Source organism: Astatotilapia calliptera, chromosome 8 (assembly GCF_900246225.1).
Source record: "Astatotilapia calliptera chromosome 8, fAstCal1.2, whole genome shotgun sequence".
In the NCBI taxonomy this organism is placed as follows: Eukaryota; Metazoa; Chordata; class Actinopteri; order Cichliformes; family Cichlidae; genus Astatotilapia; species Astatotilapia calliptera.
This window is the reverse complement of record NC_039309.1, coordinates 7272419-7491111: the sequence shown is the minus strand read 5'-3', so window position 1 is coordinate 7491111 and position 218693 is coordinate 7272419. Positions and strand designations below refer to the sequence as shown.

The following is a 218693-nucleotide window of genomic DNA, read 5'->3' as shown; positions in this document are numbered from 1 at the left end:
CCATATTTTTAACCTCTTCTCTGTGAGTTATGAGCTGGAATTTAAATAATCTATCATTTAGATACCTGGAGAAGACTGTGCTTTGTTCTCATTTAATATCCCAATTCTTTCACATCAGCACAGAAGAAAAGGTGCCTGCTGATTGTAAGAGGCCTCGCGTTGCCACACATTGTCTCATTTCCTTAGTAGAGAACATTCCTGCCATTACTGAATTGATATGAAACATGCAGAAATAAGTGCACATAAGTTACCCATTCCTCCATCTTTTTACTCGCAAGCATTCGCAGATGTTTTAAAGCCCTCCGTTTTATTTTCAAACAGGTCGTGCTGGGCCAAGGTTTGTCTCGCTGTAAAACTGTTAACGCTGCACTTTTACTGTACTGGCACAGGGCAGCAAGGCAGCACCGAACATCCCCAAAGCTTTGTGATGAGTTTGGGGAAACGGAGAGTTCGGCTTGTAGAGAATGAGAGATAAAGACACAAAGTCACGACTTGACCACATATCTCAGCTTCCTTATGCACTGCTCCCCCCCCTCCCTTGCTCACACCTTTCTACTTTCTGTCATTTACTCAGCATAGGAACTTAACAGGAACTCTTGACAGCACTTCATAGTCGCTGAGGTAGAAAGTTGATTCATGTGTTTAACACAACACAATCGTTTGTAAGAAGTATATTTTTACAATTACGTTTCAAGTATAAATCACGCAGTCCTTAGGATGTCAGTTCTGTTATTGTATCAGGGTGGGTGGAGCCTATTCTAGCTGTCACTGTGTGGGAGAAAGATGCAAATTCTTCTTTTCCTTCAGTTTTGAGTCAGAGCTATATGAATTTCAAAGGAAATGCTATAAATATTTAAAAAATACTGCTATTCCCCAGTTATTTTTTGGCCCAGAAAAAAAGGAGTGATTCTCACACGTGTACTAATTTTAAATCAATAATAGAGAGTCATAAAAATAGAAAAGAAAAAGATAAATAAACAAAAAATGTGTGAATGTGGCTGCACTTTACAGCAAAGTTTTATTCTTTCTTGCCACTAACAATTTATCCCTCCCTCCAGTGAGTCATGAGAGTCCTCTTCTTCTTTATCTGTTGAATGTTTGCTTCATTTGCCCGCTCAGCCCTGCCTTGTTTGAGGGGATTTGAGGGGTGAGATTGCTAATCCCAACTTTGAACATGAATCAGCATCCAGGGGGAAGGCCTCCTGGATTCTCAGCCTCTTTCTTATGATAATGGTCCAATCAGTATGGCCAGAATGATGAAAATGCCAGCCAGCTTATCTCAGTGGGACAGCTTGGCGGAGGTAACGGAGGCCTGTCAGAAAAACAACAAGAACCTGTTTTGAAATAAGGGGGCCTGAGCTCTTATTTCAGCTAGCTGGTTATAGAGACAGCTTTGTGCACGTGCACACATATAGGTTGAGGTAGACTGCATGCAAAGCCTGCTTCGGTCTGATGGCAAAGCGTTTTCATTACCATGAATGCACATTAGGGAAACAAGTGCAAATTCTGTGTGTTTTATGCCAGGCTCACATTTCTGAAATTGTGAACTTCTGACCGTCACCTCTTCCTGTGCTGATCTGTTCTTGAGTCTGATTTCATGATAGGAGTGAACTTTGTGCATGTTTGTCACCAGCCGTGCCAGTCTCACGGGAATGACAACAGGTGCCTTTGGACATCGTCAGCTAGCAGCGCGAGGGTTTATTCATATTGTGGATATGTTCGTCTATGGGAGGTATTACGGTATTTGGCATGGGTGAAATGTGTTAACTACCAGTAAGGTGGAAGGTCTTGCCAGCTGGTGGGGAGTAGAAGATGGGACTCGATGGGAATTGGCTATGTGTCCCTCCCTGTACATGAGAGCTTGAGTTACAGTGAAGGCATTATGCCAGATTATGGGGCTAAGCAGGGGGCACTGTCTGTCTCTCTGCCGGTACTTGGACTGGACTCGGGCTGGACTGGACACACAGCTGTTCCTGTTCCCTCTGCACTAGACACTTGGGCGTCCAGTAAAACTGCAGGCGGGGGTGGCTGTGTGTTTTTTTTTTGTTAATATTTGTTACATTGGACTGCCTGTTCCTGTTTAGGTCGCCCATTTGCTCATGTGCAATTATGAAAAAGGCCCCCTCGTCACCCACTTTTCTACTGTGTGATGAGGGATAGCCTTCTGTGATGTGGTGACTGGAGCTGGTAACAAAGTCTCCCCAGGGCTGTAGCTCTGTAATGAGAGGCTATTATCACTCTAGAATATACTGCACAGGAGATAAGAGAAGCCCTGCCTGCAGCAGCGTTCACTGCTGCTAACCAGGAATAGCCACATGATGCTTGTATCTCCAAATTAAATTCTCATTTGCTTCCTTCTCTCTCACTACCCATTACCTCAAATGTTCCTGGCCAGGCTTTACTTCTCTCTTTTTCCTGTTTGTCTTTATTGCTGTAAAGCATTTTTGCCCAAACAGCTCTTTCTCTCTCTCTAATGCCTCAGGAATGGTGGGGTCCAGGTGGGATTGTGCTTGTCACTGGTGGCAGTGGGAGAGGATAACAAGGATAACAAGCAGAGTGGCACAGTGATTATGAGCCCATCTTCCTGAAATAAAGTTCGCTCCATCAGAGGATAGGAATGGCATGCGCAGTGTGCCAGCGGAGCTCCGAGCCATGAGCTCATTTTGTGTGCGACTGTGGAGCAGAGATGGACACAGTATCCTAAGAAGTGGTGCGTGTGTTGTGTTTGTGACCTTGGGGCCTGCTTGAGTTACATTATGTGTGAAATTTCACTGTGACATCATGTACATAATCATTAGCACAAGGTTGTAATTGAATACAGATATGACATTGTTGTGAAAACTAGCAGTACACTCTAGTTTTATGGACACATACCTATAATAAACCCAAATTGATATCCAAAAGCAGTAAAAGTCTGGTCTGAAAAGTAAACGGAACAAACTTTAAAAGTATTTTCTCTGAATTGTTTTCAAAAAATTCATATCCCTCTTTATTTATAGGCACCAAGAGCAGGAGAATTGCTTCTGTTGACCTGCTGGACAGTATTTGCATATGAGGATATCCCCACTACCAACCGACAGCAGCAATAGTTTTTATTTTATTCAATAAAAAAACCTTAGTAAGTGGATACGCAGGAGGGGAACTCTTTGCACAAGTGCAATGAGCTCAAGTCCTTCATATTCTGTGTGCTTATCAGCTCTGCGCACAAAGCCGGGCCTCAACACTCTGAACTGAAGCGAGGACCCGTGCGGTTATAGAGAAATGAGCAAAAGAAGCAGGAGGAAATGCAGATACACATGCATGCATGCTGTAAATAATACACGCGCATTCTGACAATGGGCTGGATTCACAGTTGGTTAGCCACTTAAATACCAAAGTTAAGTTTCTGGGGAAAGTTACTTGAATTCAGATTTACACTGTGCAGGTGCTTAACTCAGGCTGGCACATTTGGATTATTTAAATTAGCTGCCTGTCCACATCTGTGAGGCTGCCAGGGTTTTTCTGAACTAAGCTTTCCTCTTTCCCATCCTTCTAGTTTATCCCTTGTTAAATAAGCTTGTGTGGATGGATTCGAATGAATTACAAATAAAGACCAAAAGCAAGCTGTATGGTAGTGAAATTAAATGAGTTACAGCAAGAATAAATATAAGCAATAGAATAATGTGAAAACGGAAGCAAGATATGTAATAAAAGTCTGAGTTTTAATGATAAAGGAGTTAAATATGAATACAGTAACAAGACGAAAGAAGACTTGCATTCACATCTCTGCACAATGAGAAATAGCAGATTATGATGAGATGTCTATATGAATATAGCGCAACACGAAAGAATATGACTCCAGTACATTTTACTACATTGTGGTTAGCATCTGGTTAATGAATCCTGGTTCACTGGGTTCATATTGGTGATTCATTGTGTTGGCCCTCATCTGTGCCAAACCTGTAAAAAAATAAAATGCTGTCTCACAGCTTCCTGATTAGACTTTATATAACTTAATATCGGTGGCTGACACATCATAAGAGCTGCCTTAGCGAAGCAGAAAACGCAGGTGCCCCTCTGGCAAGACATACGCCCACACACACATTATGTGTGTGTAATACTGAGAGAGAAGTCCCAAATGGTAATCTGTCACACTCTGCCATGCCCGTCTATATTCAACTAAATGTTGATCAGTGTTCGTCGTGTCAGCTGAGCACATAGATGCTGTGAACATAGATATTCATGCACGCACACACGCACTACTGGTTGTACAGTTACAGTTTGGCCAAAAGTCACTTAAAGCACCCGTCGTCACTTTCATAGCATTTGCGGCCACCTACCACACACGCTGCTGTTGACAAGTTACTGAGACCAAATGGCCCAGCACGACCAGTGCGACCACTGCTTGTCATTTAAAGCACTGACCCCACATTCAGCTGGAGACACCTGGAGGTCTCCCCTCACCAAACCAGAAGAAGACCTGAGACTTTCAGCTTTGTCCAAATTCCAACCAAAATATACAAAAGTAACATTGTGTTTGTCACTGTTTTAGCAATACAGGAGCTCATCAATCATCGATTAGCTCGCATTTTTATTTGTCATGTCAAACAAACATTTGAATTTGCTCTGTTGCACTTCCAAGCTTCCCTTTCTTCCGCCCCTATTAAGAGTCAATTCTCCATGGTGCCACCCTGTTTTGCCACGCTACAGATTGCGCAGTTTGAAGGAAAAGAAAACACTGTGGCTCAGAGCGCCGCAAACAGGTGTAAAAACAAGCAAATGGCAAGGAGGTGGGACAAAAAAACAAAACAAAAATAAAGCTGGCAAGGAGGAAAGGAGGACCAAAGAAAGAGGAAGAGGTAAGGTATGCTATGCTCCAGTTAGGCTGTAGAGTTTTAGTCCGTGGCTCCTACATGTGGCAGAGGCCCCATTAATCATTACTGTTCACTGACAGGACCTCTGCAACTCGCACACACAAGCATGAGCACTCACACGCCCATGCCTCCGCCCCTGCTGACACACGCACACACGGGAATATGCCCTAATTTTACTAAAACATGCCCAATGATCATCTCCACCCACGCGCACATTCATCTCATCAAACTGTCAAGTCATCCGTCTTATACAAAACTCTATCAATCCATCTCTCCATATTTCTACTCCGATAATTGCTGACAACCACTCGTGATTCATCAAATTGGCTTTTTTTCCCCCACTTTGAGAGCTTTTTCAAAAGTACACATTGTCAACATCACACCAAAGAAAATACACTGAGGGTGAAATGCTATATAAACAGTAAGAAATATGCCGGATTACTCAGAACGCACTGTCACAGACCACTGTAACTCATGACGGCTTAAAATAAATCTGACTATAAACCTGAATGCCCTGCAAGAGACTCCTTTAATGGACAAAAGCCTGTTTTATTAGCAATACGTCACACTTTACTCTGACCTGAGCTGTGTCAGGTTTTTTAAAACAGATTTTTTTTTTTAGTTCCATATCGCTTATGAAAGAAAAATCTTTATAAATGAATAACTTGTCAGGTTTGTCGGTGAATCCACAAATTTTAATTAAAGACACACAATATTACAGTTTATATTGCAAGTAATAGTTTTATCCTCAAGTCTTATGTTTCTTTTTCTAAATATTTCCCACTTATGAATAAAATAAAATAACTATAAAATCAAATCAAATATAGAGCTACTTTTTCAAACTGCAATATAACCCCAAGCTATTCATTTTGCCAAAGTGCAATTACTGAAGTCACCACTAGGGGCTATCTACTCCACAGGTTTCCTCTCGTGAAAACAGAAACTCCCCACTCCTTCAGTCAGTACACAGTTCTCATGACAAAAGATTAGACACTGAACACATCGCAGACTGTGTATTAAACCAGCAGTATGCATTAATGGAACAATCAAAGTTTCTGACTCAATGAAAGAATGAAATTTGACAATCATTTTGAAATCTAAGCAAAGCCAACGCATTGATTTTAAATGAATCCATCATGTGCATTTCATCTGCTTTGTATTTCTGCAATCCTTTCACGAGACAAGTCCAACTCTGCAAAAAGTCAAATATGATCAGAACAATTAAGATTAACAAGCTGTGCACACTTTAAGTAGAAGTGCTGAAACATTCACACGGTGTTTGCTGTGGAGATGTGTCACAATTGTAGCAGTGAATGTAAATAATCAAGTTTCGGATGCATGTGAAACAGGTGTGACATATGAAAAACAGAACGTGTATAGCTTTGTTGGTCACAATGTCAGCAAGGAGTGCTGCGTGAATGCATAATAGACTTCAAAGATAACTGCCACTGGCCTGAAAACGGGGAGATAGGAGAGAAAGCCACATAGAAATAATAAAATCAAATAGATCAAAGCGGCGAGTGTAAGCACTTATTGGCAAAAGAAAGGTAGGACAAAAGAGGCGTCACAGAAAGTGCATTAGTGCGTCTGGATACTAAAATAAACACACTTAAGATGAGTGTTTCTTTTGGTTTTTTCTTTGGCAGGATGATGTCAGAGAGGAGGGAAAGCCAGGGCGATGATCATGGCCATTTTTGAAGAACAGAGACATAAAGAGGCAGAGTAATGTTCCTCTGTTTCCACCTTGCTGTGGCAGAAATTAGAGGTAAGGATTAAAAGAAATAACTGGTTCCTGATTCCTACTGTCATCTGCCCCTTCAAAGAGGTCTCAGTGAGAGGAGAAGTAAGCGCTGGGGGGGAGAGGAACTAGAAAATGCCTTGAAGGGATGTCAGTGCTAATTGTTTCCTACTTAGCCAAATCAAATAAGTTACATCTTTGTGGGTTGTTAGATATGAAAGGAACCTGATTAAAGCCTCTTAAGAGCCCGTAGGGGTCACTGGATGCCAGACTACATTTTTTTTTTAACTTTAAGAATTACCAGATGTTTTAATGGCAAATCCCTCTTTGCCTGGCGCTGAAAAGAAATACAGGTATTAATTGATAAATTATAAAAACTTATTAAAACATGAATTTTAGCAGTCAAACATGATGCATGTTTCAGTAATAACTTTATTTTGGTTAGGTTTGTATCAAATGAAAATCCCAAGAGATGATATCAGCAGCATGCATACTACAAGTATGATAGGGTGAAAAATATCAGTTGTGACATGATTATTAATGCAAAGTGTTATCAGGGACTAAAATAGCACTGGCTTTGACTCTGTTTTTATAAATATGATTATTACTGTGACAACAGACGGAGGAAAAAAAAAAAGCAGTGCTTAAAAGCGATCTCTCTTTTTGCCAGTGTTATTACATGTGCAAAAGTCACCATCAAACTGGATTAGGGGAATAGGATTGCGATGCTCGCCTTTGATCTGCCAGATTACAGTAAATCTTCCACGGCACAGAATGAAAAGTCAGCGAGAGAGAGTGAAAAAGAGATGGGAGGGGGAGGAGGGGATTCTGCAGGGGCCCCGATATCCATCCCGTCTCTCGGCTAAGCCGAATTCTTCTTCCTTTGCCTCGTGCTTCCAGGAGATTTGGTGTGGCTGTGATGTCTGAGTCCAAGGAGACACAATCAGGACAGTTGCTAATATGGCAGCCGAGGAGAAAAAAAAAGAAGAAGGGAAGAAAGAAAGTGACAAAGACACTTTTGAATAATGACATCTCTGTTTTTTCAACCTCTATTTTAGATCCATGCAGCCAAACATGCACATGAAGACAGATCACATGCTTCTATGAGCTGATAGCTCGTACTAAAGCAGTCAGCAAAATGACACACTGGCACCACTCCTCCTAAACTCTTTAATCTATGATGTGCTCATTTGATGTAGGGTGGGTGCAACCATTTGCAGTGCTAGCTAACAAATCTAATATATTAGATCCCCAGACTACGTCAGAGCGCAGTTAGATTAGAGCTGCTGTCTGTTTATCTGTGCGGATGAACAAAGCTTGATAATAGCTCTGCTAATTAACTCCAGACTACATAGAAGGAGTTGAGAGCTGTTTCCTGGCTAATCACAAAACAAATATACCCGTTCTCTACAGCATCATCGCCACCTCTATCCTGCTCTTCTCCTCGCCCTGCCATCTAGACAGCATGTTTACTTAGTCAGGATGGTATCTTTTACCAAAGGAGGACGAGACCTTTAGCTCGATCGGCTAATATCTGCTCATCTGTTGAAAACCCCAAGATTCTTCAACAATTGTGGTAATAAATCTCTCTCCGGGGCCAGCTGGGAATCAATCTGAAAGTGTGCAAGTAAGAAGACAGGAAGACAGATAGTGAGAGTGAGGAGGTGAGCATAGAAGAGGAGAATTAGGAAGTTCTAAAGGCGTGAATGACAAAACATTTTATTTTTTATGTTTTTATTGGCAAACAAAGTAAGGACAACCTGGAGACTCTGTTAGTAACTCCTAAATCCTGTGATTGCCAGGCTCCCCTTATTACACATGAGTCAGATGGTCCAATTACAAGCTGCTGAAATTCTGGCGTCACTCTGTTCTCTGAGTAACTACAAAGTACTGGATCACTATCAATGATATTTTGAACATTAGTCATCAAGTCCGGGGAAGTCAGAATGACTGCAGTGTCCATCTTAATAAAAACAGATGCTTTCCCACATCCTTCTGTTAAATTTCCCTCCTTCTTTTACAGCTTTTTATTTAATTTCATTTTAATTTCATTTTGTTTTTGCAACTATCATCTTTATACTTCTTTCCACTTTTTACATGTTGACGTTTCTTCCCCTTTCCCTCTGTTCCTTGTGAGAGTGTGTGCCCAGTGCTCAGGCTCTGGGGTAAATAGCTGGAAAACATTCAGACATTAATCAGACTGTCGCCAGACAGAGCTGACATCACAGGCCTAGCAGGATAAACACCCGCATGCATGGACACAACCGTGTAAACATATAGGACACATACAGACACGGGTAATTTTTTTTTCCTTTCAAGTACAGCCCGACCTTTTTTCTTAGTTTGATAAACAGTCTGGAGTGGGACACTAATTGGCGCACACACTGTACCAGGCAAGTACACAGAGGTGTACACATATACACGTTAGCTAGGATGAATTCACTGCTTGGAGGGGGATAGTAAACAGAGGTGAGCCCATGCTTATGACCTAACAGAGTTTCTAAAAGGAAAACATGAAGCTGGCTGGTTTTGGGATTTATTGCAAATTTGGGCATTTTTGGTTTTACGGATCACTATGTTTTTTCAGTCACCAACTGTAACATTTTGCGGCATCATACTCTAACCTTCCACTTTTTTAGTCACAATGAGGTGGCAGGTCAACTCCAGAGTATATGGTGGACCATAGGCAGCACCTCTCCAAGAGACACATCGTCAGTTGACAAAGTGAAGCATGTGGATTTTAAGAAGCGTGTACAAATAACATCTTCTTCTATATTAATAATTTTTACAGTGACAGTGCAATTTTGTTCTATTGTCTTTATCCAAAGTTTAAATGAGCCCAACGGTTGTGTTAAGACAAACAGGCTTTAATGATTTTTATTTTATCTTTTATGATCGCTGTCTAACTGATCCAGGCAACTTAAAGCTACAGAAAACACCTGAAACTGAAAATGTTTACCCTTCAGCTAATGCCAGCTTAACAATTAACCAGGTAATATATAATGTCTTTATTTAATTTAACAGTAATTTAAGAGTAAAGTACCTATGTTTCTTGAAAAATTGCACTGATCATTGATCTTTGGATGTTGGCTGCCTCTTTTTCCTTGCTCTGTCAAGATAAAGCTGCTTCAGCAGTGTTGAGCTACAGACTTTGGGGAGGTCAATCCATGAGTGACAGTGTGTTTATACATGTATCCAGGTATACTATTACTGTAATGTGTTTTGATCATGTTGAAAAATGAAGTCGCCAATCAGACACTTTCCAGAACTGCTGACTGAAAGCAGCCCCAAACCATGACAGAGCTTCCACCGTGTTTTACTTGACCACTTCTGTACGCAGACAACTATTTGAATTTGGATTCATGACTCCATAAGTTCAGTGTCATCAGCCTTTCTTTCTCTTTCTTAAGAAGGACTTCTTGGCAGCTGCTTTTGCATTGAGACCATTTCTCATGAGGCTTTAGCAAACAGTAGACGACTCATTTGAAGGGCCAGATGCATCTGTCAGCTAGATGTCCATCCCCATTTCTTGAGAAAATGACTGCCAGACACTGTTCACCTGCTGCAGATATATTTTAAACTGCCACTGCTTCTATTATTGTCCACTTCTCCAGTTTCCTATTTTTTTAAGGAAAAGATGGACACCATGCTGTGATATGTCAAGTTTTTGACTAATAGCTTTTTGAGAGTCACGGTGTTTGTGCAAAAATACAGTTTCCTGCCTGCCAAACTGTGTTATCATTATGCATCTTATGCTACAAGCTGCAAGTGACAAAGTGCCTAAAGATAACATTCACCAAGTTTAAATAGTAAGTGCCTGAAAATCGTCAGGTACAAGAAATGGACTGAAAATGAATAAAAGTGTCCAATGTCCAAAGAAAAACTTTAAAAGACCGCTTAAAAAACTTACAAGAAAATCTGGCCTTTTTGAAGCGAAATATAAAGAAATAAGAGGTGGCCCAAGACTTTTGCACATTGTTTTATAAATCATGTATTAGATTCCTATGGGAGTGCCTGATGATCTGCTCTGCAGTCCATTGGTGACTCTAGTTAAATTTTGTATAACTCAAAAGTTATTGTTTTTACACAAACATTAAAAAAAATCGCTTGGCTAAACTTTTACCACCAGTCTCTACATCTTAATCATTCAAAGATCAAAACGTGTTGGCAACCAACAGGTAAAAATACGTTTTTATTTAAAAATTACTGCATGACATCCAAATTTGGATCTCTCTAAATTCTCTAGAATAAACACACATCTGTGACTGAAAGGGAGACCAAAACAGAGATACCCAGACACACAGATGTTATAACAGAGGGTGTCAGACGGTTGATTTTTGTTAAAGGCAGCACTGAACAAAGAAGATTTCGTTGAACCCCCTCCTCCCCGACACATACGTCGAGCTTGGGGATTATTACATATCAGTTATAGAACGGAAGATTGAGGGAGCAGACATGCACCTCGCCTCGCACCTCCCAATCCCCAGCGGATGCAAGATGAGGGGTCCCGCTCTGGAGACAAGGAGCGCTACAGAGCTACAAAGGTTTTGCTATATCCACCCCCCCAGTTCTTTATACACCTATCCAGGCACAAAAACACACAAATACCCCAAGTAAGAACACCAGAATCTAGTATAGCAAACATGAGCTAGTATAAATGCAAAAAAGGTAAAATTCCAGGTAGAGGTAATTCTCTTATTTGTTGGCAATCTGCATAAAATATATAGTTCAGGGTTTAGACATTCAGGTCTGAGAATGTGTAGCTTTGTGTGTGAGAGAACGTGACTGAGGGTGCCGTGTAATGTCTTAAAAGCAGCCTTAAGAAACTGACATAGAGTTAAATATATGCATACTGTAGTGTGTATCATACAGAGGCATGCTAAATGAAGATGACGTGTAGACATTTGTAATTCTCCAGCAGTGTGCCAAACTAAGGAGCGGAAACCACAAAAGCCCTTTCAGTGAGGTGATACACATTTTAGAGTATAATTGCTGAGATACCCGGTACACGGTCCCTAGCTGTAGCTCTCATTCTCAGTGTGTGTTTTCAGATCTGCAATCATTTACTTAGCAGAACAGACATGTCAATTACATGGGAAATACCTTCGGTATGAGAGTACTATCACGTAGTGGATTTGTGGGAATCAAACGTTTTTATTCAATTTGGGTCAATTTTCACCTATTTAAAAAGTAAAATTGCTGTCGTTTCATTTGCTAACTTGTATCCAAATGCTCTACTGAATAGACATTGTACATTACAGTTTATGTTGATATAGGAAATGTATAGAGTTATAGAACTGAAGCATTTTAAATTTTAAAAATAAAACAATCTGGAGTCAAAACTCTAAAAATGTCAGACTTGGTTGATTTGGTTTCATTGTGTGGTAACCGTGTGTGCATTTTGATAACAGCAGTCCTGAGAGGATTTATTTTGTCAGATTACTTCACCTAAGAAAAAAAGAAATCTAAAGACAAACTATACAAGCCAACGGTTGGACGCTGATCTCAATATTACTCCTTTGAATTTTGTGGAACAATAAAAGCTTTCACTGTTCTTCCACAAAAGTAGTGACACAGTGAAAGATGCAGAAAAAATATAAAACAGAAATTTGGCAAATTCTCGTTCGGATTATTTCGTATTAAACTGTGATATTTTTACTTGCCATATTATCAAAGTTGAAGGCACATGGAGTATGCATTTCAACAAATATGTTTTCTGTTGACACTGTTTTGGTTTCTCATCAATATTTGTCAATTCTGTTTGACTTCATTACAACTAGCAATCCCTATAATTTCAACCATACCTGTCAATAAAATATATTCATTACAGCACCTTCGATAAGTGCACGAATTATACAGTTTCAAGGAGAACATGATGAAGTGGTTGCTTGTTCTCTGGGAGTGAGTGATAAAATAGGACATAGATATATTGTGTTGGCAGCCTTTGGGTTTGGGGTTTTAATCCAATGCAGGCGGAACAGCCAGGTCCTCATAAGGGTTCTTTTCATGGAACTGGGAGGCCTAGTGCTTTTCGGGGCCTGGGGTGCAGGGACAAGCCACCCATCCCCCCCTCCCCTTCCTCCTTATACCCCCATCCAGACCCTAGTCATCCTCCTTCCACCCCTTTGTGGGGCTTTTCCACTTTGATTTCATGTTTGCCCATCTCATGGATCTGAGAAGGGGCGAGGAGAGGCATTCCACAAAAGACCCCATGAGACGCTGCCCCCTCCACTTCCTGCACACTCGCTGCACATATACATAATAACCAACATACTCAAACACGCAGTGTCTTATCTATATACGTATAGATAAATATGTGAATGAGCATGCATCACCAGAAATTCATTCGCTTTGCTTTCCACTTCCATCCAATGAGAGAAAAGTTTGTGCCAACTTACTACAAAAGGAGACTTCATTTGGCTTTGTTTTTAGTTTAAATGGTGCTTTGAATGATTGCACTCACGTGCAACTTACTGCTGCACATCTTCAAAAAAAAAAAATATGAAGAACCCTATAACCTCAAACCCGTCACAACTCCCTGGGAGATAATGAACCCAACAGACTACCAAACCATGCAGGGGTCCCCCCAGCTGTTTCTCTCCCTAGCAGACTGCGAACTAGTCCCTGACTGGAGGTCTCAGGGTGTTCCCCTGGGGAGCCCCAGAGTTCTGGGTGTTAGTGTTGCCACTGGGGTTTTATAGACTCCCTACTGAGAGCATCTCCTCAGAACTGACAATGGCAGGCATTTATCCCCAGGGTGACCGTGCTGACCCCCTAAACTCACTCCCCTAAATCCGCTGGCCATGGACTGGCGGCTCCTTTCAGGGAGGCTTTCACAAGGTCGAACAAAGCATCCTGGCCTATAAGCAAGCCTCCTCAGTAATGCATCACTTGCAAACATTGAGTTTAAATACTTGCCTGGAAATAGGTAAGCATGTGTCCTGACATAAATGCAGTAAAACTACCAATCAAGAGATTTAATGATATTTATTAAGTGCCATCGTTGTTACAGAAGTGATGATATAATGACTCTCTAAAATGAGAAAACCTGAGTGGAACAGTCAGCTGTGAGCTACAGTGAATTTGCAAAGACAACAAAAACACCTGCAGTCAATAGAAAACTGCACCGACACATGTGCACAAGGGAATAAATCTCTCAAAGACGGAATAAAAACATTTTCTATTTTCAGCCTCTGCTGCCTTTTCTCATCCTCTCTGCTCTTTTAATTCCTTCACCTTGTTCTCTCCTTTCAAACACATTCCCTCTTTTCAGCCTCACTTCCTTTCCCAGTTTGTATTGTTGTGGTTGTTTCTTCCCCTCATTCCTCCTCTCTCTTTCACTCAGCACTTTTAATTCCACCCCCTATTTTCTCCTATAGAGGTGCCATTTCAATTGGGGGATGTGTTTGTGTGTGTGTTTGTGTGTACGAAATCGTGTGTGTCGGAGTCTGCATTTGTGAAAGCGTCTGTGCGAGATGAGGGAGGGGCCAGAAAGAAAGAGGTTAATATATGTGTGTGTGCATATGCAAGAAACAGAGTGAGCGAGACTAAGATGTTTTTTTGCATGCGTGCCTCAGAGTGTATGTCAGCGCATGCACGCCTTTGTGCATGTGATGGAGATGCAGTAAAGAGGTTTAACCCTCTATTTTAGTTTATGCGCGTATCCTTTTGGGGACCCCTGCCTCAAGGAAGAAGCTTCCTTTTATTCTCTCTTTTTTTTCGCATTCCAATACATCCTATAGACCCTGTTAAATGTGAACAAAATAGGTTGAGTGCTCGACGTGAGTGATAGACGTCTCTGTTATTCAGCTTTTGCATTTGTTACTAAACGCTCCTAATGACTGACATGTTTCAGCTTTCAAAAAGAGAAGCAAATCCATTAGAGAAAAGAACATATAGAGGAAAAAATCTAACGAATTTGATAATGTCGGCAATATTATAAAAGAAAAGACGTCAAGATACCATTCCACATAACTTGATATAGTTTCATTGTGGAGTGTTTTAAATTTCAGAAACCTGATTTCCATTGCTACAAAAAAACAAAAGCCTAGTATTAATAAAAATCAGCAATTGTTAGAATAAAATACCCCGGGGCAGCTTATGTGATTCAAAGCTGTGCGAAAGACAGAACTAAGCAGCTCTCGGATCAGCTATGTGATTTCACACACACACACCAGGTGTATTTCAGTGGTTAGTCATAGATTTGACCTTTAACCTTTAGCATTAGTGCACTGTGACAAGCTAAAAGGAATTTCATTGCAATAAAAAGTTGCACAACAAGGGACATTTGGCTTTTATACTAAAGTAACAGGGAGTAGAGATCAGATCTGGTTTGTTTCAAAAGAGAGAGTCTTCCATTTTTTTCCCACTACTGGTTTCAGAAAGGTTGTTGAGACATAATATGCGGTTAGGTCAGACAAACCACAGTACATGCTACTCTAAACAACACACCACCAGGAAAACTAGCTTCCATATTACACATGACAGTAGGCACATGAGTGGTTGTAAGCAGAAGAATATGGCCCCAAAATGCAGATTTTTGACTGTGGGATGAATAAATTTTACATCCTTGGCAATTTTTTTTGTATTATAATGGCATCAAGATCTATTGCTACTTTGAAATTAGCCATAAACAAACAATGCATATGAAAAATATAGTCTTTATTGACAAAAGCCCTTTCAGGTGTGCAACTGCCCAGATCTAAGCTCTAGGAGTGTCCTGTTTATTGTCCATATGCACTGCTGTGGTTCTGTGCTCTAACCTGACCTGCAATAATGGATACACAAGGGGTCAGCTGTGCATGGAGTGTAGAATATGTGGAGCAGGTTGTTGAGTGAAGTCTCATTGGGTGCTGTAGGACAGAAGGTCTGTGGAGAGTCAAAGGGTTAAATTGGAACAGGTTGGCAAAAAGTGCACACATGCATGTGCCACAGTTGGTACTGAATTGCAGGAGCACAAAGTCAAAAGTGTCGGTCAATACTGACTAAGCATGTGTGGCTGGGTATTACCGCATGGCAAAAGGTCAGGGTTAAAAAGACTTGGCGGTTTAAACCCTGTGAAATCAAAAGTTTGCCTTTAAGGTTTAATCCAGGTTTCCTGCACATGCAAGCATGTGTCTCATATGGCCACAGAGGGTATAGCACGTGTACTATTCCATCAACCCATTTCAAGCATGCCTGTATTTGTGTGGGGAAGTTGAAGAATTTTAATGTTTGAGAAAAAAAGAGGAACCTGGTGGGTAGAGGGAATAGTTCAGCAAATGCACCACAAGGACATGCTGAGCATACAACAAAATGAATTATTTTCATCATTTAAATCAGTAGTGACAGTCGTTTTTTCCCCTCTATGGTCCAAACACGCGTTGATGCAGCAGGCCTCACACAATGGCCCGTGCTGCAGCACATATATCATCAAGTACCTGTTAACAGTGGCCTGGAATCTCACAGAGCTCCTGAGTGGAATTTTTGCATTTACAGTAATTTTCCACATTTCTCTCAACTGCACCACATGTTTCTAACAGAATCCCCAAGATGCTCAAGGTATTCTTATAAAACCATCCACCCTTCATGCCATTGACATTTCACACTAACCAGAAACACAGAGGGTTGGCTCAAATGAGTTCTGAGCCAGTGCCTTTCTGTGCAAAGCTTTCAGTCTTGAGATGTGAGCCAACTTTTGAAAGAACATGTGGGAATGGGTGGAGGATCGTTTGTTTCTATTTCAGTGTCAATCTTCTTAATCTCATGTAAGAACAGAGTCTTCCACCTCTGACTTTTGTGTTTGAAAATGCACAATAATGAGGACCAGTTTCACAAGTGCCAATAAAATGATTATGAAGCTAACTGGACTCTAAAATCTTATCTCATAACATTGTTGATTCTTTAGAGCCTCAAATGGCCACAACAAATCATTTGCAAGCTATAGGCCAAAGCTATTTATTCTAATTAATCCTGTAAAGTATCAGGCTTGACACAGTTGAGATTTATACACAGATTCTGTAGAAGATTCCCATTAGTATGCCTAGCGAGTGTAGTGTTGCAGAGACCTGTCAATGCATGGTTGATGTTAACTAAAGTAAAACAAAGCACCGGTGTGAAAACTTATATTCTGTGTCCAGCGTTTTTGAGCTAATTTTTCAGGCTTTTTCTTGGAGACCATGCTTGATAAGATAGCTGCATATTGGTGATTTGTTTGCATCCTAAAGGGTTCACATCCAGATTAAACAGAGGAACATATATTATCCTGATCTGTTTGTTCATTTAGAGACTTTATTAAAACACATTATTTCAGTGCCTCATCCTGCTTTTGGTGTTGATTTGGTATTCCAGCAAATGTGCAGGCAATCAGATGACTGGAACAACGGCACAAGTTCTAAAACGTTTAGATATCACCCAACCAAACTGAACAACAGTAAATCAGTTTTCCCATCGTGCACTCCCATTTTAACCAAAGGACATCTCTTAGTGAGGTTTCTAACCATTAGATCAGTTTTCTCATTGTTACTGTTAGCAGGGCTCATCCTGGGCCCAGTAGGCCTCAGGGCAATAATCTGGAAGAAACCCTGGCATGCATGAATCACTGACAGCTGTCATTTAATAGCCACTGATTTTGGTTATTTTGTGTGGAAATATTGCAAAAACACAATGCATGACTGATGCATGACACTCCTCTATCCTTGAAGTTGGATGGATGGGAATGTAAGTAAACTTCACTCTTGTCCCCTTGTGAATTCACATTTTCCCTGTGGCAATGGCACCCATGCGCATGCACACAGAATTAGACAGTCACTCTCTCTCTCTCTCTCTCACACACACACACACACACCATGAAGGTTAGGGACTTTTTTTAGACATACTAATAACAGACTAACACTCTACACTCTGATCTTCAAAGCAGCTGAAGAGCAGAAGAGAATGCGGCCACTGAAAAGCCCACTGAGGGAGATTTTGGCACATTCGAACTCACTTAGCCTGTAAATGAACACTTTAATATTAACAATTCACAGTAAAGCTGCATGCAGTGTTAGGCTACAGCCAAATGACTTTGGCAAACATGAAGTCTGAGTGAGGGGAGTGAATTTACAAGCAAAGAACGCAATAAATAAAAACAGCTTTTACTGTGTCTTTTTAAAAGCTCATAAAAAAGAAGTTTCCTTTCCTAATTTTGAAGTGTGAACTTAATAGATTTACAGCTTTTGAAACCGTACTGGATGCTTTATTGCTTATCTTAAAGTGGTTTGCAGACTAATTTTCAAAAACGTGGATCTGAAAACAAATTTCAAACAGTGGAGTGAGTGTTTCATGGTTTACTGTTGCTGCCAAGCAGAAAAATTGCAATCCTTTCAGAAACTACTCTGTAGCATTCCTGGATGTTAACAAAACTTCATTGCCAGTTTATTCAGCTATGGGGAATGGTAGTACTCATTTAGCCTGAACCGAGCTCCAGATTGTTTACAACTGACATTATAAAGCTGTCTTCAATGTCAGTCTCACATTTCATATGCCATAGCAGATGATATAAATGCAACTGGAGCATCCCAAGTATTTTGGCAAGGCTGTATTTCCTTCAGGAAACAATGTCCGAACAAGCCCAGCTGCCACTCATGTGCCTGGGGTTTCCAGCGGGCCTGAAGGGGCAAAATCACTCAGAATACAAGAGCTTGATATGGGAGGATATACAGGAAATTATATAACATCATCAAATCTTTGACATTGTTCTAGATAAGTGCTTTAGACAGAAACAAAAATATATGACAGACTTGAAATGGTAAGACTTGAAAGACGGAAGGTCACAGAAGCAATGCCTAAAACTTCTGGATGGTGACTGAATCCATGCAAGTTGATCTATATGGATCAGTTCTCTCAGATACAAAATCATTATTATAAAATGTGTGCTTGTCACTTACCATGGTGGAGGTTATTCTTGCAGGATGAGCTGTTGGGTTTTTGGTTATGACACCCAACTCCACTGGCTTCCCATCCACTCCAGATATATATTTCAGGTTCTTGGTTCTCACTTAAAGTTCTCTGAATGGTCGAGCATCAGCATGCATCAAATAACTTTTGTTCTGTATGTCCCTAGCAGGTCCCGAAGGTCCTGTGACCAAGGCCTGTTGGCTGTGCACTGTACATCGCTGAAAACTAAAGGTGACAGAGCCTTCTCAACAGTAGCACCAGAACTCTGGAACTCTCTCCCCTTTAGTTTGAGGTCTGCAGACTCTGTTGAGCCGAATACTTACCTTTTTACAATTGCTTTCAATGAACTATTTTAATGTGCTGATGTGAAATGATATTTTTTGACTTATTTTGTTCAGCACAGTTTTACTTACATCCATAATGTAAGTAAAAGTGCTTTGAAATTTGTAATCTACAAGAAATCCATCATCTCATGTCTCAGTTACGCAGGCCTATAGACTCATCAGTGACCCTTTGACAACCGCCGGTTGCTAGAGAAAAATGTGTATTCCCTGACTGGATGGTTGAGTAGTTACTGGTGCTGACATTAGGTTAAAGTGTCGCACAAGTTTGCAAAGTTGGCATGAAAAATATAAATTTGTTTGCAAACACTTGCTAACTGCCGCCAAGACAGTGGAACTATAAAAAGTGTGATACACTTTCCCCTATGAAGTCAAAGTTATACTTTTGAAATGTGTTGGCTGCAGAAATAAGACATCTTTTATACTGAAGGTGAACCCATTTCACCCGATGACAGTCAGCAACCACTCACCAACCAGTCAGGGAGTACAGCAACCTGTGGAAACCCGCCTGTGAGACTGAAGCTTTAATTGGCTGTCATATTGCTTAATAGTAGTGGTGCAATGGATTGCGGTTGATCCGTAATCCAAACCGATCCCACTCCACGGTTCGGGACGCATGTGATCCGAAGATTCGAAAAAGAAGGAAAAAAAGTATGTGTATGGTGCGCAATGTCAGTCTGTCAAGCGATAGTTATGGCCAGCGCTGGCGGTCCAAGTGGAGGAACAGAGAAGTTTGCTGCATTTAAGCAGCCCTTTGCTGCCCAATCCAACCGGGCTAAAGCTATTACAAAAGCTACTGGGGTGTTTAGGGGGGAAGCCGTATTCCCTTGTGCAAAACAAGGGGTTTAAACTATGATGAAGGTGCTTGAGCCACGCTATGATATCCCTTTGCGCGTCCACTTCAGTGACAAGAATGTACCCAGGCATGTATGAGCAGGAAAAGTTTAAAGTTATGGCTGAACTGTCCCTGGCATCTTCTGAAAGCTACGTGACCGTGACCGCTCATTATATCACAGCGGAGTGGTAGATACAAAGCCCTGTACTGCCCTATATTGCACCTTAATTTGTTTTTATATAATTACGTGGAATGGGTCTTGAGTTGAATGTTTTAAGAGGCAAAAAATACCTAAATAAGTTCACAAGTAAATGTTAAAATTTTGTCTTTTTTTCTTCTTTTGCTGATCTGAAAATTGATCCGATCCGTGACTTAAAGCCGTGATCTGATCTGAACCGTGAGATTTTTGATCCGTTGCACCATTACTTAATAGCCACTGCTTGGACAAAAAAGTTGCTGATGAGAGCACACACACGTGGGCACAAAGGCATTAGGTTGCCATTAAGTAAAGTAATGAGTCGTGCAGTTCTGGCAAATGCCTTTAAATCTGGATCAGGGTGAGTGTCCACTGCAGCTTCAGTCATGTCTGTTCCTGAATACCTCACTGCATCAACACTAAAATAAAAAAATAAATAAAAATCACAAACACAGCCTGTTTCCCAGAGGCAAAACAACCCATGCATTAACCACGGCTTAATTTCCCCTGCAACATTTATCGAGGAAACATGTGGGCCTAACAGAGATCTAGTTCGTTGATTACAGATTATTTCAGCGAACAACATCCTTCGATTCCAAGAGAAAGAATCTGTGAGTCATAAAAGGTGATAAAAGGCAAACAATAACAACCGGTGCCTGAAAACACAAACAATACATGGGAAGCTCTTTGTTCCCTGCAGGTTCCCTGTGCTAATGCAATAAAGTGCTCATTCGAGGCGAGCCATTTTGGAATCCTAACAGATTGGGATGTCAATAATGACTTTCAGCTTAATTTTGAGGCAGATCAAGTGAAACTGCTGAATCTGATTTCTGGGTGAGAATTTGATAGGAGGGCTAGCTGGGAGCATAAAACCACACTGGGTTTTAACCGCAGGCAGCTTTCAAGGAGCAAAACAGCAGAAGACACACAGCCTCAAAAGAAATCCTTGAGTACCAGCATCAATTACCACTATTAATGCACACATTACCCAGGCCCTCATTCTTTTTCTATGTGTGCTTCCTTGCACTCATACTAGTCGGGTGCACCCCAGGCTACACAGGAGAGTGTGTGTGTGTCTGTGCATGTGTGAGGAGAGAGAATATGCGTTTACTCCTGTATACTCGTGCCCATTTGTGTGTGTGTGTTGCTGGGTAATATATCATCTCAGCCTGAATAGACCCCCAAGCCAGAAGTTAATGAAGTGAAATGAGACTTATTAGCCAAAAACCTTTAAAGTCACTGACAGGCAACGTGGAGACATAAAGACAGCCTGAAATTATTAATGACAGTTGAAACATAGGTGCGTGAAGGGACTGAGAACAGAGGGGTAGCCCACAAAATTTGCATTCTGTTGAAGGAAAAACAGATTAAAAAAATTAAGAAACCCAAACTTGAATGTGTCATTCCCTTAAAATTTTGCTCTCTTGCCAGGAAAAATATAAAAGTTCCAACATTTAATAATGCTCGTGAGTGTACCTCCATGATTTTAAAGCAAAGATTTACACTTGACCCTTATATGCTCTGCAGTGGATTCACAGAGCAGTTGAAACCATGTGATCCACAGGGTGCACAGTTCTCAATGGCTTTATTTTTTAGGTGAATGCGCGGCCTGGACAAGCCAAGTCAGGTAATGATCAGTCTAATTGGACAGGAATGACTACCTATCAGGCTGATTGCTGCCACTACTCATCATGCAATAGCAGCTCAGCAGGGGACCAGCTCTGTCTGACATGCAGCACATGACTACAGCTGTTGAAGGGGCGGCAGCGCCTGCTGCCAGGGGCTGTTCTGAGGTCAGCCAGCGAACAGTGGTGCATTTCTCATCACTGTCAGAGATTTGGAAACGGTCCTCACACTTTGGGCGAGGAAGCCCCTTGACCAAGAAACCAATGTGCCAGACTTGTGACAGTCTGTCGATCAAAATGACTGGAGAGATGTTTGTGTAATTTATGTTCTCTTGTTAGAGACTTTGAAGGCTCACATGTAGCACAAGTGTTTCTGCTGTTGCCCCACTCGCTGAAGGCTAACAACAGATAGCAACAGATGTAGTTAAATTAAAAGATTGGGTTTCGCCTCCACTTCTCCACATATGCCACGATAGATCCAGTTCTTCAAAGATGCTTTGAAGCCTGATACATGTAGATGCCTTTGAAAGATCACAAAAAAGCAAAAGTGGTCACATTGGATCGTGATAACCCAACACTGTTTGTTGCTCCCTCTTTAGTTGTGACCTTGGGTTGACCCCACTGGTGTTTACTTAAGAAGCCATGAAGACTGAGTCACTTGTTTTGCTGAAGGCCAAAGACCTGAAGACCCAAAAGTACCTGGCAGCACCATATGCTAGTTAGCGTATGTTAACACTGTTGGTCGTGGTTTGCTTCATGAAGTCATGAATTGCTCAAATGGAAATTAAACTTGACAGCATCGTACTTCTGATCAGAGGGGACACTGACGTAATGACCCATTCTAAACAAAGACAACTGTGTCAGAGAATTACAAAGTTTGGATTAGCTATGAGCTGCATCAGTTACGGTTAGCCTTTAAGAGAACAACATTCAGTTTAGCAATTAAGAGGTAGGATGGCCTTGATTTGGATTTGCTGGATGTAGCATTTTTCTCGCCCTTTCACTTTATATAAATCAGAAAACATGTTTAGTAATTGAATAAAGACTTTATGGCCTGTTATTTCTATTAAATGCAGGGAATGCATTAAAGATTGTGTGCAATATTTCCCTGCTCCATCTCTTCACATCTGCAGCTCTCTCAGACAGTAAAACCTACATTTTTGCACACAGCCTATTACAATAAATGATTCAGCTGCACTCACAACTAACTTCCTTAGATGCAAAATTTTGACTGAGATCTGACCTAGATTCAGGTCAGTCCTTCATTCTCCATTTCCCTCTCAAAATCTTCAGGAAGTAGAAGGGGCGATGTAAGCTAGGTGAAATGCAGTGTTTGTCGACTCACAAAACTACACGAGGCGAAGTGAAGAGTTGCCAGGAGGTAAGAATTGTATGATCAGAGCTGAATGGGAATATATGGATGGTGTGGTTCATCTGCTGGTCAGACTTAGCCCACAGTCATAAAAGCTTCTCTTTGATCATCTCACATTGTGGACTTAACTCTAAATCAGAGCTCTGGGACGCTTTGCCAGTGGTTAAAAACATCCAAATAGTTATTTTCTGTGTTCAGTTCCAGCTGTACTTTGTACTTGGGTATTATTCGACCTACTAGCATGCTGGAAGACTTTTGGTGTGATTTATCTTTATACAATTTGCAGTTATATCACAACATCAGAGCAGTTAGAAGGAAGAAACAATTAAGTGGTGTTGCTGATACCTATCCTTTAATCAGCAAGCCACCTATCTAAATTTCATTGAAGCTTTGTTGGTTTTTGCTACTCGGTTATAAACTGACAGTAACGACTAATCTTAAAACTTTAAAAGTTATGCTGAATCGACTTGGACAACTTTTTAATGCTACAAAGCAAACATGACAGTCTCTGCTATCTTCAGCCTGCAAGGTCAGCAGTGCTGCTTCCAAACAGAAGATGGTTTCACACAATCACACCTTCCTCTAATGCTTGCCACTGCAAACTGTCTTACACTTATCAGAGAAGGCAGAAAGCAACAGAAGAAAGGACCTTTTAATGTCCGGTTGCGGGTCCATTTTTATGACTGTGTCGTCTCCGTCTCTCAGGCTTACTGCTGTCTACAGAGCAAATAGTGTGGTTGTCTGGATTTGGGTGGCAAAGGATTTGCTGTGGATGTGTGTGCTTGCTGGAAATGCGTGATAACTCATATAATTAAGGTTAATTCCAGTGCACTGGTTAATTAACAAGAGAAGGAACAGATTACTTTACTGATGCTGAAACAATCAATGGACAACGCAATCGAAAGTAAATTAATCAACAATGTTTTAGTAACACTTAACTCATTAAAGTCATTTATAAAGCAAATAGTGCATGCTCAAAGCTCTTTGGATCCAGCTTTAAAAAATATAATGAATATAATGAAATGACTCTATTAGTTGTTGAAAAACAAATGAGCACGCTGGAAAAAAAACCCACACATTTAGGTTATTGAGCTGATTCATCAAAACAAGAGATTTTTTTTTTTTACTTTTAAAGCCTAACAAAACTGTGACTGTGGTGATGTTCTTGAGTTTTCAAGGGCAGGATTAGAAAGTAAAAACAAAAACAGTTAAATGTCAAAATGCCCTTGCAGACATGGGACGAATGAATAGTGGAGTCTGTTTCGGTCAGTGCATGCTTATGGGAGCATAGAAAAGGAAAAATGGTTGGTAGTCTGAAGACCTCTGGGACCAGGGACGCTGGAGATAAGCCACCTAGTATCAGCACCCGTAAGTCTGTCTGAGCGTCTTCATGTCAAACCACTAGGGTCCCCTGTACTGATAACCCCTAACAGGAAAAGAGCCTTTTATGTTGCCTGACTGAGCCTTTTACTATACCACACACACTCACACACACAGAGGGAGAGAGACAGACACACACACGCACGTGTTCATGCCATTTTATCCAAGAATAGAGGAAATTCACACCATGAATTCAATCACCACTGATTACTATTCCTAGAAGACACACAGGCTGACTGGATGAATTTGTAAAGAAAAAGAGCATACAAATAGGCAAGAGTATCTCAGTGGTGTGAAACAGCAGCTTTGAGGGATTGTGGCCCTGAGGCTGCAGGTCAAAGTTCTCCTGAGGTCAGCTGCAGCAAAATTGACTAGCGACAGAGAAAGGGAGGGAGAGCAGGAATCAGGGGCGATTGAGAATGATCGAGAGAGACAGGGAGACAAGCTCCAGAGCCACTGATACAGCTCCCAGGTCTCTTTGATCTATTACAGCGAGCTTCCTGAAGTAAACACAGGCTAATTGTCTGGGTCAGGTTGAGATGCTTATCTGCCTTTGCGTGTCTGTTACCTGCAGTGATCCGATACGTTTCTTCAGCAATCCAGAAGAGGCCAAGATTGTCAGACCAAATCAGATTCCTGGTGGTACTAATGGAAACACCCAACATTTCACTGCTTCAATCCACCATTCACCATTAAATGCATCAGCAAGTCTAGGCCAGCTTTGACCCTACACGTATCCATCGACCTTTTAATCCATCAAGCGTGCCTCAGAATTAATACAAAACTGATAAAGAACAAGTTAGAGAGGCTTTTAAAGCTCTTTGTAAGTCTGCCAGTAACTTATCTTTTAATTGTCTGGTTACTTTGTTTATTAAAGTGTGCTTTGTTCCTGAAGTTTTAATTTCACTTTAGAATCAAGCTTTTCTTCCACTGTGCTAGTACTTCTGCTTTTCAGGGCTATCCAATTTTGTTTAAACGTGTTTTATATGTATGTCCTATCCATCAGTGGGATGGTGCATCTTGGTCCACATGAGGTCTTTTGCCAATAGTGAACAGAGAAGAAAAGGGCCACGAAAATGAAGACAGATAGAAAATTAAGGCAGAAAGAGGAAGGCATGCATTTTCAGAGCTTTGAAGTTGACCTTTTGGTAGACAGGCAGTGGAGACAGGAAGCTAGGGATGACAATATCCTCCTTTTGAACTTCCTAGTATAAATATTGGTGGTGATGTTCTAATGTTGCTTTCCTTGTGATCCCATTCTAATACAGACCTTTCAGAAAGCCCTTTATGTGGATTCTGCTTCCTTTCTCTGCACCCTGAACCCACAGTTCAGACAACAGGGGTCTCAAGGGGGAAATAGCTCATCCAGTGATGACGCTACTCATTGCAAGCCTGATTGGGTTTAGTGATGCCTGGGGGGCCTATGGGCAGATAGTAAAGATATATAAATACACCATGGTTACTGAGGCTACTGGAGACACACATCAATGAACTGATGTTGGAAGGTCTGTTTTCATGCAGATGGATATAAGAATTTAGGGGAAGATTTTTTTTTCTTAAACAGTGTCTGAGATGTTTTCCTCGTCACTATATAATGCTTTTGTAAACCTATAGCATCTACCTTACCTGCTTCCATACACTCCATTCAATTCTGAATGAGGCAAAGGCAACAGCCCTGCACTGGGGGTGGGGTATGGGCAATAAAGAGCAATGGAAAAATCCAATGCAATTTAGGCAGACAAATTTATGTTTTGATGTGATGTGTCTAAATCTGATTGATCTAAAATCCAATTGCACAGCCTTTATAAAAGCTTCTTTTATATAGATCTTTTTTTAAAAGAATCACTCATGAAATCCTATTTACAACATCGCCATATTCCCAGCAGCCTATAGCAGAGCCAGTAAAAATACGTTAATAGTATTTTGTCTTTAAAATTGCTCTGTAGCTGCCACCCTGAAAGGAAGAAATCTGTTTTATGCAAAGATCACAAAGTGCAACAAAAACACGTTGGTGGTCTGTTTGCAGATACACGTGTTTGTGTGTAAGAAGTGGTTTCATTTAAAAGCAATGCTTTGTATGCATGTATGTGAAACAGAGATACAGCCACCGCTGCTGGGCCGGTCTTCTATCTGGTAGCTGCATCACTCCACCTCAGGCGCAGGGCTCCACTCTGTCACTCAGGGTGACACATGGAGAAGCAGCCCCTTGCCCGTGGCGTACAGAAGGGATCGCCGTCCTGTCAATGTCTGTCACTCTGGCTTTGTCCCCTGTCATACCCTGACGCTGGCAGGTTAAGAAAAAGGGGGGGGGCCATCAGGGGACAGTGATAGATTGACAGGTGACAGGTGAAGCCAGGGCTACAGAGATCCAGACACTCATACATAACCCAGTGTGGTTCAATATGTTTGACTATGTGCTCGCATATACAACACAGCTGGAGCCAGCTTAATATACAAGGTAGAAACACACAAGTGGCATCAATGGCATTATTCCTAGCATCCTCCTCTGTCACACCGGAGCTCCTCTTTCATCTGTGAATCCTCTCTAAGGTCTTGCTCTTTTTCTTCCTGCCTGACACCTTCATCTTCAACTTCTTTTGTTCAGTATATTCACTATCCCGCCACTGCACATATCCACTCCATCCCAAACTTCCCTCTCTGACTTTGTCTCCATATACAATTTATATACACAGTTAAAGAAAACAAAAAACAGCATGCAGGCATATCTTTTTTTGATCAAGTGTACCCAGCTGGGCTTCACATGTACCAACTGTAGTGATGCTGCCGATAGATCTAAGCAAGAACTGAAAGTGTGTGTATAGAGGGGTGTAGGCTTGGGATTATGTTACATTTTTCATGCAAGAAAAGGCAAACACTCCAAGACAGAAAGATTTTTTTTTTTTTGCCTTTTTGCTGGCAGAATTACAGATGGATGTCTCTATTCTAAAATCAGTTTTATGAGACAAGTAATGTTGTTAAATAATTGCTGAGAAAATACACGGAGACATCAAATCATCTGAGTGCAACCGAATTGCAGCCAACATATGTGAACGTCCTAATATGGGACTGAATTTACAGCTCTCCTTGTTGCTCAATGGTCTTTTAACGGCCATTATGGCTGCAGCCTTTGCTCCCAAACCGAACATTAGTCCGTCACTGCAGCTCGAGTCTAAAGCTGATGCCAGAGGTTGCACCCAAATCATTGTATGTGACCTGAATCTCCCATTCCATTACCCAACACTCCCTGTGGAGACAGTAGAGGTCCCTCAACAACTGAACTCCGACCCCAGCCCTATCAACAGGAAGAGGATTTATAGGCACCCACACAGGCATTTGAACTGTCTCACCTTGTGTCTCATAGACGACATAGAGTCATGATGATGCCATAGTTTTGAGGTTTTTCTCTGAAATGTGATCTAATTCTTCATATCTGCAGTATTTCAAGAGGCAGTATTAGTCAGGGGGATGTTTGAAAAGCTCTCTTTCGTTTAAACATTTTAACCATCACCTCTCCCCCTCATGCGATCGATCGATCGATCGATCGATAGATCGATAGATCGATAGATAGATTTATTTTACACATAACATAACAGACAACTTGGAAAATAACCCATTTTTGATTGCGGTCCCCACCGGTCCGTGAGTCGCTTGGTACAACGAGAGTTCAGGCTTGGGTGAAATTCATGGTTTTCAGGGTTTTTATTGTTAACTTGGTTTCCCTGGGTCTTTTCCCGTGTTGTAGTTGTGTGTCTTATTTTGAAAAAAATATTTACGCATAGCGACCAGAGCATTAAGGGGCAGAGAGGAGGACGTTACTCTCAATGTTGTTTGTGCATTTCAGGAGGACGCGGCTAATAAAGCTACACAATTACCCAGTGAATTCATGTTTATTGTTATTATTATATTTACAAAATACCACAGTTTTTGTCTCGGTCGAATCATTTTATTTTGTTGTATTTACCCGCGACACCTTAAAGGCCGCTCCGTGAAAACATTGACATTAAACCGGTCCGTGGCGCAAAAAAGGTTGGGGACAGCTGTCTTAGGACACTTTAGGTATTCCGTGTTATTATTGTTATATATTTTCCAAAAGTGACTGCCTACAACCATGTGTAAAATACAGCGTAGGTTCTGTCATGATACGGAGCTAGATTTCAATCAGGAGTGTTGGGGATCTTGTCCAAATTGGTGAAAATGCAATACCTGAATGGCAACGGTTTCATTTTTTCAGCGTGACAATGATCCCAAACATACTGAGAATGCAGTAGAACCATACCTGGATAGAAAAAACAGCATGCAACACATGTTGTCATGAAACAATGGGATTGTCATGTATGTCAAAACTGACATGTAATAAGTAAAAACTCTAACCCGAGTAAGAGTACTTGGACTATGTAGTGTACGCAGTGGAAGTGTACCAAAGAAAGAAACAGGACTAAGAGAGAGTGAAAGAGAAGCAGACAGTGGTTCACGCAGTAGGATAATGAGGTCAGTTAGTGCACTATTCCTCTTCATTTGTCAAAGCAACATTGTGTATGCATCGCTGTATTTAACTGGTGTTCTGACAATGCAGACTCAAACCTCCAGTCTCTTGCTCTAATACAACCATCACTTTTTCAAACATACTTTCTAAACAACAACTCAACTTAGTGTATTTGCCAGAATTATCGTCAGCCCTGTAAGTGTCAAGAAATACTCCCATGTTTTGTGTATTTATATTATGGGGTAGATTTGATTAACAGAAACAAATCCAAGACTCGAGGAGGAGAGCCCACAGATGTCTCAAGGAGCGGTGGCTCAGCCAGACTGACAGGATGAATACCTCTGCTGATCCACAGTTTGGGATTCTTTGGACCCACGCTCATACTGTGACACAAATATCTGGCAGGCAATAATATTCCTAAAAATTGGTGTAGGAAAAGAGGAATGGAAAACTAGATTGCAAAAGTAACTGACACAAGCACATTTAGACAGCTAGAGATATACTTCCAACATATTTATGCACAATCACACATTATGTGAGTTTTTAATAAGTAAAAAAGGAATGAGTACGTACGTTTTTAGTACTGTAGCTGGTATGAGGAAACAAGAAAAACATTAAAGAAGAGAGAGACGAGGAAATACATGTACATTTTTACCGTTCACAGAGTCCTGGGAAGCCTGTGAGACATGGAGAGATTGGTGGGGATATGTGAGGAGCAGCACTTGAAAGCCCATCCAGGAGTTTAAGATGTTCAGAGGGAGTTACTGGTCATCTGCTCTCTCTCCCCCCTTCCCTCCTCTGCTTTCCTGAGTCTTTTCAAGCTCTGGGCCCACAGACCCTTTCTTCTTTTCTCATCCCTTAGAGAGTCCTGACATGGATGACAGGTACAAGAGAAAAGAAAGACTGTAGATGTGTAAATAGAGGAAATGGAAGGTAGTGGATGAAGTGAGGGACTCCAGACAATGGAGGGAATGAAAGAAAGTAAGAGAGAAGGTGAGAAGTGAATGTAAAACAGGATATACTGTATAATCCTTTAATATTATTTGGCTGACTTTCTGCCTTAAAGTTTAGTTCAAAGAACAGTCTCAGAGAAACTTGGTGCCGTGATAAAAAAAAAGAAAAAATCCAAAAGACATAAAAACAAATATGGTTGCCATGAAGGCATGAGTAGGCAGGTCAAGTTCATTTCACACTTAAATTATCTTTGGACCTAACTGTGTGATCATAAGCATAATGTGGAAATTAGAATGTTTTCCCCAAATGGCTAAAAGCATAGATCTATCCTGGTTTATCTCAATAATTCAAGCTGCTGGTGGTGTTGTAATGTGTGGGGATATTTTCCTGGAACTCTCTGGGCTCCTCAGTACCATTTCAGAATCATCTAAAAGCCACAGCCTCACTGAGCTCTGCTGCTGACCAAGTCCTTCCCTTTACGACCACAGTGTACCCATCTTGTCGTGGTTGCTTCCAGCAGGGTAACACGCCATGTCACAAAACTCAAATTAAACTGGTTTCCTGAAAATCAACTCACTATGTTGAAATGACGACTGCAGCCACCAAATCATAGTCAAATAGAATACCTTTGGGAAGTGGTGGAATAAGAGATTTACGTTATGGATGTTCAATTTGCAGCAACTGCATGATGCTATCCTGTAAATATAGACCACATTTCTGAATATTTCCAGCACCTTAATGAACCAATACCACAAAGATTAAGAAAGATTTGAATGCAAAAGGGACTCCAACCTGGTACTAGGAAGCAAAGCAGCAAACCGATACTTAAGTAAAATAAACTAAAACTGAATATCAAACCGCCCAACCCAAAATAAGATAAGATAAGATAGAACTTTATTAATCCCTCAGGTGGGTTCCTCTGGGAAATTCGACTTCCAAAAAAAAGCACAGCAACGACCGAAGTTACAGTTACAGAATTGTTATATATATATATATATATATATATATATATATATATATATATATATATATATATATATATATATATATATATATATATATATATATATATACATACATACATACATACATACATACATACACACACACACACACACACACACACACACATATATAAATACAGAGACAAATATAAATAAAATATACAAAGGGGATAAATAGAATAAATAGGAATAAAAAATAAAAATACAAGTGAATTGCACATTTCAAGTATTGAGTCTATTGCACTGTTGACTATTTACAAAAAGTATTGCACAAGGTATTGTACAGTGAGGTGAAGAGGCACTACAGCTTAGTTGTTCCCCCCTCCTTTGTCCTCCTGTTTCCTGTTTCCCCTCCCTCTCCCCTCCAGAGAGGAGTTAAACAGTTTGATGGCGTGTGGGACAAAGGAGTTTTTAAGTCTGTTAGTTCTTGTCTTGGGGAGAAGCAACCTGTCACTGAACAGACTCTTCTGATTGTTAATGGCCGTGTGCAGAGGATGCCCAGCATTGTTCATTGAAATTCAAATGAACCCTAACAAGATGTTTACTGATGTAATTCTTGGAAGATACGATTAAAGAGATTATGAAATGCATTGTTCAATGTAAAATATGACTCCATATGTATTAGGCAGAGTGAAATGCAGGTTAAAAGTATCTATTTTCATTCTTTTATCCTTAGACATCCTCTTATAACCCTATTCAAATTTACTGGCTTCTCTGAAAAGGGTTTATCTCAAAACGTGATGTCATATTTATCCCCACCAACCACAGTCGCAGTAACAATGAAGTACAGGTGTATACTGCAAGGGGAGCCACATGAGTGCTGTTTTAAGTTTGTAGGGATGAGTTATTGTTCCCATTTTTTAGCTGTATAACAATGATTTGCATGACAGGCCCGTCGGTCGATGAGGTCACTGGAAAAGGGTTTAAAGCAAGGGTGCTTATGGTTAAAGATAATAAATACTGCTCTGACAAGATGAGTAGAAATGGCAGATGGTAAGAGGTATTTTTTTTCCCTTCTCAATGCCATGTGTGTCTATCATATTCTCATTCTTTGAAAGGATTATTGTAGAAAGTAAAGCGGTCCAACTCTGACTCAGAGAAGAAAAAAGGATTTTAAAAAGTTCAGCTCTTTTTCTCACTGGGCTCTTTCATAACCATTAACTGTGTGATGACACCAGCGGATATTCAGATTGATTTACCATCGTCTGGGGATCACTTGGCCTGCACAGAAGTCACCCATACCAAAGATTCATTTGGGTCTTTAATGAAAAGCTTCCTGCCCCAATGTTTCTTCAAACCCAAATCCACCTATTTCATACTTTACTTTGATTGCTATAATGGCCTTATTTATGAGGTCACCAGTGAAACGTGTATCTCACTTGTAGTTCTTAAGCTGCAGAGTGGGGAGGAAATTAATCTAAAAATCTCCAGATACAACCCTCATTTTTCAAAAAATGTTGTGGTACCTGAAAAAAAATCAATGCACGGGTTAAAGGAAATTCTTAACTTTGAGATTAAGAGCAATCTCTCTGGAAAGTGTTGGCAAAAACCCAATGTAATATAACAGAATAACAAATTCAACAGATTGCAAACAAGAAAGTAAATTAAAACTACAAAGTTAGACCACTTATACTATCGGGACTCTGTAGTTAGCAATTACTGTCACATAATGCCTTTACCAACCCTGACAGCTTCACCCTGTGGAGTTACCTGTGAGGTAACATCAAAGAAGTCATCAACGGTGACCTTGACCAGGCCTGGAGAGGAGGCATCAGAGCCAATGAAGTGCTGTGTGTTTTAAGTAAGTCCACAACACTGCCCTGATTAACGTGTCACAGGAAGACGGGGGGCCTCTATAATCAGCCTGTACAGATGAATGGACCACCAAAGTCTGCACTTTCCTACTGCTGAGGGTATGAGGGGTAGCCAGAGTCTGAGTCCAAGAAACAGGTCATTTAGCTGTCCTTGCCAAATGGATGTGGACATGATGTGACAGTGAAGCATGAGGTTATGGTTTCTAATCACAGCTAGAGAGGAAGGTGATGGGCACGGACTGAGTGGATGAGAGTGAATGGAGAGTAGGGGTCATTTTAGCAGAAATCACTGGGTCCCCTGGTTTGTTTCACCTTTGACTCAGGGGGAATATTGACCAGAATTTCCCAGTGGTGATTCATTTCCTATAACCAACCAAAAACATTTTACTCTAAAATTACCTTCTGTATACAAAACATATGCCTGTAGCTATGGAGATAGCCATGGGTTTCGAGGGAGGAGGCCTTGGAGGATGATCATTAGCTATCAGGGCAAGTGCTATGAAGAGTGAGGCAGATATTTAACACAAAGTATAAAGATGATAAATGCAATTGAAATCTCTACGGAATGGGTAAGACAGACAGGTTAATACTTGCCCCAATAACGGAGAATGGCCTTGAGGTGCAATTTAATGGAGCACAATACAGCATGAATGGGAAAAAAAATAAATCATATATATGATCTATATCATATATATGTTCTGCATGGATGGATGGATGGATTTATTCGTCTGTATCAAATAAATATATATATATATATATATATATATATATATATATATATATATATATATATATATATATATGCACACACACACACACACATATATACATATATCTTTCCTTTGTTCTTTGTAGTATACAGTACTTTTCCAGTGTAAATTTTAACACATACAATTGACACATACAATTTCAAGCACTGTGTTCATGAAACTACCTGGTTAACTGATGTTATTGCCTGTCTGTTTGCATAACTGTTGTAGTACACTTTTGTATGTGTCACCTCTACACCATGATTTAAATATGGCAATATCAGAGAACAAAGTATATGAAGTGATGATTCAGTAGATGCTCTGCTTTTCTCAGGACTGAAATGGCTCTGGATCATTTTTGATTCTACATGCTTTGAGGTTTTCTTTTCCTAACTTCATATAATTTTGTGGTCTAACATCACACCAAGAAATGTAATTTGATATGTTCTCTCTCCTTTTTTTTTGTTTTTATATGATTAAATATCACATTTACGTCCATGTTTGTCCTAGAATTTCCAAATATCATAATTTTAGTTTTGCATAAATTCACTGATAATTTGTTTTTATTAAACCATCTTTTTTTAGTCAGTTCTTGAGATAACCTCCAAAAACATCTGTAAAATGTCTTCATGGCAAAGACTATTTTGATCATCTGCATAGAAAACCGCAACACTACATGTGTCATTTATGTAAAAGATTAAAGGCGTTTTGGACCCAATACTGACCCCTGTGGGACACCATGAGCAATGTTCAAACTTTTTGATCGATATCCCATCTTCATAAATTGCTGCCTGCCGTTTAAATAATGTATCACCCAGTCTAATGATCTACACACCAACCAGTGCAAAAAATTTAAACCTATAAACTGAAAAATGACACACACCAGTGTGTTCAACTGTGTCAAGGGTACCTTTGAAAGATTTCCAGATTTCTTGGTGTTTCACAGCATTGCTGCCAAAGAACACCTTGTGCTCATCTTTGAAAACCTACAGTATTTGATACCCTTGGATAAACAGGGTGGTTTTATAACTAGCCTTTTAACATCACACATTAAACCATCAAGTTGCTCAACTGAAGAACTTTGTCCTATCAGTTGAAAAAAAAGAGAGACTTGCTCATGAAAACTTAACTTCGACATAGAGTCTTTTTTGAAACATTTATTCAGTTGTTACATTCTTGAGTTGATGAACATCAATTTAATCTCCATGTGGGGCCAAACTCCAAATAATGAGTTATCCATTAATGAGGTTTCCATTCCAGCTACATTCAGGACCAGATATTCTCAAGGCCATGCACTGGGACTCTGGGTGAGGAATGGCTGCCTGGTCAAGCCCTCAGAATTACAATAAAGAGCCAAATTAATCCCCTCACCATCATTCTAGACGTGCATTATCCTCCACTGTCATAAACTTGGCTGTGGACAAGATTTGCAGCTGCCTTCAGCTTTCTCTCTCCCATGGCTTTCTTTCCTAATTGTGTGCATTGCCAAGACCTTGACCAGAGCTTTTCTCATTTGAAGAATCTGAGATCTTCAGATTGATTGCCAACGAAGGCTAGTAATAACACAAACTCTTCATTCTTGGTTTACGGAAGGAAGACAAAACTATACTCCTGATGGCAGATTTGCAGGAAAGCCAAAGTAATTAGGTGATTTTCCACTGAATTAAGATCTTTGTTGTGGAGCAAATGTTGAACTAAAGTTAAGCAACCTGGGATTAACATAGAATCTACTGTTATTAGACTGCCAAATTTATACAGAATAATTTCTTTTCCAGAGATAGTCACAAAGACTCTTTCACACTGTTCAATCTTACAAACAGAAATTAAATCTAAACAAGAATTCGCACAAAGGGCTCTTAACATTATACTCTTATGCCAAACAATATGGCGTCATTTGAACAGAATACAGTAGATACTTTGTCTCCGAGTGATTTTGTGTTTGTTGTTTTAATGTTTTATTCACTGCTGCTGCTACCACAGCACATAGATCATATAATGTAAAAGTCCTGCTTTGCAACAATTTAGTTAGTGGGAAGCAGCAGCGGATGTGAGCCAAGGTTATAAACCGGAGGACATCATCCCTTCTGATAAAGCTCTGCTGTTGCGTGTCCTTGGCCAAGTCCTGCTCCACCATCAAGGCTATAACTGAGTACAATGACCTAGGTTAACATCGTCATGGTTGAAACACTGCACCAAAAGAATAGAGAGACTAAGAAAAGCAATCAAAGAAAAAGCTTACAAAGTTTTTTTTTTCCAGAAAGACAGTACTGTTTTGCAACGAGTCATTAAACAGAAAGACAGCAGACACAGCTATTGCTTTGGAAAAGATTTTATTTCCGCCTTTTTATTCTGAACGGTTCAATGAAATTTCATGTTGATTCAGAAATAATGAAAAGCGGGTGAGAGCTAGAACTGTAGAGAGAGGACAAGGAGATTGGCTTCTCGAGTGGCAGGTGATTTAAGTCTGAAGCTCACCACTCATCTTTTCACTATAATGTTGATGGGATTTATTTATAACTATAATCAGTTATACTTCATAATTACTATGATGGCAGTGAATTTAATTTCAGAACATTTGGATTTGATGATTGATTACAGCAGGGAGAAGTCTGTAATGGATTACACTGAAGAGACATCTTTTCAACCAAAACACTCCTGGACGACTCGAGCTCAGGTGTTACAAGACAGGAGCCAAAACAAAACAGACAGACCTTTTTTTAACAATGAGACAACAGCACGCTCTCAATGCCTGATTTGGTGCCATTAAGTAATGTTTCCCAGCAAAGAAGAAAAAAACTTCCCCTAAGGCAGAGCATTCTGCTGCAATTTGGCTGATTAGATGATCTAAGCTGGTATTTATGGGGGGATTTTGTTTGAACTGTTGGCTTCTATACATAAGGATGGTGGGGAAAGGAGAAAAGCGGGCAGGGGAAAGGCACAGACATCTGCAAAGAAAGCGCATAAGTGAAGAGGAATAAATTAAAAGATGGGGTAGCAACCATTATCCATTATCAGACATGAAGAGAGGGAGAACGAGGAAGGGGAAACAGCTGAAGAGAGCAAATGTAAAGGAAATAAGTGTCCAAATGGAAGAAGAATGAAGGTGGAGTAGGTAGAAGAGCACAGACTTCATTACAAGTCATGACAACTGCAGCTCCTGTTACGGTTTTACCATGTGTCTGATTGCATGTTTATACAGAGAGACTACACCCCCATCCGCATCACTCCCGTCTTCTCCAAATCTGTGTACCTTTCACTGTTTTCATACTTTGTATTCCTTGTGTCCCTCACTGACCCTGCTTTAGCTTCTTCCTTATGCCTTTTCTCCTCCATCTCACCTCAGTTCCTGAACTTTTTGACTTTTAAAATGCTATTCTGTTATAGTAGGACAGAATCCAGGATATCGATATGACGTTACGATTCATTTGCAATCCGACATCTTTGCTTTTTCCAGCTCTGCTTTCCTGTGGATAGAACATATTTCCATACCTCCCGCTCTGTGAGACCACTAGCTCTGGTGGTCTCATCAGTGTGTGTCAACTCTGCACAACCACCTCCCTGCCTGGACCAGTCCAAGTAAAACCGCAGCCTTTTTATCACAGACCCATACTGTGCTTTGCACCCCTAGTACCTCTAGACAACATTTTGTTTCCACCTTCACAGCAGCAGAGACCTTGCATAAAACAGCACGCTGTTAAAATGCTAGACACTGGATAAAAACACGCTTCTAATATTGCCCCCGCTAGCCATTTATGATGTATAAATAAGCTGCAAAACACCATTAATTAAACATGGAGTTTACAGCAGCAGCTCAGTTCTGCTGCAGGGTAATAGTTTAAGGGAAGGAGGCTGTTAAAACAGAGCCACCAACAGAGAAGACCCAAGACACAAAGGGGGCCCACACAGGCTGCGAGTTGTCTCCATGTCTGCCCCAAGGACAGCGAATCCCATCGCTAAGCAGGATTGTTTACATGCATTCCAGAATGGGATGCATCTATTTCACTGCTGGGGCAACTAGTGGGAATGAGCAAGTAAAATTCATTTTCTACTCCTTGCTACCTTACTACATCCCACAGGCTGTGATATAATTCTCAGAATTCTTTATTTAATGTTTGGCAATACAGTTCATTTTATTTCATAAAAAATGTGACAAACACAGGTACAGTTACTAGGGCTTTTCACACATACACTGCAGTTTTGAACCTTTCTAGACACCTGTGTACACCATTGCAATTTCTCTTGTATAAAGTCTTTGTCATTTTTGAATGAAATTTAATTCATAGCTAACAATCACCCTGTGCCCTGCTTTTTCTCCTCACCTGCCACCCTTGCATATACCATATGATAGTTCTCGTGGTGAGAATGTGAGAATATTCCAGAGTTCATGCGTAAAAACATCTTAGGACAGCACACAGGAGAGCTAAGCAAAATTCAGAATGACAGACTGGATTAGTATGCGTAATGTAATTACTGTATTTGGATTTGTAATCACTTACATTTTTCCATCTACCAATACCACCCTTCTCTCTCCTCCTTTCTCACACACACCAACTATTGAAAAAAACAAAACCAAAACATCTGCACTGCGACTCATCTGGTTTGCAGGTTTGTCAGATTGTTGAGGGACATAACACTTATCTCTACTCCACATCTAAAGCTTGGTTAGCGGTGAGTCCCTGTTCATGTCCAAAATAGCTTCCAACAGGGCCGAGCTTAGAAGAGAAAGGATACCAGCCTGGCCACAACTAATCATCATGTGATGAATCATTTGAGTCGAAGCCCTTAGCTGTGGCTAAAGGATCACAGATTGCAGCTGTCATCTCTTAAGGATGCAGCATCTTCTTGATTTATATGTATTCTGAGTAAAGACTTTGCTCTTTGATCTGCTGTGCCATGTTTCCAAATGCATATGTGGACAGAAGTAAAGAAAATAATGCAGTTTATCAGATAAATGCAATACTGTGCAAAACTGGACAGGTTATTTCTTTAAGTAGCCTTCATGAAAAGTTCTCCAAGCTTCACGAAGGAAATTCAAAGATCCTGTTTGGATGCATTTTGTTCTCGTCTCTGTCAACATGTTCCCACACTGCTTCAATAATACTGAGGTCTGAGCTCTGGAGAGGCCAGTTCATGGCTGATATTGTTCCATTGTGTGTTTTTGTGTCCAGGTATGTTTTTGCTGCATTGGCAGCGTGTTTGGGTTCATTGTCCTGCTGAAAAATGATGCTGTTGCGAAACAGATGCTTTCCAGATGACACTGCATGTTGGATTAAAATCTGATTTACATTATTGCCTTCATAATTCCATCAATTTTAACAAGATTCACAATGCCAACGGCTGAAATGCTGCTTCAAACCATGACAGAGACGAGAACACATTTTACAAAACTTTTAAATGTCTTTTTTTATGCGTGAAGGATTCACAGCTCAATGTGAAGTGGCACAGCAAACAAACAAAAACATTTTTGGCTAGGTACAAACCTTGGGCTGAAAATGAGTGGAAACAGCAGAAAAATCTGAAAACCTTCAGAAAGCCTGGACAGCTATTGCTCATGACCACTTGAAAATGTGAAGACAATCTGGCTCCTTGGAAGCAAAATATAAGGATTTCTACTGTACTGTGATTGAAAAAAAACAAGTTACATTTGTCTTTTTCTTCTTTTTTTCTTCTTACACATCTGACCGTCATCAGGCAGTTTGGTACAATATGTCCTTTCATACCAACTAAAATGATGTTTGATTTCCAAAACACTACAAATTCACATTGTCGTTGCATAAATAGTTGTGGTGTGATTAAAAAAATGAGTTTAAAATACATTCTTTCTACAACACTCACATTTCTTGAAGTTCTTTCATAAAATAAATTTCTCCCATTAGGTGCTATGTTCACCAGGAAAGTACAGGTTTAAACTCTGTCAATGTCATTTGCAATGCACTTTTCTCTGTTAATGATTTAGGGACACCGTGATACATGCACACCTAACCATTAATTCATAAATGAGGTAATGTGGCATGACAAGGTAAATAGCTACTCAACACATGCTTACGCAAAACCTCTGTCTTAAGAAGCTCTGGCTACGAACCAGCCTTTGCTGCCGTACCTTTAGTCCGTACCAGTTGCAAGATGGTAGCATTGACGGAACTGAATTCTACGAACCACTAAGTGGTAAGGTGATGCTGTGCCGCTAGCTGAAATGGAAACTGTGTGCAGGGTAAACATTTACACAGGCTTGATGAAACTTCTAGCATCCGGCACACTGCCTGAGCAATATATTCCAATCACATGCTCCACGCCTGCATGCTCCCACATGCTGTGTGCTGACACCCACTTTGGCTCAGTGTACCCCATTTATTTAACTGCAAATGGAGCAAAACCGTTCAATTGTAGCTTTGGCCATACTTTGGATGTGACAGGCCCCACAGTAAAACAAAATCTAGACTGTTCATTGCCTGAAGAGAAAAATGAACTAAGATAGAGCCGAAGCAATGGAAGAATCCAAACTTTAAATGCATGCTCATGTGCATGCACGATGAAGGCTAAAACTGTCATAATTGTTTAATTGCATGGGGAGTGAAGCTCAGAGGGATCTGGCAACCACAGACAGGTGTGTATAGGCGTGTGGCAGATTGACAAAAACAGACTTTGCAGAAACTTGTGAGCCATATTTATCACCCTTAGGCTTTTTGAAAGATTAATTATAAAGATAAGCTTCTTACAATCCAGATCATATTTGTCAGTTTATGTTAGTTGTTGGTTTGCTCTTCCCACTGATGAGAGGAGTCGAACAATGAAAACAAAACCAAATGAGAATTCAATCTTTTTCACTCTTTCCCAACGGGTTTTAAAGACAAAAAAAAAAAAAGATCTAAATTAAAAAGAGTTATTTTCCATCTGTAGCTTGGTGTCTTGAAAATGAGAAAAAGAAACAGTGCAGAGGTTGTGCCTTATTTGATTATTTTCAACATGCAGTGTCTGCTGTATCCTTTATGTGGATTCCCATCATCATTTTCTGACCTCTGAAATACAGAGACCAAACCACATTAGTAGATTTAATTAGGGACGCAGAAAGTTGGACAGCCACCTCACATCTTTCCTCCCTGAAGTAAGACAGCAAAACACATAATCATTGTTTTAAAAAAGCAATAAAGTCTCTGCCATCAAATTGAATATTAAAGAGGACAGACTAGACTGCTAGTTCTTCCCAAGAAGCAGAAAGTCTTACAGAACCTTGCACCAGCCAAAGCCCCTTTTACTTTCACTTTTTTTGGTAAATTCACAATGACAATCTTATTAGAATGGGTGGTATAACATTCTTGTATCACTTTCAACACAGCATGGAAAGTCTGAACTGAAAGCATTCAAATGAACTGACTAGCGCACACAAGTTTGCAACCTCCTCCCACCAAAGGAACGACCAAGAAAAAAGTCCATGCATCAATGAACTCCAAAAGACCTGCACAGGCTCTCTTTAACGAAGAAGAGGATATGTGGATCCTGTACCAGAGGGTATATGAGGACATGATTTGCAACGAGCCAAACAGACATCCACATGGCAATGTGGAAGTGGAAACAGTAGGCCTAGAACAATGTCTTCTCAAGTCTTGAGTCTCTTTTCACTCCATTTCTGCTAATGCATTCCCTCTTTTAGCCTCCGTGAGTATTTACCTGTAAGCAAACAAAGCCTGATCACATATGATTGGTCAACAAAGGTCTGACTACAGTGGGCTATAAATGGAAATCCAAAAGCTTCCAATATGAATACTTTGTTCATATTTTATGGACTATTTATAAAGACTGGCACAGCATAAAGTCCAGTTCACTCATGAGCAACTGTCACTGTTGTGGGTATGTGTGAATAAAGCCATAAATAACATTACAAAAATGGGATAATTTCCTTAGGAATTAATAAAGTATTCTGATTCTGAAACTTCTGTTGTAATAAATAAAACTACAACTGATATCTGTGAAATAGCTACAAGTCTCCAGTGGATTCAAAAAGTAAATTTATGAGAGACGGGCTCCAGCAGCTTACTGGAGCGGACATTAAATCAGAGAGTATCTTGATACTCGTATTGGCTGCTGTTGAAAATATACTGCAATTCAATGCAAAAAGCATGAGAAATGTCTTTGTTCTGCACAATGAGCTCTTTACTCACTATCTGACGACCAAGCACTGGACCAAGCTTTTATTGGCAGGCAAGACACTGAAGAGCATGCAAATTGAGGCACACTGAAAAAGGAAGTCTGGGAGAGCTAATCTGTCATAGAGCTACAGCACACTGAACAGTATAGCAGTATATTATGAGGAACAGATTGCATTGGTGTTCTATTAGAGCCATGATTGTAACCATAACTGTCATGCAAAGCTTGAGTAGATGAGAGTATCAGAGGAAATGAGATAAGTGGATTTGTGCTGGAGCAAGCACACGTGTGCATGTTTGGTTATATGCATGGGTGTGCATGAGTCATGTGTTTATACATCCCTCACTTTTGTGAGTTTGAACACAAATACCTGGATAAATGTTAACATTCTAATTAATGAATAGTAAGTATATTTAAGAAGTCGCTGTTAAGTGAGTACATTAACTTTCCAGATTTTTCAACAGGACTATCAGTATGTGTTTGCCACCAGGTTGAAAGCTCAGGAACTCCTCAATGAGTCTTAGTGGATCGGGCAGATTTATAGCACAGGTCCATGATGGAGGTGCTTTGCTATAACCGTGTTAAACCTGGGTAGCAAGAGAAAAAGAGGGGGTTGGGCGCAATCTGATACAGGGCTTCCTCTAATCAGCCAGAGGCTTCACACTACCTCAGGCAAACAGGATGTATAAAGTCCTAAAAATCACTCTATATACAATTGGAAAAAGAAGAGGGAAAAGGTTAGAGACAGAGAAAAAGCGAAAGAGAGGGAGCACAAGAGGGTGATGGAGAGAGTGTGGAGAGAGGTGGTGGGGGGTGGTTAGACAGCCAGCGGCATCTAAATAAACACAAACCAGATGCAGAATATGTACAACATGTGTGTGAACAAGGCACTGGAGTGTGTAGATAGGTGCTTTTAGTAAAATGTTTAACTGCTGTGTGTGTGTGTGTGTGTGTGTTTATGAAGCCCAAGTTTGCTTTTTTTTTTTTTTCACTGGGTTGAGTTGCTTTTTGAGCTAAGGTTAGAACTGGGTTAAGGCTAATGTTAGGTAGGGCTGCTCAATTAATCAAATTTTAATCTCGATTACGATCTGGGCTTTCAACGATCATTAAAAATGACTGAGCCGATTATTAGCCCCTCCCTCGTGCTTTACTCTCGCGCCGCTCCGTGTGGCAAATCGAGCGCACCTCTCTGCATTTCGAACACGTGTCACAACAATTAAGAGCAGCGGTCCCCAACCTTTTTTGCGCCACGGACCGGTTTATGCCCGACAATATTTTCATGGACCGGCCTTTAAGGTGTCGCGGATAAATACAACAAAATAAAATTAGTACAGGTAACGAAAAAAAGAAAATTTATGCATAACACACGTGAAAAGATAACAAAATAACGCTGAAAACCGATAAAAACCCTGAAAACTATACATTTCACACCTGAGCCTCAACTCTCGCGGCCCGGTACCAAACGACTCACGGACCGGTACCGGTCCGAGGCCCGGTGGTTGGGGACCGCTGATTAACTCATTCACTGCCAGGGTTTTTGAGCATTTTTACTCATTTTTGAAGAGCCACAGAAAACTGTGTGTTATGATCATATAAACGCTGAACCTACCAAAATGAAGAACAGACTCTCTTCTTCCATCCAAAAAAAAAAGCTTGTTTCTACCATTTTCCATTCTTTAGTAATCAGCTGTAGAAGAGAGGTGGGTTCCACCAAAAATGCCTGTTTTGACCACAAAAAGGGAGAAAACGAGCTTTTTGTGAAAAATACATTTCAAGCAGTCTGATGTTCACTGACAAGCTGCCCGAGGTTGTATTCTAGCCCCTCCCATTGAAAAACGTAATTGACGTCTATAGACGTCAATGGCAGTGAATGAGTTAAGAGGACCCGAGGGAAGCTCGGAAAGCTAAGCAGAAGTTATTTGGAGAGGAAAGTGACTGCTGTTGGTTGAAAAGATTGGTAAAAAAAAAACTTCAGTGGTGTGGAAACATTATGGGTTCGTAGAGCTGGGCGATATATCGAGTTTTTAAAAAATATCGATATATTTTTATACGAGATATAAGATCTGACAATATCCTTTATATCGATATAGTCTATGTTACGTTATAATTATACTTGTGGAGCCGCAAGTTTGCCTCTCTTTCGTCCACTTTCGTCTTTACGTTACTCGGCCTCGCCTCTCCTTCACTGAACACAACTCCCCCTCCTCCCCCATTGCTTCACCTGCAGGAAGCAACAAGATGGACACGGCAAATCTCCTTTAATGAGTTACTGCGCATACCGTGCATGGGGCTGGACGGTGTCAATGTGTTAGCTAGCTAACCACGCTAACGAGCTAACCACGCTAACGCCATGCAGCCCAGAGGTGCGGCACGGACTAAAATCCTTTCATTTTCTCAAAAGTTGACAGCGCGCCTTATGTATGAATTCTGGTTGTGCTTGATGGCCGCGAACCGATTTTATGTGGAACACAGCGGTCAGCAATCTGTCAAAAAATGTTTTAGTACGACTTTGGTAAGCTACGGAGCTGCACCGCTTGATGGATTGTCGGAGCATTACGGCTGAGCCTCGCGGAGTTATACGTACTGTGCTTCAACGTAATATTACCCTACTGTGTATAAGGACCATAAATGGCACCTGTTAAGAGACGTGGTTGCGAAGTGGATTTCAAACTCCAGGCTGTCAGTCACGCAGTACAAGTTGGGAACAGAGCAGCTGTGAAATCTGTCTTTGTTATTGTGCTCAGCGTCTTTTAGTTTACATTTTGACTGCACAATTGTGAGCTTTTTGTTATGCACAAAAACAACATTGTTTTCTTTTATTTATGGAGCATTATTATTTAATAAATGCTCATAATTTATTTTTGAGTAAATTTTATGTACATCTGCTCTATGTTAATAAAAGTGCCTGTGTGACATCTGGGACACAGCTTTGACTAAGAACTCTCTTTTTGTTCTTACTTTATGGCTTTAAAAAAATATATCGAGATATATATCTTATATCGCCATCCAGCTAAAAAATATCGAGATATGAATTTTGGGTCATATCGCCCAGCCCTATGAGTTCGCGGAGTCAGTCGTGGATCAAGTAGACATAGTGTGTAAACTTTGCTACAGTGACGTAGCTGCACCACAGAGCAACACTGCAAAGTTCACTAAACATAGATGTTTACATTTTTCATTTATTTTTTATATTGCAAACATTTGCTCTGTTATCAGTATTTGCACACCATTTTATATTATTTTTTGACAATCTTTAAAGTCATTATTCAATACATTGTTATTGTTAAATAAATATCGTCAAATAATCGAGATCTCAATTTCAGTGAAAATAATTGTGATTATCATTTTTGCCATAATCGAGCAGCCCTAATGTTAGGGTAATATTTGTGGCATGCAACTATGATGGTTAGGTGGTTGGCGAGTGCATAATCTTATGGCACTGCTCAAAAATACAGAACTACAAGTGTGTGCTTAACAAGCATGAAAGAAAGCTGAAGGAGTAAATTAACAGGAGTATATTAAATGCTTTTCCACAGGTTGCCTTCCATTACCCTCCATGACTGTTTACCTATAATCAAGCAAAACCTGCTAATATATGATTAGTCAACAAAGGTCTGAATACAGTGGACTACAAATACATATAAATACTATAAATACAATCACTATATTGAATTGAAAGGTGCGATCCTTGGTCAAAGCGAGATGTCAATGCCAGTTGCACGTTCTTCCTCAGGTACTGATGTGCTGTGCCCTTTTTTCCCTTTTAGTATCTGTGTGCTAAACTGGTTTCTTCAGTGTGTAAGGATTTAGAAATAAATGTGTGATCAGTGACTCATAAATAACAATATCACAAAGTGCAACAGCTAGGTCAAATGTTGAAATTGTGATTTCTGGTTAAGTGTAACAATAAATTATGGATGGATGATCGGAAAGTAACAGTAACTCAAAAAAACACTAATTGCAACTAACATATGCGGAAGAGCATCTCACAACTTGAAGGAGATGGGGCACGGCAGCAGAAGACCACACTGGGTGCCACTCCTATCACTTAGAACAGAAAACTGAGGATAGATTTTGCATGGCTCCTGAAAATTCAGTCATAGATTGTAAAAAAGTTGCCTGGTTTGATGAATGACAGTCAGATGATAGTTTATGTAAATAGCAGGAACCGTCCTCCCTATTTATGATGCTGAAATAATGGGTTGGTGGATCTTGGCATGCATGTGGGCCCTTAGTACCAACTGAGCATCATTTAAGTGCCACAGTCCACCTGAATATTGTTGCTTTATGACCCCATTGTGTTTACATCTTTTGATGGCTGCTTCCACCAGGATAACACACCATGTCACAAAGCTCACATTATCTCAAACTAGTTTCTTGAACATAACAATGAGTTCACTGTACTCAAATAGTGTCAAGGTCACCCGATCTGTAGCTTAAGGAAACAGATTTTTTCTTTAAATCCAGATACTTAAACAGTTTAATAGTGAGAGTTAAGAAAATAACATTAACTTATTAACATTTTGGGCTCTAGCAGGGAGGACCAGTCAGCTTATTTTAATGTAAAAGCCTCATCCTGCCTTCCCTTTGATGTGTGACTTTAAGAAACTCTGCTTAGAGGTCTAATGCAGGAATAGAGACAATCAAAGAAATGTCTATAACGTCAGTCCTTGTTGTGGTTCTTGAAGCTGAACCAGAGACGATCTAAGGCCGGGTGAGAGACGGATGATGTCACTTTTTTTTCCTCCTTGGTTTTTCTGTTTTTCATTTTCTCAGATACAACTACTGGTGAATCTTCTGTTCTTGTTCTAATTGATTTAAGTGGAACATTTGATTTAGTAGACGATATAATTTTGATTGGGAGACTGCAGCACTGGGTTGGTGGATCTGCTGTGACTTAAGTTAGACCTGACCAATGTGGCAAAAATATTTTTTCTAAATTGTGGAGTTCACCAAGGTCTATGCTAGGACCTATCCCTTTTTTTCATTATATACACTTTATTTTATGCAGGGGGAAAGCATTTCAATCTATTCCTATACCAGTGAAACAAATCTCACAGTACAAGTCTTTGATTCAATAAACCTTATAAACTGGCTAACTAATATTAAAAAATGGATGTGTGTAATTAAATAAATAGCTGGGGTGTAGAGGTGGACTGTTCTCTGTGTCTCTCCCATCTGCATGGGTTCTCTCCGGGTTCTCCGTCTTCCTCCTATAGTCCAAATAAATGTAGACGAAGGTTTGGTCAACTGGTGATTCAAAATTAGCCCCAAGTGTGAATGTGAGTCTCTGTGTTAGCCTTACAAAGATTGGGGATGTGTCCAGGCTTACCCCGCCTCTTGCCTTATGACACCTAGTATAGGTTCCAGCCCAATCATGACCCTAAACTGGATAAGTGGAATAAAATAGATGGAAAGCAATTACTGATGTCACTGTGAAAGTAATAACTGCTGAGGAGTTAAGGACAAATCTCCTGATGAGTGCTGCAACAATTACAGAGTCACAGCACTATGAGCAGAGGGTGTGGTGTGTGTGTTTTGTGGCACATGTGTTCAACCAACCAATAAGCCAAGCAACATGCTGGCCCCACCCTTTACCCCTCCTAAGAGGCCCATGGTAATGGCCCTCAAAAGTGTTTGAAATAGTTGGAAGGATGACACAAAGCAACATGAAATAAACTGGCTTTGAGGAGAGACAGAGAGCAGAGAGCAATTTGTTTTCCCTTCTGTGAATTACAGGCCGGAGCCAGCCACTGTCTCTAAATGGGAACCAGCTCGGTTCTGCCCAGACACCACTATTTGGGCATAGTAAGTGTTCTGAGTAGAGAAAAACACCATCCAAAACCCCACGTCTCCTTTGGGCTATGAAGCCTGACTGAAAATTCTTGGGTGTTCCTTTTAAAACAATCTTTGAAAAAGGCTTACATAAGTGTACAGTGGAAATATCTAATATGGTGTCAGACCTCTTTGGCATCTGCTTTGTTTTATCAGTATCGTGTTTGCATAATGAGCCACGTGTAATCCCGGGGTACTTTTGCTCTGTCAGGCCAAAAGAGGCAGAGAGATACTTTTTTCCTGGCCATTTCTCTTTAGCATAAAAGTCTGTAAATTAATTATTATTGTCTCTCCATTAATTCACATGAATAATAATGATCTTCTCAGATGGGAGAAGAACATTCCAGTGTGGTAAATAAACTTAAGGACTTAGACGTAGATTTAGAACTATCCAGTTAAATCCTTTCATTAGCTGAGCCTTCTTTCTCAAGATATTTTTAATGCACTGAGTCGCACGGAAAGCCACGTGAGTATGAAGAAGTGCACATTTGTGAGATTTCACCATTAGTGTAATGACTGCTGCACAATTTCAGCGTTCAGCGAGTCCACTCATTCAAATAATCCAATAAAAAACTTAAAGCAATTGTTTCCACTTAGGGTCAAATTCTGCTGTTGAAATCATACAAAAGTTCCTATCAGAGAACTTGATGATGTTAGGAACTTAAAAAAACATTTTCCTTGAGCAAAGCTGGTCATGGATTCGAATTAGGCATTGGCAGGTAGCTAAGGGGATGTGCACAGAAAAAATATAACCATTTTTAGAAGGGGAAGTAGGGGTAGCTAGAACAAAAAAAAAACACTAAATTGAATGTTTAATCAGCAGAAAGAAGCTAAAAGTGTGTCTAAAAATATAAAATATTAATACCATACCAAAAGTGCTAATCTGCAAGCATTTTAATTGCCAAGCAGCCCGTTTTGTGGCAAAATAAAGAATAGAGCAATGTAATCAATCTATATAGTCCCTCATCCTGCTGACGGACTCCACCTCCACAGTCTCGGACTGCAGCTGGCAACAATAGCTCTACTTCTGTTCTGTAGCTTCAGTGAGCCTGGCATAACAGCACGTGGCCTCCTGCTCACAGGAGATCTCCAGAGCAGAACTAGGACTAAGGTCGCCAGCTGCAGTATAAGACAGCAGACTGGATTCCATCCAGCAACGGACGAGAGAATCAATGGGGAGGCAGCTAAATTATATCAACACAACAGTGACTGGTCAGCCTGAAAAGAGGACATGAGAAGGGCAAGGGCAAACTGGTAAGCAATGACTGAACTTACAAAATAAGAGCTGGGAGAATAAAAGTAAATTGATCCTGAATGCCATCTTAGATATTGGTGTATTATAGGCCTGTAGACTTAACCTCTAATCCTTCCCTGTTCTGAATATAGGCAAAGTAAAAACTCACTTGCATTATGAACTGCATTTTTTTTCAGTTAAATACTCGTCATAACTCCAAACCTGACTATTCAAAACATTTTAAGATCTACGAATAGCAACAACAGCAGTAGCAATGGTTCCTATTATAATAAAATGAACACACAATAAGTGGTAGCTTATCTTATTTGTAGGTTATAAAGATGCATGCCTTGTGAATCACTATATTCAGCATGCTGTTTTCATCTGCATGCAAGTCTAAGGCTACGTCTAATCCGGATAAATTTGAAAACGGTGTTTTCGTCTAAAAACGCTCCACGTCCACATTTTCAATCGTTTCCGAACAATTGTTCATCCACACTGAAATGACTGAAAACGCTAAGACGATTCAACCTGCCTCATTTCTGTCTGCCATTTATTTCCTTTCCGGCTCTTTGAAACGTCATGGCAAAATGTTGAGTTTTTTTAAATGGACTAGAGAATTTGAAGAGAAGCTATCTGGAACATGTACAGACTGATATTAATCTTTAATAGGGCTGTCAAAATTGAGAGCAAACAAAACAATTGCTGTGTAATGCCCTCCGCTATCTTAGTTTAATTGGTCACATGACTGCATCATATGACTAAAATGCCTCATCATTTTAAAAAGTCTCCATTTACACTGCACCGTGAAAATGGCGTTTTCAAATGTATCACTTTGGAGACCGTTTTCAGAAAGCTCCATTATCCTTGACCAAAAACACTGTCTCAGTGTAGATGGAAGGCCAAAACGGAGAGAAAAAGATGCATTTTCAAACGAAAACGTATTACTGTGGATGTGGTCTAAGTTACAATGGGGTTTCGCGGAGTTTTTTCCTCACAGCTAATGCTATTACCGGTAAATTTGAATTCATGCAAGGATGGCAAATGCAAATGGTCTGCATTTTGTCTCTAAGGTTAAAACCTTCATTACATAAAAGAACAATAATTTGGCCTATGACTTTGATATATGTTAGACACTGTTGTGTCATTTCCCACATGCATTACGAAATGTGTTTGCTGTGGCTACTGGGATATGAGTATTAGATGAGTCATCGCCTGGACAGACCCACTGAACTCCAGTTCTGCTGAGTGGGCAAATCGGTCATAGATTCTGCAAACACAAACAAATCATTTAATAAAGCTTGATCAAATGCACGCCAACCAATCATGGGTGCTTTTGTCTAGACCATCATGAGAAAAATGTCCTGTGATTAAAAAGAAAAAAAATATGCACAGTCTTCGGTCACTGATGTCAACAAGCACAAACCACAGCAATAAAATCAAAGATATTAAAACGACTCTCTACATGCTTTTCTTTTAAATGTGCATCTTTTGCTTTTTTCTTGCCAGCGTTTCTACTTTAGGCTGTGCCATACATTATTTCAGCCTGTGACAGCCAGTTGGTTCAGTCTTCTACTCACATCTTGTACCCCTATGGCCACTTAGCTCATCTTGTCCTGTGGAAAAAGATACTTATTCAAATGGATTAATCACCAGAGGGGTCCACTTTGAAGAAGTGCACAGAGACTAAATGAAGAGGGTAGAAAGACGATTGGAGGAAAGTAGATGTGAGGGGAAGAGATGCTATGTCGTAGCCAAGGCAGTGGGGAGGATTTCAATAGCAAGCTCTTGGCACAACTACATGGCTTAAGATTCCTGGCATTGCCTACATGTCTTCAGGGGGCCATCTTTGCGTGCCCAACATGTTAAGGTGGGCCAAGACCCCTCAGAATTCGGTCCATATGCTCCCCCCATTCCCTACCCAACAACATCCTGTGCCTCCGCCAAAGCGCACAATCTGTCCTGATAACCAAGCTACCCCTTCATCTTTGATACTGGCCTCATCTAAAATATGTATGCATCTGTCTGTCCCTACACTATAATAAGTCAGCTGCACTACAAATCACACAGACCCCAAGTGTCTTTCCCTATGCCTTTCTCCACCTATGAAAAATTACAGCAAACATGCCCAGGTGATGGCTATGATGTTAGTAGAGGGATCAACAAAGTCACCTTGTGGTGTTGCATTTTAAAAATCAGATTTACAAAAAATGAAAAATGTCGTCACAGAGCTTTTATAGGACACTACCACATTCTAAACGGTCTTCCCATGCCCTTGCTTTTCAAAAAAGGCGTCAATGTGGGCCAGCTTTGCAACTATCAATCAGTAGGAGCGTGACATCAGAGCCCTTCCCCACCCTTGGCCACTCAGTTCCTTCCCACACCAAAGCCAGGATGAGGCAGACTTTAGCTGCTGTTTTCATGCTGCTTACCAGCTATACTGGACATTCCTGGCTTGGTGATAGGTTAAGTGCAGCTGCAGATGATCCAGTCCACAGCATGCTTCTCATGGCTTTCTATTCAGTCAGAGTGCCCTGCTAATGGTCTGCCACATGTTACCAGGAAGAGCCAGAAACACACTGCGGTGGACACATGGTAGACACACGTCTTTGATAATAATCACTGACAGTCAAATGTGCATTCTCGTTATGTACTGGGCCATTCCAACCAGTCTCTGTTTCATTAAAATGCAAAGAACCAGAGGAAATCTTAAAATTTTAGCATTTATCATTAACAATGACATTTGACAGCCACATACATTCACACATTTTATTTTAAGACACCAAGGTACACAAAAGTAGAAACACAAGGACATAAAAAAATCCTTAAAACATACAAAAGTAATAGGAAATAAATGGCCTTATTGATTGTAATTCAAAGCAATATATAAGAAAACTCCCCACCTAAGAACCTCTGGTGACAAGTTTGTTATTTTCATAATTAAATTCTATTCCACTGCACATTTCAGTGTGCCAAAGTAATATAAAAGCAAAGTATGACAAATATACCTTGTCAAAAACAAGGCTAATACCAGTTCTCTGCTCGTGTCTGCAAACTTGTTTACTCCAACCGAACATAGCAACGAGAGAAATGTTTGTCTTGCTTTGGAGATGATAATAGTGGCCTAACAGACTGCAAGGACAACAAACAGTCAGACAAAAGCAAGTTCAAATGGGCTAATGAGTAACTACAAGTCAAACATTTGTGAAATGCACAGGCCTGGACAGGGCAGTGTGTCATGTTTTTGAGTTTGAATGCAACCACCCGGTCCTTGCTCTTTGCGTGTGCTGTGCCATGTTGACATACTTCCTTGCTTTTACATGCTTTTATTAAGCACTGAGTGGTCATTAATCACAGAAGCGCTGTTAGAAAAGCTTCAAGGAAACAGAGCATGAGGCCAAATGATGGTTTCTAACAAGCAGACACCCAGAAATATTACAAAAGAGGTAGGCCTTGTTAAAGGCACTGCTTATAAACTATCATGTGATCTTCATCCAAGTCATATTGATATGCAGCACAGATTCAATAACTACAGCACAAATGAAAACATTTGTATTTTTCATGTCTTTACTGAACAAAGTAGTACGAATAATCAGTTTCTGTGCAGGCTGTAAAGAGTAATCAAACTCTTGATTGTAATTCATAGATCCTCCTTTACAAGTAAAACCTCCATGAAATGTTTTTCTTTGACTTACTGAGACTTTCCCAATGATAATGTGGATTTTTTATTAATTCGTTAATTTTTAATCTATAAATGTATTAAAATATTGTCATCAATATTGTCACGCCACAACATCTCCAGTGTTTTAAGGTCAGTACTCTAACTTTTCTTTATTAGTGGTATTCTTCCAATAAAGGTCTTCTTACTCAGTGCTTTTCATATAGTGAACAAACAATAAGTAAAGATTTGCGCAACTCGTAGAAATATGTGCAGACGTTTTATCCTTTTTCACCTCTTTTAGAATTGCATTTTGTGCTCATTGTGCTGTGTTTTTAAGAGGAAGTAACATAGAGCGGCAACATCCGATCTTCATCTAAGACGGTAAGTGTGGAACTTCCAGTTGTAGACATTTTGGCTTGTTGTGGATTAATGAAGTACTACTAGGTTATCAGAAGTGCTTTTGCAGGCTACGTGCACTTCTATAATGCTTATTCTAAGGTCATGTGAAAGTTGTAATTTATGATATTTCACGCAGTCTTTCTTGAGAAGATCAGACTTTATCAGTAACCACTTGTGGAAAAGTCCTCACCCATAAGTTCACAGATTTTTTTCCTCCCACTATCTGTTATTATCCAGTGTGTTTGATAACGAAATGAAAAGCTCAACTCTTTTTATGTATTATTAATTTACTCGGATAACTTCTGTCTATCGTTGTGTTTTAAAAGAAGATCAGACCACATTTTATCAGTTTTATTTTAAGTGTTAAACCCCAAGGGTTCACAAAGGTTTTTCTTGCAACTGCATACAGCCAATCATCTGCTGGATTATATCACATAGGCCAAAACAATATGAGTAGTGATGCAGAAAAGAAAAATGGGGAAAATACACGTCAAAGGAAAAATATGAATACTTCTGACACAGATTTAACCAGAATCGCTGAAATGACAGGTTCAGATTTAATTCTCCTTGGGGAAACTATGAAAGGTACCATTCAATGAGATGTAATCAGTCTTGACACAAGCAAGACAAAAATATAGTTTTCCTGGCCAGCCGGAGAAATTGCTAAACTTTTAAATCTTTTTAGGGAAAGAATAGAAAATGAGCTTGTCTGTTTCATTGCCAAAGCAGTCTGAACTCACACTGACGCGACAAACCATTTCAATTTGAGTGTAGACTGATTGTCAGTCAGTATGACATCACCAGTGACCAAACTTCTTATGGGCCAAAAGCGATGAAGGTTGCCTTCTTCCTTTTTGTTTCATAGCAACTAAACTGTTATTCAGTGGAATATTTAATATTGAATTGTCAATTAAACTTTTATTCCCTGCTGCCAGGGAAAACCACAAATCTTGAGTTCTTTCTATTATCCATCTGGCCTAGTTTGTGAGATACATAAAGACTTGTGATATACAGCATCTCTAATCTATCCATTCATCACTCAAGCCATATTTTCTAACAGTCTGCAGTAATATCTTAATATCCACTGATTGGATGACCTCTTTTAAGCAGAGGTGCTACCTTAAGGTCACTACTACTTATATGTGTGTGGGTGTGTGGGTGAGTTGTCTCTCTGAGAGTGTTGCTCTGAAATGAAACATAACTAGTTAGGGATTCCAGAGATAAAAAGTTGGAGATGATCCAAAAAAAAAAATCCCATACTGGTTTCAGGAGTCACACCACATCAATTCAGAGCAAAAGTCTGTTTCAAAGCTGATACCTCACAGCTCATTTACCTCCACACTCATTTATCATTCAAGAAATAGATGACAGTCAGTGAGGCACAGGCACGATACTAACCCACAGATGGACACCCTTTGGCATTGAAGGCATCAAACTATATTCTTTTTCCTAACATTGAATAGCATTCGGCTGTCACCCCTTCATAATTTGACCCTGAACAGTGATACTGAAATATGTGTACACAGTCATGTAAGAAACTGAGCATTTGTGTGGAAAGATTTTCAGTCTGTTAAACCTCTTGAAAATGAAAACACATTCACAACTGTGGAAGGGATATTTTCTAAAAAAGAAACAGAAGTTTGTTCATACTTATTGGCACAGTAGGCCACAGGAAACAGAAACAGAGAAGTTCACATTCCCGTTTGGAATTCACCCCAAAGCCCAAAGCCCATATCCATCCTTTATATTCCCCAGCCATTAAAAATCAGACTGGGAAATAAAATCCAGAAGCAGTTTTTGGGGTGGAATTTGAGAGCAAAGCTGGAAAAAAAAAGTTCAATTTTAATCATTTCTACCCTCCTGTGACAGGAAAATAAAATCTTTATCACATTTTAATAGAATAACACACACATGCACGGTATTGTAGGATGTTGGTTAGGACCTCAGGGAGCTTCTATCACATTTCAACCTGTGCAGAATGACGAGAAAAAAATACAAATCTGTCTACAGTTAGCATATAGAACACTGGTCAAAATGAGTATGTGGCAATGCTCCTCAGACTCTGTACATTTTGGATATCGGATGACGTTTCCAATCAAAAAACAGTAAAAATAAAACGATTTTCCAGAACAAAAGTAAAAAATACGTTCTGCTTTCTGGCACGGTCATGTGTGGCAAATTCGATACTCAAACAGGTTGAAGCAAATCCACGAATTGTCTGCAAATACCATTTTCCTCGGCTAGAACTCATGCCTATATAGCACATTAGTGAAATATCTCCACTGGGATAGATCAAAAGTAATCCATAAACATCATGGCTCATATTAAGTGCAAGGTGCATTAAATTGTCTTTTTTTTACTATGCTTACACACACGCACACACTACAGTTACAGTGTAGTGTGTGCGCGTTGTCTTGTGTCAGTTGGGAGAAAGGGCTCCTTGGACCCTTTGCACGGCCATGACATTTCTTACTCTGAAACTTCAGGCTATATATCACTGGCACAGCTAAAACCTGCACCGTAACTCAAGAGATGGTCCAACTGCATTACATCCTGGCCACCCAGCACAAATACCCCCTTTTACGATGGAAATGGAAGAAAGGAAAAGAATGATCAAACTGCCATTGGGTTTTAGAGCATGCAGCGCCTTTGATACAGGCCAGTCGACTGTAGCACAGACTGAAAGATCCCATTTTGCTCTAAGGAGAAAATAATGCAATCCAGCCACAGAAAGAAGGGAGGGATGGGAGTTTCACATAAGAGTATGGAGATCTGCCACAGTGGAGAGACCCTTCCATGCTTCAGTGTGATGAAGACATGGAGATGTGGCATGGAATCTGGCAAGCGTCAGTGATGACGTGGAGGGGATGTCACGTAATTAATCTCCATTAACTCCTGTTCACCTCTCCTTTGAACTGTCACTTGACTTGAATAGAGCACGTGCGTATGCTGTGAAAGCACCGTGGATCTGTTTATACATATATTCTGTGTGTGTGTGTGTGTGTGTGTGTGTGTGTGTGTGTGTGTGTGTGTGTGTGTGTGTGTGTGTGTGTGTATATGTGTGTGTGTGAGAAAGAGTGTGTAAGTGTAAGTGAGAGATAGTATTTGAATTTAATTACAAGATGAATGCATCTTCCATAGAAGACAGATCCTGTTTGAGATCCTGTTTGAATTTTAAAGGTTATACAAGACCATCAATAAAATATAATTTTGGCTAATATTTGGAAAATAATGCAGTTTAAACAACAACAAAAAAAGCCCCCCACACATTCTCAATGAAAACTGTACATTGTAGCTGGTTACACTAAATTATAACAATCCACTACCTGTAGTCTAGGAAATTTAAGCTCATCCAAGTTTCCTTCATGAGTAAAATGCAAACCTGAAATGCACCCCAATGCTTTTGTTGGACCTGAAGTGAGAGCGAATGATGGTTCCTGTGAACCCTAATGGCTTCCTTTTCCCCCAGGACCCAGTGAACAGGAGCCTAATGATCTCTGAGACCAGATGAGGCACATCAGGCGCAGTCCTCCTCTTTTAGATCACGCAAATGCGCACATCAGCATACACATAAGCAAAACAACCTATTAGATGCATTTGCACATGAGAATACAACAAAAACTGCATTTAAGCATTGAGACAGAGTATTTAGACATAGGTTATAACCTAACCTGTAAAACTCAATTTATACACGACTATCTAACACCCAGTTGTCCTGTAACTTATCTGAAATGATCAGGCATTTTAAGGGTCTAGTGGGTAGTGCCTCATCTCCAGACATCTACTGTCAGACTGCTCATCCACTTTCCTGACTGTCACTCCATTCATCATCCTACTGCACGCAACACAGCTCCGCTTAGCTGCATTCTTCAGTTACAATACAGGTTTCATACTCATCCTCTGATGACTAAGCCAGACATCAGAACAGACAGTAGCTCCTCAGTTGTCTCAAGATTTGAGGAGATAGATACCTTATCCTGTATGCAACTGCCAACCTATACATGTAAAACTATGTGTGATTAGGCATTTATCTATGAAATTAATGCTAGTGTGAACAAGTTTTACCGAATCAACGGCCCTGACCTGTGAATAAACATTTTTGATTGTCTATTATCCTAGCTGACAAAAAAGTATATAAATGACTCAACAGAGAAGTTGGTTAGTTTCGGACCTGAGAAAATCTCACATAACAAATAACACTTTCAAATTCTATACAATTAATGCTATCCAGTCTTTAAGTCTGACGTCATTAGCCGTTTCCGTGTCCAAACTCCGCTTCTGGTCCCAAAGTCAAACAAACACTGTGGCTTAACTGAGAGTTATAAACCGTCTAAATTCTTTCATCTTTCATCTAGATTGATCCGTTTGGCTGCTCTACCAGGTGCTCTACAATTAAGTTTAACATCCAGGTATCCATGACAACAGAATTTATGAAGTTTTACGTAGTTCGAAGTTAGCAGGGAGTTAGCTCGCTAGTTTCCAGCGAACGATGATATAGCATGTTCTGACTGAGGGATTTCTGAAAAAATTAAAATATACAGCTCTACTATCACTTCCAACATAAATGAAAACAGAAAACTAAACAGTGACGTTTGTAGGGTTACTGAAGTTGGACTAGCTGGTGTATAATGATGTGCTACATCGTGGCTAGCTACACAGCTATGGTTAATATAATATAAACACATTAGCACAGTGAAGCTGGAGGATGAACATCAACTTTTTCCACTCAATAAATGTTAACATGAGGGTTCCCGATGGTTAGGGACAAATGAAATCACATGGCAGCATGCTGTAAACGAATCAAGCTTCAGCCAGAAGAACGACTGAGATAATCCATCCACAATACGAGGTTAGGCATTAGTATGAGCTTTAAAATGAATAGCGATAATAAAAAATGAAAGAGGCCGACAGTGATCACAGCCTTTTTTTAGGGGCTTGTTCAGATTAAACAGAACAAGATACAAAGCATTAAAACATGTTAAAATCACAACAGCCTTAATAAACGCAGAATAGCTTGGACCCGGAAGCAGGGTTGGGGCGATCGTGGCTCAAGAGTTGGGAGTTCGCTTTGTAATCGGAAGGTTGCCGGTTCGAGCCCCGGCTTGGACAGTCTCGGTCGTTGTGTCCTTGGGCAAGACACTTCACCCGTTGCCCACTGGTGGTGGTCAGAGGGCTCGGTGGCACCAGTTTCCGGCAGCCTCGCCTCTGTCAGTGCACCCCAGGGCGGCTGTGGCTACAATGTAGCTTGCCATCACCAGTGTGTGAATGGGTGGATGACTGGTTGTGTAAAGCGCTTTGGGGTCTTTAGGGACTAGTAAAGCGCTATACAAATACAGGCCATTTACCATTTTTACCATACATCATCCCTTAACAACTAGATAGATGGATGTCTACTCAACTCTGGAGATGTATTTATTCATATATATATATGTAGAGATGCATTTATTATTTTAACTCAAAGATGGAAGGATGGCTGTTAGTGTAATCTCTTTATCGCATCCTCTGTTGAAAGTTTTTATATTTAACAAATGCATACATAAGTAATTTTTTGTTGTTGTAACACACAACAGTTAAACAGCTGGCATTTGGCAAAGGTCATGCTAGTGCTCAGTCATTCCATCGATCAAAAACATGCATGTCAAATCTGATAGCTAACTGAGCTACAGACATGTTGTCAAGAAATCAGGACAGGAATGATGTAGTTTGGTGGAAGAAGTGCCAGGAAACACATTAACCATGAGATAAAGATGACTATCAGCACTGGTCGTTTAATAGCTGCCACTGATCTGAAAGACACTCAACCCTGGTAGCTATAAAATAGAAAACCTTAGTAGTCAAAACACTTCTTTGGATACATCTCTGTAAAAATATGTCATCTAAAAATTATTGTAAGAGCATTATAATGATAGTGTATGTAAGAAAATCCTTTGATGAAATACCTGCTATGGCTCTTTCTTTTTTCACACAGTAAATGGAGATGGAAAGCTAAATCCCTTACTTGTCATATTTAGGATCCTCACAGATCTGAGAATGTGTTTTTCAGAAGGCGATTTAAAGTTACAGAAGCAAAGAGCCTCCTGCAGACAAACCCAAACAAGAAGATGATTTACAGATACCCCATAGTTACGGTGAAGTTTCACATGTGGGAGAGAATAAAGAGCCTGGAGAGGAGATCGTTTCTCTCAATGCCGCTCCAAAGATTAGAGAAAAAGGACTGGTTTTGAAGCCACATGCATTTAGGCCCAACCTCATCAGAGCAGTCTTCAGAGAAATATCTATGTTGGATCACCAGAAAGCAAACAAGTGTAAGTTCTGACTTCTTTAACGTTGCACCCGTCGTATAATAACTATAACTACAGAAGCACAAGCAGATAAAGACGTCCTCAGCAGGTCACTGTATCCCCTTAAGTATACATTTTACATAGCAACATTTTCTTCCAATTCTTATTTTACCAAAACGAATCATACGTAAGACTTCAATAGTTGGGAGGTGTGTACAGGGAGTTGGGTATGAGATGAAAAACAAGAGCTGAAATGGCTGAGGGGAATCATTACCAGCTTTGACTTTAGAGGGGGGAAAAGGGAAACCCACAAAAGAATTCTGAGGAGTTTGCTAAAGGGGCTTATTTGTAATTAAATAATTTGAAGAATATTTTTTCAAGACCAAAGGAAGCCACCTTTTAGTTCACCCCCCCCATCCCTCACCCTATTCCCTCCTACACTTTTTCCCTTATTGCCACTAATCATAGCTATAATCCCTCAAGTGAAGAGAGGTTTACTTCACTTAGGGAATTGCTAATATCACCATGTGAGAATCTTAAAATCTGAGAATATTTTGGCTTTTAAGGTAGTTCAGCATATCAGCAACAGCATGCGGTTTGTATGTTGTTGGAAGCCTAACCCTATATAAAGATTTTTTTAATGTCACAAAATGTATATCAGTAAATACACCTGCTTCTGTTTATCCGAAGCAAGTCAAATAGAACGAGAGAGATCATACAGTACATACAGTTTATGTAACATTTTCAAATGCAAAGAAATGTCCACTAAGTAAGCGTGCAGTAGGTGTTAACAGTGGAAAGCACTTAGTCTTCATTGTCATACAGGTGCACCAGAGTAATATCTGCTGACATCCCAGTCCAAACAGAGCAACAATAATAGAACAGACTTGCATTTCAAATTGAATACAGACTGCCATTTCAGCTCATCTCATCGGCCACTTTCACTTGAAGTATGGCTCACCTGTTTCACTTTTACTTCCTCCACATGTCTGGTAATTCCCAAGTCCAACTTCCTTTTATCATTACCATTTCTCTTCGCTCCTACTTGTCTGGCATTGGGGAAAATGTATCTGGCTCCAATTCCAAATGTCAGAAAAGTGAATGAATGGTGTATGAAAGTGATGTTAACTCCATGACAACTTCTAATATCATGATTTATTGCAGCTAAACATATGTCTGGGGTACAGTCATGTGCTAGTGCCCTGGCTTTGAGTCTGTGTCAGCTTCATTTACTATATCCATTTCATGATGAAAAAAAGATCTCATACCTTATCAATTGTATTGGTGGGCACATCCACAGAGAAAATGACTTGTCTGAAAGTCTACATTAGACAAAATCCATCAATCACTTGAGGAAAATCCTAAATTATCTGTGGGTTTGGCTGTTCCAAGCTAGTGGAACCCCCAAAATCATAATAGACACATTTAAACTTGCTCTGACAGACAAGGCAGAGCACTGTTCCTTCTTTCTAAGAATTTTCACCATTTTTTTTAAAGAGAAGCCATCCAGAATGCCAAAATGTACCCATTTTGGGTTTGTTATTCTCCCTTTTGTGCCAGGAAAAATAAATGTTAAATAAAGAAGTCACTTTTAATATATATATAGTTCTGGGAACACTGATATTTGGAATATTTGGGGTACTTTTGACCACTGTGGGATTATTAAATGTCAAGAATTCCTCAGTGCAATAGAGCTGTGATCATCCCAGATAGAGTCACAGATTTTGCAGGTATGTAGCTGGCATTCAAATGAAGGGTAAGTATAAAGATGGATATAGCTACAGTTATCCTTTTCAGTTGAGTTGCTACATGACCTCCAGCTTAATGTGACTTTTTAAGTTTGTGTGTTACATAAAATAACTATCCTCCTCTGATAATTCCTCCTGTCTTTTCAACATATGCACTTTCTGACAAGCCTGATCACACAAGCCTTCTTAGTCCCGTTGACCTTCTCTCTTCTAATGTTCATTTAGGTCCTGGAGCAATTGGCTCCTGTTTGGGCTTATCAGGCCGATAAGAACCTCTGCCTCCTTCCAGGAAGCTCTGAAACTCTCAGGGCCTAAGGGCTCTGGAGAGGATAAAGACTGCCTCTCAGGGCTTATCTCCCCTTCACCCAGAGGTACAGAGAAGGAGCCGAGGCTAGCCAGGTGGGCATCCCTGTAAGGCATGTCAGTATTATGGCAACCAGACCACAGCCCTCAGTCTCTATCCTCTAGGCTCCTTGCCTCTTTCCCTTCCATCACTATCTGCACTTGGCAGCTGTGGGTCATCACCAAACATGAAGCGGATATTAGTGATAAGTTAAAGTTGCCTGGCAAGCCATGAATGCTCAACACTTACTCTTTGTCTGTTTTCAGCACTGCTAATAATTAAGCTATTGTTATTATAGTTCATTTGTTTGTTTGTTATTTACTGACAATTTTATTTTAATTTTCTCCATTTCTCCACACAATAAATGTGAATGGAACTTCACTGGTTCCAGCACTGAAAGGGAAAGTGGATGATGACTGAATGGATGGATAGACAAACAAGAACTACAGTTCAAACTTTACAGTCCTCAGTTAGCATGATAAATTACAAAGGTCATAGCAATATTCAGTGGAAAACAAAACAAAACCAAAAAACCCCACTGTATGGCTTATTTGGAATGGTTGCCAGGCGAAAACATCTTGTCTCTGAAAATAATATAGCAGCATGGCTTAGGGTTGTAAAGCTGCTTCTGAACAAACCACAAGATTCTGCAACAGAAGACCAAAGTCTGGCCAGAATACACAGTGCCACGTTTGGTAAAAACCAAACATAGCACATCAGCACAAACACCTCATACCAAATGTCAAGAGCAGTGGTGGAGGGATGATGATTTGGGTTTGATTTGAAACCACGGGACCTGGGCACCTTGCAGTCATTGAGTTGACCACAAACTCCTTTCTATACCAAAGTATTTTAGAGTCAAATATGAGGGTCTTTGTCTGACAGATAAAGCTTGGTGCAAACTGGGTCATGCAACTGGACAATGATCCCAAACACACCTTCAAATATGCAACAGAATGGCTCAAAAGGAAAATAATCAAGTTGTTCCAAAGGTCAAAGTCCAGGCCTTAACATGATTGAATTACTGTGGCATGAACTTAAAAGAGCTGTACATGAACAAATGCTTGCAGACTTCAATGATTTAGAGCAATGTCATTAAGAAGAGCAAGCCAAAATTCCTCCACAATGGTGTGAGAGACTGATAAAACAATTACTTGTTGTGAAGACTTTTTTTTTTTTTTACATGACTGTACATCAAAACAACACCCTATTCAGTCCTTTGAGCAAGTCCAGTTTCTGTTGCACACTACTGTCTTTGCACATTTCCTGGATCCTTGCAAGTGAGTGAAATGGATAATTGCACTTTGACTTGAAACCTGAAAACACACAGCGATGTTTGGCGTAGCAACAACAAAAGGAAAACCAGTGCTCCTCAGAAGTAGATGAAGGTGTAGCAATTTCACTTTGGCTGCAAAGTCAGCAAAGCTCACTTCCAGGTTGAAACGGTCTTACTTTTGCTTTTGGGCTACTTCTCTGTCTTCTTTAATTCTACAGAATTTCTTTCCTGCAAGCTTAGCCCTAATCAGATAATGTGCTGAATATCAGATTTTACTGTATAGTGAATGTTTACACATGAGGTATCACCGATTGGTCCCCTGGAGTGACTATTTATGATTAGGAATGAAAAAGGTTCATTAGTGATCATAACCAATTGTTAGTCTTTAGGGCATGAGATGTTTTTGCACTGTTGTCGACTCAGCAGATCGACAAAGGTAACCATGGGGCGCAAATTCATAAAATATGAAATGTATGTTTTGGGTTTCCTGAATGATACACGAGCTCTCCCTCTCTAAGAAAGTTTTAATATAAAACAGATCCAAGCACATCAGTGAAATAGAGTTTCCAAACTTTGGCAGCAACCGTACTAAAAATTTTTATTCTAATTTTTTTTATTACACTGCAAATGTGCATGCGCTTGTGTGTGCACTGTGTGAAAATACCTGCTTATTGCAAAGCAATAAAGAAAAAAGTCATGACTCAAAAGTGCGTTACAATGAAAATCATCACCGATGTCATTCTAGAAGACAAAGTGTATTAGACATGTGTAAACATTTTTATGCTGCTTTGTTTTGTGCTTTTCTATAATAAATACTAAATTGTTTTGTTAATTACATTACAAATATGACTGATACCTTTAATAATTTCTACTTTTGTCTGATCAAAAGTCCAAAACATAGCAGAGATCAGTGATCAGCTGCAGAAAAACCAAGAAAATAAGCAGATTCTTACATGTAAAAAGAAGAAAGAATCATACTTTTATTGATCCCCGTGGGGAAATTCCTCTCTGCATTTAACCCATTCACTCAGTGAAGCAGTGGGCAGCCATTGGGCGCCCGGAGAGCGGTGTGCAGGGACGGTACCTTGCTCAGGGGTACCTCAGGGTAGCTGTTCAGGGAAATCGAACCCCTGACCTTCCAATCATGGGGCCACCACTCTACCTACTGAGCTATCCCTGGATCGAGTAAATCTAGGTAATATTTGCCAAAACTAAATGTAGTCTAAATAACATTTTCAGGTATTTAACTCATTTATTTTCCATTATGAGAACTAGAAATGATTAGGTTTGTGAATGTCACCCCAACTGGTCACAGTAGATGGCCGTCCCTCCCTGAGCCTGGTTCTGCCAGAGGCTTCTTCCTGTTAAAAGGGACTTTTTCCTTCCCACTGTCGCCAAAGTGGGTGCTCATAGGGGGTCATATGACTGTTGGGTTTTTCTCTGTATGTATTATTGTAGGGTTTACCTTACAATGTAAGGTGCCTTGAGGCGACTGTTGCTGTGATTTGTTGCTGTGTAAATAGAATTGAATTGAATGTTAAAGGATAAATTGAAATTTAAACAGCCTTGTCAAAGTGCTTTACTCTGAAATTAACATTCACCATTATATGCACAAATTCATACTATGCTTTCACTGTAGAGGCCATCAATACCACATGTTAACTATCACACAGACTTATCACCGACACATTTGGGGCACTGAAAGACACTTTAGCTGACTCAAGGGGTTTAGGATCAAAACATCAACCTGCCAATTAGGTGATGACTCAGCCTACCTGTTGGGCCACAGCTGCCTGCTTTTCCACTCTCATCATTTGTTGCATGGTTTTCACATTCTGCAATACCCATTATTTGAAACAGAGCACAAATACGAGGCAAAGAGCTGATCGCGTGCCTCTTGGAAAGTCAGAATATCTTGAAATTGGTATTAATGTGATTATTTAGGGAATATCATTCATGTATTTCTGGATGACATACCCAAAATTAACACCATCTGTCTTCATATGCTCCACGAGGCATATGGGGGACACAAAACCTCACATGCAAGCAGGCAAAAATGACCACTACACAACTCTCTGTGCCCGTGCAGCTGAATACTTGCAATGTGCTACTAAACATAATGTAAAGTCAGGCAGAAAGCAATCCACTGCTGTTTCAACCTGCGTTTACTTTGCTGCCAATCATGTTTTCACTCTGCGGTTTATCGAAACCACATAAACCTGAGAAACAGCTCAGGAGACATAATAGATCATAGTGAAGTGGCCTTCTGGTTTGCATATTTCAAGGTTGGCAATGTGTATCAAACAAACTTTCTGTTCTTACTGTACATACAAGCTATAAATATATATTCAGTTCATTTGGTTTGATTTACTTAGTAACATACATACACGCTTGGAATGACATGTGAGTGCAATAAAAAACATACATTTTCAGTATTTTCATTGTAAAGCTTGAACAACTTAAACTCCCTGCCAAGTTCAAAAGAATTACTTAAGACAGTTATACTTATAAAGGAGTGAGTTTCAAACAAATGAACGTTTTGGCTGTTTTTCCCACCCTATCTCCATACCCATTCAGGCTCTGTTGTTTGTTTACTACAAGTGCTGCCAGGCTCTTTACATGCGTCTAACCAATGACCTTTTTTTTAAAAAAAAAAAAAGACTTATAAACAACTGGAGGTAAAATGACATTTTTATGGTTTGTGTTTTTGTGCTACAACAAAAAAGGAAAAATGAAAAATGAAAAAAGGCAGAAAAGAAAAAAACACTTTTCATTTGCATTCAATGGAATTTTTAGGACAAGCCTGCAGGGTAGCATCAAAGCACAGTAACCAATGAAAAAACAACCACATTATTGTACTGGGACAGAGCTCAAGAGAATGAAATCACTCGGGAATCAACCCCTGCCTTTTCCATCCTTTTAATGCATGTTTTTATTCATCTATCACTTTGGACTTCCCAAAAGAAAGCACAGAAAACATGACGGGTTATCAGAGAGTGTGTTACAAAATATCTGACCTCCTCACATGTGTGAGTCTTTCAGGTTCCACATTGAGGTTACGGTGAAGGTATATCAGAATCATATGAAGGGTGGCGAGAGGGGGTGGTGTTAATGTGAAGGCCGGGCTGCGCACAATGTGACACTTCAGGGATTTTGACTGACAGGTGCAGACAGGAAATGTGGCAACAAGTGGAATGCAGTTACCTCAGCTGCACTGTGGAAGGCGCAGGGGGGAGGAGGCCGAAAACAACCTCAGCTGTGACGAATCTATGTGCGTTTGGAGTTCAAAGGCACCGACTCGTAACGGGTGGGGGCAGTCTGTGTGTGGGTTGTATTTGTGTTTCGGCAGGTGTTCAGAAAAAATGTGGGACTGACAGCGATCTATGAAGGAAATCTCAACACTTTGTGTAGAACTCATTAATGCAGATAAATTAAAACTGAGCTAATCCACCAAGATCAATGCACTATCAAGACCTATTTTCTTCAAAAAAATCCAATCTGGTCTCAACATATATACTCAGCTTTACCCCATTTGCACTACATTTGCAAACGTTAATATACTGTGATGTTTTACTGGGGTTTTTTCCCCACAATGTCTTTCAAACAAGAGGTTATAAATTTAATTAAATTATCAATATCACGTATATCAGCATACGCACCCAATTTCCCCTGATATGATCAAAATAAAAGCACGCCAACTCCCGCCCCCTGATAAATCGCACCGCATAGTTCTCTGACACAGTAGTTAACTGATACGGGGGAAAAAAACATCAAAAAATGCTTGAAAGAAATGAGAATTTGAATTATCTGCTCAGACAGTAAATTTGGATTAGGGTTTTTCCCTTTGTTTTGGTTGGCCCGTGACTTTTGATCCTGTTACAAAACCGCAAATACCACTCCACGTTCCAGCAAGGAGCAAACCATCGATGGGGGGGGGGGGAGCCAAAACCCCCAAAGGAGAGACACCTGAGCAGGGGAGGTGTGTGCCCTGGAGATCTCTCCAGTTCCAGCTAAAACACAGACTGTTTAAGACGGAATAATAAAAATGCCTAACCTTGTTAAGAATAAGGGCAAGCATGCTCGTAACATTCACATATAGAGGCATTGGGGAATTCAGTCATTGGCTTGGTTAAGGTTGAGTTCGCATCACAACGATTGCATTCTCCACATGCAGTGCCTGCAGCTACACTGGATTGCCTTTCGTAAGTCCTCCAAATAATATAGGCTAGACGGTGTGAAATGGCAAGAATGTTCCAATCTGATTTGACATAAGGGGCAGATTGTTTCATTTCAATCGCTCTTTCTTGCCCCTCCCATCTTTCTGTCACACATGCATAAAGATGGACATGGTGCTTGTCCTTTGAGACAGGCAGTAAAAACGGCTGGCAGTTGTTTCATTTTTTTTTCTTTCTTTTTTCTGTCGTTGGTTTGGAGAGTTGTGTGGCATGTAATTGGCAACTCTGGCCTCAGGATCTTTGAGCAGATAATAATTGTCTAAGAGGGATGTCTCAGACCAAATGTGTTAAATTCATTACCTGGGACCATTATTCAATAACTCCACTATTAGGACATCAATTATTCGCAGTAGCGCTGCACTTTTGCCAAGACAAAGATGGGCACCCAGCACATGCAGAGAATCTGTCTTCCATAAGGACCGAAGACAGATTAGGCCATGTGAATATCTAATAAGGTCTGACAGAGTCAAAAGGTTAAAAATGCAGATTTTTTTCCAAGTAAAAGTCACATTTTTACAAAAGTGATGGTGAAATGGCTACAGCTGCACCACATAAGGCTGTTAGAGGAAATCACAAATGAGACCAAACCACAACTTGTCACACCATAACAATCAAATAAACTTAACTACACAAACGGGTAAATGAAGGGTTCCTGGAAAAAGACACAAAAATGCTGAAAACCAGATGAAAAAAGGAATGTGTACCACCGTGAAAAATACAAACGCTTTCTGTGTAGGGAGAGGAAAAAAAACAAGTGTCTTTTTTAAAACAAATTGTATGATGCGTAGACGTTTATTTATCTACAATTAGAAACAGAATATGAAGAAATAAGCGATCTGACATTACAGTATGTCAAAAATGTCTCTGTATTGTGCTGTTGCAATTTCTACTTAAGTTCACATGCTATCCAGCAAAATAGAGTATGTGACTGCAGTGTCCAGTCTGATCTTGATCCAACATAGGAAGATGTTGTAGCTTAGTATTGTGAGTATAGCTGACAATACAGGGTATGATTCTAAACCCTTGTCAATCACAATCTATAAGGCACTAGTTTACAACGACAGATAACTTCAGATGTGTACTTTAAGATTAAAACACACAGAGAGAAGCCCAAGTGTCATAAGATCCTGCATGAGTAATCAGTGGGGAGTAAGTACTCCCGTTTGACAGGAGTAGTCCTCCAGCAGAACCAGTAAGGGAGAGCCACGACTGGAGTGAGACGGAAAAAAAAAATCACGCACAAACTATGCAAGAAAGCTGACAAAGGTTAATGTCATGTGACTTATAAATGCATGGGGAGTGAAAAAAGGGGCGAGGAGGTGAGACAACCTGAGCCTATAGCCACCAGCAAGAGAGGACACTGGGGATGGAGTGGCTGGTTCCAGAAGCAAAATGAGACCAAACGGATGATCATCTCAGATGGTCTCCTAGGACTAGACACGACAGTGAGAAATGCCTCAGACATTTCTATTTCTTTAGCATTTTTGGAGGTTTTTTTGCTCCCAACCAATGAATTGTCTCTGGCAAACACGAATATCCCTGCCACATACACACAGAGTTGGGTGCTGTGATCTCAGTCAGTGGCTGAAAAGCCTCTCCTCTGGTGCCGTCCTCATGCAGGCAGGTTGATTACAATGGGGATGCCAGAAGGAAAAAAGCGGGAGGCGGTCCAATATTTGGACATTTTTTTTCCAACATGTTTGAAAAGCATGTAAGGTGTGAGTCACTGCTTTCCACTTTTTGAAGTGTTGTTGCTGGTTTGCTCCTACTGGTAAGATAATGATGCCTGCCCTTTCTATTTTCAGTGAGAATCAATAACATAGCTGATATGTGCATGACCTCCAAAAATCCTAAACGATACATAATAAAGAGTGACACGTTTAAAGTGTGCAGGACTTTTTGCGGAACGTTTTTTTAACATCAGCAGAAATAAGCACATAATGCATACCAATGATCAAATGTGACAGAGCAAGAGGCAGGCTACAACCTGGACAAGTTGCCGGTCTGTTGCACGGGTAACACAGAGACCGGCAACCACTCACACTCGCATTCACTCTTAGAATGACCACTTAACCTAACTCCACTAACTACATGTCTTTGGACTGTGGAAGGAAGCCGAATATCTGGAAAGAACCCAATTAGATACAGGGAAAACATGTAAATGCCATACGGAAAGGCTCTGGCCAGATGGTGGAGTGGAACCTGGCACCTTCTTGTTGTGAGGTAATGGTGCTAGCCACTGCACCAAATGGGTAGTAGAGAATGAAGACTACACCTTTTCTTTTACAATCTAATTTACCTTTGAGTAGCAAAATTCTTCTTCGTAAGTAAACTAAACTACTTAAAAGTTTAGTATTTAAACTAAACTACACTTTGTTAAGAAAATGTATTAATTAGTAATTCAATGAGTAAAATTAGATCTGTTTTATGTTAATTCAGCAATTTGACAGAAAGCCTAACTTTTATGAGTCACTGCCCATTTGTTTACATCATTCAGTTTACCCACACAGTTAATGCCAAAAAACATGATTGCACAAAGAATCAACCACAGTAGAATCACCTAAAGATGGGTGTAAGAAAATGTAGAATTCTGTTTGAATAACTTCCACATTAACTTAAGTCCTTCTTTAAACAAAAGAAAAGAAATCCCACTAATGTATCTTTCAGAGACCCACAGCCATGTAATGGACATGGACTGTAGCCAGGTGTGTGTTTAAACTAGTTGGCAGTAATAATATAAGCAACCAAATTGAAGCAAAAAGCTGAGCAAAGCCATCCCACTGTCATAGAGCCCCAGTGGACTGCAGGAAAGAAGGCTGAAGGTGGGAGGGGGGCAGATGGTCCCACTGGTGAAGGAGCCACACAATTTCATGGCGTATTTTCTGCAGATGTGTCTGTGGTAACTCATGCGAGGTTGCAGTTTGGCCACTGACAGGGGTGATGGATAGACCCCCGAGTCCCACTGTGACAAACAAAAATACTTTGCTCTTCATGCTCACTACCAGGGTTTAGTAGGGAAATACTTTCTATGAGAACAAAACAAAAAACAGTAAGCCCATCTTTTAATGTTCGGTCATCAAAAAGTGGCAGTAAGTCCAAAATAGTTTTGGGAAGAACGAACTTGAGACTATGAGGATTAAAGAATAAGACAGTGGAATGAAGACCAGCACCATAACAATGCAGGCACAGCTGCCCAGGAAAATGTTTCACTCAGCCTCAGCTGGAGGACTTGTGGACATGCTCAATTGCCTAATGAGTACATTGATCACGTTCTAAAGCAGGCCTAAATTAGATGCAGGCAACTCACTAAATAATCCATAAAGACTGATGTAAAACCGGGAAACTTGGTGGATTTACACAAAAGCCTTTACAAGATGAATTCAGTAATGTTTGTTGTGGGAACACACAAAGTCAAGTAGGTGTATGAAAAGAAAATTCCTGTTCTTTGTTTCCCAATATGAATTTTTATAAAATGCAACTAGCCGTTACTGTTTTAAAAAGATGTCCAAGCTCATCGCCTTTAAAAAAATTAAGTAAAAGAAGCTGTTTACTCTGAATTTACATTACTTTAATTATGTAGTACTTCTAGAAAGTTACGTACTGACTCGTTACACAAACCCTGCTTTAATTAACACTGAAATAGCAACCCTGAAGAGTTAAGTTGCAGTCCATGTGACACGTTGCCAGCCAAGGCACCAGTCACACGGGCCTGGAGACCAGTTGATGACCCCCTGCCAACTAACAGTTGCCAGGGAAAAATGCATATCAACCAGCCATTTGGAAAGTGGTTGCTGAAGGTTGTCACTGGGAGAAACTGGTCACAAGTAAGTTGGTGCTCCCAAAAAAGCTTGTTGTGATTGCTCTTGTCGCTAGGCAGGTTGCTTCAGTCAGCCTGTAGTTTGCGGGGAAGATAAGGGTTTACCTCACCAAACAGTAGCATCATCCATGCAAACTATTCGAGTGGCTATGGCAATCTGAAACACAATTACAAGGTTTTTGGTGCAGCACATTTTTTGTGATGAGTTAAAACTGGTGACAACTAACAACCACCGTGCAACTGGCTGGAGAATACATACTTTTCCCTAGAAACAAGTGGTTACCAGGTGGTCACTAGGCTAGTGCCTATGCCTGTGTGACTGAGGCCTAAACCTTAATTATCCACCAAGCAGATAATAAAAAAAACCCCACAAACACACACAATCGAATAATCAAATTAATCAATAATCGAAGTTAAAACACAACATAGTTGAATGATCACAGCTTATTTTTTACACATTTTTTTTTTATATCCGCTGAGTTTTGTCTGATCCAAAACAACTTAAATATTGTAAATCAAACATTTAAAATATAATTAAAATATGTTTGCAAAAAATAAAGAAATATGAATAAGAAAAGATTCAAAGACTATGGATTGAGTAAAAAATGATGATAATAATAATAATAATAATAATTTAAGTTAGCACATTGTAATTACACTGATAAAGTTGGCTCCACAAGTTTGAAAAACTAATTAGGTAATCAGGAATAAAGGTACAGATGAATGATTTCCTCGTTCACCTGAAAGTACTCTGCAGTTTCCCTTGAATAGAAGGAATTTCCCTTAGGATGAGCCAATAACATGCTTGTGATGCGTGATGGATGTGATTCAACGGCTGATGAAAATGAAGCAGATGTTTTGAAACTGAAACATTCATCTTGTGTCAGGCCTTTACGACATGCCAACTTTCATCCAGTTCACTTGGAAAGACCAAACAAAGAGAACTGTTTTGAAAGGCTGATGAAATTACATCATGTAACATGTGAAGGTAATTGCTCCCCAGAAAAGGGTGAACACACTTTATCAAATCAGACACCAGCCCTGCTAATTTGATTAATGGTCACACTGAGGGTTTTAACAGGTCTGCAGGGAGCTGTTCATGCAATTCATTTTCTGATTAACTTGTGGAAATATATACACAAGGCAATGTGACACAGATTTACATCCCCTTGTATGCAAAATCCAGAACTAAAGTTTAGAAGCACAAATGGCTGTTTTAGATTTTTTTGTTTTGTTTTACATTCACATTGTAAACTCACTTATTTTATCATACTCCTACCAGCTGCATTATCTATGGCACTTCTGTCTAACTTGTATTGCCAGGTGTGGTGCTTTACAGTACCACCTGTAGAAGCCCTCAGAATCCCCTTCATACCAAAAACAATCTCTGGGATTCCCCAGATTCCCATAACTAGCCCTTTTACCGGTGACTATAATTCCCTAGGCAAAAGAGGGGCAATCATCCTACATGGCCTAATGATACCAAACAGAATTAATGGCCATCTTTCTTCTGGGAGCTCAAAATTCTTCTGATTCACATGTGCAGCAGTACACAACTTCACAAATTTAAGCTCAAAAAACTAGGAAAAAGTTTACCACAGGCCTTATGTATTAAAATCGATCTCTCGATTATCTATCTATCTATCTATCTATCTATCTATCTATCTATCTATCTAGAGAGAGAGAGAGAGAGAGAGAGATGGAGACAGATATTTAAAAAAAATATCTCTAAGGATTGCTAAACTTTAAATCAGAAAAAAACACATTTTTAGTTTAACACACATAGCAAACAGTCCGAGGAGACATCTAATAAATGTCAGGCAGATTAAAATTAAAATTAGTTTCTAGAGCCTCGGTTATGTACATCAGCCTGTACCTCTTTTTCATCCAGTACCTGTCTCTCATGACACTCTTCTCCAACTCAGTTACCTGACTAACATTCTCTCTGATTTTGGCTTCCAGTCTTATTGTCCATGGGGAGAGGTTTCCTCTACTTGCATCCTTGATCCAAGTGCTTCTAGGATTACTGTGGCAGTGGGGTATATAAGCTCAGCCACTTCAGTTACACTGGTTCGAGGGATGGTGCAAAGGGCAGTGTTCACATCGATGGGACTCGCTGAGTTGGGGGAGTCGTGCTCTTGGTTGGGTGTCTACCCTGAGTTTGTCCACAATCTTCATCCACTGCACCTGTCACTGCAGGTGGCTGGGTATCATCTAGTTCAGTTCCCCTGCTCTTTTCTAGCAATGTTGGCTCAATATTTCCATCCTGTATCTCTAACTCGGCAGATGTTATTGCACTGAACTAAAAGGTGTTTCTTGGTCAGTGTGGAGACTTCTTGAACAAACTATTTGTTCAGTCAAAACACCCCTCTGTCTTCAGAAGTTTCATTGTAAATACTACTGCTACCACCACCTTATAATTTTGTATATCATAAAGCTGTGATTTTTTTTTAAACAAACTAACAAAATCTGCTCTGAACTTTCCATAACATAGTTTCTCCACATCAATAAGACTGGATAGCCCACAATTAAAGTGACCCATTAAACCCACACCCCTGCTCCAGCAGGGGTCTAATAAGGCCAGCCAGGAGAGCTGAGGTAAGAGTCTTGGGCTGTGGGGGTAAGAAGATGGGTCGAAAGGAGGAGACAGCCAGACAGGAGACAGAGACATGCTGTAATCACCAAGAGAAGGCAATGACGATTGTTTCCTCCATTGAGTCTGAAATGATGCAAGAGAAGGAGGGGGAGGATTAAGATGGGAGAATGACAAAGTTTGCTCATGACTTTGGTTGACAGATAAGAGGAGTGACTCAGTAGAACAAGAAGGAAGGGGAAATGTGCTGAAAAGGAAGACTTACTAATGCTAATCAGTGGTCAAAAGGTTCTGTGCAAGAAAGCCAAACTTCCTCAAAGGTTTATCTCAATGCCAGGATTTAAAGTTCAGGGACTGGGAAGAGCAAAGACTTTGAGGAGTTCATAAAAGGACAGTCTGGGAAGATTAGGTGGATCAAAAAAGTCTGTGTTGCTACCTTACATAACTCTTAAAATGCAAAGTAAGTTTAAATGATACTGAGTTTATGCTTATTTTCTGAAATCAAACTGTTTTCAAAATGTGAAAAAGGAAAACTTCAAAAACAAAGAAAGCATACCCATTTCCACTTATCCAACAGCAGAAGGAATGTGAGAGGATTACTGATACAGATTTAACATTAAAAAGAGCTTGTAGTGTTCCATTTAATTCTGTAGCTGTTGGCTCACAGATTGCACTACATGGCTAAATGTGCGGGGGGCAAAGATTAGCCAGTGTCCCTCTGCTTTTCCATCTGCACCGTGTTACTTCCTACATGTGCTGGCAGGTTGGCATTTGAACCTGTTTACCCTCAGTGAGTTTCGTTATCCATATTCTTTGTTCACATTAAATAATTGAATAATCAAAAGAGGGAGAACACCGATAATTACAGATAACGTGCTCTGGTTATTATTTCAGAAGATGTCTCATTATGTTAATCTTCATTAATATAAAAATGGAATTGTTTATTTGAAACACATTTTGAGCCTCTGGCCATTTTTGATCTGTATACAGGCAAGTATGCTTATTTTAATTTGAGTGTAAATGATCCAAGGATAAAACACCAGTGCAGGTTAAATTTGCAGGTTAAAGTAAAAAAAATATCTAATGATTTGTTAGGAGTCTGTTGCTAGGCAAAAATAAAACAAGTTGAAGTTGCCATTATGTTCTCTGGAGTGAGTAAATAAGTATATTTTGGTCCAGTAAGCCCATAGGTGCTTGCAGGCCTGGCCAGATGGCTGTCCACCTTTCAGTAATCTCAGCTTGTGACAGGAAATACTTGCCTGTAGCCAGGTTGTGATCAGTGTCAGTGCGCAGGCCTAACCAGCTGCTCATCACACAGCTGCCTGTCAGGAAACGCCTGACCAATGAGCTGGATATGTTCTGTTACACCCCACTCTTTTTATTGTTTTGTTTTTTTGGTCAGTTTGGAAGTTTCTCTGTTTTTTCCTTCCTCTTCCCTCTGTTTGTGTCTCATGATTCGCCAACAGGGATCAATGAACTAATGTTGGAAGTTAGAAAAACAAACCTATTAAGTTTAAATAAGGACGCTGGACACTTAAGAAAGCTGCAAAAAAGTAAATTCCTGTTAAATAATGTGTGAGAATGTACATTAAAGCTAGAAAATAGTCTATGATTTGTTACTTATCATTATCAGTAATGGTCATTTTATGTGAGGAACACAAATACTAAAGTGCTGCATTCACACGAAATGATGTAGGCGAGTTTATTTATTTATTTTGCTTTAAAACTAACAATTGTCAAACACCATATATAGCAGCACGGTGGCTCAGTGGTTAGCAGTCCTGCTTTACAGCAGTATACTGTTGGGTTTCAAAGTGGGCTGGGCCATTCTGTGCGGAGGTGTTTTCACTGTGCTTGCACATGTTTTTCCTCTTGGAGTGCCAGTGTCTCCCAGAAAATTTGAACATGTCAGTTTAAAATGTCCTATTTTTAGTTAGAAATAATTTATGCATATTTAATGATTATGTGACTGTTTCATGAGATGTATCAACACAATCAGGGACAGGATTTATTGCAGTATGCTAATCTTGGACAAGTGTATATATGTATGTGTATACTATCATCTGCAATCTTATTAAAGGCGATACTTTCTGCAGTTGCCTCTTGTTTGCTTTTGTTTGATTTGATAAAGGGAATACATGAGAGGCAAAGTGTAAGAACCAGGCCTACTTTAATTAATGAAATTGACTTGCCTCCAGTGAATAATAACATAAAAACAGCTTTATCTAAAAGGAACGGGAAACATGTTAATGGGAAATGCTTTAACTGGCCCTTAAATCAAGAGGATTAGCAGCCATATGCGAGGTTCTCTAATCTCATTTGGAAGGGCCCTAGGCCCACTCTGCTGGTATGCCTTACATTAGCCTCCTCAAATGCTTTCTGCCAACAAAATGACGTACAGGTTTTGGCTTAGCAGATACTCACCGTGCTTCTTTTAGCCTAAATGTCAAAGAAGTTCAAATGAGAAACTCCTTACGCAGACAGAGAGAAAAGAGCTTCCTACTCCATGTTAGGCTTACATCACCTGCCCCCAGTGTCAGACACAACTGAGAGAAGCATTTAAATATTCATAGTATACACATATTAATAGGCAATGTATTTTCTGCTCAAATTAACTGCAACTCATCTTGAAGGGTCCGCTCATGCAGAAGTAACAGCATGCTCTATATAAATATTTCAGCGAGCCTCACTTTCTCTTCAACTTCAAACTTTGCATGGAAATTTACAGAGAAGCCAACAAATTTCACTGACAGGTCTGAATGCAGATGAGGCAATGATGCATCAAAGTAAAGGATGGTATAAGGATACATTTCACACACTCATCAGAACCTTCAAAACAAGGATGGTAATCATTAGTATTTAACTGATGGTGATACTCAAATGTTCTGTGGATACATCTTGCTCATTTTTTGTGTAACATTTAATTCAATTCAATTCAATTTTATTTATATAGCGCCAAATCACAACAACAGTCACCTCAAGGCATGAAGACATCAACCTTGATATGGCTATGGCTACTTTCACAGTGGCAAGCTCATTTTAATGCTAAGCAGGTGATAGGGTGTTTGATAATATTCCTCTTGGATAAATGGTCTTATAGTTAAAAAAATATTACCATGTGCTTAGACTAAAGGGACATAAAGGGAAGTGATTTTCAGCAAAGTTGTTACCATGAAAGTCAATGACAGTAGGTGACTTCAAACAGTGGATGGGTCCTGAGTTAAACTGAAGTGACTGAAGCAACAACTTTGTCACTTCCTGGATGACCATCAGTTAGTAGTTGTTGCTGCTGTTATATACAGTGTTTCACCCTCCACTGAGAGTTTTGAAATCAGCATACCAGGAGGAGGCTGTTCTTGGCAGGTATCATGAGCTCCAACTGCCCGGTCAGCTGATAGCTGGTAAGACAAGCTGGCTAATGAGACCTGAAATCTCTAAAAACACTGGAGCACTTTTGCAAATAGGTTGTATTTTGACACATCAAGACTGTGCCACTACATTCTCAGCTAAAAATTAATGATAAATATTTAAGTCAATAGGTATTTAATTATTTTTTACATTTTAATTAATTATGACACATTCAATTACTTATTTCATGATCTATTTGCTTATTTAATTTTGGCACTTTTGGCCCTCCACATAATACGAAGACCTAAAGAAATGTTACAAAGCAAAGCCAACTTTGTCTCATGCGATCAACCACAGAATTCTTACCTTGGTTTGAGGTCAGTTCAGTCACATTTTCTTCAAACACCTTTCATGTTGGAGTTCTGAGGCTGCACTGAAGAGGTCATAATACTACTTGAGTAAAGCGATCTGACAATTTAGAACAGTCTGCACCGCTAGCCATGACCAGAGTGTACACAGATACACAACATCGAGTGCCATCACCTCACACAGTCAGCCTCCTTGTTATTAGAAGGTCAGAAATGTGAAAGAAATTAGTTTTAACAAATTAATCTTGTGTAAATACCAGCAGAAGCACCTCTTCATCGAGGCTTGTATTCATTCTTAGGTATGGTCGAGTCTACAGCTGGTAACAATTCAACACAATTTAGACACTAATGCCAACTTATAAAGAACTAAACTAATTTTATGCTGAACTCTAAAAAGGTTGAAAGCTGCATTTTTGCATTCTTGCCTAGAAGAAGATAATGTGATGTATTCTAGCAGCTACAAAACCAATTACACTAGTAGCAAGTACATTTAGGAATTTAGCCTGACAGGTGTATGGCTTTCTCATCCAGATGCATTTTACAGCTGTTTGGAGGCTGACTAGTAATTGGAAGCATGCATTATATTCTACTGATGAGAAAAATGCATTAGTAAAATGCAAGGCATCATTAATGCAATCAGCTCAAAGGGAACAAGTTAAGGGTCAGAGTTGAGCTCTTAAAGCTAAATACCAGCACTCTTCCTTTTTCATACGACAATAAGCTCATGAACGGATTTGAAGAAAACTTAAAAGCCACAGAGCAATGAGCTCTTCAGTAAGGAACTGATTAGCATTAAGTTCTGTCTATCAACACTCAAATAAATCTAAATGTATTCCCCCTTGAACATGAACTGCTTACTCTATTAATTCCAAGATGTTAAATGAGGTGGAAAATCAGAACCATGCAAAAGTTTAAAAAAAATATTTGGGGTTTCCTTTCTTTCTTTTCTTACTCATGATAATTTAGCTAAAGGCAGTCAGAAATGACCAGTTAATTCCAACGTCTGCAATGGCAAAGTAATTTGTATATGGAAAATCACAGCGTAGCTAATTCCAATCACCATAAAATAACTTTTTGTGCAACTCTTAGTGATCCATCACACAGCCAGATAGTAATGAGCCACATGAAAGTCGCCTTAACATATAATGACTGATCTGATTTTAGCTGCCGAAAACACTGTAAAGTGACTATGTTTGAAGATGGGCCACATTTTGAGATGGTTTCCTGCTTCTGGCTTCAGATTGCTCTAATAGATGAGATTAGATATTTCACCCCACTGCAATGATGCTTGCAAGGGGGAGATAGCAGAAAAGAACCGGATAAAGCTAAAGCAGAGAAAGCAACTAAAGATGAGCCATGATAAATGCAATGAAAGAAAACTAAAGATAATCCAGAAATTATTCAAATAACACAACGTTGCCATCGTAAGGTCTTTTTAACTCATAGGTTTTGCCATCTTTCCAGCAAGAGAAAGAAATTGTGAAGAAAATAACTTGTTTAAAGACAATGTCATGCAAAGGTCTTGAGCTACACCTCACTTCCTTATATTTTTCAACTAAAATGAGAAATAATTGCAGTGATATACTGAAATCTGCAATTATACACAGCATAAAAGGCAAAAAAGCATGAAGATCACAAAGTGGTGTCACCACCTTTATCCTACATCATTGCTTTAACTCTCTGAGACTCTCCGAGTTCTTTAAGTCGTCGTCAGGAATAGTTCTCCAAGTTCTTTAAGTACATTCCAAAGCCTTTCTTTGGATTCTGGCTGTCTTTGGTTCCATTTTCTGTGTAAATGATTCTACATTGCATCAATCCCGAGGTCCTGGCTCTGGGGAGGCCAATCCATGATTAACAGTATTTGCGTGATTTTCTATCCTGGTATACTTTTACCACAATAGCACTGTGTTTGGAGTCAAGGTATTGTAATGTGGATAGAAAGATTTTTAGCTGAATAGCAGCCCCAAACCATGACAGAGCCTCCACCATATGTTTCCAGATGACTGTAAACACTCCGTGGTATCCTTCACTTCTGACCTCCTTTGTTAAACCATTTAAGGCAAACATTTCAAATTTGGATTTATCACTCCATGAAACCTGTTGTTATTGACTTTCAGTTCAGTTCTTATGCAATATGGCATACCGCAGCCTTTTCTCCCTCTTTCCCTTCCTTAAAAATAGCTTCTTGACAGCTATTCTTCCCTGAGGCAATTTTTGATAAGGCTTTGGTGAACAATAAATGGATCAACTGAAGAGCCAGATGCATCTTGGGTCCTGTGTCAGATCTTTGCCGTATTCTTTTTTTCTATTTCTTAAGGCCAAGATCTGTCAACTTTTCAGCTAACACCTCTTTGGGAATCATCTTGTTGGTGCAATAATACTTTATGCCTCTCAAACTGTGTTATTCTTGGTGGGGGTTTTTTTCAACTAAAGAAATAAGAAAAGAAATCAACCATTTTCACAACATCTTTGAATCTTTAGTAACAAAGTGCCTAAAGCTGCGATTTCAAAATTGGTTCTTTGCAAAGTTATATGTTATGCATAGACACAAAACGTATTCATCCCTTGAGTTAGGTGCCCTATTATGTTTGAATGATTCAAAGGTCAGTCTTGTGTAGTTTAGCAAACAAAAGAAAGGAGAACATTTTCTGACAATGGTCAGGTGCAAGGACTGGACTGAAAATGAGTGAAAAAGCAGCCAAGCCTGTCCAAGCCTAGAATACGTGAGAGATGGCTCAAGATTTTTGCACAGCACTTTCATTCACCTTTACACTGTGATAGTGAATACTCCTTTTTTAGACTTAAGATGTCTTAAAATCTGCTTAACTTGTAACTTACACAAGGCTGAGGAACAAGAACATGAGGAAAAGCATTTAAAAATAAATAAATAAATGTAAAGCATTGTCTGCATGACATACAGAGGATGTTAAAGTTTGACAAAACAGGAAACACTGTTTAAGGAATTCACAGAATACAAAGAGGGTACAGTGAAACACTGGGCCGGGACTTAAATCTCTGAGCCCCAGGGGAGCACGAATCAGGAAGGGGGGTTCATCAGGTGTTTTATCCATTATGAGAGCTGGAAGACTGGAAAGGTGAAACGGCAGGAATTATAGCATGACTTGCAAATCGGTTGGTATTCCCATCAGGAGTGACGGACATAGTGTGGGAGAAAATCCAGTGGGGCTGAGTGGATCTTTTGTGTTCACATGCAATCGCTTAAACATGGAATCCAAATAGAAAGTCCCTGCATTTAAAAATGTTACTTAATGTTTCCTGTTTCCAGTATAATACCAATCATAATATTATGTTACCGACCAAACGAGGGAGTGATAGTATTGTGAAATACTAAGTCAACTGGTTTTTGAACTTTAGAGTATTTTTACTGATTCTGCACAAACCTACATGGCTTGATAGGTGCTAACATTTCATAAACGATTCATCACAGGCAACATTTATTAAGACTACTCTTTATTTCAAATTAAGTGTTTTTAAGTGTTTTTCAAGGAAAAACAGGAAGAAATATTTTGATGATGAGTCATTTCATGATATTCTATCGTGCATTTCTGGGTTTCAATGTTTAATCTCATTCTGTGTAGCTTCTCTAAGACAGGATGTGAAATGATGGTAATTTTATGAACAAAGGGGAAAACAGCCAGTTTATGGTGTTGAAGGTACACTTGGACACTTGTATAGATAAAAAAAAAAAAAAAGAATTCCCACACACATACAACAATGTTTAAAATAAAAATCCTTCATTCATTGAGAAACAAACCATCATGACCAAGATCATCTCCAATACTAAATCTGTTCCCAAAACCCCCCACATCACTGACCACTGTCCATTTTGTTGCATACCAATAAAGAGTAGGTCACTGATGGCCACTGTCCATTCAAGACACTCCGACCCCACCCCACCCCCCATTGGCTCCACTGGCCAGGACAAGGCTGACCACAGCCTATTGTGAACCCATTGTAATGGTCTCCAGAGAGGCATGAGATCTGTGTGGCCAACTCTCAGTGATTGATGCTGGCCTGACCTCAGCAGTGGCCTGTCCAAGATGTTCTGGGGGACAATATCCTCAATTTGTCCCTTTAGCTATCCTTATCTCCCACCACCATAGGCCACAGACTGAATAGTGAACGTTCAATCATCTCCAAGTTTTGGGCTGTATTTTTGCTGTCTTCTTCCTTCTTTCATTTCCATTTTGCCCTTTTTCTTCACGTCCCCTTTCATAGTTGTTTCTCCTGTTTTCTGTTCATCTTCCTTCATCATATTCTTTTCCCTGGGTTTTATAATTCATTCTTCCCTTTCTGCTCTTCTTTTCCTCGTGTTCTTTGATCTATCGTGTTAGGGCTTTTATTTCTTCCTCCTCTCCTTTATCGTTACATCTTTTGCTTTGTGCTTTTTCATCCTCTCCTGCCAACTTCCCTCAATCCCAATCTCTTCCTTTCTTTGCCCTTTCCATTTTTGTCATATTCTGTTATTCATTGTTCGCATTTCTCAATTCTTCTTTTCCTTAACCTTATTTCTTTTGAACTTACTTCTTCTTCCTGTCTTTTTCCTTCTGCTCATTGTCCATGTTGCTTTTCATCACCTTGTATCTTCCATCTTTTTTTCTTGTTCTTTAGCCTCATCTTCTTTTTATTAATCGGACTGCAGTGTTATTTTGCTTTTGTATCACCTTTGTGTCATTATTCCTTTTCCTCCCCTTCTAAATCACATATTCCCACCATCCTTTCACTGTTCTCGTGTTCTTATAAATCCACTTAATATCCATTGTCCTATCAGTTGGAGTGATACATTGCATCCTTTTACCAAAGAGATCTTCTTCCTCCAGGCCTTTTTTTCTTGGTAATATGTAATTTCCTTGTAATTTCTAAGACTCTTAACCTCTACACCCCCCACCTGAGGAAGTCCTTAAGGAGAAGCTTCCATCACCTCCTATCTGCTCTGTCTCCTGTCCTGGAGAGAACTGTCACCACTCTTCCCCTTCAGCCACTAATGCCTTTTTCTCTGCGTGCTTAAAGGGGTGACAACACCTCTCCCAGGTCCTGTCATCGGGGCTACTCTACAGAGTACTTCACGGCTCCTTTCTAACTCCATACATGGCTGCAAAGTGATGGAGAACCCCCCGGGCTGTCAACCAGCTTGTAGTTTACTTCTCCCCCATTTCTCTTTGCATCCTCGTTTTCTCACTCCATCTCTCTCTTGCACCCTGTCATACACTCTAGCACCTTTATCAAGGGACACTTCAAAAAATAAACACGAGCTCTTTCCCTTGCCCTCATCGTGTTTCTCTGCGCGTGAAAGAAAGAACTTACTAAAGCCACTGAGGGTATTCTGGATGGGTTGTGTAAGGGTTTGAGTGGGGGGAAAAGTAAAAACATTCAACAAAAAGATACAGCTCTAATCTTTACACATTGAAGTGAATCAATTTGGGGGGTTTTCTGCAATAAAAAAGCAGCATATATATTCATAAATCTATTTTCAGCCAGTCATTTATTACAATGTATTATTTTTTATCTTTTCTGTTTTGCCTTTGTCCTTTTGTTCTGCTAACAGAAAGGAGTAGAAAGCCTTCATGTTGGGCCTGTTTAACATCAATATCCATCAAAAATCAAGTGGGAGCTCAGGTTTGACATGACAGATTGAACCACTGACACACAAAGCATCGACTGTGTTTCCTCACTTGACCTTCTATTGGACAAAGGTCTGAGCAACGCCACTCAGGCAAGTCTCTATGGGTCACACAAGCCCACTGACATCACAGATCACACATGGCACAGCAAGCTGAGCCCAAATACTTTTATTTTATACATATATTATTTTGTGTTTAGCTTTCCTACAGCTTTTTGGTTGATCATTTCACACATATACACAATATATGTGACAATAACAAGGTAATGTGATTGGATGTGTGCAAGGTGTTTTTTGAAGGGAAGAGAGCAATCTAGTGGATGGTGTTCTCTTTCATCAGCTTCCTTTCTGTGTCTCACATCAGACCTCTGTGGTCAGGGTGTCACCCAGTTTGTCACAAGGGGCAGAAGATAAAGATTTTTTCAGCATGTCCTGCAGCTTGTTGAGCCCCTTCCTTCCTTCTATCTCCCAGCAACTGTCTTGGTTTGTTTATAACCTGGAGTAGGAAGCATTCTTGGCTTCTACCAGTGACCTCATGTCTTTGCTATCCAACGTAATTGATGCACTAAAAACAAGACTTAAAGAATTGTACCTTTTATATAAATATAGAGGAATTATAGCTTTTGAAAAATATTGGTTCAAGACAAAAAAATGACTCAATTTGCTGTTTGGCCAAACCAGTATATGACTCATTCACCCCTCTCATTCTGCACTATAGGTTCTGTCCCCTATGCAAATATAGCTGTATATTGATTAGATATGTATCTTTCAAGCTGTTAGGAGTCCAGGCTGAAGCTTGCCCCTTGAGGCAGGCCCCCATCCCTTAGGTCAGAGATTGAATCTCTGGTATCTGAAGATGCAAATACAAGCGCACACATTCACAAGCCTGTTGATCGTCAAGATACTGCTGATAAGCAAATATACCATGGTCCATATGTTATTTAAACTCATTACTGAGCAAGTGTTGTAGTAATTTTTGACACTCTATAAACTTTTGAGAATTTGATACAGATTCAGACTGTTGCACATCTAAGATGTACATTTGGGGCGTGGTGTTACAGCTTTGAGAGGGAGGCTGGCTCAGTGAACACATGTAGAGAAGTATTAAAAAGCGAGCACATCCTTAAATGAGGCAACCGAGGGGCCTCGACTGCGCTATGGAGATGCAAATGACCCACGAGACAAAGGTACGCTCAATAAAACAAAGTGTAAAATTGAATAAATATGCAAGTGTGTTGCGTGTGAGACAATACACAGGGATGGGCATCATCTGACCTTTCATGCCGAGTCACATGGGAGGAAGCCCTGTGGTCTTTCGACACAACCCCGGCATCTTTAGGGGATTCCTTTGCTGAGTAAAAATAATCAACTCGCCTGCAAATCCTCCGATCTCATATCTACCCACGAAATTATGTCCGGAAGACAACAAAGGGGTAACCGAGTTGGGGAGACGTACAAAGAGGGGCACATGCATCTTCAAGTCCCAACTCAGTGTGACATCCTTTCTAATGATCAGCATGGCAGATGGCACGAGATAGACACATATGTGCCCGTGCGTCTCAGGCTTGTGTCACCCGCTGCACCAGCGCTCTGTCTTGGCTTCCGAAATTATCCACAGGATTACCCCCCATTAAGTCTTTTACTGTCCTATCATATCTTGCAATCTAGCCTAGACTTTAAACGCCTCTAGTGTCATTAAGCCATGAATGACAGCTGGCAAGGCTATGTATCTCGGGGCCTTGGAAATTATAAACCAACTATAGAAAATGGCAGAAATTCAATGCATGAAACCAACTGAAAAAATAATTGTGTTTAATAGATTAATCAGACAATTAATCAACAATTTTGGATAATATACCAATCCATCATTTATCAAGCAACTGGCTGTTTCTGTTAAATGTCATCACAATAGGAATATACTTGTGTTTGGAACTGTTGCCTAGAAGAAATAAGCAACTGGAAGACATCACTTTAGGTTTTGAGTAATTGTAATGAGTTTTTAATACGCTTTAACCTGAAGTAGACATGTTTTGCTTTATGTTGAAATGTAGTAGCTGTAACCAATTAAAAAACCCTTACTTCTTCCTGTGTTTGGCAGATCTCATCTGTCCAGGTCCTCCTTATGTTGTCCTCCCTGTTGATTTATTGGTATGTGCTTAGAGTTGGCTGATAAACAAGTGATCTTACATTTGCCTGAATTCTGCGAACTATATAAACATCAAAATGGATCCATTTAAAGCCAGTGCATGACTATTTAATCTTCAATGACCATTACAATAAGTATGAACTCTTTAAAGAAGAATAACAAAAATGTTTTGGCAGAACAAAAATGGGTTACTTGTACAGCGTTGCACAAAAGGTCTTGAGCCTCCCCTCGTTTCTTTATATTTTTCAAAGAAAATGGGAAATAGGTGAGATGAGTTATTGATATGTGTGCAAACATACATGGAAACATAGCACATAAGGCAAAAGCAAAGTTTAGACATTTCTAATGAGCTCAAAAATAAAAAAATGTTATGATCATCTTTACTCTTTAACACAACATGAACCGTTTTAGGCCAGTTTTCTTGTAAGTTCTTTAAGTAGTCCTAAGGAATAGTTGCCCAGGCTTCTTGAAAGAAGTTCCATGTTTTGTCTTAACGATCCCACTATAATGTTGATTTCTGGACTCTGGAGAAGCCAGTTGACTCACAATGTTCCTTTTACTGTAATGGCAGTCAGTTTGGGATCACTGTCATGCTAATTACCAATCAAATACTTTCAAAATGGTACAGCATCTTTTTTTTTAAACAGTTGACTGCGGACTGTTGTACCTCATGCCCGACCTCCTCCGTACAAACTGCTGACAATTTGGGACCATAAGACCTGTTGTCATTGATTTTCAGTCCAGTTCATGTGTAATTTGGCATGTCTCTGTTTTTTCTCCCCGTTTCACTTCCTTTAGAATGGCTTCTTGGCAGGAACCCTTCTACTGAAACCATCTCTGATGAGGTTTTGTTGAACAGTAGATGGATCAACCTAAAGGCCAGTGAAAATACATCGTTCAGGTCCCGTGTCAGGTTTTTGTGAATTTTCTTTCCGATTTCCAAAGGACACGGCTTTCAGGTACTATTCGTAGGCCTGTCACTTCTCCTTTTGTCTTCCACACATCCAGTTTTCTCTGTTTATTTAAGGACACATTTCTCAGCACACCATACTGAGGTAAGTTTTTGGCTAACAGCTCTCAGGGAATCACTTTGTTGTTGGAAAAATACTCTTTTGTACCACCAAATTTTGTTATCTTTGGTATTTTTCAGAGATTCGACTTAAAGCGAGGAGAACAAATATATGTTTTTGCAAAAGGACAAGTTGTTTGATATGTGCAGACTCATCACTTTTCCATCCCATGAATTAGAGGCTTTCTTATACTTGAACGATTCATGTCATTGTTAAGTGGCTTAACAAAACAACCCAAATTAAAAACATTTCAGTGAAAATTCTCAAGACTACAAGGATACAAGGATTGAAAATAAATTGAACAGAGCCTATGTCCAAAGAAATTTTTTCAAAAACCTACAAAAGCTGCAATAACAGAAAAAAGTATTAATTAATTATAGATTTGAAGAAGGTGAATTTGAACCTAGAGCTGCAAATAAGTATAAAGTATAGAGGTGAACTGTTTGCTTTCTGTGTACTCTAGGTCGCACAAAAGCAGGCAGACAGTAGAAATGGCAAGGGATTGAGTTATTTTATATTTTTATGATGCTGCTTCATTCTTTTTATTTCTTCAAAGTTAAATCCAGTAAAAAAAGAAGGAGTAAGTAAAGGAAGGATTTCATGTCAGGAGTAGATGTAAATGTGGAATGAGTAAAAGGAATGTTTTCAATACAGTGTGTGAGAAAGAATACGTTACAGTATAGGGACAGTGGATACACCAAACGAAGAGCCAGACCCTGCACCTGTCCCTTCTCCGCTGGGGTCCCTCTGCCACCAAGGAAAAGCAGACGGTTCCTATGAAGCATGAGGCTAAAGCCTGCCAAACCCCCGCAAAAATCCCACCCCCCCATCCCACATACACACTCACACTGACTGAGTGGCAGCTCCGTCTGGGTCAACAGTGCACCCCTTGACATTCCAACAGTGAGAGAGATACGGGGGTGTCATCTCACCTGGTTTTGGCTGTGTGGCATAGCGAAGGACAGTAGGGGAGCAGTGCGGCTGTCCACAATATTTGTTTAGCTGTTCCCGGTGTCAGCGATGTCTTCATTTACCCCAATGTTTTGCAAAATGTTTTGCCAGGCCACTGCTAACGCTGGGACACTGAAATATGAAGGATTATTTTTCTTGTCTTTGGCCTAGCATTTCTGAAAACCACAGTTTACCCTAGAAGGACACTCCATCAAAGACGTCCTTGCAATTGTAAAGAAAGCGATACGGAAAATTTAAGAGGATTTTCTGTTTCATGAAGTTTCACAAAATTCAGCCTCATAGTTTTTGGATGATCTTGCTCCCAAAAGGACAAACAAACACCACTGAAAACAATATGTTGTTATTCAGGGATTTATTTTTATACCCATTAACTTGTAAGAATGCAATGTAAAAAGCCCACAATGCTTCTTCCAGATACAAAGAACTTCTTTCCAAAGTGCATACCAAGAAGAAATTATTTAAAACAGTAAAGCTGAAATAGCCACATGATACATGACAGTTTGATGTAATTGAGACATGATTTTCAGGTCACTTACTCCTAGCTTAAAGCACTGTGAGCCATGGTATATACAAGCAAGTAGCATTTCAAAATGACCATGCTGTAATTGTCTGCCTCTGCCAGCCAGTCGAGTTACAGTCTACATTTTAATTCAATTCAGTTTAGTTCAATTTTATTTATACAGCAATGAATCACAACAACAGGCACCTCAAGGCACTTTATATAGTAAGTTAGACCCTATAATAATATGACAGAGAAAACCCCAACAATCATATGAGCCCCTGTGAGCAAGCGCTTTGGCAACAGTGGGACAGAAGAAACCTCCGGCAGAACCAGGCTCAGGGAGTGGCGCAGCTGCTTGTGGTGAGGGGAGGAAAACCTCACAATCTTCCCCTCTGTTCCTAAATTATGGCTGTCAACAATTGTAAGAAAAGTAAAGCAAAACTTTTATCACTTCCTACTTGAATCCTAATCCACATTTGCGTGAACTTTTATCAGAATTAGCAAAAGATGTTTGTGATATGGCCAAATTCTGTTCTCACCATCCTGATGAATTACATTTGTGTCTGTTTATTTTATATTTTATTTCACTTTACCCTTCTTTTTTGATAAGCACCACTACAAAATCTTGTTATACTGTATCAAGCCAGTGTATCATAAGCATAATGCAAGAGACAGGTGCCAACAAATATATATTTCTTTTATCACCATATAAATCTTGCCTATCGCTTCCTTCACATTGGAAAACAGTGAGTATACCTACACAGTAGAATGTTGGTTTAGCTCTATGTTATGTATCGTCATTAAGGCATTCAGTTCTGTCATGGCACTTTCCCAATATTAGCATAAATCACTTGGTTGAGCTAATTTTCATATAATTGATGCTTGTCATGGTATAACACTGATTTTTATTTTTATGACACAGCTTTTGGTATAAGATCTCTCTGCCAGCCCTCTCCCCCCAAATTGTAGGCATGAGCCCTACCAAGTTCCTCATCTTGTCACACTGAGCTTTCACTCTGAAAGCTGAGCAGACACAGAAAGGCACTGACGTGCGAAAGCCCGAGTTTATACCCAACACCATACCCCTAAGTGACCCCCACGAAGGCGCTGTCCAGGTTTAATGCCAACTGACTTTTAATTCGCCTTTGCATGTATTGATCTATTTATTTATTTACTTCCAACTCGTTTCCTCTTCTCGCCTTCTTCCTTCGCTCTCATCTCATCTGCTCCAGGTCCAAGCACCCAGGGATCTCTCTCCCGGTTTAATAATTCATGAATGTTCGGGCTGCTGCCGTAATCCTGACTGACACTAAAAGTCTGTCTAGATTTAGTGTCATGAAAATTTCATCCGCAAATGTACATTCGAGCTCTGTCTTTCGCCTACTTCTCCTCTCTTCCAATGGACCACTCTTGCTTTTACTGTCTCTCTACTGTCTCTCTTTCTGCTGGCAAGTTTGCAAAGCTAGCCTCATTCTCTCACTCACATGCACACTTGTAGGAGCATAAACATATACCGGGATGCACAAAGTGACTGGTAACACACAAACAAAAAAAAAGTCAGCCAGAGAAAGCGCACACACTGACAGGCCACTCTGCTCCATCTTGATGGGGCTATTTACTGCGTTACATCTGGACTCATTTGTTCACCTCGCTAGCAGCTGAGGAGAGGCGTGGGCCCCACGAGTACAAAGTGACTTAGAACCTTGAGTGGATATTTCAGTGTCAACATTCCCAGTGGAAATCAACATCCTAACTGTCGGTGTCATGTTTAAGCCAGTGAGCGACACTGAAACACAATCCTATCATGCCTGACTCATAAATTACCAGCCCTGTCTGTTCACCAGCATACACTGACAAAGCTTGATGTGATACAGGGAATTTTTAATATCACACTCTTGGTTTTAAATACCTTCTATCATAACAAGCTGGGTCCTGCATTGCGTCCCGAAATCATTTATATTTAGCTGTATTCCTTCTCTATCGCTTCAAAAAGGGTCGATTCTGTGTTATTCTCCAAGGCAGCAGGTTAGAGTCACAGTTTCTGTTTATTTTTGGAGGTTTTGAGAAGGCATTTTAGCTTTTACTTTAGTCACGGTAGAAGTGGAGCATAATTTTTGCATGAAATACATCAGAGTTACCATATTAGGATGTTCAGTGGTGTCTTTCAACAAAAAAAATATTGTTTGAGGGATTAAAAGTTAAACTAAGACTAGCACATATACTGAAGGATAATATATTGGTTTGCTGGACACTAGAAAGAATGCAGGTTAAAAGACCTTCACACTGACTTTACTTTTCAACCCTGGAGACTGGCCATTCTTTATACACAATCTATGGCTGACATAAGAACCCAGCAAAATCCTTAAGAACAGGACCAGCGGGGCAACAATCACTCACTCAGGCAGGTTAGAAATAAATCTCATTCCTGGATAGTTAACCTTAAGAAAAACTAAACTGAGCTTCAAAATTATGATCCAAACTGCAAAAACTGCTCACCAACATGAATATTTTTCATCTCAAACTCAACCCAAATGTTGTGTTTCAGTTTATTTATGCAGGTCTATCTACTTGATTTTTAAATTACTATGATAAGATGGAGAGCACATACATAACACAGGCTTGTATGTTGTAATGTTTCACATTTTGCCTTCACCTCAGAATAAGGCATTTAGCCAAAGCCAGATAAATGTATGTATGCATGTATGTATTAGATTACGTTTGACTTATCTGAATTTTCATTCCCTGCACTCCAGCAGCTGAGTAAGTCATCATAACCAAAAGACACAATGACAGTAACGAATGAATAAAAGTAGGCCTCATATTGTATAATACTTCCCCTTAAAATGGAGATGAAATGCTGATTGCTGAAGCTGCAAGTTTTCTGTTTAAATTGTATAAGGAGGTATAATTATAATAAGGCCTTATACAGTTATAGTGCCAGCACAGTCTGGTGGACGTGTCAGCACTAGGAATTATTGAACTGCGATTGTGTGGAGTGGCCTTTGTACTTTAGTGTTGTGCAAACGTCTTGAGCCACACTTTGAAGCATCTACAAAAATAAATGAAAATACAGTATAAAAGGAAAAAGTATTGTTTTTTTGGTCAAATCTAACAAGCTTAAAAGTCAATCATTTGGTTTGACCACCTTTATTCTTGAACTCTTAGGCAAGCTTTCTTGGAATTTCGATAAGTACTTCTTGAAGGACATCCCAAAGCCTCTCCCTTGAAAGTTGTCTGCATTTTGTTGTCTGTAAAGATAAACCCAATAAAGTTGAGGGCTATGCTCTGGGGAGGCCAATCCATGACTGATAAGGGTTCTGTATCAGGTCTTTTCTTAATCACATGACTTTCAGATACTGCCTATCCACAAAAGTTTTTTAGACATGACACTTCTTCCTAATTTTTAAGGACACACTACACATCAGTCTGAGATATGTCAAGTCTGTACAAAAAAAACACTATGTTATGCCACTTGGACTGTGTTACCATTGTCATTTTGTATAGATCCAACTAAAGAAATGGGAACAAATTATATGTTTTTCCCCAACAGACTGCCTGTTTTGTGTAGTCACAACACTGGTTCATCCCTCGAGTTAGGCGCCTTTGTTTGTATGGTTGAATGATTTATAGCTTGGTGTTAAGGGGTTCAAAAAAAAAAAAAAAAAAACATCCGTCAGGTACAATCACTGGACTGAAAATTAGTGAAAAAGCTCAAGAGCGTTTTTTTTTAAATTACAAGAAAGTCTGGCTCTTTGGAAGAAAAATATGAAGATATGACAGGGTGCTCAAGACTTTTACCCAGTATTGCAACATGAGGTGCTGTTAACTGTACGGATAGACTGCCAAAGGATTCTGTGGTCACAGTTTTTTATTAGGCATTTAGACTGATGTTAGAAAGAGATACTTGCTAAGTAGTACTATTTAAGGCAGCCATGCTGTCTAAGTACACTCTAGCAATACATGATGACTAAGCACCCCCCTCTCTTATAATCGCTTCTAGCTCCAAAATAAAGTCATCTTCTGGATTCAGCATGGTGATGGCAAAAATGCTCAAAAACGGAAGTCCACATGACACTGACATTACAGCGGTTCTGTCCATCTTTTCAGGATTTGTGCCAAGGTCACCAGAATTTCCACAGACTACCCACATAGCAGACAGGTCTGGCCCGGTTCTGGTATCAAGCCGGCATTGCTGGCTGACTTCTGGCATGGTAAGTGGTATGTCATTCAGATATGGGCCATGCCTGGCATAGATGGCACTATTTATATGATGGCATGCCACATCTGGCCCAATTGTGGTTTGGTGTATGTGGCCCAGGCTCATAGAAAACAGGTCTTCCCTGGATCGGCATCAAGCTGGCACTTCTGAGTGACTGGTGTCATGGCAGAGTGTATGTCAACCAGATGTGGGCCAGGTCCGGCAATGATGGTGCTATTTATTTTCCTATTTTAGTTAGAAGACCCAAATGCCATGTTGGAATACTATACTGCTATGGTAGCCAATGTTTCAAATGCAGGTTTGACAGGTTTGTGAGTGTACACGTTATCCAAACCAAGTGATGGTTTACTCATGTTTGCCAGCGGGTAGCTGTAGCTCAGGAGGCTATCATGTTCCGGCACATGTTGTTATTACATGGCTTGATTAAGGTACACATTAGGCTGACATCAGGGCCAGCACAGGGCCAGCAGTGTGTCTGCAACTCGCCTTGTGCTGGCCCATGTGTGGGCCACCTCTGGCAAACCAGATCCGGGCCACCAAAGGGCCGATAGTCTTTGCGGTATGCGGGCCATGTGTAAGCCCATTGTGTGGGCCAGATCTGGGCCATACCAATTTTGCTATGTGGGTACTTGTGCCTGAAATGCATCAGTAAGCAAACAAACAAAACTTAGTTTTACGATTAAGTGTTTCACCTAATTACAGTTATATACTAGGGGAATTTTAAATAAAGTCTACAAAATCAAAGAAAATATGTTTAAAGTCACCATGTCTGTCAAACACAATATGAGCAATATTACTTTTCTTTATTGTGCCGGTAGGATTTGGCATGTACCCAGTTCTTGTGGAGCTATACACTCTCCTACACACCCTTCCTCTTTGGCACAGACCAAACCAGGGAAAAGTGTTTGAGAAAAAAAGAAGTCTTCAAGGAGGCAGTGTGTTGAAAAATTCTGTCCATTCCTGGAGGGAGGGAAAATCCTTCACAAAAGTACATAGTCACACACACAGTGCCTCAAACCAGCTATTTGAACGAGAGATGAGATTAAAAAAAACCTCAACACGGTTGTTATAATTTATGACTGAGCTTTTACACTGTTCGCCCGGAGCTATTTTTATATTTCACAGAAGAATCAACTCTTTCCTCTTTTTCCAATGAAAATATACTTGATGGTTTTAGAGTAATCAGCTGATAAGATGCCAGGAGCTTAGCCCCTTGTGGTATCAGTTAATTCTCTCTTTTTACTAAGAAAGAGTTTGAGCCCACGGACGAGTCGATAAACTTTCTGTGCTCATCAACAGCCATTCATCGCCGGTTAAGTGTCAACTATTGCTGCAATATTAATAGCCCTCTTATCAGAGAGACAGGAAGGGCCCTTTAATTGGCTGCCAGTGTAATTTTGCTTCGTAACACTCGCCAGAATGAACAAGAAAAAAAAATAACAGAAGAGCAGAAAAGATGGACAGATAACCCTGCCATGACAGTAATGTTTGTAATTACCACCCACCTCTGCATCAATTGCTTCTATCTTCCTCTCCACCTGATGCCTACCCCCCATCCTCCCCAATCTCACATGCTTCAAGAGGGATAAGTCAACCTGAAGAGTGCAGTAACCAGCGTGGAAAAGCACCACTCACACTAATGGACAGAATATGGTACCAAGGAGGGAAAATGTTCTGAAGAGTCTCTCCTCTAAACCCCATTTCCCATTCCTCCTCTTTTTACTAATGTCCTCACTTTCTTCCAGAGTGATTTTTGCCAACACTCTGGATGAAAAGAAGAAAAAAAAAAAAAGCACAAGGCACCTCTACAGTGTCTTCTCACCACTTACACCCTTGTAAGCCGTATGCACTCTCTAGCAGCTGTAAAATATGCATGGCAACATATATTTGCTCGTTGGTTGGGTTTCCAGGGTTTCTTTGATGCACATTACAATTGCACCATGTGACGCCTATAAAAACATAAAAAGAAAGAGGAAAAAAAACACCCCCACCCTTTATCTACCCTTCACCTTTTTAGCCTTGCTGAAGGACAATTGAATGGAAGGCATTATATCACCAGTCTGACTGTTTGATTTTATTGGCACTTATTAAAAAGCACATGAACTTTAGCAGCGTTGAGGTTAGCATGGTCTCCCTTGTGTCCTTTCCAAGTTTGCTCCCAGACTCTCACTTGTCACTTTCATTTTTATATCATGTATATATAGACTGTGTAATTCCATTTTTTTTTCCTTATTTACATGATTTCTGAGATCTTCAAAAAGCACATTAAAATTTTATCAGGCTACTAAAAATGTGACTAGGACCTCCGCATTTATACCACATGACCTGCATTCCATTGGGAAAAGCTCATGCTTCTTGCTGCTGGTTTCGTAACATCACTTATAACTGTAATGCTGAAGGCATCAAAAAGTAGTGGTGGAAATATGCCAAAGTGTTTTCCAGCAAAGCCATAGAGCAGATTTTTGGGTCTCATTCATGTATTGTTTTTGTTTTTCATTATTAGAATTTGAATGAATTCTCTATTTAAAATACATATTAGAGACGAGATAGGCAAGCAAAGGCCAAACAGGTTGTGAACATACTGATAACATAAATAGCATACAAACTCATCTGTCGCTTTCTTAGATACCCTTTGCTGGTGCCCCTTTTCCTTCAGAAGTGCCTTAATTCTGCAGGGATGTGCAGTGCCAACTGCACATCCCTGACGTGACTCTCTCATTCCACCACATACCAAAGATGCTACGTTGGATTGAGATCTGGTAACTGTGGAGGCCATTTGAGTGCAGATTAATCATTCTCATGTTCAAGAAACCAGTTTAAGATGAGCGTTGTGACTGTCACTGTCATCATAAAGGGATGGCCATGGTCTGCAACAATATTCAGGTTTTTTTAAGGGGTTCAAAGTGTGCCAAAAAAAATATCCCCCACATCAACAGCCAGCCAGAAAGGTTTCTATAAGGCAAATATATCCTGCCGTTTTAAAATTAACAATGCTCCAGATTTGAAATTGGTTGCAGTGGCTAACATTACAAAAATGCTTAAGTTAGCATGTTGTAATTAACATTATACCTCGCAGTAGCCTTACTAGACTACTCAGCAACCATCATAACCATTTTAGTCCTTGCATTTTTCCAACATTTTTCCAGTCTTCTGTAATTTTGCTGCGCTTGTGTGAATTGTAGCCTCAGTTTCCTGTTCTTAGCTGACAGCAGAGGCACCTGGTACGGTCTTCTGCTGCTGTAGCCAACTGCTTCAAGGTGAATTACTGTTACTTTATAAACCTGAAGAGTTTTGGCAATTCTCTCCTGACTTCTGACATCAAAAGGGCATTTCTACCCAGAGAACTGCCACTTACTAGATGTTTTCTTTTTGTCAGACCAAATCCTAGAGATGGATCACCAAAACAGAACAGTGCCACATTCAAAGTGACTTAAATCCCCTCTCTTTCTTATTCTGATGCTCTGTGTGAACGTCAGCACATCATCACACAATAAATGTGTATAACATTGACTTTAATACATTTATTGGCCTGATTCATTGGCTGTTATCATTAAATCCAATAGAAACCAAGAGAATACAAAATACATTTGTAATAAGGTCATTTTTGACCAAAAAAATTATGTGTTAAAGACCTTAAGATGGGGTTTAATATGTTCTATGCTATTCCACATGAAAATTGTCTCAAAAAACTTTTTGAAAAGAGCACAAACTTTTTTTCCTATTTTATAATAAAAAATAAAATAATTTTATTTATTTATTTAAAAAGGTTAAATGCTTCCAGCCTCATTTTTTTTTTTTTAACTTTAGCTAGACAGGAGCTTGCGAACCACGTGTGAAAAAAACGAGGGTAAGAACTCCCCATTTCCTTCTCCTACTAAGTGTTTATGTTTTATGTACAAGTCTTACAAGACATTTATTTCTGCTATGATTTACATAGGAAAGTGTGCCCTTTCACATTTTTCTCATGCAGCATAATTATAAGAATTATACATAAATCAAGTAAACATTATGTTGCAAGAGAAAAATGTGAAAGGAACCACACTCCTGTGTAAATCACAGTATGAGACATAATCTTTGAGACATGCAGTATGTATAAAACATAAACACTGACTGCGAGCTTTGTTTCAGCTTCTTTTCCATATGGAAACTTTCAAAGTTATAAAACTGTAACAAACTTTAACATCACCGCAATAGTTAAATATTAATACAGCAAATGCTAGCAGACATTTCTGACTCTGAATGCAGCGTTACCGCTAACCAGTATCGGTTTCTTTTCTCCTTAAGATGTTACACTTTTGCTGGTTTCCTTTTGCATATCAGCTGTCACACTTACACATGCACAATGACATGATTTGATTCTCTGTGATGAAGATACAATCAAACGCATAATCCTCATTCCGTTTCTGTGTGTATATGCGTCTGCGTGTATGTCTTTGAACAACCATGAAGAACTTATTGCCTAGAGGACAAAAAACTGAAACGTTTGAACATGGGTTCAAAACTGGAGTAGGTAAATTTAGTCTGGCGAACTATCCATGACCCTTGCAGTTTGATCAGAATGGTAACTAATGATATAGGGGGATGAAGAATTGCCTTTTATCTGTGCACTTCACATATAGCCTACAAGTGTCTGCTCAGAAATGCTGCTTGCAGTTTCAATGCAATTATAATGGCAGGAAGAAGCAGTGGAAAGATGGGGGATGGAAAAAAGAAGAAATACAGTCTAGCATGTAATGAAGTGATTGCATGTTTCAAATTACTTGTTGATGTCAAGTAACGTGTATGTGATGGAGCAAAAAATGTATTAGAATTCAGTACCATGGGAAGAATCAGTGGGCACATGTGTGAACAAGGCGCTACACACAGGTACGACTGCTTATGGGTGGGAGACTGCTCAATGACTTGAGCTAATGTGTTCATTTCATTTCCGTGTTCCTGGTGCATTGATGGCATGTAGCCAAAAATTACACCCCGAGTATATGTGTTGTTTGGAGACACAATGACAGGCACACAGACACACACACTCTGGGTCTCTGGCCCCCATTTGTGCGAGATGATGCTCAGTGGGCAATCTCTGCAGACAGATGTCAGCGCCTTATTAAAGAGGATGCCCACCAGCCCCCGGGGCTGAGAGACAGCTATGAATAAATTTATTACACTAATGTAGCGACCCTAAAACTGTAAGTGACGTTCAAACGGTGATGCAGGCAATTGTTGTAATAGCCATTAAGGAAAGGTTGAATATATGCAGGAAAAATTGCTCGTGATACGTCTCCATTCTTCTCTCACTGGGCATCTTACCACACACGCTTGCACTGCGTCTGCTTTGTCCGCACGTCTCCGAAGGAAAACCTCAAATGGGGCCCATTTCCATGCCAGGATTGGGAACGCATGGCGGCAAAGGAGTTTCCACCACCTCCATCACCAGCTAACCACCTCAAACAGCCCCTTCTGCCATGTAGAAATGCTGGGCGGTAGGCTGGGCCACTCATCAGGGCTTGATTAGGGCTGTGAGTGGGCTGTTGGTCATGGACCGGGAGAAGGAAGTGGAAAGCCAATGGCTTCCAGACTAAAGAGTGGTAGCTATTCACTTTGCTTTTGTGGAAGTACCACCATTGAAGTCTGAATGTGACATCACCTAAACAAAGATGAAATGCTCTCCTTGAGGCAGAGGTTGTGGTGATGCCATTGCAGCCACATGTGAAAACGATATTGTGCACACATGCACGTGCCCACACAGCTATGCCCACATTTTTCCTCTGTTCTTTGATGCACACACATACCCAACGTTGCAACTGCAGTCGGCTTTGACAAAGAAGAGAAATATCTTTCATAAGATATAAATCAGCCACGATTTCCACTTCCAAAATCTCCTTTCATATTATTTCCATTTTCTTTGACACTTGACAAACTGAGTAATTCCTGATGACAGAATGATAACCATTAGATATAAGAGCCACTGAAGCTTAAGTGATGTCCTGATCGCTTTCGATTTTCTTTGCTCTAAACACAAACAAATCAACACCACACTTCTGACTTTGTCTCTTCGCCTCCCCACTTTCACAGCATCCTTCTCTCCCATACATTATCATGCTAACAGCTGGGCTAGGACCCCTAGTGATAAACTCTGAGGTATTGCTTCATCTGTCAGCGAATGCTTTAACCATTACAAGGACCCATTTTCCCCCTAATGTTAATAATCATGTATTAGATGGAATGATGATACTCATTCATAGACTTCAGCCAGTCTAGTCTGGCAATGAAAGTTTTTTTTTCCTACTTTTCTCCCTCATCAGATAGAAAATTGAAGCCATCCGTCTGTTGAGATGGAGGCTTCCAGCAGGGACAGACCAATAGTCCCTGATGATAACATGGGTTGCTGGATCCTCCCTCCATGTGCATTATTGATGGCCATCAGTCGGCGTGTGTCTGACCACATTTAAGTGTCTCAGCAGGGGGGTGGTGCAGTAATCAAAATACACATACACACAGCACTGTCTCCTGCTTGATAACACCCTCTCACGTAGTTCATCATGTAGTGTGCACAACGGATTGGAACTGGCACTTGCAAGTGATGTGTTCATGCAAACAAATACACACGAGGGATGCGCTGCACTGGCGTGTACCGTAGACTGGTAAACAGCCTCATTGCTTTGGATGGTAACCTATTTTTCTTTACTTTCTGCATCTTATAATCTCAGCAAATCTCACCAAAAAAGATCATGTGTCCCCGTGAACCATCACTCAATCATATGCTAGAGAATGTGACAAGACTACATAATTAATGCGAGACTTCTTATGGCATTTAATTAGCACGTCCCACTTAAAATGGCTTTTGTTTTAATTAATTAATGTATTTTTCTCATGTAATCCACATCTACCCTGTGGTGTTTTTAATCAGAAGCTCGATGATGCAAAGGGCGAGGTGAAACGCAACAAGCAAAACCATGTGGAGGACATATGTATACCCCCACCCCAGACACGCCAGGCATGTTAAACAGAGGAGCAGCATGACATTAAGCGGGAAAAGAGGCAGGCACAACAATGTCAAGATGTATTAGAGTAGTCTGTTATATCTGCTGTCACTGCATATTACACAAAGCCCAAAGATATTCAATTTGCAATGATCTAAAATAGAAAAGCAGCACTTTGAGAAAATTAAACAGCAAATGTTTCTCTTTTTTGCACAATGGCTGAAAGAATTATCTAAATCTCTGCAGGTCTGTCAATCCTATAATCAAGTAATGCTTTCAACTGAAATCACTCAACAAACTCAACTCTTCTAAAGTCAGTCATTTGTCTTCAATACACTAAATTTTTTATTTCAGTTTAAAATCCACTAGGTAACTAGGGAATAATGTCTACACCCGACTGGTTAGTCTGTGGGTGCTGAAGGTTGCCAGCTGTCTATAGCCAAAGATGCATACAGTGCTGCACCAAAAACCAAACTGCAAATGTTCTTGTCCGATGTCAGCTTTTCTCCCATCCACACTCACCAGCTAATCACAAATTGCAACTGTTTTCTCCAAACATAAAAGTTGCACCCTTTAAAATGGATTGATTTGTATTCCAAGGCGAATGACCTGTTTGTAAAAAACTTCTTCAGGTTTCACCACTGCTCAGTGAGTAGTTGGTGAACTAGAGCTCCTGGCATTCATGTATAAAGTCTGCCAAATTCATAAACATATGTTTAGGATTTACAAGTTGTAAAATGTGTTTTGTTTCATATATTCCTTATTTTTTTCATTTGGGTACCATTTACTCACACACAGGCTACAGACACGAAAGAAAATTCAGATGAAGTGCTTTTGTTTATTTGTTTTTTAGGATCACATTATACAGATACAGAAAGCAGCACCAACTACTGCATAGGCAGCAAGCCTGCATCATGTATAAATCTACAACCTAACATAAAAACAGCATTACTTATGGACTTGAGTGGTATGCTAGAGCTAACATGGGGTAATGGCTATAAAGTGTTTAAAAGGTAACAAAGCAAAAGCAGCTTTCTGCGCTTTGCAGCCGACTCTGAGGAGGAGTCAGAATGGACCGCAAAAGACTGTAAAAAATCAAATACAATCAGAAAATCCAGATGCCATGAAAAAAATAAGAAAAACACTAGCAGTACTGATCGCTGGTACTGAGGCAGCTCTCACAGGTGTATCAGCACCAGTCAAAACATCTGTCTTACATACAGTTGTTTTATTCATTCTCTTTAATCAGTGGAACCCACCTGCCTTCTACTCTGCCTTTACCTTTCCTAATTCAAAAAAAGAGGGGAAAAAAAAAAGAAATAACCCCCCTCTTGGCAATCTTGAGACAGACAGGTGCGTGAGGCAGCTTGCTGCTTTCTGCGTCTGCTGGCAATAGAGATACATCTATAGAGCCAGCAGGGGATTAATGTGACCTGAAGGGTGGGTTTAAACTTGTATAGCATATTGTTCTTTGTTACATGATAGAACAAAGATGAACTTGCATTCATAAATGAGTGCGGTAGAAAACACAAATCCATAATGCTATCCATCCCAATCTCTTACTCTTCAGTCACTGTATTTTGATTACTTTTGCAAAATTCTGCATTTCATTTGTCGTGATTCTAGAGTTTCCAGTGAGTCAATATCCAACTTCACTGTATTGGTTATGAAAAAGAGTATAAGCCAAAGCCAAAAATCTGATTGTGGCTTTAAGGTCAATATAGGTAAAGGATAACTGACTAATATGAGAAAATCGATCCCGAAAAGCATAGGAGCCCAATCCAACCATCTTTTTTTTTTTTTTCTTTTTTTTTTTTTAAACGGTCATTACCTGCATGTAAACTAGCACTGACTTCTGTCCAAGGGCTAATCTCCCTTCATACCTGTGATATACCTCTTGATCCCTCAGTTTCCTCTCACTGTAACATCTCTGGGACTGAGCCTGTTGCAGCATGTCTGACATCTGTCAGACAGAGGAAGCAGTGGACGAGGAGGAGGGGCGCTAGGTGAGGGGAGGAAAGCCTTGATCATCGGCGGCCTCAGATGCAGCACTGTATTTGGCATTTTGCAGACCTTATATCCAATTGAAATCCACTCTCTGTTTTCTGAAAGAGTTAATAAACCATCAGATGTCATTATGAGTAAAATCGAGATTGAAGCTCAGTATCCAGCACAGAAAAGAAAAATTAATAAAATAAATGACTGCAAAATCCCAGTGAAAACTGAGTGAAGTATATTTTTCAGTAGGTCACTTTTGATCTCTACTGCGGTTTTGTAGACTGTGGGGAATTCCACTGAGACAGTGCAGCCTTTTTAGATGTAAGCACACTCTTTTTTATCTTCTTCTCCTGCTTAATTCCACTGACACGTGTGGATGTGTGTCTAAATTTACTGTATGCTATTTCTATTTTTATTGCTCAATGTCACTCATTCTAGTTTCCAACCCAATATAATATTTACTATAAAAAGCTAAATTAATTCAGGCTGTGCAACATCACAGTCAGTTATAACCGTATAGCCAAAACTGGTAAACAGCAGCATGGTAACAATAGAGGAATATATCAGCAATTTAAAATGCAGGATCATTAAAGGTTTTCCACAGTCCGTTAAAACTGGATCCAGGTCTAGTGTTTGTATTAATGGTACAATAGCTTAAAACATTAAAACAACCTGAAATCGTCTTTATTATATGCGGAATAAATAGCAGTCAATAGAGGTTAGCATGCTAACCGGCAAGCCCCCAGCCTACTTTGTACCTCAAATGGGCTAGTCGGCTAGTGTAATGTCCAGTTTATCCTTGGGCCACCATGAAAGAAACTGTATAACGAACAGTAGCTCAAGCTATTGGCAAGAGACCATTGGAAAACAGAATTAGCAGGGCAACTGACTGCCTAAAGACTTAGCCTAGCTTCCCACACCCATGCTTCCCCGCACAACACAAGATGGCGCGGCCACATCCAGACGCCTTCCTGACCGCTCTGCTCTGACTATGTACCTTTTTAGATTTTTTACTCATTTTTTGCCCCCCCCCCCCCCTTTTTGCACAAGTCGAGGAGCGTGTCAGGTTACATTTCACTGTGTGTTATACCTGTATAACTATGCATGTGATGAATAAAGAACCTTGAACAACACTTATCCACTGGCATCAGAAAAGGCAGATGACCAGAAGCCTGGTCTGTGCAGATTGCCAAAATAAGGCCACTTTTTCAGCGTTATTCGGGTTTGTTGGCTTTGGCTTCTGATTTTTACACAAACCTTTAAAAACTCAATTATCCCCACACAGGATGTAAAACAAGGTCTGATACTGAAATACAGCCTCTCAGTGGTTGGCACTGTTAAATTGGCACTATTAAATGTCAAAAAATATGAGGGTGTTACCCAACTCAACTCAAGTTCTGGCTTTGGTCACTGATAAAGGAAACCTGTGGAGACCTGCCACTGGATTCATATTTCTGGAAAGCTAAATATAATTCTACACGTGGACCAGTGTCTCAAGGCGTTAGTTAAGAAAACCCTCCAAATATCCAAATAGTCATACAGGGAGTGCAGAATTATTAGGCAAATGAGTATTTTGTCCACATCATCCTCTTCATGCATGTTGTCTTACTCCAAGCTGTATAGGCTCGAAAGCCTACTACCAATTAAGCATATTAGGTGATGTGCATCTCTGTAATGAGAAGGGGTGTGGTCCAATGACATCAACACCCTATATCAGGTGTGCATAATTATTAGGCAACGCCCTTTCCTTTGGCAAAATGGGTCAAAAGAAGGACTTGACAGGCTCAGAAAAGTCAAAAATAGTGAGATATCTTGCAGAGGGATGCAGCAGTCTCAAAATTGCAAAGCTTCTGAAGCGTGATCATCGAACAATCAAGAGTTTCATTCAAAATAGTCAACAGGGTCGCAAGAAGCGTGTGGAAAAACCAAGGCGCCAAATAACTGCCCATGAACTGAGATAAGTCAAGCGTGCAGCTGCCAAGATGCCACTTGCCACCAGTTTGGCCATATTTCAGAGCTGCAACATCACTGGAGTGCCCAAAAGCACAAGGTGTGCAATACTCAGAGACATGGCCAAGGTAAGAAAGGCTGAAAGATGACCACCACTGAACAAGACACACAAGCTGAAACGTCAAGACTGGGCCAAGAAATATCTCAAGACTGGTTTTTCTAAGGTTTTATGGACTGATGAAATGAGAGTGAGTCTTGATGGGCCAGATGGATGGGCCCGTGGCTGGATTGGTAAAGGGCAGAGAGCTCCAGTCCGACTCAGACGCCAGCAAGGTGGAGGTGGAGTACTGGTTTGGGCTGGTATCATCAAAGATGAGCTTGTGGGGCCTTTTCGGGTCGAGGATGGAGTCAAGCTCAACTCCCAGTCCTACTGCCAGTTTCTGGAAGACACCTTCTTCAAGCAGTGGTACAGGAAGAAGTCTGCATCCTTCAAGAAAAACATGATTTTCATGCAGGACAATGCTCCATCACACGCGTCCAAGTACTCCACAGCGTGGCTGGCAAGAAAGGGTATAAAAGAAGAAAAACTAATGACATGGCCACCTTGTTCACCTGATCTGAACCCCATTGAGAACCTGTGGTCCATCATCAAATGTGAGATTTACAAGGAGGGAAAACAGTACACCTCTCTGAACAGTGTCTGGGAGGCTGTGGTTGCTGCTGCACGCAATGTTGATGGTGAACAGATCAAAACACTGACAGAATCCATGGATGGCAGGCTTTTGAGTGTCCTTGCAAAGAAAGGTGGCTATATTGGTCGCTGATTTGTTTTTGTTTTGTTTTTGAATGTCAGAGATGTATATTTGTGAATGTGGAGATGTTATATTGGTTTCACTGGTGAAAATAAATAATTGAAATGGGTATATATTTGTTTTTTGTTAAGTTGCCTAATAATTATGCACAGTAATAGTCACCTGCACACACAGATATCCCCCTAAAATAGCTGAAACTAAAAACAAACTAAAAACTACTTCCAAAAACATTCAGCTTTGATATTAATGAGTTTTTTGGGTTCATTGAGAACATGGTTGTTGTTCAATAATAAAATTATTCCTCAAAAATACAACTTGCCTAATAATTCTGCACTCCCTGTATCTCAGTAGAGCTAAGTGACAAAAACAGTTTTCTCACAGTAAATAGCTATCTTGGGTGAGTCGAAACCCGAATTAAATATCAGGATGCAGGCCTATGATAAGGTACGGCAAAAGACAATGTCTAAGATCCACCAAGTTTCCATTTCCTTTCTTTTCCAAAGGGCTGCTCCATGCTGCGAGCAAGGCAGACAACTAAATTTTTAATACCCCCCACCCAGCTCCTCTGCCATGTTTCTAGCCATTCTGACAAGGTTGTTTGGATATTGTGCATTTGTTTTGCAGCAGCTTGAAGCTAATATGATCAAACACACCACATAGTAAACTGCTTTGGAGGTATAGTGTCAAGGGACAGGAAGGGTGGGGGGAAGGGGGAGTTGAATCTAGAGGAGGTGATGAATGGGAAGAGTCAACAGGGGTTCGCGTGTCTAGTGCTGCCAGGTGTCTGTTCCCATCCCAAAACCCAAAGCAGCAGCAGCCTGTACCCATAACAGCCCAGGAGGCACCCTCGATGACAATAAGAGATCATCTGCAAACTCAACAATTACCCCCTGTCATTCTGCTGAGCTTCTCCGTTAATTACACAAACCATTTCCTTCAAGATGGCTCGCTTGGCTGCTAGCCCAGAAATCTATCATTCTTGTATCTGCATCAGTCGGATCCATGAACAGGTTAATCAGGTTAGTCGCGAGTTAATACAGGTGGCTTAGATTCAGGGGACAACCTGGGTGTACGCCAAAAATACATGCTCCACTTAAACCTGCCCGACTGGGGCTTTTTCAAAGTATTTTTTTCTGTCACTCACACCACATCCTGTTTGCCTTCCTCTCTAGCATGTCTTTCAGTGCTCCAGCTGAGCAATTACCCAGCTCCAGACTTGTAAATATCAACGATGATTTTCTGATGAGAAGCAAGTCACTACCTGCTTCAGGACAGGGAAATGGGCTTGGTATGAAAACCACATGCTGCTTAGCTTCAATTGCTTACTGATGGCTCTGTTTGTACTCCATCATATGACATGGACTTCTGTTTACTTGATGTGATACGTTTTCCATTGAGGTTGGGTGGCTTAATAGAAGCGCAATGCCAGAAGCATACACCACTCCCACAGTGGTATTAGCTGATATTTATGACTAATAATGTCTGAGTCACATCTTTACCATTGGTTGGACACCATCACGCTGCCATACATTAATGTCAGTTCAGCCACCGCAAATATTTTTTTTTATCTGTGGATGAGTCTTCATATATAACCCAACTAATACAAGGCCTCACTTGTCTTACTGAAAGCCAAGTTTTTATACACTGAAGTAATGCAGAACCGCCCACGATACACATTTTTATATCCGTCTTTATCGTCCCAAGAGGATGTCTGTGACTGACAGGAAAGAGACACTGCTTGCCCACCTTTTTATTTGCCACTACATCACAGCGAGCATTCGGCAGGGATTTCTGCTATGTTCCACTCATTACAGCCCACGTGTTCCTCGGGGGACTGGAAATCATGACGAGGCCCATTTGGTGTGTTCAGCAAATACAAATTGGTATGGGAAGTGTAATTGCATTGAAAAATGTTCTTTTCCATCTGAGGCTGTACCAGTGGAACGAATTCAGACTTAAGATTTACTGTTGCTTTTTGGTAAATTTACTGAAATATTTCCAAGTATTAACGCTCCTATATTTGAATAAGTAGTGTTTTTAATTGTGTTGCAGCAGGGGTCCTTTGTTGCGCTGAGCAACCAAACTGGAACACAACAAATAACAGGATGTGTCAGTCATATATGGAGCATCTATACCCCTGATACCACAAAGAGAAAACAATGATTCACACCTAATTTTAACTTTAAAAATGTAGTGGTAAAATAAAGCTAAATATCTCAGATTTGGCCACAAAGCCGGAGAATCTTTTTTATCAATTTAACTTGCAAAGCCATTTAAATTCCTTGTTTATTTTCTTACATATTTTGGTCAATGCTAAAAGTAACTGGTTTAATTTGTTTTAAACTAAAACAGTATTTTGCAGAGGTATAATCTTCAATTTCATATTACTTGCTAATAACGTCAATTTAAATACGTGCTTACCTATATAAGGTAATTTATAGATGTGTTGTTGGATCAACAACACATCTAAAACCTTCAGGACACCGGCTTTCGAGGCTGGGATTTCCCTACCCCTGCTTTAGGGAAATTTTGTCTTCCATGACTACTACTCACTAGTTCATATTTTTTTTAAGTTTCTAATGGGTTAACTGCAATAAGGCTGACTGTCTGTGACACAGACAGCTATAGTTGGTAGCTATCTAGGCATCACCACATCTGTGCGGATGCACTTTGGAGATTTTTCGTTACGATTGCCTTATAAATAACATGGCTTGCTGTGTGGTTAATTGGAACTGAAAATCCATCCATTAAGTCTGCATTCCAGGCGCTAATTAGCGGGCATCCAAGCTTGCTACTGTTACTGACAATTTACCCTTTTCTTTTCTCTCCAAAAAAGTGATGGTCCAAAAGTCTTAAGATAATGGCCTCACAAACCGCTTGGTGATGGCACAATTTGCTTTGCTTGCACTATATGGTCGGAAAATATAGAGGCTTATACATTGTGAGAATTTTGGAAGACCAAGTAAATTCAGTAACAGTTTGCCACAGATGCCACATTCCTTTCCTCTGGACAGGTATGTAAATACATCACCTCTGATATTGTGAATGAGAGCCCCGTTGATACAAGGAGGTACTTCACAGCCTTGTAAATAAACTGCCCTGGAGGTATATCTCATTATGAGCCGTGAGGAAACACTGCCTGCTTTTACAGGGAGTGAGGGTGTGGGTAGGGAGAAAGGGCATTTCCGATAAGGCAAGCAGACCCACCGCTACCAGCAGCCAAACCTCCCACACAGCTATGGGTCACATGAAACCACACATGCCCCCCACTTCTATAACCACAGCACCACGCTGAGAAGGAAACAGAAAAAGAAAGAATTTGCCAGGATGCCCCACTCCCTGCATCCACCCTACCCCACTTTCCCACCCCTTTCACAGAAAATCATCCTACAACACTGTGTCTCACACCAAATGCAATCAGTGAATTTGATAAGTCCTTATTTCAGTTTTTGTGTGTTTTATAGGAAGAGTAAATAAGAATTAAAAGGCACTAAGAAACAGCCCTTGCCCATGCTGTGCACTGAAATGTAACTAGGATTTTGATGTACTTTGTACTCCTATTAGGCTTAAATTCATATTTAAACATGGGCGATTAAGTAAATAAAATTATAAAGTAATTGATATATGAATACACGGAACAAAAAATACAAAGCAAGCACACAGCAGAGAATGAAGACAGTTATAAGCTCCCTGACAAAACTAGTTTGAATACAGAATCTACTGAAAGCATTAGGGGTATGTACTGTGGTACAGATGTTTTCCTGCCTTCATATCTGATGCGTGAGAGAAAGTTAGTGGTTAAATCTGTAACCTCTGCACGTGCAATAGTGTTTTTGGCCTAGACACCTCACCCCAAGTAGCTCCTGATTGCAGGGCAGCACCTTTTTTTGCACGTGTGTAAATGAGTGAATGAAAAACATTACAGAGAGCTTGGCAGGTTAGAAGGTACAGAACTGTAAAAGTGCAGGTAATTTACCATCTACTTTATCTCTTAATCATAAGGCTTGCCATCACTAAAACACTGGAATATGATATGTATTCCACATAGACAGGCGGACCTTACATTCTATGAAGTATAAGAGCAGCAGCAGTTTTTCTGTATTTTACATTCATAAGTATAATTGTCTGAAGCAAACAAAGTGCTGATAAGAAGTAGAGGACAAGCCCAGAGTTTACAATTAAGCATCTAACACGAATGAAGAATAATAAAGTAATGCCACTGGAGTTTAACACTATTTGTGTTACGTTTAGTTTATATCTACCATGCACGGGACAAGATAAAGTGAGTTTCTCATCAAACGTTTACATTTCGGTAAAATGCCAAAGAGCTGAGTGCAATTGTAGACGTCTATTCTGTTTAGTCTATTTAAAACGACATTGCCGTAAGCTAAAAAGAATCCACAAACAACATCCACGCATTGCATCCATGCGGTAGCGAAACTCGTTCAACTAGAAACATGCATGAATGACCTACCTAAGAGACGTGAAGCATCGGTCTTTGACTTTTCAGCAAATTACGCATTTTTGCATCCTGATCCAAAGCTGCAATATTATGACCGGACAACAGCTACTTCCGGTCCAAAGCCGATCTATATGGAAGCCCAAGAAAGCCAGTAACTAACAAATGCGCTCATTCCTTCCACAAACTCTCCATGAAGCGGCATAATTGAACTGTTAGGGGAATAGCTTGATAATAAAGTCCTGCATTATTAAAAGTGTGTTTCATATACTTTTTAGAAAATGGCCACCTGATGTCTGCTGGCAGTTGTTGTGGGGTACCAAAACTCAAAGTGGCGCCATTAAATTAAAGGGTCAGTTCACAGAAACTGCAAATATGAAATATCTCCTTTCACCACATAAAGTAAAGCTGAACAGATGTGAATATTCTTTTAAAAATCTGGTATGTGTGGTTACTCTAAATATGCACTACAGACTTTATTTTGAAGAATTTGAAGAATATAAAGTAGGAGTCACACCAGGAGGCTTGTCCTCACTACATCTTAAAATGCCTGGATTTATCCCCGCGCAGTTTGTTTAAAATATTCTCAAGAACATCTTACACAAAGAACTGAAGAGCATCTGCAGGTTGTTTACATTGCTGTATAGTAATAGCAGGCAGTGTGTTGTGTTTGCGGCTGTACAGGAAATAACTTCTTATGAATGCCATCACATAGTCAGGCCATTCTAAACAAAGAAACCATTTCATTTATACTCTGTATTTCTATACAAAGAATTGCAGTAATGAATGTAACTTTGAGCATGCCTGTACACCTCCAATTTTTATACATAGAATCAGAATCAGAATCAGAATCAGAATGGGTTTATTGCCAGATGTTGAGGTTTACAACATTAGGAATTTGCTGCGGTGCTTCAGTGCGAACAATAAGAATTAAAGTGCTATGTAGAAAGAAAGATATGTGCATGAGATATACATTAGATATATACATGAGAATAAGAATTAAGAGTGCTACGTAGAAGGATATATACATGAGTGCAGGTGGTGATCAGTGCCAGACATGAAATGATGGCACTGATCATAGAAATGATAGACAGCAATAATTTAATAAAGAGGCTTTAATATATTTTGTGTAATTCATATTCATGTGTTGATCTCTTATAGCTATACCTCATATTCTTGCAGTGCTCTGTTTTCTTATTTTTTTATTCGTTCTAGTTGCACATGGAAACGACATTACAATCCTGTGTAAGTTACATATTACAGAACTGACAACAAAGTTGACTTTGAGTTTTCACAAGTGTAGCTAGCTAAGCCATATACTTAGAACATATCATGACTGGCTGAAGCTGACTCGTGAAAAAGAAACTGTAAAAATAAAGCAGTTAAACTTTAAAAGGACATTTAACCATAAAATCTGTTTTAGTGTACCTACTATGCCTTTTTTGATGCTGTTTTCCTAATTTCTTTTCCACTTTGCTTGTCTTGTCTGACCTCATGCCACTGAAAATACTAAACAAATAACATAGCTTGGTGAATTACTCTATTTAAAACTATATACACAGATAAAACCACTTGATGGAAAAGATGTAGTATGTAATAGAATATGCAGTATTCATGAGAGTACTGTATGCAGATGGTGTAGTCCTCGAATAGAATCAAGGATACAAGTCAAGCACCAGAAGATTTGGTAAAATATATATTTTTTTATTTATTTCTTCATACAAAGAAATATTATGAATGTTCAGTATTTAATCATCTAGAAACATCTGCTCCATGTTGCTCTTGCATTGTGTAAAATTAATTCCTTTGATGTACATACCACAAAATACTGGATTTACATGTCTTTTTCATTTTTGTACATACAGATCTGCTAGACTAAATACATATAATATGTGGATAAGACAAACATTTCTAACATTTTTAGATCTGAAAACAGGCTGAATAAAACTCAACCATAACAGATGCAGCAACATGGGAGTAAACCCATGGGTGCAAGGGTTTTATTTTATTTTTTTCTTGTTTCTTTTTTTTTTTCAGATATCCCCTCAGTAAAAATGAACAGAAGTCAAATGCAGTACTCCCATCAGCTTACAGGAAAATGTCCGACTTTTCTTCAACAACGTGACAGCTTGCTGAAAGAGGTCACCATAAATGCTTTTAATAATCAAACATTGCACTAAGGAGAGAAGAGGCAATGAAGGCTTTCTTCAAACACGTTCTCACTAGGAGTACCATCGCTCAGGCAGAATAAAAGCAAGCCTCAATCACCCCTGCTAGCAACCATTGGTTTGAGGTGAAACCAGGTAGCTGGTTTCAAATGGAAAATAAGAGAAATAGCAGAATAAGTGGTTGCCTGTTTTAACGCAAGCAGGCTAACTGTGTTGGATCCAACAGTTGAAGAGGCACAACATTTTCTTATTTTAATAAGGACAATCAGATTTGACTTTTCACTAAATGGCAGTCTGACTTGAATGAGTTTTCTTGTGTGGATAGGTTGTCTACATTCAGTCTGAGCTCTGCATAAACGCATTAAAACCCTTCTCTGGGCGCTAATAATTAATTTCCATCATGCCTGCATTTTCATAACTGATGCCACACCGAGCATGCATAGCTTAGTATAGCACAGCGTAGCGTAGCATAGCGTGAAAGCAGCCCCGTGCCCTTATGATGGTGCACCATCCGCTGCAAAGACATCACTTCAAAGATGATCACCACACATTTTCTCACTCTTGCATATCAAGAATTCAAGTAGAAAGACAAAAACTAAGAAGCAATGCCGGGGACAAAAGCAGATCGCGACTAAGCCGTGTGAAACATGATATCGACATGAAGTTTTTTTTGGCAACGAGTGTTAAGATTGAAGAGATGAGACTTGAGAAGAGTGAATAAGGCATAAAGTATAACGGCCATGGATGATGGCACATGAGGTTTTCTGATGACACAAGAGGTTAGACACCGAAACCCTGCCTGAGGCAATTCTTGCTGTGCTATGAGTGCTTCACAAAAACCTTTCCTGTTCCTTTGATCTGTTTAGTCTGGGATCTAAGATGGGGCCTGGTGGACTTCTGTTTGAAGAAGTGCCATTTCAGTGAGGCGAAACCTTGCCGTCGTCTCTCTGTCATCTTTTCTATCTTTATGCTCGATTTCAGGCAGATATGCCTCTGCTACCTCACGCAAAGAAGAAGAAAAGAAAATAGGACGCGCTGTCCCTGTGACCCGCTGTGCACCAACTCCTCTTTTCCTCAACAAATCAAATGCCTCTCAAGGAAATTTGATTGAGACTTTGTGTGACCTTTGAACTGAGTAGATAGGGCAAAAGCCTGGCTACCAGCCAACACTACTTCAAATGTGGAGCTAGAGAGCAGAGGCTCGATCGATCTGCCAGTTACCTTTACTTGATTAGCATAACGTTAACATGGGCCCTTATGTGGTCCGGGATAGGATTTAACATTTGATGGATGGGCCATTCATTAGAGCAGGCAGCAGGAGCACTGAGAATGAAAGGGCAGCTGTATACTTTAAGCATGAGTGACACGATGAGTATCAATTAGGTCTATTGATCTACCTGTTATTGAGTGGAATGGGACAAGAGATGTGCTGCTTAGGGTCAATGACAGAGCAGGAAAATTGCACCATGAAAAACCTAGAAGGATGTGAAACACCTTAAAAAAGAATGGCTTTGAGAAAGGGTATGAAGAGGATGAAGGTAAAGTGTGTGATGTAAGTATACATGAAGATTCTCCACTTCTCTGTGAGCACTCTGTACCCGTAATATGGTGCCTCTACACTTTCCGCCCTAGTTTCTGCTTCAATCTTCGCTGATTATCTGCATTATGAAGCACCAGTAAATCCACTGAGTTTACAGGACCACAAGGGAGGAGCATGAGAATTCAAAATAAAAACGAGGAATGTTAAAAACAACACGTGGGTCAGATGTTATGTACAAATATGGTTAGGCAGCTTAGTGAATTAATTGCTTAGAAATAAAAATAAATTATTATAAAATAGATTTTCTGTACATTTTACATATACATAACAATATCTCCACATCTTGCCTTTGAATTACAGAGGAAAAAAGACAACTTCTCAAAAAATTTAAAAAAAAAAAAGTCATTTTCACATCAATCCCAGCCAAAGTTATGTCCTGTCATCTGGTAGAACTTCATGTTGAAGGGCCTGTAGAAGTCTCGTAGTCTCTGCACCACCTCAGGGTCAATGTTTGGATGGGTTCGCCCTTTGGTTTTTCCAAGGCAGTGGGGCTTGCTGCTGCCTTCTGCTTTCTTCAGGCACGGGAATCCCTTGGTCTGGTTGAAATAAAAATGTTTGTCTGTGATGATCCTCTTGAGCCCGAGAAAGTCTTGCACACGGCCCAGCTCTCCAGCTGGGTCGCTGATCAAACGCTCGCCGCTCACAAACAGGATCTGCTCCATGGGGAAGTACTGCAGCCAGTTGTCCAGGTGCTTGGCGTAGATGCCAATCTGGATGGCGCTCCATGACGTGTCAATGAGCCCTGTAGTCCTGTTTTTAAAGGTGAGGCTCTCAAACGAGGGAATGTCAGGCTTCTTAGACAGTGTCTGTGTGTAGTCGGAGATAGCTCTAGTGACAGGATCCCTCACTACGACGATCAGCTTGGTGTTCCGGGACATGGCGGAGATTCGGGCAGGAGCTTCCCTGGTCACAAAGTAGCTGGGAGTTTTCTCCATTGTGATTTGGCCCTCCAGGGTCTTGGGCATCAGCTCCCTGCAGAGAAAAAAGAAAGCAGGCCCAAAAAGAAGGTTAGGAGAAGGGTAAGATGCAGTAAGTTCTTGCATAATGTAATCAAGTTGATGGAGTGTACTGTGCTCTGCAATCAATGACTCACTAAGCCTGTAAAGCCTTATTATAGGGCTTGAAAACCTATTAGTGCAGGCAGCTCTCCAACATCAACAAGCTCACTCACTCATGAGATATCTCACTTCTGAGAAAAAACAGAAAACCTTTATTTACTCCAGAATCAAACAACTAGAGGAATTTCTAAATGTGACCAATCCTCTCGTTAACCATATTAGGTTTTCTAAGCCTTGCACAGACTTGCATGGTTGAGAAGACAAATGCAACACCCAGATCACCTAGAAGGGGCAAGATTTCATTTCATTTCATTGTGAATAATTCTGATGAGCCTTACAGTGTATTTTCTTTCCAAATTAACTCACAGCATGTGCAGATTCCATTATCTGATGTGTCTTCCCTGAGTTGCTTTTCCCCAAACCTCACTGCTGGATATGTTTCAAAGTGGTCACATTTAATCAAAATCTCTTGATATGCCCAATGGAGCAAACAGGCACAAAAAATTTGCCTTGCTGATTCAGGTATAGATGGCCACGGTTCTCTACCACCCTACTGGACCCCCAGTAAATGCAGCACCACAGAAAGATGATGATGTTTGTTTCAGAAAGGTTTTTTTTGACAAGAATGGCTTTGGTTTTGTGCGAAAACTGGCAAATGGGCTTTAAACATATATGTTACATGCAGACATATAATCAAGAGGTACATGGGAACAACTGGTTTTGAAGGAAAAGTGAACGCACTCTGCTCTCTCCGCATCGGATTTCAGAACTAGTGGCCAAACTCAGAGTCTAGATTATGGTGGAGGCGATAAGAGCGGTTTGACTGACATTGGGATGTGGATCGCTTTTCGCTGTTTGGCCCCCAGACCGGGAGAAAAAGTAGCCTGTGTAATGTACGTGAGATCAAATATGTTTCTGTTTTTTGCTGGATGGAAAGGATTCAAAGGACTGTTACACACACACAAAATGGGCTGAAATTCAAGACATAAAACATCCCAACAAAGAATGAAGAAAAAGCAGTTGAAATCATTCAAAGGAAGGGAGAGATAACTGAGGGCATTGATCTATCAGGGAAAACACTCTCACAGATAAGGTTCCTGTTAGGCTGTTGTAGCCTGAAGCTCGCCTTTGTTGTTAAGGCCAGAACACTAATAGCCCATTGTGTAGACAGTACTATGGTAGCAGATCCCATTCAAACACTTTGTAATCCTACACAATATGTTTACAGGTGACAAAGGCTGAAGACATTCGGTACATTTAGATATTTGTAATGCTTGATTCGTTCCCAGACCTCCATCTGCTCCTCAGGAATATACTCTAAAGGCTGGAATCTAGTTCATGTCCATTTAGCTCGTGGTTAATTCATGTAACATCAGCTCTCTGTCGTCAATGCACATATCAGTGCGCACGAGGTTGAAAAGTGGGGAGGGGAAAAAAAATACCCAGGGTAATGTTGGGTAATCACTAAAATGTCTCATGGAAATGTTGTTGGCATTTGTGTAATCTTAATGCAGTGCTTGTGATCTAATTATGATGATATCATCTTGATTACTGACACATCAGTCGAGTGAACGGAGCAAACGAGAGGGAAAAGCGAGCTTATTTCCAAACATTAATAGCCTGTTGAAATCAGAACGTGCACGCCAGCAAGCCATTTCTGGATGTATAAATGCAAACAGCACATGAACACACGCTACGTTTTTGAAAAGCACCTCTTGAATCTCCTCAAGGAGTATAAACCAAACATGCTTGAGTCAAACTGCATGCCATTCTTCATTCTCTCGATGCACAATGGTGATACTGCCTGCAAGCTTTTTGTCATTCCTTGTGCTAACATACAAAAAGAGTTCAGAGCCAAACAGAAGAGGCAAATGGCTCCCGAGCTAATCCGATTTCAACACGACAATGTGGCATGGAGATAGGGAGGAGGCCTGAGTTACAATGTGCATAGTGATAGATTATGCTGATCCAAGCTCAGGGAATCCTAAAAAAAAATCAAGTGTTGGGGGTTGAAGGAGCATAAAACTAGGGGATGGTCAGAAAGTGGCGAGGAAACCCCTAAAAGGCGCCAAATCCACAAGAAGAGGGCCCCCCTAATAAAAAATCTCCACCTCAGACTTTGCCCACTCTCTCTGCCAAAGAAGCCGGAGGGGAAAAGGCAGGAAAGGAGAAAAGAGAGAAAAGGAGGGGAATTTAAGTGGGACAAGTAGCTCTTGGAAAAACAATGCCTATTATGCTCTCTTTTGATTTATGAGGTGCTGCTTTTAAAGATTCCGTCAGCAAACAGGCAATTCTGTGACACCGGGCTCCTCTTTTTTCCTCCTTTTCTTTGAAAGTGAGCCTTTGTCCCTGAGCGGAGGGGTGAGCAGGGCAGTGGTCAGGGCACAGGGGCGGGGATGGGGGCAGGGTAGAGAGGGGGCAGAAAGTGGAGGGTGGGTGCTTACTGGGGCCTGAGTGGAGCACTTCGCCATCCTTCTCAACCTCAAGAGAAGCTGTTTGGAGAGCTCTTAAGTGAAACGTGTGCCAAAATTGCCCTGCAAACATCACCCTGTCCCCTTTAGATAAAAGCAACTCTTGTCTTTTATAGGAAACAATAACACTCCAAATAACTTATTGGACCTCATATAGTATATCACAAAGAATTCTTTGCTTGGTGGCACTTTTGAAATTGTTATATACATATATATACTTGTGTGTGTGTGTGTGTGTGTGTGTGTGTGTGTGTGTGTGTGTGTGTGTGTGTGTGTGTGTGTGTGTGTGTGTGTGTGTGGACATCGTTTTCCATTAAGAATAATTCCAAGTTGACAGGTAAGCTAAAAACAGTGATAAGACAGAAAGCAGAAGCCGCTGTCACATGACAGCATCAAAGAAGGGCCAGCGGAGCGGCCCTTTGGCCTGCGCTTTAAAGAGCCCTCATCCCATCAGAGCTCAGAATGAGGGTTATTTCGATCTGATGTTTCTGCCTCCCTCCTGTCACATTTGATTCAATGATAACGGGCTGCCACTGAGCTGTCTGTTTCACAGCATCCCTGACAAAATGACTGGTTTGCTCAAAGACAAAAGGAAAAAAGCTATTTGGCGTGCGTCTGTCGATTTTATATTTGATACAAAAGGTTTTCAATTATCTCACATGTCTGGATGTTGAAAGCATTTGAATCTCAAATTAGGGTTTGTTTATTTGAATACAGACAAATCGGAGGGCATTCTGTATCGACCATAAAAAGGGAGGGTGTGGCTTTACTCGCGTGGGCATTTAAAGCTAATGCACTCTGATTTCTATGGCTTGAATACCCTGGAGTGAGTATTACCGTCCCATGGGAGGTAACAACACCCACAACAACAGTATACAACAGTATACACTGTACAGTGCTCTAAGCATGTTTATGTACAGGCTCAATTAACCTGTCAGCATACACTAGTGTAAGAAAATCAAACAAATCGGGTACTTCAGAGGAATCAAGCACTTAACTTTGTGCTGAGTTTTCTTTACATTCACTCCGGTCTCTTTTCCAGTGATCTAAGAAGGTTCACTCGACCCTTGGCAATCAGGCCTTGAAGTCCGATAGCAAAGTGACACTTCACGAGTATAAAGCAGGAGAGGGAGGAAATGAGGGAAGAGGTACTGAAAGGCTCCCTTTCTTTTCCAAGGGCCTCCTTCCGAGACCCTCTCATGAACCAATGCGCTAAACGTACAAGCATTTTCAGGAAATACAAAGACACATCTTTATTCCTTACTTGATGATAAGGATCTCGAAAGCCATTTGTTCATTCACAGTCCAAAGTGTTCCTATTTCCATCTTTTCAACCCAGGAGACAACAAGCATTTGAGCCTGATTTGGAAATGCAGGACATTTCATGTGCATCACGAACGCATATGAAAGAATTCATGGATGAGGGTTTTGTTCATAGTAGCCTGCATGCTATGAAACAGCAGTAAGCAACATGTTTACACGACATGCGCACTACAGATGCTACTGAGGGAGGCAAGCATGCACGGCTCTGCTGGTTCACGGAATATTTTCAAAGTAGCATTTAAGTACATACAGAAGCCAGACATTTTGAAATACGCTCCACAGTGCCTGGAGTCTGACATTATATTTACCACAGAGCATGGCTTTGGCTGTAAATTAAAAGAATAAAGAAGATGGTTTATGGCCACTCCAATGCAGAGAGGGAGGAGTGCTCTGAATGGAGTCGCAGAAGCTTCATCTGGTCTCTCTTTCAAGCACTCGAAGAGGAGTCCAGGTGTTAGTATGTGGTCACTTAGAGCTTTTTGACAGCTCATTTCCTGGCTGAGAAGAGCCAGACACCCCTGCTTAAAGATGAGATCTTGCAGGAGTATAGGCTGAAAGGTGTCTGTGTGCATCTTTATCTTACAGTTTGATGGTGATATATCTTTGGGAACCCCAAAAACTATACATTCCTTTGGCCATACTATTGAGTAAGTCTCCATATGTGCATGTACATTTCACACACACCAAAGTCATGCTACAGCCTCAAATTAACAGCCTGGCTTCAGTGCATAATGGTTTCACTGTAAAGAGAAGGTGGCTGAGTGGAAGCCCCTCCAAATCTTCTGTCTGCTAAAGGGATTAATAATGCAGGCTAGCCTAGTATCACACACTCAGACCTTGAGAGCAGGACCCTGCATGGGATGGGGCATATCTTGCAGCTAAAAGGAGGAGTGCTGCTTGAAAGCAAAATTCCTCCTCCGAATTGCTGGGAATGCTGTTGTCAAGAGTGCCTGTCAGTATTAATGGAGTTACTGCAGACCACTTCCCACCCCTATCTCTGTTCCTCTACTAAAAAGCGATTCTGTTTAGAAAGTCCCACCGTCTCACCAACAATAGTACCCATGGTCTTGACTCAAGGTCATACCTAGAACATTTATCACAGCATTTCTGCTAACAAGGTCTTATCAAGAACGGAAGGAAGGACAAAAAGGAAATAGCCAAAGGTTCCACAGCCGGGTCTAAAAGGTCAGGGTGTAATTATTCGCTAGCATTTTAATCTTTCTCAGAGCAGCACAGATTGCAGAGGACAAACTGGTCAGAGCTCTGTGACACTTTGACACAGAAATTCTGGGCTTGAAGTCCTGATTTGGTTGATAAATGTAACTCCTAGGCCCTGAACTCCATCAAGACATTGCGCTATGTCAAAGCAGCCTGGGAATATCCTGACCCTCCAAGTAAACAAAACAGTTAACCCAACCGTCGCAACCCGTCCATCCATCATTTTAAGCTGAAGTCAGGGAGTTGCACTTCACTGATGTGGAGCTTTTTTTTTTCCTCTTCATTTTAGCGCCTCTTACAGAAGGAATGTGTGTGTAAAACAGTGTGTAGGAGTGGGAGCGTGAATGACAGAGACAATGTGAATCGACAAGAGAGGGAAAGACAGAAAGTGGGAAAGAAGGGGAGTCAGGCCTTGCGGTTTGCAGACCATGCACACTCGTTTGGGCTCATACCCAGCCTGGTTTTGGAGGCAACATCAGACACAAGTAAAGCAGAATAAATAAATAGAGAACAAACCACCACATATAATGCCATGGGCTTCATGTTTACCCCCCTCTGTAATGTCCTGAAAATACTTAAGTGAGGTTGAGACATTCTTCTCTGATGCTGTCGTGGTTACCTTATGATGGGTAGCGCTGCAGAGGCGTGACAAGCACAAATTATTCAATTTTAAAACTAACTATAAGTTTTCCTATTCGGAAAATCTGTTTTCAAGTGCATTTGTTGCTATCTGGCACCTTCGGAAAACAACACTGGAATGTGTGGAGCCGCAGAGATTATTCAGGCCTGGAACCACACCGGCCTGTGGCCATAGGCGGCTGCCTAGAATTACTGAGTGTTAATAACCCTGCAGCGAAGCGAGGGAGCCCACCATGTGGCATAAATAAAACAGAGGAGTTGGTGAAAGGCATGGCGGGGAGAAGAAAGTAGCAGTAACTCCTCCCGTTTTGAATGTGCAACTCTTCGCAAGTGCTGTCCTATTTTTCCTCCTTCGGGCTTTTAAAAGCATCGGCCAAGAAGAAAAAAAGTAAAAAGCTTTAATTGGCCAACCTTAAAGAAGTGAAAGATCCCATCATCTAAGCATCACTTAAGACTACATCTCATCACTTTGTTTGACATGTGATACAAGATGATTCACCTGACACCACCACAGCGATCAAGCTACTCGCTGCGTGTGCGTCAGCCATCAGACGGACACGCTGTGAAAGCCTCCACTTTGTGATACTAGCCAAAATTTGTTTAGCACTAGTAATCCTCTTTAATTAATGTGTTTGCTTGGGGTGTTTGCTGAAGGTGTTACCCCGGAGCTAGCCACGCATTCCACCACTCCATCAGTATCAGGGTGCGACTGGATGACAGCTGGGATGAAATAAACCAGTGAACCGTAAAAGAAAAAACAACGGGGCAAACAACAACGGGGAGCTGCAGGTGAAGACTCGGTTTGTGTATAGGAGCAAGTGTTTGCCTACTCTGTGTGTGTCTAAGCATATCTGGGTGTTGATGTGTGGGTGTGCAGTCAGAATCAGCCATTCTGACTGCTTTCCTGACGCTTGACATGCACCAAGAGGCACATGACTCCTTGATCTAGCTACAGCAGAGATGAATAAAAGATGAAACAGACTCAAGAAGAACTTACATGCCACCACCCCCACTCCCTAGGCGCACACTCAGTCACACACAGAGAGACAGAGGGAGCGAGCAAGCTACTTTGCATCCTGTTTGAATTGGCTGTCATCCGTAACTGCCTGCACACCTTTTTGAAGACAGGTGAACTACAAAGTGTGTGTGCAAGAAAGAGGGGATTTCCTGTCTACTGTATGTCACTCACCAAGCCCAAAACCATCTCTGCGTGTGTTTGGGCTCTATCATTTTGCTTCTATTACTCACACTGCAGCTGTTGCTGCAGGTTAATGGTTTACAAATTCCTAAAGACAGCCTGCCTCCCAAGCAAACATATAATTAGCTATACTGAGTAGGGATAGCATGACAATTAACCTACTCCTTTCCGAGATGGAAACAGTGGCAGAAGCAGTTTTTATCCTTTAATCTCTCTCTTTTCCTTGGTCTGAAAGGATAGATTTTTTTATATAAATATACAATAACATCTCCAAGCAATAACTCTGTCTTCAGCTTTATAGAACTAAGTTATGTTTTGCTGCATTGTTTGCTATAAATTCCATTCAGAGGCATTTTTCGCTAAGGAGGTGGGCAAACAGAGCTCTCAGTACACAGAAGAGCAGGGTTTCCATCCAGATTCCAACTGGTGGTTATGTGTTATGCTTTGCTAGGGTTAGAGAAATACCGTGGTTTTAGTAAATAAATATGTTACATGTCAAGTCACCTTCCTGAATTCTGCAAGTGCTTCCAGTGCTGCCAGGGTCTAAAAATAGCAACGCAATTAATAATTTTGCAGTATTTAGGAGGAAAAAAAAGAATGTTGCGATTAAACACATTCGTGATAAGCTCACTTTGATGTATTTCTGGCTTCCAAATGCCAGCGCACATCCATAATTTAACAGACATGCCAAAACACAGAATGCTCTAAATTTTCCGATTTGGAAACTATCTTTAGTCTTATTTCGATGGCACTCTTCACACAAAGATAGAAATCATCAGGCTTTTCATCTTTTTTTCAGCAAATAAAATTTAGTCCACCTTTCATAAATAAACTTCACTAAGATCTTAATATCTGACTTCCTGTTGGGGTGTTTTGGTGTTAAATTAGCACATAACCGCTACAGTAATATTAATATAACTTACAGATAATGGAGGAGTAGTTTTTGCTTCTAAAGTAACTGAGTGCAGTTTTCAGCTTTAGATCAGTTAAACAAGGAAGAGAAAAACTGCACGTGGTGGAAAAATAATTGGCATTGAGTAGAGTTTGGCCAGGTTGTCTTAGAGGTGAGCTGAAGTGTTCTTACAGCTCTTACGAGAGCCCAACAGCACTGGGAGTACATCTAAATGGAGAGAGTGACTAGTGTCGAGCAGCCAAGGTGGAGGGAGACAGCTCGAGGTTTCTAATGAGCTCTGCTCTTTTACTGCCAGGCTAATGGAAACCTCGAGAGACCTTCCTTGCATTCTCTTTCTGTGTGTGTGTGTGTGTGTGTGTGTGTGTGTGTGAGTGAGTGTAAGAGAGAAAGCGTGTCCTCCTTTCTCCCACAGGCAGGCTCGCTCTCCAACACCCTAATGGCTACCTCTGGGACTTAATACCTGGGACAAGTGAAGCTGTAAAGGTCTACCGTCATCAGTTTTTTTCCGTTCCTCCCACTCCTAAATTACTTTTCCTTTCCTTTGGAAAGGACATAAGACTCACCTGATTAACCTACCTTTAGAAGAGTAACAGTAAATAATTAACAAAATGGTATACGGGTGTCTGTCTCCAGCAGCCTCCAGGGGAACCTTTTTAATGTGCCAGAAAGTGTTTATTTAGCAGCAATGACTGACCATTAACTCTGGAGGGAGGATGTCTGGTTCTGTTCTGACATGTAAAACAACATCCAAATTATCACCTCGTTAAAAAGGGTCTAATTCACACGTAACACAGAGGGAGGGTTTGTATACCGCTTTCTCCATCCTAAGCTTCCTTTCTCCTTGCTCCAAGACCACTTCATTTGAATTCTTTGCATTTTATTGTTGGTGGGCTTGAATTACTTTGGCATTATAAACAGAGAGATTTTACATCAATGCCATTCAAGCCTCTTTTTATGATGCCATTGTTTATTTACACTGACACAAGCCAGTGTAATGCCGCCCCGGTGTGTGATTTTGCATAGCACGCTGGCATTGTGTAACCAGAGGAGTTTGACATCTAACAAAGCAGCGCCAGTCCTGACTTACACAGATGTTACTACATGCACTGCAATCCCTAAGTCACTCCAACATAGCCCCCAATCCAACCTTCCTTTTATACAGAACTGCAAAAAAAAAAACAATGCCACAAAATGTGTCTTTTAAAAATGTGTTTGTGTGGGTTTATTTGTGTTTGTTTGAATGACTTTGTCTTCTTATTCTTTGCATCATCCATTTGAGTCAAATGTTGACAGCAACTTCCTGTCAGCCTCCTCTTTTATCCTCTGATTCAGCAGGAGGTTGCTGTCTGTTGCAGCTATATTGTCTTCACTGGTGTGGCTAGTGTTCTCTGCACACCAACAGGAGAAGGATGGGGGATGCAAACCACCACGGCACAGCGCTGCCACTCCCTTCTCCACAGGTCTCCCCTTTCACTATTAACCGGTTGTAATTTGGGGATAAAAGCTGCCTTTTTTCCCTGCTTCTCCACCTCCCCCAAGGTCACTCTGTATTCTTGACCGGGCTACGCCAGCTTAGGCAAAGAGGAGAGGGCTTCCCTCGCCCCTCTACACTGACCAAAGCCTTCTCTGGTAGTGGGTCACGGCTGGTCATCGAGGCCTGCAGTGAGCCCCACCCAGAAATGTAAAAACCAAGTATGACATGTGACACCATTCTTGCACATCAGCAACACAAGTGCGCAGCTGGAAAACTGGAAAAGAAGGAAGAGATTTGAGGATGATGTTTGGGGGAAGAACTGGGAGGCACCGATGAGAAACAGGGTGCCACTGACGAATAATCCACCCATATGGGAACTGAAGGTGGAAGTTTAGCCAACACGGAGGCACAGTTTCAAACTGCTTGTTTTCACGTTGGCCACTGCTATTGAGGATTTGAGCAGAGGATGTGAACCTGCTGTCAGCTGTACGGTTGGCTGGCCGGGCGCTCATTCCCAGAGGAACTGTGGAGTTCCAGGAATCAGGAAACAATCAGAGGGCCAAAGTATCTAATCATGAATCTGGCATTGTCTTTACTGCAGCTCCATCTGAATGAGAGCCACTTAAACTTTCAGTACTTGATTTTTATCAAACACAGTTTAAAAATAATGTTTTTTTTTAAGTCTTCCTGTACATAACTCAGTAGGTTTTCTGCTGTCGTGCGATTGTTTATGAAGCGTTGTAAGATCCCCTGTGGGGCTTGTAGCTTCCAGCAGCTTTCTGTAGCTCTGCAGATGGTCAACACACAGACCCTGTCAGCAAGCAGACGTGGGTCTGACCTCAGTCAAAGGCTCTTAACCCACCTCTACACATTACCTCCAATCAAGCCTGACCAATCAATACTGGCTATCCCAGAGGGGTCAGGCCATGGAGACATTTGTGTATGATGTCTGACAGTTTCAGTCTTCTGTGACATCAACTGAAGATTATTTGTGGTTTCACAGCTGAGCCTATTACAATAACGCTGTATGTATTGAATGAACAACACGTCCACGTACCCACTGACTTTCCTTAAAACATCCCGTGTATGCAAACATTAGCACTCGATGTTTTGTTGGTCAAATGATGCTCTATAGAACCAGGTGGCCCTTTTGGCCATTCAGAGGAAGAAAGGAGGGTGAGGTCAGTGGCAACAGAAAGTGGATGGGTCACCTACATGGAAATAGGAGCTCCCCTGTGGCGAGCAGATAAAGGACGTGCACCCATCCAGAACCGTCTCTGACATGGTCAAGAGATGCAGTCTGACTCCACCTCAAGAACTAGCAGTGGGGGTAGAGATAAATAACGGCTTTCAAACAGTGCAGACTTCCGCAAGCATCCTAAGTCTGATAGAGGAACTTGGTTTCTTTTCATTTTTTTTAAAGGAAGTTCCCCTTTCAACAATGCTCCACTTGTCCTTTTGTGGTGCTGTAAGTAGCTTTTACTGACACTGCTTTTTAAGTCCGTTTACCTCCACGGTGTTTTATCACAGACTCGATACAAAGGTTGACCAGCGAGACATCCTGCTCAGGGAAGGCACCCATTCAGACAGAACAATCTCTACAGAACTGGAATCACCTTTGATTGCAAATCACATGAAGTGTGCGATCCAACTGTTATATTACTTTACTTCGACACACCACTTCTTTAAACTCACAACCAGAAGCAAATCTTTTTAAAAATTCTCATGCGGAGAACAAACAGCTGACAGCCTCTGATAGGTTCTAATTAAAACGAGCTTAGTAATAGCACAAGTTAACACCACAATATGAAAACCTATGACACATACCACTATATAGCCGTAAACTATGTTACTGCACCCTGCCCGACATGTGTACAGCTTCTCGTTTAATGCTAAAGCCACTCCGAGGGAGGAGCGACAGCGTCAACAGTGCCTGGGCCTGACAGTGAGCTAAGACCAGAGCCCGCGACACGACAGCAAAACCACAGCACAGTAATTACATATCAAAGCCCCTTCATAGCAAATACGGCTAAATGGGATATGAAGAGAGCAATATGCACCACAGACTGACAGGGCGGGATGAGGACTGTAGTCAACAAGCGTTAGGAATAAATAAAATACTGCAAGTTGAAGAAAACAAAGTCGGTGTGGAAGGAGAGAGGCCTTCAGCTAATGTGCATGAGTTAAAGCATGTTTCAAGGTGACATACAAGATCATACAAACTGAGGGAAAAAACTGATTTAAGCTATTTGCAGTTTCTTAAAAACTTCAATACAAACTTCTATAAACTCTCAAAAAAGCCAAACCACTCCAACTTTTTATGAGCGTTCCTGTCACTTCTCTCTGATTGTTTTATTCCATCAAGTGAAACACAGTTACAAACGTTTGCTTGCTAATTATCTTTGTTCTACACCAGTCTGTGAAAAATCACACAAAAATGAAAGTGGTTAATTTAAAAAAAGCACTTGCACTGTTTTCCCTGTGCTTATTCTTTGGGAGCTATTAGTTTTTTATTTTATGAATGACCTTACTGCAATTATGCCATTAATGTGTGTGCTATAGAGAAGCATACATGTTTTTAAAATTATTATCAGATAACACCGGTTTCGCTTACACTACTCCAGGGAACAGGTGCAAATAGAAAATAAAGAACCAATGTTCCTCTTCACATTCAGTCACAGTGGCCTGCTTAATTCTGAGTCACTCTTTCTGTGTGTGTGTGCGTGTGTGTTCGTCGGGGCTAGTTCATGCATGACCTCACTGCGAAAATGTGTACCTCCTGATACAAGGACCCCTCGGTCAAAAGCATGAATCATGTGTTTGTCTTTGGCACAACTAAAAACTGTCAAAGAACATCAGAAATCCACAAAAGGACTTGTTATCTCCACCTCCTTTCATTTTGAAACTTCTCTTCCCGCTGCCTGCCCGAGTCTTTTCTGCTCTCTCTATCTCTCTCTGCGGCTGCATTTACTTGGTGGAATTCCAACGCTAAATGCGTGCCCATTGGGGGAGGCGAGGATGGTGCAAGCTAGTTACAATGGTGCATGACAGGGAGATTGTGCAAATCAACAAACAATGAGAGGTACGTTACACAACTCAGACACAAACACACACACATAACTGTCTCCATAAATGACCATGATCTCTGATCACATTCCCACAGAAAATATTTCAATGCCACACAATTTTGCTTCTGTCTGGAAAATGTCAGTATTCCCCTCCCAAATTGCCAAATTGTCTCCAGTATTTTATTCTAATGGGACAGTGAGGGGGATCAGCAATGAATTAAGTATAATTTCCCTTCTCTGTCCATCCTCACCCTCGAAAAAGAAACCCTTTTTTTCACTACAGGGACTGCTTACACCAGCTGTTTCACTGTAATGTTCACTCCTCACTGCAGTTCTTTAACAGAAGTATTTCATAACAGGTTTTGCTGTTACCAATCTGAATGAACTTGAACAAAAAGTTCATGGATTTTTGTTTAACATAAGCGCTGTTTAGATGTGCCTCCAAAGCATAAAACGCCTTTATCACAAAAAATAAAACACATAAAAATAATGTGGAGTGTACACTGCTCCAGTGCTGTCGAATAGCTTGTGTTTCCAATGCAAAATAATCAACAAATAATAAAATTCTATCACAAAACCTTGAGTCCTGATTTCTTTACATGGTTTTGAAAAAGTATTGAATTTCATAGTCTAAAAGCTGACTGTACTTTTTCACATTTCCCCATACAAGAAAAGTTGGGCATGCAGTCGCTGGAAGTCAGTTAAATAACCGCCTTCCCAAACCAGTTAATCTGGCTGCAATAAATCAATGATTCTATCAAAGCGAGCACATGAAAAACAAATCACAAATACGTGATCACAATTTAAAGTGTAAAATCTTTTGATGAACTTTGCTTTTTTTATATTCATACAAAACTTAAACTTAAAAAAATAAATAAATAAAGATGGTAATTAACCACATTGGGTAAATGTTTTTGAAAGCGTGATTATAACGTAAACAATAACATTGTATCTGTAGGTGTCATTTTATCAATTAGTAAATGATAATAAATCAATAAAATCAGTTGACCATTGGTAAATGAACAGCTGGAACTTTACCTGCATTTTAAAAATAGCTTAAAAAAATACCTGAGCACTGATAAAAATAAGATAAGTAAAATATAACTAAAACGAAACAAAATATGTGTAAAACTAGTATTAGAATATATTTTTACGTCTGTCTGTGCTGTGACCTGCCAAGTATGGTCATTAAGCTCAATAGTCCCTCAGCTCCTTATATTAACACTTAAGTGACCAGGATAATCTCAGACTGGACCTCTGAAGATGGTAAATGGCTTTTGTTCTATAAAGAATCCTTTCATTGTCTTTTACATGCCATTTACTTGCATTAAGCCCATTGACATAACAATAGCTGAACCCCTTTCAGAGCAACAAACACTATTAGGTAAAATATTCCACGGGACAAACATGTAATAATATTGAGATTTTTTAATTTTCCAAACCTGATCTAACAAATCAACTGATTTTTTACCTTTTTCTTAACTGGGTCTTAACACAGTGAGGTTGGTCAGATTTTCTTGAATTGCGCTTCAAGACTCTTTTCACAAGGCGTTGTAGCTGAGTAGTCTGAAATTTGTCCGTATTTGCTCACTATAAGCGAAGGAGAAAGGTCGGTCAGGACCTGACTGTAGCCCGTACAAACGTAATAAATGAGAAATAATTTAATTAAAACCTCTCCTTGGTCGTAAAATAACACGACTCAATCAAAGAAACTGAAAAAGTAGGTTTGAATCTGACATACAAGCCTGAGTACGCATCCCCGTGGAGGTGCAATATTGCACTGTGTCCAACAGAGATCACTGCACATCGCAGAAACACGCCAATCTCACCGTAATCTCTATCAGGCTACATAATGCGCTTTCAATTCTTCGATTCTTTCAAAACAAAATTACGCACGCGATGGAAGGGGAAAAAAGCAAGCCATTAACCCTCAAAATTAACAGTTAATTAAAAATGCCTAATCTGTGCTGCCGACATCCAAAAGGACGTAAACATACAGAACAAAGCGGAGGTAACAACCCGTGTGTTTATTTAAAGGTTTAAGTTGTGAAATAAACTCAAAACCTGCTGGATAATTGTTAGAATTTGGTGTGCTTTGGTGGGCTCCAAATGAGTGACATATAAATCAATTTATGAGTAAATAGATTAAGCTGTGTTTAAAAAAGAAAAATGACTTAAATGTTGTTGGATTGAAAAATGAACAAGCTTACAAAAAATTGTGTGCAACCTCTAAATCTGACGCACAAATCTACAGCCTTTCCGACCCTTGTTTGTCTGGCTTACTAAATAAATTCAGCATCGCTGTTCTGCACTGCATTGCAAATTCTTTCGTACAGTTTCTTCCCCCGGAAAAGTGTATTCGCCCTGCATCCAGATAAACAAACGCCCGGTGATTAGTTTTACCTGTACCACTCCAGCCCGTTGTCATAGTTGCGGTCGAAGAAGTGAGGCTCCGCTCCCACGGCTCTGATGTCAGGATGGACCCGGAGAAACTCCAGCAGAGCCCGGGTCCCTCCTTTCTTCACACCGATGATGATCGCCTGCGGCAGCTTCTTGCTCCCGGAGCCGTTGGAGAAGCTGGACATGGCGCTGGGCTCCGGGGCTCTTTGGTGCTCCCCGTGCATCTCGTCCCAGTCTTCGGCTCTGTCAGAGTCCAGCTCGTTATTGAGCAGGTCTCTGGACGCAGCGGTCCTGATGGACGGCTCCTCATAGTCACTCTCTATATCCTCCCAGGGCTGCGGTTTGGCCAGCAGTCTGGACACCAGGTCCGTCCTGCTGCTCTCTGTCCTCTTGCCCACCGCAGAACCAGTCTCCTTGCCCCGGTAACTCTCCACGACCAAACTTGGCATGGTGGAACAGTAGCCCACGCATGAGTACAGCATGTATACCCAGATTAAAAACATGATGCTGAGCAGTATTAGTTTCTTCTTCACGGGGCTGGACCAGAAGGCATACAGGTTGTGGAAAATCAGGCTATATTCCATAAGCCTTTCGGTTGAAAACCATATCCCAGCGGCGCATATTGCCTAACTCACTCCCGGTGGCACCTTTGCAATCCTTGCAAAATTAAGCACATGCTCATGAAAAAATCTAAAAATAAATAAACCCTACAAATAAAACAAACAAATAAACTAGCCTAAATAAAAGCGGATGGATCGGTGCATCCAGGAATGAGAAGGCATGGAGGAAACGATAATCACAAGGGTGCTTAAATTTGGGGAAAGTGTTGAGTTGCGACAGGCGCAGCACAGCCCCGCGTGAGCCTCATCTCAGGTTTGCACGAGCTCCTGGGTGAGCGCGAGACCTTATACAGAGACGCGCGCGAGAATGACGGCGGCAACGGCCAATAGCCGCGAGGGAGATAAATATGCAAGGCTTATGTTGATACAAGCGGGCCAATCAGGTGGGAGCATGGGCGAGTCCGGCCGTGGGATCCTGGGTATGGAAATGAGGCGTGTGTGCGGGACTCTGCTGAGAGTTTGGAAAACTTTCACACCGGGCAAAGAGTTCAATTAGCTGAAGTTTTAAATGTTTCACTCATCGTTCACACAGTTTTTTCCCCCATCTATTTTCAAAATGGTTTTTTTTTCAACTACGAATTCCAAAGCTAATGTTGTCAGAAATATGAAAAAATGGTGGTGAAAAAATGTCTATAGGCTACATAAACAGTGCAAAAATAATCTCAGTTCACAAACCACATAATTTGAATGACACAGACTGTGAGTGAATGCGAAGAAATGAGGAGGGCACAGTGCTGGCGGTTAGAACTGGAAACAGGAAGCGTTACTTCATTATTTAGTTGATATTTTGTACATATTATCAAAAATTTCAATCCTCCCCCCCCCCCCCCCCCCCATAAAGAGCAATAGAACCTATTAACAATGACATACTAAATAATAACAACAACAACAACAACAACAACAACAACAATAATAATAATAATAATAATAATAATAATAATAATAATAATAATAATAATAATAATAATAGTTAGCCTATAACTCCCAGGTATATTTCCTTTGTATTAAACGTGTGTCTTAATTGGATTTTTTTTCGCGCATTACAATAACTTTGCTTGGTTCTCCAACTTAGTTTTGCAGTTTTTTCAGTACTCAGCACGTTAATTAACGATGCAAAGCAGGAAACAATACTTCGATAATCCAACATGAGTGCTCTCCCGGGCTTTGTTATTCTAATATCCTGCTTCTGACAAAAGCTTGAGAAGCAGAAAATCACGATTTTAATCTGCATTTATTAATCTTTTTTTCGTGTGTTTATTTATTTATTTTACTTTTAAAGAAAGTATGCCATGAAGGTGTCTTTATTAATTTATTCTTGAAAAAAAGTATCCCTCGCATTAATGTAGGCAAACTTTTAAAATATAGTTTGTTTGGAGAGGTTTTTTGGTCATAGTTCAGCCATCTTCCAAACCAAGGCATGCTTTTTATTTTATTTATTTATTTTTTATTATGATTTTGTTTTTTTATCTGAGAACTTCCAAAGCTCAGCAAACTCAGAAAATAAAACGCATCGAGTATCGGAAACATGCATTAAATTTTCATTTTAGAGAAAAAGAGAGGAGAACAGGGACACCGAGTGCTTTTCGATTGGAGATGACTCAAAACAGATCGATGATTTAAACCTCGCGGTATTTTAGCCCCTTTTATGAAACAGCCAACCCACTGATAAACTATTGTGGGGTTTTTTTAATGATTTGTGCAGCCTTCTTTTTCATGCGTGTTATTACACACGAACAAGCACGATTCATTTCCCCCCTAAAGTTTTGACTGCAAGAGTCAAAGCCACGTCGCAACAACGGCCTGAATTGTAATAAGAACTGAAGATAATATAATCATCCCGAGCCCGCAACGTGACGCACAAACAGAGCATTTCTAAGAGCAGATCTATTTTTTTAAATATATAAATATGAGTAATTTTCCTGGTGGAAAAAAATATGGCATTGCAGTAAAAGGACCTGTTGCTTGTGTTGATGCTCCACGGCGAGTTTATCGTAGCCTACTGAATATTTTCTCCCCATGGCATCAGAGTCACTTTTTACTCTAATAGCATATTCCTGCGGGGACTTTTTGGATGTAGTTTTACTGCGCTGGATGTATAGTTTCACTCTAAATATTTCTTTAGGATTAATGCAGCTATTTGGATTCTGTTTTGCAACAACCAACCTTTGAAAAGAGGCCAGAGGTCATCCTTCATCCTGAGATTTCTGCGCTTGAAGAGTATGAAGAGTCCTGGAATCCGAGCTGTTGCACAGCGTTTCCCTCCTCCTCTGATCCGAGTCTCAGTCTGGATATGAAAGCTTTCTGCACCGGGCTGGACTGCAGATTGCTGCTCAGGGAGTCTCCCCTGTTTACAGATGCATATTTCGCTCTTCACTTTGTTGACTCTGGCATGAAAGCTCCCACTCGCGCTGAACTGGCAAATCACATGAATGATTTAATGGCTGATATCAGCAATGGGGAAGAAGAGAGACCTCCATGTTTTTATGCATGGAGAGGAGTGAAATAAGGGAGAAGAGTACTCATAAAATATTGTTGACTTATAAAATAATAATAGACACAGCCTGTTTGAAGTTTTTCTTCATTCTACATTTGAGTAAATGTGATAAATCTAAAGTTTAAAATGCCCCGTAACATAGGAGTCAGCTTTTATGTACTCTATTATGTAATATAGGAGTCAGCTTTTATGTAAAGTATTATTACTAACAGAAGCTTGTGGTGTCCTTGGAAATCAAATACTTAAAGAGCTGCTCTAGCTTCGCTTTAGACATCTTAATTCTCCTGCTTTGAACAGTCTTTTCTTTTTTTATGTCTACTGTAAGTTTTACCACAATAAAGTCTCCTTAAAACCACCCTCCATTAAAGCTACAGCAATTAAACCCTACAGAACTTACATTATTGGATAGAATCAAATATTTGAAATTATATTTAAGGTGACACACAGGAATGAAAAAAAAAAGAGTCGGGCACATATATAATTTTGCTGAGAAACCAATAAAGTTCTTTTAAAATCTAGCTAGTAGGTTCATTTTAATTTTCTGCAATTTTAAATAGCTTCTATACATTTCCTCCTGAGAATGAACTTTCCCTAGATTTTCAGTGGTAATTACTATGATTTAAACAAAACATTTTTCTTTTCCTTTTACCTTAAATCTGAAGAGAAACTCAAAAACTGTTCTATACTCGGAGCAACGGCTGGACATAATAACACAAAAAGCAATAAGACTTCAACTATCTTGCCTGATGGTACAAGGCGAGGTTCACCACTCGATCTCTATATGAACACGTGTAAACCACAACAGGCCATCACTTTGAGCCGTGAGGTTTGGTAAAGACATTCAATCTCCACACAGGTTGTGTGCCCCCTCACCCCACCCCAACTGTAGCAGCTGGCTCAATCGCTCTCCTTCAGCCCTCTGATATGAAACTCTGTATCCGGTCAGGCGCTTTACGAGGATGTCGAGCCGTTTCAGGTCTCTCGGCCACGGCTAAATCCTACAGCCCCCTTTTATGGCAGGAGGATGGCAGCGAGAGGAAGGGGGCACTTGTTTCACCGACTGCGGTGATGGAAATGTAACCAAATACCAAAACTAGGGGTAAAAGGCGGAAGGGGAGCACATGCTGACTGACAGGTGCAGAGGTGGTCTGCTAAATGGAGCTCATTGGAGGGATGGCGATTTGTTCTGAAAGTGAGCATACCCACTAAGGCTTTAATTGAAACCTAAATCCATACATCATGCAGGCAGCAACACCTAACGAGGTGTGCTAGCAGTTCGTGTGTGTTCTTTAAATATGTATAGAGAAACCAACTGCATGCACAGTTATTAACACACAGTAAATGATGACACAAAAGACAGAATCACGATCATGGCGTATTTATTGTCAGAGAGCATTTGCCCTTGTTCCTTACAGGGGTGAAAGCCTTCTCTTTGTTTTGGTGCAGGCAAACCATGTGGAATTAAAGCATCGTGTTAACGAATCGAGACCCATCAGTGTAAAAGCAAAACGCAACAAGGCCTATTAACCGTCAAGTATCAGGGATCAAGTGAAAGTCGAGCAAAAATCGACATAACTGCTATGCTGCAGCTGCCGGATAAACTTTGATTCGTCCTGTTTTTATACACACTGACTGAAAATAAAATATTTCGTTTGATGATTTGATTTTTGCATTTGTACAATTTATACTCTACAGTATGTCAACATCAGTCATGTAAAAGAGAGATCAACTAGTGGGCCCCGTTATAAATAAATACAGAATATATATATAAAGTACACACACATTCAAATGATTACAACCTGATGTAATAATTCAGTGTGTTTTCTGTAATTCAGCTACCGCTTCCAGCTCATGTCCTGATATGAAGTCAGCACCGATCACATTCCCATCCAACTGAAGTAAGACACTAAAGGAGTATTGTGGTTAAAATGAGGGTCCCACAGCTGTCTTTGATGTCATGGGTTATCTATGAAATTAGCTGGCTGGAAATGTGAGGGGTAAAAAGGCCCGAGGTAGAGCGGCGCCCTCCTGATTACTGCTATACTTTTTACAAGTGAGTGCCAGCAGCAGCAGCATGGGCAGGTGCCAGAGGCTGCAAAAGAACAGCTTTCGGGCGCTGCTGCGGTCTCCCTTGTGGTAGAACCGGAAGGCCAGGTAGCTGATGTACAGGTTGATGGGTAAGGAGATGACGGGGAAGGTCCAGGTGGTGACATCCAGCACGGGCGCTAAAGTTGACAGACCGATCAGACCGAGGCTGTGCCGTAGGGCCACCCGCTTGCACATGGCAGGGTGGGTGACGGACATCATTCGATAGCCACCACGGGAGTAGTCTTCCCTCAAGTTCCAGCTGAGGGCGTTGAAGTGGGGAAACTGCCAGCTGTACAGGAAACCACCCAGCAACAAAGCACCTAGACGGAGTGATGGGGGGGGGGGGGGGGGGGGGGGGGGTGAGAGAGACATGAATGTTTAACTGATGCGGTGCTTATTTAATTCACACTCAGATTACTCAATTGTGGTCAAGGTGTAAAATAAAACCACCTATTTTTAATCTTAAAAAAGCAATAAGAGACAGTACTTCCGTGCACTTTATTAGGTACACCTAAATGTACTTCCAAAACACCGGGTGCTACTCCTGTCAGCTAAGAACCGGAAACTGAGACTACAGTTCAAACGGGCTCATCAAAACTGGACATCAGAAGACCGGAAAATGTTGCCTGGTCTGATGAGTCCCAATTACTGTTGTGACATTTAGATGATTGGGTCACAATTTGGAATGAAAGCATAAATCCGCCCTTATTTCAGCTAGACTGGTGGTAGCGGTGGTGTCATGGTGTGGGGATATTTGCTTGGCACACTTTGAACCCCTTTACTACTAAGTGAGAATAGTTTAAATGCTATGGCCTACCTTAGTATTATTGCTGAGCATGTCTAAAGGCCTAAAAGCAAAAATGGGTCCAAACCAGTACTGTATTATTTTTTAATGGCTTTTGCTTAAAATATATAAATAAATAAATAAATACAATTCTCATTTACAAGAAAACAAACATTCAGGCCTACGTCTAAAACAGAAACGAAGCTAACGGTTAATAAAAGAGAACAAAAGTGGTTTCTTTTTCTGCTTAGAGGCAGCTTTTCTCATAAGTATTATTCCATTTCGTCATAATTAGTGAGTCAAACCAGAAGAAGAAGTGCACAAACTGACAGGAAGGGAAAATACTTGATCTAATTCCCTCGCCACAAGACTTTGTTTTAGCGGCAGTGGCTTGTATTTTACATCCTGCACAAGTGTTTAAAAAAATAAAAATAAAAACATAAAAAAACAGACCTGTGGGTCTTTGTGCTTTCTCAGCACAAAACACAGTACAATACAAATTCTCTCTATGAGGTTAAGTCCCGTGATAAAAGAGAGCAACACACCTTTGGTATGACTATGAACGGAAATGAGTGCACTTTACTTTGAGAGGTCACGTAACCCCTTAAATAACTCTGGCCTATTTATTACTTCATGATGAATTACTTCAAACTAAAAGTAAAAAGACAGAAAAAACCCCAATAAGTAGAACAAATGTGAAGACGAACATTTCTAAGACAACAGAGCAGCAACATAACACCACATCTCACAAAGATGTCATAACCGAACACTTGATGTGTCACCAAACATGCTGAATAACCTGCTCGGGTTCCATCTTTCCAACATCTTCATTTAATACCGAATTCATTTGACACTTTGCATTTAAACTCCACACGAACAAAAGCACTAATAATGCTACAGGGGCCCTGGGCATTATGTAAATCGAGCTTTATGTGCTTTAAAATCAGGCCCGGTCTCACACTAAAATAAGTTAGCACAAGAGCACAGCCACATGATCAAATTACCTACTGCAACAAATAATTATTTTCATCAAGATTTATGTAGTTCATGTAATGTTATTAGTATTATGAAGGAAAACTAGCAAAAAGCTATATTTCAGAAGCTCAAATCTGTTGTTTTGGGGCATTCTGGTTTAAATGGATGTAAGTGAAGCTATAATTTTGTCACGACTAAAAAACTTAGAAGACGGCAGTCCGGGAAGCCATGTCTGTGTACTGTATATGCAGCCTTTTTTCCTACAGACTGGCTGAAGACACGAAACAGCACGCGCCTTTAGTTTGGAATAACATGCTGGGTTTGTATCGCATCACAGTTTGGCACGAGTGAAAAGTGAACAGTGACGTTATGACAGTAATACTGAGGCGCAGTATGGGTTTCATTGTGCAGTAAGCCTGCAATTAATCTTTTAATAATTCCTCGATTAATTATTTAGTTATATCAAATGTCCCATAATGGGGGGGGGGGGGGGGGGGGGGGGGGGGGGGGCATTATACTTGAGATGTTTTCAAATGACTTGTTCCATCCTGTTCAGCTGTCTAAAACCAGAACATATTTGATTTACAATGATATAGAACAGAGATCTGCAGTAAATCGAAATCACATTTGAAGAGCTGTGTGTGCAGCAGATATTTGGCATCTGTGTTTGATAAATCTATTCAAGCTGCAGGTTTTCCTACAACTAACTTTAAAATGTCTACACTAGTATCAAAAATACAGATGCGACCTTTGACCTCGACTAAGTGACGGGATCAGAAGACTCGCTTATGCTGTTAGAGCATGTCGGACGACAAATCAATACGTGATGAAATATCTGCAGAGAGGAGTGGTCTCTACCAGGCTTGCAACGTGTCCCTTCATTCGGGGACATAACAGTGTAATTTTGAATATTACAACTATGTGAATCATATTTTCTGGGCTTCTTCTGGAGTCTCCAGATTTCACCCCAACTGAACACCTATGGGAAAGGTTGTAATAACAGCACCTTAAAAATGATAATATGGGTGTTATTTAAGAAGGGTAAATATGTAAGAAGCTCAGAACAGTACAATGCTACATTCATACCTGGCTCCAGACAACCTGTGGCCGCAGTCCAGCCCATCACAGGAGGTATCGCCCCCACAACGGCACCCACCCACGTGTTGGTGATGCTGAGTCTCTTGAGCGGTGTGTAGCAACAGGTGTAGAGAAAGATGTTGAGGGCGCCCAGGAAGCCTGTCAAGGGGTTTACTGCCAGCGTGAGCAGAGCGACTCCTGGCACTCCACAGGCCAGAGCAAAGGACACTGCGTGGAGGGGGCTGATATAAGGAAGGGAGACAAACAGAGAGGGAGTCAGCTATATCGACTATACAAAGCTCAGGTGAAAGCATGGGAACAGTGTGCTGATAATGTTTCCTAGGTCTTTCTAACAGACACCAGATAAGACAATAATAGCTTCAAATGTTCAGTACAGACACACGCAGACCCATGGGGGCCAGCAGTCAGCAGCCGAGCATGGCTGAGTCTCAAAACGGGAGGCATGGAGGACACTCATCTGATAAGAGTTTGTCAGGGATAAAAGTAGCGCCGCAAGATGAAGAGCATGTGCACGCACCAGAGATCAAAACTAGCTGAAGGAAACCACTGTGGCTCAGGCTTTTAGCTGGATGAAGGCTTCCTCCTCCTCTTCCTTCACCCCTCATCTTTAACTGAAAGCAGCGATGGCAACGTCTGGTTCAAATTCACCAGTAAATGCTTCATAAATTAAAGAGGGAGGAGATTAAAATCTTGACCAAACGCAGGCCTTTTTCTTCAGAAAGCAAACGGGGCTTTTATTTTGGTGGTGTGGCCATACAGGGGGATTGGAGCATTAATGTGATTAGTGGTGTTATGTCTTTTTTATGTGGGCTGAAATGGGGCCGTGCAGGCTGGCTTTGGGCAGCTGACAGCCTGGCTCTGGGCTGGCTCAGTGGGGGTCAGGGAAGGGAGTGCGTCACATGGCCTGAGGTGGGTTTAGTGTCCTTTGCTTACAGCTCGACACAGCCGCAGTCATAACGTCAGGCTCTTAATGTCAATACAGAAAGCCCAACAGGTTTCCTTTTGGTTAGACCACAATCAAGGTCATGGATCCAAATGTAAAACACCCATAAGGTTGAAGAAACAAGATGAATCTACTTAAAGCCCTGTAATCTGTGAAGCACTCAAACGGTCAGAGAGCGCAAAGTAAACTGTGGAAAGCAAACCTTCTCTATTCAAGCCTGACCAGAAATAAAGCGGCTTGAGGGACTGGTGTAAAACTGGAAACTGAATACAGATTTATGGAACCTTCTAAGACTCAACACCACTCACATATTACTAAAAACAGCCTACTGATCCACTGACATGAAATCTGCCACAAAAATCTCAAGAAAACATTCAAAACCTGTTTTTCTTACTCGTTTTGTTGAAATTTACACACAAAAACTGAATATTTAGTTGAAAAAGCACTGAGGGTGACTACACTTCAGTTACCTTGCATTTTACTAGCATTTAAATAAATGTAATACTGTATACTGTTCTGTAAATATGATTAAATTACTCAAAGTTTAGTTCACGTTACTGAAATAGTTGTTTGATAAAATCTGTTGGTAAAACTGAGATGCATTGATGGCTTTATAAAAGCTAGTAAGTATTGTTTGACGTCCTGGTCACTTGCTTGTCCAACAACACTTAAAACTATTGAAAACATTTCTAAAAGAAGTTTAAAAATACTTGACAAAAAACAGACTTCCCACCACCACTGTCATGTGTTAAAAAAACATAAATTACTGAACTTCAATAACTTAGTGAAACTTAAAAGAGTGTGTTTAATATATAAAGTTTTACACTCCCTTGCTCCACCACCACTAAAGCAGTTCATTAGGCATAAAGAAAGCTCAGACAGGACCACTCGAGCTTCAATCCGAGGAGACTTGTTTATACCCCACAGACGGACAGCATTTGGGCAGAACGTCCTCTCTGTTAAGGGAGGCCATCTGTGGAACAGTCTTCCTCAACCCATTAGAGAATGCTCTACACTCAATTTGTTTAAGGCAAAGGTTAAAAACTGGTTATGGACAAATCAAGTGTGTGATCATGTATGAGTTGTATAGTTTTAATGTTTTATTTGGGAACAGAATGGTGTGTATGTGTAAGTTTGGTGATGGAGTTTTTATTATGAATGAATGATGAATTTTTATGAATTATTATGTCTATTTTTTATGCTTAAGGACAACAGATGGAAATTAGCCCTTGGCTATAATCTGGTATCTTTGCATTCATGTAATTTTTTTTTACATTTATGTTCATTAACATGCACTGTCCTAAATAAATAAATAAATAAATAAATAAGTAGTCTCAGATCCATTAAAACTTTGAACTTTGAAACTCTGAAATCCCACTCTGACTTAAGTATGTGCTGATTTCCACACTGTAACCAACTCTGGTTGTAACAGTTGCAATCTGAATTGCTCTCCTTAGAGATACTCAAAATGATCTACTGCCTCACCACATCTGGAAGCCTCAAATTTGACAAGACCACAACTAAGAGAGGGTGACTGTCATTCACATTTCCAAAAAGAAAAAAAAAAGGTGGGAAAGATGATATACTAGTATTGTCCTGATGTAACACAACAAACTACATCCAACACTGACATCACACTAGGCGGAGCAGGTTTTGCAGTAAGGACAAACAAAGCTGGGTAACACAATTTAACTCATACAAAGCGCTTTCCTAAAGGCAACACAGAGATGTGTAAAATGTGGCTTCCTGATGGCTTGTTTGACAGGACAGTCCGGCCTGCAATCTGCTCTCTGTCTCCACACGAGATTGTATGTGTGAATGAGGAGAAGGGAGACGTGCTAGAAACAATGAGCAAGAGATGCAGCTATTTTGTGAATCTCAGAGACAGACGTACACCTCCTCTTGTCAAACGAAGGCTAAAAGCCAGAGAAGAGAGGCTGTGTTTAGACAGAGGGAGAGCACTTCCAATAACCACCTCAGCAGCACCAGTACACTTTTAAACAGCATGTCAATGGAGAATTCCTTAAACTGGGATGAGATAGCTGTGGTGTGGGTGAAGAACCAGTCATGGTACTAACAGAATCTTTAGTTAAACAAAAAAAAAAAAGATCGTGTGGACATTCAGTCTATATTTAGAGAGCTGCACATCAACAGGTTGCTTTATTTCTTGGGGAGCTGTTCATCCTGTAAGAATGAACGGCAAATGAGGCAATTTCCTGGCAATGATAATGGTTGAAGAAGACCTGTAGTCTGTTTGGGTTTATGCATCAGTGAAAATCCATGTGTTTGCCTGCTGCTTAAAGGTGCTAGTCTTTCAAAAGGGGCAAGCAGAGACCAGCATATCCAGTCACTGAGTAAGATTTGTAGGAGCGTGGCAATCCACATAGTTCACTGAGCACCAAAACAGAGGTTATCTGATATCTAAAGAGCAGAGGTAGCACAGTGAGGGTGGTTAGGTAACCTACACCTCATCTCAACCTCATCACCCTCCTTTCCAACCTGCTGACAAGTTCAAATTACACCTGACAGGTGGAGAGCAGAGGCTCATCAGTGCTGGCATGCATTTCTCTTCCTGGCAGCTAAGGTCTCTCTACATAACAGCTATTGCTCTGGTTCAACACCACAATAACTCAAAAAGGAAAGCTGGAACTGAAAGGTGTAAATTAATATGTGCTACTGTTTTATTTAAGCAGTAATCATCATATCGCCTGCAAGTGCGCAGAGGCTCTGACATCACAAGCTGCTAGATCACGTTTCACCCCAGGAAAAGTATCCAGCTAAGGCACAAGGTAAGGATCAGGTCAGTGAGCAAGAAAACAGTAACACACTTTGTCTTTCACCCAGTGAGATGTACAAGAGTTAGTCAGGGTGGCTGAGCAGCTGTCACACAGTGTCGCTGCACTAAACTCAACCCAAACTCGTGGTGAAGCTGGTGCACTTCACTCCTCATGTGCATTCTCTGGCAATTTGTTTTACAGTCTTTCTAAAAGGATAAAACGTACCGATGGTAGTTCTATACCAAATCAATCATACAGTGTTTAATATGCAGGAAGGAAAATATTACCTGATCTGTCCTCTGACGAGCGGACGGTTCTTTGTTCTGTTCATGTTGGAGTCAAAGGGCACCTCGAAGTACTGTGGAGACAGAAGAACAAGTGGGTTAGTGCAGGAAAGTGACAGTCAAGTTCCAGATACAAGACACCAGACAAGAAGAAACAAGGAGGAGCTGTCCTGTGAGACATTATCTTCTGTACGGCATGCAGCGGAGAATATTTATCAGTCTATGAAATGAGAACTTTTGCAAAATGTTTAAGGTAAATTCTTGCACACTTTCTACATTGCAATTCAAAAGATGCAGTTTGTCAAATTAAAATGAGTTTTCAATATATTGTTGAGATGCAAAGGTTGGGCTGAGACCCAGACAAACATGTTTTTATTTGTTTTTTAATTCAAACATTATGCAGATGCAAAAAGGAGAAAAAAAAAAGCCTAAACCCCATACTGGTTAAGCTTTCACAGAAATGTACATAATATAGTGTGCCTCATAGAGCAAACATGGGAGACTTTCACTGTTACTGCCAATGTCAGCCTTTCTACTGCAGCATAGGAACAGAACCGATATGATGGGACCCGCTTTATGTACGGTCATAGCAACTCTCTGAATCGAAAGCTCACACTGCATTTTAAGAGTAAATGGACTGGAGGTGGAAGGTGGAGGCAGTGAGCTAGCTGTTGGGTGGGAGGTGGTAGTGGTGGGAGTGTTCTGGGATACAACTATGTGAAAAACTACTTATACTCCCGTTTTATGATCTGCTCTGGAGGAGTAAGCTTCAAAGTGCTCCCATGAGATTGGCAATGTGTGACTAAAACGCAAACATATGGGGTGCTTAAATGCAGGAACTGGCTAATCTGTGTGTGCGCGTATCTGTGTGCAAGTGAGAAAATGAACATACGTGTGTGTTTCTTGTCTGATAAAGCATCTGACTAACGAAAAAAGCAGATAAAGCATGTGAACTATGGAATATCGACGTCCATCTCTCCTGATATATGTTTCACATAAAATATCTAATAAACAGATAATCCACTTTTCTCATCTTAAACCCCAGTTACCAAATTTACTGCAGTCATTAAAATCATATCATAAAAAACATTGGAGGAATGTGCCACCATTGGTATCATATAGATTTTCTTTTCTAATATCATTAGGGAGTGGGCCACACCATCAATCTCTGATACAGAAGATCTCTCATAATAGACGACTGTAATTTGAAGTAAAAAACACTGATGGAAAGATCAAACATCTTTGTGGTCCCCTTACATCAGTTTGCACTATGTTTGGTGTTGGGAGGCACACTAAGCCATTCAGATGAGAGCTGCGAAATGCTACACACATTTCAAATAGTACAATATAATACAAGTACTTAATTTCGCCTGTTTGCACATGATACAGCTATTCTTTAGTCACAATTTTACATCCCATCTCAAGATAAAAGAACAAAACTGGAACTGAGGGTAAAGTTTAGCTCCTTATTTGGATGCAGTTACTGCTAAAATTGCAATGCAATAAAACTGTCCAATAAAACGTTTAACAGTCAAGAACAAGTTTCTTACACTTGGATTAGGCCTAGTCTGAAACTCAAAAAAAAGGGACTTGGACTATGCTTAATCCATGTCTGGGAAACTGAGCCTATAATTAATAATAATCCATCTTCATGCACTCAAAAGAAAACTTCTGTCTTCTGTTTTCCATCTTTGTTTCAGCTTTACTGGTCTGCTTGGTTTTGGACTGTACTAGGCTATGGCACAGCTGCGTATGCTGCTGTAGGACCCGAAGGCCCAGGCCAAGGTGTTAATTCTATTTCCTGGGTCAGGAAATGCGTCAGGAGGTCAGGGGCCGCATGAGAGAGAAATGCACTTTGCGGCCAGGCTAGAACATAACAGGACTGAAGCTGGCCTCAGGCAGGCCCAGGGCCAAGCTCACTGCAACACTGCTCACATAAAAAGGACCCACTTAGTTTCCAATAACATCATCCCACTTGGTTTAAAAAAAAGAAAAAAAAGCACAAATTCTGTGCACAACAGGACTGTCTTTTGTTCAGCCACAGGCGTAACAACACACCTGTACTGTACATATGAAGTGAAGTAAATTATCTCTCTCCCGTTGCTTGGATCATGCTGTCGTGCGCATTTGCAGAGACTGATACGTAAATGTCACGCGGCCGATCCTGTTCCGTGAGCCGTGTTGTCATTTCACAGTTTGTCCAGTCCTGCTCGTGTTCCTCCCTCTCTGCCTTTTAAGTCGAATTGCCTCATCTGGTTCGCATTAGCGGCCTTCACAACCCATGTCATTATTTCCGCCCAACATCGCCATGTGTTACAGTGGTGGCATTAAAATAACTGGGCCAGTTGTGTTTTGTGTGTGTGCGCGTGTGCTGCTACAGGTAGGTCCCGAGTTTGTAATGATTTGTAATTGTTGACAGGTCTTCAACTACACCGAGACCTTGATTGTGTAATTAACTGACTGTGGATGACGGTTATAGCATTTAGAAACCGTTTCAAACTCCACTTTAAGACCAGAGTAGGGTTTATATTTAAAAATAAAAATGTGTTTAGTGGCGAGATATATAAAAATACCCTGCTTTGAATAAAAATGTATGCCCCCCAGATTAAAAAAAAAAAAAAAAAAAGTGAAAAGAAGAGTGTTGATTGTTGTGACAAGGTTTGGAAAGGACTTTGATAGCCTCTTTTTATTTTTGGTATGAGCAATATGCTAATGCATAAAGTACATTTTGAGCTGTGATGCATGTGGACAAAGCCTCAGAAGAAGATATAAACAGATCTTTGAGTTTTTGGGGGATTTTTTTGTTTGTTTTTAACCTCATGCAGCTCTGCTCACATCACTCACTGATACACTATGACGTCTAATTGAAACGGATGGTTTCTGTTTATTTTAAGAGCGCCACTGTTCACTCATCATTCATTTCCTGACAATGCTGAACAGTGTAGGAAAATAGGCCATTTATAATAATCTGCGTAGCTGCAACAAACAAACTGCATCTTTAGCTCCAGCTAAAGAAATGACTAAACTGACAACATTTCCAACCCTATGGATCAGCTTAGGGATATACAATAAAAGACTGGTGTAGGACCGGAAGCTATGGACATGAGTGCTGCTTTCAATTATGAACGCACACGCACACACAAAACCCCTAACTGTAGGGACAATTATCTGCCAGACGATGAGGATGGAGAGCAGGAGAGACCAAAGAGAAAAAAGGCAAAGGAGAGGGGGTGTTCAGCTGCCAGATCCTTTGAGCTATCAAAGACAGAACGTGATCCACCGCCAACCACCAGGGCTCAATTGATAACAGGCTTGGGGGAGGCATTTCCTATTCTTGTGCAGAAGTGTATCTGTTTGATGACTGTAATTTAAACACTCAGGCAGCATAATTTAAGGCCATATTTTAACAAAATGTGCAAAAAAAAAATCCTTTCATGAAGTTGGCCTGTAAAACAATTAAGAAGAATGAACAACAGAAGACAAATTTAGATGTTAACTGACCGCTTACACATCTCTGATCTGAAAGCAAAAACAACAATAGGAAGTGCAGCGATGGTTAAGAGAGGAGTGCTACAGTAAGTACACTCTGTTTACTCAGGAGGCAAAAGTGTGCCTAAACACAGACACAGGGCGAAAAGACACAACTAAGCAGCTGTATGGCTTTGGCTCACAGAAACATCAGCTGGCCATCAACAGCGTCTCCCTCTCTTGTTCTGGCGAAAAAAACCCAGGTGCACGGGTAAGCCCAACAATCGCAAGTCATCACTTGTCAAGACTGTCACCTGTTTGCGCACTGCAGTTGAATAGCAGAGTCAAACATCCACAGGGGTGGGTGGTGCTCCGCTGCATGCGAGCCAAGTCTACTTTTAAAAAAAAAAGAAGAGAAAAGCATCAGAGCTTTTAAAAGCCCTTTCAGCACCAACTGTGAACTGTCTCTGATCAGCCACTTGACAAACAAGCAGCCAAAGATTTACATAGATTAAGCTTTCCTCAGAAGTCAATTCAATGTTTCTGGCAGACGTTCGTGATGTTTGGAAGTCAAATGAAAGAAAAGAAAAAAAGCAGACAGGGCATGCGACCTGACTAGTCACAACACTAAACAATGGTATGGAAGATCAAGGTTATTTCAAGGGGTTTCCACTTCTAGCGAATGAGCTGTGCTGTCACAAAAAATGCAACTGAGAGGCAAATAAAGTGGCTTGGAACTATTTGAGTAATGCTCTAATTTTACACTGCTTCCCTGAAAAACCTGTTATACACTGCCAAAGTACTTATTAGTACTGCAAAGATGAGCCTTTTGTGAATGTCTGTGAGGACAGCAAAGCCTCGATACAGATGGGTTGTTGGTGGTTTATAAGTGGTTGGAAAAAAAAGGTAAATGAAATGATTCCTCTATATAGCACTTTTCTACTCTACTTGAGCACTCCAAGTGCTTTATACAACATGCCATTCACCATTCACACAAGCACTTCTATCTAAGCGCTTTCTTTCCAACATTCACACACATTCATACTTGGAGTTCAGTGTCTTGCCCAAGGATACTTTATGCATGCAGACTGCATCAGCCAAAGATCAAACCACCAACCTTCCGATTAGTAGATAACCTGCTCTACTTCCTGAGCCACAGCCCGAGGTGGCAAAGGAGACACACCACAAGAGACAACTGTCCTAATATGAATTCAGCTACACATGTTCAGCTAGAGAAAAGATTTGTTTCCAGAAAATGTAGATGCAGGATTTTCTTTAATGCTAAAAAAAAAAAAAAAAAAAAAAACTGCTTGAGAAGCGCAGCACTTTTAATATTTGCGTCACCTTAGGGCATCTCCCTTACTCCATTTCTGTATATAGCAGTATTTAGATCACACTATCTGCAGTGAAAGGGAAAGATAAAAATGTCTTCCGGAGTCTGGAATGCTGCATATGAACAGCTGGCTCTTCATGTGATCAATGGCGCTAGACGAGCTTGTCTGATTAAAAACAAAAAGCTCTGATTGCTTTCCCTCGTTACACGTATGTGTTCAGAATTAGACTATTAGCTTTAGCCTTCTAACAGCATGCAACTACCTGAAATGAAACATCCCATAATTCTTAGCTTTCTGAAATCCAGCCGCACTCAGTGCTGCTGTATAGCGTAGTCTCTTCCCACGCACCACTTTAAAGACTGCAGTACTCTGTCTGGCCAAAGCGTGGATCACGTCTCCCTTTCAGCTGTGTGCTGAACCCACACCTCTTCCAGCTCTCTTTATAGTGGTCTGTGTGGAGCTGTTGGCAGCGGTTCAGCTGGCACAGCATCCCTCTTGATTAATGGGCCGAGTGTGGGACAGTGAAGCGCTAAACTGTCCCCATGTTAATCAGCCAATTAATGCCGGGCAGAGCTGCATTACCTCTGCCCTGCCGATAATCAGTCCCGTTGCCTGTGAAGATATGGGCAGGATCTGGGAAATCTTACTGCAGGGCAGAGGCATGCTGTACTCAGTGCCTGGAGCATGAAGAAGGATGGAGTGCTGCAACTTTAACAAAAAGAAAGAAAGAAAGAAAGAAAGAAAGAAAGAAAGGAAATGCAGGGGATTTTTCATACATGTTTTTCTTCTAATTCATTTGATCAAAGGAGGGTTTGACAGCTGCTGCTTTGCCTCCAGAAGGAAAGTTTTTGCTGCACAACTAAAGATGAATGAGTTATCCATTTCTGTTGTGCGCAGGAGACCGGTTTAAGCTGCTAGGACCCAGCATTGTGGGAATATGGGTTTAGAAGTGATGCCATAGTTCATCTTACTTTCCCTGCGTGTCATAAACTATCAATATTTTCATCTTTTACACTGTATTATGACTAGGCCACAGTGCCTCCTAGTGTGAAGGAGGGCTCAGATTACAAGACTGACTCTTGCGGGGAGACGTTGAAGAGGAGAAAACCTTTGGGATTAAAGCATCCACTCTCACAAACAGATTTCAGAAAGAGTGCATAGCACCCAAGATCAGTAAACTTGCGATTTTAGTGATACGTTCAGATCATTAAAATATTATACAATGTAAAATCCTTAAACTTGGACTTGCGGCTCTATCCTTTGATGAATTTCCCAGTAGTTTTCCAAGTAGAAAAGTAGGAAGGGGTCGGTATAATTTCTCACAGAACTAGATATTGACCACGCTGGGTGAGATCCTTACTTTCACTCTACAGTACACACACCTATGCAAACAAGGGGAATGCCTTTGGAAAGCTGGCCAGCCATATCGCTAGTCTCAGCTTGATAAGTTAACATTCTTACTAATGAGGGTATTTCAGTCCAGTTTCTGATTACCATTAACTTTGGGCACACTTGACTGCTTTCTATTCAGTCTCACAAAGTGTGGGAAAATAAAATAGTGAAAGCTGAATTCATAGAACTGGGCCGTGTGTGTGTGTGTGTGTGTGTGTGTGTGTGTGTGTGTGTGTGTGTGTGTGTGTGGGGGGGGGGGGGGGGGGGGTCTTGTTTAAAAAGAAATAAACAGTCCTTTCCGCCATCAGTGTGCATTTGGAAGTAACTGTGAGGGTGTGACTGACATGACATGCAGTTTGAAAGCCTCTCAACAGTTTGGGTGCAGTTGAAAAAGAGACATGTGCATGGCCATGTGTATGTTTGAGAGAATGTGAGTGTTTAGATTTTTCGTCCGCAGCTGTGTCTGACCACAGGAAGACTGGAATGAGTGTGAATGGGTGTTCGTGTGTGTGTGTGTGCCTGCTTCAATATGGCTCAGATACGGCTCGATCTGGAAGAAATACATGCTAGGAAAATAGAATAGGGAACGGACACATATGAAAGCCCTCGCTCTTCTCTAAAACATGACAGAAGCCATCACCGCCTCTGATAGATTTGTATTTGTGGCAGTGACCTGTGGTAAAATCCATTCTTCATCTCTAGACAGGCTCATTCAACAAGCCTTTCAAATCAAAATGAGGACGAGAAGAAGACAAGGCTGGGTATAGACCTTTATTTACAGCCGTACTTCCCTATTTACCCATAGCACTGTGGGTGGAAGATGATACGGGTTTTAAAGAAAAACTTAAAACTGGTCACATTTGTGAAGAAAAGGCAGGATGTATATATATATTTTTAGTCTTTTATACATTTCTTTTTATCTTTGTTGGAATAGAACTTTGGAAAGAGGACAAGAAAGGTGAGAGGAAGAGCAGGGGAAAGACAGGGCCGGGCTGGAACCCAGGCCTCTACATTCACCTTACAGCGTATAGGTTGACAGCTATACCTAGTTAGCCATACCAGCGTCAATATGTTTAGCATAACTCAACTGCTACATACGTGCTTATAAACCACAAAAAGTTGTGGTTGTCAGTCTTAGATAACATCTGGCAGCCCCCCCTTTACAGTTTGACATTTCTAAAGCGACAGGAAACACAATAGGAAAAAGCTGAACTATGTGTATTTGGAGGCAGAACATATGCAGATACACGCAATGCAAGGGATCTGACAGTAAACAGTGGCAAGAAGCAGCGGGACTAAATTATTTATCCGTGAGTGACAATCTTGTTTGCTGGAGCAAATAGGAGGAGAGCGTGTAAACAGGGTAACAAAGTTCCTGTCAGAGTCTGTCCTCCTCCACTGCCAGAGCTTTACCCCCGAGACCCATCCCTTCTCACTGTGTCTCTCTATCTGTGCCTCCTCATCTCCCTCACTATCCTCTCAAGTGGAAAAGCAACCAGTTAGCATCTTGATGGGTTAGAAGTGAGCTGTCAACTATCTGTCCTGTGAAAGCAACAAATATTCTTCCTGTCAGGATGTGGCACAACACAACTTGTAGAGTCTATGAGCCCTAGCACAGGTTCTCAAGGAGAAGTTAAAATCATGACTGCAAAAATGTGTCTAATTGTCTAACTGTCATCGAATTATCAGCAAATGTCAATTTACAGGCTTTAATTTTTACTAGGAAAGGGGGTTTAACATGTCAACTGGTACACAATATAAAGAAACCCTAGAATGAATGCTGCATAAACACTTGGCTGCAACAACTACAAAGCTGGTTAACCAAACAGACAGTATATCTGCTCATCAGCATTCAATTTTAGTCTTTTAAACTAATTTAAATGCTGTTTTTTTCCCAAAAAATCTGTCAGTATGTCCACGTGAGACAACCAGTCACTAATTAGGTGTCATACAGTAAAAGGCCAGATATGAAACTACTGTGCCTGACTCAACAATTGATTTGAATTTGAAAAAAAAAACACAATAGCATTAAAGAGCACAGAGTATGGATAATAAATTAAGCTGTGTTCAACATAAACACCTTTTTTTCCAACTCTGCTCCAAGCTATCTCAATGACCATATAGTTCATCTACAGACTAACTTAGTTAAGCTACTTGTTAAATTAGTTCTGCGATCATTGTGTGAAACAACTGAGGCATGAATGGGATCAGCTAAAACACTTGCTAATCTTCTCATTTAAACCATGGGTGGTATATTGAAGTATTTTAGTGATACTTTAATGTAAAAACACTGTCTCTCAAAATTACTTGCTATTCAAGGTTAACTTACTTCAAAGGTGAACTGATAAATGGAAACTCCATCACTATCTGAGGGCCAGCAGATGGCCAATCAATTTGCCAAGTATTCCTTTTTTACTAGCCCTGGGCCACTAAACCAATGGTTAAGTTAAAAACTGTAAGTCAATACCTATCATTAAAACCATAATGTTGAATAATAGTATTAATAAAATCCCAATGACACATTTAAAAAAGTGCCATTATGATTGTATGCTGGTGAAAATCAGACCCATATTTCCCCTACTCACCCTGTCTCATGGTAAGCAATTATTACCCCTATTACCGGGTATCATTAGTACCAATTCCAGCCTATAGATGTTAAATGTTTAATTCACTGGATCTGATACATTTTGCATGTAATGCACACACACATATAGGGTATAACCACCTAAGGGTACTTTTTTAGATGTCTATCATTCTGAAACTCATTACAGTTGAGTGGGTGTAAAATGAATGGGAACACAGCAGCTGCTACGTCCTTCTGCTTGAATGAGTCGCTACAAGGTTATATTAATGGTGCAGCCTTTACAGTTAAAAGCCCTTTTTTATGCATTCACATCTTTTGCTTTGGAAGCATGTAGGCACGCATAATCAGACACAGATAGACTCTTTGCTGAATTAAATCTGAACAATCAAGTGAGCTCTCTTATAACACAAACCGCCATGAGCATTAATTTAGGGGAACGTCTATGACAACAAAGCCTTAATTACAGAAGCCCCTTCAAAGCAGAGTTATGTTATGGGGGCTACATTGAGCGATTACACCAGTTTTGTTTGTGGGATGAAAAAGTGATGCTTACGGGCGAGACTAGAAAGAGAGAAAATGGTTATTGCGATGTACAGCAACACGCAATCAAGTGATATTATAGTGTAGAGATGATAAAAAAGCAAGTTTGATTTCACCATCCCTTTGTGATTCCCAGGTGAGGGGAAAACAAAAAGTGTTACCTCATATAAGGTGTTGAAAGAAATGAATGGAGACGTCAAAGCCTGAGCAAATATGTACGTATACACCCAGGGACGCACACTTTGAACTGTATTGTAAGCAGTAATCAGCAGTTACTACATGACAGAGTCTGCTAGGCTGCCGTGTCATCAAATGCCCAAAGATCCTTTTAACTATCACACACCCAACACAGAATAATAGCTTCCTCGGGTGAGAGGAATGACGGGTGGAGGATAAAGAGGTGAACTGACGCGTCTCTAAAATGTCATATCCGAGCACAAGCATGACAGACTTACTAAGTCTTGTGTCTGCCCTTGCAGTGCTACCACCCACATAAATCGTAGCATTTGCTGCGTGGCACTAGATACATGCCCAAAAAAAGCCACTTCAACTGCTTGTTAATGCAAACATCTAACCAACTTAATGTATTTAGTCATGTAGACATAGTTTAGACAACCGTATGAAGGTCAAACGGAGCATTTTGTCCCTCGCAAACACGCTCAAGATGTGCAGACCATTGTCAGTAAAAACGTGAAAATGCATTGTGGATGCCAGAGCTCAGAGGAGATTGGCCAAACTGTTTCAAGCTGATAGGAAGGCAACAGACACTCAAACAACCACTTGTTTCCTTGGAGCAGATCGGCTACAGCAGCAGAAGACCACAGCAGGCACCACCCCTGCCAGCGAAGAACAGGAAATTGAGGCCACGATTTGCACGGCTTACCAGAACTGAAAAATAGGAAAGCACTGCCTGGTCTGATGACTTCTGCGGTGACATTCAGACGTCAGGGTGAGAATTTGATGTAAACAACATGAAAGCATGGACCCATCTAGCTTTTATCAATGGTTCAGGCTGGTGTTGGAGGTTTAATGGCATGTGGGATATTTTCCTTAAACGCTTTAAGCTCCTTAGTACCAGCTGAGTAGCATTTAAACACCATAGTATTGTTACTGATCGCGTCCATCCCTTTACGATCACAGCATACGTACTGGAATAACAGTCTCCAGCAGGATAATGCACCAAGCTCAAATCATGCCAAACTGGTTTCTTGAACATGACGAGTTCACTGTACTCAAATGACCCCCAGAGCCACCAGATCTCAATCAAACTTTGGGATGCAGTGGAACAGGAGATCTGTGCATCCAAAACATCTGTAGCAACTGCGGGATGCCATCATATGAATAGGAACACAATTCTCTGGAGAAAGTTTGCTGCACCTTGTTGGGTCTGTGCTAAAATTAAGACAGTTTCAAGGCAAAAGTAGCTCCATCCCAGCAGTAAGTAAGCAAGAAGTGGTAAGTGATTGTATAACATTGTCAATATCCATGGATTTAAAAGTATACACAAGCGCTAATGAAGTTTATGTACTCAAAGGCTTTCCTAATTATCAGATCTTTTTCTCTTTTGTTTCTTGCCCCATATTTTGTTAAGTTTTAGCATGGTAATAACTGTAATGACAAAGTAGACCTGGAGGATATTTCTGCTTTTAAATGAGACCATTATGAGCAAAACTAAAAGGGCAACCACGATCACATAAAACAACCTTTTTATATGCAAAATATCAGCTGTGGCATTTTTCAGCTGTTCAGTTTATCCTTTGTGATTACATAATGAAGTACTGAAGACTTTGGGTGAATATGGCCAGAATAACAGTCATTGTAGACCGGGCATGAGACCTTTTTAAATTTCAAATATGTGCAGGAGCTGAAAGCACACAAAACAATTATTCAAACTACAGAATAGTAATAAAAGACAGCTAGTCTATATCTGGGGTTCCTGATAATAATGCGACGTCTTCATAATGCTTAGCAGACAGAGTGCACTATGCAACAGCAAAGCAAAACGATCTCTGAGGACTTTTCTCCAATAGATGCAATAGTTTCTTTGCCGACAGTGAGAAGCAGAGCAACAGCTGTATAGGAAACGGTCCAACGTGGCTCAACTCAGGGTTTTGTAGACCCTGTCTGAGATGACTTGGCTATCTTTCGGTGTCAATCTGCATGGCACAGCTTCGTTTATCTTAAGATTAAATATAATAAATGTCTCTTTGTGAAAATGGCTGGAAATTGAACCCTCCTTGTGGCATTTAAAAAGGAAAAAAATTGCACTCTTCATCGCATTTAGAGAAAAATGCAAAAAAGCTGGAGAATGTAAGATAACACCATAAGCATAGGGGAAAATCTTGGTGCATGTTGGGAACCATTTTGTTTTCCAGCAACGATGCCCTTGCCCCAAAAGCTTCTCGGTTTGAATCAAATTAGCATGCAGTGTTGGCTCACGGGCACGCCATAAACAGGGCTGCTTTTGTTAATTATCCATGGATCTCAGCATTACAAAGAGTGTTCCTACTTGCCTTTGGCTAAGTTACGTTCAAATAGAGAGGGAAAACTTGCATTTAAAGGTGAAAAAATAGAACACACAAATACATAAATGTGATGTATTAAGAAAACAGATACTCTAAATATGCATTTCCCAGACTCCTTACTTTAATTAGCCTTCCAAAACAACAATTCTTTTTTTTTTAGCTGTAAAATCAGAAACAATCATGCACAAAGCAGTTTTTTAAAGAATTATTTCTCTGCCTTATGTCTAAATAAGACCAAAAGCCTGTAACATATTAATATAAAGAGCATAAATATCAGTGAGCTTTGGAGTTGTCTTTATATCCACATGTTCAATTATCCCTCCAGCAACTAAACACAGTAAGGAAAAGAAAGAAGAACAAAAACCCAACTGAAAACAGCAGGTCATTCCATCAAATTTATTATTCACTTCTCTGTCACAGTTTTGAAAGTGCTGCAGTACATATCACCACACAGTATGTTCTCATCTGACTAACATTAGCCTCACAAAAGACGTTCCACATCATTGCAAAGCCATTGCTTTTTCTGTCATGATACTTTCACTTGGTTCATGCCAGAATGGGTAATTTTGAGCTCAGCTTAACAAAAAACACTTGGGCTGGGGATAGTTGTCTCCGAGTGGCATTACATTCAATAAATAGGCATGCAACTCTCTGGCCTCCAACTTGCAAATGTTCAGCAATGCAGAGAGGGTCATTTCTAAAAATGAGGAGCCCGCCAGGACTGTCTTCAATCTATTTCAGTGTGGTGAAACAGAGGAATGGTCTTGTATAGCAGACATATGAGACCTCTACAAATCAGGTGTGGTTTTTGATTTTTATGAATGCACATGACACTATCTGTAGTAGCACCGACACAATAAACAGATCTCAAGGGCTTCTTTTAGTTTCTTCTTTTCAGATACCACAGATACTACGATCTGCAAAAAAAAAAAAAAAAACCCTCTCTCAACTGCAAGCATTAATAGCAACTGAGAAATTAAACACAACAGATGGAGTGTTACAGTTGGTGTTAAAAATATTTACTCTCGTGTTAGGTCTGTCACTGCTAAATGAATCCAATGTATGTGTGTGTGCGTGAGGAGTGGAAAAAGGCTCATTGGTGCCAGACGGTGTTGAGGTGTGTGTTTGCGTGTGGGTCTGTCTGTGTCGGCATCTTGCCATGTTGGTCATTGAAGCCCATAATCACAGTGTTTTGTTCAAAACTAAAGGATAATCAGGAAGGTGGAGAGGAGGTGCTCCACCTGCCCATCAGTTATCCCGTGGAGTGAAGTCAACTATTGTGGAGACGTGTGTTTAAACTAACAGGCTGTGGCACTGAAAGCTCTTCAGACGTGAGTGTTTGTGCATCACCCAAGTGTGATCTGGACAAAAGGCCAGATCACACTTGTTGTCGCGTCTGCTAAGAATCTTTTTCTTTCATAGGTTGTTCACAAGAAGAAGTGAAGAAGTGAAATACATTATATATCAGTGTATGTTTGTAAGTTTTACTCTGAAGTTTAACTGTGATGTAGAAACTCATGAGAATTAAACCCACTATGAAGTCATTTAACTAAAATTTGATCAATACTCTGGGCAGAGAAATTCTTGTGAAAATGGAAAAGTGCCCATAAAATGACATAAAATTAACTATTGACTTGTGAATTGTTTAAGGATGGATGAAAAATGCCTGACCAATGTGTAAACTCACCGGTCTGTCAACCAGATAAATGTAAAGTTTTGGTTTTTAATACTGAATTAAGTCGTATTTGATTCAAGCATGAAAACAAAACAAAACAGACAACTTGAAGAAACCTGATACCAACAAAGAGATTTCTTTAGCTGCCTTCAGTACTTCTTTAAATTCACTCTTGCACTGATCTCCTTTAATGAGGCAGCTTTCAACTGACTCAAAAATGTAGTTTTTTAGGGATTCACATCAATAGAAAAGCACCTAAGATTAACACCCCACAAGTGCTTCATTAGAGTAAGGCTGTTGCCTGCCAAAGCCCTTATAAATGAACCTTTCCTACAGTTCATTTACTTCATTAAGTTTGGTTTGCCTACTTACCAATTAATTCTCTCTACAGCAGATGAAAGATACACAAGAAGAACAGAAAATGTAACAGCCACATCATAAATAACTTACATTTTTAAAGCTTCAGGCTAAATGTAACTTTAAAATGAGAAACACGGAGTATATTAGGCTTTTGTAATAACACAGACAACTTCTTGGCCACACGCACACAACGCAGTCAAGTTAAGCTTTTGAATAAAGGTACTGTTGGATCTGCAACGCTGGCAAATTCTTCTAAAAGAAAGGAACAAACTCACAAACAAACCGTGGACATTAGACACTAGAATTTTATCAATCCTTGTATCTAAGCTTAACAAATACTTAGCCTGGCAGCAGTATATGCTGGTGCCTGATCTCGTTCATTATCTCTGGGGCATATAATAGATGGATTTAGCCTTCGTGACTTTATCAGAGGATAGCATCTGTTTCCCATCTGAGGCTACAAGAGATCCATTTGTACAGTTTGAAATGGACTGGCACCCCACAGTTGACAAAGACAAAAGGCTTTAAAGAAATTAACTATTAAACAGGGCTGTCTAGTTAAATATTCATTTTAATCCAGCGCTAACAGAGAGATACCCATCTAGTCCTTTTGGTCCCATCTTGCTAGGCAATTAAAAAGGAATTTTCATTCTTTCTCTCGGGCTGAATTAACAGCTTGGAGGGGACCGTCGAAAGGAAAAGCCAAAAAGTATGTATGTCAAAGATCAGCTTTCTCTTTTGTCTTAAATGCACTGGTGGAAAACAAGATCTTACGAATGGCAGCTGTGGTTTATCTGCGGGGGGTGTCTTTCCACTCTTGTTAAAATGCACACTTAGCAAAAGCCTCAATGCATTTGACCTCTACCTTAGTAAAAGCAGTCAACAAAATGTTACAAACTAAATCATTTGACAGACAATAAATGAACATTCAGCCCATACAATAAATACAATGAAGCTACAACTGCAGTAACTATTGTATAACTATTATCGTTGTTGTTTTTAGCAGATGACGATATAAACACAAAGTCACAATTCTGAACTGATGCAGAAAAGGATGACAACTCATCACAGGATGAGAGAGATTAAGGCTCCTCTTCACCTGTATTGCCAAAGCTATCAAGCAGATCTAATGACCGTCAGCTGAGTGTGTCACTGTTTCAGTCATACTGTCAACAGAGGAAAGATCCTTTGGTCTATCCACCCATCATAAAACCTGCTACATGGCACAGACAGGAGAGCAATGCTTTTTCTGTGTCGACACAGCAAAACTAATAAAGGTTATACCAAGTGGAGTCCACTGAACCACAGTTGCATGTTTACATATATGGATAAATGTTTAGGCCTCTTGTAATTAACAAAAATAAATGGACAGAAATCAGTTTAACAACCGAGGGTAACCCTGGGAAAAAACAGGTTCGGCTGCTTTCTATTTCCAATCCTCGAAACTGGAGGGATGGAACAACAATCCTTGCAATTTCACCCGACGTGCTACACTGTGTTTTAGGAGTATTCCACTTGCAGCTACACATTCTGTCTTCTTAAAAATAGGAGACTTTTGCCTTTCTTTTCTTCTTTTAAATACGTGTCACATCTTGCTGCACAGGGCAAATTAGGAAGACAGGAAGTCAGACACAGAAGCACAATAAAACAAAAAAAAGAATCTGGTCAACTTTCAAAATAAAAGACCACCTGCAGACTATATGCTTTGCTTGAGCAATGCTCACTGTGTGATTTTGAGATATTTTTATATATTTAAGTATAGCCCATGGCAAGAGTAGTCTGATAACATGTCTAGCAAATATCTTAAAATTACATTTAAAAAAATTCCCCAATCATTATACCCAGCAGGCAGTTGGACAATGTATCAGCTGAAATCCTGGTATTACAACCCTTCTGACACACAGACTTAGCATTCAGTTATGTTGGCTACAGCGATCCTTTCAAAGAAAATGCAAGAATGTACTGGGACATAAAGGACAAGAGGACAACTTTAGTTTGTTCTAAAGTTTAGAACTGCCCGATAGTTTTTATTTAGGGACTCAAATCTACTGATTTTACATAACTACAGTAATTTGTCTGACTGCTTTCTGAACACTACAATAGCTGGACTATGCACAGAAAAGAGCTACATGCTCTGCAAAATACTTCCAAGATGGATGTAATTATAGATTAGGAGCCAGCATTTTAAACTTACCCACTGAGTGAATACACTGTAATAAATGCATTTTTTTATGCTGAGGTTATCTGAATTTAACTAAGTGCAATTTCAGGACTTTAACCAGGACCAGCTTGAAAATATTAAATCAGAGTAGTTCAAAAACTCAGATTACATTATGGATTACATTAGATATACCACAAAGCAAGACCTAATATGTATAAAGCAAGGGAAATTCCTGGTTTGATTCAGATCACATTACAGGTGACAGCATACCAATCTGACATCCAAAGCTTTTGATAAACATGATTAAAAAGATGACTGCCACTTCAAACAAAACACAGATGCTAGCTACAGAATAAGACTGCATGTAAGAACGCGTTTGAAATAGAGGGCTGCGTTGGAGTTCTTTCATTGTTAAAAGCATGTGCTTCTGCTTGTTACGGAGGGTTAAAATGACGACGCTTCATTGTGTAAACAGATCATTTAGAATCAATTCCTGTTATTCTGCTGATTAAAAGGTACATTTAGAAACGTGAAAAGGATCAGAATAAGCTCTCACCACTGTCATATTACCCATTTCTTTATATTTTGATAGTAAAACAGGAAATAGGTGCAGCCATTTCTTAAAACGTCTGAAAACTTGCGTGGAAATACATATAACAGTTTAAACTCTCATAATTTCTTTAAGCAGCCTTCAGGAACAGTTCTTTAGACTTCTTGAAGGACATTCAAAGCTCTTCTTTGGATGATGGCTGCCTTTAATTCCATAATGAGAGGTCTGGCATAGGTGGAGGCCAATCCACGACTGATGGTGTTTTTATATCCGGTTCAATTTTTACTGCACTGGCAGTGAGACTGCCATGCTGAAGCTGTTGTCAGGCAGACACTTTCCAGATGGTACTGCACAGCGGATCAAAATGATTGTACTTTTCTGCACTCAGAATTCCATCAATTTTGACAAAATTTCCAACACCACTGCATTGAAGCTGCAAACCATGACAGAGCCTCTACTATGTGTTACAGATGGCTACTGTGCCTCTACAGACCTCTTTTGTAGATGTAGATGACAATTTGAAACAAAAATCTCAAATTTGGAATAATCATTTCATAAGTTTCATCAGTTGCCACTGATTTTCAAGCCAGTTCTGGTGTAACGGATCAAACTGACGGGACAGATTCATCTCTCAGGTCCCCTGTCAGGATTTCTTCTTTCAAAGGCAGTTCATCTAGTGCCCTGGGAATCACCTTGTTTGTGCAAAAAAATACTATTTTATGCTGGTCAGACTGTGTTATCCTCTAAAATTGGTCAGGTACAAGGATGGACTAAAATGAGCAGCAAAGAAAATTTCTGGAAGAACTTCAGAAAGACAACAACGACAAATGCCAAGAAAGTCTGGCTCCTTGGAATGAAAATATAAAGAAATGACTCAAGTGGCTCAAAACCTTTAACCAGTATTGTATTTTAAAATTTTTAGGAAAAAGCAAACCAAACACACCGCTACACGGAAATGGAAATAGACTGGAATTTATATAGTTTTCTTTTAGCCTTTCTGACCAACTCAAAGTGATTTAGACCGTATTTAACCACATATTCATACACAGCTGTATTATATACACTGGTAACACATGATTCTCTGCACAGCCTGTGCGTGTGTTCAGTCATGCACCAATCTACTCTAAAAGGGCTGGCCAAGATGCATCGAGAAGGAAGCATGCTGCGAGGGTAAATAATGCATGCCTACACAGGACATGAGAGAAGGATGTAGCTTCAAGTGTGTGGAGTGCATGGGCAGGGGGCTTGTGGGGGCTCGCTTGTGCGTGCCAGCCTCAGACAGCTCACCACAGAGCAGACGCGCAGAAACGAAAACTCTGTGCCTTCTTAACAAAGACAGAAATGACACCAGTCAGCCGCAGAGAAAGCCAGCTTGAATTTTCATCAAAACAAACACACAAAGTGACGATGCTGCCAAAATAGCTGAGCAGTAATTATTTGACAGTAAAAGGCCATATCGGGTTATATTATTTACACTGCCGGGGACTACAGACCACCCCTCGGTATTTTAGGCTCTAGCCTCAAACTCTCATCTGACCCAATTATCCAATTAGCTGAAGTAGTGGCCAGACTAGAAGCCGATGACAGCTGGAACACCTGCAGTTGCTGCTCTCGGTGTGGGGTCCAGGAGTTACGTGACCCCGGCAATAAGCATATTTTAACTAATCTGAGCTACAGTGTAAACACCACAGACACTCTGCTCAAGAGGAAGCTGCAAACCTCTGAGGTAGTCATTCCTTACAGAGTATAGTCTGTGTGAAGCATTCCTCATTTTCAGACTTCATTGGAAATCTAAGCTACTTTAACTGGAAGGTCAAATAATTACATCCCTTTGCTCTCGGACCACACTGTATGACAGACATGACAGCATTAAGCCTTTTGACTGTGGCAGGAAACTCCAGACGACAAAACGCCATTGTTACGTGACTTCCAGCGCTTACACCCTTCCGTCAGTTTCCTAAATAGAGTAACATCTTAAAAAGAAACCACAACATTGCAGTTTGCCCTACGGGCACTTCCAAGTGGGACAAAACTCAGCCTTGCTTTTGATAGCTCAACTCAAGCTCTCTCTGCCAAAGCATTTCTTTCTCCCTCGGGGCACTTTCCTCCTTCCCTCAAGGTGGTTCAACAACTCTGTGGTCATACTGCTGTGCCTCTTCAGATGCTGAACATTAAGGGATTAGGGCGGAGCGGCAGAATCCATCGGAAGTGATCTTCACAAGAGTTTCTATCTGCTTTGATTTGTCTGTCAAGCTTTTGTTTGATTTACTTTTTGTATATTAAAAAAGTTCTTTGATCACAGCTAACCACACTATTAGTGAAGTCCCAGTATTTTTAAGATGAAAAGAATTTTTTTAAAGTCAGGAGATCAGAAGATGGGATGTTTGTCTTCTCCATTCCTTGATTTTCTGGATTATCAATAACAAATGCATAACCAAGGTGTTGAGCTCAACTGCAGCCAGGTGAGGTTACATCTTAGAAAGAGGTGTAAAGTATGACGGCAGTGACAGTGCAGCTGGCAATTATATAACAAACAACATCCCAGCTGCTTCTGTGCATATAATTACATTCTCCTCCAAACAAAGCAAAACAAACAACAACTGTTGGATTGTCTGTAGAAGGCCACATACTTTTTATACCAGCCGAGCCGAGGAAAACGAACACAAACCACACTAAACAGGTTTGCTTTTCTGACAGTGTTTCTTCTTTTAAATCACCTTTTAAGGTTTCCGCTTGCATGACTTTCAACCTACTTCAAAGTCAACTTCCCTTAAAGACAGGTGGTTAATTTGTCTGAAAAAATAAGCTCATCGCAAACTCCTTCCAGTTAAGACTATGATGACATGCAAAATGTGCCCACAGAGAACAAGGGATAAAGAAGGAGAATGAATCCAACTTGTGTGGGGGATCCGGCTCACATACCCAGCATCTAGCCACAAAAAGGGATGTCTTGGGCTCAAAGTAAACACTGATGGATTTCAGGCTTAAATACTCAAGGCCATTTGTGAAAACAGAGAGGAGTAATATTGCCACCGGGATCTCCTTACACGACATTGTGTATTTATCTTCAAAAACCATGTGAAGCATTCCTAAAATACTATACGTTCTTCCATGTGACACTTTTTCCCACATTAATAAGGCAAAATGAACTGGGAGATGTGTTACGACATTTATATCAGCCTCTTTCAAATTCACAATTAAGGAGTTATCATTTTAAATCAACAATTAGTTTGTGTTTTTGTAAGGGTATGCTGCAGGAAAAATAGACTAATAGAAATTGACTATCTGGCCAATTAGATTGATGGGTAGGAATTCAGCTTTCTATTGGGAGATCAGTTTATCATAAGGCAGTCAGAAGCAGTGTTTTCCATTCAAAATAAAGGACAAAAAGGGATTGCCTGCTATGTGTTGCGGAAGTAAATACAAGGAATGCACATTCAAGGTCATGCTGAAACAGCTGAAAGCCACAATAAAAGCAATTACCTGGAATGCATGACACTTCTGAGACCGTTTTATCCTTCCATGCAGAGATATACACCCCACATACCTCTCATCTATCAGTCAGAAGCCACTCAGTAGGGAATCCTAGGAAGAAAAGACTGCAGCCACCTGAACCTGTGCAGCCATCAAGCTTACAAGGGGTATTCTTGCTCCACTCACTGAACATAGTGCTTGACAATTTTCCCTGTCATCCTTGAATGCATCTCTACACCCTCTACATCTCTGCAAACCTGTAGTAATGGGAGTAAGGACTGTAACATTATGCAGGGAAATCAACGATCTCACTCAAGCAGTGGCACACAAAGACAGAGGGATCAACTACAGTGATGCCACTGTTTTTGATCATCAGGTTCTTGTGTGAAGTTAACCAGACAAAGTCCCTGAGCCACCTTTGAATATACATGAATAGTAAGTCAGAGGTTCTTTAAAGTCAAAGGAGCTCAAAAGGAGATTGAAAACAGAATGAACTCTGAACTTGAAAAGCATTTTCATGGTGTGAATAATGAATAGGCCTGAATGTTTAATGTAAGCTAACTGGTAACTGTGCTAACTGTGCCATTGAGAGCATCCTCACTGGATGCATCACCACCTGGTATGGCAACAGCACCGCCTACAACTGTAAAGCTCTCCAGCGAGTAGTGCGGTGCTCTGAACGGATAATTGGAGGTGAGCTTCCCTCCCTCCAAGACATCTACAGGAAGCGCTGCCTGAGGAAAGCGGGGAGGATCATCAAGGACTCCAGTCACCCCAGCCATAAACTGTTCAGACTGCTTCCATCAGGAAGGAGGTTCTGCAGCATCCGGTCCCGTACCAGCAGACTGAGAGACAGCTTTTTCCATCAGGCCATCAGACTGCTGAACACGTCATAGACACCTCAGCTTCACTACTGGAACTTCAACATTATGCACTCCACACTGTATATAAATGCCACTTGTTTTGCACATATTCAACTCTGTATATTTTATATATTTTATTATTATTATTTTATTTTATTTTTTTTACTATTTAATTTGTAAAAATGTGTATACACACACACACACACACACACACACACGTAGGAAAATATTTAGTATACACATCCAGAAATGCATACACTATTATATATTGTACATATATTTATTAGTTTCAGGTTGGCCATTCTTGTATTTTGCTCGTTTGTGTTGTTGTGTTTGCACATCTCTGTTGCTTGTGGGGCTCGCACACAAGAATTTCACTCGCATGTGCTGTGCCAGTGTGCCTGCACATGTGATGTGACAATAAAAAGTGATTTGATTTGATTTGATTTGGTAGCTTCATTAGTGGCCTGTTCATCTGCTTGTTAACGTGAATATGTAATCAGCCAATTCCACGGTAGCAACCCAATGCCTTTAGTTCAAGCTAAGCATCAGAACGAAGGAGATGAGGGACTTTGAAAGTGGTATAGTTGTTGGTGCACAGATACAGTAACAGTAACTCAAATAACCCCTGTCACAAGCAATATATGCATAAGAGCAGCAAGGAGAAGAGGAGAGGCTACAGGAGGAGAATATCGCAAAGGGTGCTACGTCAATAATCAGTAAGTCAATAAGAAAAAGAAAACTGAAGCTACAATTGCCACAAGCTCAGCAGAAGTAAGGAAAAACTTCACCTGATCTGATGAGCCTTTCTGCTACAATATTCAGTGGTTCATACTGGCAGTGTATAGTGCATATTTATATTTTCTTGGCACACAAATGAGGATTGTGTAAATGCCATCGCCTGCCAGACTATTGCTGGTGACCATGTCCTTCCCTTTATCTTCTGATGGCAGTTTCCAGCAGTATGATATGTCATGTCACAAAGCTCAAATCATCCCAGCTGACAAATCTGCAGCAGCTGTGTGATGCTATCATGTCAACAGGCGTCCAAATCTCTGGGAAAAGTTTCCAGCACCTTGTTGATTCTGTGCCACAAAGAATTCAGGGAGTTCTGAATGCAAAAGACTAAGTGCCTTGAGGTCCTACCTGAACATTAAGCCAACCAGAGATACACCTGTGGTGTCAACGTAGAATGAGAAAAAAGTGACTCATTCATTAAAAGTAAATGACTGATTTTGGGGGCGTGATGTGGATCCAACTGCATTTTCTCAGGTCTAGGGTTCAAAAATGACAATACTAGGCTGCTCCTCAAAATTGTGATTTTTATTCTTTGCTTTTCCATTTTTTTTTTTTTTTTTTTTTTTACAATAGAAACCTTAATTCTATGTATTTTCAGGTCTTAACACACATTTACTCAATTTGCAAGTAGATCGAGGCACTAAAGGGAAATACCGCAGTTTCAGTGAAATATGAAGCCAAGTTGTAGCCTAACCTCAGGCCGAGTTAGTGGAATAAATGAAGATTGACAGGACGGATGTCAAGGAGGGCAAACAAATACAGGGACTCGCGTGGCACGAACAGTGGCTGCCGCCTCTTGCATCACTCAACGCTATGAATGTCTAGGAGTGCAGGCCTGGGCTCAACTATTTGGCGTGGAAAGAGGGAGACATTTTTCAAATACCTCAAGGATATTTACACACCTGCTTAGTGTGAGGTGTACCGAGGAGTCAGTTCTGTTTCACAGACAATATGATTTTAACCCTAGCAATGGACTGATTGACTCTATTCAGGCCCTAGTCCCAGCAACAAAACCGTGTAAACATGTGCACATTCATATTCATAGACATCTGCACCTAAATGGCACAATGCAAGTTTACGTTCAAGATGATCAGTGTTATTACAAACTCATTGACTTCCTGGCATTTCACTGTTGCAAAACAGTGAACACATGACTGAATCACACTGCTAGGAAGCCAGGGTGGGGGTAGGGGAGTCTGTTTCAAGGCCATGAACCTGCAGGGTAATCAAGGTCTTTGTCAAATTATAGGCCAAGAACACCACTAACCACAGTTCAATCCAGGGCTGAAGAAGAGGTCACCCATTATGTGAATATTATTAAGTCAGAGAGAATTCCGATGTACAACATCAACATTAGAGAGCAAGAGAAGGCCCTACTTTAGGCATTCTAAGTGTCTAAGTACACTAGCTCCCCTTTGTTTAAACCTTCAAAAAAGCTTTCAGCGTGGAACTAATAATAGCATTACAGTTAGCTCAATGCATTTTTGAGATGCGTAGCTAAAGAGGAATGTAGGCTGGGTAAATAAGGGGATGTGCTGGTCCGTTTAGCGTTTTTTGGAACATCTCTTAAAACAACTTAAAAAGAAAACTGTGGATGTGGGTCTCGGTCAACAGGCACGTTCATGTTGTCATAACATGTCTACAAAAAAACTATATGACACAACTTCAAGGCCAACAAATATCAGGCCAGTTCTGTGACGGGTCACTTTTGTTCCAAAAGGAAATTGGTACTAAAAATCAAAGTGATTCAAGACCACAAACATCTGCAATGTTTATTGCGATTCTTGAAGCAGTTAAAACAGCCCATGTGTTTAATATTTCTTGCTTTCTGGGACTTCTGTATTTGCAGGAAATTTAGCTGAGATTAACACAGGAGTAACTGCTGCTTGTTAAACTGCATACTCAATGACAATTTATTGACGAGTTGTTGGTTAAAATTCACTGCCAAACTATGAAAGCTGATACAATGTTTGTTTAAGCTCAAATGATTTTAATGCATATATGATGACTAGAATTTCTTAGTTTGTGTAAAAACCACATGCTAATATGTACAAAGGTGTGTATATATATATATATGTTTGAAAGAAGAAAACAAACCTGGTTAATTGAATTGGCAGCACAAGAGGCAAGGCCTGTTCCCAAAGATGACACGAAAAACATGACTGGATCAAAGGGCACCGGAGCCATTGCAAAGCCGGCAGCTGCAGTTGTAACCACCAGAGCTGAAATAACGAAGGTGATAAAAAGAAAAGAAACAACATAATCCATTATAGTTTCTCAGAGTATTATCTCTCCAAAATAATATGTAAAACATTTAACATCCCTAGAAGGTTGATTCAGTGTAAACAAAGGAAAAGCACATAGTAGGACAAGACAAACTGCAACACATTAGATTTCAGCTTAGGCCCCTTTCCATGCACTTTATCTAAAAACTAATAGAATGACTTGAAGTTCTTGTATTAAAACTACTGAATTCCAATTGCTCCAAAGCTCCACTTAAATATGTAAAGTGACGGATTTCTTGTTATAACCCATTCCGATACAGAGGGAAATGAATTATAGTGAATCTCATGAAGACGATCAGTCCCACTGACTCACTCACTGAATGACTGGCACGAATCCCTGTTTATTATTTGACTGGTGTTCTCTACTTACTCAATTTTTACACAATGTCAGTGATTCTGTTTGCATGTCGGGTAAGTGTTTGCATGTTATTTCCTTTAGTTCATCATCACTTCTAGCTTTGCACAATTCACAGTAAATAATCCCTTTATCTTCTTATACTGGGCCTTGGTGGAGCCAGTCAAGCCATTTTAGTTCAGCTTTCTCCCGATTGGCTGCCCCTATCAAACAGAAGGTCTCAAAACCAGATAGGTGAGTTTGCTGTGCTCAAAACCAGAGTTGTGTGCCTGAGATGACAACATAAACATCCCTCCTCCCTAATATGAATCCAACAGTAGGAAAAGCTTTTTAAAGTATTTAGAACAGCCTGAATATTGAGTCAACTAATATTGTAATAATAAACTATATAAGTAAGTGTTGAATACTCTACCTGTTAGTTTAATTTTTGAAAGTCTTGCATAGATATCCGGTAAGTCAGCCCTATCAACCTTCAGCTGCTTCCACTGTCTATCTAGACGTGCCTGTTTTTCTCCTTCAGTCTCAACCTGGACATGTGGAGGCTCATCTGGAGTTCCAGTCATATGGGAAACGGAAACATTCTGCGCTGCTGCATTTTCTGCAGTGTGCTTCAAGACGGAGAGTTTATCTTGAGGCTTATGGGTTGCATCCTCTGCCTGTGGACCAGCATCTGTAGCTGCAGGATTGATGGTTGGTACTCGCTCCACTTGTCTTTCAACGCTGTCATCTCTCTCATCCACAATAGTCAGGACGGGTGCTTGTTTGGGGATGGCTCGCTGGTGAAGCTCACTCGTGTTCTTTGAAACATACTGGGGGGAAAAAACAAAAGCAAGGAGACTTATTGGGTAAATATTTTCTAATGGCAAAAAAGAGGCAAAAGAAGAAACTCTGCTAGCCTCAGAATACTGGGATAAATCAGCATTAACGATGAGCAAAAATGTTTAATAAACTGATTTTACGAGATACAATACGTTCGAAGACGACAAGATGATACCTGACGTTTGAGGAAGTTAAAATGTTGATACGTCAGCCAGTTTGAAGGATCTCTTCTGTGCAACTGAATAAGGCTGCGAGCAATCTGGTTGCATCGAGGAACATTTCGAGCTAGTTTCTGTTTCACACTTACACCAACAAAACCTACAAGAAACGCAAGACATAAAATTATTAAAAGTCACAGTTTGGTTAGATTTTCTTGGTCATTAAAAACTAAAACATGCTTTAATCAAAATTTTTCCTACATTTGTTGCCCAGATACATTTTGCTGCTCATTTCAGCATCCAAGAGAACACCACAGTCAATTTACTACTGCACAATCCCATTGCTCTTATTTGAAAATTTAACCAGCTAGCTCATCCCACCTCATGTGTCTTTCTCTGGCAAGGTAACCTGCTCAGTGCGGTGGTGATCTTTGTCATTCAGCTACGTGTGGTCATATTCGCTTGTCTGGTGGCTGTAAAGATCAGAAGGTTTGCTGCAAGCTCTAAGACCACTAAATTGCATTTGCAGCAGGTGGAGACTTGGTTTATATGTTTAACCAAGGCTGCAGAGCAGAAAACAACCTTGTTGCTACATGCAGTTCAAAAAGGATTTGGAGATTAGCAGGGAAACTGCTTAATTGCTACTTATTTTTTTACTATTTGTTTTAAAAAGCATGGGTGTTCATCTTTTTGTGCTCACACCCTACTGCCACAAATACTGTGAGAAATACTAGAAACCATGAGGAAAAAGCACATTTACTCTATGGACAGGGGGGGGAAATGACCAAATAAAATGAATGGATGGACAGACAGATAAAATAAAACACAATCAGCAGCCTTTGACGTGGTTTTCATACCACTGATGCAATGCCACAACTCAGAGATATATATTTCGTTATGCTACTAGCCTTCCTAAAACTTAATCCGACCCACCAAACTTACTTTCACATTAGTGGTAACACTTTCACTGTTATTTTCATTAAATACGATAGCTCGAACACAGCAAATCCTAATGTGGATAAAACGTTATCCTAAATTGCTGTTGACAGTGTCCTTAGACCGACTGGCGAAGCATCGAAGTTATGTCCAATATTGACTCTTCTTAAGGGTAAACGTTCGGTATTTTGACACCGCAGGTGCAATAATAGCCACAGTCGCTATATAGCCTTTTTTCCCCTTTGTAGATGCGACCGACTTCTGCTTGGGGCGCATACCCTCTATAAACAAGATCAATGCTAGCCTATTGCCTACAGCTCAGTTGCATCTAGTTAGCTAAATGCTAAGCTAGTGAGCTAGCTTATGCCTTAGCATCAAGAGCTGATTTAAGCCGCCGCAGATTAAAATTGCGCTGAAAATAACGTCCCTTTGAACCAGATACAAATTTTATTGCATGTTACCTGACAGCCTGCTACATGGTGTTTTATACATTATCTCGAATCATAAAACCGGTTCCCGTTACGACCCCTTCACATGCAGCGAGTCGCCATTTTGACCTCCTTAGATAAAAACAAGTACTTCCGGGGGACGAGATGTTAAACAGGGAAGTGAGATTGGACGAACCGCAGGCACGTAAGAGGTTAGTATTAAGACACCAACAATCTCACCTAAAACTGGTGCAGTTATTATAACAAATATATATATATATACGTATCGAATTTCCCAGAGGAACCCACCCGAGGGATTAATAAAGTTCTATCTTATATATATATATATATATATATATATATATATATATATATATATATATATATATATATATATATATATATATATATATATATATATATATATGAATAAAGAGAGCGAAACATCCCATTGATATTCTGACACTCTGACACTTGCATTACTTAAGCAAGTAAGGTTTCAGGCTCAGGCTCAGCTCCCAGACATAATGTCATGCATGCAGTGCCTTGTAATCAATATCAATAAAATATTCTGCTTGCAAATGTTATCAACTCTTTTCAATGTTACCCTCAACTAAGGCAACCTAATTAGTTGGATGACCTCTTTTAGTGTCTAAGAATAATTCAGAATGAATAATCAGACGTTTCAATCTAATCTCCATGTTTTATGGTGGAGCCTTTGGTTATCAATCCTGCAAAGGCTCAGTCATTAAAGAAGTATAAAGAAAGAACTATTTAGAAAAAACAGATCAGATAAGAAACATGCACATTATTTCAGTCTCTTAATCACATAGAGGCAGTCCACCAAATCATCAAGCACATAAAAAGTAGCTTTATTCATTACAGACGCTAGAAAATCACCCTGCCACTCCATAAATCTGTACACAAAGCAAACCAGTAATAGAGTTTTTTCATATTGAAATTTTTGCATTCATACACACCCTCTTTTTATTATGCAGACTCAGCACAGAGCATCATGTACCCCAATTTCACTAGTGGATAATAGATTTGTAGTTGTTACATTGCCTAATCCTACATAAAGTGACAAAGAGAAAGGCATGTTATCCAAAAACTTAGCATAATGTGCTGTGGAAACTGAAATAGGAAGAATAGACCGAGGTATGCTAGGTCTTACAAAGTAATGAAACCAGATCTGAAACTTGAGGTACCATCAGATTTTGAATCCCGATGAACAACACCATGTGGCAAGTGTCTGACTGGCAATTACTTCTTTTTTGTCAGCATGATATTGATTCCAAACTCACTGCCAATGCAGTAAAACCATATCTGGAAACACACTGGGGAATACTATCACTCATGGATAGGCCTCCCAAGTACCCAGATCTAAGTGGAATCATCATGACAGAAAACTGAACAAAAAAGCTTTAAAAAACTTTAAAAATTGCCAGATGCACTCTTCACTGCCCTTATTTTTCAGATTGGCTTTAGTCAATACTTTTTAATAAAACAGTTTTAATCACAGAGGAGGACACCGATTGGTCAGTGGATTGTAGAGCTCATATTCAATGTAAAGAAAAAACATTCATTGTTGCTTAACAGTTTTGCACTATAAGCAGTTGTGAACTATACAAGACCAGGTCATTATCTGGAGTACATCGACTCATCTGACAAGCATGTTTTCTGTTATGAATGGCCTTGATGCGAGTATTCTTTGCAGTTGTTATATTGTTGAAGGACTGAAATCGTACTGCAATCCAAGCTAAGCATCCAATTCTCCTGATTCATCCCAATCATTTCACTGTACGGCCAACTCCTCTTTCCCTCCTAAGATTATACAGTGTAATCTTCATGCACCATCAAGATGCAATGGCTGATAAATGCCAATAATACACAAGGCCATTCACGTACCAGCATGAGAGCACCTTTATTACAGGATATAACCGTTATGTTCTGTTCTTCAATATTTCCCTCCACAATGACCCATCCTACAGCTTTACATTTGGTTTCGTTGTGAGGGGTGAAGACGAGGTTATTGCTTGATATTATGGCCTATAATTTACATCTAGGTACAGTTATACAACTCTAGTTTTCCATGCCCGCTTTATAAGAACACAGATGCTTTAGGTATAGAGCTACCGAGTTTATGGCAAAGCAGGGCACTGCATCCAAATTCAATCTTTGGAGCAGCAATGTCACAGATGCCACCAGTGAATAGCGTTATTAATAGAATATAAGGGACTAATATTAACAAATAGGCAAGCAAGACAAACTGCTCTTCTGGACTGGAACTGAATAATATTTTTCATTGCACCTGAGAATATTAAAGATCTATCAGTGAGTACAAACTCACAGATACAGGGGAGTAACTGCCAAGGAGCCAGCTCGCATAGCCTTCTGCCTAATCATTAGTCTGGCAGCTAAATTTGGCATTTCTTAAAGGTAAATACAGGCTTTGTGTTAAGATACTGAAAAACAAGACTGATAAGGTTTTATAAAACTTTGGATGTTGTTCTCTTAAAGGCAGAAAGGCAGGAAGCTTCACTTGTTTAGATAATTGCACGGTGCACTCCAGTGGGTAAAGACAAAGCTAATCATGCTTTTAACTCCTTCTGTCCATAAGGCAGACCAAAAGACAGGATCTTAAGAACAGATGGGCAAAGTGGAGTAGAATAGTTTTGAAACAATAGGTTTCTAAGGGTTTTTTCAACCTACTGGGGACTTTCAAAGGATTTTCTACTGTTATTCTAGCCCTGATGGTGGTCTCAGTATGAGGGCTTTTGTCATGATGCTTTCACTGCTTTTTGAAAAAAAAGAATGAAGTGGCTGTAAACATCTTCTCCAGGGAGAAACAAGAAAACAAAAGGAGTCAAGGCTTGCATTGTCAGAGTGACATAGTTTGTCAGAGAGCAGGCTGATGTCAGCCAGAGAACATTAGGCTTCAAAGAAATTACTACACCCACTGCAACGGGGTTTAGTCCTGCAATGCTATGCAGACTATAATTCCTGATTGAATCAGCTGCAATTACAGCTTTTAGGCTCTGACCTTTTAAGCCAGGGATAGAGTACAATTCCACGTACATGGAAGGAAAACAATTTGGAGTCATCTATTAACTTTGTTTGGCTGGTGTCTGATCATCAGCAACCAGAAACATTAAAAATGCTATGGTGGTTGCACTACTGTAAGGGTAAAGAACACAGGATATGCTTTCAATACTCACAAACATGAAAATTGACAGATTAATTGGAAAAAAGAAAATTAATAGACATTACTAACAAAGGGCCAGTTGCTCCTTACAAATAGGCCTGCTGGGGAAAAAAAAGTGGCCCTGGTTGAACATGTTTCACACTGGCGCACGAACTGACCACATATAATGAAACACTCTCCTTCCAAGCCTCAATAAATGGCCTAGTCCAATAACAGACGTCTCACAGACCTGTCATCAGCTCAGTTCATCTGCTTGGATTTATAAGCACTGTCCCAGAGGTTTTAGTGCCATCACTAATCCCACAGGAATAGCCATCTGAATGACTGTGGAGTCAGACCTTCTAAAAAAAATGAAAAAGGCAGACAGTGCTACATAACTCCAAGCAGAAACAGATGCAGAGACGCTTTTGTGTTTATAATTGATTTTCAAGGGCAACATTTTGTTGTCATAGTTGGTCTAACAAGCTCCTGGCTGGCGCCCAGTTGCTCGTCAACCACACAGTGTAAGACGTACCAGCCATTCATTGCCCTACCCCCAGTGGGATGGCACTATGCTGGAATACTGACATCAGCCATGGAATTTCCCTTTGGGACAGACACTTGTTCCATTTTAAAATACACGGTGACTCGGTCTGAGTTGGTGAAGCATCCAAAACCTCCTCAGATGAATCCTCAGCTGCCTCCTGGATGCCTGCCCTCTTTCCATCAACAACAGGTATTCTCAAGCCCTATGGCCATCAGTGTTTACGTTTGAAATCGCGGGTGTCTTTGTGGGCCTCCACAGTTAAGCTTCTAATTGGCCATGGCTCATCAATCACACAGCGCAACCCCGTTCACCCAAAATCTCATCCAAACAGCTAAGAGGAATGAGACCCATGGAATGGACTCTATGTCTCCCAAAGGCCTAAAAGTAGGCTTAGGGAGGGGCAAGTGGTTTGTGAGAAAACCACGCTTTTTCCAAGCTCATGTCAAGCAATGTCTGTGTCTGTCCTTTGTCTTTCCTGACATGCACACATTCCTTCCCCAACAATAAACTAAATCTTATTGTATATTTACATTTGATTTCAATCAAAACAGATGGGGATGTCTGTGGCTTTACTTTTTCTTCCTTGCTATCTTCTATTGAACTTGGGCTGAATTGTTAACCAGGTGTTGACCAAAGAACTTTGTTTTTTCACCTAATTATTTAGGAATAGCAGTGCTTGAAAAGTTAAAAGCCCAGTAACGGAGCATCCAACTACTTGATGCTTGGTAGTTTAGCGGTTCATCATGTCTGGGACCACAGTTCATAAGCACACTCCAGACAGGGTCAAATGGGTCATCTCCCTAGTCAATGTGCAGCAGTTATTTGGTTTGGCTGAACTCTCAAAGTCCATGATTTGGCCACAGTGTAATGCAGAGCCCACAAATTTGTCAAGAGGGGAAAAAAAGGCCTACAGTGTATGCGGTTTATGGGGTCACAGCAGAGCCTCCACATTTCTTCACAACCACAGACAACATGCGCAACACTCAGTGTGTTTTTTCCATTAGTCCTGGTGTGTTATTTATTTATTCCTCCATTTCCCTTTTCCTTTTCCCCCCACTAATACTTTTCATTCATTCATTCACCACAACAAGCTGTCTTTCCTAATGTTCGTCCCTGGGAACAGATGAAGGTCATGGTGATTTGCTGAAGATCAAGTCTGATAAGGACTGCAAACAAATCTGTGGTTCCCCTTGCCCTTTTAAAAAACACAAACATACTAAACACCCCTGTAGCTGGTCCATGTCCAATTCTCTTCAGTAACCAAGAGTAATCAGCCGTGTCATCCTTGTCGTAAATCTCCGGGCAGTAGCGGCTCCCAGCCCAGACGGGAATAGGCCTTGTTCAGTCGCACTTGCCTTCGCATCATAAATCCATGCCCGTCTTTGCGGGATCAGTTTCCTGCTTTGTGTGTATCTCCCAGCAGAGGAGTATATGGGGGAAGCGAGGATATTTCAAGACCACCGTCACCTGAAGGAGTCAATTTGCAAAATGGACTGTCTCTTCCTCCCTGCTGATATAATGCAGGGTTTTAAATGCTACTTTTTAACATCAGATGAAGATTTGAATCTTAGTCCTAGACTTGAATCCATTTCTGAAGTATAATTATTAAAAACAAGGAATACCATAAAATATACCTAAAGCATATTTTATATATTCAGGACTGTGAAAAAGTATTTGTTCCCCTCTTCTTTCCCTTTCATTTTTTTGCATATCTGTCACTTAAATGTTTCATCAAACTAAATTTAGCATTTAACAATGATAACCCAAGCCAATGCAAAATGTAGTTTTTAGATGATTTCATTTATTAAAGGAACAAAGCTATCCAAACCTATCTGGCTCTATGTGGAAAAAGTTAACTAAACCTAATAACTGGTTGTGCGAGCCTTGCAAGTAAGAACTGGAATCAAGTGTTTGTGATAGTTTGCAATGGGTCTTTCAAATCACTGTGGAGGAATTTTGGGCTGCTTTCTTGTGCAAAATTGTTGTCATTCTCCCTCCCACATTCTTCCCTTACAGAATGCCTATCTGAATTAAAATCTTGGTTCATCTCTAATTTTCCAAAGCTCAATGAGGATAAAACTGAAATCCTCCTTATTGGCAGTAAATCCAACCTAATGAGGACAAATCATTTCTCACTCACTATTGATAACTCCACAGTTTTCCCTTGAGCCTTGGTGTCATCCTAGACAGTTCACTATCCTTTAAATCTCACATCAATAATCTCATCCGTTCTGCCTATTTCCATTTACGCAACATTAACATTAACTGTGAACCCACTGCCCGCTCACTTCAATCCTCTTCTTCTATCCAGCTTGCTGTGTCTTCTTTCCGCCTCACCACCACGGGAAGCAGAGCTTTTAGCTGCTCACTCTCTACACCCAGATATAAGAAACATTGGTTCTCTCCCCTAGTTTAAATCTCAACTCAAAATCTATCTGTTCAAATCTGCATGTTCACTGTGAACCCACTGTTTGTTAATTTTATCTTGTGCTTTTGTTTTATTGTTCTTCATTTTGTCATTGTTCTATTATGTGTTTCGTTCTATTGTTAAGTGTCCTTGGGTGTCTTGAAAGGCGCTTTATAAATAAAATGTATTATTATTATTATTATTATTATTATTATTATTAATTCAGCCTCATTAAAGGGTTTTTAAGCATGAATCGTCTGGTTAAGGTCATCTCAAAGCATCTCAATCTGATTTAAGTCTGGACATTGAGCCAATTGAAAGATGGACTTGTTGGTGTATTTTGTCCTCCTGCATAACCCACAAGCACTTTAGCTTCTGGGCACAAACTGATGGCCGGACATTTGCTGTACCATCATTTGCGGCAAATCATCCAAGTTCTTAAGCAATCAAGCAGCCAAAGTCCATCACATTACAACTATTTACTTTTTCACCTAGGGCAGCTAAGTTTGGATATTTTTTCCCTTCATAAATGAAATCATTATTTGAAAATTGCATTTTGTATTTACTTGGTTATATTTATCTAATATTAACATTTATTTGATGATCTGAAACATGAAAGTGTGACATGCAAAAATCACGAGAAGTAAGAAGGGGACAAATACTTCTTCACACCACTGTATCATTCAGCATATTCCTTCTGAATTGTTCAAAACGGTCATGCTCGTCTCTTCATTTTCTCTCTCTCTCTCTTTTCAGATCATGTAAAGTGGCTTTATCACAATCTCTCTGCCATAAAATGGCTTAAACTTTCAGTGTTTAACCTTTCGTTTGTCTTTTTCATACACTTTCTGTAATGACTATCACCCACTCTTATTCTCCGAGAAAACGTTCTTTTCTCAGTGGAGACGAGCTAGTTTTACACACACTGTGTGATGGCCTCAAAGAAGGACCTTCCTTTCTGCAGGTCAGCGTGCATGGCTGGGTGTATGACAGAGTCTTGGCAGCTGTGGTCTAAGTGGTTTTGTAAGGCAGAGAAATACTGAACATCCCTGGATGCCTTTCTTATCTTGTGGGGACAAAGTTGTTTCACACATTACACTTTCCCTCTCAGCTACTCTGGTGGTGGTCTAAATGTCACTCACCCAACCCCTAACATTATCCTTACATGAATATAGCATTTGATTGGATTGGATTATACTCTTAATTGCAGTCATCGTAATAAAATGCAATATTATTAAAATTACCCAATTAAATCCTAATTATAACTCTCTAATGTGTTGAACTGAAGCCTCGGTTAAGATGTCTTGTGATCTGCCTGCACTGCAAACATAGTGTTAGAGCTCTTGTATTAGATTCCAATCGGGATTACGGTCCACTGCAATATTCTATTACTATTATTTGTAAGTAATTTGAACAACAATAGAAGGGCGATTCTCTTTCCATAGCTGCTTTCATTACTAACATACCCTCCAACATGACTCCCCCTCCCTTTTTCGGAAAGTGCCACAATGACAAAGTGCATAAGAAAAGCATGGTGGCAGAAAACGAGGGAATCCTATCAGTGCATGAATTTAATTACCACTCAGATGGCGCCACATAATGAGGAAAAGGTGGATGTGCGAGAGACTTGCATAATTCATTTCGCCTTTCTCATTTCAACCTGCCCTCGCCTCCTCGCCCCTCCTCTGTATTTCCTACACGGTGCCACATTTCTCTGATCGATGATCAATAATTTCTTTTCACCCAAAAAGATTTGCATAGAGGGAATTATCTGTTCTCTGTGTACCATTGGGGGAAAACTTGCACGGCACTTTGGAATACAGGTGGCTGAAATCAGCTTCAGTGTTATGCCCTCTCTCCCCCACTTGGCCTAATTTGTCATCTGCTGTTGAAATAAATGGCAGAGGAGCACCACAGCCTGCCCACCAGAGCCCAGATTACAGTGGACTACCTTTACAACAGAGTGCAATAGCAGACAGAAAGCCATTTTACAATTGCACAGAACTGACAGACCCAAGCCAGACATTTCTTCCACTCAACCATGTCTGGTTCTTGACCCTTAGGGAGATTCTGTAAGTTGAATGCTTGTTTTTTAATCCAAACCAGTTTGGATGGAGATGAAAGCAAAATGGAAGCCTCAAAATAGCAATCACAGAAAGGATTCGAACTCGTATGTCTTGACATGAGATTCATTTAGTCTGTGCATCAATTTTCTACTGTAAATGTGCAATCGGAAGAAAACTGGAGATATTAGCCACTGCTGTGGTGTCAGATGCCGATACGGAGAGAGAGAGAGAGGAATGTTCTAGCCACCAAAAACAGACACATTGTCAATAGACCACTCAAGTAAGTGAGCACCAAGCTTGAGTAGTGTCCCTGGACTATAAGTATGCAGTTTTTGGATTTGCAAACAACACATTCCCAGAACAGCTAATGTTTTTATACTGTCAAGCTTTAACACTATAGTCGTCTCTCTCCTTAACTTCCTGTTCTTTCGAAAGCTCAGTGGGTTCATCTAATTTACAGACTTTTAAAGAGTGTTTACAATCGCCTGATATTAAGAGGTACATGTCTCCAGCCTAAAGACATTTTACACATGGTGTCCAGTGGAGTATATTTTGTGTGAGCCTGTTTGACTGTGCATCTTAAAGGGAAATGTGTGTATTCACAAGGGTGTGTGTGTGTGTGTTTGAGTGTGTAGAAAGACGGGGATGGTTGTTTGAAACTTGATCTGAGGGCCAGTTGGATTCATGAAGGGTCTCTTTTATGTCCCCTTCCCATCCGGTGTCTTGACTTGAATCACCCTGCCTGAATCAAGTGCTTCCTTATGCCAAACGCTTGCTCTGCTACTTGAAAACAAATGGGCGGAAAAAAATGATGTGCATGTATGTGTCACAGTGTCAGTCAAACACTTTAGACGCTCTGTTTTGTTTTTACTCCTTCCTTCCTAAATCTCCCCCATCTGACAGTCACCAGTCGCAGATGTAGATTTAAGAGAAATCCATATGAAATTGCTTAATACCTTTAGATTCTGTATCAGCATCGGCATAACGAATCACACTGATTTATTTTTTCATTCCCAACTTGATTCTGCTCCTTTTTAGACCATTTGTGCCAGGTGGAATAGTCATTATATAGTTACTTGGGCGGAAGGAAGACAAGAGGATTAGATGGACATTCCGTACTCAGGAATCCCAGGAAACTTTATAGGACTTGAGAGCTGTTGCGATAGGTCTGCTGTGCTGTAAATAAATGTTAAACCATCAGCATTCCTGAAAAAACAATGCCCAGAAAACGAGTTGTGAGTTATGTAAGGAAAAGAAAAGAATGGCTGTGAATCCAAATGGTTTTCAGCTTTATCCAGAATTCTGTAACCCGACAAATCACAAGAGGTGACGTAGACAGCACACATTCATGTAAGCTGTATTTTTCTTATGTAAATGTGCCCAGGAAAGTCATTGCATGCTCCATTTTATGTCTGTGCGCAGTTAAAAATGTCTGTTATCCAGATTCAGGTGTACGCACACTTTGAAGGGCCTATAAATACTGTCGGACTAATTTGATTTAAACTAAAATGGAAAACATGTTTTGACCCCTCAATGAAAACCATGTGTGTGCTCGATGTGGTAGCCAGGTTGAGAAGCAATCTTTTTGTGTGTGTTTTTATTCGAATGCCTCCAGTGGCACTTCATTTCCATACATTTTTAGCACAATACAGACACTTTTGATAATCTCGGCTTTCTCCTGGTTATAAAAACTTAAAGAATTGCCAGTCGGTTCAGAATACACGCACATATCCAGGTATGCCGCTCCTATGTTAATGAATAAAAATGGAGCTGTGATTTATACTTCTCCATGTGACGTTGCTGTTTTACAGTCTGTATCCTTTAAATCTGAGAAAAGACGAGCGTTCAAACATTTGTCATAATCTTCCCCCTTAAAACAAGAAGAATGATGAGCTGCTGATAAGTATGCAAAGACGAACCCAATGTCACACTTGTACTGTCTGGAACTGGAGACATGAATCTACTGCATGCACTGTTAAATCTCCCAACAACCTCCCAAATAACTGCAAAATGATGTGAATCCACTGAAGCATTTACATAAGCCAATCTAACTAACTTGCTTCATGCCTGATATTGCCTATTGATTTTAATTCTAATCTAAAACCTTCCACAAAATTAAATTTGCTGATAAAATCCTGAATCCACCATGGCCATTTAACACGATAAATTAGATTTATCCATGTCCAGATATTAAGATGAGAGAACGTGTGTATTTATTCTCCCTCCAACTGCAGGCCATGCGGGACATTATGCCCTTATGGGACCTTTACTGGCCTGTAAACAAGTCATCAGTGATGGGACGCACAAGCCACAATCATTCATATTTTGTTAAGATTTGTTTTGACCTTGCTGCTAAGCGAGAGTAATGTCAGTCATTCCCTCGGTGACAAGTGTTGCTAATCACACGCAGACCATCGCTGTTTCTCAGCCACAGATGTATGGGAACACATTGATTTCCTTTTCCCATGGGTCATGTTTTTCTCTGAAATTGGAAAGACAAGATGATGCTTTTATTATCTTGCATTATCTCTGGAACATTTGTATACCTAATAAAAAACTTTTGTGCTATTTGTAGCTAGTCATATCGAAGTCCAAAACCATACTTTATTTTTCAACAGTTTTACTGTATAAACATTTACTCACTAAGTGGTTCTCATTGCTACACTCATCTAAGAGTATTTCCATAACCAAAACTATTTATTGGAAGAATTTCAAGTGTAAAAGAAAAGAAAAAACATCCCAAGGTCACACCTCAGGCTGGAGAACAAAGCAGGGTGTGATTACATGCGGCATCTTCACAGATGCAAAATTAAAATAAGTAAATACATACAGTTTCTACAGGGTTTTTGGATGGAGAGAAATGAAAAAGACAAGGTTCAACCAAGGGCAAGCTTGTTTGTAAATGGGTATTACTGGATCAGTTTAACCTGTTTAATTGGGCAATACTGCAGCTGGAATTCCAGCTTGTTATGGACTCGCCCGTCATTAGGTGCTGGATGAATCTCTGCCAGTGGTTTGTATCACTTTCAAAAGGGAGGACTACAGAGGTCTGGACAAGGAAATGAAGATTTTAGTTGATGGTTATGTTTAAAGTAGAAACAACAGAGTGGTAAAGAGCTGTCTGCTATATAACCTTCCTCCCATGCTGACACCTGGCTTGTGTAAAGTTTTGCTAGAAAGTTGGGGTTAAAACTGGCAACACCAAAACTGCTTTTGGGAGCTACGGTCGTACCTTCGGATAAGCAACATTATTAATAATAATAATAATTGCAACATACTACACCACCTCCAATATTTCCAGTATGTCTTCAAACAGAATTCTTTAATTTTGATTAATTTTTATTCCCTAAATATACATTCGTTTAATTTTTGATATGAAAAATACTTTCATGAAAACGTTTGTGGTGCATTTTAGCCTCTTTGAGGTTCTTGTGTTGGTTTTCTGCCCCACATTTCTGTTTAATTCTTAATTGTCACGGTAATTTTGGGCTTTTAATGATTTCTTTCAATTGTTCCATGGCGGTATGAATGTACAGCATACGTCTTTAATTACTTAAGAAAACAACAATTGGGTGCACAACTTTGAATTTATTTTGGATTTTTTCCGATCCATAAAGGGTCAAAAGTATACACACAGGTTCAAATATGTACATACACTCACTTAAATCTTTTAATAATTGGTGCAGAAGGTTTTTTTTTTACTTTTACCTTGACACAGCCTGGGTCTATTAACGTTTCATTAGTGATTATGATTGACTACAGCTTGTTCATTCCCTTTGCCTGAAAAGGATTTGTTTGACAGCACTCACTGGACTGATGAATACTCATATCAGTGGGATAGTCCAGAACTCAGACATGATGTAAGAATTGAGAATTGCGAATTTAAATTTTTGACCACAAATGTGCATGAGGCATTTTTTTTATCCAAAATCCAATGATAAATCCACTGTATGCTATCTGCTTAAATTCAAATTGAAATTGAAATTTTATTTGTCATGTACACAGTACGATATGCAGTGAAATGCTTAGACAACTGCTCGTGACCTAAAAAAAAAGAAAAAAGAAAAGGCTATGAATAAGATAGGAAATAAATATGAAAATTAAAAAGGGTAAATTTAACTAGGAAGGAATAAAATAAAATATAAAAATTAAAGTTAAAAATGAAATAACTGTACAACGCAAATTAGACTGAAGGGTAAATTTAACTGGGAAAGAATAAGATAAAATATATAAATTAAAGTTGAAAATAAAATAACTGTACAACAAAATACACAATACACAGTATAGAAATATATAAGAATGTATGAAGAAATATAAATATTATATACACAATAACAGCAGCTGTACAAGTATTATTACATAACAACAGACATAAAGTCAGAGATTAACTGTTGAACACTTTCCTCAGGAGTTTAAAGAAATAAGGAGGTGATGGAGAACAAACAGAGCTGCAAGTGGACAGAATTTTGGACTTAAATTCATCCAGTGGCCAGAAATGTGTGTGAGCATTGATGTTTCTGTGAGCTACATAGGTAAATGGGCTGTGTTATTTCTAGTAAGTCATGAAATCTTTACATTATTGTATCCATATTTTAATATTGTATTTGTTGCTTGATTTGCTGCCTCCAAAATTAAAAGACAAAACAGCAACAATTACTAAATTATTACTCTTCTCATCTCAGGGCATTAAATACAACTGTTACTGTCAGAGTAAATCACAAGACTGTCTAACAGTAGAGTAGAGTTAATGTTACGTTTTTGAGCTGTTTGTTTTGCACAATTTTTCTTTTTCACTTTTTTTTTCAGTTAGTATTAAGTTTAGACACCAAAAGTAGGGTTCAGAAAAAAGTTTATAGCTTGCTTAAAAACCATGGTTCCAAGAGGCCATGACCAAGTCCATATGTCAAAATATTGTGTGTGTATCTAAGATCAGGACATGGTGCTACCAATTGTCAATCAGTAAATGGCAAAACTAAGCGAAAACTTAAATCATCTCTCTCATCTGTGAAAAAGTATCAGCATCAGTAGTGGCCCGCTAGAGGTCATTTTGTAGCTCTGGCAGTGCTCACCCTGTTCCTCTTTGCACAAGGTTACAGATACAGGTCCTTGTGATGGGTTAAGGACCTTCTACAGCCCTGTCCAACTGTATTAGAGTAACTGCCTGCCTCCTGGAATCTCCTCCATGCTCTTGAGACTGTGCTGGCAGACACAGCAATTCCTTCTGGCAGTGGCATGTATTGATGTGCCATCCTGGAAGAGTTGGGCTACATGTACAACCTCAGCAGGGTCCAGGGATCGCCTCACCATTCCAGTAGTGACGCTAACACTAGCCAAATGCAAAACTAGTGAACAAACAGTCAGAAAAAGTAAAGAAGGAAAAAGCGTTAGTGGCCTCCACCTTTTAAATCTTTCCTGTTTTAGGGGCTGTCTCATTGGTGCACCTGTTTACCTTCCTTAACACCAAAGCAGCTGAAACTGAGTTGCAACAGCCCCTCTGCTGTTTAACTGACCAGATCAATATCTTAGACGTTTAATTGACTTGATGCTACACTCTGTTTAGAAAGGGTTCCAGTTTTTAAAAATATATGTACATATATAGTAAGAAACTCAAATAAATTTTTTACAGACAAATAAGAGCAACATTTGTAATTTCACAAGAGTTCCTTCTATGTATTCAATATTTGCACATCTGCACTAGTGCTCACTGGGCCAGATATCGATTATGCTCTAAGAGCAGCACTTGCATGCTAAACGCTCAGCACATCCTCATGACGGTGAGTCTTCAGCCTTCTGGTTGTTCCCCCCTGGTTCATGAATAACTCAGCCAGTCTTCTCATGTTTAATTCAATCTCCGAAAAGTTGTTGACCCACACTTTATGCCAACTGTCTGTTACTTTTATTACCCCTTTATCACCCATTTAAGACACACTTTGTTTTTGCTTCAAGTTTCACTGCATGTTCAAAGTGGGACCATTAACAAAGAGCTTTGTCAGCAATGAGAATTAGTGCCTGTAATTTCTGCCCCTGCTTGCTGATTGGAATCACGTTATGTTAAACATATGTAAAGTAGCTTTCAGGTCTGTTTTCACATTTTCCATAATTACAGACACAAGTCCTTGTAAAATCCAGGCATTTTCCTGTTTACCGTGTTAACACTGTTAACATTTGACTGCATGAGTGTATGCATGTGTGAAGCTGCAGCCGTGAAGACCCAGCTAATGTATAGATATTGTTCTGCCTGGGTGGGCCAAGGACTGCAAGGTAATCTCTGTCACGCAGCTGCCACCAGCAGCAGATAAACTAGCGATGGTTGAACCCCAGTGTGGGAGATTTGTTTCTGGCACAGGTGTCATATTTAATATGCCCATATATTAATACTTGGCTGGAAAAGAACAGGCAGGAGTCATACATGCAGAACAGGCTCAGACAGATCCCTAGAGATAATTGTCTGCACATTTAAGTCCTTTTTCTATCTCTTAGTTCATTCTCTTTGGGCAACTAATAAAATAACCAATATTAATCAGTATCACACGGCGCTGGTGTAATTCTTTAGACATTAAGTCAGTGTAACTGTTTATTATTCTTCTGCAAAGATTATATTCAAGACGAAGTTCTTTTAAAAGGCTGACATATTTAGACATGATTCAGTGGCAGGTATTAAAAACAAAACAGCCCACAAACCAAATGTATGAATTTCTTAGCTTTTCATCAATAATGACCTCAAAATGTCCACTGGAGGTTGGGATTAAAGCCTCAGGTCGACTATGCAGAAAGGAGATCCCCTTGTGTCAGTTGTCTCTTGACCAGATAACGAATGAATTTAACAGCATGTAACAGCAATATCTTCCCAAAATGCATGCTGGACTTGCAGTGTTCCCGGGTTGGACGCTACTTCGCTATCACTCAGAGACTAATTACACTGTCGATTCCCCTTCCACCTCTCCTCCTCCTCACAGATTTCTTTTTTCTAAACGCACATCTATCTCTCCCACGGGCGGTTAAATGCATGAGTCCACACACACACACACACACACACACACACACACACACACACACACACACACACACACACACACACACACACACGCACACAGTCTTATTTTTCTTATCTGCCTTCTAAGCTGAAGGGACTGCACCTCCCCAGCCACACTTGCAGTCAGATGTGTGGCAGCCTCAGTCGCTTACTGCTATTTCTCTCACTAATTTAAAGCTACTGTATGGATTCCTTCAATGTCCTCGGGCAGCTTTCCTTCTTCTAGCTCTCCCCAATCAATCAATCACTGCTAATTGCTCAATTACTCTGGTGAAAAACTAAGGAAGGACAGGACTTTTTTCCCCCCCTCCAGCTTGGATTGCTTATTCTCCTTTGGTAAACAGACACAGACTGGAGTGATAAAGTGTGTCCTCCTAAAGGACGCCAAGGGATGAGATTCCCTAATTAATCCAAACATTAGGTAAGCGGAGGCTTTCCACATGCAAGACACTCTCAGTATTGCATGGAACTGCTCTACTTATCAGCAGAATACAGCACACTGTGATATATTTTCAAAGTTAACTTGACTTCAGTGCAGAAAGAGCAATGTTAAGTAAATGAGAAGTGACTTAAACTCTGATTTTACTGATAAAGTGGTTTAATTTCTCTTCTTAACATCTAAACGTTCTACTCAGCATCAGGCTGAAGTGATTAGTGTACCAAGACAGAGCTGACCTACGGTTTTTTAAAGGCTTACATTAAATATATGTTATGGCTGCCCCAGTGGTGGTAATCAGCCTCCTTCACTTTTCCTCTTCACTCCATTTTCCCCTCATTTGTCTCCTGAGTGAAACTGCCCATTTGGGACATGACTAAGAAAATCCTTCCATCTGTGGACGAAGGTCTCACCTCTTGCTCTCAAGTCGGTCACATCTCCTGCAAATTAAATGAAAAAATTCACGACTCTGCTGCTTCTCACCTGCCTGTTCACTCTCCACTCCTCTTGCTCGTTGGATTCTCTCAGCCTGTCAAATTCCACCTGTGCCAGCTGCAAAGGAAATACAAGTAGGAATTCAAAATATCTGCATAAGAAAAATATTCTGACTACTCTTCCTGCATGTCATTAACCTGTCTTTTCCTGTCTGGCAGTCCCCTTAACATTTCCAGTCCCACTTCTGGAAACACTTATCTGTTCACCAGAGAAGTTCACCAACTACCAAGTTCTGACTTTACTGATTTTGTTGTAAAAAGGGAATATTTAAACTGGCCATTGGTCTCTGGGTATATGCAGTATCGACAGGTTTTCAAATCAAAGTTCAGGTAATATATATGAGCTGAAAGCTCAGGTTTCAGACTGTTCTAAACACTTGGTTGACAACAGTTTTTTCTCAGTTTTTTCTGTATGATGAAAGAGAGGGGATATCTCTAACACGTCATGCTGGGAAAATAATTCAGATCCAAACACTGACTTCTCAATGCTTCTCTTTGGGAGAGACAGCCAGTTTGAAAAAAAAAAAGAAGCTTTGCTTAAAAGGAATGGTGCTAAATACCTCGTTACATACAGTGGATGAACTGAGGGACTGTACCAAGGTCCAGTCAAAGAACAGCTAAATAAAGATTCTTTTGAACTAAATCATCCAGTTCACAAACAAAGATTCAAAACTCAGATCTTAATTAATCAGTTTGAAGTCACATGGGACTTGTATTAGCTCGGAACTCTTAGAAATTTCTAAAAATTGCAAAGTTCATCTGTATTCTTTATCTGATTTATCATTTGTAAAGCAGATTTTCTACCATGTTTCACCAAACTCAGTGGCAATTATCCTAAGAGTTTAGAGCACTCTCATTGATAATTCAGAACATTCAGGTTGCTAAGTAGCATGTAAACATATTTATGGAAAAAATAAACTCTAAAGAACAGAATATCAGAAGATGACCATCTGGATTATATTTATGGAAACATGCATCAAGGAACATTCTGCTGTCTTTTATCATTTGTGTATTTATAGTAGGCTCAGGTTAGGTTTATAGATAGCAACTGCACGCTCAATATTTTTCATCACATCTGAGGATAATGTGGATAACTTCAAGTTAATAACAGACTCTATTTCTCCCATGTAACTGTACAACATGAAACAAAAATATATCATCATCCCCTGGTAATGCTAATCACATGTAAACAGGGCTTCATCATCTCTAAAGCTCAAAAATGCTTTCTAATGACGACTAACTGGCACACTGCATTTTGGTTGGTCTGTAATCCAAGCACACAAATAGAAAAGTTAATAGTAAAGTTTTTCTTTCACTGTGACGTCAGTAGATCCAGACTAAATGGCCTTTTTAAAATTTTTCATCTCACCAATGGAGAGTCAAATAAATGACTGCATTTTTAGGGTTGCAGTTGTGCCGTGCTTCTCGCCATCCGGCTGTCATCCTGAATAACCTCTGGGCAGTTATGTTGAAGCCCGTATCTAAATTAAAATGAAAGAAGCCTCAACTTAAACAGACTGGGGCATAAAAATTACATTTATAGAAAAAATAACAAGGCAAATAAGTGTGCCTTGCATACTTAGTCATACTTCTACTAGCTTGCTCAAAGCTACAGAGCTGGGGCCTGTTCTTCGTACCTTGCTAAGTAAGTTAGCTGGATTAGATTGTTGACGATTTTGCGTGATCCTGGATCGTTCGGTTCCCCGAAGCTCATCCGGGACTTGCTGTCATAGCAACAGAGCCGTAAGCGTAAACCTGCTCGGGAGCAGGTTTACTTTATGTAAACAGGATTAGATCGCGGCCACGCAGGTATGTCCGCTTCATTTATACGAAAGCAACAGCGATATTCCACCACTGTTTCACCATAAATAAATAACATCAATGTAACTAAAGATAATGCAGCACTTGATCCTTTTATTGATGTCACACAGATACATACAGGTCATTTCCTAAAAAAGGGAAATGTACTATTAACATTCTATTACATGTATGTGATTATTACAGATGTAATTCATATTTCAGAGTAGTAATTGTAAATTACTTCGTGTAATCAAGATGAGAGACCACGGCTATAAAAGCAAAGGTGGATTTGGGAAGCCTGTCGCAGCCATGTCCTGTCCGTATACGCGAGCCACCCATTGCGGAAGGTGCAAGATTGATAAGGAGAGTCCTCAGAATTCAGCGTATATTGCGGGACAGACAGGATCCTTTAGCTCAGCGCGACAGTGTGCTCATAGAGAGATATCGATATTCCCGTGAGGGTATTATTTACTTAACCAACTTGTTGACGAGGGGGTGCAGGACCACCACCTGTCTTTTTTTCCTCTGCCCTTTTCTTGGTTGCTGTTATGAACAAACTAACAGAGTATTACAGGCCAGTATTACCTTGCCAAGAGACGCAAAGCAATCTAAGAGATAAATATTACCATTCTGTAGAATACTCCTGTATTCCACTTTTACTTGTTCCCATGTTCTTGTGGGTCCTGTTGTGGCTCTAATGTGAAAGGGGATATAATATAACATATTATAATATAATATAATGCCATATGATATTGGACAATATAGTGTCATATGATAGATCTACCCTACCGCCTACTGGTGTTGGCCAGAGGGGCCGATGGCGCGATATGGCAGCCTGGCTACAACCGTAGCTGCCTCCACCAGTGTGTGAATGTGGGAGTGAATGAATAGTGGTATCGTAAAGCGCTTTGGGTGCCTTGGAAAGCGCTATATGAACCCAATCCATTATTATTAGTATTATTATTAAATTACCTACGAGTTTGATTTGTCAGCAACTTTCTGCCAGCCCTCTCTCCTTGCTTCTGCAGCCTTTGCAGTGTTCTCTTGCGTTTTAATTAAACTCTGAAACTCCTGAAATCCCTCACTCATGAGTTCTTGCTCTGCTGCCGGAAAATACCGAGCACGCCCCTTCGACATTTTCGCCGACCAATCAGCGGGTTGCCGATCAATGTTTCTACTATCGATGCGTAGCCCCTTTTACGACACCCAGTGATGTCACATTACTGCGTCCAGCTGTACTAATCGTCAACAGCAGGCGTGTTCGGGGAACCGGATTAGCGAGCTCACGGTTAGCGCGATGGTTTGGTCTTGGATGTGTCATTTGATCTTGGATGTAGTAAGCGACGTACGAAGAACAGGCCCCAGGTCAGCCACTAATCAGAAGGTCGGTGGTTCGATCCCAGGCTGCCTCCTGGCTGCATGCCAAATATCCTTGGGCAAGATACTAACTCCGTGTTTGCCTACTGGTGGTGGTCAGAGGGCCCGGTGGCGCCAGTGTCCGGCAGCCTCGCCTCTGTCAGTGCGCCCCAGGGCAGCTGTGGCTACAATGTAGCTTGCTATCGCCAGTGTGTGAATGTGTGTGTGAATGGGTGAATGACTGAATGTAGTGTAAAGCGCTTTGGGGTCCTATTGACTAGAAAAGCGCTATACAAATGCAGGCCATTTACCATTTACACAATGCTATGGCTTCATCAGCAACTCATATTCAGTCTCAACAGAGGACTTGAACAAATGCTAAGCGCTATTTTGCTATGGATACAATTAGCCACGAAAAACTTTACTGGTACACGTACCTATAGATTTACTATTATAACAAGCAAAGACACAGAGAATGAGTTTTAACATACAGTCAGAACAACAATTTTCTTCTCTCGTGTTTATGGGTTAAAATAAAAAACATACATCTATGAGGGCGAAATGTCTGTAAACTGAAACTTGATAGTGCTGCATTATGGGTAGTGCAGTTTTGGTTACTTTCCGACTGTCATCAAAGACAAATGTTGTCGCAGAAGAGACTGAGTCAAGGAGGCAGCTGGGCTTCTGCCTGAGTGGAGACGTCATTACGGCCGTTAGCATGCCGTGTCAGGCCCGAGTCCTCCTGCAGTTTGATGACCCTGTTAGTTCTTTTGCAAGGCTGCCAACTGAGCTGGCAGTGGTACTCTGAGTCTAATGAGACACTGGCACTTGCCTTTATTAATGGCAGCATCCCTTCTCTCATAAAAATGACACTTCCAAGATAAGCATCCCTGGTGTCAGCGAGGTCATTCAGCTCATCAGCGACAACGTGTGGCTACGTTAGCCTGTTTGTCTCTCTGTTATGTTAAGCTGTTATATATTACGGTGTGTTACACAACACTTTGCTTCGCTTATTTAATTGCTAATTTTCACGCAACACTCTCATTTGTCATTTACCCATTAAAAAGCAGCACAAGCTTTTTCCCAACAGATGAACATCAGTGAGTAAACCTAAGGCATTGTGCGTGTCCTTGTCTGTTGCTCTCATCGAGACCCATATTAATCCGTTGGGTGATATGATTTATCTCCTGTCCGTCCTTCACTCTACAGTAAGTGAACAACCCATTGGACTGAGGGTAGGATTTAAGCAGCCCTTCTTTCCTCGCACGACCTTCTTTTTGAGTCCCTCGGTTCAGCACCAGTTCTCCTGGGCGAAGGAAAAAGCGGTGCATATTGGATTGGAGAGGTGACAGAAGACAGAGGAGATGAGGCATTTGAGTGATTGAACGTGTCAAGTGAAAATGGCTGGATGGGGAAAATCAACACTGATTGTCGGATTGGGGTGGGAGGGTCTGTGAAAATATCTTGGTACATTTTGAACCATAACACGGAAAAGCATACAATGCCCAAAAGTACAAGCAGAGTATAATTCTTGTCTGTTTAGAAACAAATTAAGAGGCTTGGATGGCATTCAGGAGTCTTCCTGCACTGTGCGATTGCAGCACTTACTAATTGATTTTCAGCCAGGCACAACGTTAAGGAAACATTACGCAACAGGATTAGGGCCAACGAGAGGCCTGGGGGCACTTGCGGTTGTAGGTGGGGAGACCTCCAATTAAATCTCTCCTCAGCAAAATGGAGTTTGGCGGCCAGTGTTAATAATATTCTGCCTTTCATATGCGTCACTGGTGCACTCAGGAGGATGTTAGAAGAGTTTATGTCTTTGCAGGTTTACTCCCCTTCCTCGTCTAAGCTTATTCAACTACACTGCTTTTACAAGAGGCAAATCTTCCGGAGCAATTGGTGCATCCTACTGACACGCAAAACACGTCAAGTGTTTAAAGAAGAATGTGAAATTGAGAAGAGGATGAGCTATGTGGTGTCTGTAGTCTCGCTACTACCATCATCATCTCTTCTGTGGTCATTACCGCCTTGGGAGTCTGCTGTCTGGATCACGCCGCTGATTGAGGGGGCCAGTGGAGCAGCTGCACACAAAGCTCATCCCACTTCTGCAAGCTGTCACTTCACAACGGCAAGACGAAGAAGAGGATTTTCAAAGGGGAGAAGAAAAAAATCCCAGGAAATGAAGGGGGAAAGTGTAAAAGAGAATGGGTTAACCAATCACACCTACATAAGCTGTCGGCGCTAACATAAATGGGAGGACAAGGAGGAGGGCGGTAAAATTAAAGAGTCAAAACTTAGCAGTGAGGAAAGAGAAACTACGAGAGGGAAAGTGAGAACGAGGACCTGCGAGGAAGAAAATTACATGAGGGGATGGCTCCATTGTGTTTGCACTGAACACACCTACGCAAGCTTTTAGTAATCAGCGAGAGGAAGAGCTGCTGGAGCAGAGTGGGGGAGAGAAGAGCAAATTAAAGGTGGAGAAAGAAGGCTGAGGAGGGCAAATTGTCTGTGGTACTGTTGTGTTTAGCTCAGTGGTCCTTGTTTTTATAGTCACTTGATCCTTGTGACTGTCCAGCTTGCCGTTGACAGCATGACTACAAGATGAAAGAAAACCAAGAGCTTCAAAATGCTCTCTCGAATGCAAATGAAACCAAAACACTGTGATGAAAATCTTCTAGTATTCGTGACACAAATGCCTCGCACGAACTGCACAGGGCTGTCAAAGTCGGCCCCGTTCATTTGTCTTCATAATGAAAATGTCAGAATGTCATAATGTTGTTGGGTTGGACTATACAAGGAGGCAGGCAGAGGAAGTAATTAAGTTAGAAAAGGGAGAAATTATGTGATTTACATGACCTTTTTAAGCACTCAAAGAATGGCACTCTCACAGAGCGCCATGCAGTTTATCAGAAGCAGCTGATATCACAGATTTATGAATCTGCTGGTATTAATTCTCTCTGCTTGGACAGTAGATTGTGGCAAAAAAAACCCAAAAACCTAAATAAACCAGGCACAATTTCATTATTCCCTTCTTTTTACTCTGCTCCTATTGGTAAATTTATGGAAAAGCTGAGGACAGTTGTTCAAAGTGCAGCGCCTGGAATCTTGCAGGCGCCACAGCATCTCAACAAGTTCAGCAACTTTCATGTATTTCCAAGACATACACTTCTGAGTTGTTTCCTCTCTACACGCTGGAGGAAAATCTAAGAAAAATAGCTTGGATTCTACTATAAAATAGAGTGTTGATGTTGGCAGTGTTCACTTATGTGGTACTTTGTCTCTCTTTCCCTTTCTGTCTGCCGTTTCCCTTTCCCCACTAATCTTGTTCAGTGTGCAATAAGTTCTCCATCTTCCAGATTAGGTTTCACTGTAAGACGATAAGTTGGCCCGTTGTTTCACTGGTCTGACTACTCATCCACAGCAGACTAGCAACATTTATTTCCTCACCTTTCTGGCGTCTTTAAGGACCATTTCCTTGTGGTGTTGCTTATTAACAAAATGTGTTCATATATAAAACACCTTGTTATGTCCTGGAGGCCTGACAAATGTGCTAAAATGTATTTTCTTTACAGTTACAAAACCGAACTTGCATTGTTTAACTTTGTGAACACACACAACTAGTTTCACCTGTCCCATTACTACCAATAACTGTCAGCTAACCAAGCATCATTTTGAGGTTCGTCACTCAGTCCTCGTTTCATTTGATACCTGAGGTTGCTGGGGCTCATGAGGTAGAGTGGGTGAGCCCATTAATCAGAATATTGGCAGTTTAATCCCGACTCCTCCAGTTTGCCTGGCAAAATGTCCTCGGGCAAGATCCAGAAGCTCGGATTGTGTGTGTGTGTGTGTGTGTGTGTGTGTGTGTGTGTGTGTGTGTCAGTCCATCACTCAAGAACATTATTTCTTTATTTTTGACTTTTGAATATGATATTTTCCTAGAAGACCAAGAAAGAAGGAAAAAATAAGTCATTTTAATTGTTAAAAAGTAATGGATTCAGAAACAAATTCTAAATCTACAACAACTTGTGGTAGCAGGTGCTAATTCAACACACGAATGGCCTGAGGATAAAAACTCCTCTTGAGCCTCTCTGTTTTTGTTCAGATGGTGCGGAACCTTCTGCCTGATTTCAGAAGCTGGAACAGTTCGCTACTGGGATGTGACGAGTCCTTCAAAATCTGAGTTGCTCTAGTCCAGCACCTCCTCATGTAAATGTCCTGTAGGGAAGTGAGAGCAGTCCTGCAGCAGCATTCTGCCATACGGATCACTCTCTGAAGACCTTTTGTATCCTTGACACAGCTGTTTCCATACCAGGATGTGATGTTCTGTGTGAGGATGCTCTCCACAGTGCCTGTATAGAAAGTCCTGAGGATCACTGGAGAGACCCTGAACTTCCTCAGTTGTTGTAGGTGGTACAGGCGCTGCCTAGCCTTTACAGTATTAAAAAACATATTTGTAGCCTGGGACCAAGAACCCTTTTTGGACTTTATGGATTGCTGCCTCCTAAATAAAAACTCTCAGGAAGGGAATTTTGTTTTTGTTTTTTTTAAATATAACCCATCCATCTGGGTACTGGAGTTAGGGGTGTGACTGCTTTAATTGACAGGGATCCTGACACAGGCAGCTAGCTGCCTGCTAGCCTGCTAGGCCTCACCTCTACTATTCAAATCATTAAAAGTGACTTATCCACTGTGTTTGTGCTGTTGGAACCTTCTGAAGCAGTTTTAATGGAATTACTATCTAATGAATATAATAGCTTATAGTGTGATAGAGACTAGCTGCATCAGTTTTAGTGAGTTGCATCAGTCTTTTAAATGTAGAGCCAATTCAGTGGGTGATATCACATGCCTATATCCATATTTAATATGGTCTTTGGTAACAACCCCTTTAATAAAAAGAGTCTAGTAACTGATGAGATGTTTTCAGCCAGATTAGGTCGTACTAAAAAAGCAATCGAATTTACAACTCAAATTTGCATCATGCACTTGAATGTACAGGAAAACCAAATATATTCTTCACGACCCCAGTAGCGGTTAAAAACTCAGCACGATGTCTTCGATTATCATCAGCTTTCTAAACTAGAATGATCGTCAATTACCTGTAACTCAAGTGATAACAGATGCCGATTCTTCTGAGTGTTAACTAACTAACACCGGCACACTGCTGATGTGTGTATTCCCCAGTCAGTGCCATAATGTTCACAGACAGTGTGTAATAAAGGACTTTATGGGAAAACCTTGAAATAGCAAAACAATTCTGACACATTCAGCTGAAATACAGTTAAGCGCCCCGGAGTTCCTAAAGCACCGCCATGAACAATTCCGCATCATTTTCCTCAGACTAATGCCTTATTACACGGGTTTGTGTGGGGCAGCCACCATTGCCCTCAGTTTATTTTTACCTTCGCTATGGATTTTTTTTCCCCACTGGTAAATGCAAGGCGATTGTGTGTGTGTGTGTGTGTGTGTGTGTGTGTGTGTGTGTTTTAATGTAACAGCTGACATTGCATGTGCACCATAATATACAGTATTTGAAAAGGCCCTCAGCTTTTTGTAGTAAACATTTTTATAAATGCTGGGAATGTTTTCATTATTTCTGCATGAATTATTATTTTTTATTATTATGCTGAGATGAGTTTTAAGGTAAGAAATGCCTGACTTTTTAACCTTTTTGTGGCCTGTATTTTCCCATGAAGAAAAACACAATTTATCTGGTATTACAAGTTGTCGTAAACAACGTCTAAAAATGCAATTTGATTTGAGTTTAGAGCCCATATGTTTTGCTGATGTTTTTGTCCCACCAAATCAGAGCATCTCTGTCAATTTCCATTCACTGGGTGGCATCAGCTGGTGAGTTGCATAAAGCCAATGGACATGAGCACAATGTTGGTACAACGCCGCGGTCCTCAGGCAAAACAGTGTGGCATCGAGCCTAATAGAGACATCGCGGAGGCCTATTAGCACAGATGGTTGTCATATGTATGCAAATAAGGAGCAAAGTGAATCACGTAGCCCATCAGCACCACCTGTCTGCCTCACACACCGACACCAAAATCCCCCCTTCGACACACAAATACACACTTATGTGCACACGTTCTACCTTCCAAATCCCTTTGGAGGCATGAGTCTGTTCTTTTCAGTCCGCAGCTGTATATTAATTAGAGTAAAGACATTAATCATCATTTTGGTCTTTTTCAACAGCAGACAGGAGAAGGAGGGTCTGGTAGAGCATGGCGATAAACAGATATGAGCACAGTGGCCAGGGAAAGGGCAGATCAGTTGTTCTTTGTCTTTGTTGAGATTGTGTAGTGGGTGTGCTTAGCAGGGGTGAAGCGTCAATTGTGGGTTTCGTGGTCAAGGCGCAAAACACCCAAGGGAGTTGGCGTGTTGCCAGTTTCTTCTATTTGTAGGCGTTTTAGGAGGAACTGGATGTAATTAGACCCTCCTATAGGTGCAGTGTGGCATAAACAACTGAAGGTGTGCTAATATTTTACATCTCCCAGCCAAGTAGAAGAAAGTTCGAACAGTGTGTTTGGGTGTTGTGAAATTAGCATGTTAGCATACTGATAACAAAGGTATTAATATTCAGATAATTGGGATAATTGGGGATAAGCACTATAACAAAGAAAAGGTGAAAGAACACAACAGAATGTTGATGGATAACTTCAGACAAGGGCAGATGGAGTTGCACTAGGTGGATTTAGCATGTTCAGTATATGATAGGGTGCCGAGAAAGGAACTGGTAGAGAAGTGTGTGATACGTGTGTGAATAAGGGGGAGACTGCTGTAACAGTGAAGGTGCAAGAAGCAGAAGTAGTGATGGTAGATGAGTTGAAATGCATGGGACCAACCATCCAACTCCAACAGTGCACAATAGAGATGAAGAAGAGAGTGCAGGTAGCTTGGAGGGGATAGAGACAAATGACAGAAGGTTGAGCATTTTGGAGACAAAGGTAAGCAAGGCTGAGATGATTTGAACACGTGCAGAGTAGGGATATACTGGACAAAGGATGTTGAATATGGAACTTTCAGGCAGGAGGAAAACAGGAAGACTAATTAAATGAAATTCAGTTTTGTTTATATAGTGCTAAATCACAACAATGGTAAAGACCCTACAATAATACAAGGAAAACCCAATACGGAAAGTTTCAAAGCTAATCTTAAAAGTAGAGAGTGTCTTTCTCCCGAATCCAAACAGGGAACAGGTACCAAAGAAGTGGCGCCTCAAAGCTGAAGGCTCTGCCTCCTGTTGTACTTTTAGTTATCCTAGGAACCACAAGTTAGCCCGTAGTCTCAGAGTGCTCTATTGGAGTGATATGGTACTATGAGGATGGGATGATGAGACAGAGTACCGGGCTGTGGTCGACTCCTTTGTCACGTGGTGTGAGCAGAATCATCTGCAGCTCAACGTGGCAAAGACCAAGGAACTGATCGTGGACTTCAGGAAGACCAGGAAACACTTGACCCCTGTTTCAATCCAGGGGGTCAGTGTTGACATTGTGGAGGACTATAAATACCTTGGAGTACACATTGACAATAAACTGGACTGGGCTAAAAACACCACAGCACTTTACAGGAAGGGCCAGAGTCGTCTCTATTTTTTGAGGCGACTGAGGTCCTTCAACATCTGCCAGAAAATGCTGAGGATTTTCTATGAGTCTGTTGTGGCCAGTGCGATCCTCTATGCTGTTGCATGCTGGGGGAGCAGGCTGAGGGTCGCAGATGCCAACAGACTTAATAAACTGATCCGTAAGGCCAGCAATGTTGTGGGGATGGAGCTGGACTCCCTCAAGGTGGTGTCGGAGAGGCGGATGGTGTCCAAGATAAAGACAATGTTGGATAACACCTCCCACCCACTCCATGACATGTTGGTCAGTCACAGGAGCTCGTTCAGTGAGAGACTGAGATTACCGAAAAGCACCACTGAACCACACAGGAAATCATTCCTGCCTGTGGCCATCTCCCTGTACAACGCATCCACTTAACACACTGTTTGCTGCTACAGCTACACATGTTTCTTTTCCAACTATTTATTTATAAGTGACTTATGTATGTATGTATGTATATATATGTATATGTTGTCTGTCTTGTCTTAATGTTGGTTTAAAATGGAGCACTGTAACAAAAAATAATTTCCCCCAGGGATCAATAAAGTATTCTGATTCTGATTCTGATTCTGATGATTAAAGATAAGATGGGACCTGATTATTGAAGACCTTGTATGTGAGGAGAAGGATTTTACATTGGATTCTGAATTTAACAGGGAGCCAATAAAGAGAAGCCAGTATGCGCTCTCTTTCTAGTCTGGTCTTTCTGGATCCCTCATTGCAGCATTTTAGTTCAACACAAGGATTTTCAGGGAGCTTTTAGGATATCCTGATAATAATGAATTACAGTAGTCCACCCTAGAAGTAATGAATGCATGAGCTAGTTTTTCAGTATCACTCTGAGACAGGATGTTTCTAATTTTAGAGATTTAGTGCACATGCAAAAAAGCAGACCTACATTTTGGTTTAGTATGCTCACCTTAAGGACACATCCTGGTCAAAAATGACTCCAAGATTCCTCACAGTGTAACTGGAGGCCAAGATGATGCCATCCAGAGTAAGCATCTGGTTAGACAGCATGTTTTTAAGATTTTTAGGGCCGAGTACAATAACTTTAGTTTTATCTGAATTTAGAAGCAAGAAATTAGAGATCAACCAGGTCTTTGTGTCTTTAAGACACTGCTGTAGTTTAATTGATCTGTGTTGTACCACAGAGAAGATTCATGTATGTTTTAATGACCTGATCATCAACATGACTGCCTTCATGATTTCACCCACTGGTTTGTTAACTCCTAAAGTTCAGCCTTATTTGCTGTCACCATCTTTGATTTCTTTGGAGCTGGAAGATATCTGGATGCAAGAGTGGAGTGCTAAGCTATCAGTTAAGGATTACCAGTTTGCTTACCAGCATTCGTAGACTATGGGTGCATCACCCAGACACAAATACCTGCTGATAAGATACTAATGAAGTCCTGGAATTACACTACCCAACAATGGAGCATAGACTTCTTGGATGTGTTGTTAGCATAATAAACCACACAGCAAGCCATGTTGTTTGTCAGTTCAGTGACTCAAATTAGCTGAGGCGATGCCTAGCAGACAGGGGTTGTGTCAGCACAAGTCTGTTACTCTAAGCAGGCATGTAAAACTGAGATACAGGCGAGATAGCTATTAATAAAAAGGTTTTCAGCACTTATGCACTAGTTTCAGGCTTTAGGGCACTTGTTAGGACCAACTGACTGAGGCATTTTGCAAACATGCTAGTGACATGTTTAAAGACTTAATAATGTTCAACGGTTTTCCCTGTCCCGCCTGTCTGTGGGGTATTAATAATGAGTGGGCATAATCCCGTGAGAACTCCGTTGTGATAACACCATTTTGCTGGAATTTCTGACTGAATGCCAAGGCAGAATTGCTTTAGCATAATATTTAAACTGTGGTTTCCCATAATCCACTACACACAGTAGAATTTAAGATGGCATTTTACACCAAACTGCATATATATATTTTTGCCAGTTCTTTCACATTCCTTCCATTCTCAGTGTTGTTTTGGAAGTAATTTTGCAAGAGTTTGAGCTGAGCATTTTTCTAATTCCCTGTATTTTCAAAACAATCGACATTGCAGTCTTCCGTAACAGTCAATAAATAAAGAAAGAAAAGAAATGAATAAATTGCTGAAGATTAAAAACAGCTTCTTCCTCAGAACAAAGCCACTGCCATGTCAGCGTTTTCAGAAGAAAAAAGCTGGACAAAAATAGAAAAAGTATGCTGTTTATTTTAGACAACGGATCTGAGTGAGAAAAGGAAAGGAAAAAAAAAAGGTAATGTCCAGCATTGCTTATCATTATTACTTAAAGCATAAGTAAACTTTGTAATCCCGTGGGTTCAGCAGCTACACGCTCACTTTAATCCCATGTTATGCTAACAAAGAACTTGTTCTCCTGACGCTCCAAAAGCACAAACTAAGCAAGGATTAGAGCAGAGAATGAGAAGGATTTAAACACTGTTAATGTAGATTAGATTTGTAGGTTTAGATTTTTTTAAGTTGTGTATTCAACCTTAAAAACTGCATTTAGGTACAATATCTGCCTAAGTGTGCAATGATGTCACTGACATCCTTCTACGGAAGTGCCCTTCAGTCTAGATAGTGTAAATGCTTCAGTTTGTCTTTTTCTCACTCCAAGAAATGCCTCCCATGGGTCCTTTTCATTTCCTTTCACAAAACACACCAAGCACTAAATGCTCTTTCTAGAAGATGATTGAGCATACCCATCTGGCCCAGTGGATATCCGATTAGCTATACTGGTATTAGATTTTAAATATCTCCTTAAAACATACATTTTTTGGCCTATACTTAGGCAATTCCTGGTCTCTCTTCTTGAAAATTAAAAGTTTAAAATTAAAGTATATATAATGGTTGAAACTGCGTGTGTGTGGCTGGGTTTTAAACAACTTCTAGTGAAAGCAGTTTGCATGTGATGAGCCTCAGGAAGCCCCTTTACGCCTCCTATCCAACCATCAAACCCTTCACAGAGTCACAAATTCTTTTTTTCCCTGTTATTTTACAGCCTAAGTGGATCCCCGACCGTGCCGCTAAACCCAGCTGTCCCCGGTGATTTCATTTCACACGGCCATTGCAATGAGATTTTAGTGCCACCAGTGGCTCAAACATGTGGGTTACTACTCGTAATAATTATGGCAGTGGGATGGGCCACACACTGATGAGTCACAGCCTCCACTGCATTATATACTGTAGCATGGAGGGTTCCACCACCACTGGGCAGGTACAGCTGGACATGACATCAATGGGGCGTTAGGAGAATGGAGTCACCATATGCTTACATTAGAATTCAGTTATGGAGTACTTTGAGTTATTTATGCCGGTTTGTTCTCTCTTTCTCACATAGCATTGGATTTTCTAAGGTTTAAATTCAAACCACCTTTCCTGTCCATGCTTTGACATAGTCACCGTTTCATTTTTATTTCTGAAGACTTAATAAGATCTGTTCTATCACACCAAACTGATTAGACAATGTCATTTCATTGTGAATTTAAATGAGAAAGTATACACACAATATTTACTATCTGTGCAGTAATTGGATTCATTTTACAAGTGTTTGTTTTTAAACCAAATTATTGAAAAAATTTATAATGATATGTCAGCTTTCACCAATTAAAGTAATTACACCTAATCCGGGAATACACAGGCTGTATATAAAAGATGGACTTGTAGAAAGATGACTGTATCGTCACCCACTGAATAGAGGACTACAGTTCTGCAGTCTTCGGTATGTGATTTGTTGATTTCTTTGTGGGTTTTTTTTTTTTTTTGGGGGGGGGGGGGGGGGGGTTAAAACTGAAATTTCCTAATTGTGTAGCGATACCTAGCTAGCTAGCTTGCTATAAATTATGTTGCATTATCATTAGGTAAGTGTGTTCCACTGGGGTCAGAATTTGAAGCAAACAACATGAGGGAAAAGATTCATTTTGCTTTGCTTCTGGCTGCTGTTGATATAATGGTGTGGCGCAGACCCCCCGGGCCATGGACCGGTACCAGCCCGTGAGTAGTTTTGTGCCGGGCCGTAAGAGTTGAGGCTCGGGTGTGAAATTTATGGTTTTCAGGGATTTTATCATTATTTTTTAATCATTTTTATCATTAACTCTGTTTCCCTGGGTCTTTTTCCATGTGTAATGAATAAATCTTCCTTTTTTCGGTATTGGTACTGATTTATTTTGTCCATGGCGCAAAAAAAGGTTGAGGACCGCTGGTGTGGAGGACATCTTCTTGGCACAATCTGGGCTGCCCTTAGTGCTTCTTGTGCATTCTTTAGATCCTACAACGGTACAGCCTACTCGAATATTGCTGCTGACCATGTCCATCCCTCAATGACCTCAGTGTCCTGCCTTGCGTTTACTTGCCTGGACTACATCCCCTGGAAGCTTGTTCCTTTTAAAGTGCTAAACAATAAATAAATAAATCTTTTCAGAAAAACACTGTGGCGGTTGTATTAACATTACCTGAGATTATACATAGCAACACATACTATATGGCCAAAAAACATTAATTATACTGAGAATTGTGCAAAATCCACCTTAAAATCCTTGTGTAAAAGCTGAGAAGGTTGAGGTGGTATATTAACAATCTAAGTAAGCTGGTATGCAAGAAGATGAACATTTGTTCAGTGCACTCACTGAGTGATATAGTAAATTAATTCTATTTTGTCTACTTGTGCTATTGCGTCTTTACTTGAAAATACACCATTTTTTTATTTAGAAAGACAAAATCAGATATTATGACAACATAGACACAGTAAAGCATGTCTATGCTGTCTATGCTATATTTTAATATAAATTTCCTCAATATACTTTGGTTGTGATTACACATTCCTGTATTCATGTGGCCTCAATCGTCTGTTCTTTGTGTTTATTTGAACCAGTTTTAGCAATACAAAGCTCAAATCTGACGAGTGCCTTCCAGTGGTAAGTTATTCATCAAAGGTAGAATGAAATATAAATATTTTGATTAAAAATACCTTTGTTTTCAGAATCCCCAAAAATGATGCAAGCTTTAGAAATGCTCAGCATAAATATAAAAATTTTAGTCAGCTCCTCCATAAAGATCATTGTTGATGCTCACGTCTCTGCACAGCTGCAGTGGAGTTATTCACACAGTATTTGCCTTTTAAAAGCCAAGCATTCATTGTTAATGGTCACACTCTCGCTCTCTAAGGTAGGATTCCTGGGTTTACTTTGTGGAAAAATATTCCAAAGTGGCAGCTGAAAAAACAAATCCTGTCTGATAAATTGAGTGCCTTACAGGTGTTAGACAGCACCAGAGTTGCAAAGCATACAAAATATCTTCAGGGTGGTTTATCATACGTATTCAATGGTGTGAATTCGGTGCCTGACAGTCTTGGAGAATCAGTTCTCTTTGAGAGAGATCCATCATTTAATTCTTACCTAAAGAGTGACCTTATTTTCACTCTGTATCCATATCGGTCTCCTTCACTGGAGACAAAGTAGCACATTGTTGAGATACCTGTGTAATCATGAGTCTTTGATGCCTTTTGACCCTGGTTATATCATCAACTCTGCTCCTTTGTTTAATCCTAAGGGTAGCCTTAGAAGAACTGTCAGGCTGATCTGGTGAACACTGTAGCTAACTGAGAAGCATGACATAATGACCATTTAAAACTGACCTTAGCAGGGAATTCCTTTCTTAACACGCAAAACCTGCACTAGAAAGACACATCATTTAGTATGTGAGGTCATTTTCAGCAGGAGTACAAAACTATGATGCGTGGCAGGCCGTTATATATAAGTAACTACCATTTCTAATTTTTCTTTCTGCTGTCCTGCACAGAGATACAGCAAAAATTTCTCATGTGGACATTTCAAGGCTGTGTCCTTTTTTGTTAAAGAGTTTTGGCAGTTGTTTGGCACTGGGAGTTGAGCTGAAGTCTGATTAGTCTCATACCTTCCCCCTGTAACGCCTCCAACTTTACAGCGTGAGCTGCACAGAGTTAATAAAGGAGCTGGGAGCATTCATGTAAAGCAGCTCTGTGGATGAACAACCTCTCACCGCAGTATAATGGTTCCTTTGTGAGGCTGCGGCAGTAATATGGAACTTCATCGTTCTGACGTGTCTGCTGGGGCCAAATTAACTCTGACATCCAGTCTTTGAAAGGTGCTCACAACATTTTTCACTTAGCAGTATCAAGTATGTATGCCAGAATTGCTGGATGGATATTGGTGTTTCAGGAATGATATTTTTATTGTTTGCATGACTCAGAGACAGTATAACCCTTGTGACAATATTCAATATTTATTCATTAGTTTGGGGACTCACTTTTTGAAACCTCATCTTTATATGCCTAACACCATCTTGTGTTTTGAAGGTAACATATGAATAAAATTTGAGAATTTAATTCACCAAAACTGGAGCAAATACATTTTGGATAGGTTGTTATTATAATTTCAGCTTGGTGAAAAAACATTTTTACACTTTATTCCGTCCTCTGGAAAAAGTAATTGTTTTCTGTTTGGCTTTATCATTGCCTCCCTTCATTTACAGCTTAGCTTTAGGTCGTTAAGGTTTGCCGGTATGTTTATGCACAGCTCTCTTAAGGTCATCTTTTAAACTCTAAGCCAACAGTCCCTAACCCCCGGGCCACGGACAATTTGTTTGATACCGGGCCGCGAGAGTTGAGGCTCGGGTGTGACATTTTTTTGTTTTTTTTTAATGGTTTTAACTCAGTTTCCCTGGGTGTTTTTTTCCCATGTGTTATGAATAAATCTTCTTTTTTTTAATACTGGTACTGATTTTATTTTGTTGTATTTATCTGCGACGCCTTAAAGGCCGGTTTGTGAAAATATTGTCGGACATAAACCGGTCTGTGGCGCAAAAAAGGTTGAACCAGTCTCTAGTGGCCACCAGAGAAATTGCAGCTTTTGACTCTGGCTCTGATGTACTTCTTCAGTCCCAGAGGTTGCTGCATGGTATGACAGTCTGTTTTCTTCTTCAGAGGCAGACCAGCTGATGTAAAGAGAGTAGAATCACATTCATTTATTCAGCTCATCTAAAACCACACTGAGAATCCCCCTGATGTTTTCCCTCTCTGCTGAGCTTTCCAGTCGATACAAACAGTTTACAAATTTGTTCAACAAGTGTCTCGTTTTGCCAGATGTTTAACCACGAGTCCAACGATAAGTTAATCAGCAGAGAGTGTGACTCTTATCTATATCATTTTATCTTCTTTTCTTCTGCATTCCAGTAAAAGGTAAATAAGTCTACAATTGCAATTCACAGGTTCATTTTCTTCCCACACTACCTTCCATTTTTATCTTCCATCCCGTTGCCTCAACGCATCAACGCAGCTGCAGGCAGTTATTGATAAGTCATTAACACATATTTCTCTCACAAAGTTGACAGGCTGTTGTGGTTTGTTGTCTTTGTAATGAAAAATGACAACTGTGCACATCCCTTTGATTGATTAGCACGTGCAATTACTGTCTGGGGCACAGAGCTGCATGAAAAACAGCTCTGTGGTGGCTCACATCCACTACTCTGTGTGACATTTTAATCTAGCAGCAGATTAATGGGACACTAGTAGAGTGGAGAATATTCCACTATTGATTTTTTTTCTTTTTCTGATGAATCAAATCGCTCCATTTTAGTGACAGGTTTAGTATATATCTAGTCAGGTATGCCACTTTGTGTATGTGTGTGTGTTTGTGTGTGAGAAAGCGACATATTTAAAGAGGAAGAGATGGAAGCTACAGTGCGAATGAGTGATTACACGACTTGGTGAGCGAGTGTGCCTGTGGGTGTCCGTACATGTGTGTTGGCATTCCACACAAAGATAGGACACCCACAGTGCCGTCTCTGCTCAGTAAACACTCTGTAGAGGTCCCTTGCTCTCTGCTTTATTTCTGCTAAAGTGGACCTGTTCCCATAATGGTTTGTGGCTCAAGGGAGTCCTAAATTTTGTAAGAGGTGCCCACTGAGAGGCAGAAAAAAGAAAAAGAAGAAGAAAGAAAGTTCCCTGGTCCCATTGATTTATTGCTCAACTTTAATTGGGTTGTAAAATCAAATCCAGAGTTGTTTCAGGAATGCCAAAATGTGATTCCCCAGTTTGTTTACAGGAGGAGCCCAGCAGTCAAGGACACTGAGAGATAGTAGTGAGCACAGGAAAAGTTAAGGGAGGAGGAGGAAAAGCGATAGTGGGAAAGCAGGGAAGATAAAGGGCTTGTTAGAAGAGAGCAGAGCAAAAAAAATGGAGACAGATGGGAGGAAAAGGAGCTAACTTTTGCCCATCATTTATAGGCTTTCCCTGTGCTGCTTCACTCTGATTAAAAGCAACTGTGATTTATTTCATCTGATGCGCCTTACCATGAACAAAATCAGCAGTTCTGATGTGTGAGGCCTGCGTAGAAACCAGCAAGGCAGCATGCAGCCAGGGTCCAAACCCTGCTGCAGGATGTGCACACATGTAGCACAGCATACACACAGTCGGCTACAAGAGCCGATGTTGAACTTGGAATTAACAGCATAGAGAGGAGAGTTTACAACCCAAACGTTGTGGGCCTTTAACACATCCACAAACACAAACACTGCATATTTTCCTCCAGCGCAGTGAAAATAAATGACGACGGTGAGGCAGAGTTTTCCAGCAGCGCTCACTCGAGCCTTGTTCGAGGCTGGACGGGGCAATCGAAGCCAAGGGGATTTGAGGATTTTATCGGCGACAAGGGGCTAATTTGCAGATGATTAAGAAAACACACAGTGTAAAGTCTCTCAGCGATGCGAGAGATTCAGAGGGGAGTCCATATGTGGGAGAGGCTGACAGTGAAAATGAATGGGGGAAGGAGAACTCGGGCAGACATGGAGACAGCAAAACTGCACCGAGAAGACCGGAGCGCCTCAGCGCAGCTGTTATTTACATTCATTAGAGTGATGGAGACACTGACAGACACTCTGCAAATCTTTGACATTTGTGTCTGATTTCTGTTAATGGGGATAAACAGATTAGGAAAAATATTTGTCTTCATCCAATCCTGGAATCATTAAAATGTCATTAGACAAGAATACAATATTGAAAATCAATAGTGAAGACATTGTTCATGTGGAATGGCAGTTGCAGTATAAGCACACAGACATTTTTATTTTCTAATGCCCCCGCTGAACTCCTGAACCCTCATTAGCCATTTCCACTCACTCCACAATATCGTTCTTCCCTTGATCATTTACATAAGCATCAGACTGTTATTATTCCCATTATGATTACGAGACCCTTGCCTCACATCTGATCCAAAGAGCACTTAGGGGTGATTAGGTGTAAAGCTTTGCAGAAATTAATGCCATATATGGAGTGATTCCCATTTGACTCAGGATTACACGTGGTTGCATATTAGTGCGGTTTTCTCCCCGCCTGTCCTCATCGTTTTCTGTGTCTGTCTCTCCGCCGTGTCTCGCACTTCCCTTCTTCTTTCTCAGTCATCGAGAAACAACAATGTGTTTCATCGTGTGTGCTGATTTAACCAACCACCGGGGAGTTTGTTTTAATACCCCTCTCTAGTATATGCGGGCTCTGAGATATGAGTGAGGACGAGGAGGAGGAAACAGGATGAGGGGCTGAAACAAAAGACATGGAGGAAATGGGGGAGAAATAAAAATTGCCACTGCAAGTTTTAAAAAGAGCAAATGTTTCTCTCTGAAGGCTGAATAAAGCTGCAGAAATCTGTCTGTGAGGGCTCGTAATCACCCTTTGTAGCTAGATGGAGAGTAAAATGGCCTAATCTACTGTACACTACTAATCCCCACTTAATTCAGCACAAACATAGCCAAATAAACCTATAAGGGACTCTTTACTGTAAAAGTAGGCCAGGCGTAAGTTCTCCAAACTCACAGTTACAAGGAAAAAACCCACCAGAGGAAGCCTGAGCTGACACTGAGGTTTGGTGATGAGCTGCAAAATAGTTTACATTAGAAACATCGTGTTTCATTTAGCCAGATAAGCTCAGTTCAGAGGTCTTTGCATGGGGCTCAGCCTCCCTTTGCTGTCAGTACAAAGCCAGGCTCAGTGGAGGAGGAGGAGGAGGAGAAGGAGGAGAAGAGGGGAAGAGAGAGAGAGAGAGAGAAAAAAAAAGGGTAAGACAGCATCTAATTAGCTATGCAAATCCCGTGCACTGGCGGATTGAGTTTTGAAATGAAATTGGTCCTTTGGATCTTCCCGGCTTTTTTTTAATCTCTTCCAATGTGACCAGTTAAGCAGGGGAAGCTTGAAATGGTGAACAGAGCAGATGGAGAGGTTTCTTATTAGAATCGGTCCTCCCCAGCCTGACTATAAGACCCTAGTGAGCAGTTATCCATACACTTGCTACAGGCACACACACACACTCGCCCCCTCCTTTACACAACACAATGCCTAAACACTGGGCTGTCAGGGAATGGCGGTTTCATCAGTTTTCTGTCCATTACAGCTCAGTGTTCCCATGGGGCTCCTAACCAGAGGTCTGAAACTGTTGCTGCTTGCTTCTGCAGAAAAACACAAACACATTAAGGTGTGTTTGGCACAGATCTCATGGTCTGCTGAAACAATTTAAGCATCATATATATAGGTAGCAGATATAGTGTTTAATATTTTATGCATATACTAATATGCTAAAAAGCTAACTTTAAAAAGCTAAGCTGCCCTTGCCGCCAAAAATTTGAAACCTCAAAACCTCGAGCTGATTTTCGAGCTAACCAACGTATAATCTCAGTTATAGTACAACACAAAGCATAATTCCGTTATGCAGGATGCATCTAACAACTTAATTTCACAGTCTGAGCTGTTCTCTTTTGCCAAGACATCATTAACCTCAAACAGCATGGCTGAAATCCTACCAGTGGCTGTGGTGGGTTTTTAGGGTCCACTGGGGCCAGGGGTTAAAGCATGTAACAAGCCAAAATGTGGCTGTACATTAATAAAAAAGTGGCCAACTCAATTTTCCCCCTTAAAGTCTAATCCTTAATACTTTAGGGTGCTGTCTGAGAAACAAGCCTCACATTGTAATAAAAGGGCTTAAATCCTGTTGGTTTTGAAAGAGCACGTTGTTGCCCTCTCATAAAAGCTTGAGTGTAATTGGACCAGTGCGTGTACTAACCTCAACAGATCAAAGGTTAGCAAAGCAGGTAGTCATTTAGCATGTCGGGGATTAGCTAGCTCAATACACTGGTTTGTCAGGGAAAGTGTCTGGATCAAAGTAATGTCCTAATATGTGACTTGTAATTAGGTTCTTGATAGGAGAGAAGAGGAGCAGAGAGGCATTTTGGCTTGACATTGATGAGTTAGAGCTGTGCATGACCCAAGGCAGCCCCAGTCGAAAGCCTTCAGGTTTGTTTAGGGAGAACTGACATCTCTAGAAGTTGCCATTTTGCAGCAGTTGGAGACGTTCCATCTGCCTCCACCAAAGCGCACTCATTTAGTAATAAGGATCTGAGCCTACTATAAAGACTGTTATAAGGAGAGGGCACAATGTAAACATGAGCTAATACACAGTGTACATAGCACATCCGTAATAGCACACAAATGTGCACTAAAACATAACCTTGGCTTTCACAGATGTCGATCCCCCTACACGCTTTTAATAAAATAGAGGCAAGACGCATCATAAAAGAGCCTCACTTTTTATCATATGTAAGCGCTAAAAAGAAAAAAAGGCATGCTTTTCCTTTGTGCAATCAGCTTTCACATCTTAAAAATAAGTCAATGTGTTTGTTATAGAATTATCACACCATGTGAGATTGACTGACTATAAACCCTGCATTCACTATGGAGTTCTGCATGCCAAAAGGTATGAAATCTCAGGAGAAAATAAAGGCTCAACGGCACAGAACAGGGTGAAGACATTGCTTCTTTTATTCAGTGCTAAACAGTGGTGGTAGTGATGTCACTATATTAGATTTCTACTGCACAACTATTACAAACTACAAAAACATTTATGATAATAGGATTGTTATGTTTACTAGAAACCTAAAAAAACCCCTCAAAAATAATTACTATCAGTCAGAACCATCCATTCACATTAACTTCATTAATTCAGTACATGCAGTCTTTACCTGCTTACAATGCAATACAATGGAATTGAAACAGCAAACAACCCAAGATCATCACACTACCACCACCGTGTTTCACTGTTGCTATGATGTTCTTATTATGAAATGCTTTGTTACTTTCACAACAGACATAACAGGATGCAAACCTTCCAAAATGTTTACTTTTGTTTCATTAGTCCACACATTATTTCCCCAAAAGTCTAGTTGATCTTTTTTTGGCAAACATGAGCCTTTGAGTTCTTTGGTCAGCAGTGGTTTGTATCTACTAAATTCTTTTTGAACTTTTGTGTTGCATTATGTCCTTCCACATATGTTTGTCTGCATATTTGCAACAAAACTAATCCAGAGAAATTTAGTAACTTTTAGTTACTTGCATAAATGTACCATACTCTGGACTAAGCATATAGTGTGCACTCATCAGACACTTACATCTTATTAGTTCTGGGATGGACTTCCTTTTGCCTTCAAAACTGCCTTAATTCTTAATCTGTGAACAGACGTGGAAAGATGGGTACACAGTCATAAAGGGATGGAACTGTTGATACAGGGCAGGAAGACTCCACGCTTTTTTCATTTTATACACCAAATTCTGAACCTACCATCCAACTGTCATAACAGCAAATGAGACTCGGACCAGGTAATGTTTTTCCAGTCTTCTATTGTTCGATTTTTGTTAGTTCGTGCAAATTGTAGCCTCTGTTTTCCGTTCTCTGCTTCCTGTTGCTGTTGCCTTCCTATCAGCTTGAAGCAGTCTGGGCATTCTCCTCTGACCTCCGGCATCAACAAGGCATTTTTGTACAGAAAACTGCCGCACACTGGATATTTTCAGACCATTCTCTGTAAACCCAAGAGATGGTTGGGTTTTATAGTTTCCACTTCCACTTGTGGACGAGAAAACCACTTTAACTGATCCTGTGTATGTCACTCAGTCTAATTGGCAAGTGAGAGTCTCCTGGTATTGTTCCCACAGCAGCAGGAAAGTGTGCCCCGTTAGCCATGAAGTGTGTAGAAAAGCTTAGACTGCAACATAGTAGCTGAAAGTCTAAAGTCTTAGAAAGCCATAATAGTACTCATACTGGACAATTTATGACATCCTTATATGCATAATTAATGATGATATCGTTCATGGTTATGTTAAATACCAACACTGGATATCACGACTTCCCTGGAGGCAGCTTTCCTCAAGATGTAACAAAACAACAGTTAATTGTAACCATGTACTAGGGCATACAGTTAAGATTGAATCATGATCTTGGATTCTATTTATATCAAACTTGATTAAATCTCACAATGTTTAGGTGCTTTTAGGAAAGGACATCAGATCACAAAACACACTATATGGACAAAAATACTGGGCCACATACACATCACGCATACCAGAGATTATCAGCCATGGAAACCCATCACATGAAGCTCCCGGTGCACAGTTCTTCTGCTGATGTTGTGGTTTGGAACTCTGTAGTTATTGAGTGTTGGAGACTTTTATGCATCATGTGCCTCGGCACTCTGCATCCCTGGTCTGTAACTTTACATAGTCTGCCACTTAGTGTTTCCTAAACGCTTCCATGTTGCAATAATGTGACTTACAGTTGCTCATGGAATAGCTAGGCGGGAAGAAATTTAACAAAGTGACTTATTGTAGCGGTGGCATCTAATTACCGAACAAATGCTCGAATTCAGTGAGCTCTTAGAAACCTTCACAAATGTTTGCAAAGGCAGATTGCACGGCAAGGGAACTGAACATATGTGAGGTGTGCCCCAAGACTTCTGTACATGAAGTGAATGTTGAAATGCAGCAGCGGGAAGCCAGTTGCTAAGATATTACACTGGATATGTGACTGTTTACACCAAAGTCATTAGGGTTCATGCTTTGGGTGCGATTGATATCAACAAAACATTTCATGGTAGTTTTGAATTCATACAAACACCACCAATCAAATGACTGACAAGAAAATAATATGAGGCCCTGCAACCCCACAATAGTGTCGGTGAATATATTGTCACAGCTTGTTATAATCAAAGCATCGCCAAAGTGGTGCCATCACAGACTAGAAGTCTGGCATCGAATTTCAAATTAATATATGCTTCTCTGTATTGAACAACAGTGTAGTAAACAGTACAGGACAGATACTGTACACTTCCAGGTGAATACATCATGAAGTAATTAGATGTTAGAGTGAATCAACCAGCACTGTTAAAAGTTATTTTTACTGTCTGAGGTGATACACGACCATCCTAAAATAAAAGTCTTATCCTTCCTTTGCCTTGCTCGGTAAGTATATGGCTGTCCACATTTTCAAAGGCAAGATGGTAAATCAGCTGTGAAGACTGTGACAGCTGAGGATGTTGTGTGCGTCTCTTTATGTGTGTACATTTATGCACTGTACACATGTGCTCAAAGGTCCATATTTGCTTGTGTGTGTTTGAACTTGGCGTGGCGTCTAAGACCTGCAGACGAGACGGGGATTCATCCTGTCTGACTGCAGCTTATCACCGGATTGGCTGTCACTTAATGAGATATCAGCAACCCAGCATTTAAAATGTGGAGGACAGAAAATACATGCATACACAAACTGACTGTGGACTAACCAGTGATGTGTTTAGACAAGTTCAAAGTGTCTCAGTTAACAATGTTTTAGTCGAGACTGTCTAACATTGTTCCGCTGCTGATTCGCAGCTGTACCGAGTAAAGGAAAAAACAGATGGGCTATTCTATTCTGTTCTGCCTTACTTGCTTAAGACATGTTTTTATTTTCACTGTTTGCAGGATGAATTTGAGATCCATCATGCTGAGGTTCCTCTGAGCTCACTCTGACTTTTGTCATTACAAAGGGAAGAAGCAGGACAACAAATGGTTGTAGTTCAATGAGCCATGTAGTCCAATGATCTTTCTAATAGCAAAGAATGCCCAAGCCACAGTGACAGCGGGTGACAGTCCACATTCAGAGGCTCATCCCCATTAACCCTCACTCTGCCTGTATACTCCATTCCTCTGTAGGCTGGGTGTCAAGCCTATGTGAAATGTGATGTATTAGGTGCCAGCAGGTAAGCATAGGCTCTCCAAAATGTTATTAGGGCTCACTGCAGCAGGATTTAATGGGGGATCCAAGTAAAGAATAAACGCTAGGCATGCTGGAGTTGGTGGATTACTGTGGAAGGACATTCTTTCCAAAGAATAAGCAACTAAAAGAAGGATGCTGACAACTGCTGCGAGATCCCAGTTGATGCAAAAGGCCCTAAAGAGTGAAGAGAGCTAAAGGCTTTGTTTGAAGAATGGAAAAATGCATGTGTGTGTTTGTAAAGCTGATGTTTTTCCAGCCCATGTGGAGCCGTCATAGTCCTGTCTGTGACCTCTGTCGTGAAGCAAGTGACTGCCTGCAAAATTGATGCAATGCCAGGAGACAGCAGATGTTTGACTGACAAGGGGGACTGGTAGCTGTAGAATAGAATAACAGCGGTTAGATTTTGGTTTGAGATTGCTCAGGGTTTATGGAATAGATTCTCAAATATTCCAGTAATTTTCCACAAGGGTCAGACAGATATGAAATACTTCTGGTATATGTTAAGACTAATGTTAGTTTTGCACAAATACTCAAATTTGCTCAGTTTATGTAAATGCAAAATTATATTTGTTCAACCTTTGCTGTTATTAATGACCATAGCTGACAAATCAGACAGCCTTGTTACCCTTTAAATTCCACATGGCCACCCATCATCCTCATGAATCATAGCTAACAAACTCTAAGCTGTCCTAAATGCACTGGACATGTAAGACACCCATGAAAAGCCACATCCAAACACACACTGACATAAAGTCCCAGGTGCCTGTGCAGAATGACATCACATTGCCTGAACACAATGAGGACTTTCAGAGGTGCCGGTGGGTGAGAACCGTCAGCAAAACAAGCTCCGAACCATACATCAGAAATAAAGAAAGGAGAAAAAAAAAGGTCCCTTCTAAATAGTATGGAAAGTGGAGATGAGAGCCAAAGCAGTTCACAAGCAGCTGAATCCAGTTAACGCCTGGAAAAAATTATAGAAACATTTGACGGGAGAGGAGGGGGCACCAGTGTCTGACAATTTGGAGAGGTGTGTGTGTGTGTGTGTGTGTGTGTGTGTGTGTGTGTGCTGACAGCTGAGGGGGGTATACATATTCAAAGAAACAACATTCTTTCTCACAACGTGACTCTGTGTAGACACGGACTTCTGGCCTTGTCTATTTTTTGATTCCGAGTCTCTGGAAACAACCGGGTGTTTGTGTGCGAGCCATAAGCTGTCAGCTTTACCTTATTAAAATGTCATTGACTCTTAAACTGCAAATTTATGCAGTGTTAACCAGCGCCTGATGGCAGAGCTCACATATAGTTTCGTTCTGGCGGGCAGGCTGAGTCAGACAGACTGTGTCAACCAGAGATAAGCTTTATTACACAATGTATGCACAGGGCCCGTTTGATTGATGCTTCTCCATTATTATTATGTTCTGGCAAGGTAATGTATTCCAGACTTCCATAAAAGACCAGCTTTAAATTAGTTGTGTCAAATTGTGGCGGCAGAGGTGTTGGCCCTATCTCTCCCATCTGTACTTCGAAATGAGGTTGTGCTGACATTGTGGTGGGGGGCAGAGGTGATGTTCGATGCAGTTCAGGAGCGGGAGATTCAGCTATCCTGGATTTCTTTCCCATTAAATGATAGCCCCCCGCCCTACCCGTTTCTATGTAAAGTAGTCTTTCACTCCTTACAATTTTTGGGTATCAATTAAAAAAAAAAAAAAAAAGAGCATGTACTTGTTAGCTTCCTCTGAGTGCTTGCTGATATGCTAAGGCTAATAGGAAAGATAGGTAAGGTACATTTCAAACACTAAAACATCCAGTTTTGCTTATTCTTTCCTGGGCATCACAAGCATCTAAATTATCCCACTAATTAGCAATGCGACTGATTCCTTTCACCCATCTGGATTCCCCCATGCTCATTACAAATGATGGGTAGCTGACACAACCTTGGCCAGACTTTGATTTTATCTCTCCCTGTCATCTTACCAGCAGTAATAATGATCGGAAAGGCTGTGTTACAAGACTATATTTTATTCTCATTTCACCCCTTTGGCAACTCATCAAGGTTAGAATGGATCTAAGATACTGTGTATGTGTGGAATGTAACAGTTTTGCCAGATTGAGAAATGGAAGAAAACTGAGATTCCCCCAGTACCCAAATGCACAGATATACACAACGCATTGTTGTACCATTGTAGTCTGTGTGAGTGGACATTTGGGTTGTTGAGGTGAATGCCACTGGGAAACCTCCACATACCTAACTTTTAGCCCAGATGTGCTCGAGTTGTCAGAGTGATCACATCTGTCTTGATGTGTGGGTGTTTAAATGTGTCTAACTTTGTATAAATATGTCTCTGTGTTAGTTTCCCAACATATGTGGCTGTCTATATGTTTGTCTGAGAGTATACTATTTGTCCCCAGTCTCATTGCTGCTGATGGATCTCAGTTAATGTTTAGCAGCAAAGGGACTCATCTGTTAATAGCCTTAGCAGTTTCACCACTTTAAGTGTCTAGCCTTTAGAGGGGTGATTACAGTTCGGCTGAGCAATATTTAATGCTTTAATGCATTTACTTACTCAGCAGTGATTAACTTTAACTGACTTTGTTGTAAAGGTAGGCATTTAAAGACGCTATTCCGCTTTCTGAACCACTGGATGAAATGCTGAAGCATAAGCACTGCGTCTCCCCACTCTCTTCCCATTGCATTTATAACTAGCAAGGTGGTGCACATGAGTACCAAAGACAAAAAACAAACAAACAAAAAAACCCACAAAAAGAAAAATAGTTCAGTCTATGTAGACAATGTAAAAATGCTTCAAATGGTTGTGATGTGCATTACGCCATGTGCCAAATCTGCAGTTCTTCCCTTTTCTTGTTGATTCACTGTTTGTATCTCTGCCCTGCAAGCCCTAAACCTGCTGTAATATAAACTCTTATCTTAAAAACATCCCAAAATGTAAAAATGTGGACCCAAAAGCAGACTTAATACTCAAAGTAAAGCAAAGAGAAACAATCCAGCAGTACAAGACTGCAAACAAACTAACAGAACCCAGGAACTTGCTCAGGGACACAATAAAGAGAACAACATATGACCTCATGAAGACAGGACTACTTACACAGAAGGGGCAGATTGTGGATGTGGGGACAGCTGGAAGAACGACACACAGGTGCAGAAAATCAAGACAATCAGAAGTGGCATGTAAAACTCAAAGCAGCTCACAAAGAACAGCTAACTTTCAAAATAAAACAGGAAACAACCCCAAATATAACTACTAAACCCAGTAACAAATAACTCACAACAAGATGAAGTGATAGGAAAGGAGAGGATGCTGGGATTTAAACTTGAGACGGAATTTAAGCAACACAGTAGTTTGTAACATAATCATGACCTCTATCAATTTGTGTTTCTTGACATGGATTTCCCTGTGTTTCCCAAGATTAATTTCATCCCCTTAAATAAGATTTTCCATCTGTCTCATATATACTGACTCATGTCCATATAAAATTATGCTCCATATTGAAAACACAAAAAGGTCCATATTTGGAAGCTGGAGGGATCAGTGGTGGAGTGATTAATTTTGCCACTTACAGCATTGTTGAAGTGATGTCACTCTGATTTAAGTGATATGTATGTTTATGTCGGGGGGAAGAAAAGGGGATTTAAATTATTTTGAATGTGGCACGGTTGTTGGCGCCAGTTGGGCTACTTTTGAGCATTTCTGAAACTTCCGATCTTTTGGGATTTTCCCACACAACCATGTCCAAGGTTTCCAGTGAATGTTCCAAAAAAGAAAAAAAAACAGCAAACAGTTCCCTGTCTGAAATGCCTTGTTGTTGACAGAGGTCAGACGAGAATGACCAGACTGCTATGAGCTGATAGAAAGGCAACAGTAACTCTAATAACTACTTGTTATAACCATAGATACAGAAGAGCATCTTTGAACACATCATACCTTAAAGCAGAGGGGCTACAGAAGCAGCAGAAGAGCACACCGGCTCCCACTCGTGGCAGTTAAGAAACAGAAACTGAGACTACAAATCACACAGACTCACCAAAGACTTTATTTCAAACCAGTTTTTAGGTTAGTCATCAATTATTTAGTTTTTACATACAACATAACTGGAGGTCTGATATTTTAGTGGCTATTGTAAGCAGCAACTCTAATAGGATGTGACACTCAATAAAAAAGCAATAATTTTTAATCCAAAAGTATCATTTTCAAGCGGTGACGCTAAATAGATAATAAAAAATGATTATGCACAAAGCTAACAGGGTGTTTTTCATGCTGCAACTCTTATTAACGAGTCATTCAAGGCAGAAATTTAATTAGACTTTTGAGGTACCTGGGGGAAAAAAAGACGTCATTTAATAGCAAAAGCCTGAGATCATCTTAGGAGGCACCACCAGGCCAGCTACTGACACTAACAAAGTAGATTTCATTCCAAGATCTTCTTTGATGTATATATTGCCAGTGTTGGGTTAGAGGTTACCTCTTCACCTACGCATGAAGTATGAAAAAAAAAAAAGCACAGCCCTATGAGCAGTGGGAAGTTTATTGTTCAACTGACAAAGAAAAATCACCTCGGAACAGATTTCCTCCTCATCAACCCTCCTAAGTAATTTAATTTAAAATGGGAGTTTGTGGTTATATGAAATATTTAGTCATACTTACCTCCTTTGACTTTATCTAATGTGACATATAATCTGATAGCTGCCTCGCAGATACCGTTTTAATCATTGCCAATAAACTTTTTAATAAATTTAAGATGTTCTGTATAAGTCTTCAACAGGCCCACCCAGGACATCTGGTGGCGACATCAGAAGTAAGCTGATCTCTTTAAACGTCACCCCAAAACATACTCACGGACACGCTCTCACTGCCAGTCATCCCAGTTCTCATGACCTCGCTGACGAGGAGTACCAAACTCAGGTGTTTTCAGAGTGTGTGGTTTCCAGCCGGGCTGCTGCTCAGATGAAGAAAAAAAAATGTCTTCTATATAACAGCTTTAAAACGTTTACTTTAATATATGAGCACATCTCACAGATGGCTTAGGAAAAGATGGAATATTTGTGGAGTAAAATGTTAAGAGATAAATATCTTTCCAGTTACTTCAGCCGTCCATTTGTCATTAGCAACTGAGCTCTCTCTAGAGGTAAGGCAATATCCACCATATCCAGTACTGCAGGCTTGTCTGTTGATGCATCTCCATTCATAAACTCTTTAGAGTGCTCATTAATGGGACGGCGGGTGGGCTACGATCTCCAAACCAGTCTTTTTCCATACATCAAGCTGCACACCTTCAGGTTTTCTGCCATGACAGCAGCCTGTCACCCTCTGCTTTGCTTTCACAAAGAATTAATTTAACTATGCACAATAATCACACAACCTGACGTCTTGTTTGTTTTGGATGTTGTTCTGACTCTCGGATGTCCATTGGGGGAAAGGCTGGGTTACACTCACATATCATGTGGGTTGAGGACCACACAAAACCGAGCTGATTCATAAACAGAAGTGTCAAGACTGATTGATATCACTTCCAAGGAAAAACAGGTGAGAGGGAACAAGAACAGGCACAAGATGATATTGCTAGTGATTTGTATCTACTGTGCAACTCTGAGAATTGCTTAAAATGGGTGTGATTGCTATGACATCATCAAAAACATGAATTAAGTCCCAGTTGTGGTTGCACAACATGCCTTAAAACCACAACATTGCATATTCACTCCTGGTGCTAATATAATTTCCATGTGTTCCGTGATACTGTATTTTGTCAACTACTTGACATGAATCATGGTTGAGTGCCAACAAAAAGACAGATTCTGCTCTGCATATATTGCAAATACATCAGGTCAGAGATATTCGGTGGGACACGAAAAAAAAAAATAGAAAAGTCATACCATTGTTGCACCCATGCAGAAAAACACCTGATTCAACAAATGGTTTCTTTAATTCTTTTTCTTGGGTTCCATCATGGCGTTAAGACAGAAAACAGCATGAAGATATTTTGGCCAGATTGTAGGCCCTAACCTCATATTCCACACAATTTCAAGCTCAGTTAGCAACATGGTTAATTCGTACTCACAGTTGGTAGAGCTATGCTTTGTGATTACACTGCCCTGTGGAGGCTAAAACAACCCACAGCTTAGCTGTCGCCTTTGAATGTATGAGCAGATACTAATCTGCAGGAAATGGCAGATCAGACTTTCACATATTGCTTTTTAATGAACACAGCATGTTGTCCAATGATGCTCTAATGGGCTCATGTGATGCATCATCAGTGCTGGTCATTTGGACACCAATATCAATCCCATATTACCCAGCACCATCTCCACATTTTGGCCTCATCCCAGGAACTAAGCAGTGTCAGGACATCAACAGAGTAAGACTTTGTGAGTCTTTTCTATATCGATGTTGTCCACCAGAATGGTTGTAAATGGTAATGCTGAGGAATGAAAAAGAATAAAAGACACCTAAAGTGTCAGGGAACACTTTAAGAAATAAATATCACAAAGTGCTTCAGAACAGAAATACTCCAAAAAACAAAAGAAAGAGTTAGTAAAAAGTAAGCAAGTTTCAAAAGATGTCATTTTAGCTGCTTTTTAAAAGAGATCAAAGAGTCCAAAGATCTCGGGCTCATAGCGAGCGAGTTCTAGAGTCTCGGGGCCATTGTTGCAAAAGCTCTGTCTTCTTTAGTTCACAGCCTTCCATGATGCACAGCAAGCAGGCCCTGATCACATGACCTCAGGGACCTGCTGGGGTTGTATGGATGTAAAAGTTCACCGAATGTGCTGGTGCTTGTAAGTCAAAACCAAAATCTTAAGTTAAGTAGACTCTGAAGTTAATGGAGAGCCAGTGCAGCTAAATGTATGAAGTGATGTGCAAATACGATCCGAGATCATGCTAAATACACTCATCTCTGTCACTTAGAACAGCTTTGGTCATTCCAGGTTAATTCCTTTATTTGTGTTTAGATTCTTGCTTGTCTGGCTGGTTTCAAGTGAAATCTACTCAGTTAATAAACTATAAGACTGCATACTTCTTTATGTATAGTAAACTGAATTTGATGTGATTTGTTGGAGTTATTTACTTAGTTGCAGGCCGACTGCCACATCTGCAGAACCTTCATCTGACCCCAGCATGCTTCAGTTTTTGATTGTTGCTCAGTATTCAGTGTTATAGATAAATACTGGAGATTACAAACCAAGTCTTCAGGGGCTTTAAGTACTGAGAATACACCTCATGTTGAAACAGTGGAGAGTTTAATCCCTGCTACAAATTTCCCATGTGGAGCATTTCTAGGTTATATTTCATACTCAGTGCACTGACATGCCTTGACCATGATTTTATTTTCCAACTGAGCAAAGATTATTCTGGACAGTTGTTCTGGACAATTAACCTTGTTTTAACCACACCAGCCTGATTACCGAAAGTCAAGAGATCTGGACACGCAGCCACGCAACTGTCTGACCCTGTCAGTCCCCTCCCCTCCCCATCCTGCCTGCCTCTCTCATAATCAGTTGCATCCTGCTGCCTCTTCGAGGAAGGAATGTGACACAGAATGAAGCGCTCCATACACAAACTCCAGGATGAGTTATTTCAGTTAGAGTGCACGTCGTTAAGTTTGAATTTATCACCTCCCATTGCCCAAATGTTTGTTTGGCTTTGTTTTAAAATATAAATGACGATAGTTTTGTAGGATATTTAAAAACCTGAGTTTTACAATATTCCCTTTAAAATAATGCTAACATCTATAAATCAAAATGCATTTTTACTGTACGTGTGATGTCCTCCTTTTCTGCTGCTGCTGCTCCAAACATTATCAAACAAAGCTCTGACAATAATGCTTTGATGAGTGGAGAGTAATTACTCGTGTGCTTTATTCAAATTGGATGTATGTTGACATTTTGAGTCTGTTCAGAGAAATAACCCACTTCAGATGAGCATTAATCTGATTAAGAGCACAATTTATTTGGGTTTCCGTGCTCAATAGAAACCCTTCCTGCGCTGCTCACGGCCTGCCAATAGACCAGAAGAGCCCAACCACTATGAATGGCCAACAGCTGTGTATATAGAGGGAGCACATTTCCCCTCGCGCTGAGGAAATAAAACACCCTGTTTCAGGTAAACACTGAGTCAGAGCTCACACAGCATACACATATGTGCAAGGACAGCATTTTAAATTTGCATGCATTATGTAATATTAAAAATGTGTTGCTTATGAGAATTGGTGAATGTCGCTATATTTGAATATAGGTTGTCATTATATTTACAGTCTGTATGTTTTATGTTTCTACTAATTTATCTAATTGAGCCCCTAAGTGGGTAATGCCACTTCAGTTTCTCTCAAAATGAGATGGTTTTAGGGGACAAACATTTGGTGCCAAGGCGCTTTGCTTGTGTGGAAACTTTTTAACACCGGTTGCAGTTCAAGCACGGAGCATGTCATAAATTATCTCCATACAATTTCCACTTGTAAAACATTTTTACTCACTGCATCTGCTTGTAGCCGTGTTTGCCTGGTGAAACATTATACTTTTGTGACAATATTTCAATATCTATCTCACTCTCTTATCCATTAAAAGAAGACTTCTAATTCCAGTCTAAAAAGAAATATTGCACTGTGAATTCAAAATTAATTAAAAAAAAAAGAATTTTATCACCACAGGTTTCAGGTCAAAAAAATGTAAAGCTGTAATACTGGCAGTAAAGATGTCTCCTCTAAACTGGCAGCCCCCAAACCTCAATTCATAAACCTGTCTTGAGATTATGTGTATGGTTGAGACACACAGTCTAACTACTTGGCCAGCTAAGCAATGGAAACAGTTCCTGCATGAGTATATTCTCACCGTTGATGGTGCATTTGAGAGAGCTAATGCACTAGCCTCGGTATGGTTAATACATTTCTATGAAACAACAATCAGAAACACATAGCCCCGCCATTCCTTATTTGGTTTGTCCCCTGGCGCATGCTAGCTTTCTCACAGCATTTCTTGGGAGTTTATCCATTATGCAAAGTAAAAATGCAAGAATATATTCAAAGCATAACAAACAGTTTGTGTTTGTGCTCCCTTTTTAAACTTGAAACCCTAAAATCTACATCCAAGATTCCACAAAGGCTGCGTCAGTGCAACCATAGTGGTGCAATTTGGATAAATGGTGAAGATGAAAGCAGAATTACGTTTTTACATGCCTTCCAGACTGCTTGCACATTTTTCTAAAAGCACCAATGTCTGGGTGTGTAATTACACACCAAATGCTGTTTTTTGGGGTTTTTTTTGGCTTTTTGTTTTTTTTAATGGAAGTATGTGTCGGCACACAAACATTAGTCCCGACTCAAAGTAGGCACAGGATACGCCCATGAAAGAGCTCTTGCTCAGGAGCTGCTGATGACAACAGCAGTATCAGAATAATCAACGACTTTGAATTAGTGATTCCTAGCTTAGTTGGTTTAATGAAACATGATATGCCTTATGAAATGTATTTCCCCTTGTCACAAGTTTAATATGTGTGATGTATTGAGCTAATATGAGCTCCCTTCCTCAAACTGTGTAGTAACTTAAAACACATAAAACCTTGGAAAAAGACATTTTTAAGAACTGCCTTGACTGTTTTTGTTCCTTTTATTCTTCTCCCTTGTCTACCTCCATTAAAGCTGATATAAGAGAACATCAAATAGTCATCTTTTAAGAGCCCATTAAAACCAAATAATCAAAATTATCGTGTCAATTCAATTCTATCGTATTCCATAAATAAATTATTATTCCAAAAAATAGTTAATTATTACTTAAGTAAATGTGTTCAAATTGTATCTATGGTACCTTTAAGGGACACATTCACATACATTAGTTACATGAGTTTTTCTGTTTTATGCCATTATTTTTGCCACATTTCAGCAGGAAGTATAGACTTTACTCTATTGATTTCACAATGATCCAAAAAAAAAAAAAGAAAAGAAAAAAAATACAAATATTAAACCATTTGATTGTTTAAGGATTAACTGCCCAATATTAGATGAAAATATTTTTTAAAAAATAACACTAAAATATATATTTTTTACACATTAATGAATCAGTGCGAAGCTGCTATTATATATATATATATATATATATATATATATATATATATAAAATTATTCCAAGGGGACATTCTGCTGTATTTTGAGAAAGCAAATTATTACTTTGCTAGTAGTACTTTTACACTTTGTGTTTCACTCAAACACTAAGTAATGTTTTGAATGTAAGATTTTAGTTATAACAATGTTTTCTAACATATGATTATTTTTTTACTACGATTATGGATCGTCTAACTGCTGCATAAAACTGCTGGACTAAAAGTGTGAGACTACAGATTTTACAAGCACTGCTTTGTGTGGACATGTATTTTGGATTATCTATTTTCCCATTAATCATGTGTGACCCCTCGGATTTATCTTGTGACCTCTGGTCTTGGAGCAATTTTGGGGAGGTGTGTAAATAAATAAATCTAAAAACTTTGAGCATTTTGATTGTCCTGAGACCATTCTCTATTTGAGCATCATTATTTTAACAGTGTCCGTCTATGATAAACAGAAATGTGAAGCCATTTGACCCCTGCTAGGGAATGCTGGGAGTCATAATGGTTGGTTTGAAGGGGTTGGACATCCCTCCAATGTCAGAGAGACAGAGAAAAGACACGGGGTGTGGTTGGTTAAATGCGAGACACCCCCTTTGTACTGTTTCAACAACATGGGGGGACATCTGGCACTGGCAATACTGCCCAGTGTTGAGGTCTCCATCGGCTTTCTCAAGCAGTGAGCTGTGCAGCATTGAAGCACTGCCTGCACATTCTCATGCTAATACCCAAAAGGCAGGAGCAGATGTGAAACATTTGGTTCTGTTCTTGTTCACTTGTAAAGAAATAATGTGTCCCGTTATCATTATTTCACTTTTTTTGTTCTTCTATGTGTTATAAAAAGGAGTTCATGGCGGAGGCCATCTTCTTTGGTGGCCCCACTTAGGTTGCATGTCTCCCTCTCACTGGCAGAAAAAAGTGAGTGTCTTGGGGATTTGAGGAGTGATTTTGTCATCTGGGTAGATGCTGCCACAGTAATT

The 218693-nt window shown here is 40.3% G+C and overlaps 2 protein-coding genes and 1 long non-coding RNA gene across 3 annotated transcripts; all 3 read right to left on the bottom strand.

Moving 5' to 3' along the window:
- Window positions 1–7005: 7005 nt before the first annotated feature.
- Window positions 7006–108065, bottom strand: LOC113028173 (uncharacterized). The gene is made up of 3 exons (XR_003273204.1): window positions 107299–108065; window positions 8088–8204; window positions 7006–7546 (listed from the first exon to the last, which is right to left on the bottom strand). It is a non-coding gene; the product is annotated as an uncharacterized LOC113028173 (long non-coding RNA).
- A 901-nt stretch (window positions 108066–108966) lies between these two features.
- hs3st3b1b (heparan sulfate (glucosamine) 3-O-sulfotransferase 3B1b) lies at window positions 108967–127681 on the bottom strand. Its single transcript, XM_026178220.1, has 2 exons — window positions 126817–127681; window positions 108967–112023 (listed from the first exon to the last, which is right to left on the bottom strand). Exons 1-2 carry the CDS (start codon window positions 127395–127397, stop codon window positions 111405–111407), a joined length of 1200 nt encoding a protein of 399 aa, XP_026034005.1. The 5' UTR covers window positions 127398–127681; the 3' UTR covers window positions 108967–111404.
- A 3608-nt stretch (window positions 127682–131289) lies between these two features.
- On the bottom strand, window positions 131290–165744 carry cox10 (cytochrome c oxidase assembly factor heme A:farnesyltransferase COX10). Its single transcript, XM_026178219.1, has 7 exons — window positions 165615–165744; window positions 164235–164377; window positions 163653–164049; window positions 162698–162822; window positions 138880–138950; window positions 134861–135093; window positions 131290–132335 (listed from the first exon to the last, which is right to left on the bottom strand). The coding sequence occupies exons 1-7, from the start codon at window positions 165643–165645 to the stop codon at window positions 131902–131904; spliced, it is 1434 nt and encodes a 477-aa protein (XP_026034004.1). The 5' UTR covers window positions 165646–165744; the 3' UTR covers window positions 131290–131901.
- Between the last annotated feature and the right edge of the window lie 52949 nt (window positions 165745–218693).

Excerpts from the sequence above, each read along its gene's own strand:
- hs3st3b1b (XM_026178220.1), bottom strand. The coding sequence starts at position 127,397 with ATGGAATATAGCCTGATTTTCCACAACCTGTATGCCTTCTGGTCCAGC. Across the intron at positions 112,024-126,816 it reads AACGGGCTGGAGTGGTACAG|GGAGCTGATGCCCAAGACCC; the intron begins GTAAAACTAATC and ends TTTTCTCTGCAG.
- cox10 (XM_026178219.1), bottom strand. The coding sequence starts at position 165,645 with ATGTATAAAACACCATGTAGCAGGCTGTCAG. Across the intron at positions 164,050-164,234 it reads TTAACTTCCTCAAACGTCAG|TATGTTTCAAAGAACACGAG; the intron begins GTATCATCTTGT and ends TTTTCCCCCCAG. Across the intron at positions 132,336-134,860 it reads CACAGGTTGTCTGGAGCCAG|GTGCTTTGTTGCTGGGTGGT; the intron begins GTATGAATGTAG and ends CACTCCGTCTAG.